The sequence below is a fragment of the Schistocerca cancellata genome, chromosome 9, assembly GCF_023864275.1.
Source record: "Schistocerca cancellata isolate TAMUIC-IGC-003103 chromosome 9, iqSchCanc2.1, whole genome shotgun sequence".
NCBI classification, from domain to species: Eukaryota; Metazoa; Arthropoda; class Insecta; order Orthoptera; family Acrididae; genus Schistocerca; species Schistocerca cancellata.
The window spans coordinates 388441166-388729523 of record NC_064634.1 but is presented as its reverse complement, the minus strand read 5'-3'; the positions used below and the strand labels follow the sequence as shown (position 1 = coordinate 388729523).

The window sequence follows — 288358 nt, the reverse complement described above, 5'->3', positions numbered from 1 at the left end:
TGGGGGTTCCAGGTCTGTTCTAGGATTTTTGGTGGGGTATTAACAGACCTGCAGAGTATGAAATGTGCTTCATGGGTCCACAACACATTAGACAACCAGTCATTATCTTCACCTATTTTGTGAAGTGCCCACACCGCAAATGCTCTCCCCATCACAAAATCAGTGGCTAACAGTTCATGATGACACTGGATTTTGTACAGATAGCATTGGAGGGTATGCATTACAGTAGCACATGGAATGCTGGTGTGATATGTGACTTTATGAGTGCTGACTTCACCATGTGGAGGTCAAAGTGCTAAAGTCTCCATTTCTTCCTGAACTATCCGAGCAGCAGTAGCACTTGTGTCTGGTCACCTACTATGAGACCAATCATTTGAACAACCCATGGCTTCAAATCTTGTGATCATTTTCTACATAGCGACCTTGGATCAAACCCACATTCAAATGGCAATCTTTTTTCTTTGTCATTAATTAATTTTTTTGATAGTCACAGGATGTTCTTATAGCAATCGTTAAGCTGCAGCAGTGGATTCTTGTTTTTGATAGTACAGTTTCAATAACAGTGCCTTTTCTGGCAAAGTCTTCATACCGAAATTGCTGGTGCATCTATCTCTCTTTCTTACTACAGCTCATTTTATATATAATTCTCACGCAGCATCGCTGACATGTTTCTGTCCAGCACCATCTTTTTGGTCAGTTCTTGCACTCATTTTTGGTTTCAGTAAAAGCCCTCAGTGTTTCAGGAATATGTGTCAAGTTTTACCTCTCTACCTACATTATTACATGAATTAGAGCATTTTCAAATGTTAACAAACTTTTGGGTCATCCTATATACATATGGACGCACTGTGTATAAATGAGCAGAGCAAGGAGGGTTACACTGTGGTGCCTGGTAGATAAGTTATCAGTGACATGTGACAAGTTATTTTCCTGGCACTGTTAGCATCAGTGGGCAATAAATGTCTTCATGCTGTAGGCTCTCCCAGGTCCATAGACAGTTCCCCAGTATAGCTGTCTCTGCAACTTCCCTCCAGTTTTTCTCAGTGATGCTCTATTATACTCATAGCCCTCTTGAATGTTGGTGGTGACAATATCTAAAAAATACTGCTTCTATTTATCACTTGTGGCCAAGTATTCTTCAAGGGTTGGGGCCTCTTACATTGACTCATAATAAGTGGAGAATATGACATCTCATAATATGTGTTGCAAGTGTATAACATTTTTCTCTGTATTGCTTTGATCTGAGATGAAGGGTTTATGATGGAAATTCAGGCTTTTTTGTCTATACAATGATTTACATACATACACGTCTACCATGATTAAAATACCATAAAGCTAGATGTAGATGATGGCAAGGTGTATATAGAAGTTACGAACCATATAAGTTACAACTTTTCATGTGGGTAATGTCTGATGTGTCCTCCTTATGTGAGTATGATGAAATCATGAGGAATTAGTCTGCAGCATCTTCCAAAAGTTTGGTCATTGGCTGTGGTGGTACTATGTCTCAAAGGAGGAATTGGTATCCTACATTCATTAGAGTGTTGCAGTAGTAAGATTGACAGTAGGCAGTAAATAGGCACAACAGCTGTTTAAACAATGTCACAGCAGTTGCAAACTATAGGAGAGCAATAGTAATGTTCAAGTCAAAATTCCTGTAGCAACATATGAGATTATATTTCATACTGCTACGTGCTGAGGTACATTTAGTGTGTAATAGTGATTAGTGTACCTGGCTGGTGTGCTGCAGGCCATGAGTTCAAGCCTGATCACCAGCAATTATTTGTTATTTAGTATTTATAATTCCTGGAAAGTTGTTGAAATATCTTATGTTCGTAATGTTTGTATCTACTGAAATATTTGCTGTCTGCTTTCTGGAATATTTGATGTCTATATAAATAGCTACACACTCATCCAGGAGGTCAGTTCTGTTCTGGCTCTACACTGGTGTTTGTAATAAATGTATTTTCAGTTTTAAGTGTCTTATTTCAGTGAGGACTCTGTTTTTGGATTTGGACTTGATTGTAGTTATACAGTGTGATATCATTTTATGGTGACACTGGGTAATTGAAAACATTTGCATCATCATGGCTCCTATTAGACAATGTAAAAACTGTAACCTACATGGACAGGAACCAGAATACAGGCTGTTCATTCTTCTCATGGTCTGTACATATAGGACACCAATGAATTCCAAGCCAACATCAAGCATCCAGTTAGTGTTCTCTGGAGAAGCGGGTAAGGACCCAACAGAATGACCAAAAGGATTTAGCCAAGATGCAAATACAACAGCTGGGATGACTTGATGTGTGTGGCAAAAGTGCACTTTTACTTGTACGGCACAGCCTAGGCTCAGTTGAAGGACAAGAAAAAGAAGCTCAGTAGGCTGAACTGAAGGAAATATTTGGTGACAATCAGCAACAAGTCCACTTAGCAGAAGAAAATTTGAAGAATGGGGCCCAATGTCGTGGGAAAACGACACAGCCTACACAGGCCCTATGCCACGTTGTGAATCCAATTAAGGTAGAAGTTGACAAAATCTCATGCATGATGAAAGGAGTTACAGAAGACATGTACCATGCTCTTTTGGTAAAGTATGTAACATGCCATGAAATTCATCAAGTGGTGCCAGTGCATTGAGGAAATGTGACAGAAAAGAATTGGACAAAAGAAGTACTGGGTGGTTATAATTAAACTGATGGTATTCTGAGTGGTGCAATGTGGGACACGTACCTCGTAGGATGCTGAAATTTAGTAGGCCCATCCATTAATTGCTCAATCGATATTGTTTCAAGATCATTCAAATGAGTTTGGCTCATCATTGATCGGAGGTATGTCCTTATCAATTTCAGTTTTGAGAAACTCCTCTCTCCACTCGCAACTGTCACAGGTAGTGTTAGAAGAATTATTGGAGCAATTAGGGCAAAAATTATGTCTTCCTACAAACTTCAGAGTCTCTTTTGGACCTATTTCAGGTTTCAATAATGTTGAAAGCACTTTTAGTTCCTCCCTCAACTCCAGTGCATCAATGTCGCTTGACTCATGATTTTGCAAAATCGCTGTGGGGTTTCTACACTTTGTGTCCAGGCTGTCAGGAGGTGATTCTTCAGCTCGCCAATGTCGTAGAGAAAATCAAAATAATCACAATGAGATTTCAGTTGATTTAATCTCTCATCCAAAGATGTGGTTACTATATGTAAAAGATAATAGTAGAATTCAATCTTGTAACATTGGGTCATCTATTGTCTCATCCCTTCCTTCATAGGTAAAGTGTATTGGCTTCTTACTTCGTCACCGGGAAACAGTTACCCGTGGTAACATTAGATCTTCTAGCTCTAATTCTGTAGCCAATTCTTTGGAATCCGTCAAGAAAGACACAAACTTTTCTTCTGTTCTCCAAGTCTCAAAATATGCTTTAGTTTTTTCAAGCATTTCCACGGCCTCAGAAACTTTTTATGTCAGTGGTCTGGAGGGTCTTACTGACTACACTGATGTGTAACAGAACGTCGTACCAGATTACCAGAGAAGTGAAAAAGGTGTAATTTTTTATTTGATTCGCAAGTGACATTACTTCATGAGCGGTCATGCCATCGAATTCTTCTGAGATCTGAACCAGTGCATCATAAACACCTCGAATTTGAAACCTCAGGGGAGTAAGTGCATTGATGCAACTTTCCCACCTAGTATCACTCAGTGGCTTCAGCGACAGGTTAGGCAGATACTTCCTCAAGACACCCCAACGTCGGATGGAGGATGAGAAGAAGTCATACAAGCTTTTCAGTGTCGAAAACATGGAAACAGCATATTTAGAAGACATAGCGGCATCATTTACAACAAGATTCAATGAGTGACTGCTACATGGTATGTAAAATGCTCTCTTGTTCATATCTGAAATTCTTTTCGGGAGACCAGGCTTCTTTCCTTTCATGTTTGCTCCATTGTCGTATCCTTGCCCTCTCATCTTACACAATAGGATTTTTTTATCTTCCAAGAACTTGAGTACGACCTGCATCAAAGAGGAGCATTATATTACTGTAGGATACACTGTTCAGGAGATGAAGTCATAAGAATTGAGCCGCGTGAAATTGAATTTCCGGCCGAATTTCACTACAGACACACGTGAAACGGTCAAAGAGTGGGGCAGAAGAAAATGGAGACAGAAAGAATTAGGAGATGGAGTAACATAATAATGCAATAAATACACACTCGGGCATCGACGGGTACTAATGCTAGTCGAAATATATTAACTCACCGCACTGCGGTTGTTCATTTCAAAGAACTGACACTTGACATCTGTCATAATTTCCATGTGTCACTTCTTTTGTGTCTGATTATGGAATAAGGGGTAACAAATTAGTCATCGCCGTATCACTTCACTTTTCTTCGCTTTATTTTCATTCTAGCTATTGGGATGACGAGTGCTTACTTGCCAATATTTGAAGTGACAGATCATCAGAAAAATAAATTTTCCTATTCTGCAATCTTGAAGGCGAAAAATTCTGACTTATGAGTAACATGCATGCACAATACTAATTGTATGCTATATGAAAAGCACTTACCTATTGCATCCCAAGTTGCAAGAAATTTAGAGGCACCAGTTCTCATGTTCTTACGAAACACAATGAAAGTGCTTCTGACCAGTCTTGTCACCCTCGGCCAACTACTGAAACTAATTCTGTAGTTTTTGTTGTAGAGAACGCAACAATACCTATTGCCTGGAAATGCGAAATGGTGACACGGCAGTGCCAGGAACTAGGTCACGTGATGAGGTACAGCGAGGCTAGTGTTAAACTAGCACCCAGGAAGAAGGAGCAAGAAGCTCACAATATGTGACCGATGATATGGATAATGTATTATCAGGCAGCAATTTCTATGGCATTACGAACAACAGAAAGAAATACGAACTTTGTGAAAACCGCACAACTTTTGTCAAACAGAAATGAGCTTCAAAGCTAGCAAGGAAACCCTTAGAAGCAATGTTCTGTCTATGGATTTTCGTTTTGTGCAGACGAGAGGACATTGTTGCTAAAAGACCCCACTTTCTTAGGTTTTCATCAGAATCAAAGCGACCAGTAGTTTACTAAGATGAAACATGGATTCATACAATAAATAAATGTGGGAAAGTGACAGTGTGCGAGCAGTATTGTCAAACAAAAGTGCCGGTCAGAGTTAAATTGTTGTTCATGCAGGCGGAGACATGTGTTTCATGGCTCAAAAATCCGACTATTACTCAGAAACGGATGGCAAAAATTTTCAAAAATACGTCGAAACCAAACTTATGCCGGGCTTATTAGCAATGTATTTATCCCTTATAATTACTCGGAGCGTATTTACCCATTTGGAATACTTCTAGCCATAGTAGGTGTTGGACATGTTTGACTGTAGTAATGTTGAACCATTTTTTTCCATAATGTGGGAAGAATAAAACACTCGGCAACTGCCATTGAATGGCTTAGCAAAATTGCTTCAGGCTTAACATGTAACTGCAATATCGAACATTGCATTTGAATTTCCAAATTAGATTTCGTCTTCTGCAAACTTAGTTGTGAGTAAACACAGAGCGCGTAACAGGCTCGCAGCGCTCCACTCATAAGAATACTGGCATGTACGCCAGACTGCTTTCCCCTCTCTGTTCATCTGGCATAAGCATGACGGTGCTGCCACACTGGCGAGGAAGAAATTAGTCCTCCTCCCTCCCCTTGTGCAACAGGGGCGGTTGGCAGATAGTTGAGGCGACATGCCAGAGTTCCCGAAGCCACTCCCTCCGAGGTTTGGTTTCGAATCGAATCCCCTCTTTGGCATGAATGGTGAGTTAGTCAAAAAAAATAAAAAAAGGGGGGGGGGGGGGAGGGGGCATATTTGCCGCCCCTTGCGGACGACGTTTCACACATGCCTTGCGCCAGCCCTGTTGCACAAGGAGATACTTATAATGTGCAGATGGCACTGTACACCTAACAGGCCTGAGAGCTGTCATAATCCTTGAAGAAAAACAGACATAGAATGAAGGAGCTTGCGAAACTACACCACACAGTCACATAAGCTGAGTGCAGTGGGTGTTTCTACACAGCATGTAGGAGAGTAGAAACTCATGTGTGATGCTTCTATGCATTCGTGCCCCCACACAGAGTAAAATGTGCCTCATCCATCCAAAGAATATCCCCCGCACATGCATGCCAAAAAGTGAAGAGCAAAGTCATGGTGCTGTAGCCTATCTTGGGGCTTCATTTGGTGCACATTCTGAATCATGTAGGGATACCAGTGTAAAATACATCACAAAATCTTTTGAACTGTTGACCTGAGAACCACAACACAGCTCAAGTACTGACTGCAGAATTTGATGATGATGATGATATTTGGTTTGTGGTGCGCTCAACCACACAGTTATCAGCATCTGTACAAATTCCCAATCTTTATTCAGTCCTATCTCACCACTTTCTCAAATGATGATTAAATGATAAGGGCAGCACAAACACCCAGTCACTAGGCAGAGAAAATTCCCACCCAACCGGGAATCGAATCTGGGTCCCTGTGATTCAGAGACAGCAACGCTAACGACTAGACCACGAGCTGTGGACTGCAGAATTTGAAGCACGTGCTGCACGGTCAGCTGTAGCTACAGGAACTTCATCAACAACTGCCATGGGAGTGGGCTGCCTCCCTTTCCCTGCTGCAGCACCCAATTGATTGGTTTTTTTTTTCTCTCAAATTTTTTCATCATATTCGTTAGCACATTTATTGACATGGGGCCTCTTCGCAGCTGATTCTGTCAGTGATAATCCTACAATGCAGAATTGCTCTTGCTGTCATTCTGATAAAATAACTTTACCAGCAGTGCATGCTCTTTCTTCTTAACAGCCATTGCATTTCATACAGAAAACTTCAACCTTCTTAGCCCTTTACACCAACAGTCATTTCACAAAAGAAATTAACACATGTCACCAAGTAACAAACAGCATACTGACATCAAAACCGGAAACAACTGTTTGCACTGCTTATTTTCAACTGGTGGCAGAAAGTGGAATTATTATTTTTCTCAGGATACTCCATGAATGCTACGATTAATGAATACACTTACAATGGTTCAGCATCCTGAAATGTATACAGCTGACACTGCAGCACTCAGAATACTGTCTGTTTAATTGTAACCACCCAGTATGACTGACTGCTGAAAGTGGGCCCTATGGCAGTTGTGGAAGACCATCTAAACATTGCCTCTCTCATATTCTAGGTAGTGAGAGAATAGATGCAACATTCTATGGCAACTAGAACTGTTGGACCAAGTATGTAAAAGATAGCAGCAACGAATGTTGTTCCAATATGTCAGGAAATTATAGAGAATGTAGAAGAATCTCCACCACCAGCCAGATGTGCTAGGAAGAATGGATTCGGCCATCTTAGACATGTCACACCTATCAAATGACAAACTATCACCCATCCAACGCAGGTACAACCAACTCTTTTGCCAAATACAATGCACCATAGAAGAACAGAGATTTTTAGGACAGAGGAGAATATACCAGTGGGTGTTCACTGTGGATGCTGTGTTCACATTGTACACTAGTGCAGAGAAAGAAGGCGAGTTTTCAACAACTACACTGTAAGACAAAAAAAAAAAAAAAAAACAATGCACCACAAAGAAAGTATCTGAATGTCATGGAATTTGGTAAATGTGATGTACATGTACAGACAAACAAATGATTACACTTTCAGAAAAATTGGATGATTTATTCAAGAGAAAGAGTATCACAAATTGAGCAAGTCAATGATGTGTTGTTCCACCTCTGGCCCTTATCCAAACAGTTATTTGGCTTGACATTGATCGACAGAGTTGTTGGATGTCATCCTGAAGGATATTGTGCCAAATTCTGTCCGATTGGAGCATTAGAGTGTCAAAATCCTGAGCAGCATGGAGGGCCCTGCCTGTAATGCTCCCAATGTTCTCAACAGGGTAAAGATACAGAGACCTAGCTGGCTGAGGGTTTGGCAAACATGAAGACAAGCAGTAGAAACTCTTGCTGTGTTTGGGCAACATAATCCTGCTGAAATGTAAGCCCAGGGTGGCTTGCCATGAAGGGCAACAAAATGGGGCATAGAATATTGTCAACATACCACTGTACTGTAAAGGTTCCTCAAATGATAACCTAAGGGGTCCTGCTTGAAAAGAAATGGCACTTCATACCATCACTCCTGGTTGTCAGGCTATATGGTTGGTGGCAGACAGGTTGGTATCCCACTGCTGTTCACTGCATCTCTGGAAATGACTTTGGCCTAGAATCTCATTGACAGGAGTAGAACTGTTTTCACTGATGAGTCCCACTTCAAACTGAGACCCAATGACCAACAAAGACATAGACATGTATGGAGTCACCCCAGACAGTAGTGGTACACCAACCTTACTGCTGCCTGTAACCAGAAGTGATGGTCTGGGGAGCCATTTCTTTTCATAACAGGACCCCTTTGTTTGTCACCTGCAGCGCCCCATTTTGTTCACCTCCATGGCAAACCATCCTGGACTCACATTTCAGCAAGATAATGCCCACCAGCACACAGCAAGAGTTTCTGCTGCTTGTCTTCATGCTGGCCAAATCCTATCTTGGACAGCAAGGTCACCAGGATCTCTCCCCAACTGAGAACATTTGGAGTATTATGGACAGTGACCTCCAACCACCTCAGGATTTTAATGATCTAATGTGCCAATTTGACAGAATTTGACCTAATATTCCTCAGGAGGACATCCAACAACTCTATCAATCAGTGCCAAGCTGATTAACTGCTTGCATAAGGGCCAGAGGTGAACCAATGCATTAATGACTTGTTCAATTAGTGAAGCACTTTCTCTGGAATAAAGCATCCAATTTTTCTGAAATTGTAGCCATTTGTTTGTCTCTGCATGTACATCCCATCTACTGATTTCTGTCCCATTTAGATAATTCCTTTGTGTTGCATCTTCTTTTTTTTGCTCCTTTCTTCTTAGAGTGCACTGCACTATCTGCTACAAACAATCATAACAACTCTGTTCATGGCAGTCAGCAGAAGATGATTATAGTCAACATTTGGAACAAAGTCGTTCACTGTGTCCTGGAAGAGGTCACTCCTCAATATTCTGCAGCCATCCACTGCCACTGTACATTGGTACCAGCCACCCCATCTATCCACTGACTTCAGGAAAACTGAAGTGAGCATATACAGAAGTGAGGCTGCCACAGATTCAAATGCTCCATGGACGACAGCCACAAAGATGTCAGGAAATCTCACTGTCACCGTTGACGGCCAACCTGGGGAGCTAGTTGACTTAGGTGCTTCCTTCTGTAATGTTTAATGCTTATTGTCATCAGCTAAGAAAACAGTGTTCTGTGATATGAAACTGATTCTGCTGAAAGTGGTAAACAGAAATACATTCACCTGACAGGAACACATGTCATAACAATAACTATCAATGACAGACTTCAGCCCTTCAACAAAATGTAGTCATAATGCTATTCTTGGACAGGATGTCTTACAGACATTGGTGCTCCTTTACTGTGGGGAACTGGGTACCATGCCTGTCCATGCCCGCACCATTTCAGACCATGTTTTCCCGTGATAGCACAACACCTACTCCAGTAGTTGTTCCCTTTTGATCTCCACACTGAACTGCTTTCCCTCAAGGGGAAAGTAGTGTTGTAAAACCTACACAATGTGTGCCTCCATGGCAGCCTAAAGATGCTGCCTCATAATGGCAAAGAAGTTGCACCAAATGCTGCCCTGTGAACAAAGAGCCATATATAAGATGGCAAGCCGGGCCCTTGGCCGCTCTAAAGTTTTCTTTACTATGCAATACTTCATTGTTAGACTGTGCCTTAACGTAATCCCTGATTGCATGTCTTGTACTTCTTACTACATCATTCAGTGTGTCTGTATTTTTCTATCTGTGGAAGTGAATTAAAAGTTGGTTGGTTGGAATTCTAATATTGTGCTTGTGCAACATTACAATAGTTATGTTTATGTAGATTATGAACATGTATGTATGTATTGAACTGGGGACCTAGAAATGATGGAGAGGTTTTGTCCCCACTGTAGCCCTCAGTGGTACACAACTCTACAACAGGCTACAGCAGTCCACTCACCCCACTGGCACCCTACACCCTTCTGTGTGCTGGACACACTGGACCTACACCTGGGGTTATGGCCTGGGGTGTGATTTTGTATGACAGCAGGAGCACCCTCTTGATTATCCCATGCAACCTGACTGCAAATTTATACATCAGTCTGGTGTTTCAATCCATTGTGTTGCCATTTACGAGCAGCATTCCAGGGAGTGTTGTCCAACAGGATAATTCTCACCTACACACCACTTTTGTAAACCCAACATGTTCTACAGAGGTGTTGACATGTTGCTTTGGCCTGCTCGATCACCTGATCTGTTTGTAATCAAGAACATGTGGGACATCATTGGATGACAACTTCAGCATCATCCACATAAAGCATAAAGTTTCACTGTATTGACTGACCAAGGGCAACAGGCATGGAACTCTGTCCCACAAACTGAATTTTGGCACTTGTACAACACAATGCATGCATGTTTGCATTCAACATTCTGGCATATACACCAGTTATTAATGTACCAGCATTTCAGATTTGCAGTGGCTTACCTTGCACTTACATTAACCTGTGATCTGGCAATGTTAATCGCTTAAATATGTTACCTAAGCAAAGGTATTACAAGATTTTTATTACTCTACATTAATTATTTTTAGGTGGTTATTTCCTTCCATCAGTGTATTTGTTTATAGAAATGCCACAATGTTAATGTTACAATTTTCAAACAATGGCAAATGCAGGATGGAATGTATCAATATTACGATAATAAAGTTGCTACTCAGCAGAGAGCAGAGATGCTGAGTCGCAAATAGGCACAACAAAAAGACTGTCGCAAATAGGCTTTCAGCCAGCAAGGCCTTCATTGAAAACATAGACATCACACACACACACACACACACACACACACATGTATGACTGCAGTTGTGACTTGTGCCGTGTAGCTTCAGGTGCCAGAGATTGCAGTCGTGTGTGTGAGTTGCATTTGCATGTGTGTGTGTGTGCTGTCTGTTTTCGATGAAGGCCTTGCTGACAGAAAGCTTATTTGCGACAGTCATTGTGTTGTGCCTATCTGCAACTCAGCATCTCCACTATATGCTGAGTAGCAACTTTCCTTTCAACATATTATTACAATTTTGTTATCTTTCTTGGATGGTTTGGATGTTTTTGGTTGTGGCTTTCTTTCAGCTTTCTTGTCTTGAATTTTTTATTCATGTGAGGGATCCAAGAGTTCTGGAGATGATTGATACAAGAAGAAATATAACCTCTGTGGTGGAACAACATGCAGTTGAACATCTTTGGGCTCATTGAAGAGTTTTATGGTTGCTTATTTTTGAGCTTGCACCAGCATGGAAGTCTAAATCTACAGCTATACCCTGTGAAACACTGTGAAGCAAATGGCAGAGGTACAACCAAAAACAAAGAAATTGTGGTTGCTGGTGATTTCAATGTAGATTTCCTTAAAGACTCTCCCAATAAGAACTTATTTGAGTTAGTAACACTATCATTCAACTTAATTCCCACAGTAAAGTTCCCCACTAGGATAGCCACTTGCTCACAAACAGCCATTGATAATATCTTTATAGAAAAGTCCAATGAACAAAATTATATTACAAAACCAATAGCCAATGGCCTCTCAGACCATGACATGCAGTTCCTTCTGTTAAATGTTAATACTGAACAGGATATAAAATCTGTTAAATCTGAGCTCAAGAGGGTAATCAGTAAGCCAAAAATTGATTATTTTAGGACACTCCTCAGAGACATTCACTGGACTGATGTTTACAGTGCTCATGGCATGAATGAAAAATATAACATTTTTGCTAATAAAGTGCTTACCTTATTTGAACACTGCTTTCCCCCAAAACTTACCAAGGTTAGAGGAAAATCTACAAAGAAGCCATGGATTACTCGAGGAATAGGGGTATCTTGTAAAACAAAAAGAAAACTGTATCTGTCAATCCGAAACATTTCCAATGTTGATGCTATAGCACATTATAAGAAATACTGCAAAATATTAAAGACTGTAATACGGATGTCAAAGCAAATATATTACAAGGAAAAGATAGTCATATCAGATAACAAAATAAAGACAATATGGAATATAGTGAAGGAGGAGACCGGTAGAACCAGACATGAAGAGGAACAAATAGCATTAAGAGTAAATGATACATTGGTGGCAGATGTGTATAGTGTTGCAGAACTTTTTAACAAACATTTTATAACTGTTACTGAAAAGATGGGGTTGTCAGGTTCGGTAGATGCTGCTATGGATTACCTTAGACCAGACATTTCAAGTAATTTCCATAATATGAATTTGACCCTCACTACCCCAACAGAAATAATGTCCATCATAAAATCTTTAAAATCAAAAACATCTAGTGGGTATGATGAAATATCAACAAAGTTAATTAAAGAATGTGATTCTGAGCTAAGTAACATATTAAGCTATCTGTGTAACCAGTCGTTTATCAGTGGAATATTTCCTGAATGGCTGAAATATGCTGAAGTTAAGCCACTGTTTAAGAAGGGAGATAAAGAAATAGCATCAAATTTCCGTCCAATTTCACTGTTACCAGCATTCTCAAAAATTTTCGAAAAAGTAATGTACAGTCGTCTTTATAACCATCTTATCTCAAATAACATACTGTCAAAGTCACAGTTTGGATTTCTAAAAGGTTCTGATATTGAGAAGGCTATCTTCACTTACAGTGAAAATGTGTTTAATTCATTAGACAAAAAATTGCAGGCAACTGGTATATTTTGTGATCTATCAAAGGCATTTGACTGTGTAAATCACAATATCCTTTTAAGTAAACTAGAATATTATAGTGTAACAGGAAATGCTGCAAAATGGTTCAAATCTTATATCTCTGGGAGGAAACAAAGGGTGTTATTAGGAAAGAGACATGTATCAAGCTATCAGGCAGCATCCAACTGGGAACTAATTACATGTGGGGTCCCCACAAGGTTCCATTTTGGGGCCCTTACTTTTTCTTGTGTATATCAATGACCTTTCATCAGTAACATTACCAGATGCCAAGTTTGTTTTGTTTGCCGATGATACAAACATTGCAATAAATAGCAAATCAAGTGTAGTCTTAGAAAGATCAGCCAATAAAATATTTGTGGACATTAATCACTGGTTCCTAGCCAATTCTTTGTCACTAAACTTTGAAAAAACACACTACATGCAGTTCAGAACTTGTAAGGGGTGTCCCAAGAGTATATGTCTAACATATGATGACAAGAAGATAGAAGAAGTGGACAGTGTTAAATTCTTGGGATTACAGCTTGATAATAAATTCAATTGGGAGGAGCACACCACAGAACTGCTGAAGCGTCTTAACAAATCTCTGTTTGCAATGCGAATTTTGTCAAACGTAGGGGATATAAAAATGAAAAAGCTGGCATACTATGCTTACTTTCATTCCATAATGTCATATGGGATTATTTTTTGGGGTAATTCATCAAGCCAAGCTAAAGTTTTCCGGGCACAAAAACGTGCAGTAAGAATTATATGTGGTGTGAACTCAAGAACATCCTGCAGAAGCCTGTTTAGGGAACTAGGGATACTAACTACAGCTTCCCAATATATTTATTCCTTAATGAAATTTGTCATTAAAAATATATCACTTTTTCAAACCAACAGCTCAATTCATGGAATCAATACTAGAAATAAGAATAATCTTCACAAGAATTTAAAGTCACTTAGTCTTGTACAAAAAGGTGTGCATTATTCAGGAACACACATTTTCAATAACTTGCCAGCAGCCATAAAAAGCTTAACAACCAATGAAATTCAGTTTAAGAGAAGCCTAAAGGATTTATTGGTGGCCAACTCCTTCTACTCCATTGATGAATTTCTTAGTAAAACCAACTGATTCGTATATAAGTACAACATAACTTCTGCACAATTTCAGTGCAGTAATGTGTTCACTGAAAATTTGTGTGTGTGTGTGTGTGTGTAAGTATAATCTAACTTCTGCACCATTTCAGTGCAGTAATGTGTTCATTGTAAATAAGTATTACAGTAGTTGTATTACATGTTTATTACCTTATAAATAAATAAAAAACTTTTTTATTTTAAATTCAGTGCATTAGTATTTGTAAAATGACTCTTAGTGTTCATTAAAAAATGACGATCATTCCACTTGGGACCTGTGGAATGGTACATTAGCTTATTTGTTTTAGTTGTAAATATTTGTCATGTATTGTTGTTTTTCTGACATGTTCCACATCCAGGAGGACCTCCTCACTACGGATCAATTGGAATGAAAGTAAATCTAATCTAATCTAAACTTTCCACTGCAGCAGTTAGTAGGGCTTTACCCTGTTCCATTCATGTATGACCCACAGGAAAAATATTTATTTAATTGCCCCCGTGCATGCCATAATTAATCTTTGATCATCTTCACAATCCCTATGGGAACAATATGTACAATATGTATGTATGTACGTTGTAGTATATTGCTAGAGCCACCTTTAAGACCAGTTCTTGACATTTTGTCAGTACATTTTCTTGGGATAATTTCTATATATCTTCAAGAATCTGCCAGTTCAGTTCTCAATGATACTCCTCCATGGGTCAAACAAACCTGTGACCATATGTACTGCACATCTCTGTATATGTTCATTATTCCCAGGTATTCCCATCTGGTATGGGTGCCACACACTTGAGTAGTATTCTAAGATGGATGATTTGCATGAGTGGTTTGTAAGCAATCTCCTTTGTACACTGATAGCATTTCCCTAGTGATCTACCAATAAACCAAAGCCTACTACCTGCTTTATCCACAACTGAGCTTATATGATCATTCCACTCCATGTCCCTACCAAGTGTAACACCCAAGTTTTTGTAAGTGTTTACAGATTCCAGCTGTGACTCACAAATATTATATTCAAATAGTGGAAAATCCAAGATGGAATGTAACAATATTATATTCGTAAGGTACTATTCTTTTTCATTTTGTGAAGTGCACAGTTTTATATTTTTGAACATTTAAAGCAACTTGCCAGTCATTGCACCATTATAAATCGTTTCAAAGTTTGACTGAATATTTGTAGAGCAGTCTTTTATATGTAGTCTTAAAATGTGATCGTCACAAACACTCTGTTGGAGGAAGTATGTGAAAGTAAGCTAAACAGTGTACTGAACCTTTTGCTGCTTGTCAGAAGAATTAGAACAATGAATTGCAATGCAAGACTGAAGCAGTAATGGCAGCTGAAGTTGAATACAAATACAGTGGCATAATTTAGTTACTACAATTCAGTAATGCTTTTTGACAAAGGCTGTAATAAGCTAAGAGTGGCATTTCAGTTCATTGTACATAATGACCTTCACTCAGCTGACCATCAAATAAGGCTGATGGTGAAATAATCCATTATTGACAAGGAGATGAGTAATTATCAACAAAGTGAGCAATGAAGAGGAACTTCACAATTTCATGTTTTATGACTTCCCACACTACTTTGCTGTAATTTTGAGCATTATATATTATTTTGTAAACGAATGATTTTTTTGTAGCAAACAGTACCCTCCTGTACATCTTTTTGTACCTCTGATAGTTATTTTGGAACTGTGAATTTAATGTGATGCTCTTGCAAGGAACTAAGATACACTACTGGCCATTAAAATTGCTACACCAAGAAGAAATGCAGATGATAAATGGGTATTCATTGGACAAATATATTATACTAGAACTGACATGTGATTACATTTTCACGCAATTGTGGTGCATAGACCTTGAGAAATCAGTACCCAGAACAACCACCTCTGGCCATAATAACGGCCTTGGTACGCCTGGGCATTGAGTAAAATAGAGCTTGGATGGTGTGTACAGGTACTGCTCCCCATGCAGCTTTCACACGATACTACAGTTCATGAAGAGTGGTGACTGGTGTATTGTGATGAACCAGTTGCTCGGCCACCATTGACCAGACGTTTTCAGTTGGTGAGAGATCTGGAGACTGTGCTGGCCAGGGCAGCAGTCGAACATTTTCTGTATCCAGAAAGGACCATGCAGGACCTGCAACATGCAGTCATGCTTTATCCTGCTGAAATGTAGGGTTTCATAGGGATCAAATGAAGGGTAGAGCCACGGGTCGTAACACATCTGAAATGTACTGTCCACTGTTCAAAGTGAACAAGAGGTGACCAAGACGTATAACCAATGGCACCCCATACGTTTCGCCATTCGTGCACCCAGGTTTGTCATTGAGTACACCATCACAGGTGCTCCTGTCTGTAATGCAGCATCATGGGTAACCGCAGCCATGGTCTCCGAGTTGATAGTCCATGCTGCTGCAAATGTCATCGAACTGTTCGTGCAGATGGTTGTTGTCTTGCAAATGACCCCATCTGTTGACTCAGGGATCGAGACGTGGCTGCACAATTTGTTACAGCCATGCAGATAAGACACCTGTCATCTCAACTGCTAGTGATGAGAGGCCATTGGGATCCGGCACGGCATTCCATATTACCCTCCTGAACCCACTGATTCCATATTCTGCTAACAGTCATTGGATCTTGACCAACGCAAGCAGCAACGTCACGATACGATAAACCGCAATCACGATAGGCTACAATCTGACCTTTATCAAAGTCAGAAACGTGATAGTACACATTTCTCCTCCTTACATGAGGCATCACAACAATGTTTCACCAGGTAACACCGGTCAACTGCTATTTGTGTATGAGAAATAGGTTGGAAACTTTCTTCATGTCAGCACGTTGTAGGTGTCGCCACCGGCGCCAACCTTGTGTGAATGCTCTGAAAAGTTAATCATTTGCATGTCACAGCATCTTCTTCCTGTCATTTAAATTTCGCGTCTGTAGCACGTCATCTTCGTGGTGTAGCAATTTTAATGTCCAGTAGTGTATTTGTGTCTGGGAGGATTTTCTAATACCTGCTGCTGTCCATCTATTTTCTTTAGCTGTAGCTGTTGAAGTGATCACTTTTGAAATTACCTCCTCAAAAATTAATTTAAACGGTGTGCAGAATTTAAAAAAAAAATCAGCTGCTACATCGTTTTTCATAGACACTTTATCCCAGGTTTGTTTTGTTTTATGGTCTTCAAATAATGATCTACATCTACATCTACATGACTACTCTGCAATTCACATTTAAGTGCTTGGCAGAGGGTTCAAGATATTTTATAAATACTTTACAGTTTTCCTTGTTGATATCTGCAAGTACAGTATATCCATAATTAAAGCTCCAGTTTCAAAACAATATAGAAAGGGGGCCACTGCTCAGAATGATGTCAGATTTGAACAGCATATTATCGATGCAGAGAGAAATGCCATGGAAATATTTTATTACCAAAATTTGGCCAACAGATGGTGCTTTAAGTGTCAGAATACGCACACCAACAGACGTGTGGCACACAGCTTTTCTCATTTTGCAGCTGAGATGTACAACATGACTCTCTCCATGGAGGATTGCACACTGCTGGTGAAGCTCTTTTACAAGAACTGTGACTGTGTGCCAGTAGCCTGGTAGAAGATCCAGGCACTCAAGAGTACAGAAAAAGGTACTGGTCCAATATCTGTCAAGAGTCTAGAGAAAATGATTACAAAATTTGAAAAGACGGGATTTTTGAAGTGCAATGTGGCACAGGGAGGAAAGCAGTTGATCTGACATCTGCTGAAGATATGTGGCCACAGCACTGTAGGAGGGGTTGAGCAGTGATGTGCAAACATGCAGTGCATGTTGGACATGTGTGCAAGCATGGTGCATAAAATCCTATAACACATCTTGCATTGCTATCTATACAAAATCACCCATGTTCAGAAGTTGCTTCCTGCTGTACTGCCAACAAGACAAACGTTTGCTTTGGAATTTTTTGCTCACATGGAATTGGGCAATGAATAGCCATGGAACACTCTGTGAACAGATGAAGGCCATTTCCATCTCAAATAACATGTCAATTCAAATAATTGCAGAATGTGGGCAATAGAAAATCCACATGCATATCAATTGGTACCACTTTATACTGAAAAGGTGACTGTGTGGTGTAGGTTGACAGCTTTGTTTTTTCACAAGAAGATGAGTCCTGCGAGTCTCGTTACCTACCTGCTGCGAAACATGCTGTTTCTCAATTTCAACTTGTGGCAGAAAATGGTTTTTGGCCTCAGGGCAATTAAAAACTGACTTTTCTCATTCAACATGGTAAGACCTTTTGCCACAATGGATGGACTTACCTAACTAATAGTGCCATAACTGTCGACTGCCTAACTTGTGCAGTCAGACACATTGAACAGTACAGATGGTGTAATGTGCAATTCAAACCATAGCCATTGTATTGTGATTTATCTATCATTTGTACCAAAGTCCATTATGTTAAGACACTTACAGTACCATCTATCAGTAAAATTTGCATTAAATTTCTTGTTATTCCATGATGCTCCCCCTTGAGTCAATAATATGCTGTTCAAATTTGTCATCATTCTGAGAAGCGGTTCTCTCTCTATAGCATTTTGAAACTGGAACTTTAGCTACAGGCACCCTGTATGTGGTCTGAAACTGATGGTGAACTGCTTGATACCCTGGTAGCAGTGTTTACCATTTGTGATAAACCAAAATTTTTCTTATGGTTTAGGAAGTTATTACTAATTTCACCCTTTAATCTTGCATTAATATTCCATTTCTCCTCATATTATTAGATCAGCTTTGGAGGCTGAGCTCTTTCCAAAACTTCACTTAATTTGTTGAAGTAAATGCTCACATTTACGCTAAGTGAGTGGTACACACTCAGAATGATTAACTTTTTATGAATGCCTTGGTTTGTTACTTCAACGGCTGCAAATTTAAAAAATAAAAAAAAATTAAAAAAAATAAAAAAAAAACCATATGTAATCTCCCAACCTTTAAGGTAGTTCTGCAGTTGCAACTTACACATTCATATGAAAATATCACTATATGCTGTATTTCAGTGTCTCTGCATCAGTGTCCGCAGCTCGTGGTCATGTGGTAGTGTTCTCGCTTCCCGCGCCCGGTTCGATTCCCGGCGGGGTCAGGGATTTTCTCTGCCTCGTGATGACTGGGTGTTGTGTGATGGCCTTAGGTTAGTTAGGTTTAAGTAGTTCTAAGTTCTAGGGGACTGATGACCATAGCTGTTAAGTCCCATAGTGCTCAGAGCCATTTGAACCATTTTTTCTGTATCAGTGTTCTGTTATTCATACCACTGCACTGATGAAAGCCTGTAATACACCTTCAAGCCACTGAATTTTGTTTTTAATAGATTGCATAGTTTGATGAAAAATAGATAAGTCTGAGGATATTTCTGCAATGTTTGTCCTTACGATTTTGATTCTTTTTTAATACCAGGTGACTGCACACTCAAGTATATTTTATCTTCCGTGTACACATTGAAGAAATTTCTAAAATGGTTGAGGCACCTATAAGGGAGGAAAGCCTATAGTCATGATGCTAAAAAAAAGGCCTAGGCATTTTACCTACAACAACAAGTGTTTGAGCATATGTGGTCCAATTCCCAGTTGCTATACTCTCACCAATTAATCGATCAATCTTTCCTTTTCAGTCCTGTTGAGGTGCAGGTCATCCTTGTGTACCCCGTCTCCTGATAGTCTCCACCAGTACCAGTGCAATGTTTGCCTGGCCAGGAGTCAGCACCATTTCCAGCCCCACAGTGACTCACTTTACAGTACTGCCAACAAGTGGCCAATCATGTTGCTGGAACAGATAACCATGGGCACATTGATGTTACCAATTAGGGAAGGCATCTTGCTCTGTTACCCCTACATTATATGCCCTGTCCCTATCCTAACTGTTCCCTGCTCCACCATCACTATTTCATGAAATCCTTACACAAAGCCTGTAATTCTTCAGTCACCTGGTTCAGCCCAGCACTTGGTTTGAAAATGCTGGTAGCTTGATACTATTCCCCTAGTTTCTCCTATAACTGAGGTCCTACACCTCTGCCATGACTTCTACCTAGCAGCAATACTGTGGTGACACACTACAGTGCACCCATCTGCTTCAGCAAACAACACGTGGATAGGCCATGAGCAAAGCAGGCCTATGTAGTGGAATATCTCTTTGCCATATGCTGCCTTGACCAAGTGAGATAGTGTTTCAAAGTGAGTGTGAACATCTCTGTGTGAACTTTAAGAACGGATTTGCTATGAGGTGCAGTAACGGTACTCTGGAGGTGCACAAGTGTGGAGAAGACGATGTCAGTGGGTCTGTACTGTACACTTCAGCTGAACTGTGATTGCTGGCATCTGCAGACCTCGCTGATCATTAATAGTAGAGCATTAAATTTTCTGTTCATACTGAGTAATTTCATGTTTAATTGGATAGATAAAAAATCTACTCACCAAGTGGCAGCAGAACATACACATAAAAGACTGTTGGGATTGGCATGCTTTTGGAACCAGTGGCTTCTTCTTCAGGCAGAAGGGTTAAAGGGGAAGAAAGAAGGGTGAAGGAAATGGACTGAAGAGGTCTAGGAAAAGGGGTAGATTTTGGGGAATTCACCCAGAACTGTGGGTCAGGGGAGACTAACCGTATGGGATGAGAAGAAAAGACTGATCGTTGGGGACTGCATCAGGCAAGATTTGAAAACCTGAGAGCTTAAAGGTGGAAAACAGGGTAGTATGCAGACAGGGATTACTGCTTAAACATCATGTGTGAGATAATAAGAGTGAAAAGCTAAGTGCATTGTATGTAACAGAAGTGAAAGGTGGCTGTGAAAAATAGACAGGAAAGACAATGAAAGATGTAGAAAACTGAAATGGAGTGAAGCAAAGAGTAGTTACAGTGAAGAAAAGTTGCTGAGATGGAAGAAATTAACATAAATTAAGGCTAGTTGGGTGGCGGGAACCAGGGACGTGTTGTAGTGCTAGTTCCCACCTGTGTAGTTCAGAGAAACTGGTATCTGGGGAAAGAATCCAGATGGCACATGTGGTGAAACAGGTGCTGAGGTCACGAATGTCATGTTGTAGAGCATGCTTTTCAACAGGATATTGTGAGTTGCCAGTATATATTCTCTGCCTATGCCCCTTCATCCTAATTGATAATTTGGTGCTAGTATTGTTGGTGTAGAAGGCTGAACAGTGTTTACATACTAGCTGGTATATGACGTGTCGTTTCGCAGGTTGCTCTTCCTTTTGCCAGTTACATGACTATTATAGGTGGTGGAAGCAGAGTGCATAGGGCAAGTCTTGCAGTGGGGACAGTCAAAGGAGTAGGAGCCATAGGGTAAGAAGATGGGTGCAGAAGGAGCATAGGGTCTGACACGAATATTTCGGAGATTGGGAGGACAGTGGAAAGCTATTCTATGTGAGGCGGGCATAATTTCAGACAGAATGGATCTCATTTCAAGGCATGATTTTAGGAAGTCGTGGCTCTGTCAAAGTAGCTGATTAACACATTCCATACCAGGATAATACTGGGTCACCAATGATGTGTTCTGAAGGTGTTTTGTGGAGGTATCAGCAGTACCAGGATTGGATGTGATGGCTGGAAAATCTGTTTTTTAACTAGGCTGGAGGGGTAATTATGTAGAGGGAAGGCTGGGGTGAGAATGGTGGTGTATTGCTGTAAAGAGTTGGCATCTGAACAAATACATTTGCCTCAGATACGCTGTATGGGAGGGAATGTTTGACATGGGAAGGATGGCAACTGTCAAAATTTAAGTACTGATGTTTGTTGGTAGGTTTAATGTGAATGGAAGTGTGTAGCTGGCCTTCGGTGAGAAGGACCTCAACATCAAGGAAAGTGACATGGGATTCAGAATAGGACCATGTGAAATGTAATTGGGCGAAGGTATTCTGAGGTTCCAGGAATTTTAGCAGGTCAGCCTCACCATGAGTCCATATGGTAAAGTTTTCATCAATGTACCTAAACCAAACCAGGGGCTGAAGACTTATGGATCTCAGCAACACCTCTTCCAAGTGACCCATGAAAAGGTTGGCATAGGAAGGAGCCATCCTGGTTCCCATGGCCATACCCCTGATCTGTTTGTATGTCTGCCCCTCAAAGGTGAAGTAGTTGTTGGTAAGTATCCACTCTGATATACTGCACCTCATTTTTCCATTTTATCCTAATTTTCTAGATGCTTCTCCTTCTTGGTGATAGCAAAAGAGTAAGGTTTCACACTGAAAGTCTCATGACATTTCAGACTAAGTTTACATTAATAATTCATTACCTAATCAAGTCCATTTGAGAGCACACCTTATTTTCCTGTATTATGTTCCCCAAATTGTTAAACTGTTCTTTACTCAGTTCTGCATTGGCCATTGATTTCTCCTTCCTGCAAGTATCATAATCTCCTTCTGTTTCTGTCCCATTTGCCAACAACAAATTTAGAACATGTATTCTTGCCTCCAACCCATCATTAATGAACATTTCTTTGGAAATAGTAATTGCTTTACTTCTCTCCCCTAGTACTTGTAGATAACATTTCTCACAGTTGATTCCAACTTTACACTTCAACATCTAGTCTTTTCCTAAATGTAAATTCCTACTGAGATGAAGACCTTTAAGAAATACTTGTTCAGAACTTGCCCCTTCTAATACTCATATTTATTGAATGTCAAATAAGGGAATACAAACTCTAGAAACAATACAGTTTTGGGACATCATAGTGATTGATTTTTTATCTTTTAATACATATTACATTTGTTTATATACAAATAACTGTGTTACCAATATTTTTATCATCATTAAATCACTTGTGAATTACCTACAACTGTGAGCTTGACATACCTGTGAAGTACTTTTCATAAAGATAAAGAACTCATCTAGGAAATAAAAGGATTTTCAGTAAAAATTCTTTGTAGTTGGTCTGTTAATTTGATAGTAGGAAGGGCTAGCATTGGCTAACTTCAGCTCAGCATAAAGTTTTTTTATTTTTAATATAATGATGTTTGGTGGCTGTTTACATGGCACCTTAATTTTTGTCTTGTATTACGCTGGTCTAGGTCACAGTTTAAGTTTGGATTTATTGTTTTCAGAAGCAGAATTGATTTTATGCCTATATACCAATAATGGTTAACACACCAAATTTTGGAAACAGGTGCCAACATGATACTTTACATCTGGCACCACAAATAATTCTGATAGGTTTTTTCTCTAGTTTTAATTATGCACTTAGGTTGGTCTGCACTTTTGCGCCCCATACCACATGGTTTAAATTTGATGAGAATTATGCATGGTAAGCAGTTTTTAGTACACATACATCTCTACAATATTTGATATTCATGTTTATGACAAACATGTTTTTAGTAAGCTTACAAGCTAACAAATCTATATGCATGTCCCATTTGCGGTTGTCCAGGAATGTGATTCCCACAAATTTTGTCCATTTTTGTAACATTGTTTCCTATGGGTAATCTCAATTATTGCAGTCTTTGAAGCACTTAACATTTAGATGGCTTTCATTAAAATACTTGACTGTCTCGTTCTTAACACTGTTGCACAGCACCACCAGACTGTCATAGTGTTCATGTTTATACACAACTGATGTGTCATCGGCATACATGACTTTGTGTCAGGATTAGGAGAATAGTACTTTTAGGATGTTGTAACAAATTGATATTGTGCTCCTTACTTATTGTTGGCTTCTGGAACTTTTGAGGCTCAGCACACCTTTTCCATGGAGGGAGCATTGGCTTGTCATGTAATGGCAATAATGCCCCAGTGCAAATGGTCACATGCCATCATTATGTGTGCAGTAGAATGATTTTTCAGCTTCAGAATGGACCAGTCCTGTGGAGCTGTGTCATGGATAAACAGTATGAAGAATTTGCTGCACAGTATAACTAACAATTGAAAGTGTTATGTAAGTTTATAGCAGGAAAGCATTTGAGTAAACCTGTTATTTCGTGGAAGGGTGTGCAGGATTAGTTTTAAGGCTTATGGTTGAACAGTTTCATGTTTGTGAATCAGTAATTATTTTGGAGGAACATAGTGATAGTAGAATGTAAATCAGTGATTATCTGTTTAATTAATGTGGAAACACAATGTAGCAGTGGTTACTTAAGCATGAATGTGAAACAAGCTTAACTGTTAACACAAGACTGTAGGAGTTTGGGCATTGTTAGAGAAGTATGTTAATGGTAAAGAGCCAATAAAACAAAATTCAAAGTCATATTTTCCATGTAAATGTAACTTAAATATTTGATATGGTTATAATAGAAGGAAACATTCCACGAAGGAAAAATATACCTAAAAACAAAGATGATGTGACTTACCAAATGAAAGTGCTGGCAGGTCGACAGACACACAAACGAACACAAACATACACACAAAATTCAAGCTTTTGCAACAAACTGTTGCCTCATCAGGAAAGAGGGAAGGAGAGGGAAAGACGAAAGGATGTGGGTTTTAAGGGAGAGGGTAAGGAGTCATTCCAGTCCCGGGAGCGGAAAGACTTACCTTAGGGGGAAAAAAGGACGGGTATACACTTGCACACACACACATATCCATCCACACATATACAGACACAAGCAGACATATTTAAAGACTTACCAAATGAAAGTGCTGGCAGGTCGACAGACACACAAACGAACACAAACATACACACAAACTCTTTGTCTTTAAATATGTCTGCTTGTGTCTGTATATGTGTGGATGGATATGTGTGTGTGTGCGCGAGTGTATACCCGTCCTTTTTTCCCCCTAAGGTAAGTCTTTCCGCTCCCGGGACTGGAATGACTCCTTACCCTCTCCCTTAAAACCCACATCCTTTCGTCTTTCCCTCTCCTTCTCTCTTTCCTGATGAGGCAACAGTTTGTTGCGAAAGCTTGAATTTTGTGTGTATGTTTGTGTTCTTTTGTGTGTCTGTCGACCTGCCAGCACTTTCATTTGGTAAGTCACATCATCTTTGTTTTTAGGTATATAACTTAAATATTTGAAATATATAAGAGACAATTGTTCATATTAGGCACACGGTCAGGTTTATTTCCTAATGAAGTGTGTTCTCTATGTAAAGCTCCCATACTCAACTCCAATACCTGCAAAATTAATCTGAAATTACTAAAAGCAGGAGGAGCTTTACAGTGCTTCACATCATTAACATAAATAAAAAAAAGAAGGAAGGTGCCTCAATGCGGAACTTAAACACACTCAGTCATTCTGAATTTCAAAGACCCACTGTTTGTTTTAAGCAACACAAACTGTTTCCTGTCCCTTATATCTGATTTCATTAACTTGCAACTAGTTCCTCTAATAACCATGTTCCACAGCTTGACAAGTAACATGGTGATGTTGACAAAATCAAAAGCTTTTTTCTAGATCAAGGAACACTCCACTAAGATACTCCTCCTCCTCTGTGGTAGTTATTATTTCATCTGCTAACACAAATTCCGTGAAGAACTGTTTCCTATTAGATTTGTTTGACTTACCATTATCTTCTATAATTTTTATACCAGTAACGGTTGCTCTACTGATTTTTTCTTTGTTTTTGAATAGTTCTTACATAGATTCTGAGATAGCAGTTATTTTGCTTCCTGAGACAACCAGTGTGGTCAGTCTTTATGCTCATTCAATGTTAATACATGGACAAGGAAAATAAATTCCCAGATTATTCCCGGATATCCCGTTTAGAAAATATACTTTTTCCCAGGCGAAAATACAGTTTTTCCATGCTAAGTGTCAGTAGGATTTCTGCAAATTTTTCCTCTGGAGCTGTGAAACTTATCAATCCTTTGAATGGTTAATGTTTTATACACTGCCGTCCTTTTGTAAGCCAGTCATATCTCATGTCACATGATCTCGCCTGCCGATGACAGCAGATATTCAGAGCAAAGGACACCTGTCATAGTCAGCCAATAGCAAGTTCACTGTTATGGTGCATGAACACACAAATAGGAAAAGTTAATGGTTTACATTAATATACATAGTATAGCTACAAGAAAAGCTAAGTTTACCTATATAATATTGGTCTCGAAGATTAATAAGCTAGAAGAGAAGCTAAGCTTTGCATTTAATATTGATCTTTTCTTGTGTGTATTATATCTTAAGATGCATCACACAATTGTGCCAGTAAATTTAAAATAACAACATAAATGTCTGATCTTCTGGGCTCAAAATTCTTGTAAGTGGCTGATCCTCAATGTGTTCAGATTTAAACGCATTGTGATTGATCCCACTTTCTCACACATAACATAATTCATCTTGCATAAAAAGAAATTTACTTTGAAAGTAACAATTTTTCAAAAATCATCCGCAATACTATCCTGAGATTGTTAGAAATAGGTTCGATTTAGCAGTTGCCAGAGAATGCCAGAAAACAGGCATTATTGCACGTGTGCAGCTGCAGTGGTGTAGGGAGCCCGCATGTACGTATGTATAAAGTACTAGAGAGCTTACAGTATGCCATAAAAGAAACAGGACTCCAAGAGCATCAGAATTTCGTAAACCATACTAAAACGCATAATTTGTCTTGAAGGGCACATTAGTTTTTTCCAGATTCACAATGAAGTAGGTCCCATCTGATGTTAAGCTTTTCAGTGTGGTTTTTGGGATGTAAATTTTCTTGCAGTACCAGTACTGTACTACCTCAAATTTGGTTCTTTATTATGGCATAATGAAAACGTGCACTTGAAATTCACAAACAGTTGGAACTAACCAATACTGTGGAATGAAACACTTCATTTCAAATAAATTGATTGCCTCAGTTGAAAGATTAAGAAAGCCAAATTTCTTTAGCATACTGACAAAAATAACTTCATTGTTCTGCAAGGCTTTAATGCTTGACTGATAATAACTTGGAAATAAAATAAAATCAGAAAACGGAAACTAATAATATATTTTTGCCCTCTCTAATTATGTGAATGTATTTTAATTCACTTGATAGCTCCCAGCTGCAGAAAACAGTTTTGTTTTCATTTGATGTGGGGGCTGTAAACGAAGAGGAAACAGTGAAAACACTTAATGTAAACATCGGTTGGGTGTAGGCTAACCCCCTCCCCACAACAACTCAGACAACTCTGCATGTGCACAAATCTGGCAGCTAGGGCGAACGAGAAAAATTTTTCTCGTTAGCATCTGGCGGCTTGCTGCTACTGCCAACACTGCTAACAGCCACACTTAAAGTAGCGGGAAGCAAGAGAAGGTCCTGCTCGTATGCGAGTCAACTGCGCTTGTGCATGAGCCCACTGGTAACTGGTCAAATGAACCTAATGTAAACAGTTGTGATGTCATGCTCATAGAAAGCAGTTTATTGTTACAAAGTATTACAGAGTCCTTGTTCTAAGGCCTTTGACATATTTTTGCTGTTTACAGATGCTTGTGCGTGCACAGGTTTTGTTGTTGTAAATGGCACATTTTCTTTGCCACTAGAGTTTTATTTTTCTCCTGTCGTTTATATTTTCTTGCTGCAGTATCATTCTCCGGTAGCAGGATACAGTAACATTCTTTACTAGAGAATCAATTCTTACCAGCTACAATTACAGAAATTTAACTGAAAGCTAAAACAATGAAAAATTCCCAGAATTCCAAAAAATTATTGTTTTTTTTTTTTTTCAGTTTTCTCCCAGATGAAAAAATTCCCGGGTTTTTCCCAGATTTCCCAGTTGTCCCATGTCATATACAGATTGTCGTAAGACTGTAATAATAATAGACTCCCATACTTTTGAGTTCTTCCTGTACCATTTCTTCTTCTAGCAAATCTTTTTCAAGTTACCTACTATAATGTCACTACTTTCTGGAGATCATTTTTCCAAGTTTCTGTTTGCAGACATGTGCCCTATATCTTCCCTATTGTTATAGCCACGAGTGCTGCACGGTAGAGAATGGAGATGCGAAGCCGCCAGGTGGGGGAGCTGCTGGAGGTAGCACTAACAGCAAACAGACAGGACAAACAAACAAGTAGGGAATGACAGACACTGTGACTGAGAACATGACATGAGGTAAGCAAGCAAGAACTGAGGTAATAAACACAGCGAGACAACAGCAACACAGGAACACTCCAAACAATGACAGTATATATCTGAACACACAGAACTGGAATGCAGTATGGCTGAGATGCACACGCAAACTATGGTGAGTACCAGACTGCTGGGGTAGTGCCGTGTGGCCACCTCAATACATGACCGCGGGAAGTGCGATTGGCCGCAGACTTTACTTGGTATGGAGAATGGTGCACTCACTCAGTGAGGCTCACAGCACAGGTGCACGTTGGAGCACAGAGATCCCTAGTGGATATCGAGGTCCGTACCTTCGCATTCAACTTCTGTGCCTTCTAACACCAGATCCCTCCCCCTGAAACCTGTGTGTAGGGGCAAAAATGCACCGGACAGTGCTGTGGTGGGTGGAAGGAGGGAACGGAGTGGACCCTGTGTGATCGACCACCAGTGGTGGGTTGGGAGGGCAGTCCGTGGAATCCACCAAAAGTCACCTGAGGGCAGGGCATTGCATGGGGTCTCTGATTCTCGTGGATGTGGGAAGGAGTGTCGGCGTGCCTGTGTGGAGCCATCGGCCATTGGTAGTGGATCTGAATCAAGGGGATCCTGCACACCAAAAGGACGCAGGGGATTGGGGGACATGAGGTGCCATGAAGGGGTACAAGGCTGGAGTTGGTTATGGTGGTGGTGCTTGAGCCTCTTCCGTGTCCATACCGGTGTCACACATCGCCCGTGGGTCACGACTACTGTGGTGGGAGTCCAAGTGGCCTTGCCCATATGCGAGCGGGCCCACGTGGTCATGCCTGGGGTGTAGCGCTGAGACAATCTGAAGTAGGGCTCAGAAGGCGACAGCGTCAGCAGATGGAGCAGGGTCCACAGTTGCCGCACATGGAGGAGTTTGGCCAGACTATGACCATCAATCAGCATGGTGTGGTAAGTGCTCAGGGATAAGGTGAGGGCCGACACGGTGGCAAAGGATTTGACCGCTTTTGTCAGCTGTTGTTTAAATGTCCTGACCTGTCGTTCTGATGTGCCATTGGAGGACAGATGGGACAGATGGGTGCAGATGTGTTTCATACTGTTGGCCTCACAGAATGTGTGGAAGGAGACTGCCATGAATTGGGGGCCATTATTGGAGACCCAGGTCTCAATGGCGAGAATCTGAGCCAAGGCTGTGAGTGTGGCATCAGTTGTGGTGGACGTCATGTGCAAGCATAGAGTATGCATCCACAATGAGTAACCACACCGATCCCAAGAATGGGCTCGCAAAACAAGATAGATGCAGTCCCAGGACTGGTGAGGCATGGGCCAGGGTGCAAATGATTGCGAAGGGCTGGCCTAGTGACGCACACACTCTGTGCACCCACGGACCAAACATTTGATGTCACCATCAATGCCGGGCCAATACACATACCGGCAAGCCAATGCTTTCATACAGGACATCTGCCGGTGTCCACAGTGTGGCAAGCGTAGGACATGGTGGCACAAATTGGATGGGATGATCACTTGATGACATCAGCCTCCATAACCAACAAAAGGACATCCACCACAACCGAGAGCCTGGGTGAGAGGTGCCGCCAGAGGCTGAATTCCATTGTCAGCCAGCGAGTCAGACAGATGGGCCAACCATGGGTCATGTAGTGGAGAAACTGCCGCAGAATGGGGTCCTGGCATGTGGCAGAGGCAACGTGCAGCTGTGACGGGAAATCCATCTAGTGTATCTTGGCGAGCCATATCAATGTGAAAGCTGATGACTTCGTGCTGGTTGAACTCGTGATCGTCAGCATAACTGCGTAACAACAGCGTCCAGCACTGGAGATATTGAGCAGTTCGCCCTGGGTGGTGTGTGTATGTGTAGGTCGAATAGGGTACACAAAGGCTTGTGATCAGTGGTGAGAGTGAACTTCATCCCAAAAAGGTAAATGTGCAATTTTTGAATGGCAGACACAATTGCCAGAGCCTCTTTCTCAACCTGAGAATAGTTCCTCGCTGCTGAGGATAGCATCTTGGATGCATACACAATGGGCTGTTCTGTGCCATCCTCATTCCTGTGAGCCAGGACTGCCCCAATACCATAGGCAAAGCATTGGCAACTGCCATGGGGCAGTCCAGAGAGGAGAGAGTTTGACAAGGGGCAGACTCGAGCATAGTTTTCAAGCAGAGAAAAGCTTGATCACAGGCAGGAGTCGAGTCGAAAGGCACAACTTTGTGAAGCAAGCAATTAAGGGGCTGTGCATTGTCAGCAGCCTGGGATAAAACTAAGTAGTAGTTAACCTTGCCCAAAAAAACCTGGTCAGATAAATCCTTGGGGTAGGGAAGGGTGTTGATGGCCTTGATGGCCATCTTTACTGAGCTAGTGCCCCAGATATTTGACTTCCGGTTGAAAGAAACTACACTTTTCCAGCTGACAGCGTAAGCCTGCAGCCCGCAGGCCATGAAATAAGGTACTGAGGTTTTGCAAATGTTCATGGCAGGTATGGCCGGTGATGTCATGAAGGTAATTGACACAATCTGGGTCGGGCAGTGTGAGCTGCTCCAAGTACCTCTGGAAAATGGCCAGCGCCGAGGAAATACGAAATCGAAGGCACTTGTATTTATATAATCCGAGAGGCATGTTGATGACAACGATGTTCTGGGATACCTCATCTAAGGGTAATTGGTGGTAAGCCTCTGCCAGGTCGATCTTAGAGAAGTACTCACCATGCACAAGTTTGGTGAGAAGGTTTTCCTGCCGAGCAATGGGATAAGTTCCAACAAGGGACTGTGCATTGATTGTAACTTAAAAATCCCCACATAGGCGAAGGTAGCCATGGGGTTTCCTGACCACCACTAATGGCATCACCCAAGCACTCACTTTCACGGGCTCGATGATGCCAGCAGCCTGCAGTTCCTTGAGCTCTTCCTTGACTGCTGGACATAAGGCCACCGTAGTGGGCTGAACCTGGAAGAACTGCAGTTGAGCATCTGGCCGGAGAGTAATGTGCTCCTGGAAGTCCGAAGCACACCCTAAGTCAGGCTGAAACAGAGAGGCATAGGCTGAGCACAGATCACCGAGGTCTTCGAACAGGATGGCAGCAGTGGAAATGACCTGAACTTCATCAGAAATCGAAAGGCCGAACAGTGTGAAAGCACTGAGTCCAAAAATGTTTGAAGCTGAGGGATGGTCAACCACCAGTAGGGTCAGGAGTCAGGGAACATGTTTATAGGTGATCAGGACCGAGAACTGTCCCAGAGGGCGATAGAACCATCACCGTATGTGTCTACAGGTGGCCAGGACTGAGAACAGCCCATGGAGGGCGAAAGAACCAACATCATATGTGACCAACTGCTGAGAGGTGGGAGACAGCTTTGGGTAACTCAGGCGGGTATACATCGCCAGATTGATCAAGGAGATGGTGGCCCCTATATCAACCTGGAAACGAACATCCATGTTAAAAATGTGGGGCGTGAGGAACAACTTCCACGTCAATGAGGTGTCCAGTGGGATGACTGTTTGCAATGTGTGCACAGTATACTGATGCCCCGTGGGTTAGGCATGGGAGTGGTTTGAGCGGCTGCGACAGACGTATTGGAGATGGCTGTCTTTCTGACAGAGCATGCATATCTTCCAGTGACGGGGACAGTCTGTGTTAGAGTGGGCAGAAAGGCACTGTGGGCAACACAGAAGCGACCTACGCGACTGCCGACAAGGGACGACGCCACAGAATTTCAGACAAGGAGGAGTCTCAAAGACATTGCTCTCTGTGGGCTGTACCATGCCAATGGACAGCATGAGGGAGGTACCCGTGGGGAAGACTCTATTGCTGCCACCTGTGACCTTGTCGTGAGACACTCGTTCGAAAACTGTACGATTTCAAAGGAGTGGGCTATGCGCAGAATGGCTTCCAGCAATGGGTTATTGAGTTTCAACACAGCTGTGCAGACCTCTGGGTTGGAAGCCAGTGAATGACAACACTGCGAATCAATGAATCTGCATACGACCCCTTGCAATGCTGATTGATGCAAGTGAAGTCATATTTTTGGCTGAGACCCTGCAAGTCCGTAACCCAAGAATGGTATGACTGACCGGGATGTTGATGGTGCTTTTTTTTTTTTTTTGGTTGGGTTTAAGGGCGCTCAACTGCTGAGGTCATTAGCGCCCAGTCACTGTTGTTTGAGCACATGGAATCTGGTAAAACTCAAGGGGATGGAGGGGACACCAGAAGGACCCGACAAAGATGCAGACAAAATAAGTAAAAAGATTAAATGTCCTTGGACAAGCCAGTTAAAGTTATAAAACGCAGAATACGAGCAGCTGCTCGAGCGTCATCAGCTAAAACATCCGGTAAAGTAGATGGCAGGGACAGGACAACACGAAATTGACTAAAACGGGGACACGACAATAAAACATGGCGCACTGTTAATGCCTGACCACAAGGGCACTGCGGGGCTGGGTCACCAGAGAGCAGGTAGCGGTGGCTAAACCGGCAATGCCCAATCCGCAACCTGGTCAGAAGGACCTCCTCGCGCCGAGATGGTCGGGAGGATGTTGTCCAAGCAGTTGGTAGCGGTTTTACTGCCCGGAGCTTGTTTCCTTGGAGGGATGACCAAGCATCCCACCACAACGACACAAGCCTCTTACAGACATCCCCACGAACGTCGGATGACGGGACACAATGGGAGGCTGGCCGAGGCAGGAAGACTGCAGCCTTGGCTGCAGCATCCGCAGCCTCATTCCCAGGCACTCCCACATGTCCGGGAACCCACAGAAAGCTGACAGAACCACCGTTATCAGCCAAAGAATGGAGGGACTGCTGTATCCGTTGTATCAAGGGATGGACCGGATAGGGAGCTCCAAGGCTCTGAAGAGCACTGAGTGAGTCAGAGCAGAGTACATATGATGAATGGTGGTGGCGGCGGGCATACTGAACGGCCTGATGGAGAGCAAAAAGCTCGGCCGTAAAGCTGGAACATTGGTCGAGGAGCCTGTATTTAAATGTGGCGGCCCCGACGACAAAGGCACAGCCAACACCATCGTCAGTTTTGGAGCCATCGATGTAAATAAAGGTGTGACCGGCAAGTCGAGCACGAAGTTCGGCAAACCGTGAGCAATACATTGCAGCCGGAGTACCATCCTTCGGGAGTGAGCTGAGGTCGAGATAAATATGAACCGGAGCCTGGAGCCAAGGTGGTGTCGGGCTCTCACCCTCTCTGAAGGTGGTAGGGAGGGCAAAATCCAATTGTCGAAGCAGGCGACGGAAGCGGACTCCGGGGGGCAGCAGGGCAGACACATACAACCCGTACTGACGGTCGAGAGAATCGGCGAAGAAGGACTTGTAAGAGGGGTGGTCGGGCATAGACGACAGCCGGCAGGCATACCGACACAGCAGTACGTCGCGCCGGTAGGTCAACGGTAACTCGGCAGCTTCAGCATAAAGACTCTCGACAGGACTGGTGTAGAAGGCTCCGGTCGCAAGACGTAACCCCCGATGGTGGATGGAGTTGAGCCGGCGTAAGAGGGACGGCCGAGCGGACGAGTAGACGAAGCTCCCATAATCCAGCTTCGATCGGACTATGGACCGATACAAGCGAAGCAGGACAGTGCGATCCGCTCCCCAAGATGAACCGCTAAGAACTCTGAGGACATTAAGGGAACGTGTACAACGGGCCGCCAAATAAGAGACGTGTGGAGACCAACACAGTTTCCTGTCCAACGTGAGCCCTAGAAACTTAGTTGTGTCCACGAATGGGAGAACAACGGGACCGAGATGTAAGGATGGCGGAAGGAACGCTTTATATCGCCAAAAGTTGATACAAACCGTCTTTTCTTCAGAGAACCGGAAGCCATTTGCCACGCTCCATGAGTAGAGGCTGTCTAGACAACGCTGAAGGCAGCGCTCCAGGAGGCATGTTCTCTGGGCACTGCAGTAGATCGCGAAGTCATCGACAAAGAGAGAGCCTGAGACATTAGGTGGAATGCAATCCATAATGGGATTGATCGCGATGGCAAAAAGGGCTACGCTCAAGACGGAGCCCTGAGGCACTCCGTTCTCCTGGAGGAAGACGTCGGACAATACGGAGCCCACACGTACCCTAAACTTTCGATCCGTTAAAAAGGAATCAATAAAAACGGGCAGGCGACCGCGTAGGCCCCACCTGTGCATAGTGCGGAGGATGCCTCCTCTCCAACAGGTGTCATAAGCCTTCTCCAAGTCGAAGAACACGGCTACCGTTTGGCGCCTTCGCAAAAAGTTGTTCATGATGAATGTCGACAAGGTCACGAGGTGGTCAACAGCGGAGCGGCGGCAACGAAAGCCACATTGGACATTAGTAAGTAGCCGTCGAGATTCAAGAATCGAGACTAACCGAGCATTAACCATGCGCTCCATCACCTTACAGACACAGCTTGTAAGAGAAATGGGGCGGTAACTAGAAGGAAGGTGTCTATCCTTCCCGGGTTTGGGTATAGGAACAACAACGGCATCACGCCAACGCATGGGGACTTGACCTTCGGTCCAGACGCGATTGTAGGTACGGAGAAGGAAGCTTTTGCCCGCCGGAGAAAGGTGTGCCAGCATCTGAACGTGAATGGCATCCGGCCCCGGAGCAGAGGACCGGGACAGTGCAAGCGCACGTTCGAGTTCCCGCATAGTAAAGGGGGCATTATAGGTTTCCAGATTCAGCGAGTGGAAGGAAGGTCGCCGAGCCTCTTCTGCCTCTTTCCTGGGAAGTAAGGCAGGATGGTAATGGGCGGAGCTTGAAACCTCATCGAAAAAGCGGCCAAAGGCGTTGGCGACAGCCACCGGATCAACAAGGACCGCATTACCTGAGGTCAGGCCAGGTACCGAGGAGTGGGCCTTAATACCCGACAGCCGGCGCAGGCTACCCCAAACGACGGAAGATGGAGTAAAACTGTTAAAGGAGCCGGTGAAAGAGGCCCAACAAGCTTTTTTGCTGTCTTTGATGACTCTACGGCATTGCGCTCGGAGTCGTTTGTATTCAATACAATTCGCCAACGTAGGATGGCGGTGAAAGGTGCGTAAAGCACATCGTCGAGCACGGATAGCGTCCCTACAAGCCTCGTTCCACCAGGGGACGGAAACGCGACGTGAAGAAGTAGTACGAGGAATGGAACGTTCGGCAGCATGGATGATAACAGCCGTGAGGTATTCGACCTGACTGTCACAACTGGGAAAATCGTGGTCCGGAAAGGTCGCCAGGGATGAGTAAAGTCCCCAGTCAGCTTTCAGTATGTTCCAGCTCGAAGGACGTGGGGATGGGGTGTGGTGCAGGAGACGAACGACACAGGGGAAGTGGTCGCTCGAATAGGTGTCAGAAAGGACATACCACTCGAACCGACGGGCAAGAGTGGTAGAACATATCGAGAGGTCCAAGTGGGAGAAGGTATGAGTGGAGTCCGAGAGGAAAGTCGGGGTGCCGGTATTGAGGCAGACAAGATTGAGATGGTTGAAGACATCTGCCAAGAGTGAGCCTCTTGGACAGGATGCAGGAGAGCCCCAAAGGGGATGATGGGCATTGAAGTCGCCAAACAATAAAAACGGCGGGGGAAGCTGAACGATCAGGTGCATCATGTCAGCCCGACTAACGGTAGACGACGGTGGAGTGTAGATGGTACAAACTGAAAAAGTAAAAGCAGAAAGAGTAATGCGGACAGCTATTGCTTGGAGTGGGGTGGTCAATGGGATGGGATGGTAATAGACGTCGTCCCGAATGAGCAACATGACCCCACCATGAGCTGGGACACCGTCCACAGGGGTAAGGTCATACCGCTCCGAGGTATAGTGGGTAAAGGCAATACGGTCAGTCGGGTGCAACTTGGTTTCCTGGAGTCCAAGGACGAGCGGACAGTGCAGGCGGAGGAGCAGTTGTAATTCCTCCCGATGAGATCGAATACCTCTTATGTTCCAATGAAACAACGCCATCGCTAGTCAAAAAGTTGGGGGAACGAGACGGGGGAAGAGCTGGTCACCTCGACGGCCGCGGAGGGCCAGGTTGCGAGGGAACAACGCTACAACCGACGGGAGGCGGATCCGGTTCCATCGACTGGTCGCCAGCTGCGGCCGCTGTCCCTGGTTGTGTAGGAGGGGCAGCGTCATTTGCCAACGAAAGGCCAGCTGAGCGCCTGGCAGCAGAGCGTCCCGGCGAAACTGAGGACGGCCGGGAGCGGCGACTCACGGATGGAGCGTCAGTCGAAACGCGCCGGGGTGGAGAGGGGGATAGAGACTTCTTCTTGGAGGCCTTCTTGGAAGGCCGAGGAGGCACAGGGATGGTGGGCTGGACCCGAAGAAGGTCCTCACGCGCGGGGTCCGTTTTGGAACGCCGGACCTCGGAAGCCGGGGTCCAGAACGTGTCCCCGATGGACGCCTGAGAAGAGGATCGCTTCTCAGGTGGCGTGTGGGGAGAAGGAGGAGGAGGAAGGATGGCCCCTGGGGCAGACGGGGTGGGGGCCACGGGGGAGGAGGATTTGGAAGGGAGGGATTTGGGAGGCGGAGGCAGAGCCCCCTGATGGGCGGAGGAGGCGGAGGGGGGACAGGAGAGGGGTGAGGATACCGTGGAAGGAGTGGACACAACTGAGGCAAATGAAGTGGTCAATGGCACGGGATGGAGGCGGTCGTACTTCTTCCTGGCCTCAGAATAAGACAGCCGATCCAAAGTTTTGATTTCTTGTATCTTCTTCTCCTTCTGATATGCGGGGCAGTCTGAGGATCTAGGCGAGTGGACGCCAGGACAATTAACGCACCAAGGTGGTGGGGTGCATGTATGTTCCTCACGAAGAGGACGGCCACAATCGCCACAGAGGGGCTCAGCCTCACACCGTGACGACATGTGCCCAAAGCGCAAACACCTAAAACAGCGCATAGGAGGCAGAACGTAGGGTCGCACGTAACACCGGTAGCACATTACCTTTACCTTCTCCGGGAGAACGTCCCCCTCGAAGGCGAGGATAAAGGCCCCAGTGTCGATGCGACGGTCTTTGGGGCCGCGCTGGACTCGCCTGACGAAATGCACGCCTCGGCGCTCCAGGTTGGCCCTGAGCTCCTCATCAGATTGTAGCAGGAGGTCACGATGAAAAATAACCCCCTGCGTCCTATTGAGTGCCAGATGTGGGACAATGGAGACTGGGATGTCCCCTAGGTGGTCGCACGCCTGGAGCGCCGCCGACTGTGTGGCGGACGTGGTCTTGATAAGTACGGACCCTGAACGCATCTTGCTGAGAGCCTCGATTTCCCCGAAGATGTCCTCAATGTGCTGAACAAAGAACATGGGCTTGGAGGTGGCGAATGTCCCCCCATCGGTTCGAGAACAGACCAAATAGCGGGGGAAGTACTTCGCTCCAAGCCGGCGGGCCTGTCCCTCCTCCCATGGAGTGGCCAAGGGGGAAGGGGCAGGAGAACCAGAACCAGAAACGGTACTTTTTCTTTTGAAAGACTCGGCCGCAGAGCGACCCGATACGTGGTGACGTTTCATCTGCGAAACGTCCGCCCCGATACCACCCACTCCGACCAGGGGCTCTCCCCACGGGCGCCACCCAGCCGCAGCAAGGGCCACCTGGCAGGATGACCATTGCCGGGAGTCCTGATGCCCCAAGGAGACGGGTATCTACTCCTTGGCCGACGTGGGGAGGGTGCAGCTCAGGTATCGGCAGTACGATCCCTGTGTTGTCAGGGGGCTACAACCTAGAGGGTACATGACGACACCACCACAACGGGCTGGCTACCGTGCTGGATTTCTGGTGCCATGGAAAGTCCATCATGATCGCTGGTGCAGATGGAGACGCACTATGGGCGTAACTGGGACAACCCAAAAGGCGTTTAGGCCCAATTTGAGTAATAGTGGGTATGGTTACAACGCCGGTGCAATGCTGAGTGCCAAGGTCTGAGTGCACTTAGGACCAGTGGTGTCCTTCCCCAAAAGGCTCGTACTTCTGTAGAAATTTAGAAAAATGGAGGTCAAACCCCAAGGGGGACCATCACATGGAAGGCCGAAACAGTTGAAACTCCTTTTAGTCGCCTCGTACGACAGGCAGGAATACCTCGGGCCTATTCTTACCCCGGACCCGCAGGGGGCGTTGATGGTGCTGGTGGAACTCAAGCCAAGACATCACAACACAATATCACTGGGAATAGTAGCTAATCATCAGCACACATATCTCATTAAAGGAGAGAGCCATGGGGTCTGACAATGGTGCCAACCTGTGGAGCAGAAAGAGTGTGTCTGGAGATGCCCATTACAAGAATGACGACCATTGTAGGGAGTCATCCGTGACCTGAAACGCTGTGAAATGTTGTTTCAGATGATGCAAGTATGTTTCCCAGTCTTCCTTAGTGTCGTTACAAGGTGGAAACGATGACGGACGTGGGGAAGCGTCAGAAACTGGGAGACCCGGGGGCTGGTGCGGGAGGGTGTCCTGTACCGTGACTTTGTCAGTCAGCATCTGTAAGGATTGCTGTAAGACATCTAACTGGTGCTGCTGCCATTGCATGAGCTGCTGCTTTTGCTCCAGGAGACAAACTAACTTAGCCTCCACGCTACTGAACCTTTTACCTCATTGACAATGTTATCATCACGAGTGAGAGATGTGAAGCCGCCAAGCAGGGGAGCCGCTGGAGGTAGTGCTAACAACAAACAAACAAACAGGACAGACAAACAAACAAGTAGGGGATGATAGACACTATGACTGACCAGGACACAACACAAGCCAAGCAAGCAAGAAGTGAGGTGATTGTTAACCTCAATAAACCTCCACAAGGACTGAATAATTGTATTTCCAGTTTCATTTAAATTGTTTTAGTATTTTCAATTGTTGAAGATCTGGTTTTAATTTTTGAAAACACACAATCACAATATTTCATGTTTATTTACAGTTTCCCCAACTGATTGACTACAAAGAGTTAACTATGAAATGTTGAATTTTTCAAGTTAAATTCTTAACTGATGCTTATTGTATTTGTTCTTATTTGGTTGCTTGTAGTAAGTAGTTGAACTTTGAGAATGTATCCCCGACTCATTGTTTACAGTTCATGTTTTTGTGTTTGCATGAGCCTTGTCTCCACCACTAAACTATGTATCTTTTCATTTCATTCACAGACTACCTCAGGAACAAAAATGATGTTAGAATTGGGGGACAGAATACGAGTGCCACAGGGATCAGTATTGGGTCCGCTCTTGTTCTTAACCTACATAAGTAATCTTCCAACAAATGTAAGGTTTGCTGATGTCACAAGCAAGAAATTGAGAATCTGTACGAGTTCGAAAGAAAATGAAAAACACGCCTCATTAAAAAATGTTTCAATACATTATCTGAAGATCTAGAGTCATGGATTGGAACATTCTGTTAAATACATTGGCATGTAACTGTTTTTATTATAAGGCTGCATGGCAAGTAGTAGAAGTACTGTAAATAGGGCTCTGTATTTACAGATTTAGGTAAGTATTTTCTTTGAAAAATACCACGGCAGTCAATTCTTAGACTCCAAACTGAACTGAAGACTTCGACACCGTGGTGGCATAATTGTTTTTATGCTTGAGAAACAGGTAGGGGAGCACACACTCCAGTATTCTTAAATGGGGTACTGCCACATGCATGTACATCAATGCCCTGTGCAGCACAACAATAAGAAGCAGAGTGGAACAATTGGACAGTATAACTTTGTGAGCATTTATTTACAGAATAATATGTATGAATCGATATTTCATCTTAATAAACCAATGGTCACTTTAATTCTTGTGCTTCTTAGTTTCATAAATATGTAATGTGATCACACTTTTCTGAAACTGTGGTGTCTCATTCATGCATAATAACTTGTTTATTCTAACAGTATTTCTCACAAAGGGATGATGTGGTTCAGGCATGGGGATTAGAGTATGGACTGGATGATGATGTAGTTTAAGGTGTCAGCTATTTCACAGTTGAGTCATTTGCACTGGAGTATCTTCACACAGGAGCGATCCCTAGTAATAAGATAAGGTCAATTTACTTACTGTCTATTAAAATAGTGCCCATATTGAGAGAGGTTAATTAGCTGAGCATGTGTAGCATCAGCTCTGCATGCTGTAGCTTGTTGGTTCAATGTTAGCTTTATGTTAATTTAATTTTTGGCTGTGTCAAAATGTGTTGGTGTATACGGCCAAAAATAAGGCAGAAGACAGTAGAATTTGAGTAAAATACTTGTTTATGGTTGCAAAGTTAATATAAAAAACAAATATTGCAGAATGTTAAAGATGTAAATTTTATATATCTGTTCTTTGGACATGTCCGAAAGAACAGATACCATCTTCATATATATACAGTTCAGGCTTACCGGCCATTTGACCATGTTCTTCTGTGTGGATGCACAAACAGTGCGCGAACTCTCATGGGAACTGGCAGTAAAGCCGTAACGAGTATAATGGGCAGCAGCACTACGAATATAGTGTGTGGCAATAAGTTACGAATGTGGGTCTCACGGGAGACATGCCACACATAAGTCCATGCAGTTGCACTATCCTCTGAGTCCTCGGTGGCTCAGATGGATAGAGCATCTGCAATGTAAGCAGGAGATCCCAGGTTCGAGTCCCGGTTGGGGCATACATTTTCAACTGTCCCTGATGACTTATATCGATGCCTGTATGCAGCTAGGGGTATTCAGTTCATTGTGATGTAAGTTTTTCCTTCAATTTAATGAAAATTAAATCCTGTTGTGGCAAGGTGTCTTTCACGCAATATTCATGGTGTGAGAATAATTTGTCTTGCCAATGTTTCAATGACAAGGACCACTAAAAATTAAATCCTAATGATAAATAAATTTGTATGCACCTGCTGCATATTAAATAACCAATAAATTGTATATTTTTGTTATCTATTTTATAACTAACATAACAAAGAACCTTTCCAACTGTTATCAATAGTGATAGTCAAGCAAGGATGAAGAAAGAGAGAGAAGAAAAAGAAAGTTTATTTTATAGCATGGTCAAACTCATGCCCCCAGTGTGATACCTAACAATCCTAACCACTACTCAATTGCTCTGTTAAGCAATCTATGGTCATTTTAATGGATCACAATGAAATTTATTTTGAACAGTTTTAAGGTAAGACACAGTGCAGCTTGATCCACTCAGTCCATTCTCTGAGCACCTATCCTGATCCCACACCCTCCCTTGTCTGGGCAGCAAGCAAAGAAGTCCAGTTCTCTAGAACAAAAGCTGTGAAGTTTCACAAGGTTGGTAGTTCACTGTATTTTTCATAATATTTTAAAAATTGCTGTCAAAAATCACATTCATCCATATCACAAATGGCATTTTTATTTGTGTATTTTGCTCCCTTTTCTTTAGGGTAAATACTCACGTTCCACTCTCCTGCCATAGTTTGCATGCCATCAACTTACTCAGCTTCAACATATTGCTTTCATGTTCTGTCACGTTTCCCACCTGCACTGCTGTTGGTTTCCCCTTCTGATCACCATCAAATTAAATTTTTCAGAATTAATTTGTTAACTGTGAATTCCTTGATATCATTTGTATTATAGATAGATCTATTAACAATAGTGACATGTGAAAATTTATGCCACACCAGGACTCAAACCCGGATTTCCTACTAATTGTGAGCAGTGGCCTTAACCACTTTGGTTATCCAGTCACACTCCCTGGACCAGCCCAAACTTCTACATGTTGCACTGTCTACATAATTTTATCATACTCCATTAGATTCATCACCAAATATATGCAACATTGATTGGATTCCATAACTTAGAGAACGAAAGAACAAGGAATTGAGACCAATGTTGTTATCATTATGTGACCACTTAGTCTCGTAATACTTACATGAATGCCTGAAAGAACAGACACTTGTTCATCCATGGCTGTACAAAATACTTTGGCTAACTGTGAATTCCTAGCCATCACCTATATTAGTTCCACTACCTAATAATTTTGAAAAGATTTCATACAGCTGTGGATCATCAGCAGTGTCTGTTCTTTCAGATATGCATGTTAGTTTTACAACCTAGGTGGGCACATGATAATAATAAAATTGGCCACAATTTCTCATTGTCTTATTCTCCCTGTTGTGGGAACCCAAGTAATGTTACAAGCATTAGGTGATGAATTTCGTGAACTACAATAAAAGGATTTAGACAGTTTGACATATGGAGGATTGAACCTGTCTGGAGAGCGTGCACAGTTAGATGAAGTGATTAAGGGAACCGCTCATGAAAATCGGAAATCCTAGATGCAGGTCTGTGGCGTTATCTAAGGAGTGAGGTGCCAAAGCAAGGTCAGTACCTTATGCTGAAACTGCAAGAAAAGACAGTCACTGCAAGCTGCCACGATGAATGAGTGACACTGGCATAGCCCAGAAATGTTTCACAGTGATTCTTCAGCTTATGGCTGCGCACAGTACTACTCGGCCCTGTCTGTGATGACTGAGTAAGATGACAGCATCATCATCTAATAGGCTAGCTCTATGATCAGTGTACTAGGTAGAACACTAAGTAAAAGTTGTTGTTAATGGGAACTGATTGGGAGACTTTTATTTTGTCTATCAAATGATATGTTAATGTTCTGAGACAGTTGTGAATACTCACGACATTCCTATGGAAATTGATTGTACAAGGTTAATTCATTGTTCTTATCTATGTTGTGATACAATGAACTAGTATTTTGTGTGTTATAGTATCCCCTCAGTCTCCGCCCAGAGGAAACAACATAACCCATCATTGTACCAGCAAGTGTACTTTCATCTGAGGCAATAAAGCTGATGTCAAGGAATTCAAAGTTTGCAAAGTAATTCTGAATTATTCCATATTGCTGTGGTCATCATCTGTGTCTGTTCTTCAAAGGCATGCATGTAAAAATTTAATTTTGTTAATATCATGCTTTCACTGCCAGGTAACACTGTGCCACATCTTCACTGGAGTATGGTTGTACCTAGTCACGTGATCAAGTTAGTTCCTACTCCTGAAGCTTCTACAATTCACTTTGCTGAGTAATAAATATTAACCTACAAACAGCAGATATACAACAGCTACATAATATAATTGAGGTGGTAGCTACTTTTTCCAAAGTAGCAGCTTTCTTTCCGACACTGTTAATATGTTCCTTGCCCTGTTCCACATCACTGAAGATTCCCCTTCGGGGGATTGTGGGAGCACAATGAACAAATGAATATTTCAAATGGAGTACTCCACTTTCGAGGTCATGCAGGTATTATGCTTTCCTATCCCACGATGTTTTTAGTTACATTCAAGTAAAACCATTGCAACCAGAATCAACTACAATTGGAGTCCATGTGTTGACAACTGGGGTTACTGTGGACTATTGCAGATTGTAGTAGCAGGTAATGGGCCACACTGCAACAAATCATTCACAATTCATTCCTTGGAAGCGAAAACAGATGAACAACCACAGAATCCAGAAGCAACACTTAACTGTGCACCTCCGTTCACCACAGGTCACAGAAATTGACACTCCCACTACATGCTTGAAGCATGTTGATACAGGCAGCGGAGAAAAAAAAAAAATCACAGATGGTATATGCTGCTTACCAAAGGGGCATTGCTCAGGCAGATGGTGGAGGTATTCTCAAGTGGAATATATTTACAAGAAATGAAATGAAGTCAACCACATTGTCACGTATAAGGTGTAATTAGATGAATGACGAACACTAACCACTTAATGAAGTTTGCTGCCTGTTGCTGGAGCTTCGAATTTTCCCTGGGTTGCAGGACCCTTATAGGGCTTCGTTCGAAGGACGTGGACCATATCTCTGATCTTTCATCGTCTTGTGTCGAGGTTGAAATCTTCAACTTCATAGGCAACATCAGACAACTGTCTTACAACCTTATAAGGTCCAAAGTAGTGCCTGAGAAGCTTCTCAGAGAGACCTACCTTCTGCACAGGAGTGAAAATCCATACGAGGTCATCAGGCAGGTAGACAACAGGGCGGTGGATCGCGTCATACTTTCGGCGATCTTGAATGTAGGATGCTGCAGTTTCTCCTGGACGCTGTGCCCTGCACTTTAGTTCATCTTCAGCATTGAACTTCTGTAGTATGTCACCGAATTACTTGCGCAGTTCCGCCTCGAATACTGCCCAGCTTGTGAACTTCTCCCCGTTGTTTTCATACCATTGCTTGGCAGTACACTCAAAGAGAAAAATATGTTAGCCAAACACACGGTGTCATTCCCATTTGTTAAATGTTACTGTACGCTCATATAACTTCAGCCACTTGTTTGAAACTTTGCCATTGTCACCGGAGAACCCAGAAGGATGTCTCATGTGGTGGTACCCAGTTACTGCCATCATAACGTTCTCTTCTTCTTCTTCTGTCTCCGATAGATTGCGATCTGTTGAATATGGCTCGAACACGGGTTTCTCGCCACATAAACTGCAGCTCTGACATGGCCTGATGGGAGCCACTGTGTCGCCGATAATGTGCGCTATCACAAGTTTCGATACCTAGTGTCTCCACCAGAATGTCATGTAGAAGAAGGTGTAGTTAAATGAATGACGAACACTAACTTCACTTAACGAAGGTTTATTTAGCACTTGCACATACAAGAGCATGAAGCGAACTGTCTCTGGCCAGAACACACACGGTATGTATATAGTTACAGAACATTCCAGTACAATGGTTCTTGATATTTGTGAATACTTCCAGAATGACCTCGAACCAAATATAGAAATTAAAATTTTACAGTTCAGGTGATTTTTGAACTCACAATCCTCCATGCAACAGTCTAGTATCGTAACCACTATACCACAGTGACAGTGCTACTCAACGTCTTCTGCGACAATATGTCAAAAAATCATCTCTCACCAGTGAATGGTACAGCAACCTACTGCCCAAACCTGTGAGTTTGCAGCCTCAACAACTGTAACTGTAAGCATGAGATTATCACTCTGAAATTATGCCACAATGTCTTGATGAACAGTACAGATATGATGGAGTTCTGTGACCCCCACAGGTAGGCTGACCTCTGTGGTCCTGACCACATATGGGATGCCATCAGGGGGTGGGGCGGATTTGATGGCTATCATCATCATCAAAATTTCCTGTTACTTGTCTGTCATTTCTTGTAACCTTTTGATCTGGTAGTTCTACCTAGTTGTTTGATTCACTGCCACTCCATTTCTTCTTGGTCTATGTAAAGCTTATTTTACATCATATTTGCATTTCTGTTTTGCATCTCAAATTATCCTTTGACATAGGTTTTTCCTTTCTACAAATTGAAAATTAGTCTTTTACTTATACCTCTTTGATTTCTAAACTTTTTCACAGCTCTTGTCCAACTCTCATTTCTAATGGTAATTTTATCACTTCGTCATGCAATGTCTTTTGGTTACCTTTTCCCATTTTTTTTTTTATCACAAGTCTGTGCATGTTGATTAATTCTTTCATATTTGGTTAAAAGAGTCATTGTTTTTATCATTTTTTATATTCTTTGATTACAGAATGAGAGATTCGCAGAGTCAAATCTTCAGTCAAGGTGTTCATTTTGGATTGTTGTCACTGTTTCTCTTGTCATCCAAACTGTGACAATTTTTGGAGAATTTTCCCCTTGTTCTAGGAGGTTCCTACAATCACACTATATGTGAAAATTTGAAAGTATATCTTCCGTCATACCTATGACATTCCAGTAAAGACTCATACAATTCGCTGTGATTCTAACTACGAATTTAACATGTTGAATGCCATGTGGTCACTGGAGACCACAGCAGAACCACACACTTGGCATCGAGTGGCCAATCACAGCCACAGGGTAGCACTTCACACCACGCACCATATGCCTGATCTGGCAGAAAAGCATCCATCACTAAGCATGCAACAGTCAACATCATATAATGATCCAAATATTCCTCTACATCATTAAAAATTTGTGGAAAGAGTGGTTCTGTGGGTAAGTGCCTGAGGCTGAGTAGAGACATACTCTGAGCATTAACTTATTTCTATCACTTACCTTTTCTTTCACCTTTAGCAATGATTTGCACACATGAAAATTAGCAAGTCGCACAATCGTTCCGTACCATATTAAATTTTAAATGCCCCTGTAACTCGCTACGAAGATAGTATGAACCTAAAGAGGAAGGCAAGCGCATACCATCTCCAATAAGAGTATGCTAAGGAAAGTACTGCAGTTTTCAAACCAACCTTTATGAACAGCTAAGCTTCACTTATGAAAAGCCAATCTGACTGCACAGAATTTGTACCCATTTCAAAATGCTGAGTGTTTAATTATTCTATCACTGATTCACTTAACTTCACTGCAAATACTGCATTTTGAAAGGATTAAATTAATTTTTAGATTACAATTTTCTTAATATTTTGTTTCATTGATTCCCATAAGAATTTGCTTGCTTTCCATACAATCAATCAGTTCTCCTGTTTTATGTGTCAGTTTCAGGATATTTACAGTGCCAACTGTAAATTGGTGGTCATTTGGTTATAGGTGTAGGTGCAGTGTCAGTAATCAATCATTTGCAGTTTACTGATGTTTTAAAGGTTTTTCTCTGGCTTGAATGCCCACTTTAACAAACCACCTTGCCAAGTGTCACCAAGGCCGGTCAGCCCTAACACACTGAATTCCCTTTTTACTTCACTTTATGAGCAACACTTTACCTCGGACCACCACTTGTCTCTTACTGCTCTGATAAGGAATTGGATTTTGGGACACAATAAGCAAAAACAACAGAAACAAAAAAATTGTTTATTTTACATAACTGTAATTTTCTTACAGATAGTATACAAATCTGCTGATATTCTCTGATCTGTAATAAGATACTGGATTGATACAACGGACAGAATCTGCGTTAACTTTTTTGAATGGACACTATAGCATAACCATTCAACTATCAACTATCACATATATGAATGCTCTATCTATAACATAGACCAATTATGTGTATACATGTGATGCCACTAATGAAGCAAAATTCATATACAGCTCAGACATTGAGCTATATGCCCAGTGGCATGCTTTCACTATTGGAACCAAGCTAACATATACCCATGAAATAAATTTCATTAGAAAATTCTGAATTTTTAGTTAATAATGCCATTCTAAAAGATCACTGTATACATATAATTGGTGTATAGTAGTTATATTTACTTCTTCCATTAAAAATATACTGTGCAGCATCAACACACAGTGAATAAGTGTAATAATGAACACAAAACTGTCACAAACAAGACAAAATTATGTTGATATGTTGACTGTCAGTTTCATCTACAATCCAAAAACAAGTAAAATTATTTCTCTGAGAGCTAAATGTTCACTAACAAGTGTAAATTAATTTTACAAAGATCACTTACTTTTCAACATACATAATTTTCTTTACTCATTATACATTGATTGCAGGCAGTGTGCTACTATAAACAGTCACTCCAGAAACTGCAGGCACACATACAACTACTATTAATGGTTATTAAACATTTACTGGACATTTTCAATATTAGCTTTGGAGGACATGTGTTTGATGTAGTTATAAGCATTTCAGTACTCCTTTGTTCCCAACTTCTGGAGGACAATGTAGGTTCCCTGAGATCACAAACGTGCATTCTTTCTGACATTTCCAAGAACAGGTGTAACACCTTATGAAAGAGCGAAGTGAAATTCTGTGTGTTAGGACCTTGTCATGACAACTTTCCCAACTCTGAGTTCCTCAGTTAGTTTCACTTCTTCCAGAACAGATTCAAATGATACTGTATGGTGGATATTTGGACTGTAAAAAAGACAATATATAAACAAACACCTCATACAAGTAGACAAAAAATAGATAACTACAAAAAACCTATTCTATACATTTTATGTATTACATCAATAAGCAACAGAACTGTTGGAAACATTAAAGAGTTTATAACTTAGCTGTCAACCTCTGCAATTCTGGAGATTAGCCAACAATTTAAACACTTACCTTATTTTTATGAAATTTTGTTCCTCCAGGTGGCGTGAGGGGAGGGGTGGAGGGGGAGTATGGGAGGGGAATGGGGGAGTGGGGGTATGTGAGGGGGGAGTGTGGGAGGGGGGAGTGTGGGAGGGGGGGAGTGTGGGAGGGGGGGAGTGTGGGAGGGGGGGAGTGTGGGAGGGGGGGAGTGTGGGAGGGGGGGAGTGTGGGAGGGGGGAGAGTGTGGGAGGGGGGGAGTGTGGGAGGGGGGGGAGTGTGGGAGGGGGGGAGTGTGGGAGGGGGGGAGTGTGGGAGGGGGGGAGTGTGGGAGTGTGGGAGGGGGGGAGTGTGGGAGGGGGGGAGTGTGGGAGGGGGGGAGTGTGGGAGGGGGGAGTGTGGGAGGGGGGAGTGTGGGAGGGGGGAGTGTGGGAGGGGGGAGTGTGGGAGGGGGGAGTGTGGGAGGGGGGGGGTGTGGGAGGGGGGAGTGTGGGAGGGGGGAGTGTGGGAGGGGGGGAGTGTGGGAGGGGGGAGTGTGGGAGGGGGGAGTGTGGGAGGGGGGAGTGTGGGAGGGGGGGAGTGTGGGAGGGGGGGAGTGTGGGAGGGGGGGAGTGTGGGAGGGGGGAGTGTGGGAGGGGGGGAGTGTGGGAGGGGGGAGTGTGGGAGGGGGGAGTGTGGGAGGGGGGAGTGTGGGAGGGGGGAGTGTGGGAGGGGGGAGTGTGGGAGGGGGGAGTGTGGGAGGGGGGAGTGTGGGAGGGGGGAGTGTGGGAGGGGGGAGTGTGGGAGGGGGGAGTGTGGGAGGGGGGAGTGTGGGAGGGGGGAGGGGAAAGGGGGGAGCGGAAAGGGGGGAGGGAAAGGGGGGAGGGGAAAGGGGGGAGGGGAAAGTGGGGAGGGGAAAGTGGGGAGGGAAAGTGGGGAGGGGAAAGTGGGGAGGGGAAAGTGGGAGGGGAAAGTGGGGAGGGGAAAGTGGGGAGGGGAGAAAGTGGGGAGGGGAAAGTGGGGAGGGGAAAGGGGGAGGGGAAAGGGGGAGGGGAAAGGGGTGAGGGGAAAGGGGGGAGGGGAAAGGGGGGAGGGGAAAGGGGGGAGGGGAAAGGGGGAGGGGAAAGGGGGAGGGGAAAGGGGGAGGGGAAAGGGGGAGGGGAAAGGGGGGAGGGGAAAGGGGGGAGGGGAAAGGGGGGAGGGGAAAGGGGGGAGGGGAAAGGGGGGAGGGGAAAGGGGAGGGAAAGGGGAGGGGAAAGGGGGAGGGGAAAGGGGGAGGGGAAAGGGGGAGGGGAAAGGGGGAGGGAAAGGGGGAGGGGAAAGGGGGGGGAAAGGGGGGGGAAAGGGGGAGGGGAAAGGGGGAGGGGAAAGGGGGAGGGAAAGGGGGAGGGAAAGGGGAGGGGAAAGGGGGAGGGGAAAGGGGGAGGGGGAGTGTGGGAGGGGAAAGGAGGGAGGGGGAGTGTGGGAGGGGGAGGGTCAGGAGGGGGAAGGGGGAGAGGGGGAAGGGGGAGTGTGGAGGGGGAGGGTCAGGCAGGGAGGGGGAGAGGGCAAGGGTGGAGTGGAGGTGAAGGTGGTATCCCATGGGTGAGTAATTATGAGTAATTAAGAGAAGGGGCGTAGGTGGGGGAGGGGGGGGGGTAGGTGATACAACAGATGGTTGGATTATGACTAACCAAAAGTGAATAAAGTAATATGAAACTCCCTGAGGTAAGAACTAATAGTTCTGAAAGCTAGGATCATGTAAGTGCATACATGGCCTCACAAAAATGTGAAGCATCCAGAAGACAGCTTTGTGTACGTCACGCACCACTGGTGGGTGTGTAAATACAAGGGCTATCCACGAAGTACATTACGTTTTGGAATTAAAAATAAATAAAGTGTTGGAAATTTTTTTTATTATATACAGATGAAAGCCACACTTAACTACTACTTTTCTATATAGTTGCCATTTAAATTAAGGCACTTATCGTAGCGATGGGATGAGCTTGGAAATTCCTTCGTCGTAAAATTCGGCCGCCTGCACCTTCAACCACATGGTTACCTCTTCTTGAAGCTGTGCGTCGTCTTCAAAATGCTGCATAGCCAACCACTTCTTCATTGCTGGGAATAAGTGGAAGTCGCTCGGTGCCAGGTCGGGACTGTACGGCGGATGAGAAAACAACTCCCACTTAAAAGATTCGAGAACTTCACGAGTGGCATTTGCCGTGTGGGCCCAGGCGTTGTCGTGAATCAGCAAGATCTTTGAGCCCAACTTTCCCCTGCACTTGTTTTGTATTGGTCTTCTGAGGTTGTGCAGAGTTTGGCAATACCTTTGAGAGTTTATGGTAGTGCCTCTTTCCAGGAAATCCACAAAAATCACACCTTTTCTGTCCCAAAAGACAGTCGCCATGTGGTTGAAGGCGCAGGCGGCCGAATTTTACGACGAAGGAATTTACAAGCTCGTCCATCGCTACGATAAGTGCCTTAATTTAAATGGCAACTATGTAGAAAAGTAGTATTTAAGTGTGGCTTTCATCTGTATATAATAAAAATATTTTCCAATATTTTATTTATTTTTAATTCCAAAACGTAATGTACTTTATGGATAGCCCTCGTAGTTTAAGTTGCCATTCTCTGGGACAGATAGAACAGCCAATATAATGCACTGTTGTTGTTCATATTACTGCTGTTCCCAAGTCTGATACAGTGTAGTAAGTGGTGCAAAAAGCAATAGATGTTGAGTGATCATTGTGAAGCACACAGAGATGCTACGTACAAGTGTGAGACAATGTTATCAGGATCTGAAAGGGACTTCATAGTGAGTCCCTATTTGACCAGCTCGTTGAATCATGCAATACCCAGATTTGTGCAGCATCAGATTTGACAGTGACCTGAAGTTGGACTGCCATAAGGAAGGATCACCCTATTGTGTACTGCACATTATGACCCCTTCGCATCCGCACCTGCCATCCAAGATCAAGTAATGAACTCCCTGCAACATTCTGTGTTCATCCCACAGTATGGGTCAGAGAATAGCAGCCGCTGAACTTTGGAATTACCATCCCATGCGTAGGCTGCTATTAACACCACAACAGAAACAACTGTGCATGGACTGGTGCCATGACTGGGAAGGTAAAACTTATTTTATTGTGTTCAGTGATAAATCAAGATTCTGCACTAACCAAGATGGTCATCACCAGAAACCTGGGGAGACGTCTTATTCTTCCAATGTTTTGCAAAGGAAAGGTGGTATTTTTCTCCTGGTGTCACGGTGTAGGGAGCCATCTGGTATGACTTCAGGTCATTAGTGCTAGTAATTGAGGGAACTCTGATGGCACAACAGAATGCCAAGGACATCTCTCTTCCTATGTGTGTTACCTCTCATGTGACAGTATCACGCTGCGATTTTTCAATAGGGCATTGGTCACCCACACGTGGCAGGTGTCTATGAGCTGTCTGCATAATGTTGAAGTACTCAGGTGACCAGCACAATCTCCAGATCTATCCACAATAGAGCATGTATGGAACCAGCTAAGACATCAATTCCATCCCAATGCCAGGATCGCGGCTGTCAAAGACTAGGTACAACAGTTGTGGGCCAGCTTGTTTCAAGAGAGAATAGAAGAGTTTTATGATTCCCTTCCTGTGACTGAATCAGTGCATGCATCCATCCCCGCAAGAGTGGGCGTAACATCATATTGGCAAGTGGTCTCATAATGGTAAGTTCTTGACCTGCCAAACCCACCCACCCAACACTTCACTTCATATGCCAGTCCTGCCACAGGCTTACCCTACCCCATCATAGTCTGGGCCATCTGAGAAAGCAGTCACATCACGTACCACTTCTGCCACAAACATTGCACAGCTTTTTATATTGGTATGACTACCAACCAGCTGTCCACTAACATAAACGACCAAAGCAAAACTGTGGCCAAGAGCAAAGCAGACCATCCTGTCGCACAACATGCAGCTGAACATAACATTCAATGGCTGCTTCACTACTCAACCCATCCGGATCTTCCCCTCCACCAGCTTTTCTGAACTGTGCAGACAGGAGTTATCCTTACAACACATTCTCCATTCCCGAAATTATACTGACCTCAATCTATGGTTACCCACTGTCTCCACACCCTCCACCCAACAGTTTCCACCCCCTCTATCCTATCAACTCCTCCCTATTCTCATCACACCACCCTCTGTGTGTGCCGCCCTCTGCCAATGCACCTACCTGATTTTCCCCATCCCAGCTCCTCTCCCTCATCACTCCTCCCAAGCACCCTCCCGTGTTCCTTGCCTCACAGCCTCCCGAAGCTGCAACTGTTGGCAGTCTAGTATCTACACACTCCAGTGGAGAGCACTCATCTCCCCCCCCCCCCAATATATTCCGCTAACACTTCCTCTTTCACGCCCCATCCAGATTGTTGCTTCTGTTCTATGTCATAGTTGCATATTGGTCTGAGCTGCCGAAGTCGTTCAAGTGCTTGGTGAGTTCAACACAATTTTGTAATCACTGAAATAATGTCACAAACCCCTCAACCTTGTTGTTTCGTTTCATTTCATTTCCTCCTCCTCTTCAGTGTACTTTACTGTTTTGTCACGCAGTGTATTTTTATCAGCAATATCAAAATCCCATCTGCTGAAAGTACGTATGGCAAGCAATTCTGCCTCAGTTTTATTGTTAGAACACAGATTAAGTTGCTTAGAAGTCTTGTTACATCTGCTTAACTCAAAGTTCTTGATAAATGGGCCTACTATGAGAGCTGATGACAGTAAATCACACTTTAACAAACATGACTTATTACTCACTCAGTGCATCAATTCTGAAGCCACCACACAGTAAAATCATAGAAAAAAAGAAATTATAATGACAACAAACATAATCTAAACCTTGTGATAGAAGACTTACCAAGATGTGAATAAATGCAATGCATTCAATAAATTTGCACCTGCGTTTTCACTGCTTGAACCTCTCACATTCTCAAGTGACCTTTCCAGATGGAGGGGCTATACACCCAGACTAATAGAATGATCCAAATTGTGTTTTTGGCTGAGTGTGTGGGCAGTTACTGGTTAACTGGTGAGTTACGGGACTCAGTCCCTCAGTCAAGAGATGGATCATCTGCAGTTAGTGATAGAAAACTGATCGAATTTTGAAAATATGTAGGAGCGATCAAATCAAGGCACTGAAAGCAATATTGGTGCTAGAGCTCAGAAATAATTAAGGGAGGTACAAGTATAAGAGAACACATCTGTGGCGTGAGAAATCTCAACTGCATTTGTCACCTCCATCTCAATTAAGGTTTAAGGCAGTTACAGAGTAAAAAATGCTTTCTAGGCAGGATGATTCATAATAGTAAAAGTGAGAAGACTAAATATATAATGAACATTTATTGGACCAACAAGAATAAAATAAGGTGAAAGAAATAATTAGGTCAGTAGGTGGGTGGGGCATCAGGCAAATGTCTCCCGGGACTCAGCATGCAGTAGGGGCATCCCTCCCACAGTCGTCCCATCCCCGATCCATTATAGCTAACACGAACACCACCCATTACCCTGCAAGAAGTATAAAAACCTGTTCAACTGTTCTTTCATCATCAGCTAGTATCAAGGACAATGAACCTTTAACTTTTAGCCTTCTTCAGAGCATTACTCATAAACTGTAAAATAGGGTGTAGTACAAAAAATGACCAACCACACAGTAGAGACAGTTGAAGAAGGCGGCTAGTGGCAGAGCTGCTAGGGTCAAGCGTCCCCCCAGGCCCAGCATCTGGCAGGAGGTGCCCCAAGCTGCTCCCACCGTGAAACTAGTTTAAAAAGTTATTTCTGAGAATAAAACCACACTCTTGAAGAAAAAGAAAAAACACATTCACTCATCCATACATCATGGCCTTTTTCAGGAAAGCTCATGGCACCTGTAACTAGTTATGAATGTCTGTGTTCATTACATCTTTGATATTCAACTCTTTGATTACATTTTACCATCTGCTGGGTGTAGACATGTGCAATGATTTCCACACCCTCTGTCTTCTCTACTGACTTATCAATGAACACTGTTCCCTCATATCTCTCCTTGATCTTGACAATCTTGTCTAAACAACATGGAAGAAACATCTGCTCCCATCACAGCAAAATCCTTTCTGTCCCACTCCATCATTAAGCCACTTTCTCGAAGTTCATCTCATCAGTAGGCAAATGACTCTGGAATAACTTCTCACAATATGTTAGAGAAATGAACTACATCTCCAGCTTCAGAAGACAGTTAACAATGTATCTACTGAAACAACAATAATAATTATTGTTGTTGTTCCTTTACATTCTTGTTGCCCTCCGCATCCTTCTTTCCATCGTGGTCTCCCTGATTTCCCAATATTCTTAGCCGATGCAGTCTCCTTAAATTTCCCTTCCCCAGAACTTGCTACATCCCTGCAGAACTAATAAAGAATGCTGATGACAGCATGAAAATGATGCTGCTTCAACCTACTAGGTCCATCTATAACACAGGAGAGATACCGACAGACTTCCAGAAATGTATACCAAAGAAGGCAGCAGCTACAAAATGCTAACAGTACCAAACTCTAAGCCTAATATCATGTGCATCAAAAATTCTCATAAAAGTAGTTCTGAAGAGAATTGAAGAGAAGGTGGAGGATATGCTGAGTGAAAATCAATTTGGTTTCAGAAGGGGATTGGGAACAAGAGAGGCGATTCTGGCACTGAGACTTGCTATTGAAAAGCAATTACATAAAAATAAACCAACTTATATTGCCTTTGTAGACATGGAAAAGGCATTTGATAACGTTATCTGGCAAGAGATGTTCAGAGTGCTGAGGAAAATTGGAATAAAGTACAAAGACATCCGTGTGATACTCAGTTTTTACAAGAATGAGGTGGCAGTGATCAAGGCACTGTCAACAGGAACAACTCCTCTTATATTCAATGCTTACATCCAGGAAGCTATAGACCACGTTCGAGAAACTACTGAGGTGGGGATCAAAATTAATGGGCAGAAGATAGACATGCTACGTTACGCAGATGATATTGCTATAGTCATGGAGACAGAGAAGATCTAGAGGAAGTCCTCAGAACAATGGAAAAAATTCAATGCAATCAGTATGGAATAAGAATAAACAAAAAAAAGACTACAGTGATGGTATGCAGTACAGGAGCAGAATATGAACCTCTGAGAATGAGAATTGGAAGAGAGGAGCTGGAAGTGACAGAGGAATTTACTTACCTGGAAAGCAAAATCACAAGACATGGCAGAAGCCGGAAAGAAATTGCGACCAGAATACAAAAGGCCAAAATTGAATTTAATCAGAGAAGTAACTTACTCACCAGCAAAAAAATCAGTCTGAAAATAAGGAAATGTATCCTGAAAGGTGTGGCCCTATACAGATGTGAAACTTGGACAATTGGAAGAGAAGAGAAAAGATGGCTAGAGGCCCTGGAGATGTGGTGCTATAAAGGATGAAGATCAGCTGGAGAGACAAAGTAACAAATGAAGAGGTACTTAGAAGAGTACAGGAAACCAGACCTCTGTGGAGGCACATCCAAACAAGAAGAGACAAACTTTTAGGGCACATGCTGCAACACAACAACGTCACTGGAACAATAGCAGAAGGAGCTATTGCGGAAAGGAATTGGCAGGGGGGGAACCAAGGATATCATACATGCAACAGATCATGAATGACGCTGGATGTAACACATACGTGGAAATGAAGAGGAAGGCAGACAGAAGAGAGGAATGGTGCTCTGCTGCAAATCAACCTCATGGTTGAACACTAAAAGAAGAAGAAATATGTGACCACCTACTGGTTCTTTAGACATCAAGCTTATAATAAAGTTCTCCTCACGTTCGGCACAGCATGTCCTCATCAACCTGTTCAAAAGCATAATTGATGCAGCTTGCAGTTCTGGTAGGTTGTTGAAGGAGGTGGTGTAAATCTTGATTTTTTCACACAACCCCACACAAAAAGAATCACATGGGTATTGTTAGGCCAGATTGATGCAAATTCATTTCAAGTACAACATGCACTTTATCGGTGCCTGTCACCATCTTACCTCACTGCTGTGCTCTTGTGTCAGATATCTGAATTGCAGAAGCAAGATTCAAAACTTTTTTTTTATGTACCTAAGTATTCAGTTTTGTCACAATATCTCCATTAATGCCAGCTATTGTGAATTTATGGGAACACTTCACTTCAATCAATTATAAAAACCTTGTATTTATTAGTTTAGTCAGTATAATTTATTCACACTGCCACTTCATACACTCAAATCATTTTAATACTAGTTATCATGTTAAAACTGTTATATCTTAGCAAACTACAATGTAAATAAGGTACTGTATGCGTAAAATCCTTGTCCAATGTAAGAAAGGGCCTGATGACCCTAGTCAATTCAGATTAAAAAATAAAAACAAATAAAACCTGCCAATATTAGGGCCAAGAAATCCAGAAGACCATGCTTAGCACAGAAAGTGAAGAGGATGTGAACAACTCTCAGTAAGGCTCCGAAACCAAAACGTGTTACTCAGTAACTAAGATAAAACTATGGGCCAATCTCAATAGACTGATGCAGATGTGGCATATGATGGTGGATACTTCTGAGAAGAGTAGGAGAAGCACAATGCAGCAGTGGTCTCCTTGTTTATTAGACGGGGTAGAAGCCCCCAATCTCTGGGTCAGGACAGGTTACTCCCATCCATAAGTTTGCACCTAGGATCATCAAAGCAAATGTTGGGCTAATAACCATTTCTCCAGCCAAACAGACAACCAACCAAGGATACCCATATGACATGGGACCCACAGAAAGATAACTGAGCAGGCAATACAACAAAGGTCAGATAGAATTTTGTGAGGTAGCAGGTATCACACAATGACAAAAGTAACAACAATCAATATCATGGAGTGTTCACTGAGTCACTACAAATTGAAATGCTGTTGCAAGATCTGTTAATAAAACTGAGGGCTATCTGGTATGCTTTAAAAAAAACTACATTTTCTTGGCAACGAATGTTGTTCCTGACCAGTGGTAGAAGTAAAAGCACATCCCGACCTATTCTTGGATTTAGAACTGTCAGTGTAAATGGGAGGAACAGACAGTGAAAGGTCATGGAGACAACTGAAACTTTAGGTCCTCACAACAAATCAATCACAATTCATCGTCTGGGTACTAATAAAGGAGGGTTGAAGGTTTGTAGGAAGACATGGGGACTCATTCTAAGGAAGTTAGATGGAGGTCCCGGTTAAGGACCTCAAGGGACATTCCAAATGGTAATCCCACCAAAGACCTGGTGTCAGGAGGTCGAAGCCCCTTTTATGCAAGAAGAATTTGGTAAGACTAATGATTAGGAAATTGTAGGATTGTGATTGCGAAAGCGAGCAAGAGCTGGTACGATCAGAACTAAGGAGGTAAGATCCTTGCTTTGGCAAAGAGAATGTTTATGGGACTACACTAGTAGGAGCCAATGGCCACTCTTACACCATGATGGAGGATTGGATCCAATAATTTCAAAACCAAAGGTACCACTGAGCCATAAACCTGACAACTGTAGTCCATCTGAGACTAGACAGACAGTGTGAGCAAGGAAGCAGACAGTGTTAAGCTTTCACATGCTGCTTGTCTTTAGTTGATGAATATAGTGGAGCCATGTCATTTATTTATCAAAGATAAGTCACAAAAATTGAGACAGTGCAACCACTTCCTAGCCCTCGATACCCAAGTAGAGTTCTGGGGTAGGACAGTCCATGATATGTGGACAGAAACACACGGTAAGTTTTTACAACAGAGAATTGGAATCCATGGGAAAGAGTCCAATCAGAGGCTACTGTTTGGCTAAGGCAACAGACAGAGCAATATCAAATGAAAAAATTATCAACATAGAACACAGTGGCAACCACTGGTCCGATTGAGGTCACTAGCCCATTGATGGCAATGAGGAGTGCGACACTCAGCATGGAGACCTATGGGACACCATTCTCTTGGGCTTGTGATGTGTTGGGAGATGTATCAATTGTAGCCCAACAAAGCTCATGGGATAAAAACTGATTAATAAAAATCACTAGGGAGCCTTAAAAGCTCCAGTCATTGAGGATAAGTAAAATCTGATATGCCAAGTAGTGTTGTATGCCTTATGTAGGTCAAAAAAGGCTACAATGATATTTTGGCATTCATAAAAATGTCTGTCAGATTGTTGTTTCCAACCTAACAAGATGGCCAGTTGTGGATAATCCCTCACAGAAACCACGCTGATCCTTAAATTTGAGAACCCTGCATAATCAGCTGGCTATCATTCTCTCAAGCATGCTGGTGAGGCTAATTAGTCATTAGCTGCAGATGGTTGTTAGGTTTTTGCCTGGTTTGAGGATTGGAATGATGATTTATGATCCCACCACTGTAACAGAAAAACACTTTCTAGTCAAGTACAGCTAAAGACCCTGAGTAGATTGAGTCCAAGTAATGTTCAGATATTGGATAATCTGATTAGGAATTGAATCAGGGCCTGGGCCTGTATCATGTGACACGTCAAGATTCATTAAGTGATTCAGTGTAACTGGGGGGGGGGGGGGTAAAGGATAGGAGGATGTCTTCAATTTGTCTTTCACATATTTGAAATGTAGTTAGGTAATAAGAGGGCGCCGATGCTGTTGCAGAGTGGGACATGAGTAGTTCATCATGAACTGATTCATCACGAGCAGTGCAGTGCCCTTTGATGATCCACAATAGCTGTTGCAATGTCTATTTTATTGTGCACTGGCAGGCAGTGAAGTGGGCCCTCAGAATGGGGAATTTCCAGTGATGCGGGTAGTCTCACCAGAGATCTCCCGCAACCTCATTGATGCAATCTGGCTGCGGGGACAAAGGTGACGGCAGCATACAACTAACAGCTGGCCCTTTGAATAGCCTAATGTGGTAACTGCTCGATTGGGCAGCGACAAAAAGTCACTGGATTACTGGAAAATGGTCATTGTCACAGGGGTAATCAAGTATCAATCACAAGCCATGAGATTGGGGGAGGAGACAGTAAGATTGATAGCTGAAAAGTTGACATGGGTGGTTCTAGGATGGGCAGGATTACAGACACTTACGACACATAAATCAATATTGGAAAGAAGCTGGTCAATCAGAAGACTTCTACCAGATAAGGTGGTACTTACCCTCAAAAAGTGATGCACATTGAAATCCCCAAGTGCGTGAAAAGCAAGGGCAGTTGCTGTTGTAAGGTCATGGTGTTCATCTCAAGTATGTGCCCTGCCTGGAGGTAAATATATTTTTCCAAATGGTGATTGCTGATGTCATTTGCACTCGCACTAATATTGTTTTCAATGTGTTAGAAAGGGGAATGTACTCACTGATGACATCTGTGCAAACCAATGTACATATCTCAGGGCCAGTGCGGTTCCAATAGCATGCATTGTAATCTTGATGAGTTGGATACTGGTTATCTTGGAAAGCAATGCAGATCAGATAACAAGAAGAAATCAATCGCCATAGCTCTGAACTATCAAAGGAATTAAGGTTAGGTGTGAAGGGGCCAAAAGGACAGGTCATGCCCCAGAATCACTATGTCACCAGTGGGGGCAGAACAACATCAATAGACATTACTTCAGAGTTTGATGGCATGAGGGGATTTGGTGGCTCTGGGATAGTTGGAAATAGCCTTCTTCTGAAATTTCTTCTTTGTCTCTTTCACAACTTTTGGTGTCCGAAAATCTTGTGAGGGCTTATTTGCTATGGGCACAGGAATGGAAAAAGAGTGGGCAGCCTGGAGACCCACAGCCTGTATCCCCCTCAGCCACTGGCTCGTGTAGGATTGCTGGTCTGTAGATTTCCAGGGAGAAGATTCCAGAAAGGGAGCCTGTCACTGGTGATGCTGGAAGACAGTGCTGCTTCTCCAGCCGAGTGTGGAGCCATTCCCAAGGTCAAGTTTATTTGCATGAGTACCAGGGGTTGATGGTGAGGGAGTGAATACAACAAACACTGCCAATGACCTAGCCACAGTAGTGACAAAAGTCGATATCTTTGGGACTAATAGGAGCAATCTTTTTTTTTTTTTACAAGCTCCAAAATATGAGAGGCTATTGGTGACCTACCTCCAGTTCCGGGATTTTTGTGTTCCTTGATCAGGCTAGAACATTTTGGGGATCAGGGAGGGTAGGCATTCTCGCATTTGATACGGACAGGTGGTAACATACATGGTGAAGAGCCCCACCAGTGTCTGCACAAACTGAGTCACATGTAAACTGAAAGACATATGCTTGATGCAATGGTGTTTAAAGCACTGCATAGAGTGTAGGAAGAACGGCTTCACTCTGCAGCAGTAATTGATGAGTTTTGATCTCCTCCAGAAGTGAATTCCTTGAAAGGGAGGATGAATGTGCTGGTGCTGAACTTGTTGCATTGGGGTTGGGGGCTCCTCCACATACACAAGGTATGAAGAGGATCCCTTGGTCTTTCCAAGGATTGAAAGTGTTCATGCAGCTCTTCATCCCTTTGCAGCATTAAATTTTGTTGAAAAATCAGTCTCTGTACCATGTTTAGGTTCTTATGGGGAGTTATAGTAATAGGTACACCAGGAGGTTGTTTACAGATAGTAACACACAGGACTGGTTAGGATTTGCCATCTTAATTACGATCGTGCATAATTCAAGCAACTTTCTTGGCCAGCTGCCTTGTCTTGGTGCTACATCAATTGTCTGCTGCTGGTCTATACACAGTGACCCCATAAGCCTGAAGATGTGGTCTCAGACAGACTTCCTGATGTGTTAATCCAATGCACTGATGCTGCCCAAAAATCAGCTCTAGTGACATATCAGAATAGTGAGAGGCACCACATGGTGGTCTCAATGCTGTGACCCTCCACTTCAGAGGCAGCATCTGAGCAACATCAGACCACTGGAATGCCGATGGCTGTTTGGTGTGAGTGCCTCCACAAACCCGAAGTGCAGAACAATGCAGGTCCCATTTTTTACTATTTTTACTTTTCTTTTTCATCTATCGTTTCATCCAGACTTGTGACAGCAAAAGGGTGAGAATAATGTGAACACACAAGGCGATAATACAGGAGACAATAAAGCACTTGTTGCTGGCAGTGGCACTGTTGCATGCAGATTATACGGAATGTTGCAGGGAAGCAGAGAGAGAGTGCCTCAGATGGGAAAACTGCAAATATTCGTAATCCCATTCTGCCAAACTCAGCAATGGAATTTGGCATATCCACATTAGTTTATACCCCTCCCCCACCCCCACCCCCATTCTGGAAAGCCAGGCAAGACATTACAGTATTTATGGGAAACATTCAAATTGCAGCAGAGCTAGGATGATTCGAAGGCTACCAACTAGGAAATGCGCTCAACTTAGGCTGACTGGCTAAGCTTGTACATTTCTTGTATGACACAAGCATCTATGAAATGTTCATAATTTTTCAGATTTACAGGGGTGTCTATTATAATATTACCAAGCTGGTTTTAGATCACATCTCACAAGCAAACATGAAAACTCATGCTCTTATCAATAACAATAGCAAAAATCTGGCAATTACATGTGTGGTGGAGCAGCAGATAATGGATTTCTTTCTGAGGCTTCAAACAGTCAGATGCTAGTTTTTGGAACTTTCCAGAGTGCAATAATTACAACACCAAAGACCCGGAAGCAATCATGAAAAGATATATGCAGCAGATGTAGCATATTATCCTTGAAAAATTTAATTTTCGACATTGACTGCATGTTTATTAACCATCCACTACTGCAGTTTCAACCTTGTGATCATTTTCAAGTGGGTAACAGCTACAAACGATGTGTACATACAGGGTTAGATATCGTACTAACATAATAAACATGTTTTACAATGAAGTAGCAAAAATCTTTATTAGAAGGGACAAAAAATTATTTATGTGCTGCAGGCACAGCAGTAGTCATCAGTAAAAGGAATAAAAATTGTGTGAGCCTCTAGTGCTCATCTCAGCTGTAGTCACAAACACCATCTAAATAAAGTTCAAAACATGTCAATATGTTACGAGAATGAATCACACAATTAAGTGGAATACTCTTCACTGAATTTACTATTATGTGACAGACAGGAAAAGAACACACAAAATAAAACTTGTGCTTACTGCATGTCATTAACTAACAGCATACCTGTCAAAAACAGTTGAAAAAGAAGTTCAGTGAATTTGCACCATCTCCAAAGACTACACTTAAGATGCACGCAGGAGTCCTGATACACAGCCTTTTTCAGCACAGGTAAGTGTACCCTTAGGTGCTAATGTTTTGGTAATGAGAAGCTGAGGTCAATCAACTTTATTAACACTGGCAAAAAACACTGGCAAGAAACAGACATATCCCTAACTTAGCAAGTACCCTCAGCACTACATTGTTGGTACGACACACACAATAACAAGGCATAGTTACAAAATGTTCTCATTTTACATAGTTATCTGATTTTTACAGAATATCCAGGAGACATGCAGCAGCAAAAGCAAGCAGTGCAAATACTCCCCAAGAAAAATAAAAGCATGCACCACAAAGGAATTATCTGAATTCGGTGGAAATCTGTGCATCTAATGTACATGTATAGACAAACAAATGATTACAATTTCAGAAAAATTGGACGGTTTATTCAAGAGAAAGAGCTTCACAAACTGGTGAAGTCAATGAAGTGTGGGTCCACTTCTGGCCCTTATGCAAGCAGTTATTTGACTTGGTGCAGGTTTATAGAGTTGTTGGATGTCTTCTTGAGGGATATCGTGCCAAATTCTGTCTAACTCATGTGTTACATTCTTAAAATTCCGAGACAGCTGGAGGACCCTGCCCATAATGCTCCAAATATTCTCAACTGGGGAGAGATCCAGCAACATCACTGGCCAAGGTAGGGTTTGCCAAGCACAAAGACAAGCAGTAGAAACTCTCACAGCAGTAGACAGTATCTTGCTAAAATGTAAGCCCAGGGTCACTTGCCATGGACAGTAAGAAAATGGGGTGTAGGATATTGTTGACATACTGCATTGCTGTAACAGTGCCTTTGTTGGTGTTGGACATTTTAGCAATTTTGATCAAGATAAACTCACACAGCAGTGTTGTTCTTTGTCACACTACTGTAGAAGTGTGCACATAATCAGCTATGTAAAATTCCCTGCAATATGCACATTTATTTATAAATAAGAGACAACTCAGGAATTTTCTCTTGTGTGAGACCGTATGTACAAGATTGCATGCCAATTTAAAGTTCTAGATTCGCATCACTTCTGCATAATCTTTCATTGATCGTATCAATACTTGTTTCTATCACGATATATCACAAAATTTCGAACATTTATGAGTGCTGCGATGAACTAGTACTATTACCATCAATTTTAGGCTTAAACTAAATTGTGCTCCTAAAATTTTTGAGAACAGTAGGCCTATCCTTGTTCAAAACGATCATTCTCTAATTTCATTGTACAATTACATGAGAAATAGTTTAGTTTCAGAATTTTATGCTTACAAAACTATATTTTTGCAAGTTACCATTATGAGTATTTTGGATACGTAATTTATTTTGCAGCAAATCAGCATTTGTGGTTCACAGTTCAGCCAAAGAATACATCGCCCCTGAATTTCATTGTACATCACCACAAACAAGTATGTTTTTGAGAATTTTTGGAAGCTACTATTGTCCTTTGCATAATCTATGAGCAATCTGTAGCAAATAGGTGTAGTGATTTAGTTATTGCAGCAGATTTTCTATCTAACATATTGTGTTACATCTAGGTTTCCCTTACAGAGTAGCTCTATATACTTTCTGCATTTATCATAAATTAACTCCATTTTTGAGTTTGCTAACAAATATAATTAACATCACAATGTTTTAGAAAATTAGTAATTTTTACCACAGGTTTGTGTGTTGTCTTAACAGAAAACTCGTTTTGTGTATTTGCTTCAATTCTGATAGGGAATTAGCAATCTTTACCTCAACAGATTAAAAGATGATCAGGAAGCTTAATTTAAAATTATCTGTTTACTGTCTTGTAATACATTGGACCAGATAAAATGCAGCACCACTGTGAACACAGGATGATTTAGTTTATGTGCATAAGCAGCTGGAAATCGCCCTGTCTATTGTCAAACGATTGGTGGCTGCTGCAAATCAGTGTGTCGGAAGAGCGACCGAGAGTCGTGTACCTGTGATACCTGTACCAGAGGTATCTCAAGTACTATCCTCTCCTGTGGAGCCTGTCTCTGCTGCAGGAAGTACAGGATCTGTCATTACCTCCACTTGACTGTGAGTGGCGTGTTAGTGGTAGATCTAGGCATCCTGTACAGGGTGGACAGCGACCAGGGAAAACTTAACGTTTTGTACTGATTTCCCTAACCAATAAGTATGAGGTGCTGTGTTTCACTGAAACAAACTAAAACCGAGTCAGTGGGACTCACTCAAACTGAAACTGAGCCAGTGGGACTCACTTCACCTGTTTTGAGGAAACCTGTTTTGTCCAATGTCAGGTGGAGGCAAATGCAAAAGGACAGGGTCTATTAATCGTCGGCAGTTCAAACATATGGTGAATGATGGTAGCCCTTAGGGAAATTGCAGCTAGGGACAGGAAAGGACACCAGGTGCATTCTGTGGGTATGCTTGGGAGCCTCATTCAACATGCTAAAAAGGCTATTCCAGCAGCCATTGAAGGAACAGAGTGCACAATCAACTGCAAATTGTGGTAACACATTGGAACAAATCATGTCTGTTGACTGCTTTCCAAGAGCATTCTTAGATGATTCCAGCGACTGGTAGAGAAGGTGGAGAAGAATAACCTTGCCTGTGGAGTTTCAACAAAGCTCACAATTTGCAGCATGGTCCCCAGAACTGATCATGGCCCTTTGGTTCTAAGCCCAGTGGAAGGACTGAACCAGAGACTTCAAAGGTTCTGTGACCAGCTAGGCTGCAACTTCCTGGACTTGCACCATAGGGTTGAGAACTGCAGGGTCTCCCTAAATAGATCAGGTATACATCAGCTGCTGCTGCTGCTGCTGCTGCTGCTGCTGCTCAGGTAGCTGATTGTGTGTGGCATGCACAATTTTTTTTATTTTTTTTTTTATTAGGCGACTCTCCATCCAATCTAGATTATGATAGCTGTAGGAAACTCAGAAGTATCAGTCTAAGATGCCTTCCATGGGTGAGAGTATTAAAATCCTAATGGAAAACTGCCCCAACAAAGTGCCAGATTTTGAAGCGCTCATGAAAAGCAGTGAAGCTCACATAACTGTTGAAACCTACAATTGATAGCAATGAGATTTTTGGGGAAAATGTAAGGGTATGTGGAAAGGATGGGTAAAGGTAAATGAGGAATGGAGGTGGTGTATTTGTCACAGTAGTCAAGAAACTCAAATCCACAGATCATCTCCTTAGAGGAAACCTCAGGTCACTTGTACTGTATATAAGTTCCCCAATCATACTGTAATCATTGGTGGAGACTTTAATCATCCAACAATTAATGGGAAAACTACAGTTTTGTTAGTGGTGGGCATGATAGCACATCCTGTAAAACTTTACTAAATGCCTTGTCTGCAAACTTCCTAGATCAAACTTCCTAGATCAAACTCATGATGGAAACATATTGGATCTAACGGCGACAAATAGACCTAATCTCTCTGTGGATGTTCACATCGAAACTGGTATCGTGGTTGTGACAACAATGATTACCACAGTACATAGGACAACTAAAACAAGCAGAAAGATATATACGTTCAGTAAACTAGATAAAAAAATCAGTAGTGTCACATCTCAACACAAAACTTGAAACTTTCAGCACAGGACAGGTGCATGTAGAGTAACTCTGGCTCAACTCTAGATATAGATATGTACCCATTAGAACAGTTCATAATGGGAGGGAACCTCCATGGTATACAGTCAGTGTAAGGAAACTTTTAAAGAAACAGAGGTTACTGGATTATAGGTGTAAAACAAAGTGTAGGGCTATGGACAGAGAAATGCTGAATGAAACATGTTTGGCTGTCAAGACAACAATGCATGATGCCTTCAATGACTGCTGAAGCTGAATATTGCCAAGTGATCTTTCACAGAACCCAAAGAAATTCTGGTTGTATGTAAAGGCTGCTAGTGGCACCAACGTTAGTGTCCAGATCCTAGCGAATGAGACAGGAACTGAAAGAGCGTAGCAACGCAAAAACTCAAATGCTTAACTGTGTTTTCAAATGTTCCTTTACAAAGGAAAACCCAGGAGAAATGCCCCAATTTAATTCTTGTGCCACCGAAAATTTGAACGAAAAAAGTCCTAGCGCCAGTGGTGCCAAGAAATAGCTGAAATCATTAAAACTGAACAAAGCCCAGGCCTCAATGGAATCCCTGTCAGATTCTATACTGAGTTTGCAGCTGAGTTAGCCTCCTCCTAATCCTAATTTATCATAGATCTCTCAAACAAACAACCATGCCCAGTTCTTGGAAAAACATACAGGTCACACCCGTCTACAACGAGAACAGCGGAGGTGATCCAAAAAACTACTGTCCAATATTCTTGAAATTGATTTGTTGTAGAATCTCAGAACATACTCTGAGCTCAAACATGATGAAGAGAGACCACATTATATGCATTTGTATGTTGCATCTGCATTTGCATATTTGGCTCCTTTTCAACACTTATTGCATATTTTAACTCCATTTTTTGCTCTATGCTTACAATATTTCAAAAATTTAGATGCATTGTCTCTAGCTCAATTTAGTTTTGATGTCTCACAGATTGACCGCGACCCAGAACTGCATACAATCGCTAACCGAGAGGCCACTGTCTAGTGAAGTCATTACAGCAGAGGAACAGGAACAGGCATCAATGTTCCTACACCTGCACTCCTGGTTAATCCCCTCCACTGTCATACCATACCCATCAGCAACAATTAAATTAAACTACGCAAGCTTTTAGTCACACGTCCATTGTTTCAGTTTAGCTTTCTATTTACTTGTACACAGTTGAATATGTTTACGACATGTAGTGTGTAATGTCTTGTGCGCCATACCACTTGGGGGGGATTAATAATTTGGTGGATATGACAATCCTGGAACATTCACATATGACAATTGTTTTATCTTGTTGAGTTTGCGAGAAAAATGTTTTGTGGAAAAGAAAGTTTTAAATAGAACCGCATGCCACGACAAGTCTTCATATCGCAAGAATGCAGAAGAAAGGACCATGACAACAACTTCTGACAACAGCAAGTTGCAGCAGCAGGGATTTGTCCAAATGTAACCAATAGTCAGTTTAACTTGGATCTATGTGAAGCATTCACCGCAAGCAATATTCCTCTTCACAAACTTACAAAACCTATCGTCAAAGGCTTCCTGTGCAAATATTGCTTGAATCAAAATACACCAGATGAATCAACATTGCATAAAAATTGCATACTGACAATTTTTATGTAAATGTTCTGGAATAAATACGCAGTGAACTCAAGGACAACATTTTCTGCATTTCAGTTGCCGAAACTACAGACACTTGTGGAAATCACATTGCAAATTTAATTGTTGATGCTTTAAAAGAAGAGCCTTCTTCTTCCTATTTAGCGACCTGCAAGGAACTTGAAAAAGTAAATCATCCTACGATCACCATATTTGTGAATGATGGTATCGGAAAAATATTTCCAGAATCTTCTGCAAATGAAAGAGTGTTTGTGTTTATTTCAGATGCTGCTCCCTATATGATCAAAGCAGGAAAAGCCCTCCGGGTATTTTATTCCAATTTGATTCATGTGACATGTTTTGCTCATGGAGTACAAGCCTTGCTGAAGAAGTATATTCCACATTTGTGAATGTAAATAAAAAGATTCATCCATAAAAAAAGTGTTTCTAAAGGCTCCTGCTCACATCAGGACCTAAAAAGGAAAGGTACCAAATGTGCCTTTACCTCCTGAACCAGTGGCAACTTGTTGGGGTACGTGGGTTGAAGCTGTGTTTTACACTGAACATTTCAAGGCCATTACAGGGGTAGTAAATGACTTCGATAGTGCAGAGGATTTGGCAGTTTGCCAGTGCAAGGAAGCTTTTAATGATTCTGGTATTAAAAGACACTGCTGTGATTAGTACTCTCTTTTCCCATAAATCTGCAAGTATTAAAAATATTGAAACTCAAGGTTTGGCGTTGAATGAATCTATTCAGTTAATGAATAAAATTATTCTAGTGAACTCCTCACTGCCGGAGGTATTCCTAAGAAAACTTAAAGAAAAGTTTGAAAACATTTTAAACAATAATACAGGCTTTGAACTGTTGTGCCAAGTTGATAGTTTTATTAATGGGACAGGTGAACTCTAACCAGAAACAGTAAGTGGCAACATAGCACTCAAATTCAAATACTGCCCAGTTACGTCAGTTGATGTAGAATGGTCCTTTTCTGATTATATAAATGTTTTGAGTGATCGGAGACACAATGTTACTACTGAACATTTGGAACAGCACTCGGTTGTTTATGTTTACATTAGTAGAAAAATGTAAAATAAATTGTAAATGAAGCTTTGATCCAATAGTATTAATTAAAAGTTAATGCTGTTAAAAAAATTCATTGGTTTTTAAATAAAACATTATGGATTTCTTGGGCATGTCCCTCTGCATGCGATATATCTCTAAGTTGGTCCTGTACATATTGATTGTTTCGCTGCGATTCACTCACCTCGCATGTGCCTGTTGCCAAACAACAATAGCAAAGAAGAAACAATTATTGAAACACAGTATGCATTCCCATTTTGCAATTTTTTAGAAAATAATTCCAGAAAGGCCCCCTTGTGCTAACCTCAACCAGAAAGTATTCAGAAAATGATATCAGCTTTCTAAATGTACTGATTTTTCGCTTGGCCAGCACTCTTCCTCGTAACTGATATGCACACATTCGAATTTGAGATATAATGCACGCAGTAGCTACCATAGTTTTTTTTTTATTATTTGATCTTGCATATTTCAACACTTTTTATGCATTTTTAAGCATTTTTCATGCATATTTTAAGTTTTTGTGATGCATATAAACCAGTCTTTAATAATGGGATATACTGAACAGATTGACCTCTTCAGTGCCAACCAGCATGGATTTTGAAAACATCGATTATGTGAAACCCAACTCTCACTTTTCTCACATGACATACTGAAAACTTCGGATCTAGGCAACAAGGTAGATGCACTATTTCTTCATTTCTGAAAAGCATTTGGTTCAGTACCACACCTGCACTTATTGTCAAAAGTATGATCATTTGGGGTATCAAGTGAAATTTGTGACTGGATTGGGGAGGACACAGTGTGTTATCTTGGATGGAGAGTCCATCAGGTGTAGAAGTAGCTTTGGATGTACCCAAGGGAAGTGTGTTGGACCATTGCCACTCATCTGAAAGAAGCTGCATAAATATTTGGTTAGATTGGTAAGATTTCAATGTGGGGCAGAGATTGGCAATTTGCTCTAAACATTTAGAAATGTAAAATTTTGCACTTCATACTCTCACAAAAAAACATGGTATCCTGTGACTATAATATCAATGAGTCACTGTTGGAATAGGCCAATTCATACAAATACCTGGGTGTAACACTTTATAGGGATATGAAATGGAATGATCACATATGTTTAGTCGTGGGTAAAGCAGGTGGTAGCCTTCAGTTTATTGGTAGAATACTGGGTACGTTTTTTTTTTTTTTTTTTTTTTTTTTGTGGTTTTAGGGCGCACAACTTCAATGGTCATTAGCGCCCTGACTACTCTAAGAATGCACCGCGAGGCACAAGTTGACAACAACAACTAAAAGGGAAAACACAATAAAACACAGACTGACAGTCATAGGATTAAAAAACATCATCAAATGTTCTTAGCGAGGTTTGTCAAATTGATAAAACAAAGATCACGAGCAGCTGCTCGTGGGTCATCCGCTAAAATGGCATCGAAAGTATTAGGCAGGTTAAGATTGACGCGCAGTGTGTTAAGATCTGGACAGGACATTAAAATGTGTCTAACCGTCAGCAAGTGCCCACATGGGCAGAACGGCGCCGGCGCAGCCGTCAGCAGATGGCGATGGCTGAACCGGCAGTGTCCAATTCTTAACCTTGCTAAAACGAACTCCTCCCGCCGAGAAGGGCGTGAGGAGGACGTCCAAGCCACGGGAAGAGGTTTTAAGGCCCGAAGCTTGTTGTCGGTAAGTGCAGCCCAATCGGCATGCCACAGTGACACAACGCGCCGACAAATGACCCTGCTAAAATCAGACGAAGGGACACAACAAGAAGCTGTCCGAGGCTGGAGGACCGCAGTCTTGGCCGCGGCATCTGCAGCTTCGTTCCCAGGGATACCGACATGGCCAGGAACCCACATAAAGCTAACCGGCGTACCGACGTCCACCAGCTGCTGAAGAGAGCGTTGGATCCGGTGTACGAAAGGGTGAACCGGGTACGGATCACTGAGGCTCTGGATGGCGCTCAGGGAATCTGAGCAGATGACATATGCAGAATGTCGGTGGCGGCAGATGTAAAGAACAGCCTGGTAGAGGGCAAAGAGCTCAGCTGTGAAGACCGAACAATGGCCATGGAGCCGGTATTGGAAACTTTGTGCCCCGACAATAAAGGAACACCCGACCCCGTCATTGGTCTTAGAGCCATCTGTATAAATGAAAGTCATGTTGATGAACTTCGAACGAAGTTCCAAAAAACGGGAGTGGTAGACCGAACCTGGGGTGACCTCTTTTGGGAGCGAGCTGAGGTCAAGGTGAACGCGGACCTGAGCCTGGAGCCAAGGTGGCGTGCGGCTCTCGCCCACTCGAAAGGTTGCAGGGAGTGAAAAATTAAGGTGTTGAAGGAGGCGACGAAAGCGAACTCCAGGGGGTAGCAAGGCAGAGACATACAACCCGTATTGAAGGTCAAGAGAGTCGTCAAAAAAGGAACGATAAGACGGATGGTCGGGCATTGACAGTAGCCGACAGGCATACCGACAAAGCAGTATATCGCGCCGGTAGGTGAGTGGCAATTCGCCAGCGTCAGCATGAAGACTCTCTACGGGACTGGTATAAAATGCTCCGATCGCAAGTCGTAAACCCCGATGTTGTATGGAGTTGAGGCGGCGTAAGATGGATGGCCGTGCAGAGGAGTATACAAAGCTCCCATAATCCAGCTTGGAGCGGACGATCGACCAATATAGACGAAGTAGGACGGTTCGATCCGCTCCCCACGACATACCACTGAGAACACGGAGGACATTTAAAGAACGGGTACAACGGGCGGCCAAATATGACACATGTGGAGACCAGCTAAGTTTCCTGTCAAATGTAAGGCCTAAAAATTTGGTTGTCTCCACGATTGGGAGAGCAATGGGACCGAGTCGTAAGGACGGTGGGAGAAACTCTTTGTAGCGCCAGAAGTTAATACAGACCGTCTTCTCGGCAGAAAAACGGAAGCCATTGGCGACACTCCAGGAGGAAAGACGGTCAAGAGAACGCTGAAGACAGTGCTCCAGGACACGTGTACACTGCGCGCTGCAATAGATGGTAAAATCGTCCACGAAAAGGGAGCCTGATACATCAGCTGGGAGGCAATCCATTATTGGATTGATCGCGATGGCGAAGAGAGCGACGCTCAAAACTGAGCCCTGTGGCACCCCATTCTCCTGGCGAAAGGTGTCGGACAGGACAGAACCCACACGTACCCTGAGCTGTCGATCCATTAAAAAGGAACGAATAAACAGAGGGAGGCGACCGCGAAGGCCCCATGTATGCATGGTGCGGAGAATGCCCGCCCTCCAACAGGTGTCGTAAGCCTTCTCCAAATCAAAGAACACAGCCGCAGTCGGGCGCTTCCGCAAGAAGTTATTCATAATGAAGGTCGACAAGGTAACCAGATGGTCAACAGCAGAGCGGCGCCTACGAAATCCACATTGTACATTGGTAAGTAGGCGTTGAGACTCGAGCAGCCAAACCAATCGAGAGTTAACCATTCGCTCCATCACTTTACAGACACAGCTGGTAAGCGAGATAGGTCGATAACTGGAAGGCAAGTGCTTGTCCTTCCCCGGCTTAGGAATCGGGACAACAATAGACTCGCGCCAGCATGCGGGAACGTGTCCCTCAATCCAGATGCGATTGTATGTACGAAGAAGAAAACCTTTACCCGCAGGAGAAAGGTTCTTCAGCATCTGAATATGAATAGAATCAGGCCCTGGAGCGGAGGACCGTGATCGGCCAAGTGCGGTTTCGAGTTCCCGCATGGTGAATGGGGCATTATAACTTTCACAATTCGAGGAGCGGAAGTCAGGTGGCCTAGCCTCCTCTGCCTGTTTGCGGGGGAGGAAGGCAGGGTGGTAATGAGCGGAGCTCGAAACCTCTGCGAAAAAGCGGCCGAAGGCATTGGAGACAGCCTCAGGGGCCACAAGGACTTCATTCGCGACCTTCAAGCCAGAAACTGGGGAGTGGACCTTAGTGCCAGATAGCCGGCGCAGGCTGCCCCAGACAACAGAAGAAGGAGTAAAACTGTTGAAGGTGCTTGTGAAAGCAGCCCAGCTGGCTTTCTTGCTTTCTTTAATAATACGACGACACTGAGCACGTAACCGTTTATAATTAATACAATTCGCCACTGTAGGGTGGCGTTTAAATGTGCGTAAAGCACGTCGACGAGCACGTAAAGCGTCTCTACATGCTGCGGTCCACCAGGGGACCGGTACGCGATGTGGAGACGAAGTAGGGTGAGGGATGGAATATTCCGCAGCCGCGAGAATGACTTCCGTGAGGTGTGCGACCTGACGATCGCAGCTTGTGAAGGTTTGATCCTGAAAGGTCGCCCTGGAAGAGAAGAGCCCCCAGTCTGCCTTGGAGATGGTCCAACTAGAGGAGCACGGAGAGGGGGTATGCTGCAGGAGATGGATAACACACGGGAAGTGGTCGCTCGAATATGTATCAGCAAGTGCATACCACTCAAACCGGCGTGCAAGTTGGGGAGTACATATAGAGAGGTCTAAATGGGAATAGGTATGAGATGTGTCCGAAAGAAAAGTAGGGGCGCCAGTATTGAGGCAGACAAGATTGAGCTGGTTGAAGAGGTCTGCTAACAAGGAGCCCCTCGGGCAGGATGCTGGAGAGCCCCAAAGGGGATGGTGGGCATTGAAGTCTCCAGTTAACAAAAATGGTACAGGTATCTGAGAAATAAGCTGCATCATGTCTGCCCTGGTAACGGCAGATGACGATGGAGTGTAAACGGTACAAAAGGAAAACGTAAAAGTGGGGAGAGTAATGCGGATGGCAACTGCCTGCAGGCCAGTGTGCAACGAGATGGGATCGTAGTAAATATCATCCCGGACCAGCAACATAACCCCTCCATGAGCTGGGATACCTACCACAGGGGGTAGGTCAAAACGCACAGAGGTGTAGTGCGCCAAGGCAATTTGATCGCATGGGCGTAGCTTCGTTTCCTGGAGGGCTACGACGAGCGGACGGTGCAAGCGGAGCAGCAACTTCAAGTCCTCTCGGTTGGAGCGAATGCTGCGAATATTCCAGTTAATAAGTGCCATCGTAAGAAAAGGAAGATGAGAGAAGGGGTCACCTCTAAGGCCGCTTAGGGCCTGGCTTCGAGCGAGCACCGCCGCCGCTATCAGTAGGCGGACAGTCATCGTCCATGGGGTCTATAGGGTCATCGGCCATCTCGGGAGGATGGCCGGGAGGGGGAGCTTCCTCCGCCGGTGAACGGCCAGATGTTCGGCTACCAGCGGTGCGGCCAGGCGAAACGGATGACGGCCTGGGGCGGCAACCGCTGGGTGGCGCAGGAGAAGAAAGGCGCCGTGGCGGAGAAGGAGAACTGTGCTTCCTATGCGCCTTTTTAGAAGGACGTTTGGTGGAAGTACCGGTCGAAGGCTGGGAGGTCGAGGGACGGAGGAAGTCTGCACGGGATGGTTCCTTCTTGAAGGCCCGTGCATCTGACTTCGGGGTCTTCGACTTAGCAGAAGCTGAGGAAGTGGCTGGTGTCTGTAGGGTGATGGGAGGAAGAGGAGACGTCGACCGCGCGATCTTAGCACTGGCCGAACGGACGACCGTGGTGCTGAAGGTCAGATCGCATGTCTGGGTTGCTACCTCCCGGGTAGTCCGAGGAGAGGCGAGGACAGTGCTGTATTTCCCCGCTGGGAGCAGCGTGGGCTTCCTACTAGCCAATAGCTTGCGAGCAGCCGAGGTGGACACTTTCTCTTTGACCCGTATTTCCTGGATACAGCGCTCTTCCTTATAGACAGGACAGTCGCGGGAGGATGCGGCATGGTCACCCTGACAGTTCACACAACGAGGAGACGGAGGTGGACAGTCACCCTCATGGGCATCCCTGCCACAAGTGACACATTTAGCCGCATTGGAGCAAGACTGTCGAGTGTGATTGAAACGCTGACACTGGTAGCAGCGCGTAGGTGTCGGGACATAGGGGCGAACAGAAATAACCTCGTAGCCCGCCTTGATGCGCGATGGCAGCTTAACACTATCGAAGGTCAAGAAAAGTGTCCGGGTCGGTACAAGGTCATTGTTGACCTTTTTCATGACCCTATGGACAGCCGTCACGCCCTGCTCAGCGAGGAAAGATTGAAGCTCCTCGTCAGTCAATCCGTCGAGGGAGCTACTATAGACTACACCACGAGATGAATTCAAAGTTCGGTGGGCCTCCACCCGGACAGGGAACGTGTACAAGAGTGTGGCCTGAAGCAGTTTTTGTGCCTGAAAGGCACTCTCAGTTTCGAGTAATAAGGTACCGTTACGCAACCTGGTACAAGATTTGACAGATCCGGCTATGGCGTCTACGCCCTTCTGAATAACGAAAGGGTTGACAGAGGAAAAATCCTTTCCGTCCTCAGATCGAGAAACTACGAGGAACTGTGGGGCAGGCGGTAGTACTTTTGTCACTGTTGGCTGGTCACGTTTCCGTTTTTGGGTCGAAGTCGAAAGCGATGGAGTAGAATCCATTGCGGAGGAATCCCCCATGATTGCCAGCGTCTCCGATGGCGCGCTCCTTCCTTGTGGGGACCCTCTCAGAGGGCACTCCCGCCTTAGGTGAATGTTTACACCTCAGGTCACACCTCCCGAGAAACAGACGGAGGGACCAATCGGCATGGTCAGAAGGTATCAGTTCAGGCAATCACCCCTCCCCGGGCCTGGCCTTTACCAGGGGGTCAGGGGGTACGCGCGTGCCTTACATGTCTACCCAGGGCGGGGACTTACGCGTTACCCCGTCACCGGCTACGCGTGCGAACGCGTGGGTCGGCCTTCAGACACGCACAGGGAGGAAGTAAGAAGAGGAAAAAGAAGAGAGAGAGGGAGAAAGAGGACAGACTGTCTCAAACGCCGAGGCGGAGACCAGAGAAGGCAAGGAGAAGAAGGCAATGAGAAAGCAAGGAGAAGAAGGCAATGAGAAGGCAAGGAGAAAAAGGCAATGAGAAGGCAAGGAGAAAAAGGCAATGAGAAGACAAGGAGAAAAAGGCAATGAGAAGGCAAGGAGAAGTCAAGGGAAAGAGTAAGGAAGACAGTGAGGTGGAGAAGAGCAAAGAAAGGAACCAACAAAAGGAAGGAAGAAACGAGAAGGGAAAAACCAAAAAGACCACGATTAGAGGTCGTGAAACCGTCCGTCTCCGGACGCAGGCGCTAACTACCCCCGTGAGGGGGATGGACTCCTTTTAGTCGCCTCTTACGACAGGCAGGAATACCTCGGGCCTATTCTAATCCCCGGACCCGCAGGGGGGACTGGGTACGTGCAATCAGTCTACAAAGGAGATTGCTTACAAATCACTCGTGTGACCTGTTCTAGAATTTGCTCAAGTGTGTGGGACCCGTATTAGATGGGACTAACAGGAGATACTGAACGTATACAGAGAAGGGCAGCACACATGGTCACAGGTTTTTTTTTAAATCCTGTGGGAGAGTTTCACAGAGATACTGAAGGAACTGAACTGTAAGACTCTTGAAGGTACATGTAAACTTTTCCGAGAAAGTCTATTAACAAAGTTTTAGAAACTGGTTTTAAATGATTAATCTAGGAATATACTCACAATCTCCTACGTATCACTCACACAGGGACCATGATGATAGAATTGGAATAATTCCTGCACACACAAGGGCATTCAATCATTCTTCCTGCACTCCATATGTGAATGGAACAGAAACATATCCTAAAAACTTGTGTTGGGGGGTACCCTTTGCCACGCACCTTATGGAAATTTGCAGAGCATAGCTGTAGATGCAGATGTAAGTGACAACCAAATGGATCCTGCTATGAAAATAAATGGCGTGTCCGACCATCTGTCCTGACGGTTGGGCCATATGATGGGCGACCGTCAGGTTGGTATCCCACTAATGTCTGGGGCATCTCTAGACATGTCTTCGGCCTGGAATCTAATTGACTGAAGCAGACTTGTCTTGAGTGATGAGCTTCAAATTGAGCTCCGATGATCAGCAAAGACGTGTCTGGAGATACCCAAGAAAGTGGTGGGATACCACCCTGATTATCGGCTGCGATACAGCCCAACAACTAGAAGTGATGGTCTGAAGTTCCACTTCCTTTCATAGCAGGACCCCTTTCGTTGCCATCTGCGGGGCACCATTACAGCCCAGCAGTATGTCGATGACATTTGGTGCCTCGTTTTGTTGCCCTTCATGGCAAATCATCCTGGGCTTACATTTCAGCAAGATAATGCGCAAGCAAACATCATCTATACATTTGAGCATTAGTAGAACACTACATAACTGCACAATCAATATTCCATATAACAACTTCCTGATAGAATGGGGTACACAGTGTGCGGCTTGGGTGTGCGTTTCTTCATAAAGAAAAGCAGCTACTTTTTACAAAAGCTGAACAACATCCTTACACTTGAAAATAATCAAAACAATTCACAGTCATACTGGATGTACGATACGGAGCATACTGAGGTGACACACCGTAGTGACACCATGCAGTGCAAATACATTCCTGAGTGTCACATATAGAAATACAACCACAATATTACTGATAATAAAATACATCTTCTTTATAACCAAATACATGTTCACTGTGTGAGCAGAAGTGCATTGCTTGTATTTGGATGTAAAGATGATGTACATTATCGTTCACAATATTATGGTTGTGCTTTTGTGGCAAACCTAAGGAAAGTATCTGCACTACTTGGCATCACTTTGGCGTGTTGCCTGGGTGTGCCGCATGTGCTAGATCCAATATGTTCATGATTCATTCCAATTATTTTGAAATGTAAGGACGTAGTTCTTTCACCATGTTTGATGTGATGCTAGTGCTTTTATAAAAATTGCTTGAGTTTCTTTATGACATCATGCACACTGTACATCCTACCCTAATTAGCATTAATCAGTATTTACAATATGTTGTACATTTATATGCGACATTCAGGAATGTATGTGACAGATTTTTTTTTTTCCCCCCGCATTGCTTGTTATTACTGTAGCATGTCACGCGGCTGTGCCCATCTTTTCCATCCAATATGATCATGAAATTTGATTATTTTCATACTCGAACTCAGAAGCTGGTTGGACAGAACTGACTCAGCCTTTCTTTTTCATGCACCAGATTCCAATTTTCTCCCTATGTCTCTGTCTTTTGAGGGTCCTCCAGACATGATGATCTAAAAAACTTTTTTGCTAAATACATTGATAAGTACAGTAGGGTACTTAAAGTACTCAATGTCAGCATATATAGTGAATAGACTGCGTTATTATCATATGTGACAGAATTTTTTTATTTTTTTATTTCAACCATACACACCAAAGAAACCACAGCCTATGGTAAATCAGTATACAAATACATTTCTTGGTGTATTTATTTGTCTGTTATTTATACATGACGAAATTTAAAAAAAAAATTCTGTCATGTACAAATAGCAGCCAAATAAATACACCAAGAAATGTATTTGTATACTGATTTACCATAGGCTGGGGTTCCTTTAATATGTATGGTTGAAATTGGTACAACCATACATTCAGAGATAAAAGACTTGTACACTTGTGCCAGTTCAGTAACTTGGGGGGAAAAAAAAAAAAAAAAAAAGAGTTAAGTGTCACTTGGTGCGATTGGTTTCAGAAAGCTGACATTAGTGGCCAAGACAATGCTCCTGCCTGTATTGTCCCTTCCACAGAACATTGTTGCATTTGCTTGCTGTTGGATCGAAGTGTCAATTTGAAAAATCTATGCATACCAAGCACACTGTGAATATGGTATAAAGAAAAATAAATGTATTTTTCATTTAACATGCACCTTTCTTTAATATGGCAATCGGATTACTCTCTAAATATATAATTTAATAATTTATTTTACAAATTTTTTTTAGTCTATATGAACGACTTTACAGCAAAACATTCTCCTTCGGGTTCCATACGTAACTGCCATCTAATGTGCATGCGATGATTCTCAAAAGGTATATTCTGCGCAAATCGTATAATATAATAGGCCTACCAGAACCAGACTGCAATCCCAAACTTGTACCCTTGGCGCGTTGCAGCATAGGTGTATACCTTAGATATATCATGTAATGGGGGTTAACTGTCATAATGTTGCTGGACGACTCTAGATAAATACTACTACATTCATATGGAAAGAGAGATGGACAACTAAGTAGTAACAGAGGTGGGAGGGGGCTGTGAAAAATAGACAGGAAAGACAATGAAAGATGTAGAAAACTAAAATGGAGTGAAGCAAAGAGTACTTACAGTGAAGAAATGCTGAGACGGTTGAAATTAATGTAAATTAAGGCAAGGTGAGTGGCGAGAACCAAGGACATGTTGAAGTGCTAGTTCCCACCTGTGTAGTTCTGAGAAATTGGTGTCTGGAGAAAGAATCCCGATGGTGCGTGTGGTGAAACAGGTGCCGTGATCACGAATGTCATGTTGTAGAGCACACTTTGGAATAGGATACTGCGAGGTGCCAATGTACATCCTCTGCCTGTGGTAGTCACGCTGATGTAGAAGGCCAAACAGTGTTTACATAATAGCTGGTATATGACGTGTCATTTCCTAAGTGGCTCTTCCTTTGATATTATATATTTTGTGAGTTACAGGGCTATTATAGGTGGTGGTAGGAGGGTGCATGGGGCAAGTCTTGCAGTGGGGACAGTCACAGGGGTAGGAGCCATAGGGTAAGGAGGCAGGTGCAGAAGGAGCATAGTGTCTGACAAGAATATTACGGAGATCGGTAGGGCGGTGGAAAGCTATTCTAGGTGTAGTTAGCAAAATTTCAGACACAATGGATCTCATTTCAGAGCATGATTTTAGGAAGTCATGGCCCTGTCTAAGTAGCTGATTGACAAATTCCAGACCAGGATAATACTGGGTCACCAATGGTGTGCTCCGATGCTGTTTTGTGGACGGGTCAGCACTACCACGACAGGGTGTGATGGCCAGGGAAATATGCTTTTTGGCTAGGCTGGTGGGGTTACAAGGGTAAGGTGAGAATGGTGGTGTATTGTTGTAAAGAGTCTGCATCCAAATAAATACATTTGCCTTGGATGCCATGGCTGTATGGGAGGGAACGTTTGGTATGGAAAGGACGGCAAGTGTCAAAATTTAAGTACTGTTATTTGTTGGTAGGTTTAATGTGGACAGAAGTGTGTAACTGGCCTTTGGTGAACACTAGATCAACATTAAGGAAAGTGGCATGGGATTCAGAATGCACCATTATCATTCCAACCTTTCAACAGTAAGTAAGTGTGGATAGGATCGTGTTTATTGAAGATGGTACTTCTCCACACATTTTACAGCCAGTGAAGCAGTTACTGTACAGGAATTTCGGATGTGCTAGAATTATCAGTCATTTCCCTACAGCCTGGCTGTCCAGATCACCTGATCTAAATCTGTGTGACTTCTGGCTGTGCGGTTATCTGAAAGATGTCATGTTCGGTGCTCCAATTAAGAATGTAGCTGAACTGAAGGCATACATTTCACAATACATTCTGAACGTGACCACCAAGACAAACCAGTCTATTGTCGAATATGCTGTTTCTCGATTTCAACTTGTGGCAGAGAAGTACGACAGCATACTGAACATGCCTTGCCCCATTTCCATGACAATTAGAAACTGATGTCATTTTGCTTTCTACATGGGTTTTGGCCCCAGGACAATTAAAAACTGATATTCCACTTTTCATGCACTTTTTGGGCCCAACACAAAATTTTTGTCCCAGGATGTTTTGCCCTGCATCAGTTCTTAAGCTGTTACAATTTGACATCATTCTGAGCAGTGGTTCTCCTCCTACAGTGTTCTGAAACTGGAACTTTAATTATGGACACCCTGTAGTTTATGACAAAGTCCAAAAGTATATTTACTTTAAGCCCTTCATGCACTTCATTTTATTACTATGTTGGTGGAGCTTCGAAAACTACAAAGTCAGTGGCTTAATAGAGGTAGTGCAAGGATGTAACACTAGAACTGGCATGACATAAATACAAATCAATGTTATGCTTAATTTAGGTCAGCAAATACAGAGCAGGTCATGTAATTTAATAGCAACAATAAATGTTAAAACTTAATACTACTAACTGTTTTGTAGTAACAATATTTCAAATGCTGATATGTTAGCTATGCTTTAAATTTTAGACTTACTTTTTCTGCATCCCACTATCTGCAATATATCCTGCAGACTGTCACACAGTATGATATATAGGTCATTGACTATTCTTCTTTCTTTCTCCAGAAAGATGTTAAAGTAGGTAACTGCAGTTATTATTTCAGTAGAATCAGTCAATTAACGACTTCAGTTGTAAACAATTTTATTGGTTCAAAATCACAACCAGTTTTGGGGAATTATATCCACCTTCAGGAGTACAAGAACCATGAGGCTCGTGGCCATCACACCCGAACACTAGGCTGCAGGCACATGACAGCTGCACTCGAGATATGAAATGATGCAATGGCAGACGGCAACCTCGCATGAAAACTAGCGACCGTCATGTTACAAGGGGAAGTGATGTCATATGTGAACGGCGTAAGAGTGACTGACTACCCCAACCTTAATAAATGGTGAATATGTAGTATATAAGTGAATTGAAGAGAGTTAAATGTACATTGTCAAAATATAAAAATAATGTGAAAATTACGTGCTTCTGTGTAAGCACTAACAGTGCCCAAGCATCTGTTAAAAACTTAAAAAGACAAAAACTTAAAAAGACAAAAACTTAAAAAGACAAAAACTTAAAAAGACAAAAACTTAAAAAGACAAAAACTTAAAAAGACAAAAACTTAAAAAGACAAAAACTTAAAAAGACAAAAACTTAAAAAGACAAAAACTTAAAAAGACAAAAACTTAAAAAGACAAAAACTTAAAAAGACAAAAACTTAAAAAGACAAAAATTTAAAATGATAAAATAAGTCGGAAATAAGACAGCAGTGGCAAGTTGGATAAAAATAAAATTAAGTTAATCTCATTAAGTATGCACAAAGAAAACTAGTGTCAATTACATTATTAAAATTATATGCATAAAAAGAAAAATACAATTCCTTTGAGAGGAAAGTCTAAGGGGAATATTTGTACAGTTTGAGCACACACATTTCACAATTAAATTACTACGAACACTAAAATTTTATTGAAATCCTCTGTGTGCGTTTTCCATACCCTGAGCAGTGCACTACCATGAAGCAGGGGACATATGGGTTGTGGGAATGTTTGAGATATCCATATTTTCTCTAACATGTCATGTTCATAAAATTTTATGTTATAAAGTGGATAAATAAATTAGCTACATTTGATTACAGACAAGATGGTTTCTACACTTTGAATGACACTGATAACTAGACTGCAGATTTTAGGTAAAAACCTATTTTGTTCCTGAGTTCCTATTTGCATAAAAATTGGTACTTATGCGTTTCATGACTATTTACACTTAATAACATTAATTCTATAGGACCTAAAAAAGCCTATTTCGACATTAGTGCCTATTTTTGCCTATTTCAGCTTTAATATCCTAAAAAGTGCCTATTTCATCATACAAGACAGTGGCTCCAAGTTTTTCCACACTATACAACAGATGGAAAAAAATACTTTCTGCCCAGCATGCAGCAAGGTGGCTAGTTGATATGCGCTCATGCTTCGTATTTGCCTAACACTTCGGTCTTTTTTCATATTTTATATCGCTATCCCTGTTAATACCAAATACTCTTTATAGGTGTTTTATTATTCATATGTAAAAAATAGATCACGGATCTTTAGGTTAAAACCTATTTTTTTCCTAAGCTCCAATTAGCATATAAGTTGGTACTTATGCGTTTCATGACTAACTAAACTGAATACCGTTAGTTCTATAGGACCTAAAATTGCATATTTCGACGCTGACGCCTAATTTTGCCTATTTTGGCACCAAAATCCTAAAAAGTACCTATTTCATTAATCTGACAGAGTTCTTGTGTTTTCAAAGATTAGAAAAAGGAAGTAAACTTAGGGCTTTACGTCTCGTCGAAGGCGAAGGTCGTTAGAGACTGTTTACATTTCCTTTGCTTGCCTTACTACCAACAGCACTTCGCACGGTTGAATGGTCATCCATCCAAGTACACGCCGAGCGCGACAGTGCTTAACTTCGGTGAGCGAATGGGAACCGGTCAAAGATTTGAGTTACACATTAGAATCGAACGTGGGAGTACTAAGTGTTATATTTGAAAATATTTCGTTCGTAGGATTCTGGCCAGCTGTGTATTTTTGCAAAGAAACGGTTTCATAAGCCTTAAGCTGAGCACGGATTAAAAAATCGCAATGTTAATCGTATACGCCCTCTATAGCTAAATTACTGCCCTTCACGCATTTTCTCGCTGCTGTCTACAGGCAGTCCTATCAAACTACTCTGTTTTGTGAAAGGTATTATACGTGAATTTTCCGGTTCCAAAAATATTTGCCAGTAGTGAGATGTTTTCATCTGAAGCACCGGTAGATTCCATTCGCTTGTTCAGAAGGAGCGGCCATCTGTCAGGTGCCACATGTCCAGCAACGAGTACTGTACTTCCCCTATCGCTCCCATGCACCGCAGTAAAAGGAAAAAAAGACAGGTCATCGTTCACTTTTTCCCAGCGAAAACAAATCAGTACATTGTGTAGCGACCGACGAGTTAAGTGTTACTGACGTTCTAAGTGCAAAATAAATTCTAGTTTCTGTGTGAGAATACTACGCCATGCCGAAAACAGCTAGTTCAAAGTCTACTCATATAAGGCAGTGGCTGCAAGATTTTCCGCATTATACAACAGATGGGAAAATTATTTTCTGCCAAGCATGCAACAAGGAGGTTAGTTGATTTTTTTCTTAGACTTCTTATTTTCCTGTCACTTAGGATTCTTTTTTATCGCTATCCTTTAGTAATACGAAATACTCTTTATATGCGATTCTAAACTGCATTTCCCTTTTCTCTCATATTAGGTTTCGAGTGTTAAGAAATCTCACTTAACTCAGCATGAAGATGGAATCGCACATAAAGCTAATGTTGAACGAAAGTCAAAATTGAAGCAAACTCTTTCAACCAATAAATCTGGTGAATCCTCCGAAAAAAACAAGTTCTGCAGTGATTTGTGTCATGCACTTGTGGCAGCAAACATCCCCTTTCGGAAACTAGATAACCCTATTTTCAGAGGTTTTCTTGAGAAGTACTGCCATCAGTCTATTCCTGCAGAGTCACAATTATGTGGATTCAGCTTACAATGCTGCACATTGCACAGAATCCGAGAAGATGTTGGAGAATCTTGTATATGGATTTCTGTGGATGAAACTACTGACAGTCTTGGCCGTTACATTGCAAACCTGATGATTGGCAAGCTAGATCCAGATACTCCATCAAGGTCTCATTTGATTTACTCAAAACAGCTTGCAAAAACTAACCAACAAACAATAGCACAGTTTGTGAACAATGGGCTTAAGGTGCTATACCCAAACGGAGTGGATGAGAATAAGGTGCTTCTGGCCGTCCCTGATGCTGCTGCATATATAATAGCAGCGTTTCAACTATTAAAAGTTTTCTACCCATTGATGCTACATGTAACTTGTGTAGTGCATGGGATCAACCACATAGCAGACCAAGTAAGGCTACAATTTCCTAAAGTAAATAAAGTAATATCTATGGTGAAGAAAATTTTTGTTAAGGCACTATCAAGAATACAGGCATTCAAAGAACAGTTTCCAGATGTCCAATTGCCGCCAGAGCCTGTTGTCACCCGCTGGGGCACGTGGCTGATAGCAGCAGAATACTACAGTATGCATCTCTCAGCTGTCCAGAAGGTGGTTGAAAATATACCGGAGGATGCTGCATCCATAACTGCAGCAGTGGAGTTTACTCAAAGATTCTTCTTTAAAACGGGACTTATCTTACATTAGGGCCCACTACACATTTATGGCAAGAATATTTTCACAATTAGAAGGCTCAGGGAGACCAATCTATGACAATATTTCTTTGCTTGAAGAGGTCAAAATGAAAATTAATGAAGTACCAGGTGAAGTAGGGGAAAAAGTACGGGCAAAAATGCAAACGGTTTTGCAGAAGAACACTGGCCTGAAGGAGTTGTGTGCAGCTGCCGACATACTTAGTGGAAAATCCAGCACTCCCGACTGCAGCATTCCTGTCCAACCTGAAGTACGCCCCTGTCACATCTATTGATTTAGAACGTTCTTTTTCAGCGCATAAATGGATTCTGGCAGACAAGTGCCACAGTTTTTCACTAGAAAACCCAGAAAAGATTTTGGCTATTTATTGTGAAGCCAACTATGGTCAGAATATGCGAAACTACGAATGTATTAATTAAACCACTGCCACATCTTTTTTAAGGAACTCAAAAATATTTGGAGTTATGTTCAACATTAATGTTGTAGATTGCTGTGTTCTGTAACTGTGTAAATATTCATTCTCCTTGTTTTAATGACTAATATGATGTTCATGCTGTCAACACTGTGTATTTTAATTTATTTTTATTTTCTCTGCATCATTTTTATTAGAGCCTATTTTAGGTTTTATATAGCCTAAATGAACTACTGAAGGAGCCTATTTTAGGTGCCTAAAACACACTTTTTTACAACCTAAAAATCCCTGGTCTACTGATAACCTTCAGATATGACTTCTTGGTTGTTTATGCACACACAGATCATCCCAGGAGGCATCGTCAATATTCAGGGATATGGAAAGAATGATGATTCACTGCAAAAAAGTCTGGTAAACATGGACTCTAACATGTACACCTTAAGAACTATGAGCACTACTACATCTCCAATACTAAGAAACAAATCCCTTCTATGGCAAACTCGTTGCTTTCCATATCTTGGAAGAAGGTAGTATAGACCAAAACAAAGGGAAAAAAGTGTCCAGTGAATGTAGGCTCTAATGTGCATAGCTTACGAGCTATGAGAACTTGTTCAGTGGAAGATGTGTTTTACATCAGCGAAGATGAACAAGTGCTTGTATCTTTTAAGGTATGCACTTCAGAGCCCATGTTTACTGGATTTTTTATCTTGTTTTGATCCATATTGCCATATCTCAAAATATGGAAAGCGAAGAGTCTGCAGTAGCAGAAAGTTGTTTCGAAGTATTGAAGACAAAGACATGCTCACAGCTCTTAAGATGCACTATAGAGCCAATGTTTACTACATTTTCTTGTACTGAATGATTGTTCCTGTCATTGCCCTGAGTTCTTACCATTCTAACTGGGACACCCTGTGTAAGCACTGGAGAAAGTTTCTCACATCCACATAACTGGCCATTTAATTTCTTATTTAGGTTTCCTCCAACTCACCATGATAGGTGATGTATAAAGAGTGAACTGTGCATGAATATAGTCTCATTAATGCTCAGCATTTTCTCAGTGAAATCCTTAAAATATTTCTTTAAGTAAAAATGGGAAAAGAACATGAGAAAGTACACACACAATGTGGTAGCTGAGGGAGGGAACCAGATCTGCCGTCAAAATAGGTCTAGTAACTGAGCAATAAATCACTCACCGTACAATACCAGTTTTTATCTTTTCTACAATGTCCATCAGTATATGCTGATAACGTCCTTGCTGGGCATTTGACAAAATCCACGACTGCTCAAACAGAAAACCAACACTAGCACAACGTAAATACAGCATCCTTGAATAAGGTGGATCCAACTGAAAAAGTAGATACAAATATAAAGCTGTCTTAGAACACACTAGATATTATACACTCTGCCCTGTATATAATTTCAGGTCTACAATATTCATTAACATATACAAGGTGTGTTTTTTGCCAAGTTAGTGGAAAGTGAAGATATACCATTACCTGAAGATTTGCTCTAGATGTCACCCAGCGTCCCCCAACGCCAAGGCAAGAAATAATCTCATGTTTTGTTGGTGAATATGCTGTGGTAGAGTTCCATCTGTTGTCGCAAACATTATTATTAATATTCTAAAAAGAAAAGAAGATGATAATGTTAAGGCCACTGATGAGAAGCAAATCATTTAGAACAAACAACAGGAGAGAATAAGCAAAATCAACTGCCCATGAATCTGAAAATATAAGTTACAGAAGACTACAGCTGTAAACACCAATCCTCTTTCTATAACAGTTAAAGCAGTATATTTTTGTTCTTTCCCATGTAATATTTCATTATGTGTGACAAAACAAAATATTAATGAGACCATGACTCTCTTGTATCGTATTACAAAGGAACTTCAACAGACAGCTGTTACCTGCTGCTCTTCTGGTAGGAATGGCAATCCACCCCTGTCCACTATTATGTCAACACCCAAATTGCCAGTTTCGAGCATAATACCAGACCGAAGGCTGCTGGTACTGCTGCTTCTCTGGGCCTGTCCTGTAAGTCCACCTGTTCCCACTTCAACAACATGGGCAATGCCCCGGCCAGGGCCTTGCAGATATGCCTTCTCGTCATCTGACGTGGCTGTAGTAAGTACCCTTGCACCCCAGTGATGGGCCAGTTGCACACAGATGCTGCCAAATGAGCTGGCCCCATCAATAATGAGAACTGCAAGTAAATATTATCAGCATCAATTTATTTCAATTATATTTTCTTTCAAAGATATATTTAAATTATTACATATGTCCTTGGGAAGCACTTCATTCTTTAGCTTTGTATCAAACAAAAATTCAGTCAAGAAAACAAACTGGAAGAAAATTGTTTCAGAAGGTGAAACGTTAGCATTAGTGACACACAGACTTAAAATTTAATGTGATGACACTATTTTAGCTTGCAGAACTATTACTACCTTCCTTGGGTAGGAGAGGGGGGATAGTTTGACGAAGCTTGAAAAGGTAGGGCACATCACTCAGACCCAGGATGAGAGAGACCCACCTCTAGTGAAGACATGGATAGTTCTCTTTACTTTGTGCAACTTACTGCATGTGACACGAGATCTACTGAGGAACACTACATCATTATGTCTGCCATTCATCCAGTATTACTCTCTAACAAGGAGAGGTCCCTGGGGAGGGAGGGGGGGGATTGGCATTTTGCAACCATCTGTACAGTGGTGTAGGTTAGGGTCCCTCGTATCACACACTGCAACCATTCACTCAGGTGGTCCCTTGGCTGCTAGTAATTTATGAATAAGAATTTCACGTGATACTGTAGACCAGCAGTTCAAATTTTTTTAGTGACTGAAGCCTTTTGAAATATTAAATATTTTATGAAGTCCTAAAATAACCAAAACCTGGTTTTATTTTCACCCTTTAATTATAATCATTTAATTAAAACCATACAAAAATATGTGCATTGTACACTACTGACTTCTACAACAATATACAAAAACAACACACGATAATACAATACACAAAATAACACTGTATTCATTCCACTGTAAATTGATAAAACTGTTTCCATTTAATAGGAGGTTGTTTTATTTGATCAACTGTTTAATGTCAGGCTTGACAGGAGAGAGTTGAAGGCATATGTTAGGTTCAGCATCCAGTCTACTTCAGTAATATGTAGCAGCATATGCCAACAATCTTATTTCACCCAAGTATGTTGTTGGCAATGGGAAAAGGACAGCAACAGCCAGTTGGCAAGTTGTGAATATACTCACATCAAAAAAAGTTTTGCGTCATCCTGGTTCCCAGAACTCCTGAAGATAGATGTTGACTGTGAATATTTTATCACAGACACAGTCCCTTTGACTGTTCAGAGATGTCACTTAACCTGTCCAAAGATGTAAACAACCATGCATGAGCAGTGCCTATTAGACGGAGGGGGTCCGACAGTTGATCAGTTCCAGTCATTCCACCAGGAAGGAGGTACACGGCTTGTATTGTCTGCAGTTAAACCATGCCCAGATGGTCAATAGCACGGTTCAATCACATCCACATTGTTGCTTTGTGCCAGGAAGGGCTCTCAACAAGGGAAGTGTCCAGGCATAGTGAACCAAATCGATGTTGTTTGGACTGGAGGAGATACAGAGAATCAAGAACTGTTGATGACATGCCTCACTCAGGCCACCTAAGGGCTGCTACTGCTATGGATGACCGCTACCTGCGGATTACAGCTCTGAGGAACCATGACAGCAATGTCACCATGTTGAATAATGCTTTTCGTGCAGCCACAGGTCGCTGTGGTATGACTCAAACTGTGCGCAATAGGCTGCATGATGCGTAACTTCGCTCCTGACATCCTTGGCAAGGTCCATCTTTGCAACCATGACACCACGCAGTGCAGTACAGATGGGCCCAACAACATGTCGAATGGACCACTCAGGATTGGCATCACATTCTCTTCACACTATCATTGGAGATGTGTTTGGAGGCAACCCAGTCACAGGCTGAACATCTTAGACACATTGTCCAGGGTGTGCAGAAAGGTGGAGGTTCCCTGCTGTTTTGGGTTGGCATTATGTGGGGCCAACGTATGCCACTGGTGGTCATGGAAGGTGCCCTCACAGCTGTATGATACATGAATGCCATCCTCCGACCAATAATGCAACCATATCTGTAGCATACTGACGAGGAATTCATCTTCACGGACGACAATTCGCGCCCCATCGTGCACATCTTGTGAATGTGCTTCCTTCAGAATAACAACCTCACTCGACTAGAGTGGCCAGCATGTTCTCCAGACCTGAACCCTATTGAACATGTCTGGAATAGATTGAAAAGGGCTGTTTATCGACGACGTGACCCACCAACCACTCCGAGGGATTTATGCTGAATCGATGTTGAGGAATGGGACAATCTGCACCAACAGTGCCTTGATGAACTTGTTGATAGTACGCCATGACGATTACAGGCATGCATCAATGCAAGAGGACGTGCTACTGGGTATTAGAGGTACTGATGTGTACAGCAGTCTGGAACATCACCTCTGAAGATCTCGCTGTATGGTGGTACAACAGGCAATATGTGGATTTCATGAGCAATCTCTATTCCAATTTTCTGTACCTGTTCCGGAACTCTCGGAACCATGGTGAAGCAAAACTATTTTTGATGTGCGTATTCATCATAAACCTTTTCCAAAAATCATCAAGTAACATTGTTTTGAACAATGATTCTGTGGTTGAATCTGATATCATTTTTAAAAATGATTCATGGATTTCTTCTGACATATTTTCTGGATTCTGTAAATTCAGTACAAAAGGATTGTGTGTGCTGTCTTTCTTCATTGATAACTTCACGCCAGCAGTCTACCTCCACAAAAATGCGGCTTGTGAATGCTGCATCACCGGTAGCACCCATCTGGATGAGCCTTTTCCTCAGAGTGGTAAGGTGCTACCACTGCACAGTGGTTATGAAATATGGCCACATGGATTGTGCAAGGAGATTTCTACTTTTGCTTTTGGTCGGCGGAGTTGTCAAGTCTTCAATCTGCCGAGCTTACACCAGACTAGAATATACTGGGTGTTGAGCTGTGCGGAGTGCCAAGTGTGTGGAACATGAGGCTGCTCCTCCCCTCAGAAATACTTTGATTGGCCACATCCTGCTGGACCACAGCAGTGGTTACACACTGGCTTTGATAGCCTATTTTGGAATACTGAAAGGCTATTGGTGGTGGAAGCTTACAGCATGTTCCCCTTCATCGTTCCCATGACAAACATGAAAACTGTGTCAGATCTGACTTCAGTATTTTGTCATATACATATGATGTTCGCGACACATATCGAGTCTCACCTTTATTTGAATTGAAGGATTGTCAGAAGTCATTGTGTCTCGTAATGGGCAACAGCTCACATCTTCACCGCGTCCTTTCAGTAGTGGTGTGGAACATTTTGTTAGAATCTTCAGGGCTCAGATGAACACATTACAGGCCACCCACTTGTGGGAACAGGCCTTCAAAGTGTTTTTATCTTTGTACTGCTCCATGTCTAGGGATGGCAAGTTGCCAGTGGAACATTTCATGGTCATGGTCATCGTCATAGCACATTACTTCACAGTATGCATCCACCTCAGAGGATCTATGTCCTACCATGCATGCCTAAGTTTCAGTTTAGCAACTGTTTTTGTTTGCAGTTTATTGCAAGTGTTGTAGATTGGAAAATGGTGCTTTCACAATCCACTTACATTATAGAGAGTCTGATGGGACTGCACCAGCACACCAAAACCAGCTTTGCCCTGTTGCTTCTTGTGATATACTGCTGCCTCCTTTCTGTTCACAGACCCAGTTTGTCACCAGAGCCTGCAGTGGCCATCATCACTCGCACAGTTGTCTTCTCCTGCAGGACAGTCATCTTCTCGATTGGGAATGTCGATGGATGTTAACTTGGAACCACTTACAGTCTTGCTGCCATGCTGGCAGTCTGTGCTGCAGCCTATGTTGCATCGTATTGAGGAGTTGCATTGGTGTGTGTGGTTGGGGTGGAATAGTGGGAGAGGGGGAGGACCAGAGGACAGCTGTGTCATTGATCATCAGTAACTTCACACCAGCCCTCTACCATTGCAAAGATGTTGGATGTCAATGCCAATGCAGGCGAGGCAATGTGCCACCATCGTGCAGCGGAATGACATATGGCTGCATGGGACAAGCAAGGAGAGTTCTATTTCTGCTTCCAGTGGATGGACTGGTCGGGTCCTCACTCTGCTGAGCTTATGCCAGACTAGAGTATACTGACTGTTGAGTTGTGTTCTGCTTGTGTGAGTTAGTAGTAACTGCACTTGGAATATTCAGAGTTTGATAATTACAGATTTGCTATCTCTCACTGCCCAGTGTTTTTGGCTGCTTCTTTGTGCTCTATGACAACCACGAATTTTACACATAATCCTACACACAATAACTTCAGCCCTAGCAGGTAGGAGAACTACAAAAGATAGTTTCCAGAATGAGATTTTCATTCTGCAGTGGAGTGTGCGCTGATATGAAACTTCCTGGCAGGTTAAAACTGTGTGCTAGACCGAGACTCGAACTTGGGACCGAGTTCGAGTCTCAGTCGGGCACACAATTTTAATCTGCCAGGAAGTTTTATAAAAGATAGTGTTCTATCATTAATACATAAAAAGTTATGTTTATTCACTGTGTGTATGTTAATCAACTGACTGTTCTCCATGTCCAGCTCTGTGTACAAAAGGAGAACACAACATTGTGAATCATTGAATTCATTTTCAGTTTCGTGATCCACTCTTCAGAAAAATAAATCTCAAAAGATGCACACATATCATGAAGACATTGGACCAATTCTTCAAATACTTCATTTGCTAATTCTACTGTACCACAAATGAAAAAATTCATTGTTAAAATGCTTTCTAGTTCTCTTGCCATCACATGCAATCCAAAAATGTAATTTTTTTATGGCGGTTTTTTGTTGCTAGCACAGAAAACTGTTGTCTGTTTTCCTTGTATACATACATTTAATAAATTAAGTTTTCCAGACGTCTCTGCCTACAAAGATAGTTGTTCAGACTAAGTCCCATTGCTCAAACGTTAACGAAATATTGGTCATAATAGCTTGTAATTTAGCCCTTAGTTTGAATAATCTCATTAAGGTTTTACCACAAGACAACCATCTAACCTTGGTGAATAGCAGTAGTGTTCTATGTCTGCTTCTATAATCTTCATGTAACCATGAAAACAATCAACACTGAAGAGGGGATTTAAAGTAATTAATTATTTTCACTCCTCCATCATAAGAGATCATCTATGCAGGATACAATGGCTGGAACTTCAGTTTGGTGTTTTACTTTTTATTAGTCATACCGCTCTTGCTATTTTGACATCATTGCCATGCCCCCATCTATATGGATATCATACAGTTATCACGATGGCCCATCCAGCAACGTCAGTCAACTCTTCTATTTGCAAGACAAATTTGTTGGGTTGGAGTACTTGTTTGATATAGCCTGTTAGGTCATTAATTTGACTTGATGATATGAAGATATTTTCATGGAGCATCATTGTGTTATGTCTACCACACATGGTTTTATTAAATTCTCAGTGATAGTGCGTGCTTGAACTGCTTCTGCAATGTGATAGCTGACCAAATATGATGTCTTCATAGCTTTTTCATTGAGAGTTTGATTTGCACACTTCATAGGTATCTGACTTCTTAGTAATTGTTCTTTGTTACATATAAAAAATCTCCAGTCTTGCCTTTTCAATCAGGGTGTATAGTTTCTAAATGGTAGCACTTCTTAGCGGGCACTGTGGAAGTATTCAGAGCAATTTGCTACATAAAATACAGAGGGGCAAGCCATTAGAAACAACAAATCCAAGATTGATATAAGATTCATGAATTTTCTTTTCTTCATCCTTAGCGAGTTGCTTCATATCTCACTGCTTGAAACCATGGAAATCAATGTCATTACATTATCGTCTTGAATCTTATAGTCTTGATCAGAAATCTTGCAGGTTGATGCTGCATTTTCCAGACAATTGCCATTGAACTTTCGATGCAAGATCTTGCTACAAAACTTTTAAGCCAATGCTCCATTCTATCTTTTAAGTTCAACAGTTTAATTTTACAACAGAACAAACAGATATTGAATTTTACAACTGTGGTCAATAAAAACATGAACCAAATGTACTGTGGTCTGAGAACAGTGCATGGAATCACCGTGCCAAACTAGACTGCACATTGCAATAGCGTAGGAACTGTACTCCGTACTGCGTGGAACGGGTTTATATATTCAAACATTTGTTTCACAAGCTGTAACCTCCACTACATTGTGTCACATGTTGATGCTAGTAATTGAAAAAAAAAGGTGGTTATTGGTAACACATGTACTGTAATCAGTATTACAATCTTATGAAATAGTGGTAATAGTTATGATCTTAAAAAAAATTAATTTCATGGCCAAAACACAGTCAACCTCTTTTACTATATAAACCCCCAAGCAGTGAAGCGTGAAGAAGCAATGAAATCCTCTGGGGCAGTTTCAGGTATTTGTGGATGAGAGAGAGATGGAGACAGAGATAGAGAGAGTGCAGTGGAATGCTTGTGGCGAGTGGGAGAGAGGAAGGGAGAAAGGGTTCGCATGGCTCCTGTGTGCGTGTTTAGTTACGAGTAATGGGTCGTCGCATATCTACTCTTACAAACTAAATTCTTCTGTCTGTTGTTTTTGATCATAGTATTACTGCAGATTTATTATGTTGATTGTCACCTCATTTTCACCTATTAAGCACTGAGAGAAAAACCAACTTCGTAACAGCAATACTGATATGATATTTATGAGTTGTTTTTTCAGTGCGTGACAAGACTTTATGTGCTTTATTCTTAAGGTCAACATTATTTTAGTGGAGCCCTCACAAAGGTCTTGTGGAGCTTCAGGGCTCTGCAGAGCACACTTTGATATTGCTACTCTAGAATCTTACCTTGAGCAGCAGCATCGCGTAATGGTTAAGATATGTTCCTCAGATATTGGAGGTTGTGGGTTCGAATCCTGTCAGTTGCATTAAAATTTTTATTTTTGAATCTTCATTTTTATTAAATTAATTGCTTTAAATGTCATTTCTAATGCTTTGCCACACTGTCAGACTTTTTATTTGTTCTCATTTTCATCCATATCATTATTATTATTATTTCTTTCTATTCTCAGACGTTATGTCTTGTCAAAAATGGACAGTAACGCGGACCTTGATCAAGCGTGACTTCCTTTTAACTGTATTATTATTATTATTATTATTATTATTATTATTATTATTATTATTATTTTTCTCAGACCTTAGGTCTGGTTAAAAATGGAAAGTGACGCGGACCTTGATCAAGCATGACTTCCTTTTAACTGTACGGTATATGTTACATTGTATTTAGGAACTTTCGGGTTATTGAACACGTATCAATAATTACGGATTTCTGTAGTTGTATATATACGTTTGGATGTAGCTGTATTGCGTTGATGTACTGGTGGATATTGTGTGGTATGACTCCTGTAGTTGATAGTATAATTGGTATAATGTCAACTTTATCCTGATGCCACATGTCCTTGACTTCCTCAGCCAGTTGGATGTATTTTTCAATTTTTTCTCCTGTTTTCTTCTGTATATTTGTTGTATTGGGTATGGATATTTTGATTAGTTGTGTTAATTTCTTCTTTTTATTGGTGAGTATGATGTCAGGTTTGTTATGTGGTGGTGTTTTATCTGTTATAATGGTTCTGTTCCAGTATAATTTGTATTCATCATTCTCCAGTACATTTTGTGGTGCATACTTGTATGTGGGAACGTGTTGTTTTATTAGTTTATGCTGTATGGCAAGCTGTTGATGTATTATTTTTGCTACATTGTCATGTCTTCTGGGGTATTCTGTATTTGCTAGTACTGTACATCCACTTGTGATGTGATCTACTGTTTCTATTTGTTGTTTGCAAAGTCTGCATTTATCTGTTGTGGTATTGGGATCTTTAATAATATGCTTGCTGTAATATCTGGTGTTTATTGTTTGATCCTGTACTGCAATAATGAATCCTTCCGTCTCACTGTATATATTGCCTTTTCTTAGCCATTTGTTGGATGCGTCTTGATCAATGTGTGGCTGTGTTAGATGATTCGGGTGCTTGCCATGTAGTGTTTTCTTTTTCCAATTTACTTTCTTCGTATCTGTTGATGTTATGTGATCTAGAGGGTTGTAGAAGTGGTTATGAAATTGCAGTGGTGTAGCCGATGTATTTATATGAGTGATTGCTTTGTGTATTTTGCTAGTTTCTGCTCGTTGCTAGAAAGAATTTTCTTAAATTGTCTACCTGTCCATAATGTAGGTTTTTTATGTCGATAAATCCCCTTCCTCCTTCCTTTCTGGTTAATGTGAATCTTTCTGTTGCTGAATGTATGTGATGTATTCTATATTTGTGGCATTGTGATCATGTAAGTGTATTGAGTGCATCTAGGTCTGTGTTACTCCATTTCACTACTCCAAATGAGTAGGTCAATATTGGTATAGCATAAGTATTTATAGCTTTTGTCTTGTTTCTTGTCCCGCACACCGTTAGGCCGTCTTCCGCTCACGCCCCAACATCGTGCAGCCCGCCTCCAGTGGTGTCGCGACAGGCGTGAATGGAGGGACGAATGGAGACGTGTCGTCTTCAGCGATGAGAGTCGCTTCTGCCTTGGTGCCAATGATGGTCGTATGCGTGTTTGGCGCCGTGCAGGTGAGCGCCAGAATCAGGACTGCATACGACCGAGGCACACAGGGCCAACACCCGACATCATGGCGTGGGGAGCGATCTCCTACACTGGCCGTACACCACTGGTGATCGTCGAGGGGACACTGAATAGTGCACGGTACATCCAAACCGTCATCGAACCCATCGGGAGAATAGCAGCCTGCATTGCTGCGAAAGGTGGATATACACTGTACTAGTGCCGACATTGTGCATGCTCTGTTGCCTGTGTCTATGTGCCTGTGGTTCTGTCAGTGTGATCATGTGATGTATCTGACCCCAGGAATGTGTCAATAAAGTTTCCCCTTCCTGGGACAATGAATTCACGGTGTTCTTATTTCAATTTCCAGGAGTGTAGATATTTATAGGCATCTGTTTTTTCCATCACTTCTATGCAGTCGCTGTGGTTATCCAATATGTAATCTTCTTGTTTAGTGTGTTTTCCCTTGACTATGCTATTTTTCTTAAATTTGTCTGTTCCAAAAGCCATATTTATATCATTGCTGAATACTTTTGTTATCTTTAGTAATTGGTTGAGTTGTTGATTTGTTGCTGCCAGTAGTTTCAGATCATCCATGTATAGCAAATGTGTTATTTTGTGTGGGTATGTTCCAGTAATATTATATCCATAATTTGTATTATTTAGCATGTTGGATAGTGGGTTCAGAGCAAAGCAGAACCAGAAAGGACTTGATGAGTCTCCTTGGTATATTCCACGCTTAATCTGTATTGGCTGTAATGCGATATTATTTGAATTTGTTTGGATATTAAGTGTGGTTTTCCAATTTTTCATTACTATGCTTAGGAACTGTATTAATTTATGATCTACTTTGTATATTTCCAATATCTGTAGTAACCATGAGTGGGGTACACTATCAAAAGCTTTCTGGCAATCAATGTATGCGTAGTGCAGCGACCTTTGTTTAGTTTTCGCTTGATATGTCACCTCTGTATCTATTATCAGTTGCTCTTTACATCCTCGTGCTCCTTTGCAGCAGCCTTTTTGTTCTTCATTTATAATTTTGTTCTGTGTTGTATGTGTCATTAATTTCTGTGCAATTACTGAAGTTAATATTTTGTAGATTGTTGGTAGGCATGTTATGGGGCAATATTTTGCTGCGTTCGCTGTGTCTGCTTGATCTTTAGGTTTCAGATAAGTTATTCCATGTGTAAGAGTATCAGGGAATGTGTATGGTTCTGCAATGTAACTGTTAAATAATTGAAATGTCTGCTTGTGTCTGTGTATGTGCAGATGGATGTGTGTCTGTGTGCGAGTGTATACCTGTCCTTTTTTCCCCCTAAGGAAAGTCTTTCCGCTCCCAGGATTGGAATGACTCCTTACCCTCTCCCTTAAAACCCATATCCTTTCATCTTTCCCTCTCTTCCCTCTTTCCTGATGAAGCAACCATTGGTTGCGAAAGCTTGAATTTTGTGTGTATGTTTGTGTGTCTATCAACCTGCCAGCACTTTCGTTTGGTAAGTCACATCATCTTTGTTTTTAGATATGTTGAATAATTTAGTTAGATGTGAATGTGTTGAGGTGAACTTCTTTAGCCAGAAATTTGCTATTTTATCATTGCCAGGGGCTTTCCAATTGTGTGTTGAATTAATTGCTCGGGTGACTTCATGTTGCAAAATTATCATTTCAGGCATTTGTGGTATCATCTTGTATGAGTATGTTTCTGCTTGTATCCAACGTGCATGTCTGTTATGTTGTACCGGGTTTGACCATATGTTGCTCCAGAAGTGTACCATGTCTGTTATGTTTGGTGGACTGTCTATTTTAATGTGTGTTATCTATTGTCTGATAAAATTTATTTTGGTTTGTGTTGAATGTTTGGTTTTCTTTCCTTCTATTTTCACTTTATCTTCTAAGTCGTTTGGCCAATGCTTGTCATTTCTGCTTCTTTTCATCTAATTGCTTTATTGCTTCTTCTTGTGAGATTTTACCTAAACTTTTTCGTTTTTTGTCTGATATTGCATTTCTTATAAATTGTGTTAGATGTCTGATGTCTTTTCTCAGTTTTTCTATCCTGTGTTGCCATGCTGGTTTTGTGGGTTTCCTCTGTGTGTTGGTTGGTTCTGATCTCTGCCTAGTGTGTATATTTAGTGTAGTGAGTGCTCCTATATAAACCAGTAGTTGTAACTCTTCCATAGTTGTATTTTCATTTATTTTGTTGTGTATGATTGTGTTGATAGTTGTTATTGTTGTTTCGACTTGTAGGTTATTTGATGGTCTATGCAAGAATGGTCTAATGTCTGTATTTGTGTCTTTGTATTCTATATATGTCAGCTGAAATTCTTCTTCTATATCTAACATGTGTGTCACTTCGTGTTCTATTTGTGCTTGTTCTGGTGGCTGTCTTAAGATTTTGTTTTCCTCTGATTGTTTAATTGACGCGTGTTGTTCTTTGTTTGTTTGCTCTGGGATGTTTGAGTCCATTACTGTATTTTCTTCTTCTTCTGATTGCACATTATTTTGTTCCAGTATTTGTTGTTTGATGTTTTCTAATTCTGACTGTGGGTATCCTGTTATTTTTGATTATTACACGAATTTGATCAGCTAGTCGTCGTTCTGTTAAAAATTTTAATTCTGGATATCTGTTAATAAATGCTGTGTATACTTGTGATCTGTATCCAGTTGTGTTGGTTCCTAAGTTTGTTGCTTCGTAATAACAGAACATGAGGTGTCGGTTAACTTCATCTGACCATCTCATCGTATGTCTTTGTTTTCCTTCTAGAGTGGTTGCAGGAAGCATATCCCGCAAAACACCTCTATTTGGATTTAAATCATTTTCCGTGTGGCTAGCAGTGTCATTACCATTGTGGACGGGCATAGGGTTCAAGCGTCGTCCCCGACCATGACAGCGCTTGTCCGAGGCTTCATTAGTTCTGTCCTGAACCAACTAATCACACTAAAAGGGGGGTTAGCCCTATTAGTGGTTTGTTCTTTTCGTCGCCTTTTACGACTGGCAGAACATACCGGAGGGCTATTCTTTTCCCGGGCCTCCATGGGGTTTATTATTATTATTATTATTATTATTATTATTGGCAGTGGTCAGACACAAAGCATCAGCAGCCTGAGGCCTTCCAATTTCGGTCATTTCAGAAGAAATGAGTCTAGTGATTAAGTGATTTAGAAATGATAAGTATAGAGAATAGATTTTACCTTGATTGATTTTAAATGGGTTGCAGCAAGGATCCCTAAGAAGAGGATTGGTGCAGAGGAAGCATGTTTTGCATCAAGTGTCTGTCCTCAATGTGGGTAGTTACGTTTCTTTTTGGAGGAGGAGTTGTAGGTACCACTTGCAGTGCACAAAGGATTGCTTCATCATTCTATAAAAGAGTTGTTTGAAATAAGCAGTACCAGTTGTGTCGCTGGCTCATTAGTCTGTGTTTCAATAAAATATCTACAAAAACTAAATATAATTTATCTTTTATCATTTTAAAAATAAAAGTATTCAACAAAAATTCTTTTTCATTCCAAAGTGTAGTTAGGCGTTAATGATGTTGGTGGTGGGAGAGACCTACCGATGTATGTTGTATACGGGGGCAAACCAATATTTGATGAATATAAAGTGAAACTGTGAATTAAATTAGTAAGGCTGTGGTCTGTGTGGGGCAGTTCACCAGTACATTTATTTATGCACCTCTCATGGCACTGGACATGTAACAAGTTGGTTTAAGTCCATACATTTGTTTCAGAATGTCATGCTGAATAGTTAGCATGTATTATACTACTGCATAACAAGGAATATCATCCATTTTAATATGGTAATGGAATGTCCCGATGGAATATAAATAAGGGAAGGAGTAAAGGATGAGGAACAAGCATGACTATATCAGTGTTAATTTGAGCGGGCTTACCGAAAGTATGTAATTATTTGTCAGTCTAAAATTACATTCCAAAATGCTGATTGTATCATTAACTGCATTTAAAATTCTGCTGAACAGTGAAACATCTATTTTGTCTCACCTGTGTCTCCAGAGTTCAGTTTCCCAAGGTAATGAAGTGCAGTGTAGGCTTTTACGGCATCCCCAATGCAGGCAGCACCATCAACAAAGCTTACATCATCTGGCTTCAATACTGGAAACCCAACAAATTATTATGACTTTACCAAAAAATTAATATTTACTTCTATTGAAATAAGTAAAGACAACTACTTATTGTATTTAGTGAGAATGGTTTTTTTCCTCAAAAATTTACATTTATTTCCAAATTGTCAATATAAATTCCACATAATTTAATAGTAATCCATTATGTGTCATACAAGGGTAAGCCATTCCTTTTACAGATATATTACAGCTCCCAGCAAGTCAACTGAAATTTGCCACACTATTGAACTACAAATGATCCTACAGATTTGTTCCTATTTGTAGTCACATATATTACAACCTTCACATGTTTACGTAAAATGACTAAGTCCTATAGTAATTTATGAATTGTTTAAGGAAATGTTTGTTCCTCAAAATCTGCAACTTAACACTTGCATAAAAGGCTAGTTACAAGTCTTATAACTATGCCAATATTTTATGAAAGTCTGACTGAATAACTATTATAGGAAAACACTTTTTCAGAGACAAAGTCATCAACTGCATATAAAGTCTGAGATTGCAATTATTACTCCCAGTAAGTAATTAATATAGAACAGGAATAGTTATGGCTCTACTACATGTTTCTAAGGCACTCTGAACATTACTTCCAGGTCTGCAGACGGTCTTGTCTTTCACTTCTTTGGAGCAGGTGCACGGAAAGTAACCCACTGTTTCGATTGTTACTTACTTACTTAATGCCGCCCCCCCTCCCCCCTTTTCCAAATACCAGTTTCTCAGGTTGCATAGATGGTAATTGTCTATCCAACACATCCTTTAATCACTGAAACCCACTGGAATCAGATTCCACCAGCCTGTCAAATACCTTCCTCCACCCCTGTCACCATGCCTTTCCCTTCCACCCACTTCCCAACACATACCCACCACCAGCACTGTTATCTCTGCAGTTGCCCTGTTCCTATGATCTCTCCTGCTCCTCGTAACAAGTAACTTATGGGACTTTCCTTCAAGCAACACACAGAAATCTCTGGTGCCACATGGCTATCTTGTTCCACTGCTCCCTCTTGCTCTCCTGGGCATCACCCTTCACATTTTTGTCACCATTCCAGATTCCATCTTGCTTACATGTCTATTGACTGTTCAAAACATCAACTACAGGGACTGTTCTTACCTTTACTCCTTCCTGTATTAAACAGGTTTTACTTTTAACAGCCAGATCTACAAGTACAACAACATGAATTACAATGGATTGCTACACATTACATAGAGGAGATACACTGAGCAGCAGACAGGTACATTTAAAAGCAGGCTCTTGGATATGATCAAGCTATTGGACTAAGTCCTTCGTCAAGCTGGGCTGCAGTGTCTGGAACCACTAGTGGTTTTTTTTTTTCGTGTGTGTGTGTGTGTGTGTGTGTGTGTGTGTGTGTGTGTGTGTGTGTAAGGAGGAGGGGAGGGGTTAGGCTTAAGAGGCACCTCATTGCCTCCTCTATGAGCTGAGTAGCAATGTATCATAATTCGTATTACTGTTATTCAATCGCCAATTTTCCATTGTTTGACAAACAACTATACATTTCCTTCTTTGACAGTGAGAATCTGTTATCATCTACAGCTATCCTCCACTAACCACCTAACTGCCTGTGGTAGAGGATAATTCTGGTAACAGCACCATTTTCTGTCCTTTCCTGTTCCATTCACAAATGGTGTGTGGAAAGCATGACTGTCAGTAAGCCTCGATAGTGTTGTGTTGTAACCACAATAAAGTCAAAATCTGAAGGCAGGGTCATCAAAGAAGTAAAACACTTGGCACTGAAAGAGCATTATTACAAACTCCAATGTACAGAGAGAACACAACTGCTGCTATTTCTACAAACACTGAATATTCCAGAACATGCAAACAGCACAAACACAAGAAATTTAAGGTCCATCCACGAATGATAAATAATGGCTGGTGATCAGATATGAACTGGTGACCCAAGGCATGCTATCCAGTCACACTAGTGTTAGTCCACACTGCACACAGCACAGTTCGCAGCAGTGTGACTTCTAGTTCCTCCAGTTCTCTCATCATGATCATTTCATGAGATGTATGTAAGCAAAATTAATACATTGTCTGTCTTTCTCAGAACAATATTAACAGTAAATCTCTCTGTGATGCACAATGCTTCTATTTTAGTAACTTCAATTGGAATTTGGTGAGCGTTTCCATATCTTATCACACTTACTAAATGAACCTGTGGGGCAAACATATATGACAGCTGTTTGGATATTCTCTAACTCCTCCATTACTCCTACTTGCTAAGGGCACTCAAGAACTGATTGAACAAGTGTATTGTAAGCCATTTCTATTGTGGATTAATTACATTTCATTAGTATTCTTCCCATGAATCTCAGCCTGGTATCTGCAATTCAACATGGTCATTTAAAAACGGAAAACCCAAGATAGAATATGAATTATTATATATATATTATATAGTATGAAAAGGATAATTGCTACTCACCGTTTAGTGGAGATGCTGATTTTTTATGTGGAACTGGGTTCTGAGAACGTGCAAGGAAACTTTTCTATACCAACACAGATGGAAGGAGCAAGGATCCACAGAGGGGGGTAAAAACACACAAAAAACACAGAAATATGTTTGAAAAAAATTTACAAAAATACACATAATCTCCGCTGCATGGAGAGTAGCAACTATTTTTTCTTAATATAATCATTCCATTTTAGGCCACTCTTGGAGGTAACTTCTACATCCAGTAGTTTATAGTCTATAGTGTAATCTAAGGGCAACACATCCTTTCATCTATTTATGCACAGCACATTAGATTTACTTATGTTAAGGGTCAATCACGTATGTCTATCCCTGCACATCTGACAGTTTGATGTGTAGAGTTCTCTGTGCTATGCTGAATGTTGTTGAATGTTTGGACAATGCTCTTGGACATCATCTTTGTTTTCCCCGTCAATGATTAGAAATGTATCATCTTCTGTAGAAGTTAACTGTTTGAATGCATGTTGGCTTGTAAGAGGAACTAGAAACTGATATCCACAGAAAAAAACTTGGGGAAAACCTACTCAACAACAATAGTGGAACAGATTTAACCAACATTTCCAAAATTTTGACAAAGTACTTAAAGCATTCTCACAATCTACAATTTCAATGCACAGCAATTTACATAACCAATCCGCTTGTTCAACTACAACAAATATGTATGATATGTTGTAACCTTTCTTACATAATATTACCATTTAATATAACAGAATTGTGCACATGTCTAAATTCTGTTGCAGCCCAGTCATATTTATAAAGTAGAATAAGAACACATTTGTGCATGCATAATCACCTAGGATAATAACTGAATTATACACATAATCATATTCTTAGGCAGCCCATTCATCTTTTTAAAATAAAAGAAAAACATTTCTGTATATAACCATTTAATATAATAACTGATTTGCAGTGTAGAGTAACAAATAACCTAGCTTTAGGTATTGCAACTCTCAATCATCTTTGTATCTAATGTAACAAGCATATTTGTAACATGCACGTCATCTTTGAAGTGACAGTGTAAACATAGCAAACAGGAGGTCATACAACAAGCTCCAATATGCACTTTTTGTGATGCTACTGTCCCTGTAAGTGCAACTTACTGTCACAAGTTAACGTTTTCAAACTTTAAAAGCACCTTTCCTAAAGCACAGTTTTTATCACTAGTAAAAGACATAACATAACCTATATTGCCCTTGGTCTGCTGCTGTGAAAATGCTTCACTGCTCTTCATTAACACCAGCTATGAAAACAGTTTTCCACATGAAGATGATGTGAACCACTTAAATGCATAGTGACAAAGTAAAAAAGGGATTGCTGTAGAAAACTGTTTTACTTGTACTTATCAACAGCCAGAGCCCTCACATAATGCTGTCCTTTACGGATTAAATATTCTTCAGTTAGCTTGTATTTTGCTCAGTCAGCCACAATGCATAGCTATGTCAAATACCTTCCAGAATCCAATGAACATGACATCAAGATGGGGATCATTATCTATGGTCCTCTAGACGTTGCGGACAGAGTGACCAAAGTACACAAAATCTTTGTTTCTGGCCTTTATGTTGATTTCTACCAAAATGATATTTGTTCCCCAAAAAGGTGATAAAAGCAAGCATAAAATGTGTTCCATAAGACTACGAGACTGATATCAGTGATATAGTCTTATACAATAATTACAAGCTTATGTCCCATGACCAGTCTTGGAAACAGGATTTACATGCACTTTTCTCCATTTTGTTGGTACACTTTACTATCCCAGTCATTTACGATAAACCACTGCTAGGAGGAGAGAGTTCTTTCAAGTACTCCACAGAGAATCACATAGATTACTTCATCAGGTCCACATATAGTTTCTTTGTTGAGCTATTTTAGTCAATATTCTGCTAATCAATGGCTTATATCAATATCTGTCATTTTGGCATACATATAATGATTGAAAGAAGGAACCCGATGACTATCTTCTGTAGTAAAATAATTTTGGAGGAATACTGAATTCAGTAAGGACTCTAACTGGGAAGTTAGAAGAAATTGTAGAAATGATGGAAAGGAGGAAATTGGACATCTTGGGACTTGCTGAGACTAGGTGGAGAGGAGTTGGTGAGAAACCACTAAGTAAAGGATGTAAACTGTACTGGATAGGGAATGAGAGGGGAAGAAATGGAGTGGCAATAGTAGTCAGAGAGGGTCTGCAGGAGGAGGTGGAAGGTATCAATGATCGAATGATAAAAGCCAGAGTACGAGTGAAAGGAAAAAGCATTGAAATCATCCAAGCATATGCCCCACAGGTGGGGTGTACAAAAAAGGAGAAGAAGGAATTTGAAGATGACATGCAAAAGCAGCTAAATGGAGGTAATCAGATTATAATAGGGGACCTCAATGCACATGTTGGCACAGACAGGAAAGGATTCGAGGAGATAATGGGACCAGAGGGCTGGGGGAACCGGAATAGAGAAGGAAAATTGTTGCTGGAATTCTGCAAGAGGAATGGGCTGACGATCGCAAATTCCTGGTGCAAGAAGAGAAGTAGTCACAAAATAACTTGGTACAGTGGGGACTGGTCCCAAACTTCAGTAGTAGACTATGTACTAGTGGATAGGCAGATGATGAGCAGCCTCACAGATGTTAAGGTCGTTCCATCTGAGGCCTTAGACAGTGACCATCGGCTGTTGGTAGCCACCCTGAGAGAGAAAAAAGATAGGAGGGCAACAGATATACAGGAGAAAAGGTTGAAGACATGGATGCTGAAATAGGATGAACGGAGGACCCAGTACCAGGCACTGATCAGGAAGAAGCTGCCAAAGGAAGATCAAAGAACAGTGGAAGAAGAATGGGGAGATTTTAAGAGGGCCCTAGTTGAGGCAGCTGAGATTGTGTGCGGAAGAACTAGCACAAAGAGGAGAAGTAAGGAAACCCCATGGTGGAACAACATATGTAAAGAGGCAGTACTTCGAAAGAACAAAGCCTTCAGAGAATGGTTCCAGACCCGAACAGAGGAAGCTAGGGTAAAATATAAGGAAAGCAAGAAAGCGGCACAGACCATAGTAAGGGCGGAGAAGAAGAAGTGGATGGAAAAATGGACAAGAATGTTAGAAGAGGACAGTGAAGGGAACAAAAAAGTACTTTACACCATGGTAAGAAATAAGAGGAATGACAGAAGCGAGTGCCTGAGAATCATGGATAATAATGGAAGAGTTGTGGAGGAAATGCATGAGCTCAAAAAGATTTGGAAGGAGTACTTTGAAGATCTGTTGAATGCCGCCAAGCGGGTAACTAACAGCGATGGAGAGCCTAAGGCAGCAGACGATGATAATAGTGGGGAAATTGATGATCTAACTTGGAATGAAGTGGAAGAAGCCATAAAGAGGATGAAAGGGGGCAAGGCACCAGGTTGGGACGAAGTAACAGTGGATATGATACGAGCAGCAGGAGAAGTAGGAACCCAGTGGCTATACAGAGTGCTGAGGGTGGTGTGGAAGGAGAACAGAATTCCTGAGGATTGGAAGAAAGGAATTATAGTCCCGATCTTCAAGAAAGGGGATAAAAGGAGATGTGAGAACTACAGAGGAATCACCCTGCTATGCCACTGTGGAAAAATCTATGAAAAGATCCTGGAGAAGAGAATAAGAAGCAGTATTGAAAGTAGACTGCAAGAGGAGCAGTATGGTTTCAGACCGGGAAGATCAACAACGGACCTCATATTTGCGGTAAGGCAACTGCAGGAAAGGCACTATGAGTACGGGAAGGACTTAATCATGGCCTTTTTAGATATTGAGAAGGCGTATGACAGTATCTGTAGGGACAAGCTCTGGGATGTGCTGAACGCAAAAGGGATAGATGAAGAGATAACACGAAAAGTCAGAAAAATGTATGAGGGAAGTGAGAGTTGTGTGAAAGTGGGGAGGGAACGTACTGCATGGTTCAAGCTGGAAAATGGGCTGCGACAGGGAAGTGCACTTTCGCCTTTATTGTTTATTATTGTTATGGATGAAATCCTACAGCAAGTGTCAGATGCAATTGGAGATCATAAAATGAAAGCAGTGCTTTTTGCCGATGACCTGATGTTATGGGGAAATTGCGAGGAGGAGGTGCAAGAGCAGTTAGATGCATGGGAGGCAACGGCAGCACAATATGGAATGCATTTCTCTGCAAAGAAAAGTGAAATAATTGTCACAACAAGGAAGACGAATAGGCCAAATGTGGATATAACTTGTGGAGGGGAAAAACTACAAGTGGTAGAGAACTTCAAGTACCTGGGAAGCGTGATTGAAAGTAAGGGGGGAAACGCAATGGAAATAAATGAAAGGTGCAGAAAAGCAGGGCAGTTCTCCAAATGCATTAGGGGGCTTATTTGGAGCAAGGAGGTGCCACAGAAATCCAAGGGAATTATATACCGAACCTACTTTGTCCCCATATTGGCATACGGAAGTGAGACATGGGTAATGCACAAAAGCGACAAAAGTAGAATACAGGCTAGCGAAATGAAGTTCCAGAGGAGCAGGTTGGGTGTAACAAGACGAGACAGATTGCGAAATGTGTATGTGAGGGAAAGACTAAAGGAGGAACCAGTACAGGACAGGATAGAAAAATCAAGACTGCAGTGGTATGGACACATGAAGAGAATGGATGAGGGAAGAATTCCAAAGAGGATGTTTGATCTGCAACTGGAGGGGAAGAGGCCCAGAGGAAGACCAAGAGATAGATGGGTGAAGGGCGTGAAGGAATGTGTGACGAGAAGAGGAGAGAACTGGACGAAGGTGGAAGAGGGGGAATGGTGGAAAGACAGAACACGATGGAGAGGCTTGTGTTCCCGACAGACCCAGCCAGTGGCTGGAAACTGTCCAAGATGATGATGATGACTGAATTCAGTATTGCAGTATCCTTTCTGTGATCTTCCATTAGAGCACTAAGCTACTGAGTAGATGATTTTAAATGGTTTATTGATTTACACAAGACCAAATTTTTTTAAATATCCATTTGTCAGATCAATTGGCAAAATTTTATTTTTAATCACACTGAGCCCTTCTCACACTGCACTTTATGATCATTTGGTGCCATTCAGATATTTTTTGTTAACAAGTCTTTAACTTCGCTTAAATCTGTGCCGAAATTCTCTCCACATTTGTAACTTTCTAATACAACTACTAAACCACAGTGTGTCTTTTCCATCTCACTGCAATTACATGTGTAAAGTGTCCCACAGAATCATTTTGAATATGGACACAATGCACTTACACTTATCAAATGCCAGCAGATATGAGAATGACATTGTCAAAAACAGATATGTCACCTCACTGTCACACCCCCATTTTACTTTCACAATTTAAACTTCCATCCTCTCTGAATGGTATTGAGTTGTCTTTCCACTTATTTCTTAACTTAATTCTTATGGATATGATTAAATATTTCTTTTATTTCCAATTTTTTAAATTTAGCACTAGTGTAATTTAGTTGTTCTAAAACTTAATTGTGTCACATTATTTATTTTTTATCTACCAGGAGTTATTAAAATCTCTATTATGTAGTTTCCTCTTGTTGGCCAATTTTCTCACCAATGCACTACTATAACAACTTTAGCTTCTACTTATTCACTGTACCACTAATAAATTAAAACAAAACAAACAGCAGTATCTGGAATATTATAGTATTTTCAAACCAGAGATTAGAATTAAAAGTTTAAGATACATACCGACATCAAATTCTTGTACAACAACATATTCTGAGCAACCAGACTGCTCATAATCAAGTGGTACAACTCCAACAACCTGATCACCAACTTTCAAAGTAGTCACATCAGACCCAACAGCTTGAACAACACCCGAGATGTCAAATCCCAAACCCATGAATTGTTTCTTGTTTGCTCTTGCAAGTATCTGCATTACAGCAATGTGGTCAAACTGAGTATCAGGCAGGCCACATGCTTTTACTTCGATAAGAATCCCGTTTTTTTCCAGGTCAGGCAGTGTCACCTGTAAACAAGTAGAAAAGACAATATGAAATCAATAAAAGGAGTGGGGATGAAAGTAGGTAACATTGATGAGGGTGTGAGACAGGAATAGGTGAATGACAGGAATCTATGTGAGAGGGCACAATTTAACCAAATGCTTTCTTGAAGCCTAGAAACACAGCATCAGCCTAGGTGCCTATGTCTACAGTGCTGTGTATCTCATGAACGAACAGAGCAAGCTGAGTTTGACAAGGTCTCTGTCTGCAGAATTCACGCTGATATTTACAGAAGATTTTCGTTCTCCAAAATTGTCATAATATGTGACAATCAAACACGTCACACAATTCTACACTACATCAACTTCAGCACTATGAGTCTGCAAGTATGTCCATCTATCTTAGGACCCTTCTCGAAAATGGAAACGAACTGAGCTTTTCCAGTCACTGGGTACCCTTTGTTGCTCCAACGACCTATGATAAACTACTGGTACAATAGGAGCAAGTTCTTTTGCATAATCTATGGAGAATCTCAAAGTATCTCATCCTATGCAAACGCCATTCCACTACTGAGCAATTTGAGTTTCTTTCCTATTACACAATCACTTATTTTGAAAACAATATGGAAATGATTGATTGCTACTATCACACAGAGGTGGCAATGAGACACAGAAAAGCACAATGAAAAGACTGCTTAATATTTAAGCTTCTGGATAAAAGTCCCCTCCAGAAACACATTCATAAAAGAACAATTCGCACACACATTGTTACTTTCTCTGGTTGCTGAGGCCCGAATCCCACTGTGGCTGACGAGAGCAGCAATTTGGGGTGGGGAGGGGAGGGAGGAGGTATGGGGTGGGAGGAGGTGCAATAGCAGGGTAGGGAAGGGAGAAAATTATGTGTTGCTTGTGGGAGTATGCAGGGGCATGGTACGGACAAGATATGGCTGGCTGCTAGGTGCAGAGTCAGGAAGGTTTACAGTGGGTGGGAAGGACGAAAGAGGAGAGGAGAGGAGAGGAGAGACTTAGTGAACTGGTATCTGAAAATGTTTTTGGATCTTCTCCATCTGTGTTCAGGGTTGAGTGTTTGAGGTCAACTACTCAGATACTCTGCAATTTGTATCCTGTTACTCTTGTTACGCAAAGATATTTTCCTACATTCGTTCAACATTCCTTGTAACACCTGTAGTCACTGATGTTCTCACAGCCTTAAGATCATGGACGGCCTCCTCTATGTTGAGTGATTTGAAAATTTAGGTATGACTGCTGCTAGGTGGTCTAACAAGGAGAGGTCCTCAGTGGTGGGATTGACTTTTGACTTTTTGAAAACATTTATATTGTGATGTAAATATCCCAGCTATCACGTCCCACAGCCACTCATCCTGGTAGGCCCTCATTTGTGAGTTATTGACCAAAAAAAAAAAAATCTGAATTGCTTGATGCTCAATACCATTAATATAGTAGCCTCTTATTTACTTGTTGTATGGTGTACTGGATAGTGCAAGGCCTTGACATGGAGGAATGTAGTGGGTTCGGATCTCGTCAGATACTTTAATGTTTTTTTTTTTAATTTTTATCAAAATTATTTTGATCATTACTTTTATTCAATTAATTGGTTTAAATGTAATTTTATATTTCTATTCTTTTATCACATCATTTTACTCATCACATCAGCATCTTCATCTTATCTGCTCTCATCTTTCTTCCTATTATTCTTTTTCCACTTGAAATCTTTGTTCACATGATTTTAAGTATTCATTTTGATTTAATTTCTTTCGTATTATCATCCTATTTTTTGATTCAAGTTTTGCAGTCATTATTTCTATTCCTCATTTTTCTTGAATTTGGCTTTACTTATAATCCCTTCTTTTGTTTAAATCTTCATCTCCACTATTTTGTAATAGTGTTGAGTGAATTTAGGCTATGTTTTAAATGTTTGTACAATGATTACCATAAAAAATTGTGCATCTTTCAATGAAAAATACATTTTTGACACTATTGCACAGTCAGTATAAATAGATTAAATGCCTTTTGTTTTTTAACAAATAGATCGGCATTTTCAAATATTTAATTATTATAACAGATAAATATATTAAATTCACAATAATTTCAATAATATAAAGAAAAAATGGGAACAAATGAAAAAATTCATACAATGACTGAAATGTGACAAAGGAATAGAAATAAAAAATCACATTTAAACCAATTAACTTAATAAAAATAATGAGCATTGTCATTTTGATAAAGATTTAAAAATAAAAAATATTTAAGGCACATCATGAGATCTGAACCTTCAGCATGTGAGGGCCTTACTATAGCCATTACACCACACAACCTGTCTACTTAAATCTTAACACTATTGAGCACCATATAAAATTCCGAATTTTTTTCTATCTATTACTCACCAACGAGGTCACACATGTGTGAATGGCAGCAGGTGGTGATACCTGGGATCTTAACCTACATCACCGTATAGATGGTTTCAAAAAGTCAGTCCCACAGCTGCAGACCTCCCCATGTAAGACATAAAACTCCCAAGTCAGTTCTCGATCAATTTGCTTGAAATAATTAGGCAAAACACACAAGATATGCAGAACAATCTTATATAATCCATCTCTGACAGCAGGTTTCATTGGGTGACTCTCATTCTATAGCAGGTCTATTTATGTTGCCCCCCCCCCCCCCCCCCCCCACACACACACACACCTCACCTCACCAAATACAACTCTGCAAGTTGATTCTAAAATGATCCACTGCAGCTCCAGATTAAGGTGGTTCAGAAAACATTTTATTATATATTTCACTATCCATTATTGATTTATACACAGCAGTAAATAAACTGACATCACTGATTTCTACTTACCTTTGCAATATGTTTTCTAATCTAAATTTAGGATTTTGCTTCTATTCACTTCCTGTTTCAACCAACTTTCTGATTCTAATAGTACAAAGGCATTATTAACTTTAATCCTGTAACTTTACCAAGGATGGTTCTGCAGTTTACTAACACCACATTAACATTCTCTCTTTCCAACCACAAGGAGCAAAGTTTCCGAAGGGTAATGTGACTGATCTGCCTTCAACTTTGGCAGGCAATTCATCATTGACCCAAAGAACGGGTTCTTCTAACCTCAAAAAACCCATGTGCATGCCACAGATACTCTACTACCCAAGTATCTGCTTTCTTAGTTTAGTTCACACCTGACATATTGCACAAGGGGAAAGTGGTGGGGGGGGGGGGGGGGGGGGGGCACTACAATTCTCCATCCAATAGTAATGGTTGAGAAATTTGTGTCAGATATCATCCGAGTTTCTAATTTAGATCTTCCGATAGGCACCTAGTGTTCTAGGTATGCCGCAGCAGTTAGCCATGCTTGCATCCTAAGTGCAATGTTAGCTACTTTCACCAATCCAGCCAACTGCTTAAAGAAATCAAAGATGGCCCCAAAACCAAGGTGGCAAGCTGGTTGCACCCCATGAATTCACTGGCTGCCAGTAAAGCCTCCTCTGAATCTCTGACAAGACCTCACAGCTAACATGCTGAATACACACTGGCCCACTTTCCAGAACTGTCTACTACTCTCCTGGGAAGCTCCATTACCCGCCCAACATTGGAGTTCCCAGTGAACAGCATACCGATCCTCGGCATTAGTCTGGAGTTGACAGGAACATTGACCACAGCAGATTCTAAGAGCCAGAAAAAATGGTGATTTGACTGCACCAAAGCATTTCTATGCAGACAGCATGGAAACACTATGCAGGACATAAGGATGTTCCCAGATTTCAGGTTGGGGGTCAAAACTGCATCTTTGTATCTGTCTGACATTTGTCCTGTGTTTCAAATAAAATTAAAATTATGGAGATTGTGAAGTCCTCCTGTGATGTGCAAGAAAATACTGTAATGAATTGTATCATGAATGTGCTGTTATGAGCAGCAGACAGTGGACATTTCAGCTCCAACCTGAATGAAGTGCAGCTGTGAACTCTGTGGAAACGTTTTTCGTTCAGAAACTCTTTTCCCACAATCTCTTCTTGTTCTCCTTGATAATTTTGCATGATTTCACCAATGCTGCCTCAAAGACTAAGGTTCTCTGAAGATGGCTAGTACTTTAACCCCTCGAGAATTTAGAACCTAGTTGTGACTGCACAGTGACATCCAACTCAACAAGAGGAGCTGCTGTATTCTACATTAACACTACCAGTCTGATACTCCAAGATGCAAATATGTCACACTTTCTGGCAATTATGACTTTTCTGCCCCTGAAGTGTCCTTGTTTTTGCAGCAGCCAATGAGAAAACCTTCATTTGACTGTGAATGTAAACACACACTGTTGTTATTGTGTCATTTCTACTGCAGCTGCTGACCAAGTAGCATCATAACAAAACACTGGTTAACAAGCAAGCACCTACCAAATGGTTTTTTTAGCAATACTGCTCTCAATTTATGCAGCTGCCACCTGCATAGCTCACTTACATTCCTAAAGTCACATCTTGAATTTTCTTCTCTGACTTTCCTTTCTTCTGATGGATACTGGCAAATGAAATTTACTATCTCTCCAGTAGATCACACTGGTTCTCTGGTAAATGCCACCTCCAATTGGGTCATAAGGTCAAGAGAATTTTAGTTACACATGCTCTCAATTTTCTTTCAACTATTCTTGGCCAACAAGAGTGCTTGCCATGGATGTAAGTCCACAGGAGTACAAGAACTGCTTTGGGGACCTTAGTGACATAGGCTCATGTAAATTTTTATGTAATTAACTCTCCTCTCAATGCCATTGTCTAAGTCTCGTGGGACAGCTGGCAGACCCTTTTCAGTGAAATACTGAAACTGTCAGGGATGTGTCTCTCAGTACTGTTGATAGAAACATTACCACTATTAACTCATTTTAGAGGACACAGAACTAAAAAAAATGGCATGCCATGACACTTCCACTCTCTCCAGCTGATTAAGAATGTCTTAAGTGTGTGCAGGCTAACTGGAAAGGTTCATATATCTCTGTGGCACATGATTCTCTCAGCTATCATCAATCTGTCTACTTGGTTACTTGACACAGATGGCAACATACTGTCCTTTTCTTTATGAAGTACATGCCCATATAACCATACATATTTAGTGTGCCCCCTCTCCCTTTGTATTTTTCATATTTGATGTACCACACAGACATATGCATAATGTGAAATACATGTATTTCACATGCAAATACAAAATGCAAAATACCAATTTTTATTTTGCATCTGAAAGCATTTTTATTTGATCTGAAATACTTACAATATACATATTTTGTAATTGTAAATCGCAAAATGCTTCTCTTAATTTTTTTATTTCATACTTTGTAGTTTTCGTTCATTTAATGAGCCATTTCTTTAAACAAAAATAGTTCCATGATGGATACCTTTGGTGCATATATCCGTCACGTGAATATAACCTTGAGCCTAATTCCAGAATGAGATTTTCACTCTGAAGCCGAGTGGCAGATTAAAACTGTGTGCTGGACCAAGACTCGAACTGGGGACCTTTGTCTTTTGCGGGCAAGTGCTCTACTGACTGAGCTACCCACGAACGACTCACGACCTATCCTCACAGCTTCAATTCTGCCAGTACCTTGTCTCCTACCATCCGAATTCCACACAAGCTTCTCCTCTGGGAACCTTGCAGAACTAGCATTCCTGGAAGAAAGGTTATTGAGGAGACATGGCTTAGCCACAGCCTTGGGGGGGGGGGGGGGGGGGGGGGGGGGGGGGGGGGGGGTTCCAGAATGAGATTTTTACTATGCAGCAAAATGTGTGCCGACATGAAACTTCCTAGCAGATTGAAACTGTGTGCCGGACCAAGGCTTGAACTCAATAGATCTTGAGTTTGAGTCTCAGTCCGGCACACAATGCCAGGAAGTTTCCTGAGGTTAATTATTAGAAAAGGCAGTAAGATATGGGTACACACTGTATGTAAACTATTACTGTCTGTTTCACATAAAGCATATTGAAATCGTCTGATAATGCCCAGTGAACTCAAAAGGAAGTGAAGAACGGAGGGAGCAAGTTCCATACCGCATTTTTGTGAGATCACAAATTTACTCATGGGTAAAACAGAGTGTTCATTCCATTTGACAGTGACAGCTTCATCAGTAAGATTAGTATCAATAGTTTTCAATGGTCACTGATAATTTCAGTACTTCTGATGTGCTGACAATGATCATCAAACTCTACATTGTTAAGTGCTGGCAATAATTTCACTGTGGTGACTATTTCCTAAGTGATACAATGTCACCTATACCAATTCTAGCACATGAATCCTTTAAGGACCTCACTGAAGGTACACAGCAGTCAACTGTCCCAACAAAAATTATGTGCTGGAGAACATATCAAAATATTGCAGAATTACACACAGAATATACAGAGAACACAAAAGGAGCTTTAAAAAAGATTGATTTGTATGCACTACTGCTGATATTAGTCATCATTCAAGACCATCTATCTGAGTGTAACAGTTCATTGGATTGATTGTGAAACATTTGAATCCAAAAGTTTTTTTTTTCTGGCTTGCAAGAAGTATAAGGGAACGCACAGTTACAATAAAGTAGCTAAACAGATTAAGGACCTTAATTCTGAATTTGATTTAGAGCTGACAAAAATCACGAAAACTGCTACCGACAATGAATGAAATATGGTCAAGCTATTAAAATACATGGAAAAGATTCTGATGTAGGAACAATTAAAAGAGGTTCAGATCATATTCAGAATACTGAAGTTGTGGACGACGACGAAGACATATTAAGCCTATTTCCAGAGACTTCTGAAGATTTTGAGGAGTTGCAACTGCCTAATCTGAGAGGTGTGACTGACACACACACACACACACACACACACACACACACACACACACACACACACACACACACACACAACACAACACTATTTCTGGCTACCGAGAAGCGATTCTTGGTGTTGTATCTCTCAGGGGCACCCTGGCATGATCTCTGTGTGAGGCACCCCTGTGCATATCAGAGTCCCAGATCAATTGTGTATAGCAACACAGAGCTGTAGTGCCAAACATGCTGCGCAGTTTCCCTATGTGCAGTTGCCCCGGCTGAAACACTAGTTTTACAAGTGTGTTTCGCTGAAGCCGGTAGTGGTGGTTTTAATAAAGCCAAGCAAGGTTATTTAAAGTGCACGATATCAGTGCACACTGGTATTCTGGATTGGGCTGCTGCACAGGCACCTGCTTTGAACGACTCACGAGATACATCATTTTAGGTGTGTTCGGCACTCGCATGCAACTGTTTACAGTGCCATTGACAATACTGAAATTACTACTTGGGAAATGGAGAGGAATAAAGCAAATATGAAAGATACTGCTTTCCATGTGGTACTTTATGGTCCTTGTGTTTTTGCAGGTGGTAATTTGAATTTTTCCTCTTTTGCAGGATGATAAATTTAGTCATGGTTCCGGATGGCTTACTGTGACTACTGTTTGTTGTGGAGGTATTGAGAGTACTGGTGGTCTTTAAAATTTTAATAACCATGGCCTCGGCAACCAGAGACAGTGGTTGTCGTGTGTGTGTGTGTGTGTGTGTGTGTGTGTGTGTGTGTGTGTGAGAGAGAGAGAGAGAGAGAGAGCACATGCATGTGCTAATTCAGAGAAGGCTTTTATGGCCAAAAGCTTTCTTGTTTGACAGTCTTTTGTTGCACCTATCTGCGACTCACCATCTCCACTATATGGTGAGTAGCAATCTATTCTTTCCGTATACTGTCACTGTGTCATCTTGGATTTTCCATTGTTCGAATACTTTTGATAAACTATTTTTCACATCCCTGACCACTGGCTTTTCCAGATCTCAACCAAATGTCTCTTCCAACCAAACCTACAGCTTCAGGTACACTAAAGGTCAGTCGATCACCACACCTAAGATTTCAAGAGTGGGGTAGGGGGGGGGGGGGTTACGATCACACACAAATCCTCAAGAATCAGTTAAACAAGACATTACAACTAAACATGCATTCAGTTGATTCTTGAGTATTGCTTGACAGTCTGAAACCATTACCAGATAGAATTAACAAGATAGCAAAGGTCTCAAGAAGAGAAACATACTTTGTTATGGATTCATTTAGTTAGCTCGGCAGTGTTACAGAGATGCTCATTCAACTTCAATGGGAGGTGCTGCTAGAGAAACATTGTGTATCATGGAAAAGTTTACTGTTAAAATTTCAGGAATTCATATTCGAAGAAGAATGAAGCAGCAGAAGACTTCCTGTAACTTGTGGCTCACAACAAAACCAGGGCAACAAAATAAGAGAAACCTGACCTTGTACAGAGGTTTACTGACATGTTTGCAACATTTGTGACTGGAACAAGAAGTGTGGTTAAATGATTATACTCTTAACTAAATACAGTGAAGAGCCATGAGGATTAAAATAGCAGATGTAAAAGACTAGCAACACTGACTAATCCTCAGATCAAAACTCCCAGGTTCACGAAACTTAACTCCATCTATTGCTGGCCGAGCTCTTTGAGGTGCTACTATCTAGCCCATACATATCTCGTATGTGTCATGCTGCAGACATGGTAGTTATGCAGTTTGCATCAATTTCTTTGATAGGAAAGTGTTATGTGAATACTCTGTAAACAATCAGTGAAAAATGTACGGGACCACCATTATGATTTCAATGACATTCCCGTAAAGAAAATTTTAAGAACAAAATACTACACCTATGTTTATATCTGTATTCTACAAGCCACATAGCATATGACAGAGGTTTCTCTGTCTATGGCAGTCATTTCCTCTGCCTCTTTGCTGTTTCATTTGAAAATGATATGCAGAAAGAACAGCTGTTGGGAAGCCATCATACACACTCAACTTTCTTTCCAATTTCTGCTCTCATCGTCATTCCATGACATACACTGAAGCGCCAAAGAAACTGGTATAAGCATGCATATTCAAATACAGAGAGATGCAAACAGGCAGAATATGGCACTGCTGTCAGCAACGCCTATATAAGACAAGTGTCTGGTGCAGTTGTTAAACTGTTACTGCTGCTACAATGATATGTTATCTAGATTTAAATGAATTTGAACGTGGTGTTATAGATGGCACACGAGCGTGTGGCTCAACATCTCTGAGATAGCAATGAAGTGGGGATTTTCCTGTATGACCATTGCATGAATGTACCGTGAATATCAGGAATCCAGTAAAACATCAAATCTCCAATATCGCTGCGGCTGGAAAAAGAACGGGACCAGTGATGACAGAAGACAATCGTTCAACATGACAGAAGTGCAACCCTTCTGCAAATTGCTGCCTGTTTCAAAGCTGGGCCATCAACAGGTGTCAGCATGCGAAACATTCAACGAAACATCATCGATATAGGCTTCCGGAGCTGAAGGCCCACTTGTGTGCTCTTGATGATTGCACAACACAAAGCTTTATGCCTTGCCTGTGCCCATCAATACCACCATTGGCCTGCTGATGACTGGAAACATGTTGCCTGCTCAGACAAGTCTGGTTTAAAATTGTATCAAATGGATGGACGTGTACAGGTATGAAGACAGCCTCATGAATCCATGGACCCTGCATGTCAGCAGGGTACTGTTCAAGCTGGTGGAGGCTCTGTAATAGTGTGGGGCAGGTTCAGTTGGAGTGATATGGGACCCCTGATACATCTAGATATGACTCTGACAGGTGACACATATGTAAGCATCCTGTCTGATCGCCTGCCTCCATTCATGTCCATTGTGCTTTCCAACGGATGTGGACAGTTCCAGCAGCACAATACGACACCCCACAAATCCAGAATTTCTGAGTGGCTCCAGGAACACTCTTCTGAGTTTAAAAGCTTCCCCTGGCCACCAAACTCCCCAGGCACGAACATTATTGAGTATATCTAGGATGAAACTTCCTGGCAGATTAAAACTGTGTGCCGAACCGAGATTCGAACTCGGGACCATTGCCCTTCGCGGGCAAGTGCTCTACCATCTGAGCTACCGAAGCACGACTCACGCCCGGTCCCCACAGCTTTACTTCTGCCAGTATCTCATATCCTACCTTCCAAACTTTACAGAAGCTCTCCTGCGAACTTTGCAGAACTAGCACTCCTGAAAGAAAGGATACTGTGGAGACATGGCTTAGCCACAGCCTGGGGGATGTTCCCAGAATGAGATTTTCACTCTGCAGTGGAGTGTGCGCTGATATGAAACTTCCTGGCAGATTAAAACTGTGTGCCGGACCGAGACTCAAACTCTGTGAGGACCGGGCGTGAGTCATGCTTCGGTAGCTCAGATGGTAGAGCAGCTGCCCGCGAAAGGCAAAGGTCCCGAGTTCGAGTCTCGGTCCGGCACACAGTTTTAATCTGCCAGGAAGTTTCATATCAGCGCACACTCCACTGCAGAGTGAAAATCTCATTCTGGATATATCTAGGATGGCTTGCTACTTGCTGTTCAGAACAGATCTTCACCCCCTCATACTCTTGCTGATTTATGGACAGCCCTGCAGGATTCATGGTGTCAATTCCCTCTAGCACTACTTCAGACATTAGTCAAGTCAATGCCAAGTCATGCTGCAACACTTCTGTGTGCTCGCGGGGGGCCTACATGATATTACGCACATGTACCAGTTTCTTTGGCTCTTCAGTGTATACGTAAGAGCGAGTACTGTGTTGCATGATCATTCTTTGAACATACACTCTCCGAATTTGAATAGTAAACCTCTCTGTGTTGCACAATGCCATATTGGAGCTTGTGCTACAGAAGCTGGATGAGTAGTTCTGTTGTGACCTGACACTTATTTAATAATCTTGATACAGAATACAATAAATTTCTTTGTATCAACTACATATCCTTTATTAATCCTATCAGGTAAGGATCTACTGAGCAATACTGCCATGAGCTATGCTGTATGCAGTGTGATGTAGTGCTCGGTGTCACTGGCTGGCGGGCTGCGGGTCACCAATTCAAACACGACCAACAGCATTTTTTTCTATCTGTATCTCGGTGTTAATAATATACACATTTTCAGTGCTAAATCCTGTACATTGCTGATGACCCTGCTTTTGGATTTGGACTTGACTGTGGTTATGGCATGACACATTATGGTGGAAACACAGGGTACTTCAAAATGGACAATTCCCAAGGTCCATATTTTCAGGAAACCAATGGATTCCAAAGCAGCAACAAGTCAGCTGGACATCAGGCATTCATCAGAGTATTCAGAGACACTAGGCCAGACATGGGGCATCAAGTGAAATTTGTTACTGGATTGAGGACTTTTTGGTAAGGAGGACATAGTATGTTACCTTGGATACAGAGTCATCACTAGAACTAACTTCAATGTGCTCCAAGGATGTGTGTTGGGACTCTTGCTCTTCATGTTGTATATTAATGACCTTGCAGACACTATTAATAGAAACTTGACACTTTTTGCAGATGATGCAGTTATCTGTAATGAATTACCATCTAAAGAAGATACATTAGTATTCGGTCAGACCTTGATAAGATTTCAAAGTGATGAAAAGATTGGCAACTTGCTTTAAATGTTCAGAAATGTAAAACTGTGCACTTCACAAAACAAAAACAAAAACAAAAACATAGTATCCTATGACTACAAATAAGTGAGTCATTGTTGGAATTGGCAACTCATGCAAATTCCTGGGTATAACACTTTGAAGGGATATGAAATGGAATGTTCTCATAGGCTCAGTTGTAGGTAAAAAAAGGTGGTAGTCTTTGGTTTATTGGTGGACTAATGAGGAGATGCAATCACTCTGCAAAGGACAACACTTACAAATCATTTGTGCAACCTGTTCTAGAACATTGCTCAAGTATATGGGACCCGTATCAGATAGGACTAACAGGAGATATTGAACATATACAGAAGAGGGCAGCAAGAATTGTCACAGGTTTGTTTACTCGGTGGGAGAATGTCACAGAGATGTTCAAGGAACTTAACTGAAAGACTCTAGAAGGTAGATTTAAACCATCCAGATAAAGTCTGTTAAAGTTTCAAGAACTGGTTTTAAATGATGATTCTAGGAATATACTACCGTCTCCTATGTATCGCTCACATGGGGATTGTGAGGATAAGAATAAAATAATTACTGCAAGCATGGAGGCATTCAAACCTTCATTCTTCCTCTGCTCCACATGTGAAAGGAATGGGAAGAAGCCAGTACAATGGTTGGTTGGTTGGATTAAAAGAGGGGGAAAGGGACCAAACTACGAGGTCATCAGTCCCTCGTTCCGAATAAAACAACACCACAAGTGTAAGAATAAAACAAACGAGACTGACAACACAAAACGGAATGAAAGGAAAAATCACAAAAACAATTAAGGGCAACAAACATGTAAATGGACAAAAGGGGAAAAGAAAACAATATAAATGCAAGAAATGGGATGAAGAGATTAAAACAACAAAGCACATTACCATGGTTGGCTGATCACGAGACTAAAAAAGGAGAAGCCAGCCACTCAAACACATTAAAACCTAGAAACACTACGGTGGGGGACAAACAGGGACTAAGGACAGGCACTAAAACATACATCAAATGATAAAACCCACCCTTATGAATAAAATGTAAAACTGAATCAGCCGGAGAGGCATTGTCAGATAACATTAGCGGCAATGAGTCAGGTAACCCAAGATTTCATCGCTGGGCAGTCAAAGAGGGACAGTGCACCAGAATATGGGCCACTGTCAACCGGGCGCCACACTGACACTCAGGCGGTCTTCATGGTGCAGGAGGTAACCATGGATCACCCAAGCGTGACCAATGTGGAGCTAGCAAAGGACAACTGATTCCCTGTAAGAGGCCCGCATGGAAGTCTTCCACACATTCGTAGTCCCCTTAATGACACACAGTTTGTTGTGTGTACTGTTATGCCACTCCCTTTCCCAAAGCTGAAAAACCCTATGGCATAAGTCAGAAAGCAGGTCACGTTCAGAGATGCCCATCTCCAGAAGCAGTTTTCGCTTAGCCTGTTTGGCCAGCCTGTCGTCAAGTTTGTTGTCTGGGATGCCGACGTGTCCTGGGGTCCACACAAACACCACTGAACAACGGGACTGGTCCAGGGCATAGATGGACTCCAGGATGGACACTACCAAACGATGGCGAGGGTAGCACTGGTTGATAGCTTGTAGGCTGCTCAAGGAGTCAGTACACAGAAGAAACGATTCCTTGGGGCATGAACGGATAAACTGAAGTGCAGGGGAGATGGCTGCCAGCTCTGCAGTGAATACACTACAGCAGTCATTGGCAAGGACTGCTGTTCAAATTGGCCTCTGTGGACATAGGTGAAGCTAACATGACCATCAGTCATCAAGCCCTTGGTGTAATGGTGTAAACCACTTCAGAGCCCTAGAACATGTCAAGAATCGATAGGATGTGACAGCGGAGAGTGGCAGGAGTAACTGAGTCCTTACGATCATGCGAAAGGTCCAGACGAATCTGTGGCCTAGGTGTACACCATGGAGGTGTATGTGGACGGACCTGGATGGGAGGTGGTAAAGGGAAGGACTCTAGTTCAGACAGAAGGGATCGCATGCAAACCGCAATCATTAGCCCTGACCTGGGTCACTGATGCGAGGTATGAACTCGCCATGAGTGGAAAAAGGAGATGGTAATTTGGATGCTCAGGAGAACTATGAATGTGTGCAACATAACTGGCGAGCAGTTATGCACGTTGGATATGCAATGGAGGGACTCCGGCCTCCACCAGGACACTGGTCTCCGCACTCGTTCTAAAAGCTCCCATCATTAGGCGAACGCCACAGAGGTGCACTGGGTCGAGTACACGGAACGCTGAGGGTGCCGTCGAACCATAAACCAGACTCCCATAGTCAAGGCAGGATTGAACAAGGGCTTTGTAGAACTGCAGCAGAGTAGAGCGATCTGCAACCGAGTTGGTGTTGCTCAGGCAGCGGAGGGCATTGAGGTGCTGCTAGCACTTGCACTTAAGCTGATGAAGGTGAGGTAGTCAAGTCAATCGGGCATCAAAAACCAGTCCTAAGAATCAATATGTCTCCACTACAGTGAGTGAATCGTCATGAAGGTAAATTGTGGTTCCGGACGAATGGTACGATGCCGACAGAAGTGCATGACACACACGACTTAGCGGCCGAAAGCTGGAAGGTGGTGGCGAGAGCCCATGACTGCACCTTGTGGATGGCTCCCTGTAGGCCCCGCTCAGCAACACTATTGCTGATGGAACAGTACGAAATGCAGAATTCGTCTGTATACAGAGAGGCTGAGACGGATGGCCATACAGCTGCTGCTAGACTATTAATGGCCATTAAAAAATAGTGATACTCTCAATACAGAGTCCTGCGGGACCTCATTCTTCTGGATCTGGATATGGGGGAAGGGAACTATGTGAGGCACCAACTTGGACACTGGAAGTACGGAGCGACAGGAAATTTTGGATAAAATTGCATGCTGGCCTCAGAGAACCCACCTATATAATGTGGCAAGGATATGATGTCGCCAGTTGGTGTCATACGCTCAGCAAAGTGTTTGGCAAAGTGCTCGGCAATCGCATTTACATCGGTACATAGCATGCCATTGATGGTAACGCCAGGGACACCTGTTAGGGTCTGATACCCAAAAAGACATCTGGTCATCGTCCAGACTTGGGAAGTATTTTTTTTTTTTTTTATTTTTTTTTTTTTTTTTTTTTTGGTTTGGTTTAAGGGCGCTCAACTGCTGAGGTCATTAGCGCCCAGTCACTGTTGTTTGAGCACATGGAATCTGGTAAAACTCAAGGGGATGGAGGGGACACCAGAAGGACCCGACAAAGATGCAGACAAAATAAGTAAAAAGATTAAATGTCTTTGGACAAGCCAGTTAAAGTTATAAAACGCAGAATACGAGCAGCTGCTCGAGCGTCATCAGCTAAAACATCCGGTAAAGTAGATGGCAGGGACAGGACAACACGAAATTGATTAAAACGGGGACACGACAATAAAACATGGCGCACTGTTAATGCCTGACCACAAGGGCACTGCGGGGCTGGGTCACCGGAGAGCAGGTAGCGGTGGGAGACTTGGGAAGGTGATGTATGGCATCCAATGGTCGAGACGTATCTCCCCCAAGACACCTGCTTCCGTTGTCTGATGAGGTGGCGAATGGGGCACAGAGCCACTTAAAGGCTATCAGATACTCTAGGGAAGGGCGCCGCTTATGTCGCTGTAGAACTCACTGATGCTCTGTAATTGCCTCAGCAACTTCTGGCGACCACCAAGGGACTGTCTTGCAGGGGGCATCCTAAAGAGCAAGGGATCGCGTTTTCTACCGCAGAAACGATTGTGGTAGTCACCTGCTCAACCATCATGTCAATGTTACCATGTGGGGGAGAGTCATCGGTGACATCAGAAGTGAAAGTTTCCCCGTCCGCCTTGTTTGAAGCCCATATGGGCAGATGTCTGTGGGCCTGACGCCAGGGCAGTGACAGGAACATGGAGAAGTGGTCACTACCACACAGGTCATCAAGTGATCTCCAGTGGATAGATGGGAGAAGTCCTGGGCTGCAAATTGATAAATCAATGGCCGAGTAACTACCTCAAGCCACACTGAAATGTGTGGCGGCCCCAGTATTTAAGAGGCATAGGTTGAACTGAGACAGTAAAGTTTCGACATTTCTGCCTCGGCCAGTAAGCACGGTGTCACCCCACAAGGGATTATGGGTGTTAAAATCTCCCAAAAGTAGGAAAGGTTTAGGGAGTTGATCAATCAGTGCAGCTAACACATTCAGGGGTACTGCACCATCTGGAGGAAGATATACATGGCAGACAGTTATTCCCCGCGTCATCCATATTCTGACAGCCAAAGGTTCTAGAGGGGTTTGAAGGGGCACAGTTTCACTACAGACTGAGTTTAGCACATAAATGCAAACTTCACCTGACACACTATTATAGTCGCTACAGTTCCTATAATATCCCTTATAGCTGCGGAGGGCAGGGGTCCGCATTGTCAAGGAACCTGGTTTCCTGGAGGGCAATGCAGAAAGCAGGTGTAAAGCTTAACAGTTGCCATAGCTCAGCCAGGCAGTGGAAAAATCCGCCGCAATTCCACTGGAGGATGACATCATCATGAGACAGGGAGAGCATGGAACAGTCAATGAGGCAGTTTACACCTCAGGGTCACCTGCTGCCACCGACTTTTTGCTTAAGCAGTCTATATCCCTTGTGTCCGAGGGTCCGGCGAGATCCAGGTCCTCAGCAGATGCCAGAATCTTCACTCCATCCTCAGAGCTTGTAGGTAGTGGTGGTGGTGTGGATGCCATCGCAAGTTCCTTGTTCTTGGGGGTCTTCCTTTCGATTTCTCGCACTGTTCCTTGGGAGGACTTCACTGAATCAGTCTTCGGGACTGAGGATGAGTGTGAAGCCTGACGACCAGCTGCTTTTGGACTCTTCAGCCATTGGCAGGTGTCATCTTTCCCACTAGCAGAAACCTGGGAAGGGAGTTACCCAAGGGATCCCTTCCTAGTGAGAGGAGCCGAAGAAGCCTTACACTTCCCTGGCTCAGAAGTGGGGACTGAAATCCCCAATGGTTGGGGGGGGGGGGGGGGGGGGGAGGGAGGGTGTTGCTCCCGAAGTAGGTGGTGCAGGAGCAACAGGGAGGGAAGCGACCCCCACCATCAAGGGGGGCAGGTGTAGTCTCCCGGTTCTGAGAGGTGACATGAATTCGAGCAACTGACGGGGCGACAACTGTTCTAGTAGCAGCAGCATATGAGGTGGTCATGGCCATGTAGGTGCTCAAATTTCCTCTTCGCCTCAGTGTAGGTCAGTCGGTCCAGGGTCTTATTCCATGATTTTCCTCTCTTTCTGTAAAATCCTGCAGTCTGGCGAAAAAGGTGAATGATGCTCTCTGCAGTTGACACAAATGGTAGGTGGGGCACATGGAGTATCGGGATGTGATGGACGTCCACAATCTCAACATTTGACATTGGAAGTACAGCGGGAAGACATATGGCTGAACTTCCAGCACTTAAAGCATCACATCAGGGGAGGGATATATGGCTTGACATCACAGCAGTAGACCATCACCTTGACCTTCTTGGGCAATATGTTACCCTCGAAGGCCAAGAGGAAGGCACCGGTGGCAACCTTGGATCCCAACAGACGCGTCAGATGAAATGAACACCTCGCCACTCTAAATTGGTGCACAACTCCTCGTCAGACTGCAAAAGAAGGTCTCTGTGGAATATAATACCCTGGACCATATTTAAGCTCTTATGAGGCGAGATGGTAACACGAACATCCCCCAACTTGCCACAAGTGAGTAATGGCCATGACTGGGCAGAGGATGCTGTTTTTATCAAAACTGACCCAGAGCGAATTTTGGACAACCCCTCCGCCTCCCCAGCTTGTCCTCCAAATGCTCCACAAAAAACTGAGGCTTCATGGACATGAAAGATTCCCCATCAACTCTCGTACATATGAGGTACCGGGGTGAATAAGCTTCACTGCCATCCTAAGCCTCGCGTACCTCCCATGGTGTGGCCAGAGAGGGGAACGACTTGGGGTCATATTTCTTAGCATTGAAGTTAGACTGTGCCCACTTAGAGACTGCTGGTGGCAGACCATCAGCAAGAGATAACGTCCTATGCTTCATGGCGTGTCATCTGCCCTGATGCCACCCACTCTGACCAGGGGCCCTCCCTATGGGCACCACCCAGCCATAGCAAAGGCCATCTGGCACGATGGCCATTGTCAGTAGTCCTGATGCCCCAGGGTGACAGGCATCTACTCCTTGGCATACATGGGGAGTTAACGGCGCAGGCATCAGCGGAGCGATCCCTGTGTTGTCAGGGGGCTACAACCAATGAGGTACATGGCAGCCCCAACACAACGGACTGGCTACTTTGCTGGGTCTCAGGTGCAAATGAGCAAAGAAGTCCATTATCGTCAACAAGGCAGAAAGAGATACTGCACAGAGGATGGATGAAAATACACCCAGGAGGGTGACAATGCCCAACAACTGGAGAATGAGCTGAAGTGCAGATCCGTGTCAATGAAGGATGCGAGAGGTCTCGGGGCATGATGGACGCTATGCACCATGTAAGACGCCCTTCACCAACTGCCTCCCTCTATGGGAAAATGTTGAAAAATGGAGGTCAAACCCTACAGGGAACAATCACATAAAGGCCGAAATGTGTGAGACTCCTTTTAGTTGCCTCTTACGACTGGCAGGATACCTCGGGCCTATTCTAACCCCCGGACCTGCAGGGGGACCAGTACATTTGGATATACCCTCTGCCACACACCTCACAGTAGTTTACAGATTGTAGATGTAGACATGATAACATGGCTGAAAGGATTTGACTGAATCACCAAAAACCACACATGGGATGACAGGATATGTTTGGTGAATGTGTATTTTACTTTGACAGCACAGCCCAGCAATGGTTTGAGAACAGTAAAGAGAAGCTCTTTTTTTCTTTCTTTTTTTTTCCAGTGGAAGAACAACTGAAGAACAGGAGCCAACATCAGAGGAAATGACACGGTCTTACATACAGTATGTTTTTGCCCTATGCTTCATTGTGAATCCGAATATGACAGAAGCCAACAAAATCTCTCATTTGACGCAAGGAGTCATAGAAGACATGCACCAAGCTCTTCTGCTAAAGAATGCCGCAACAACTGAGCAATTAATCAGGTGATGACAGCACATCAATGTCACAGAAAGATTTAGATGAAGGAATTATGACAAGACTCCTGAATGTGGTCCCTATGGCAGTTATGGAAGACCAGTACAATCTCGTCTTTCTGCTATGCCCAATTGTAAGAGAAGAATACAGCGCTTTATGGCAGCCAGAAGTGGAGGACCAAGTAAGCAAGACAGGGCAATAACGACTGTCAACCCCATGCATCAGGAGGTAATAGAGAATGAATGACTGACTGATTGATTGACTGACTGACTGACTAATTAATTGAGAGAGTATGGGACCAAATGGTGAGGACATCAGTCCCGCAATTTCAAAGAGGGTTGCACAGGAAAGAGTCTGCTAAAAGTGAATGGATTCAGTCAGGAGTCAAAATATAAAAGAATGAACATTAAACACACACATAATAAACATAAAAGGTGAGACCAAACCTAAAACTGGCAAGAGGAGGGGGGGGGGGGGGGGGTCTAGGGGTCACAGACTGTGAAGACTGCAAAAGGAGTCCCAATCACAACCAACCCTCCCCTTATATATCCCCTTATATCTGGAAATAAAAACCACTTTCACGAAGGAAACCCAGGACCAGGTCTACCAACCGTGGATCGTTCGCTAATATTAAATTTAAGGAAGCAGGAAGACTATACTTAGAACAAAGGGTTGAAAGAAGGGACATGCCACCAATATGTGAGATATCATCAGTTTGGCACCACAACCGCACTGTGGAGGTGGGTTGTTACGTAGGAGGAAACAATGGATGAGCCGAGTATGGCCAATGCGTAAACAACATAAAACAGTGGACTCCTTCTGAGAGGGGTGGAAAGAAGTGCCCCAAACTGCAGTAGACTCCTTGATTGTGCGGAGTTTATTACTATGAGTAGTAGCACTCCAGATGGCATTCCACTGTTGGGCAAAGAGAGATTTGACGTAGATCCACATATCCGCAGCTGGAATCGTGAAAGGAAAAGGGGGGTAGGTATCTAGCTAAACGGTCAGCCAATTCATTTCCTGGAATTCCCACATGACTCAGGACCCAGAACCGAGAGGAAGACGATTGAACAGGCAGCATGCTCAAGGGAAGAGAGAAGGTCATGGATGGCAGAGACAAAGAGGTGACAAGAGTAGCATCGATCAATAGCCTGAAGGCAGCTCATGGAATCAGAACAAATTAAAACACTATGGAGGGAGGCCTGAGAAACAAAAAGGAGAGTCCTGTAAATGGCTAGAAGCTCTTGCTGTAAATACACTACATGATCCTGGCAACAAATGGTGCTCGAAGCTGGTAGGAGAGGTGAAAACACACCCCACTTTATCAGTAGTCTTAGAGTCTTCAGTGTAAAAGATGGTGGCACCCTGGAACTCTGCAAGGATGGCACATTCAAGATGCTGGTAAACCATAGGAGCAGCAGAGACCTTAGGACCCTGGATGAGAACGGTCCTAATCTGTGGTCTAGGCACCATCCAAAGGGGGGTATTGGAGGAAAGACACAGGGTGCAGTCCAGTGAGTGTAGATGGAGATCTTGGCAGAGGGTAGTGAGATGCATGCCAACCGGCAATCCTACCCGTGGGCAGGTGTTAGGAGGGAGACATCCCTCATTGGCGAAGAGCACAGGGTAAACAGGATGTTCAGGGAATTGGTGAATGGCGACTGCGTAAGAAACAAGGAGTTGGCTCCATCAGATGTGTAGGGGAGGAATCCCTGCTTCTGTGAGGAGACTATCAACAGGACTAGTGTGAAAGGCACCGACAGCCAGATGCACCCCACAATGATGGACAGGATCAAGAAGTTCCAAAGTGGAAGGAGCTGCTGAGCCATAAACCTGACTCCCATAATCGAGCCTGGACAAAACCAGAGCACAGTAAAGATGGAGAAGAGTGGAACAGTCTGCACACCAATATGTGAGGGCCAGGAGGCGGAGAGCATCAAGCTTCCACATGCATGTAGCCTTTAGGTGGCGAATGTGGGGCAGCCATGTGTTCTTGCTATCAAAAATAAGGCCAAAGAAATGGGACTGTGTTACAACATCAAGGAGCTGGTTGCCTAAGTAAAGTTCTGGATCAGGGTGTACTGCGAGTCAACGACAAAAATGCATAACCTGCATTTTGGAGGAGGAAAACTGGAAGCCAAGGATGGTGGCCCATGTAGAGGCCTGTCAGGTGGAGCCCTGGAGCTGGCATTCAGATGCCATCAAGATGCAAAAAACTGTCAATGAACAACGCCGGTGTAACCACAGGCCCAACAGAGGCCACAAGTCCATTTATGGCAATGAGGAAGAGTGTGACACAAAGCACAAAACCTTGTGTGATACCATTCTTCTGAATATGAGGGTTGCTGAGTGAAGTGCCAACTCGAACCCAGAAGAGCTGGTAAGATAAAAACTCACAGATAAAAATCTGAAGGGTACCATGGAAGCTCCAGTCATGGAGGGTAATTAAAATGTGATGGCACCATGCCATGTCATACATCTTATGTAGGTCAAAGAACACTGCGACAAGGTGCCAGTGGTGAGTAAAAGCTTGTCGGATGGCTGATTCCAATTGGAGTAAATGGTCAGTTGGAGATTGCCCTGCCCGGAAGCCACACTGATATGGTGACAAAAATACCTGAGATTCAAGTACCCAACATAATCTAGAGTTGACCATCCTTTCAAGCAGTTTACAAAGCACATTTGTAAGGCTAAAAGGGCAGTAGCTGTCGAGAGGCATTGGGATTTTCCCAGGCTTAAGGACGGGGATTCCTATACTGTAACACCATAGATCTAATGCTGTACTGATTTATTTTGCCTTTTGTTTGATGTTTAATGTTATAATGTTGAGTTTCTGTAAATGTTTTGATTGCATTGATAGCACAAGAGTGTTCTTTTTTTTTTTTTTCCTTTGTAAAAACTCTGATGTCATGGTTTGATTCTATGCAATGTAGTGTATCTATCATTTAAATTCTTTGTCTCATTTGGATTGAACGAAACCTAATGTATATAATTGTAATTTTGTTTAAATAATTTTTGTATAAATGTCAATATGTGCAAATGTCTGTTTCATTTAATATGTTTGGTTGCTGTTATGTAAACTGCTGACCTTCACTTAGGGTTCTTAGTTACTTTGTATGTAAAAGGTGTTCTAGTTCCCCTCAGGAACGGAAGCATGCAGCGTGCGCAAAATGTGGTTGGCATGGATAGAAAGGTGGATTAAGAGTCAGTCGGGGACGAACTACCAAACTATCAACTGCTCATGTAAAAGTTGTGTATTGTGCTGGTTCCAAGAGAGGCTTTTCCTGACGCTTTCCAATGCCTCGGATGGATGGATGGATGGAGAGCTGGAACTATTCTGGAATTGGTATCTATCATCGCCACCAAGAAATGACAGAGTCCAGCAATCCTACCTGCAACTCTACCTACCAACATGCAATCGCCACCACAATGCGCAATCACTGTAATGGAACAGAATAACTATACTAATGTACAGTGAAGGATCAGCTCATAGGATGTTATAGTGTACCCAAATATAAGGTAAAATTTGACTGAAAATTTGACTGAACTCTTGTACCTATCGTGATTTAACCTCTGTCACATATCCACTCAGGGTCCCTCCCACGCTAAAGTGTCCTTTATTGAATGCATATTAAAATTACTATGGCAATAGAGTGTGCTAAAATTAATATTGTTTGTTGAAAGGATCTTACAAATATCTCAATTTTTTGTTTCACTGCAGTAAAAGTTCAGAACTGCAACTATTGAGAGTTATATGTTCATGCTTGCTAAGTACTTGTTCTCTAGTGTATTGAAATTGTGTTTAGTTTGCTCTGCTACAGTGGTCAAGATCAAGGGCTCCCCTCCATTGAAAGTAGTTCAAATGCACAAATTTACTTAATTATAGAAAGTTTTAATTACTCTTGCTATTCAAGTCAATTTCTGTACAATATTGGGTTCCTCTTGTGTATTAAATGTGCATATTAATGGTGTAACAGGATCCACAGTTTATCATGCTCATGCTAGATAACGATTAATAGACAGACCACTATCTATGAAAACAGTAACTTCTTTATTCAAAAGACAGTGAGAAGTAATCCGTTAGTGACTCCCATTTAATTTTCATTCTAAATAGAAAGGTGTTTAGTAGTGAGAGACTTAATCTATGCACAATAACTAATTTTGCTGTGAACCATATCCATATTTCAAGTCAGATAGGAATATGTTTGAAAAGTAATATTGAACCTATGTCCAATTTACAATTCTACAGTGAATTTTAATAGTAACATTATTGAGACCATTCAGTTTGACTACGTCCTCAAGGTAATACTGTGTTTCATTATCTGCTATTATTTATGCAAATAGTTCGTTCAGCTCTGTCAGCTCCAACTTTAACGTGAACATATGCAGGTGCCAGAGTTCATTGCACTCTCATGTGACAAAGTATAGGCTGTGATTGTCCATTGAAGTTACTTATTTTCAGTTTCTTGAACAGGAATGTTACTCATTCTTATGCCTAATTGGGCTGGCAACTGTTATTATTATCATTTGGATAGGTAAATTATTGTTTGTTACTGTTTACATATTTACATAATTCTAACTTTCACTTCTGATAAGCCACCTCCGTTGGGTATATCACGGTCAACACAACTTAATTACTTTCAGAGGGTAACACTACTCTGCTTCTTTATACTGCAATTGCTGTAATAAAAATGATTTCATTTATACGAACTACTTCCAGCTTTGAGGTTATGGTATAACAGTGGCAGGCAGAAGTATTAAAATACTGCCTCACCATTGTGACGGAAAATCACTCGTGAGCCAGATGTGATTGAAGACCCTGAGGAGCTGTTGCATCTGGGGAACATCAAGTGTTGAATCACCTGATTGTCTGGCTCTGGCTGTGTCTCGTGATGAGCTAAGAGTCTGCACCAATTCCCATTCAGTGAAAGGAGCACTGTAGGGCTCAAGGTGGCGTGGGATGAAATGGAGGGGGGTCTGTTCAACTCAGTGTTTCTGCTGGAGGAAGGTAGGAAGCAGACTGGAGAAAAAGCAAACCAACTGGCCAATGGTAAAACACTGTATCAATGTGGGATCATCCACCAATTAGACAACACTAGTGTAGAGTGTCCCTGACTGACCACTGGATAATCTTGGAGGAGCTGGAGAAGATGCTCTACTTGCATGTGGAACAGAAAAGAAAATGGCTAGCAGTGGTACAGGGTACCCTCAATCACACTCTGAACAATGGTTTGTGAAGGCTGTAGGTATAGGTTAAGATGCTGCAAGGTGACAACACTAAACTGTTGGACAGTCAGTGGTCCTCTCCGGTGGCCCTTGTGAAGAAGGATGACACATGGCATTTCATCACTGACTACTGATAAATGAATAACATCATGAAGAAAGATGTCAACCTATTGCTACACACAAATAACACCATAGAATGCTAAATAACACCCTATATGCTTGACAGAAGCAAAGTACTTCTCAACTACGGACATACAGAGAAGCTGCTGGAAACTCACGGTTGACAAGCCAACCAGGAAATTACTGCCTTCGTAACTCCTAACAGCCTGTATAAATTTAAAGTTATGTCATTTGTACTATACACTATTCAAACACCACCTTGCAGCCATGCTGACATTTTTTTTTTAGGGCGCACAACTTCAATGGTCATTAGCGCCCTGACTACTCTAATAATGCACTGCGAGGCACAAGTTGACAACAACATCTAAAAGGGAAAACACGATAAAAGACAGACTGACAGGCATAGGATTAAAAAACAGCATCATCAAATGTCCTTAGAGAGGTTTGTCAAATTGATAAAACGAAGAACACGAGCAACTGCTCGTGGGTCATCCACTAAAATGGCATCGAAAGTACTTGGCAGGTTAAGATCTAGACGCAGTGTGTTAAAATCTGGACACGACATTAAAATGTGTCGAACCGTCAGCAATTGCCCACATGGGCAGAACGGCACCGGCGCAGCCGTCAGCAGATGGCGATGGCTGAACCGGCAGTGTCCAATTCTTAACCGGGCCAAAACTACCTCCTCCCGCCGAGAAGAGCGTGAGGAGGACGTCCAAGCCACGGGAAGAGGTTTTAAGGCCCGAAGCTTGTTGTCTGTAAGTGCAGCCCAATCGGCATGCCACAGCGATAAAATGCGCCAACAAATGACCCTGCTAAAATCGGACGAAGGGACACAACAAGAAGCTGTCCGAGGCTGGAGGACCGCAGCCTTGGCCGCGGCATCTGCAGCTTCGTTCCCAGGGATACCGACATGGCCAGGAACCCACATAAAGCTAACCGGAGAACCGACGTCCACCAGCTGCTGAAGAGAGCATTGGATCCGGTGTACAAAAGGGTGAACCGGGTACGGATCACTGAGGCTCTGGATGGCGCTCAGGGAGTCGGAGCAGATGACATAAGCAGAATGTCGGTGGCGGCAGATGTAAAGAACAGCCTGGTACAGGGCAAAGAGCTCAGCTGTGAAGACCGAACAATGGCCATGGAGCCGGTATTTGAAACTTTGTGCCCCGACAATAATGGAACACCCGACCCCGTCATTGGTCTTAGAGCCATCTGTATAAATGAAAGTCAAGTTGATGAACTTCGAACGAAGTTCCAAAAAACGGGAGTGGTAGACCGAACCGGGGGTAACCTCTTTTGGGAGCGAGCTGAGGTCAAGGTGAACGCGGACCTGAGCCTGGAGCCAAGGTGGCGTGTGGCTCTCGCCCACTCGAAAGGTTGCAGGGAGTGAAAAATTAAGGTGTTGAAGGATGCGACGAAAGCGAACTCCAGGGGGTAGCAGGGCAGAGACATACAACCCGTATTGACGGTCGAGAGTCGTCAAAAAAGGAACGATAAGACGGATGGTCGGGCATTGACAGTAGCCGACAGGCATACCGACAAAGCAGTATATCGCGCCGGTAGGTGAGTGGCAATTCGCCAGCGTCAGCATGAAGACTCTCTACGGGACTAGTATAAAATGCTCCGATCGCAAGTCGTAAACCCCGATGTTGTATGGAGTTGAGGCGGCGTAAGATGGATGGCCGTGCAGAGGAGTATACAAAGCTCCCATAATCCAGCTTGGAGCGGACGATCGACCAATATAGACGAAGTAGGACGGTTCGATCCGCTCCCCACGACATACCACTGAGAACACGGAGGACATTTAAAGAACGGGTACAACGGGCGGCCAAATATGACACATGTGGAGACCAGCTAAGTTTCCTGTCAAATGTAAGGCCTAAAAATTTGGTTGTCTCCACGATTGGGAGAGCAATGGGACCGAGTCGTAAGGACGGTGGGAGAAACTCTTTGTAGCGCCAGAAGTTAATACAGACCGTCTTCTCGGCAGAAAAACGGAAGCCATTGGCGACACTCCAGGAGGAAAGACGGTCAAGAGAACGCTGAAGACAGTGCTCCAGGACACGTGTACACTGCGCGCTGCAATAGATGGTAAAATCGTCCACGAAAAGGGAGCCTGATACATCAGCTGGGAGGCAATCCATTATTGGATTGATCGCGATGGCGAAGAGAGCGACGCTCAAAACTGAGCCCTGTGGCACCCCATTCTCCTGGCGAAAGGTGTCGGACAGGACAGAACCCACACGTACCCTGAGCTGTCGATCCATTAAAAAGGAACGAATAAACAGAGGGAGGCGACCGCGAAGGCCCCATGTATGCATGGTGCGGAGAATGCCCGCCCTCCAACAGGTGTCGTAAGCCTTCTCCAAATCAAAGAACACAGCCGCAGTCGGGCGCTTCCGCAAGAAGTTATTCATAATGAAGGTCGACAAGGTAACCAGATGGTCAACAGCAGAGCGGCGCCTACGAAATCCACATTGTACATTGGTAAGTAGGCGTTGAGACTCGAGCAGCCAAACCAATCGAGAGTTAACCATTCGCTCCATCACTTTACAGACACAGCTGATAAGCGAGATAGGTCGATAACTGGAAGGCAAGTGCTTGTCCTTCCCCGGCTTAGGAATCGGGACAACAATAGACTCGCGCCAGCATGCGGGAACGTGTCCCTCAATCCAGATGCGATTGTATGTACGAAGAAGAAAACCTTTACCCGTAGGAGAAAGGTTCTTCAGCATCTGAATATGAATAGAATCAGGCCCTGGAGCGGAGGACCGTGATCGGCCAAGTGCATTTTCGAGTTCCCACATGGTGAATGGGGCATTATAACTTTCACAATTCGAGGAGCGGAAGTTAGGTGGCCTAGCCTCCTCTGCCTGTTTGCGGGGGAGGAAGGCAGGGTGGTAATGAGCGGAGCTCGAAACCTCTGCGAAAAAGCAGCCGAAGGCATTGGAGACAGACTCAGGGGCCACAAGGATGTCATTCGCGACCTTCAAGCCAGAAACTGGTGAGTGGGCCTTAGTGCCAGATAGCCGGCGCAGGCTACCCCAGACAACAGAAGAAGGAGTAAAACTGTTGAAGGTGCTTGTGAAAGCAGCCCAGCTGGCTTTCTTGCTTTCTTTAATAATACGACGACACTGAGCACGTAATCGTTTATAATTGATACAATTCGCCACTGTAGGGTGGCGTTTAAAGGTGCGTAAAGCACGTCGACGAGCACGTAAAGCGTCTCTACATGCTGCAGACCACCAGGGGACCGGTACGCGACGTGGAGAAGAAGTAAGGTGAGGGATGGAATATTCAGCAGCAGCGAGAATGACTTCCGTGAGGCGGGCAACCTGACGATCGCAGCTTGGGAAGGTTTGATCCTTAAAGGTCGCCCTGGAAGAGAAGAGCCCCCAGTCTGCCTTGGAGATGGTCCAACTAGAGGAGCACGGAGAGGGGGTATGCTGCAGGAGATGGATAACACACGGGAAGTGGTCGCTCGAATATGTATCAGAAAGTGCATACCACTCAAACCGGCGTGCAAGTTGGGGAGTACATATAGAGAGGTCTAAATGGGAATAGGTGTGAGATGTGTCCGAAAGAAAAGTAGAGGGCGCCAGTATTGAGGCAGACAAGATTGAGCTGGTTGAAAAGGTCTGCTAACAAGGAGCTCCTCGGGCAGGATGCTGGAGAGCCCCAAAGGGGATGGTGGGCATTGAAGTCTCCAGTTAACAAAAATGGTACAGGTATCTGAGAAATAAGCTGCATCATGTCTGCCCTGGTAACAGCAGATGATGGAGTGTAAACGGTACAAAAGGAAAACATAGAAGTGGGGAGAGTAATGCGGATGGCAACTGCCTGCAGGCCGGTGTGCAACGTGATGGGATCGTAGTAAATATCATCCCGGACCAGCAACATAACCCCTCCATGAGCTGGGATACCTACCATAAGGGGTAGGTCAAAACGCACAGAGGTGTAGTGTGCCAAGGCAATTTGATCGCATGGGCGTAGCTTCGTTTCCTGGAGGGCTACGACGAGCGGACGGTGCAAGCGGAGCAGCAACTTCAAGTCCTCTCGGTTGGAGCGAATGCTGCGAATATTCCAGTGAATAAGTGCCATCGTAAGAAAAGGAAGATGAAAGAAGGGGTCACCTCGAAGGCCGCTGAGGGCCTGGCTTCGAGCGAGCACTGCCGCCGCTATCAGTAGGCGGACAGTCATCGTCCATTGGGTCGATAGGTTCATCGGCCATCTCGGGAGGGTGGCCGGGAGGGGGAGCTTCCTCCGCCGGTGAACGGCCAGATGTTCGGCTACCAGCGGTGCGGCCAGGCGAAACGGATGACGGCCTGGGACGGCAACCGCTGGGTGGCGCAGGAGAAGAAATGCGCCGTGGCGGAGAAGGAGAACTGTGCTTCCTATGAGCCTTTTTAGAAGGACGTTTGGTGGAAGTACCGGTCGAAGGCTGGGAGGTCGAGGTACGTAGGAAGTCTGCACGGGATGGTTCCTTCTTGAAGGCCCGTGCATCTGACTTCGGGGTCTTCGTCTTAGCAGAAGCTGATGAAGGGGCTGGTGTCTGTGGGGTGATGGGAGGAAGAGGAGACGTCGACCGCGCGATCTTAGCACTGGCCGAACGGACGACCGTGGTGCTGAAGGTCAGATCGCATGTCTGGGTTGCTACCTCCCTGGTAGTCTGAGGAGAGGCGAGGACAGTACTGTATTTCCCCGCTGGGAGCAGCGCGGGCTTCCTACTAGCCAATAGCTTGCGAGCAGCCGAGGTGGACACTTTCTCTTTGACCCGAATTTCTTGGATACAGCGTTCTTCCTTATAGACAGGACAGTCGCGGGAGGATGCGGCATGGTCACCCTGACAGTTCACACAACGAGGAGACGGAGGTGGACAGTTACCCTCATGGGCATCCCTGCCACAAGTGACATTTAGCCGCATTGGAACAAGACTGTCGAGTGTGATTGAAACGCTGACACTGGTAGCAGCGCGTAGGTGTCGGGACATAGGGGCGAACAGAAATAACCTCGTAGCCCGCCTTGATGCGCGATGGCAGCTTAACACTATCGAAGGTCAAGAAAAGTGTCCGGGTCGGTACAAGGTCATTGTTGACCTTTTTCATGACCCTATGGACAGCCGTCACGCCCTGCTCAGCGAGGAAAGATTGAATCTCCTCGTCAGTCAATCCGTCGAGGGAGCTAGTATAGACTACACCACGAGACGAATTCAAAGTTCGGTGGGCCTCCACCCGGACAGGGAACGTGTACAGGAGTGTGGCCCGAAGCAGTTTTTGTGCCTGAAAGGCACTCTCAGTTTCTAGTAATAAGGTACCGTTACGCAACCTGGTACAAGATTTGACAGATCCGGCTATGGCATCTACGCCCTTCTGGATAACGAAAGGGTTGACAGAGGAAAAATCCTTTCCGTCCTCAGATTGAGAAACGACGAGGAACTGTGGGGCAGGCGGTAGTACTTTTGTCACTGGTGGCTGGTCACGTTTCCGTTTTTGGGCAGAAGTCGAAAGCGATGGAGTAGAATCCATTGCGGAGGAATCCCCATGATTGCCAGCGTCTCCGATGGCGCGCTCCTTCCTTGTGGGGACCCTCTCAGAGGGCACTCCCGCCTCAGGTCACACCTCCCGAGAAACAGACGGAGGGACCAATCGGCATGGTCAGAAGGTATCAGCTCAGGCAATCACCCCTCCCCGGGCCTGGCCTTTACCAGGGGGTACGCGCGTGCCTTACATGTCTACCCAGGGCGGGGACTTACGCGTTACCCCGTCACCGGCTACGTGTGCGAACGCGTGGGTCGGCCTTCAGGCACGCACAGGATGGAAGGAAGAAGAGGAAAAAGAAGAGAGAGAGGGAGAAAGAGGACAGACTGTCTCAAACGCCGAGGCGGAGACCAGAGAAGGCAAGGAGAAGAAGGCAATGAGAAGGCAAGGAGAAGAAGGCAATGAGAAGGCAAGGAGAAGAAGGCAATGAGAAGGCAAGGAGAAGAAGGCAATGAGAAGGCAAGGAGAAAAAGGCAATGAGAAGGCAAGGAGAAGTCAAGGGATAGAGTAAGGAAGACAGTGAGGTGGAGAAGAGCAAAGAAAGGAACCAACAAAAGGAAGGAAGAAACGAGAAGTGAAAAACCAGAAAGACCACAATTATAGGTCGTGGAACCGTCCGTCTCCGGACGCAGGCGCTAACTACCCCCGTGAGGGGGATGGACTCCTTTTAGTCGCCTCTTACGACAGGCAGGAATACCTCGGGCCTATTCTAATCCCCGGACCCGCAGGGGGTATGCTGACATGTTGTTTGTGTTGCAAGCCTTCGTCTTGATCCATAAAAGTGCCTTTCTGTTGTACGAGAAAAAAAAAAAAAAAAAAAAAAAATAATAATAATAATAAATCTTGGAGCACCTAGTTAATGGTGAAGGAATATACCTCAATCCAGAGAAAATAAAGTGTTAAAAGTGCACTTACAGTGTACTGCAGTTATTTCATTGTGGCTCCTGTGGTAACAGTGCGATGAATCATGAGAAATGGACAATGTGAATTTTAAGTCAGGTGTTACATAGGAAATGAGATTTGTTCATATTTTTCTGTGGTTCCTAGGTAGTATTAGCTGGTATTTTGCTCTGTTAGAACATAATTTAACCAAATCATAAGAATTTTTGGCAAAATCAGAAACAAGACGTACAAGTAAGTTACTGCAATGATTAATGTACATCTCTAGCTATGCTGTACATCAACGTATTATGACAATTGGATTTTCATGTCAAGATTCATTGGCTCCACTAACTCGCAAGCAAATTATCATATTTCAACATAACCTAGGCCTCAGATTGTGCTACTGGCCAGTCTATAGCACATCAATTCTCTTCCATTCACATTCACTGGATTTGCAAACTCACAATCAAATTGCTACATTTGGTCATTCCAAGGGAAACCAACAAATTAAAGTAAGAATTTTTTTGGCACTTGCTGGGATAGCAGGCTTTGTTCAGGGAGTTGTTGAGATTGTCTGGTAGATGGAATAAAAAGATAAACTTTAAAGTATTAGAGGTAAACATTTTTATTGAAATCATATTCTATCTATCTGCAATACTTGTTTGTAAATAACATTTTTCATTTCGTTATCCAGGATATTTATGTACAAAGTTTTCAAATTTCCTACCAAAGAGCGCACTACATATAGTTAACCTTGAGAGAAGGAGGAGTCTGAGGTTGATGCCTTCTTCAAAATTTACCATTGTGTATTCTCCCTTCACTGGGAATTTTCTTTCAAATATTCAAGTTGATATCATTGATATTATTATTTTTAGTTGCTGAAATTGCCTTTTCAAATAGCCAGCTCAGATTGGTACCTTTGTGGACAATGTTTGGATAAATTTGGTTGATGAGCTCAGTTTCAGCAGTGACAATGTTGCAGAAATCACTGTTGAGGTTAATTAGGGCAGTTGTCTGGTCAGTAGGGTATGTGCCTTCACCTACTTGTAAAAGTTGTTCAGCAAAATGTGCTGTTTTGTCTTTCGATAGTTCAACTTTCATATTTTCTGTTAGTCACAGTCTTTTTAGGTACGGCCAGAGATGTGATTTTTTTTTAAGCATGCACTGAACTGGAAGTGTTCATAAGTCTCCTGAGAGCAAGACGAAAGCTCCTCCCATCATTTCAGTGTTTCCTCACAAGTCTGGTAAAGTTCTGTCTAAGGCTTCAAGTGATTTTGTGTGTGCCATTGTGCATTCATTGCAGAAGGTAATTTTAGCTTGCTTTAGAAGTTCAAGCCATCCAGATTCTCTCAAGATTTTGGATACCGGGAACTGTTCTTCATGTATATTCAATGGTAGTCGTAGGGTGGAATGGACGGTTCATTCTCCTTCCGTAAGTGTGGCCGCAATGCCGAATGATGCCAGTGCAAATGAGGTGGTGTTTAGCACATTTTTCTACCAGCAATAGATTTATTAGAAACTTTTCCCAATGCTGCCTGGTGCATACAAGTAAATAATTCGGCCAGTGTCGTCATTGATCCAGTCCATGATAATGTCAAATTTCTTTTTCATTATCATTCAGGAGTGGTTTGTTGTGCGCAATGTATTTAACTAGTTTGTTGATGTAACTTTCTTCTTTGTGATTTACAAGTTTAGCACACTGACAGCATCTTTTCGTGGTGCTTCAATCCAAAGATGTGCTACGATATGGTTGTTTATTGATGAACATTTATCTTCTAGGCATATGAGTGTTTCATTGAAGATGTCTTCGTTGAATTTGATGGTCAGTTCAGGATGAGCTTGTTGGGTTTGGTACATTACGTCATCACTCATACTCTCTTTGAAGGTTTCCTACCGCTGTTTTGGAATTGATGGGTTACATGTTGTTAGAGTTATGGTGAATAAGTCAAATGAGGCTGTCAGCGAGACTTCTTGTAGTGTGAATTCTCAGTGGTTATCAGTTTCTAGGAGTCCTAAGCATTGGCATGATTCACAGAGCATCTGGCATATGTAATGGTCAACAGTCTTGAGATCTGTGAAACTTGTTGGTCCCCATAGTTTGTGTAAAACATCCAGAGATAGAAACATTTGGCATTATTCGCATGCACAGTGTATACTTGGCCTAGTGCACCAGTCTTCATGATTCCTGGGCGATTTCCTACTGGAATTCTTTGTTTTCGTTGTTGGGAAATTTTTCTTATTGTGTTCCAAGTACAGTAGGTACAGACATCATCATATAGTAAGTTATCGTGAATGTAGATGTTTGACACAGTTGATAAAAAGCTGTTAATGTTGTGTTCTGAGATGGTTCACTTGCAATTTTTCTGGCAGTCTTTTGTGAAGTAAACACACTGCCCATTCTCCAAATATACTGCTAGATGTTGCACAGATGGTTCACATTCATCTATGGGAAACCCGAAAATCCACCACACCGCTTTGTTACTGTTGACGATATCTTCCCATTTCGTACATGAGGGTCTTGTCTCTGTTTTGTTGTTCACTGTCTTTGGCTATTTCAAATACTGCTACGTCACTGCCTACATCCACATACATACAGGAATATTTGACAGATTTCACTGAATAGCAGGGTTCTACGATTGTGTGCACTTGGAACATTTTGGATAGTAGCGTGTTATATGGCGCTACCCACTGATTATTTCCAGTTCGTCACTGTCTCATATTCATATTTTCGCTGTGAAGCAACCATTTTTGGGCAATTATCTTCTGTATTTGGGATAGCCATTACTGTAAAGTTCCAGATCATCTTGTGGACTGGGAAATTCAGCTTAGATGATTTTTGTCAATGACTGCAGGCTGAATTCTGTTGTGTAGACATACGAGGTGCATTAAAGTTCTAAGGCCTCTGATTTTTTTTCTAATTAACTACTCACTCGAAATCGATGAAACTGGCGTTACTTCTCGACGTAATCGCCCTGCAGACATACACATTTTTCACAACACTGACGCCATGATTCCATGGCAGCGGCGAAGGCTTCTTTAGGAGTCTGTTTTGACCACTGGAAAATCGCTGAGGCAATAGCAGCACGGCTGGTGAATGTGCGGCCACAGAGAGTGTCTTTCATTGTTCGAAAAAGCCAAAAGTCACTAGGAGCCAGGTCAGGTGAGTAGGGAGCATGAGGAATCATTTCAAAGTTCTTATCACGAAGAAACTGTTGCGTAACATTAGCTCGACGGGCGGGTGCATTGTCTTGGTGAAACAGCACACGCGCAGCCCTTCCCGGATGTTTTTGTTGCAGTGCAGGAAGGAATTTGTTCTTCAAAACATTTTTGTAGGATGCACCTGTTACCGTAGTGCCCTTTGGAATGCAATGGGTAAGGATTATGTCCTCGCTGTCCCAGAACATGGAACCCATCATTCTTTCAGCACTGGCGGTTACCCGAAATTTTTTTGGTGGCGGTGAATCTGTGTGCTCCCATTGAGCTGACTGACACTTTGTTTCTGGATTGAAAAATGGCATCCACGTCTCATCCATTGTCACAACTGACGAAAAGAAAGTCCCATTCATGCTGTCATTGTGTGTCAACATTGTTTGGCAACATGCCACACGGGCAGCCATGTGGTCGTCCGTCAGCATTCGTGGCACCCACCTAGATGACACTTTTCGCATTTTCAGGTCGTCATGCGGGATTGTGTGCACAGAACCCACAGAAATGCCAACTCTGGAGGCCATCTGTTCAACAGTGATTCGGCGATCCCCCAAAACAATTCTCTCCACTTTCTCGATCATGTCGTCAGACCGGCTTGTGCGAGCCCGAGGTTGTTTCGGTTTGTTGTCACACGTTGTTCTGCCTTCATTAAACTGTCGCACCCACGAACGCACTTTCGACACACCCATAACTCCATCACCACATGTCTCCTTCAACTGTCAATGAATTTCAATTGGTTTCACACCACGCAAATTCAGAAAACGAATGATTGCACGCTGTTCAAGTAAGGAAAACGTCGCCATTTTAAGTATTTAAAACAGTTCTCATTCTCGCCGCTGGCAGTAAAATTCCATCTGCCGTACGGTGCTGCCATCTCTGGGACGTATTGACAATGAAAGCGGTCTCATTTTAAAACAATGCGCATGTTTCTCTCTCTTTCCAGTCCGGAGAAAAAAAATCGGAGGCCTTAGAACTTGAATGCGCCTCGTATGAGATTGTGAGAGTGAGGCAGTCCTCATTTTTGCCATTTTATTGTGTACATCCAGCATCTTAGTTGTTCTTTGATTTCTAGCCATGAAAAGTTGCATGTGATGTTATGATGAGGTCAAGTCGTCCATATTTTCTTATGTAGGTCATGGAACCTTGAGTGTATTCATGCATGTGTCTCAATTTTCCTACATGTGATGAGGTTAAGATTATCATTGTTCCAATGTTTCAGTCATTTACGACTGCTTCTCGATGGAGGATGTATTCTTCTGTGCATAGTTTCCTCTGATTCAGTGTTGTGCAAAGCTTCCATCCCATTTCTGTTTTTGCATACATATCTACCAGAAGTTGTTGAAATAAATGGGAAGTGTTGAGAATGTGATTGTTTGTTTCATTGTCCCTGACCATTAAGCAGTAAGCATAGAACTCATATGAAGTGACTTTTTTGTTTGTTTATATGCCTGTTTCAGGTTGGATTTGTTTCACATTAAAATGATATCTGACCTCTCTGTGCAGAAATATTAACATATATTGGAGGGCACCGTATGAACAGTGTGCTCTGACTTGGCAGAAAATCCTAAGATATTTTGGTCTTATGTCAAAGTGGTAAGTGGATCAAAACAAAATGTCCAGACACACTGTGACTAAAATGGTACTGAAACAGAGGATGACAGACTAAAGGCCGAAATACTAAATGTCTTTTTCGAAAGCTGTTTCACAGAGGAAGACTGCACTGTAGTTCCCTCTCTAGATTGTCACACAGATGACAAAATGGTAGATATCGAAATAGACGACAGAGGGATAGAGAAACAATTAAAATCGCTCAAAAGAGGAAAGGCCGCTGGACCTGATGGGATACCAGTTCGATTTTACACAGAGTACACGAAGGAACTTGCCCCCCTTCTTGCAGCGGTGTACCGTAGGTCTCTAGAAGAGTGTAGCGTTCCAAAGGATTGGAAAAGGGCACAGGTCATCCCCGTCAGGAAGGGACGTCGAACAGATGTGCAGAACTATACACAAATATCTCTTAATGTCTATCAGTTGTAGAATTTTGGAACACTTATTATGTTCGCGTACAATGTCTTTTCTGGAGACTAGAAATCTACTCTGTAGGAATCAGCATGGGTTTCGAAAAAGACGATCGTGTGAAACCCAGCTCGCGCTATTTGTCCACGAGACTCAGAGAGTCATAGACACGGGTTCCCAAGTACATGCCGTGTTTCTTGACTTCCGCAAGGCATTCGATACAGTTTCCCACAGTCGTCTAATGAACAAAGTAAGAGCATATGGACTATCAGACCAATTGTGTGATTGGATTGAAGAGTTCCTAGATAACAGAACGCAGCATGTCATTCTCAATGGAGAGAAGTCTTCCCAAGTAAGAGCGATTTCAGGTGTGGCTTAGGGGAGTGTCATAGGACCGTTGCTATTCACAATATACATAAATGACCTTGTGGATGACATCGGAAGTTCACTGAGGCTTTTTGCGGATGATGCTGTGGTATATTGAGAGGTTGCAACAATGGAAAATTGTACTGAAATGCAGGAGGATCTGCAGCGAATTGACGCATGGTGCAGGGAATGGCAATTGAATTTCAATGTAGACAAGTGTAATGTGCTGCGAATACATAGAAAGAAAGATCCTTTATCATTTAGCTACAATATAGCAGGTCAGCAACTGGAAGCAGTTAATTCCATAAATTATCTGGGAGTGATTTAAAATGGAATGATCACAAAGTTGATCGTCGGTAAAGCAGATGCCAGACAGATTCATTGGAAGAATCCTAAGGAGATGCAATCCGAAAACAAATGAAGTAGGTTACAGTACACTTGTTCGCCCACTGCTTGAATACTGCTCACCAGTGTGGGATCCGAACCAGATAGGGTTGATAGAGGAGATAGAGAAGATCCAACAGAGGGCAGCGTGCTTCGTTACAGGATCATTTGGTAATTGCAAAAGCGTTACGAAGATGATACATAAACTCCAGTGGAAGACTCTGCAGGAGAGACGCTCAGTAGCTCGGTGTGTGCTTTTGTTGAAGTTTCGAGAACATACCTTCACCGAGGAGTCAAGGTTGGTTGGTGGGTTGTTTGAGGTTTAAGGGACCAAACAGCAAGGTCATCAGTCCCTTGTGTCACATGTGGTCCATTCCGCTAATGTGACATCTCAGGAAAGTCAGAACAATAAAAGGGAAAAGGCTAAAAACGTAAAGGGGCAGTCATGTTGTCAATGGTAAAAACAAAACGAGGGAAGTCAGCAAGAGAACAAACCCAACGCTATGCTGAAGCAGCATAGGCAAGACCACCCATGACTTAAAAGGTATAACCGCTAGAACGTAGAAAGTATGTATGGGAAAAGGAGACTAACCAAGCCTTAAAAAAAGGGTAAAAACAGAGTAAAAGGGGAAGAAAAGAGGATTTCGGTTGGGGAGGTGAATCGGGAATCTCTGAACACTGCTTACAGTGGGAGACACCCAAACACTCACCGCCCTGCCCCAATACCAGAGAGAGATTAAAAACCTTAGAACTGAGAATAAAAACCACTTTCCCGGAGGAAACCGAGAACCAGAGAGACCATCCAGGAATTGTCAGCCAACATCAAAGGTAAAGTGTGGGGGAGTCTGTACTTAGCACGCAGAGCCAAAAGAAGTGGGCATTCAACCAAAATGTGGGCTACCGACTGGAAGGATCCACAATCACAAAGTTGGGGTGGCTCATCACGCAAAAGAAAACCATGGGTCAGCCTGCTATGGCCAATGCGGAGATGACACAGTGTGGTCGAGTCCTTTCGGGAGAGGCGAAAGGAAGAACGCCACGGGCCTGGCGTCACCTTAATCGCACGAAGTTTACTAGACAGGGGAGTAGCCTCCCAAGAATTGGCCCATGACTGTGCGAAGTGGGATTTGATTTGAAGCCGTAAATCCGCTGCAGGAGGGGTTACAGAAAACGGGGGGTAAGTGACTGCTCCCCCAGCCAAACAATCAGCGAGCTCATTATCCGGGATACCCACATGGCCAGGGACCCAAAGGAAGTCAATGGAACAAGCAGCACGGTGAATATCAGCGAGATGGTCATGGATGGCAGAGACCAAGGGATGGCGCGAAAAACACCGGTCAATAGCAAGAAGGCCATTCATCGAGTCCGTACGTAACAAAACGCGGGTGTGTTGAGACTGTTTAATAAAGGTAAGGGCCTGGGAAATTGCCATCAATTCCGCAGTAAACACCCCACATGTCGGTGGCAGCAGATGATTTTCTGTTCTGACAGAGGACGTGAAGGCATACCCCACATGATCAGCAGATTTAGAGCCATCAGTGTAAAAAACAACAGCATCCCGAAACTCCCATAAAATTTGGCGGAAAAAGGAACGGAACACCACCGGAGGGATGGAATCTTTTGGACCTCGGCGGAGATCCATCCGAATTCGAGGCCGAGGAACTAACCAATGGGGGGTGGAGGGGAGGGAGCGAGGAAGGCAGGACAAAGAAAGAAGTTGAAAATCACAGCAAAGAGACACAAGGCGGAGGCCAACCGGTAAACCCGCCGAGGGCGGGAGTCGGGTGGGCGACGTCCATGGTCTGGGAACAGGAGAGAATAGGAAGGATGAGTGGGAGAGGAATGGATAGTGAGTGCATAAGACACCAGAAGCTGGGACCGCCGAACAGAAAGGGGGGGGGGGGATCCCAGCTTCAACCAGGAGACCATCAACAGGGCTAGTAGGGAAGGCACCGGTGGCCAAACAGATACCACGATGGTGGACTGGAGCCAGCACGTGCAGTGTGGAAGGAGCAGCTGAACCATAAACTTGACAACCATAGTCCAAGCAAGACAGAACTTGAGCACGATAAAGATGGAGAAGGAGGCAACGGTCCGCACCCCAAGAGGAGTGGGCAAGGAAGCGAAGGACATTGAGTTTACGGAAACATCCTACCTTCAGATGTCTGATATGGGGCAGCCAAGTGAGCTTGTTGTCAAAAAGAAGACCCAGGAAACGAAACTGTGGGACCACAGGCAATCGGTGGGCATCGAGATAGAGCTCTGGATCAGGGTGGATCGTAGTACGGTGACAGAAGTGGATCACCCGCAATTTTAGAGGAGAGAATTGGAACCCATGTGAGAGGGTCCATGCAGAAGCACACCGTATAGCTCCCTAGAGCTGCCACTCTGCAGATGCCATCGAAGAGGAACTAACCCAAATGCAGAAATCATCCACATACAGGGCAGGGGTGACCAAAGGACCGACAGAGGCCACAAGTCCATCGATAGCAATGAGGAAAAGGACACTCAAGACAGAACCCTGTGGGATGCCTGTCTCCTGGGTCCGTGGAGAACTAAAAACAGTACCAACTCAAACTTTGAATGACCGATGGAACAGGAACTAGTGGATAAAAATCTGGAGTGGGCCCCGAAGACCCCACTGATGAAGGGTAAGTAAGATGTGATGGCGCCAGGCCGTGTCATAGGCCTTGCGAAGGTCAAAAAACACTGCAACCAAATGGCGGCGCTGGGAAAAAGCCTGCCGAACTGCGGATTCCAAGCGAAGTAAATGATCGATTGGAGACCGTCCCTCTCGAAAGCCACACTGGTAAGGGGACAATAGATCCCGAGATTCGAGGACCCAATTGAGCCGACGGGCTACCATCCGTTCAAGTAACTTACAAACAACATTGGTCAAACTAATTGGCCAATAGCTGTCAACAGATAGGGGGTTCTTACCAGGCTTAAGGACAGGAACCACGATGCTATCCCTCCACCGAGAAGGGAAGTCACCCTGGAGCCAGATACGGTTAAACACCTGAAGAAGATGTTGCCGTTGTGGAGCACTGAGATGTTGAAGCAGTTGGTTATGAATAGAATCTGGGCCGGGGGCTGCATCATGAGAAGAAGAAAGTGCAGAAAGAAATTCCCATTCAGTAAAAGGTTTGTTGTAAGATTCTGACTCACAAGGGGTAAAACATAAGGTGGAAGCTTCAGCCCGCTGTTTCAGGTGAAGGAAAGCAACTGGATAGGAGGCTGATGCTGAGGCCACTGCAAAATGGGCCGCAAGATGTTCTGCAAGAACTAATGGGTCCGTACAAAGGCCATCTGGGAAGTGAAGGCCTGGGAGGGTGGACTGCTGAAGGCAACCTTGGAGAGAGCGAAGTGTAGCCCATACCCATGACAGGGGGACAGTAGAACCAAGGGAAGAAACAAATCGTTCCCAACATATCCGCTTGCTCTGTTTGATTAAGTAACGGGCTTTAGTGCGGAGGCGTTTAAAGGTAGTAAGGCTGGCTATGGACGGGTGCCTCTTAAAGTGTTGCAAAGCTCGACGGCGATCACGGATGGCAATGGCAATGGCCATACTCCACCATGGGACTTGCCGGCGACGAAATGGTCCAGATGAGTGCGGGACAGCAAGGTTAGCAGTGCTAACAACCGTGTCAGACATGTCACGTAGGACGTCATCAATACAACCCGACAAAGAGGGAGAAAACACGACCCGTGCGGTGTATAGAGGCCAATCGGTGCGTTGGAAAGACCAACGAGGTAACCTGTCCATCGGGGAGCAGGAAGGGAGCGAAATAATCAAGGGGAAATGGTCACTATCACAAAGGTCGTCGTGTGGCGACCAGTGTAATGAAGGGAGGAGAGAGGGATAAGAAAGAGAAAGATCAATGGCAGAAAAGGTACCATGACCGGCACTGAAATGAGTAGGGGAGCCATCATTAAGAAGGCACAAGTCATGGTCTGCAATAAACTGGTCTATAAGAAGACCTCGTCTAGATGGAAAGGCACTGCCCCACAAGGGATGATGAGCATTAAAATCCCCAAGGAGGAGGAAGGGAGGAGGAAGTTGCTGAAGAAGGGCAGTTAAGGCAGCAGGTGTAAGAGTCCTGTCAGGAGGGAGATAAAGATTGCAAACTGTGACCGCAGAGTCTAGGTGGACCCTAACAGCAACCACTTCCAATGTAGTTTGAAGAGGAATCCACATGCTAGCAATGTCTGTACGGACCAACGTACAAACACCACCAGAAGCCCGCAGGGGTCCGACCCAATTTCGACAGAAAACACGGAACCCACGGAGGGTCGGTGAGTGAGAATCAGTAAAATGAGAATCCTGGAGAACCACACAAGCTGCAGAGTAAGACGAAAGAAGGGATTTCAATTCCGGAAGGTGACTATAGTATCCATTACAATTCCATTGCAGAACCACAGAACGATGATTTAAATGGGGACTGAACACGCTAAAGCCAGTCATACCGCCAGATCCCCACCCGTCACCGACAAGGAGGGGGCGACATCCATGAACGACAGGTCATAATCTGGTTGTGAAGTCGGGGAAGGGACCTCTGGTGACATCAGAGGCTCTTTGTCCCGGGACTTATGGTTTGTTCTTCTTTTCAGGTTGAGATCGAGGAGGGCTGTGTGGCATAAAGGAGCCAGCTGCAGCAAGATCAGGAACAGAAAGAGACCGGGCGACCTGGGGGCCGACAGACAGCAGCTCTCGCGGTCATCGCACAGCAGCAGACCTTTGGCCTGGAAGGTGCCGCGAAGGGGCATCCCGGAAGAGGCGCCCTTGACCAGCAGACGCCGAAGGAGTGGGACACGTCTCTGGCTGGGGAGGGAGAGCAGCGCCCAGAGGAGAAGATGTGGGAGCTATAGGGCAGGGGGGGGGGGAGGAGAGGGGTCCGGGATGGGGGTAAGGAAGGGGGAGGAAGGGGTGAAGATGTAACCAAGGCGTAACTAGATGTCATGGACACAGGGTGAAGACGTGTATATTTCTTACGGGCCTCTGTGTAGGTTAAACGATCGAGGGACTTAAACTCCTGTATCTTCTTTTCCTTCTTATATACTGGGCAATCTGGTGAACGTGGAGAATGACTACCATGACAATTTACACACACAGGAGGGGGAACATAGGGACTCCCCTCATGGAGTGGACATCCACAGTCACCACAGAGAGGGGCCTGTGAACAGCGGGAAGACATGTGTCCAAAATCGCAAGCACTTAAAACACCTCATAGGAGGTTGGATGTACGGCTTCACATCACATCGATAAACCATAATCTTAACTTTCTCAGGGAGGGTATCCCCTTCAAAGGCCAGGATAAAGGCACCAGTATCAATGCGATTGTCTTCAGGACCCTTCTGGACACGCCGAACAAAGTGAACACCCTGCCATCTGAGATTGTCCCGAAGTTCCTCATCAGTTTGAAGGATGAGGTCCCTGTGAAAAATCACACCTTGTACCATATTTAGAGACTGGTGGGGGGTAATGGACACAGGAATTGTGCCAAGATGGGTACAGGCACGAAGGGCCGCAGATTGGGCAGATGAAGCAGTTTTGATCAGCAACGAACCCGACCGCATCTTGCTCAGGGAGTCCACTTTGCCAAGCTTGTATTCAATGTGTTCCACAAAGAATAAAGGTTTGGTATTGGTGAAAGTATCTCAATCAGTCCTGGTGCAAACTAGAAAACGGGGGGAAAGGTTTTGCCCCTAGCCGATGTGCCTGACCCTCTTCCCAGGGGGTAGCTATGGAAGGGAAGGCCGAAGGGGCAAGAGAAGAAGCACTTGAAGAATCAGTTCCACATAGAGAGATGGCCGCAGAATAACGGCCAGAGTTCTGGACCCGTATGCGTTTCATTTGCATAGCGTCCGCCCTGATACCACCCACTCCGATCAGGGGCTCTCCTCACGGGTGCCACCCAGCCACAGCAAGGGCCATCTGGCACGGCGGCCATTGCCGTGAGTTCCGATGCTCCAGGATGACGAGCAACCACTCCAAGGCATGCATGAGGTGGTCACAGCTCAGGTATCAGAAGTGTGATCCCTGTGTGTTCAGGGGGCTCAACCAAAAGGGTACATAGCGACCCCACCACACGGGCTGGCTACCGTGCTGGCTATGCACCCTAGCATCAGACACCAAAGTGAAAGAAAAGGTGGAACGTACTAGGAGGGCGCACGTCGCAGACACTGGGTAAGGTGCTCTTCCCGAAATGGCTCACACTACGGAGGAGAAATTTTGTAATGGAGGTCAAACCCCAGAGGGGGACCAAGGAATGCATAAAGGAGGAGACGATTACGCAACAAAGCCGGATTGTAAAACCAACAGAACCAGGAGGATAGCGGGGGCCAACATAAGCAAGGACACCAAGAGAGGGAGAGGAGAGGGCGACAGGAAAGGAGCAAGGAGGGGAAAGGAGGGGAAGGGGAAGGGGAAGGAAATGCAGCCCTGTAGAGAAAGAAGGCTGCAATAGCTCGGGGCCCGTGCTCGCCACGCACGTATCCACAAAAGAGTTGAGGACCCCGTGGGGGGCCGAGAAGTCAAGCAGTATATTGCTCCCTCCTACGTATATCTCGCGAAGAGACCATGAGGATAAAATCAGAGCTATTAGAACCCAAACAGAGGCATACTGATAATCTTTCTTTCCATGAACAATACGAGACTGGAATAGAAGGGAGAACCGATAGAGGTACTCAAAGTACCCTCTGCCACACACTGCCAGGTGGCTTGTGGAGTATGGATGTAGATGTAGATATAGATGTAGAATTATGTCATGGCTTGTGTTTTCAATGTCCACAATTATGATGGCAACTTTGTATATCTTGAGATGCATTAAACCAAAGTTCATGTTCTCCAAGTGGTCTCTGCAGTCATCAGAAATCATTTTGTCTAATGCTGGGAAAAGTCCTGTCGGTCCAAATTTGATTATAAAGGCGAAGGAGGTAACGCAGACTATGGTATGATAAATGCAGCAACATTTATATGTGGATACCATCCGGGTCCTGGGGCGGAAGAGCGAGAAGAAGAGAGTGCATGTTGGAGTTCCCGCATGGAGAAAACAGCATTATAGCTTTCGCAATTTTGAGAGGAGAAAGTAAGAGGTTGCACTTCCGCTGCACGTTTCTTCGGGAGAAATGCTGGCGGGTAATTTGAAGAGCTCGAAATCTCAGCAAAGTGTTGACCCAATGAGTTAGAAATTGCGATGGGGTCCACTAATTTATCAAGCGCGACAGTGAGCCCAGAGATCAGGGAGAAACTAGGCGCGCCAGATAACCGTCAAATCCGACTCCAAACTTCCGAGGAGGGAGTGAAAGTGTTAAATGAGCTAGTAAAGAAGTCCCAGCTTGCCTTCTTGCTATTGCGGATGACACGACGGCATCGCGCACGGAACTGCTTATAGCATATACAATTGGCCAAAGTAGGATGGTGTCTGAAAATGCGAAGAGCACGTCGCCGCTCACGTATTGCGTCACGGCATGCCTCATTCCACCAAGGAACTGGGGGGGTGACGGTGCATTTCGGAGGTATGAGGTGTTGAACATTCTGCAGCTGTAACAATAACTTCTGTAATATGAGTGACCTCATCGTCAAAGCTAGGTAAGTGATGGTCATCGAATGTCGCTAGAGACGAAAAAAGTGTCCAATCGGCTTTGGCAAACTTCCAGTGTCTCGGGCGCATATATGGCAGTTGTGGCTGCAATCGAAGGACACATGGAAAGTGGTCACTCGAGTGTGTATCAGCAAGAGTGAACCATTCGAAGTGCCAAGCTAGCGGAACAGTACCGACCGAAAGGTCCAAATGAGAGAAATTTGTCGTGGAGGCAGACAAAAACGTACGGTCCCCAGTGTTGAGGCAAACAAGATCCGCTTGGTGGAAGACGTCTACCAATAGTGAGCCGTGCGGACAAGGATGCAGAGATCCCCAAAGAGGGTGGTGGGCATTGAAGTCCCCAACCAGCAAATAGGGGGGTGGAAGCTGACCAAGAAGATGAAGGAGATCAGCTCGTGCCATTGGTGTGGACGATGGAATGTATACAGTACAAAGAGAGAAAGTGTATCCAGAAAGGGAAAGACGGGCAGCGACAGCTTGGAAGGAACTGTTTAAGGGGATTGGGTGATAATGGAGAGTATCATGGAGAAGAATCATGAGCCCTCCATGTGCTGGAGTGCCTTCAACTGAGGGGAGATCAAATTGGACTGACTGAAAATGGGGGAAAACAAAGCGGTCGTGGGGACGCAGCTTTGTTTCCTGAAGACAGAAGATGACTGGCCAGTAGGATCGTAAGAGGATCGTCAATTCATCCCGATTGGCTCGAATGCCGCGGATATTCCAATGGATAATGGACATAGGGTGGACAGAAAATGGAAGAATGTGACCAAGGTTGCCCTCAACTCAACGACTGCTCAGAGCTTGCGACTGACAGCGTGGAACGGCATTCAGCCGAAGGCAGAAGATCCTGATCCATAGGTTGTTCAGGAGCAGCTCCTGCCACCAGCGATTGGCCGGTTGATCGGCCGCCAGCAGTGCGCCTCGGCAACACAGAAGACGGCCGAGGGCGGTTACCGCCAGGCGGTGCTGTAGGTGAGACATGCCGTGGTGGAGAAGGAGAGGAATTGGGTTTCTTATTAGCCTTCTTGGAAACAGGATGTTGAGGTGGAGGAGGAACCAATAGTTGTGAAGTTGCGGTACGTAAAAAATCTTCACGAGTTGGCTCTTTTTTGGAAGTCCAGGTGTCTGACTTTGGGGCTCGAGATTTAGCAGAACCTGATGGTGAGCCATAGAGTGAGCAGGCGAGAGTGGGGAGGTTGAACGGGCGATCTTTGCGCTGGCCGATCTGACGACCGTGGCACTAAAGGTGAGATCACAAGTCTGAGTGGCTGCCTCCTTTGTTGGCCGAGAAGAGGAAAGGACAGTGCTGTATTTACCCGTGTGAGGCACAGTGGGCTTTTGACTGGCGAATAACTTTCGAGCAGCAAAGGTCGACACCTTTTCCTTCACTCTGATTTCCTGAATGGGCCGTTCGTCTTTAAAAATGGGGCAATCTCTATAGGAAGCAGCGTGGTCACCCATATAGTTGATGCAACGAGGGAATGGAGGTGGAGTAGCCCCCTCATGGGCATCCTTGCCACACGTGACGCATTTGGCCAGATTGGAGCAGGACTGGCTGGTATGATTGAAACGCTGACACCGATAGCAACGCGTAGGGTTTGGGATGTAAGGGCGATAGGAAATTATCTCATAGCCCGCTTTTATGTTCGATGGGAGTTGAACTCTGTCAAATGTCAAGAGGACAGTACGGGTTGGAACGATGTTCGTGTCAACCCTTTTCATGACTCAATGAACAGCCGTTGCGCCCTGGTCAGACAGGTAGTTTTGAATTTCCTCGTTGGACAATCCGTCAAGGGAGCGTGTATAAACGACCCCACGTGTTGAATTTAAATTCCACCTGGACAGGGAAGGTGTGTAGCAGTGAAGCACGCAGCAATTTTTGTGCCTGGAGGGCACTGACTGTTTCTAACAACAAGTTGCCATTTTGTGATTGGGAACAAGACTTTACAGGACCTGCAATTGCGTTGACAACTTTCTGAATGATGAAAGGGTTGACTGTGGAGTAGTCTTTACCTTCGTCCAACCGAGAAACAACAAGGAACTGTGGCAATGATGGAAGAACTGTCCATGGCTGAGACTCTGCTTGTGAGCAGACATAGTAGATGAGGAAACCATTGCAGAAGTATCCCCCATGATTACCGGCGTCTCTGATGGTGCGCTCCTTCCTTGTGGGAGCCCTCTCTGAGGGCACTCCCACCTTAGGTGATTGTTCACACCTCAGGTCACACCACCCGAGAAACGGATGGAGGGACCAATCGGCACTTTCAGAAGGTATCAGCTCGAGTAATCACCCCTCACGTACGTGTCCTACCTGTCTACCAGGGGCGGGGAATTACGCGTTACCCCGTCACCGGCTACGCATGGGAATGCGTGGGTCACCCCTCAGACGCGCACAGGGAGGAACAAAGAAAAGTAAAGGAAAGAAGAGAGGTCTCAAACGCCACAGCGGAGAAAAGGGTAAAGAGAAGAGGTAAAGAAAAGAGAAGGGCAAAGACTTGCTAGCAGAGAAAGTGAAGAAGAGAGACTGTTTTACATTTTTCGAGCATCCGTCTCTGGACGTAGGCACAAAACATACTCCTAGAGGGGGAGAAGGGAAGGAAAGAGGTGGTGGTGAGGTGGGGGGGGGCGAAGATGGGGGATGGGGAAGGATGCGGAAAAGGAAGGTATGCAGCCCGGAAAGGAAGGAAGGCCACATTAGCTTGGGGTCCCGTGCTCACTACGCATGTATCCACAAAAGAGTTGTCCACCCCCTGGGGGGGGCAGAAGAAGATGTGAGGGAAAGAAAGTGACTATTGACAGGGGCGGGAAGGACGAAGCACAGGAGACAAGAGAGATGCTCAAGACATAACAGACCCTGTATTGGAAGGAGTGGAAAGGCGGAGGGCTGGGTTGAACCACCAAGCCCAGATGAAGCCCATTTGGGGTGAAGGGGGAAGCAAGAGGGCCTGCCACCCCCCTCCTCTCACCGATAAGGTGGAAGAAGGTCCCTCCCTTAAATAAAGCGATAAATACCCCAATCACGAATAAAACGTAAAATGAGATCCGCCACCGAGGCACTGTCAGCCAACACTAGGGCTAGCGAGTCTGGAACACTGAAAGTCCGTCGTAGGGTGGCTAAGTTGGGGCAGTCCAATAAGATGTGAGCCACAGTCAACATTGATCCACAATGAAAGAGAGGGGTCCTCACAACAGAGGAGATAACCGTGAGTCAAAAAAGTACGGTCAATGCGGAGCCGGTGTAGGATGACAGAGGCCTTATGAGAGGCCCATAAGGAGGACTGCCATGGAGTTATAGAATCCTTAATTGCCCTGAGCTTGTTTGGCAAAGAAAGAGTGATCCATTCTGCATCCCAAAGGCCCAAAACCTGACTACGTAATGCCGCGCGAAGATCTATTTCCGGAATACCAATAGCAAGAGATGGCCTGGTAATAGCTAATTTAGCCAGTGATTGCCAAGTTCATTGCCAGGAATCCCAACATGGCCTGGGGTCTGAATGAAAACCACCGAGCATCCATATTGAGTGAGGAGAGAAAGAGAGTCCTGGATAGTGATGACCAATGGGTGGCGAGGGAAGCACTGGCCAATAGCGTGCAAACCGCTCAATGAGTCACTACAGATAGTGAAGGATAGTCCTGAGCAGGAGCAGATATGGTCCAGCGCGCGCAAGATGGCTACCAATTCTGCAGTACAAACACTACAGCCATCTGGCAAGGAACGAAGTTCCGCGTGTCGTGCATAGGTGTAAGCAAAACCAGTGCAGCCACCAACCATGGAGCCATCAGTATAGATCACTTCTGAACCCTGAAAAGAACTGAGGAGACAGGAGAACTGGTGGCGAAGATCCATCGGAGGGACAGAATCCTTTTAATCGATAGAGAGATCAAGACAGATTTGCGGCTGAGAGACGCACCATGGAGGGGTATGTACGTGAGCGGAGAAAAGAGGTGGTAAAGGCAATTGCTGGAGCTCAGAAAACAGCGACTGAATACGAACAGCCATGGTAAGCCCACATCGTGGCCGCCACTGCAGCAGGGTGGTTGTGTCTGGGTAAAGGAGACCATAATTAGGGTGCTTTGGGATGCAGCAAATGCGGAGCACATAAGATATCTGCTGCTGCTGGCGCAAAACTCTCAGTGTGGAATACTCACCTCTGCAAAAGGGCTAAGTATGGGGCTAGTCCGGAAGGCACCAGTCGCAATTCGGACCCCACAGTGGTGGACAGGGTCTAGTATCTGCAGTGTTGAGGGCAACGCAGAACCATAGACAGGACTTCTACAGTCTAAACAAGACTGGACCAACGTTTGATACAATCACAGGAGAATAGATTGGTCTGCACCGCAGGTGGTATTGCACAGACACCTAAGAACATTGAGATGGGACCAGCACGTCCTCTTCAGCTGGCAAAGGTGAGGGAACCAAGTCAACCAGGCATCAAAGACCAGACCCAAGAAGCAATGGGTGTCCTCCACCTCAAGGGTCTGGCCATCAAGGAATAGTTCCGGATGGGGATGGACTGTGCGGAGATAGCAGAAATGCATGAAACATCTTGGCCACCGAAAACTGAAAGCCATGGGAGAGAGCCCATGAGAGCGCCAGACAGATTGGCCCCTGCAGACGGCGCTCTGCAACACCTATTACGGAGGAGGTGAGGTAGATACAAAAATCGTCAGCATACAAAGAGGGGGACACTGTCGGCCCAACAGCTGTCATCAGACCATTAACGGCTATGAGAAAGAGAGGAACCAATAGTTGTGAAGTTGCGGTACGTAAAAAATCTTCACGAGTTGGCTCTTTTTTGGAAGTCCAGGTGTCTGACTTTGGGGCTCGAGATCCACCGTAGAGTGGCCACAGCGAAAACCACTTTGAGTCGATGAAAAAAGGTCGCGGGATTCAAGGATCCAAAACAGCCGCCGACTCAACATGCATTCAAGGAGCTTGCAGAGGGTGTTAGTAAGGCTAATTGGACAGTAGCTATCCAACTGAAGGGTCAGCTTCCCTGGCTTCAACACCGGAACAACAATGCTTTCCTGCCACTGGGTAGGAAAGACTCCCTCACCCCACAGACAGTTGAAGAGGGTCAGTATACGATGGTGGCCAGCCACCGATAAGTGTTGGAGCATTTGGTTATGTATCTGGTCCAGGAGCCGTGTCAGGACAAAGGGTGAGGGCGCTGCAAATTCCCACTCGCTGAATGGGGCATTATATGGTTCTGAGCAGCATGAAATAAAAGACAAAGGCAGTCGTTCTGAATGCTCTTTCAGTAGTAGGAACATGGGCGGATACTGAGGCAATGCCAAAGCTCGAGCAAAGTGTTGAGCGAAATTTTCTGCCATAAAGTCCAGATTGGTAAGGACAATAGCATGCACAGAAATTCCTTCGACCCCAGTGGGAGGATGGTGGCCAAAAATTCTCTGGAGTTTCGCCCAGACTTGTGAAAAGGGGGTGTGGGGTCCTATGGCAGCTACATATCGTTCCCAGCAAATCCGTTTCTGAAACTTTATTAGGTAGCGGGCCTGAGCGCAGAGTCGTTTAAAGACCTGAAGGAGGGCAGTAGAAGGGTACCGCTTGAAGTGTTGAAGAGCACAGCGGAGGTCTTTTATGGTGTAGCAATTTCCGGAGACCACCAAGGGACCATCTTCCGGTGGGGGGAACCTGAAGAAGAAGGGATTGCTGAAACAGCTGCTGCAAGGATGGAGGCAGTCAAAGTCTGAGTAGATTCATCAACACTGTTGTGTGGCAATACAGGGGGGATGGGAGCAGAAGAGAAGGCACCTCAATCAGCCTTAGATATGGCCTACCTTGGAGGGTGACGGAGTGAGAGACACTGAAGGAAGGTCAAAAGAATCAGGTAATGGTCGTTGTCACGTAAGTCATCGTGGATGCCCCACTGAATGGAGGGAAGAAGACCGGGACTGCAGATGGAGAGGTCAATGGTTGAGAAAGTGCCGTGCACCACACTAAAGTGTGTGGGAGCGCCTGTGTTTAGTAAACAGAGATCAAGCCCTGTCAGAACAGCTTCAACTGTCCTGCCCAGGGCAGTAGTCGTACGACTACCCCAAAGAGGGTTGTGGGCATTAAAGTCCCCTAATAACAGGAAGGGATCAGGGAGCTGAAGGGTGGTGAGGTGGTGAGGGCATGGGATGTGGGTGGCCCGTCAGGTGGGAGGTAGAGACTACAGATTGTGATTGGAGTGGCTAGATGGACCATGACAGCAATGGTTTCCAGAGTGATATGGAGAGGAACCATTTACTAACAATGTCCTTGCAGACCAAGGTGCAAACACCACCAGAAGCCCGCAAGGGGCCAATTTGGTTCCGACAGAAAGCGTGGAACCCACAAAGGGTGGGTGAATAAGAACTGACAAAATGGGTCTCCTGGAGCACAATAAAAGAGGCAGAGTAGAGGAAAGAAGGGGCTGCAACTCTGGAAGGTGATGCAAATATCCATTACAATTCCACAGGAGGATTCTCAAGCCTGAGTCCAAAGTGGAAGCGAATGGACCGGAGTTGGTCACATTACCGAGTCACTATCAGTCACTGATAAGGATGGGGTAATATCCGTATAGGTGGGGTCAGACTCTGTTGGTTCATTGACTGTAGGAGGGAAAGGCTGCATCTCAGGGGGTACCAGAGGGGCCCTTGCCCTTGTTACTGTGTTTCTGCTTCTTCTCTTGGGAAGGAAGAGAAGGGCAGACTTCAGCGAGGGCAGGCACGGAATTACACCGGGCAATCTTGGTGCCCACTGGCCGCAGATCACGCTGCCGATGTGAGGCAGTAGATCGCCTTTCAGGGGGGTGCCGAGAAGAGGAGTCCCAGGAGAGAGCTCCAGTACCGGCAGCTGCCGAAGGAGGGGAGCACTTCTCCGGCGGAGGATGGGGAGCAGCATCCGAAGGGGTGAGTATGGGTACTGAGGGGGAGTGGGAGGGGGGGGAGGAGAAGGAGGCTGAAGGCATAGGGTGAATGGGGTGTGGCTGGGAAGAGGAGGGGGTAGGAGGGGAAATGGATGTAATTGAAGCAAAAGTAGAGGTCATAGACTTGGGATGGAGCCGGTCATATTTTTGATGAGCCTCTATGTAGGTGAGCCAATCTAAGGTTTTGTACTCTTGAATCCTCCTTCCTTTCACAAACACCGGGCATGTAGGAGAGTGTGGAGAATGCTGTCCAGTACAATTTACACACATTGGAGGGGGTTGGTAGGTTGGTTGGTTGGTTGGTTGGTTGGTTTGTTTTGGGGTTTGATGGGGGCTAAACATCGAGGTCATCAGTCCCCAGTTCCAAACAGACATACTTGTAAAAGGCCTATACAGTAAAAGCGTAACCTCTGTACCCAGAGGGAGGGAACACCAAGGGGTACAGAGCTAAAATGAACACCGCAGTAACACAAAATAGAGGACACTTAAAAGGAGCAGAGCAAATAGTTGACTAGAGTAAAACAGACTACAGTGGTTGATGGATCAGGTAAAAGGTCAACCTCTCAACTACAAATGAAGAACCTCCAAATGGAAAGCGTTGATAGAGGTACCAACACAACTTGGTACCATAAAAGACACTATTTTGGTATCCACGTCACAATTACAAGTCGCTGGAGTGGGTGTAGCCTGAGAAATCATGCGAGATCACCCACACTAGAGCGAGTGATAAAACCCAGCTGCACGGATAAAACGTAAAACTGAGTCAGCTATAGAGGCATCGTCACCTAGAATTAAAGGAAGTGCAACTGGTAAATTAAAGGACTGCTGCAAGCGGGCAAAAAGGGGGCAGTCCATCAGAAGATGGACCACTGTCAGCCATGCATCACAGCGACACTTGGGCAGGTTCTCACGATGAAGGAGATAGCTGTGGGTCAACTGCGTATGTCCAATTCGGAGACGGCAGAGAACAACTGAGTCCCTATGTCTGCCCCTCAAGGATGAGTTCCATACGGCCGTGGACGACTTGACTATGCGGAGCTTATTTGGCGTGTTCGAGACAGACCATTCAGAGCTCCAAACATCGCGGACCTTGCGATGTACGGCTCACCAAAGGTCTCGTTCAACGAGACCAAGCTCCAGGGGTGGCGAAGTGGTGGCCTGGTTGGCCAAGCGATCGACACATTTGTTTCCTGGAATGCTGATGTGGCCCGGGGTCCACACAAATGTCGTTGAACAACCACAATCTGCGAGAGCGAAAACAGCATCTTGAATATCGCGCACCAAAGGGTCCCGAGAAAAACACTGGTCAAGTGCTTGTAATCCACTCAGGGAGTTGCTGCATATGACAAATGACTCCCCAGGGCAGGAGGAAAGGTGAGCAAGTGCACGATAAAGAGCAACCAGCTCCACAGTGAAAACACTGCTTCCACAAGGCAGGGAATGCTGCTCAACGTAGCCGCCGTGGATGAAAGCAAACCCAGTGTGTCCATCGACCACAGAACCATCGGCGTATACTACATCTGCATCGCAGAACGAGGCAAGAAGAGCCAGGAATTGTTGACTTAGACTGGCAGGTGGAATGGAGGACTTAGAGTCGCAGGACAAATCCAAGCAAAGCCGCAATCGAGGGAGGGACCAAGGAGGGGTAGAAGAAGAGGGCCGGAAGGATGGAGGAAGGGGAAAGGACTCAAGTGACAAGAGAAAAGAACGAACGCGGACCGCGATCGGGAGACCCGACCTAGGCTGCCGTCGTGGGGAGGGGAGTGCAGAAGATGGAAAAAGGAGCCTGCGGTTTGGGTGGTCAGGTGAGGCATGGACGCGGGCGATGTATGACACAAGCAGCTGTTGTTGGTGGAATTGTAGGGGAGGAATTCCAGCTTCTACAAGAAGGCTAGTCACCGGACTAGTGCGGAAGGCACCTGCCACCAGTCTGATGCCACAATGGAGAATCAGGTTGAGGATCTGCAACGTTGAAGGTGGTGCTGTCTTACACCTCACTCCCGGAGTTGAGACGGGACTGGAATAAGGCCTTATAGAGCTGTAGGAGGGTTGTTCGTGTAGCCCCCCAAACGGTGTGGCTGAGGCAGCGAAGGATGTTGAGGTGCCACCAGCAACGTTGTTTAAGCTCACGAAGATGAGGTGTCCAAGTGAGCTGAGCATCAAACAGCATGCCAAGGAAGCGATAGTCTCCTCAATATGAAGGAGTTGATTGGCAAGGTAGAGCTCTTGATGGAGGTAGACCTGTGATGATGACAGAAATGCATCACTCGAGTCTTGGAGGCTGAGAACTGAAAACCATGGTTGGATGCCCAAAAATGTGCCTTACGGATAGATACCCGCAGCCGCCATTCAGCGATGCTGATGCTTGGGGAACTGTAATAAAGACAAAAGTCATCGGCATATAGAGAGAAACAGACCAATGAGCCCACCGCAGCTGCAAGACCATTAATCACCACCAAAAAGAGGGGAACACTGAGAACCAAGCCCTGTGGTACACCGTTCTCCTGAATATGAGCAGAGCTAAAATATGTGGCAACTCTAACCCGAAAGGAGTGATTGGAGAGGAAATTCTGTAGAAAACTCGGATGTGGACCCCGGAAGCCCCATTCGTGCAACATAGCCAGAATATGATGGCGCCAGGTGGTATCGTAGGCCTTCCGAAGATCAAAGAAAACAGTAACTAGATGTTCTCGCCGAGTAAAAGCTGTACAAATAGCCGACTCTAGCGAGACTAAATTGTCGATCGTTGAGCGGCCCTGACGGAAGCCCTGCTGGGCTAGGAGGCCCCGAGCTTCAAGGATCCACATGAGCCGCCGACTCACCATCCGTTCCAGGAGTTTGCACATAACGTTGGTAAGGCTGATAGGGCAACAGCTATTAACCACCAGCGGATCTGCACCAGGTTTCAGCATTGGGATAGTAACGCTATCCTGCCAACGATTTGGGAAAACGCCCTCCGTCCAGATGCGGTTAAACGGGGCGAGTAATACACCCTGACAGTGCGCCGAGAGATGACGAAGAAACTGGTTGTGAATTCGGTCTGGACCTGGAGAGGTATCGGGGCAAGCTGTAAGGGCACTCTGGAATTCCCATTCACTAACGTTGTATCGTTCCCAACGGGGCGTGCGAAACAACTGCATATGCTCAGCCTGCTCTTTAATGGCGCGGAATTCTGCGCTGTAACCTGCTGTCGCAGAAATACAAGCGAAGTACTCTGCCACATGTTTGGTGATGGCGATTAGGTCAGTACAAAGTGTACCCCGAAGAGAAAGGCAAGGGACAGATGCATGAGGGCGAAAGCCAAAAATGCGCCGAACCCACGACCACACATGAGATGGGGAGGTGCGAGAACCTATGGTGGCAACATATCGTTCCCAGCAGTCCTGTTTGCTCTGCCGGATTAACTGCCGAGCCTGGGCCCGCAGCCGTTTAAAGGTAACCAGATTCTCTAGGGAAGGATGACGCCAGTGTCGTTGTAGCACCCACCGGTGGTCCTGAATAGCTTCTGCATTCTCTGATGTCCACCAAGGGTCTGACTTACGCCTTAGGGTACTTTAAGAGCAGGGGACAGTTGCCTCGGCAGCAGAAACAATGGCCATAGTGACCTCGTCCACTGCCAAATCAATGTCACCAGGAAGCGTAGCAATGGCCATAGTGACCTCGTCCACTGCCAAATCAATGTCACCAGGAAGCGTAGCAATGGCCATAGTAGCTGAGGTGTAGGCTGCCCAATCAGCTCCACGAAGATACCATCATGGCAGCTGGTCAGGGGGTTGGGATTGAAGAAGAGAAACCAGGATAGGAAAGTGGTCGCTACCTCAGAGGTCGTTGTGGACCCTCCAACTGAGGTATGGAAGGAGACCTGGGCTACCAAGAGAGAGGTCAATGGCCGAGTATGTGCCATGAGTCAAGCTAAAATATGTGGGAGCACCAGTGTTAAGGAGGCAAATGTCCTGCTGTGCCAAGAGAGCCTCAACGTTCCTACCCTGGCCCGAGATCTGGGCCCCACCCCATAAAGGGTGGTGGGCATTAGAGTCCCCCAAAAGGAGGAACGGCGGGGGGAGCTGGGCGAACAAGGCAGCTAGGTCGGCAAGAGGGACAACCTCATCCGGCGGAAGGTAGAGGGAACAGAAGGTAAATTCCATCCCTGCCCGGACTCTAACAGCCACAGCCTCGAAAGCCGTGTGAAGTGGCAGTGGGGCACTAGGAACAATAGCAAGAACATAAACACAGACAGTTCCAGACACCCTGTCGTATTCTATGTGGTTCTTGTAGTAACCTTGGTAGCCACAGAGGGAGGGGGTCTGCTGAACAGGAAACTAGGTTTCCTCTAGGGCCAGACAAGTGGCAGGGAAGCGGCACAAAAGCTGTTTCAACTCAGCAATGTGGTGGAAAAAACCACGGCAATTCCACTGAAGGATAATAGTATCCGACTGTGAAGACATGAAAGAAGTGGGGGGTGGGGGGGAGGGGAGGAGTGATAGGTTACGCCTTAGAAGCACTCGCCGCCACCGATTGCGAAGTAGCCTGATCAACTTCCATAGGAGCTGCAGGTCGAGCAACATCTAACTCCTGAGGGAATGTTAGATGCTCCACATCATCTTCAGTTGCAGTGGTGAACACCTTTTCTGTCTTTATGTCCTTCTTTTGCTTTTTCTTCTTTTTGGTAGGGTATCGTTTGTCCTTCAGTTTATCAGGCTGGGTGGGCTTTTCCGACCCAATCTCATGGACTGAGAAAACCTGGAAGCCCTATGGCCCTCAGGTGGTGGCTTTTTCAGCCACTGGCTGACATCTGGAGGGGCAGTAACCGTGGAAGGGAGGGCACCAAGCGATCCCTTCCACGCGAGGGGAGCCAGAGGAGGCGGGCACTTTTCCGGCTCAGAGGTGGGGACTGAAGTCCCCAAAGAAGGAGGGGTTGTTACTCCCGATGTTGAAAACAAGGGAGCAACGGAAGAGGGTGTTCCCCCAACTGCCAGGGGAGGCAGGAATAGACGGCCGGGCTGGAGGGCCCACAAAAAGTGGCTGAGCTTGGGGGCTTATCGCCAGGGATGGCAACATCGAAGCTGTTGCAGCATACATCGATGAAATGCACACAGGGTGAAGTCAGTCATACTTGCGTTTAGCCTCTGTGTAAGTGAGGCTGTCCAAGGTCTTTTACTCCATAATCTTCCGTTCTTTTTGATAAACTGCACAGTCTGATGAGCAAGGTGAATATTTCTGTCCACAGTTCGACACAAACAGGGGGCAGCGAAAATGGGACGTTGGGGTGGGAGGCACGTCCACAATCCCGACAGGTAGGGTTGGCATCACATCTCAATGACACATGCCCAAACCTCCAGCACTTAAAGCAGCGCATGGGAGGAGGGACGTAAGGTTAAACATCACTTCGATATATGATCACCTTGACCTTCTCGGGCAGGATGTCACCCTCGAAAGCCAAGATGAAGGCGCCGGTGGCGACCCTACTGTCTTTACATCCCCCGAAGACACCATGCGTTCGAACAACTTGCAAAGCACATAGGTGAGGCTAATGGGGCAGTAGCTGTCCACCTCCAATGGGCTCTTGCCAGGTTTCAAAATGGGGATAACAATGCTTTCCCGCCACTGTGACGGAAACTCACCCTCGACCCAGATACGGTTGTAAAGGTCGAGGAGGTGTCGCTGGCAGTCCACTGAGAGGTGTTTCAGCATCTGACAGTGGATGCAATCTGGACCGGGAGCTGTATCAGGGCAAGTGGCAAGGGCACTGTGGAATTCCCACTCACTGAATGGAACATTGTAGGATTCAGGATGGCAGGTGTGAAATGAAAGGCTCCGATGTTCCACCCGCTCTTTAATGGAGCGGAAGGCCAGTGGGTAATTCGCAGAAGCAGAACTCAAGAGCAAAATGCTCTGCCAAGTGGTTTGCAATTACGTCGGAGTCAGTACAAACTGCCCCTGTCAGTGAGAGCGCAGGGACGCTGACAGGGGTCCGATAGCCATAGACGCACCTAATCGTGGCCCAAACCTGCGATGGAGAGATCTGGAGGCCAATGGTGGAGTCATACCATTCCCAGCACTCTTGCTTGTGTTGGCGAATAAGGCGGCAGGCCCGCGCACGCAGCCGTTTAAAGGCGATGAGGTGTTCTATTGAGGGATGTCGCTTGTGACGCTGGAGCGCCTGCCGGCGATCTTTAATCGCCTCAGCGATCGCAGGCGACCACCAAGACACAGTCCTCCGCCGAGGGGACCCAGAAGAACGGGGAATGGCAGTTTCTGCGGCAGTAACAATGCCGGTGGTGACAGAGTGAACCACCGCATCAATGGCTTCATTAGAAAGACGCAATAGCGGCCATGGAGGAGAACAAGTCCCAGTCAGCCTTATTCGTAGCCCATCTGCAAGGGCGCCCAGAAGAGAGACGCTGTGGTAGATAGGAAAGTGGTCACTACCACACAAGTCATCATGCACACTCCATTAGACAGACGGTAAGAGACTAGGGCTGCAGATTGAAAGGTTGATGGCTGAGTACGTGCCATGCGCCACACTGAAATGTGTGAAGGCACCATCACTTAAAATGGAAAGGTCGAGCTGTGTCAATACATGCTCAATGGTGGAGCCTCGACCTGCTGCCACTGACCCACCCCACAGAGGGTTATGGGTGTTGAAGTCGCCCAGTAACAGGAAAGGTGGCGGCAATTGGGCTATCAGCGCAGCCAGGACATGCTGCGGGACGTCACCATCTGATGGAAGATAGAGACTGCAGACAGTAACAGCCTGTGGCGTCCACACCCAAACAGCGACAGCCTCTAAAGGTGTTTGTAGAGGGACAGACTCGCTGTGAAGAGAGGTTTTTTTTTTTTTTTTTTTTTTTTTTTAGGGCGCACAACTTCAATGGTCATTAGCGCCCTGACTACTCTAAGAATGCACTGCGAGGCACAAGTGGACAACAACAACTAACAGGGAAAACACGATAAAAGACAGACTGACAGGCATAGGATTAAAAAACAGCATCATCAAATGTCCTGAGAGAGGTTTGTCAAATTGATAAAACGAAGACCACGAGCAACTGCTCGTGGGTCATCCGCTAAAATGGCATCGAAAGTACTTGGCAGGTTAAGATCTAGACGCAGTGTGGTGAAGAGAGTGAAGGACATAGATGCAGACGCCACCAGATACCCCTTCATAAGCTGCCCGGTTCTTATAATAACCCCGATAGCCACATAGGGTGGAGGTTCGCATAGCTGGAAACCAAGTTTCTTGAAGAGCAATGCAGAAGAAAGGGTGAAGGCTGAGAAGCTCAGCAAGATGGTGGAAGAAACCGCCACAGCTCAACTGGAGGATGACATAGTCCATGGCTGAGAAAGGTGTGAAGGAACTGGAGAGGCAGATTACGCCGCTTGGTCACTTGCTGCCACCGGTTCAGTACCCATACGAGTGACATCCACTGCGTCCAAGGGTCCGGCGTGATCCAGGTCTTCAGCAGACGTCGGAATCTCGACCTCATCCTCAGATGCTGAGCTTGTAGGAAGCGGTGGGACGGGTGCCACAGCAATGTCGGGATTCTTGGGAACCTTTTTCTTTTTCTGCTTCTAGCATTGTGCCATCGGTGGTTCAGGCTGGGATGGCCTCACTGGGTCAGTCTCAGGGACGGACGACACCCGTGAGGTCCTACGACCAGCGACCGGTGGTTGATTCAGCCACTTGCGAGTGTCCGCTGGTCTGAACTTGTGAAGGGAGGTCCCCAAGGGACCCCTTCCTGGAGAGAGGAGCCGAAGAAGTCTTACACTTCTCCGTCTGGGAAGTGGGAATTGATGTCTTCAATGGTTGGGGGGGGGGGGGGGGGGGGGTGTTGCTCCTGAAGTAGATGGTGCAGGAGCAACAGGGAGTGATGCGCCCCCCACAATCAAGGGGGATGGTGGATTCTGACGGATCATAGAGCCAACCGTATGTGACGACACGGGAGAGGGGAGAACCGTTGTTACAGCAGCGGCGTAGGTTGACATCATTGGCACAGGATGTAGCCTCTCATTTCAGCTTGGCCTCAGCGTAGGTCAGGTGGTCCAGGGTCTTTTAGTCCATGATCTTCCATTCTTTCTGGAATACCTGGCAGTCCGGCGAGCAGGGGGAATGGTGTTCCCCGCAGTTAACACAGATGGGAGGCAGGACACATGGAGTATTGGGATGTGAAGGACGTCCACAATCTCGACACGTGATGCCAGAAGTACATCGGGATGACATATGCCCAAACTTCCAGCATTTAAAACACCGCATCGGAGGAGGGATATATGGCTTCACATCACAGCGGTAAACCATCACCTTGACCTTTTCGGGTAAGACATCACCCTCGAAGGCCAAGATGAAGGCACCGGTGGCTACCTGATTATCCCTCGGACCCCGATGGATGCGCCGGACGAAGTGAATACCTCGTTGTTCTAGGTTGGCGCATAGTTCATCGTCTGACTGCAGAAGAAGATCCCTGTGGAATATAATACCCTGGACCATGTTTAGACTCTTATGGGGCGTGATGGTAACTAAAACATCACCCAACTTGTCACAAGCGAGCAACCTCCGTGACTAGGCAGAGGATACTGTTTTGGTTAGAACTGAACCAGAGCGCATTTTGGACAAGCCCTCCACCTCCCCGAACTTGTCCTCTATGTGCTCCACAAAAAACTGAGGCTTGGTCGACATAAATGATTCACCATCAACTCGCGTACAGATGAGGTACTGGGGTGAATAGTCTGCACTGCCATCTTAAGCCACATGTTCCTCCCACGGAGTGGCCAGGGAGGGAAATGATCTCCGATCATATTTCTTGCCATTGAGGTTAGACCTCGATCGTTTAGAGACTGCTGGTGGAGGCCCACCAGCGAAAGATGATTTACCACGCTTCATTGCGGGGCATCTGCCCTGATGCCACCCACTCCGACCAGGAGCTTTCCCCACGGGCGCCACCCAGCCACAGCAAAGACCACCTGGCAGGACGGCCTTTGCCGGTAGTCCTGATGCCCCAGAGGAATAGGCATCTACTCCTCCGCATACGTGGGGAGGTAGCAGCTCAGGCATCAGCAGTGCGATCGATGTGTAGTCAGGGGGCTACCACCAAGAGGGTACACGACGACCCCACCACAACGGACTGGCTACCATGCTGGATGTCGGGTGTCAAATATCCATGGATATGACGAGGGCAAAGATGGAAGTGCACAATGGATGGAATGTATGCTACCTGGTACACACTGCAGCTGATGTGGCCGGAAGCTTGGTGTAAGTCCAACTCCATGACAATATCGGGTGTGCCAGATCTTAGGACAAGATGGATATACAGGGTTATTACAAATGATTGAAGCGATTTCACAGCTCTACAATAACTTTATTATTTGAGATATTTTCACAATGCTTTGCACACACATACAAAAACTCAAAAAGTTTTTTTAGGCATTCACAAATGTTCGATATGTGCCCCTTTAGTGATTCGGCAGACATCAAGCCGATAATAAAGTTCCTCCCACACTCGGCGCAGCATGTCCCTATCAATGAGTTCGAAAGCATTGTTGATGCGAGCTCGCAGTTCTGGCACGTTTCTTGGTAGAGGAGGTTTAAACATTGAATCTTTCACATCACTATGCGTGAAACTTGCCCGCACGTGTTCAACCGTTTCTTTGCTCACTGCAGGCCGACCCGTTGATTTCCCCTTACAGAGGCATCCAGAATCTTTAAACTGCGCATACCATCGCCGATTGGAGTTAGCAGTTGGTGGATCTTTGTTGAACTTCATCCTGAAGTGTCGTTGCACTGTTAAGACTGACTGATGTGAGTGCATTTCAAGCACGACATACGCTTTCTCGGCTCCTGTTGCCATTTTGTCTCACTGTGCTCTCGAGCGCTCTGGTGGCAGAAACCTGAAGTGCGGCTTCAGCCGAACAAAACTTTATGAGTTTTTCTACATATCTGTAGTGTGTCGTGACCATATGTCCATGAATGGAGCTACAGTGAATTTATGAAATTGCTTCAATCATTTGTAATAGCCCTGTAGAATGCACCATGTAAGGCGTCCTTCCCCAAATGGTACGCACTAACAGAAAATTTTGAAATAGAGTGGTCAAACCCCTTTAGGGGGCCATCACATTAAAGGCCGAAACAGTTGAGACTCCTTTTAGTTGCCTCTTACGACAGGCAGGAATACCGTGGGCCTATTCTAATCCCCGAACCCGCAGGGGCTGCAATTGTTTGGAGGGCCTTGCTGCATGAGGTTAGCACGGAACTCCTCGTCAGTTTGCAGAAGATGATCTCAGTGGAAAATAATGCCCTGTACTGAGTTCAAAGAATGGTGGCATGTGACAGAGACTGGGACGTCACCGAGATGGTCACAAACATGCAGGGCGTCAGATTGGGCAGCTGAAAATGTCGTGATGAGCAAAGCACTGGACCGCATTTTACTCATCGATTCAACTTTGCCATACTTATCTTCAATCATCTCCACGAAAAACAAAGGCTTGGTCACGGCAAAACTACCGCCATCTGTCCTGGTACAAACCAGGTACTGAGGGAAAGGTTCCAACCCAAGCTGGCAAGCCTGACCCTCCTCCCAGGGGGTGGCCAGGGAGGGGAAGGCCGAGGATCAGAAGAAGGAGTGTCACGTCTGCTACCACTCTTAGAGACAGCCATAGGATGGCCAGGATGGTGAAGCTTTTGTCGCTTCATGCACAAGGCATCCGTCCTAGTACCACCCACTCCAATCAGGGGCTCGGCCCATGGGCGCCACCCAGTCACAGCTAGGGCCGTCTGGCACGGTGGCCACTGCCGGGAGTTCTGGTGCCCCAAAACGATGAGCATTGACTCCTGGGCATACACGAGGCATTAACAGTTCAGGTACTAGCAGTGTGATCCCTGTGGTTTCAGGGGGCTCAGCCAAGTGGGTACTTAACAGCCCCACCACACGGACTGGCTACCATGCTGGTGGCCTAGCAGGGGAGGGGGCAGGATGCAAAGGGAAAGGGGAGGGGAGGAGGAGAGGAACCTGCACCATGGAAGCTAGGTTGGGCTCACACTGAATGGAAAATTTTGGAAATGGGGGTCAAACCCCAAGGGGACCAAAAATGCCGAAAAGGACATGGAAACAGCAAACTAAACAATAGCACAGACCAAAACAAAGCCAGGAGGATAGCAAGGTCGACATGAAGTCCACTAAGAGGGAAACGAGGAGGTAGGGACAAAGGACCAAGGATAGGGAGGGAAAGGTTCAGGGAAAGGAAAGGAGACTGCAATAGCTTGGGGCCCTGTGTGTGCCACACATACCCATGAAAGGACTACTGGCCCCCTGGGGGGATTTGGTGAGGAGTTGTGGATGGACATCAGTTCGGCTTCGGACGTAGCAGCGAGGAGGTCTGCAGCGCGAGGGCAGGCTGGGACCGCCGGCGGTGTGCAGACACTGTTGGACCGAAGGGCTGTAGCGGACGACCGAACCCAGGAAGTTTGAAGTTGAGTGAACAGTGTCCAGTACTGAAACCTCCACTGTTTGAGATCATCTTGTTGTCTGCCTGTTGCTTCTCCCAAGGTCGGTGAGACCAACTGCAACAAGTGGTGTCTGCCACCTTCTACTCCTTGATGTTAGTTTGGATTTAGTATTACTCTTATTAGTGAAGTGCTACCAGCGGTATTTTCTGCCTTGTGGTCGCTAACGCCCCAGTTACCTGCCCTGGAGGTTAGCGTACTTTTCTGGCAGTGTACCTTTCCTCGTCGTGTTGATGCTGTCCGACATGGCGTGTAGTTTGACAGCCTCTTGAATTGTACTGTGCATAGGTTTTTAGGAGGTCTACCTTGGTTCTAGTGTTTCCTTTGGCCATGGGTGTGTTTCTGAAGACATGGTGCTCTCCATCTCTTCGCCCTTGTCTAAAAATATTCTATTTTTGTACCGGTGATCAGACGTTCGGCAGATTTGTTAGTCTGTCAGTCGGCACTTAAGCTACCCCTAGAGTGAGTTGCCATTCAGTTACGTGAATAAAACTCTTGGCTGCCTGTCTCACTGCTTACACAGCTGTAGTCACCTTCCTCAGATCGATCCAGGGAGTGCTGTCTGTGGATCACTCTGTCTTATTTGGACAAGTTGTCACAATTTTTTAAAATTTACCCTAATGTCTTAACATGTTGTTGCCTTCCCCACTTGTAAATCAGGCCTTCAGCCATTAATTGTTTGTAACATTGCTTGTGGCCTTTAACCATCACTATAGCTTCTTACAAGTTATTAAGATTATTAGAAAGGGTTTTAGTATTTTTACAAGTGTAATTGTCCACCTTATTTGTAATTCAGGCCTTCAGCCATTGTGTATTTTGAAATTGATTCTGGCCTTCAACCAACGAATAATTTTGAACCTTCTTAATCAGGCCTTCATCCGCTGATTGTGTGTAACATTTCTTGTGGCCTTCAGCTGACAATAACTTGCAATTCTTCTAATAAGGCTTTTAGCCACCAGCGAAGTAAAATCTTAAAAATGATTGTTGAGAATTTTTTTTTTTAAGTGTATGTGTTTTCTGTTCAACCAACTGTAACTGATTAGGCCCCTGTCCAAACCTTTCCTGCTTTCCCTTTTAAGTCCCACGCATCATACATGAATCAACAAGCAACCTTGAAATCCATAATAACCAGATCAGCTCAAGTTATTGTGGCACTCACCGTATAATCAACTCATATCTTCTGCCCATAGAAATCATTATATTCAGTGATTCTAACTGTCTGACTTATCCTATCAACTGATTGGCTATGTACAATGAAAACAAATTGCAAACAACCTTACACAACAAAAGAGCTGCAATACATCATAAGTACACTTTACCCAATAAGAGCAGTCATACATTGTTTTTGACTCCTCAGCATTGTGATATGGGAAACTTTCATGGAATGTGCTCATACTACAAGTGATCCATATAGGACCAAGCCATGTCCCTTGGAAGAAAAACTACAGGGAGCTTCCAAATTTTCCCCAGAATGAGATGCAAGAAAAATCTTTCCTTGTCCTTAAGAACGTGCTAACATCACCTCCAGTCCTTGCACTGTATGACGATACTGCCAAGGCAGTATTTCACATGGATGCTACAGGTTATGGACGGGTTCAGTCCTAGTCAAATTCAGAAAGGTGCCGAAACAAATGGTAATTTATGCTTCCAGAGATGCAATATTCTACAACTATACAGTTGTTAAGACCATCAAAAACTTCTAGTTGTATTTATTTCATAAATCTTCGACCAATGTGGTGGGCCGCCATTCTCTAAGCTTATTGACAAGCCTAAAAGATACATTGGGCTGATTAGTAAGATGGCAACTGAGGCTTCAGGAGTAAGATGTCAAAATGGTATGCTAAAGCCGATGCGTACGTAAGAACTCCGACAGTCTTGTAATCCTTCAACAGCCTGTAGTGTCTTGCTTCACTGTGTTTTATGGGAATGTCAAATGGCCTGTACTGTATCCCAGTTTCTCTGTTCACCATCAGCGTATATTGAGAGTGTATTTGTCAATGTCTTGTTCAGGGGTTCTGTGAGGCCATTCATCTATGTGTGCTAGGTAATTGTCATCCTTTGGGTGACATCGGAGTGTGAAATTATGCCCGATACTAGTCTAGAATGTAAAACTTTCCAACAATAAGATGTCATAACTTTGAGTGCTTCACAATTCGAAATGGTGTCTTTTATAAGGAACCTTGCAATTACCAGAGCTTCAGCCATCAGCACAGCTGTGGTGACAGCGTAGCATGTGAGGTAAAGACTATTATCCGTCGATTATTGTTAGTAGGCTCTGTGATCTCCCCAGGAGGTTGATTCCAGTTTGTTGGAATAGCGCTGCTGCAGGCAGAACTGGCACCAAGTTCCTCAGAGATAATTGTGATATGTGCTTCTGTTGATGCAATTCCTTACATTTGCTGACACAGTATCTAATGGATCAGTAGAGACTTGGTCAGTGATACCTGCATCCAATTCTATCTTTATAAATCCGAGGTGATGAGATTTTGGAGTGTAGTGGGAACACTGCAAAATAGCTGGTCCTAGATGAATTGGTATGATGAGCAACCATTCTCGTCCCGTCAGATTTTAGTTCCTCTTATATAACATTCTGTTTATTAACTGGAATTCTCCTTCACTCTGTCCCTCCTCCAAGGCTTCCAGGTTTTCAGCAATGCTGGATCATCCCACTGTTCATTAATAGTGTCATTTAATGCAGCAACGACTGAGATTTCATCCACACTGCTGTGTTCTGTTGAAGGATCATAGTAAACATGATTTTAATCCTTAGTGTTGTACTTCACTGCCAACCCTACTCTCAGATTTGGGTGCAACATGATAAACATAAATTGGTCAGATAAGTGTTCTGTAAGGTACCTCCTTCGAGGCTGAATTACATTTTCTAAGGATTCATTACATTTCCTAATTATTATTCTAATGAATCTCAATTTTCCATCTCCTTTTCCGACAACTAGTTTGATGTGATTGCTCTTGATGCACACTCCAATATATTTAACAGTTGCAACTGTTGCATATCAGTCAATCAAATAATAATGGATCCTTCCACATGTTTATATGTAGAGTGCTACAATTGCTTAAGCTGAGTGTAAGGGTCAGTTCCTGCACCAATACTCATTGCTCTATATAGCTCCCCACATTTCTCTGTAATTTTCTGTCACTGTGGCTTCCCTATATACAACTGTCTCATGGGGCCTCTGGTGTTACCCATCAGGTCACATATATGAGAAATCTTTTTAATGTGACTGTTTTACTTGTGATTTAGCTAGTTTTAAATCATTCTTGAAGTACAGAAAAGTAATGGTAGCTGTGTAAATATAGTTTTCTGTGAAAAATTGTACATAACTCTTTGCTTCCTGTCATCATTATCTGTGTGATCTGATAAATCAGTTGCCAAGTGGAAGCACACTCCTACCTTTCTCAACATTCCTATTAATACCTGAAGTACTCGATGCAATAACAGCCTTATAGTCATTCACTTCTTCTACAATTTTAAGTAAATTAAGCAGTTAGGTTCTTCCTTTAATCAGAAGATCAATTAGTCCCCTAACAGGCTAAGGAATTTTTTTCTGATATGACATTTAGTACAATCTCTAACAATTCCCTGTTTCATCTGTTCTTATTATGCAAGTATCTCAGTCTGTTGATTGAGGATTAAAAACTTTTAATACCATTGCATGATCAGGAAAACTAACATGTGAGATTCTCCAAACTTATCATAAAGCACTCTGCCACCATTGTAGTTTCAGAGACAAATGATCTACAAAATCATTTAACTAACATTTTTTCATCGACTTTTGATTCTCAATTTCAGTAAAATTATTATGTTCTGAGGATATATAATACCCTCACTAGCATTATGTGTGCAACCACACCTATCATTCAGCCCATTCTTGCAATAATTATTCCAATCCAAATTTACCGTTTCCCAGTTACTCACTGCTGGTTTTTTTTCCCCTAGCACTAGATTGGAATTACTCTTCTGGCCATTAACACTGCAACAGCATGCAACAGAAGTCAAATGGGCATGAAGTGCTCTATATGCTTGAATACGCAACTGATTGGCATTTCAGGGATACATTCTGCATATAAGGAAAAATCGTGCAGCAGGTTTCCCATTAAGAAATAATGTCTGTATGTAGTTTGTTGATGCAAGTACCTTGTTATGCCTAGTACACAGAGGAGAAATGTCGGCCAGCAAGTGTTGAATTTCGACAGTGGTCGGACTGCGGCCTACTGAGACTGTCAACAGTATATCAATAGCTTCAGGATGGCCATACTCATCACTCAACAGCACCACATAACCATTGCCTCAGAAAACACACACATTGTTAGCTCGGCTTAGCAGGATTGTACAGAGTGTTCAATACCTTGGGTCATGAAATGGAGTTGTTTGCAGCAACACAAGTACCATAACATACATTGTGAAGATGTCTAGCACCACAGACTGTCAGCACAGTGATCACAGTGATTATGTTGCAGATGACCTAGACACGGTAATGGGGTATCTTGATTAGAATGACCTCCTCAATGCCAACCATCATGGAATAAAAAGAAAAACAATCATGTGACACAAAACTCTCACTTTTCTCATGACATAATGAAAGCTTTGGATTAAGGCAGTCAGGTAGAGACAGTATTTATTAATTTCCAAAACACATTTGACTCAGTACCACACATACAATTAACGTCAAAAGTACAATCATATAAGGTATAAAGCAAAATTTGTGATTGGATTGAGGACTTTTTGCTAGGGAGGAAACAGCTTGACATCTTGGACAGAGAATCATTGCCAGATGTAGAAGTAAATTCAGGTGCACCGCAGGGAAGTGTGCTGGGACCCTTGCTGATCATGTTGTATATAAATGACCTTGCAGGCAATATTAATAGCAACATCAGACTTTTTGCAGATTATACAGTCACCGCTAATGAATTACTACCTGAAAGAATCAGCATAATTATTCAGTCATATATCAATAAGATTTCTGAACTGGGCAATAACTGGCAACTTGCTTTAAGTGTTCAAAAATGTAAAACTGTGCATGTCACAAAACAAAACAAAAAATAGTATCCTATGACTGTAATATAAGTGAGTCACTGTTGGAATCAGTAACTCATAAAAATACCTGGGTGTATCTTAGTACGGATATGAAACAGAATTATCACAGTCTCATTTGTGGATGAAGCAGCCTTTGGTTTATTGGTTCTAAAATACTGTTCAAATGTGTAAGGCACCCATACCAAACAGGACTAACATGGGATATTGAACAAATACAGAGAAGGGCAGCATGAATGTTCACCCATGTTGACCCATGGGAAAGTCTCACAGAGATACTGAAGGAACTGAACTGGCAGACTCTCGAAGAGAGACAAACTACCCTGAAAAATCTATTAACGAAGTTTCAAGAAACAGTTATACAACCCCATACATACCACTCACATAGGTATTGTACGGATAAGATTAGAATAATTACTGCATGCACAGAGTCAATGTGAATGGAACCCTAATTATTGACTATGTGCTATACAAAACTCCCTTACACCCCCCCCCCCCCCCCCCACCTTCCAAGATAAATGCTGTCCTGAAGCTTTAGATCTCCTCGTAGTCTCCATCCATAGATGCATCTGTGATGATGCTCATGTGAAAAGTCGATGTAGTGCCACTTCTATGTACAACATTGTTAGTGCCACATTACTATCAGTGCACCTCCCTCTACATCTGCTCATAAATGTAAATTCTCTCTCTCTCTCTCTCTCTCTCTCTCTCTCTCTCTCTCTCTCTCTCTCTCTCTCCCCCCCCCCCTCCCCTCCCTCCCCTTCACCATGATTCTGGCTCTGTGGACCTCGATTTAAAGCATGCCAATTTCAGTTCAACGGAAGCATCCGATTTTCTCCCGTCTGCTTTGACCCAAGACTTAAGGGTGTTGTGGTGTGGGACGTCCATAACGGCACGGAGTTTGAGTTGGTTGTGTTTGTAGATGTCGCCTTGTTGAGTTTGATGGCGCCCTGTGTGTGTGTGTGTGTGTGTGTGTGTGTGTGTGTTGGCCGACCACTTTGCAGTGCCGACATTTGTTGGTGGTAAGTACTTTTTTTTTTTTTTTTTTTTTTTCTAGAGCTGTAATGTTTTGTGTATTGAATGTGTTGATTATGTATGGATGTTTGACTTTTGAAATTTTGTGGTTTTGGTTTTCTTAGTTTTAGGTGGTGGGTTTTTTTGTATAAAACAGTTATGGTTGACCTATATAGTTCAAGGGAAATGACCGATTCTAATTTTCGTAGTTTTATATGTAGGTATTGGTGTTTTGGTATCGTCAGCTGTGGTCAAGAGAAATGCCCGATTTCCAATTTACGTAGTTTTTTGCTGTAGGCGTTGTGTTTTGGTATCGTCAGCAGCCATTGTGACCTATACAGGTCAAGAGAAGTGTCATTTTGTGTTTTGGGATAGTGGCGTCTTTTTTACTGTTATATTTAGCTTGTCCCCTCCCTAAAACCCACCAATTTCCCATGGCTGCCCCGTTACTTTGATTATATTTTAGGAGAGAGATGTTATTGTCTTATTTATACGTAGTTTCGTGTTTGTTGCCATGTGTATAAAGAGACATCATAGGCGCCATAATGGAGACCCTTAGAATAGCCATTTCCGCCATATTGATGATGACATGGTTCAAAGTAGACGAGTGGAGTCTGACACTCCCGTAATCCCCCAATTTCATCTGTTCTCCACTATCTTCTGAAGGCTTTCCAGATTGAAATCCATTACACGTGTGATGTCATCAATCCATCTCATTATTTGCAACACTCTTCTTCCACAGCACTGAGGTCATTTTCAGTGAATCATACCTTCTCATTAAGTGTCCAAAGTAAGTGAATCATACCTTCTCATTAAGTGTCCAAGGTAATCAGGTTTCGCATCAGTATCAAACCTTCCACAGTGCAATCTGATTTTATTTGCTGCAATACTGACCTATTCGTTCTCTTTGTAGTCTATGGAACTCAGAGTTTCCTCCAACATCACAACTCAAAACGATTCTATTTTTTGCTGTGCAGCCTATCTTATGTCCACATCTCACATCCATACATCACAAATGGAAAGATTATTGGCCTTACTATATGGATCTTCGGTTCTAAAATTATGTCTATCTCTTTCTATCAAGTAACAAGCATCTCTATTTTGTGGCTGCAGTCACCAACAACAGAAATCTGGGAGCTGAAACAAGAGAACATATAAACTATCTTCATTGTTTCTCCTCCTATATGCCATAAAGTGACAGCTGGAGTTGCCATAGTTTTTGTTTTCTTGACATTCAGCATTACACCACCCTTTGCATTTTCTTCCTTCACCTTCAATAAGAAGTTCATTAACCATTCTTCACTTTCTGCCTTCAAGATAGTATCATCAGCATGCCTAATGTCACTTACATGTATCCCATCTCTTTTACTTCTAGTGTCTTCCTCATCTAATCCAGCATCTCTCAATGTGCTTCTGAACACAGACTGAAAAATGTTACAGATATTGAATTCTAATTATAAATTTACATTTGGTATAGTCATAAATATTGATTTGTCCATTATCCAATGTGTTGTATTGCATATATGCGACTTACTGGATCAAATATAATACAACATGAAACGTTTAAGTTTCCATACAAGATATAATAAGCTAATTTACCACAAATCCCTTCTGGGTGGGTGTTCCAGTCCAATTTAATATCCAGGTAGATGCCTAACAATTTTACAGAGTTCTTGAGTTTATTATCAATATTTCTAGGGGAAAAGAAGATATGTTCCATTTTATTGTTGGTTATTGTCAACATATTTTCCTGGAAGAACCAACTTTCCTTTTCCATCACGGCTTCTTTCATTTTTCTGACAACATTTACACCTACATCACTGTTATGAGATGAAAGGGGTCGACCGAAGCGTCCAATCCCACCCGTCGGCTTTGACCCATGACGTAAGGCTGTTGTGGTGTGTGACGTCACGAAGGCGCGGAATTTAGTTTGTGAAAGTGGCGTGTTTGTAGGTGTTGTTCTGATGCGATCGGTGGTGCTCTCTGCTGGTGCGTTAGGTGATGTTTTTGGTTTAGTTTGCGAGTGTGGCGTTGTGTGTAAAATTTGATAAATTGCTTTCTATGTGTCTTTGGTAGGTATGGATATGACTGACAGGGTCAACAGAGTCCGGTTGTCAGCTATGATGGGGGACAGTGTGTTGTCTCTAATTAAATTTCTTCAACTATTCGGATTTTTGGATGAAGTCCTAAAGTGTTCAGTGTGCCGTGAAGAAATGAAGCTTACTTAAAGTTCAGGCGTCGGACCAGGGATGGCTGTATGTGTAGATGTCGTAAGGATAACATGTCAAGGGAAGTGTTCGATCCCAATGTGTGGCTGTGAATGTTGGTATTGGTATCGGAAGATGATTTTGAGCTATATAGGTCAAGGGAAGTGTCCGATTCCAGATGATATTGTGTTTAGTGGTATTTGGGGAGTTTTGTGATGTCGGTTATTTCGTTGTTTTGTATGGGGGTGGGTGTCTAACTCTGTTTATATTTAGTTTGTCCCCACCCAAACACCCCCCCCCCCCCCCCATTTTCCCGCGCTTGTCCCGTTAATGTTATTAGGGTTTTTGTGGAACGTGTGTGTGTGTTTTTCGATGTATTTTCGTCCTCATAATGTGTACCTAACGACTTTATATGCGCCATATTGGAATCGTGGTTTATGGTCGTTTCCGCCATATTTGTGACGTCATGGGTCAAAGCAAACGGGCGGGATCGGACGCTTCCGTATTTCCGATGAAAGCTACATCATTAGCGCACATCACAAATTTACATGCTAATAAATTAAGAAAATCTTTCATATAGAAAATTAACAAGTGGGTTCCAGCAAAGAGCCTTGTTAGACTACCTATATTATTTTGAAAAGGTCAGATTTTTGTATCTAAACTTTTACTTAGTTTCTGCTTGTTTAATCTGATTTCAGTGGCGCTAACTGTTCTAGTTGTTCGACGTATTTCTGATTTCTTATTTCAAATACTAAGTGAGACAGTGTCAAAAGCCTTGGTTAGATCTATTAGTGTGGCTAAAGTGCTCTGCCTACTTTAAAGTCCAAATAACTTCTTGAAATGTCTCAATTGTTGACAACCTACTTCGTAATTCATACTGCACCTTGCTTAATGGTTTGATTAATTAAGTAAACGCCATTTAACTGGTCTTTCGTTACAAGTTGAATAATCTCCAATATTATTGATACTATTGCTATAGGACTGTAATTTTGGATTGAATTTCCACCTCCACTTTTATACGGGTAAGACAATTGTCAGTTCCAGTCAGACATTATAGCTGTTACTACTGCAGGAAAGCAGACTGCATTTAGTACCTAGAATTTTCTTTGGTTAAAATTGAACAGTCACGGCTGTCTTCAGTTCTGAAGTAGCGATCTAACTTAATCCAACATATCCCTAGGATGGATTGCTCTAACCAAAACTTTAACAGCACAATTAGCTCGGGTTCTTGTGAGCTGAGACGTCTATCCAAATTGTCGTTTAAATTATTTTCATTTGATATGAGTAAATTACCGCAATTTCAGAAACTATCTACAAAACACTATCTGGACATTACGGAAAAAGAGACCTAAGGAGCGTCACCCATCAGCACTGGAAAAATAACACAAGTCGTGGTAAGGTGCCCCCCAAACTGACTGAATTGAAAATTGAGGTGCAACAATAAACTGTTATAAAATGTAACGTCGGATACACTGTCAACAAGTCAGTAGCCACATCTTGCATTAAGTATATCTTAATTTCATATTCGATGCCATTTCAGTAGCTACTGGGGAAACTATTGGAGACCGACAATGATATAGCCACGAAGTCATCACTTAGAAAACTAAATGCAACTCACCTCTTCGAGAAATATACGAGGAACACAAGAATCATTTTTTTCTATGAAAACTGACTTGGCTGATTTTGGTCGCGGCATGTTACGCAGGTTATCAAAAATCCCAAAACCATTTCGCTAACAACACATTATCCTACCGCCCTTACGAGGCAGCTACTGCCCCCCACAATTCGAGTTTGACAGTAGTCAGGAAGCAAAACAATATGTAGTTGCCCACCAGCGATTCTACTCGATGTGTTCTTCGGTATAGACAACCTCTGAAACGACCACAAGCTACGAGCGACTAAAGTGAGTACGGTACAACTGGCGCTCGGGAGAGATCGACCCATTAAATATGGCGCAAACGTAAACATTAGGCTACATTACAAGTCTATCTGCCTGTTACCGCAACCTATATTTTACATTCACGTTTGTTACCTTCGCCAGCTCACAAACAGTTCATCACCTTTCCACCTAACCTAGTTCTTCGGCTACGCTACAGATCACTGTATCACTACAACGAAATCGATCGATTTCTACCGAACGCCAATTCGTACTCATTTTAGCGACATTCGCAAAAGAATCGGTCAATAACTTAGACGCTAGCCCACACACAACGGTCTGTCTGCGCAGACGTCTGCACATGTAATAATTCGCCGCAAATCTCGTGCATCCACATGACACTGTTTCAATCTATTGTCCGATTCTAATGACCTCGATGTCGACAGGATGATAAACCCTAACACTCTTACGTTCTCCCTTCAGTCTACCACGGGCTCGATGTCTGTCGGCAAGGACCGTACCATCAGTGGTAAACGGCTACTATTTCGCAATTTCAATTCAGACCACTAACTCGTAACGCATGAAATTCTGCTGTGGTCTGTGTTCGAAACTAGTTTAAAAAGAAATGTTAACAGAGGTGCAAACAACCATTTAAATTTTCAAGACAGTGGATCCTTAAGCAACAACGGACTTAAAATATTAAAACACCACAACTTTCACGGTGTACCTAACGACCTGGCGAAATTATTTGCAGATAGAAACGGAGAAATGTACTGACTCTTATAACTGTTCATATAATACTACAAACTATATGTATAAGGAGAGTACTTTCACGACATGAACGACTGATAGCGAAACTGAGATTTTTGGCAACAGGAAGAAGTGACGAAGATTTAAAATTTTCAACTGCACTATAATGTCCAAACGAGCACTGAGCGAAATAATACCTCACATATGGTAATCTATAACACTATCTTGAAGAAGGAGTAAATGGGAATAAATGTATTGACTCACAAGTATGAGAATGCCTACGCCCCTGAAGGCACTGGTGCAAGATATTCTGTATTTATTTTACACAATGTTCTGACTGCACTCTTCTTTAGAATAGATACTTTTTTAATTTTATTTACACTTGTTCAAAATATTATGGCACAGGACAGTACTCAGTGAAAGTATGCTACCAATTCCATATGCTGGTTAACATAATGAAAGAGATTTCTAAGTTCAAAGCAGGAAGAAATAGTAATTTGGTATAATTCCACAACTTTTAAAAAAAATACAGTTTATCTGTTTGTTGTAGAGTCACCTACTCTTATTTTCACCATTACAGAATTATATGCGCCTGCTTTCTTATATCCACTGCTGTTGTCCTTCTTCTTAACTTTCCACAAACGTATATGGTGCATATGTTTTTCAATAAAATTCGCAGTAAGCACTGATGCATATCAACTGTTTTAGAATTCAAAGTACCATGATATCAGTTTAACTTTTGTACAACTGCAATAAGAGAAAAATACGGCGGTAACAATGAGGAATAAATGAACGCAGGAGTTTCTGCATTAACTGGGTTTGAGTATCTTGAACAAATGAAGTCGCATGAATGTTACATTGACGACATCAATATCAACTCTCTGGAATTCCTCTTGCTGATCACCGATTGTTTAACACACTTAATGTTCTTAACTTCTCATGCTGGATGTTTTTCATCTGATTTTTAACTGCATACCTCCTTCTTGAAGAAACTGTCTGATACTGACATGGTCCATAATACACTCCTGGAAATGGAAGAAAGAACACATTGACACCGGTGTGTCAGACCCACCATACTTGCTCCGGACACTGCGAGAGGGCTGTACAAGCAATGATCACACGCACGGCACAGCGGACACACCAGGAACCGCGGTGTTGGCCGTCGAATGGCGCTAGCTGCGCAGCATTTGTGCACCGCCGCCGTCAGTGTCAGCCAGTTTGCCGTGGCATACGGAGCTCCATCGCAGTCTTTAACACTGGTAGCATGCCGCGACAGCGTGGACGTGAACCGTGTGTGCAGTTGACGGACTTTGAGCGAGGGCGTATAGTGGGCATGCGGGGGCCAGGTGGACGTACCGCCGAATTGCTCAACACGTGGGGCGTGAGGTCTCCACAGTACATCGATGTTGTCGCCAGTGGTCGGCGGAAGGTGCACGTGTCCGTCGACCTGGGACCGGACCGCAGCGACGCACGGATGCACGCCAAGACCGTAGGATTCTACGCAGTGCCGTAGGGGACCGCACCACCACTTCCCAGCAAATTAGGGACACTGTTGTTCCTGGGGTATCGGCGAGGACCATTCGCAACCGTCTCCATGAAGCTGGGCTACGGTCCCGCACACCATTAGGCCGTCTTCCGCTCACGCCCCAACATCGTGCAGCCCGCCTCCAGTGGTGTCGCGACAGGCGTGAATGGAGGGACGAATGGAGACGTGTCGTCTTCAGCGATGAGAGTCGCTTCTGCCTTGGTGCCAATGATGGTCGTATGCATGTTTGGCGCCGTGCAGGTGAGTGCCACAATCAGGACTGCATACGACCGAGGACACAGGGCCAACACCCGGCATCATGGTGTGGGGAGCGATCTCCTACACTTGCCGTACACCACTGGTGATTGTCGAGGGGACACTGAATAGTGCACGGTACATCCAAACCGTCATCGAACCCATCGTTCTACCATTCCTAGACCGGCAAGGGAACTTGCTGTTCCAACAGGACAATGCACGTCCGCATGTATCCCGTGCCACCCAACGTGCTCTAGAAGGTGTAAGTCAACTACCCTGGCCAGCAAGATCTCCGGATCTGTCCCCCACTGAGCATGTTTGGGACTTGATGAAGCGTCGTCTCACGCGGTCTGCACGTCCAGCACGAACGCTGGTCCAACTGAGGCGCCAGGTGGAAATAGCATGGCAAGCCGTTCCACAGGACTACATCACATGATCACACTGACAGAACCACAGGCACATAGACACAGGCAACAGAGCATGCACAATGTCGGCACTAGTACAGTGTATATCCACCTTTCGCAGCAATGCAGGCTGCTATTCTCCCATGGGGACGATCGTAGAGATGCTGGATGTAGTCCTGTGGAACGGCTTGCCATGCCATTTCCACCTGGCGCCTCAGTTGGACCAGCGTTCGTGCTGGACGTGCAGACCGCGTGAGATGACGCTTCATCCAGTCCCAAACATGCTCAATGGGGGACAGATCCGGAGATCTTGCTGGCCAGGGTAGTTGACTTACACCTTCTAGAGCACGTTGGGTGGCACGGGATACATGCGGACGTGCATTGTCCTGTTGGAACAGCAAGTTCCCTTGCCGGTCTAGGAATGGTAGAACGATGGGTTCGATGACGGTTTGGATGTACCGTGCACTATTCAGTGTCCCCTCGACAATCACCAGTGGTGTACGGCCAGTGTAGGAGATCGCTCCCCACACCATGATGCCGGGTGTTGGCCCTGTGTGCCTCGGTCGTACGCAGTCCTGATTGTGGCGCTCACCTGCACGGCGCCAAACACGCATACGACCCTCATTGGCACCAAGGCAGAAGCGACTCTCATCGCTGAAGACGACACGTCTCCATTCGTCCCTCCATTCACGCCTGTCGTGACACCACTGGAGGCGGGCTGCACGATGTTGGGGCGTGAGCGGAAGACGGCCTAACGGTGTGCGGGACCGTAGCCCAGCTTCATGGAGACGGTTGCGAATGGTCCTCGCCGATACCCCAGGAGCAACAGTGTCCCTAATTTGCTGGGAAGTGGCGGTGCGGTCCCGTACGGCACTGCGTGGGATCCTACGGTCTTGGCGTGCATCCGTGCGTCGCTGCGGTCCGGTCCCAGGTCGACGGGCACGTGCACCTTCCGCCGACCACTGGCGACAACATCGATGTACTGTGGAGACCTCACGCCCCACGTGTTGAGCAATTCGGCGGTACGTCCACCCGGCCTCCCGCATGCCCACTATACGCCCTCGCTCAAAGTCCGTCAACTGCACATACGGTTCACGTCCACACTGTCGCGGCATGCTACCAGTGTTAAAGACTGCGATGGAGCTCCATATGCCACGGCAAACTGGCTGACACTGACGGCGGCCGTGCACAAATGCTGCGCAGCTAGCGCCATTCGACGGCCAACACCGCGGTTCCTGCTGTGTCCGCTGTGCCGTGCGTGTGATCATTGCTTGTACAGCCCTCTCGCAGTGTCCGGAGCAAGTATGGTGGGTCTGACACACCGGTGTCAATGTGTTCTTTTTTCCATTTCCAGGAGTGTATTTATGTGGAAAAAGAACTACAGTTCATAGTTAGGAGTTATATGATTTCTTTGAGTGCAAAAAAACATTTTGAACTTTCAGTAGTGGAGTTAAAAGTGTAATGCTGTGTTTATATAGGTTTCGTAATGGTGATGTCGAAACCTTTTTCACTAAATTAATACAAATGTTGGACAAAATATGTAATCCTAAAGTACATATTATTATTTGTGGAGATTTAAATATCAATATGCTGAAAATGGGTGATGTCAGCACCAGGTTCTTGAATATCTTGTACAGTTATGGTATCTCACAATGGGTAACAAATGCAACAATAGTAACCAAACGCTCATCTTCAATAATTGACCATATTCTGACAGATATTAACCACAAATGCTGTGAATTAACTGGAAAAACCTTGGGATATCAGACCACTTTGGTCAAAGTGATGACTGGCCCGACGTGGTCAGAGGTATATACAGGGTGTTCCAAAAAGACCGGTATATTTGAAACGGCAATAAAAACTAAACGAGCAGCGATAGAAATACACCATTTGTTGCAATATGCTTGGGACAACAGTACATTTTCAGGCGGACAAACTTTCGAAATCATAGTAGTTACAATTTTCAACAACAGATGGCGCTGCAAGTGATGTGAAAGATATAAAAGACAACGCAGTCTGTGGGTGCGCCATTCGGTACGTCGTCTTTCTGCTGTAAGCGTGTGCTGTTCACAACATGCAAGTGTGCTGTAGACAACATGGTTTAGTCCTTAGAACAGAGGATTTTTCTGTTGTTGGAATTCCACCGCCTAGAACACAGTGTTGTTGCAACAAGACGAAGTTTTCAACGGAGGTTTAATGTAACCAAAGGACCGAAAAGCGATACAATAAAGGATCTGTTTGAAAAATTTCAACGGACTGGGAACGTGACGGATGAACGTGCTGGAAAGGTAGGGCGACCGTGTACGGCAACCACAGAGGGCAACGCGCAGCTAGTGCAGCAGGTGATCCAACAGCGGCCTCAGGTTTCCGTTCGCCGTGTTGCAGCTGCGGTCCAAATGACGCCGACGTCCACGTATCGTCTCATGCGCCAGAGTTTACACCTCTATCCATACAAAATTCAAACGTGGCAACCCCTCAGCGCCGCTACCATTGCTGCACGAGAGACTTTCGCTAACGATATAGTGCACAGGATTGATGACGGCGATATGCATGTGGGCAGCATTTGGTTTACTGACTAAGCTTATTTTTACCTGGACGGCTTCGTCAATAAACAGAACTGCCGCATATGGGGAACCGAAAAGCCCCGTGTTGCAGTCCCATCGTCCCTGCATCCTCAAAAAGTACTGGTCTGGGCCGCCATTTCTTCCAAAGGAATCATTGGCCCATTTTTCAGATCCGAAACGATTACTGCATCACGCTATCTGGACATTCTTTGTGAATTTGTGGCGGTACAAACTGCCTTAGACGACACTGCGAACACCTCGTGGTTTATGCAAGATGGTGCCCGGCCACATCGCACGGCCGACGTCTTTAATTTCCTGAATGAATATTTCGATGATCGTGTGATTGCTTTGGGCTATCCGAAACATACAGGAGGCAGCGTGGATTGGCCTCCCTATTCGCCAGACATGAACCCCTGTGACTTCTTTCTGTGGGGACACTTGAAATACCAGGTGTACCGCCAGAATCCAGAAACAATTGAACAGATGAAGCAGTACATCTCATCTGCATGTGAAGCCATTCCGCCAGACACGTTGTCAAAGGTTTCGGGTAATTTCATTCAGAGACTACGCCATATTATTGCTACGCATGGTGGATATGTGGAAAATATCGTACTATAGAGTTTCCCAGACTGCAGCGCCATCTGTTGTTGAAAATTGTAACTACTGTAATTTCGAAAGTTTGTCTGCCTGAAAATGTACTGTTGTCCCAAGCATATTGCAACAAACGGTGTATTTCTATCGCTGCTCGTTTAGTTTTTATTGCCGTTTCAAATATACCGGTCATTTTTGAAACGCCCTGTATATGGGAACACAAGTAAATGAAAAATTCAACAAATTCATGAATATATTCAAGTTAAAATTTGAGGAAACATTTCCTAAAGTAGTACTTTTTGTTGGGGAGACTTTGGTAACAAAAGGTGTCAGAAAATCCTCTGAAACACTCAAATATCTGAGATCTATCAAAAATGATAAGAGTGACCCAGCCTTTTTACAGTTTTTTCTCAGGTACAAGAGGACATACAGAAAACTGTTAAGGAGCAAAGAGAATCCCAGATGAAAAGACCATACAGAACTCAAACAATAAAAGCAGAGCCATTTGGAATATAGTAAAAACGGAAACTGGTAACTCAAAATCGTAGCAGATGAACATAAAAATTAGAAATAAAGGTAGTTTAATAGATAATCCTATGAGCCTGGCAAACTTTATAAACAACTACTTTAGTAATATAGCAACAAAACTGCAAGGAAACCTTCCTGAAACACAACACACAATGGCAAAGAACTAAGTATCTCAAACAATGCTACTGCTACCCACCAATGGAGAGGACATCAGTAGTGCTGTACATTTCAAGAGTATATCATCCACAGGTTTAGATGAAGTTCCAATGTGTATACCAAAAGACTGCACTAGCAGCGTAAAAGAACCCTTAGCAGACATTATAATAAATAAGTCGTTCTCATCAGTTTGCTTGCCTAATTATCTTCCCATACACAAAAAAGGTGAAACAGAAAATATAGAGAATTACAAACCATTTTCATTGCCGTCTTCTTTTTCAAAAATAATAGAAACTATTATGAAAAACAGACTTATGGACTACTTAAATAAATACCAACTCCTATGCAAAGAACAGTTTGGTTTCAGGATTGGAAAGGGAATAGAGGCAGCTACAGAAAAATTTACAAGAGTAGTTCTAGAAGCTCTAGATAAAGGAGACCAAGTAACAGGCATTTTCCTATATCTCAGTAAAGCATTTTATACAGTTGATCATGAAATACTACTAGGTAAACTTAAAGTACTAGGAATCAGGGGGGTTGTAACTAAATGGTTTAGATCTTACCTTGTAGGCAGAGTGCAGAGGGTGGAGATATCTCAAATTTCAACTAGCTCAAAATATTTAGTGAAACACCTTTCAGATGAAGAATATTTGAACACTAGTACCTCAAGGGAGTGTGTTAGGCCCAGTAGTATTTCTTATTTATATTAATGACTTCCCACAGTGGGTAATGCAAGGAGAAACAGTGTTATTTGCTGATGACAGCAATATAATAATTACAGACAGGACACTAGAAATGTTAAATGTAAAAGCTGAAAAGGCACTTATGGCAGTTCACAACTGGTCAAATAACAACAAAGTAACCCTTAATGTGAAAAAGATTAATAACATAAACTTCTATATAAAGAAAAAACCAAATATGATAAAACTTAAAGTTCAAAATGAAACCATAGGGTTTGTAGCCAGCAAAAATTTTTTTGGGTATGTATGTTGGTCAACAATTAAAATGGGATGAACTTATTAGGATGCTTGGGAAAAATTAGCACAGCATGCTATGCCTTACGAATGTTAGTTACTGTGTGCAATAGTTCATGCCAGAGAAGTCATACTTGGCACACATACATTCTATAATAAGTTACAGCTTAACATTCTGGGGTGCAAATGCCCAAAATGTGAAATATGTGTTCAGACTGCAGAAACGAGCTATCAGAATAATGAGCAAAAGTCACAAAAGAGCACACTGCAGTGAGCTATTTAAAAAATGGGGTACTCTGGCAAACCCAAGTGAATATATCTCGCAAACTACAGTTTTTATTCACAAAAATATTGAGGAATATTTAGCAAACAGCTGCATACATGGTCACCAAACCAGAATTAATAATTGCCTGTACCTAGACAGAATGAATGAAACTAAAACCCAAACCACTATGTTTTACCAAGGTGTCAAGGTATACATTAAATTGCCAAAAGATGTAAAGGAACTCTGTAAATCCAAAGCATTCCTTAAAGAAAATTTACTAAAAAATAGTTTTTACTCGATTAGAGAATTGATGCAGCATAAAATTGGCATAAATAAATAATCAGGTTAATCAATTATAAAGTGGACATTTTAGATTGTAATTTACTCATACAAGTATTAGAGGAGTCTTGTGATCTATTTCTTTTGATTGAAGCAGGTTCTTCTGCATTATGTAATTCAATGATAAATTGTGTGTGTAATATACATATATATATTATGAATTTTTTATATATAGCTTGTATTCCACTATCTTATGTGACAAAATAATGTACATATGGATATATAATGACGACATCCATACAAAGAAATTTGTATATGGATAAATAAATAAATAAATATGTGGTGCACCCTCATCAGTCTGCTGTCAACATCAAGCCCAAGCCTTTTGATTGTGCTTCTAAAGTGAATAGTAAAAGGTCCTACTTGTATTCAGGTGTTGTTATTGTCCATCACTGCAGTGTAAAGATAATCACTGAAGACTTGGTGCCTAGCAGATCTGCTTGTCTATGAGAAGAGCACTTCTGCACTCAGTCTAAACGTAATAATGTCATTATCAGGCTTAGAGCTAAAGTGTGCACACAGATATCTTCAACCTAACTTAGGATTTTTACAGTGCATAGAGAACAGGACTCAAAGTGGAGCCTTGCAGCATTCTTCTGCATACCTCGTGTGGTCTGTACAAGATATTGTCCTATTGTGTAACAGATATTAGATGTTGCCAAAAGATGGAGTAATGTTTACAGATAATAAAATATGGAACACCCATCGACTTTAGCTACTGTATAAAAATGTTCAAATTCCGCTGTCATACACACTGGAAACATCGGAAAACAGTAGCGATTAGAAGCATAATTGTATTTTGCGTTCATAATTAATAGCCTTTGTCTGTCAATTGTACCTCTTACTTTTCGAAATACGTATTGTGAACCTGAAACAAGGGAATTACTCTCAAATAACCGTCCAATCGGGGTTTCAAGATTCTTTCTAAAGTTTTGGGCGCACACGAAGAAAGAGTGCGCAGACGATATGAACTGGCTAACTCAGGATATTTGGCAGGTTTGTGTACGGTTTCAATTACGTAAGTGTGCGAGTCGCCATGTAATTTGCCGTTTTCCCATATCTGATTTGAATGTCGGTCAGGTTATGTAAAGCTTTGTCTGGCAGATTGACTAGCTTTCCCATAGTATGTATCGTCATATCCAGGAGCAGCATCGCTAATACCTTTTAAGATTTTCCTCAGTTCTAAGAACCGAAACGGAATCAGTAATTGTTGTGTCGATCTCAGGGATGGAGGAGGAACAGCGCCCAAGGTTTGCAGTGATTCTGCGACAGCGAAAGTGCGTTCGACGATTTAGGGCGCTCTTTTGTCCACACACTATTATTTGTCTGGGCAGACGTGATTTACATCTACGTATTTGAGTTGTTTTGCTAACCTCCCCATGCAGCTTTGAAGTCTGTCTCATATCTGCTGAAATCTCCTGTCCACACCCAACGATCAGTCTGTGCAGAAGAGATGTGGGCGGACATTTTCAAGTCGTTACATGCTGATCAGTCTTGTACTGTGAAATGCGCAGCAATCTGTTGTCCAATTTGTGATTAGTTAGTGTCAGGTTCCATGGATGATTTGCCCAATAAATCATAATGGCGTCGAATAAGTTATTTCACATTCGAATCACAAATTAATTTGTAAATAAGGTTACATGCTGAACATTTAGACGTTTCATTTTTTAAAACATCTAGGCTACTGAAGCGAGTTACAAGTTGTAACCCGCTACCTTTTGCGCATTGCAATAATAGATATTCTTCTACGAAATAGAAGCAGTTTTTTGTGAGAAACTTTTCTAGTTTTTCTTCAAATTTTATCTGTCTGTCTTTCAGACATTTTACGTCGTGGGGCTATTAATAAAAAATTTGGTTGCAGTGTTGTGCATCCCTTCTTGTGTTAAAGACAACCTCAGTGTGGAGTAATGAATGCCATTTTTTCTTCTTGTGCAGTAATTGTGTGCATCATCGTTCCTTTTTCACTGCACTGAGTTATTTATAATAAATTTCATGAAGGAATAAATGTACTGTAACGCTCCTTAAACAAATGTTTACAAGATGATCGTGGGGGGAGCACTACATATTATTCTTAGTGCATGTCTTTGAGCTTACATTAGGCATCTACGATTAATCAGTAGAGCTGCCCAGGAAATGTCACGAATACATGAATTACCTACAAGCATATCGGTGCAAAAAACTACTTGCCACAAATACATCGGCTATTATCTGCTACTACGTGTTTGCCATGATGCTGTAGCTTCACGTTGATGCAAATGGAAGCGATCAGATATTTCCGAGCTTTATGGCGTATTACGTTTCTGCGCTTCTTATCTGTAAACATTTACATAATTGAATCGCGAGTTTTATTTGCCAAAAAGTTCAGGCGTAATCAGTATGTTATCTACATCTTTGTGTCAGCTTCAGTAGAATCTCTGTCTCATAGGCTGTGATTTTAAACATGGCCTTATTTATGTTATTGTTGTGTACATGCTCTATACTTTGTCAATGTAAAGGTAAATATCACTTATTTTGAACGTTTTCTGTCGGAATTAATATTATGTATGTAATATTTGAAACTTTTTAAATTTAAGTCATTTATTTTCGTCTAGTAACAAGAATAAATCATTATTTTGCTATGGTAAGAGAGTCAGTTATTATGTATTTGTAAACTTCCATAGGATACGAGTTAGTTTTTCAACCTACGCCGGTGATCCCAGCACAGCTGCAGGAGATCGCCCGTTTCTTTGTACGGGTTGGAGACACGCTGAATATTAGCTGCAAAGTTGTATCTGAAGAGAACAAACCAACACCAAATTTTAACTTAACCTGGCGGTTGCCCTTCAATCCACAGAACAGGTGCTTTTGTTATTCTTATGGTGTCTGCCTCTGAGGCTAAATGTAGTTGCATTTAATGTGTAGTGTGTATACTTTTAATTAGTAGTTTGAGTAATTCACATGAACAATAACATTGGAGTGTTTCTTAAACGTAGATGTACTCGTTTAATTTGCAGTAAGCATCGAGTACAAATAAAACAAATGTGGAACGAAGCAAATTTACTAATACAAAACCTGCTGGAAAGGGATACTGGTAACTACACTTGCGAAGCTGTCGAGGAATTAGGAAGAGTTACATTAAGTGCATTCGCCTTTGTTAGTGTGAAGAACAGTAAGTACAAGGAAACTGTGTGCTTGTGTTGTTATTATTGGTGATGATATCCGTTAACACTGATTCATTCCTTAGTTTACGTTTTAACTTTTCTGAAATCTGCTTTCGTAGTTATGTCTGTGTACATCAGTCTGTCATTATTGTGGTGCTGTTTAACCCATTGACTTACTAATATATTTTCCGTACAGTCAACACTACATTTACTATATAAGTATACGAAAATCAGCATATTTCATCTTACATACTTTTCTCAAAATATTAAATTTTTTTGACAGGGATCCTTTTTTAAATCTGTTATTATTTATTGACGTGATGAGGAGTGAAGATAATGCTTTTCAGAATTTTTATTTTGTATGATACACCCGAGAAAAGTACAGTTCTCACACTCATATTGCAAATCACTTTTGTTCTTCATTGTTTTGCACACTACACAATATTTGGAGTGATTTTTCTTGACGGGACTTTCTTTTCAGAGGGGGGGGGGGGGGGGAGGGGAGGAGGAGGAGGAGGAGGTTAAACCTAACAAAACTCGAAAATGATTGCTTGTAACTTGGTTAATATCAAAAGAAATCAAGTCTCTTATACGCCACTGAATAGATCCATTTCTCAGCTTTCCAGTGGTATATTACATTTCATGCTATTTATTAATAGAGAAGAAGAAACAAAAAGAAGCATCTGTAGCTTGTCAGCCTGTCCCACAGCCAGCAATGTGATAATGGACTTGAAACTTGCGACCGGCTGCACAAGCCAGTTGGTTAATAATAAAACTTATACTTGAGTGGTTCTTTCATTTAGATCTTAATCTCTAAAATAATTCATAGCACAGAATTGTTTTTTCAGTTCTGTGTTTTCATACTGTAGCAACGGGTTAAATGTAGAATTATTCTCATAATACTTGTTACATTTCCACCAATACCCAGTGTGCGAGAAAAACATATGTCATCCCTCTCTCAGCACTTCATGTTGATTTTTTATGATTTGATGAAATAGTTTACTTTGCTTGATTGACTGGTATAAATATGAAATTGTATGTGTTTGTTGTACTAATATTACAATGTTTTAGGGAACTGCCAAGTGTGCATATAGTAATGTGGTATATCAATTTCAGTTTGATTCTCTCAATTACTTTGTAAACTGGTAACTTTTACCTTTGGAGGTAGCATGTGACAGTTATTGAATGTTAGAACTTTGCCCTGTGCTGTTTATTTGCTGCACGTGATATTTTTGTTTGGCATCCCCATTTGAAAAATAGTCTTACTTTATTCCATACAGGAAGATCTGCAAATGGAGGTTAGTGTAGGTGTTCTTGTGGATGGAGGTGTGGGTAGTGTTATTCACCAGACCTTTGTTGATGATGATCCTTTGAGAGTGGCAGTTTGTATTCTACTCCTGTAAAGGTCTGTCTGAGATTATGAGTGTATTGAAGATAGTGATACTGCCATTCTACCGTGAGCAGTGACACCACTTGTTTTTTGTTGTTACATATTGATATGTAGTGTAGCTCTGGTAAAAGTGGGTTTATGCTGTTTGCTAGATTTTCCAATCACATAATAAATCCAGGGAAGTCAACATGATGATTCATGAGTGAGATGATTCTCATTCATGATTTCATATGGTTCATAACTAAAGTTAGCTGGTATTTTGTTACATAGGGTTAGAATTTAACCACCTTGTTATATTTTCACAAGATCAAAAATAAGACATACAGATAGGTTATTGTAGTGACATATGTATGTTTAGGGCTACGCTACACATCTATCTGTTATGGCATTCTCATTTTCATGTTGAGATTTGTTGACTTCGACAACTTGCAAACTGATTATCACATCAGGTTACCTTCCATTTGGAAAGTGGATGCACTCAGTGACTTATAAATTATAGAGTGCAGCAATCAGTCGTCTTTTTTAGATTTTATTGTGCAAGTCCAGATTATGGCTAGTAGCTAGCCATTCTCAATGCGCTATTTTTCATTCTCAATCAACCGATATGTTCTCCACACAGCCTACCTACTGTATACAGTAGTATTCAAAGAACTGTGACTGACACCCAAACAACAGGGACTTACATGCATTGAGAATAAAAAATAGCACATTGAGAATGGATAGCTACTAGCCGAAATCTGGATTTGCATAATAAAATCTAAAAAGGATGACTGATTGCTGCACTGTATAATTTATAAGATTATCACATTCCAACTTAACTTTGAGCTAAACTGTAACTTAGACCTCATGCTGTGCTACAGGTCAGTCTGTCACAATAAGTAGGTTTTTTGCTGACACATTCCAAAGTAACCTAGGCCTCAGGCTTCACTATACATCATACAGTCAGCACATCTTGGTTTTTCTAGTCACCAGAGAAATAGAAAAATCAGTAAGCAACCTTAAATTTGATAATAACGAGCATAGTAAAAGTTATTCTGTCACTCTACAGATAGAAAACAAATGTATTCAATTAATACCGTCTGCAAAGAAATCAGTATATTCAGCAATTCTTATTGGTTACTGTATACTATCACTTGACTGACGAGTTTCAATATCAATGAATTGCAAAATTCGCACACAGTGCAAATCCTCCAACACTGCAAGTTCGCTTACCCATAACCCCCAGTCTCCGTTGCATTGGAAGGTCATGATTTCTTTAAGTAGAGAAAGCCAATGACTATGCAATGGCCAATGATTTTTTAATACATTGCACATTCTGCCATTACATATACATCTCCTGTGAGAAGCCCAATGTTCCCACTGTAGTTTGGTATTTTCAGATTTTTAATGTGTCTAAAGGTACTAATAACAGCAGTATCCCTGCCCAATAATCCCTGTTTCCTTGTAAGTCCCATTAACAAGCTTGTCGGTTTTTGTTTTGATGATGCTTTTGTGTCAAACATTGGCTGTGTTTTGAGGCTCTTATCTTCCTTGTGTTGTTGATGTTTTATGTCTATTGCTGCATACTGCAGTGTTTAATAATCCCAAATTAAGATCTTGGAATCTAAGTTTCCGATAGATACTTTATAAACTAATAATGCACACCAACCACAGACATTCGTGGGTGAAATAATATGTAAAATAAAGTTGAAATGGTTAAATGATGATGGCGTCCTCGTGGGTAAAATATTCCGGAGGTAAAATAGTCCCCCATTTGGATCTCCGGGCGGGGACTACTCAGGAGGACGTTGATATCAGGAGAAAGAAAACTGGCGTTCTACGGATCGGAGCGTGTAATGTCAGATCCCTTAATCGGGCACGTAGGTTAGAAAATTTAAAAAGGGAAATTGTTAGGTTAAAGATAGATATAGTGGGAATTAGTGAAGTTCGGTGGCAGGAGGAACAAGACTTCAGGTCAGGTGAATACAGGGTTATAAGTACAAAATCAAATAGGGGTAATGCAGAAGTAGGTTTAATAATGAATAGGAATGCGGGTAAGCTACTACAAACAGCATAGTGAACGCATTATTGTGGCCAAGATAGATACGAAGCCCACGCCTACAATGGTAGTATAAGTTTACATGCCAACTAGCTCAGCAGATGATGAGGAGATTGATGAAATGTATGATGTGATAAAAGAAATGATTCAGATTGTGAAGGGAGACGAAAATTTAATAGTCATGGGTGACTGGAACTCGATAGTAGGAAAAGGAAGAGAAGGAAATGTGGTAGGTGAATATGGAATGGGTGGAAGGAATGAAAGAGGAAGCTGCCTGGTAGAATTTTGCACAGAGCATAACTTAATCATAGTTAACACTTGGTTTAAGAATCATAAACAGAGATTGTATACATGGAAGAAGCATGGTGACACTGGAGGGTCTCAGATAGATTATATCATGGTTAAGACAGAGATTCAGGAACTAGGTTTTAAATTGTAAGGCACTTCCAGGGGCAGATGTGGACTCCGACCACAATCTATTGGTTACGAACTGTAGATTAAAATTGAAGAAACTGCAAAAAGGTGGGAATTTGAGGAGATGGGACATGGATAAACTGAAAGAATCAGAGGTTGTTAGAGAGCTTCAGGGAGAGCATTAGGGAACGATTGACAAGAATGGGGGAAAGAAATACGGTAGAATAAGAATGGGTAGCTTTGAGAGATGAAATAATGAAGGTAGCAGAGGATCAAGTAGGCAAAAAGACGAGGGCTAATAGAAATCCGTGGGTAACAGAAGAGATATTGAATTTAATTGATGAAAGGAGAAAATATATAAATGCAGTAAATGAAGCGAGCAAAAAGGAATACAAACGTCTCAAAAATGATATCAACAGGAAGTGCAAAATGGCTAAGCAGGGTTCTAAGCAAAGAAGGGAAACCAGAAAGGTGGAAGGAGTATATAGAGGGTCTATACAAGGGCGATGCTCTTGAGGATAATATTATAGAAATGGAAGAGGCTGTAGATGAAGATGAAATGGGAGATATGATACTGCATGAAGAGTTTGACAGAGCACTGAAAGACCTAAGTCGAAATAAGGCCCCGGGAGTAGACAACATTCCATTAGAACTACTGATTGCCTTAGGAGAGCCAGCCCTAACAAAACTCTACCATCTGGTGAGCAAGATGTATGAGACAGGCGAAACACCCTCAAACTTCAAGAAGAATATAATTATTCCAATCCCAAAGAAAGCAGATGTTGACAGATGTGAAAATCACCGAACTATCAGTTTAATAAGCCACGGCTGCAAAATACTAACACGAATTCTTTACAGCCGAATGGAAAAACTGGTAGAAGCCAAGCTCGGGGAAGATCTGTTTGGATTCCGTAGAAATGTTGGAACAGGTGAGGCAATACTGACCCTACAACTTATCTTAGAAAATAGATTAAGGAAAGGCAAACCTATGTTTCTTGCATTTGTAGACTTAGTGAAAGCTTTTGACAATGTTGACTGGAATACTCTCTTTCAAATTCTGAAAGTGGCAGGGGTAAAATACAGGGAACAAAAGGCTATTTACAATTTGTACAGAAACCAGATGGCAGTTATAAGAGTCGAGGGACATGGAAGGGAAGCAGAGGTTGGGACGAGAGTGAGACAGGATTGTAGCCTCTCTCCGATGTTATTCAATCTGCATATTGAGCAAGCAGCAAAGGAAACAAAAGAAAAATTCGGAGTAGGAATTACAATCCATGGAGAAGAAATAAAAACTTTGAGGTTCGCCGATGACATTGTAATTCTGTCAGAGACAGCAAAGGACCTGGAAGAGCAGCTGAACGGAATGGACAGTGTCTTGAAAGTAGGATATAAGATGAACATCAACAAAAGCAAAACGAGGATAATGGACTGTAGTCAAATTAAATCAGGTGATGCTGCTCGAATTAGATTAGGAAATGAGACACTTAAAGTAGTAAATGAGTTTTGCTATTTGGGGAGCAAAATATCTGATGATGGTCAACGTAGAGAGGATATAAAATGTAGACTGACAATGGCAAGGAAAGCGTTTCTGAAGAAGAGAAATTTGTTAACATTGAGTATAGATTTAAGTGTCAGAAAGTCATTTCTGAAAGTGTTTGTATGGAGTGTAGCCATGTATTGAAGTGAAATGTGGACGATAAATAGTTTAGACTAAAAGAGAATAGAAGCTTTTGAAGTGTGGTGCTACAGAAGAATGCTGAAGATTAGATGGGTAGATCACATAACTAATGAGGAGGTATTGAATAGAATTGGAGAGAAGATAAACTTGTGGTGCATCTTGACTAGAAGAAGGGATCAGTTGGTAGGGCATATTCTGAGGCATCACGGGATCCCCAATTTAGTATTGGAGGGCAGCATGGAGGGTAAAAATCATAGAGGGAGACCAAAAGATCAATACACTAAACAGACTCAGAAGGATGTAGGTTGCAGTAAGTACGGGGCTATTACAAATGATTGAAGCGATTTCATAAATTCACTGTAGCTCCATTCATTGACATATGGTCACGACACACTACAGATACGTAGAAAAACTCATAAAGTTTTGTTCGGCTGAAGCCGCACTTCAGGTTTCTGCCGCCAGTGCACTTGAGAGCGCAGTGAGACAAAATGGCGACAGGAGCCGAGAAAGCGTATGTCGTGCTTGAAATGCACTCACATCAGTCAGTCATAACAGTGCAGCAACACTCCAGGATGAAGTTCAACAAAGATCCACCAACTGCTAACTCCATTCGGCGATGGTATGCGCAGTTTAAAGCTTCTGGATGCCTCTGTAAGGGGAAATCAACGGTTCGGCCTGCAGTGAGCGAAGAAACGGTTGAATGCATGCGGGCAAGTTTCACGCGTAGCCCGCGGAAGTCGACGAATAAAGCAAGCAGGGAGCTAAACGTACCACAGCCGATGGTTTGGAAAATCTTACGGAAAAGGCTAAAGCAGAAGCCTTACCATTTACAATTGCTACAAGCCCTGACACCCGATGACAAAGTCAAACACTTTGAATTTTCGGCGCGGTTGCAACAGCTCATGGAAGAGGATGCGTTCAGTGCGAAACTTGTTTTCAGTGATGAAGCAACATTTTTTCTTAATGGTGAAGTGAACAGACACAATGTGCGAATCTGGACGGTAGAGAATCCTCACGCATTCGTGCAGCAAATTCGCAATTCACCAAAAGTTAACGTGTTTTGTGCAATCTCACGGTTTAAAGTTTACGACCCCTTTTTCTTCCGCGAAAAAAACGTTACAGGACACGTGTGTGTATCTGGACATGCTGGAAAATTGGCTCATGCCACAACTGGAGACCGGCAGCGCCGACTTCATCTTCCAACAGGATGGTGCTCCACCGCACTCCCATCATGATGTTCGGCATTTCTTAAACAGGAGATAGGAAAACCGATGGATCGGTCGTGGTGGAGATCATGATCAGCAATTCATGTCATGGCCTCCACGCTCTCCCGACTTAACCCCATGCGATTTCTTTCTGTGGGGTTATGTAAAAGATTCAGTGTTTAAACCTCCTCTACCAAGAAACGTGCCAGAACTGCGAGCTCGCATCAACGATGCTTTCGAACTCATTGATGGGGACATGCTGCGCTGAGTGTGGGAGGAACTTGATTATCAGCTTGATGTCTACCAAATCACTAAAGGGGCACATATCGAACATTTGTGAATGCCTAAAAAAACTTTTTGAGTTTTTGTATGTGTGTGCAAAGCATTGTGAAAATATCTCAAATAATAAAGTTATTGTAGAGCTGTGAAATCGCTTCAATCATTTGTAATAACCCTGTACTGGGAGATGAAGAAGCTTGCACAGGATAGAGTAGCATGGAGAGCTGCATCAAACCAGTCTCTGGACTGAAGACAACAACAACAACAACAACAACAACAACAACAAAGGTAACACAACTTCCCCCTCACCTATAGCTGAGTGATGTGTGGCATGTAAGTATGCAACAGAAAATAGTATTTACACTATCTTTCTCTAGTAAGGGAAACACATTCACACACACAAGCTGACATCCAAACATGACCGCAAATGTAGTAATGTACAGTCTTAACTTTAGATATGTGGAAATTTCCAGTTTCCTGTCCAAGTTTACCTAGCAGTCTCGTCAATAGTTTTGCACTAGAATATAAGGCTTCTCTCTGAACGCTAGACAGAAATGCATAGTCAGTATGGATATAATTTTTGCTTCAAATATTGTGGTGGTGTATTTCATCATTCAACCTAAATTCACTCTCTTTATTAGTCACAGAAACAATCAGTGAGTGCATGTATTACCATGTAAGTGTGATAGTTCAAGGATTCCTGGAGAGGATAAATGTTGTCATTTAAAAATATGCTTTAAATCCACGTGGGCCATTCAAGATAGATGTCTACTACTGAGTATTTCTAATGCTTTGGAATTATATGCACTGAGTGATATGATTCAGTAGGCTGACAATTTTACTGTCCCTGTAAAGAAAATGTGTGATCACAAACACCTGCATTGGTAGCAAATTGATGTGGCCCTTTTGATTTAGCAAAATTTTATACCCATCCAAAGAAACCTTTTCAATGTCATTAAAATGTTCTCGGAACATCAGAATTTCCTTAAGCTTTCACCATGCATTTGTCACAAAAGGCATCTTGAAATCTAAAATAGTGGACATTCAGATCGATGTGTGATGCATCTGCCCAGATAAGTGATTTTTAGTTCTCTACTAATATTTCTCTGCCTTCTGTAGTCATGGAGCGGTATAGGCATCAGGGAATATGGGTCTCTTGTTTGCAACTCTTCTGGATTCCCATGTAATACAGTTTGATTCGAAAAGTTCATTCAAATATATGTCAGGAACAACAAGCACAGATGTCATGCAGCAGTTATTGTCTCACTGCTACATAGCAATGAGTTTGGAGATGGGGCAGAGGCATGGGCTGTTGTATTGTCTTTCTGCTGCTGTGGTCAGGATAATTTTTTGTGGACCTAAATGTTTGCTATTGCTGGTGAACACAGTACATTCTGTATAGTCCGCTGGCAGTTCCTTCCATGTCTATTCTATTGTTCCACCATTTATAACCTTGTGTAGGCAACTATACAGGGTGGAGAAAAATTGTCACACAAAATTTTAACCTTGGATAGCTAATGTCAGTATTAGTAATGTTGTATAGGTTGATAATATTTAAACTACAGAAACTCAGCATCACAACCTCTGATTGGCCGTAGAATTGCCCTTTTGCCAGTTGCTCTGGACAGTGCATGACCGCGAATGCTTTGCCTACCGGAGATCGCAATGTATCCAAGGCGGCCCGCACGGTCAGTGGTGGTGCATCAGCCTTCCACTCTGGGGGCCTGGTGGCGAATCTGCCGGAGTCCCGACACATCCATTGTAGTTTCATGATAAGACATACCAGGAACGAACCTATCAACAGCTGTTAGTTCATGTACAGAAAGTCTTTTACAAATTGAGTCAGCCCTGAAAAGAAACATTTTTGTAGCTAGGACATTGTTTACTTAAAGCAGGTGCTCAAACTGGCAACCCTCTGACACGACACAAGCTTGGTAATGTCGAACGATGTTTTGCCAAACTCTTTAAAAAATTCCTGGCATTGCCCTGATGTGATTGGCGGCATGTTGAATGCGATTCATTAATTCCTCTTCATTTCTGTGTGGTCTGCATCTGGGTGGGTGAACTAGAACCTTGAAGAATCCCCACAGGAAAAAGTCTGGTGGCATGAGGTCTGGTGATCGCGGGGGCCATGTCCTACAAGCACCTCTGTCAATTACCTGGCTGTTGAAGAGTTCATTTAAATATCTGCGCACAGCACGACTGTTACGTGTGGGTGCCGCGTCACGCTGCAACCCCATGCATAGCCATATGCCCAGGGGAACATCTTCCAGGAGGTTGGGTAGGGTTTCTTGCGAAAAGTGAAGGTAATTTAGCCCGTTAAGTTGAAGAGGTAGGCGGAGGGCTCCAATCAGATGGTCACCCACAATGCCTGCCCAAATGTTGAATGAAAATCGTTCGTGGTGTCCGTGGATGTACTTGATGTGAGGATTTCCCCTTGTCCAGTGATGAATGTTTCCAGTGTTGTAAAGGCCGTGTTCATAGTTTGCCACAGGATTTAGGTCTCGGACAGGGTAGAAACTAAATGGATGCTGGCCATCATCCCTCAAAACCTCCCACACTAACTGATGAGTGACCACCATTTTGTGTCCAACCTCTCGAGCACTTGTTGTAGGTGCTTCCTCGAAGCGCTACAGAACAGTCTCTTCAAATGCAGTATCCCGTTGTGTTCGAAGTCTTCCAGCATTACCATGATATCCCGCTAATGAGCCTGTTTCACCAAGGTGTCAGTGAACTGCTGTATATGATTGTGGGGGTGGATGGCGTCTTGCGGGGTACTGTTCCTTAGACAACCGTCGAACTTAATGCGCATTACTGTCAGCTAGTCCATAAACAGAAATCATATCTTGTTCTTCAAATGAATACTGTGCCACCATGCCTACTGTATGACTACACCGCAGGTGATGTGTGTGTGCTCCGAAGCGAAGCTTACATGTGAATACCTCTGAGGTGACATGGAGACAAACCGCAAGACCTATTTAACACGTGTGCGTATCATGTTGGGGCAGTGACAGGGCAAGGGACGTTTGTATGTGTAAACCGACAACCATAGTGCTGCCCGTCAACTGACAAATGGCAACAGGGCAACCCCACAGCCAATCAGAGCAGGTGGCGCCAAGTTTCCGTAGTTTATAAATTGTGCGTTGTCGACCTACACAACGTAAGTAATTTTGGTTCCTACTGGCATCAGCTATCCAAAGTTAAAATTTTATAACACAATTTTTGTCCACCCTGTATATTATTCTTTCTTATGCAGGCAACATTTGTAGGTATGTTTCTTGATCCTGAGAAGGCTTATGAAATCACAAGGAAGCATAATGCACTTGGATTGTTTTACCTGTGATACTATGGAGTATATATTCCCTCTTTTTTATAGTCTGTCATGTCACAGTGGTATTTTGATAATGAGTCTTGATTCAAACAGGAGAATGGTGTCCCACTGAGCAGTATCCTTAACATCTCCATATTTACTAGCATAGTCAGTGTCTCAACTTCCATGACAAGGAAGACAGTACAGTGTTCCCTATTTGTGAATGACACAACACAACACTTTAGTTACAGAATTGAATTAGGATATTTTACACAAAGGAATGCTTGCATGGTACACATTATTTGCCTTGGCCTGCCTTGAAAATAAGTGTGACATATCTGCCTATTTTAAAATAATTATCAGTTGTGAAAGAAGTTTTCATTAATAATTGAAACTCACGTGTAATTGGTAACTGATATCACTCATATCTAAATCATCATCAACATGCCTCCGGAATGCAAAAAAATAATTGATATTGGATAGTAACAGGTACCGAAATCATAAAATTTATCTACATAATAAATTGTGGATATATGATCATAATAAAATAGAAAAGGCTTTTACACCATTAGGTGGTGAGCAGAGGCAAATGTTGGAAGACACCTCTGGCAACTGTGAAATAGTGTCAAAATGCTTCAGATTATCAGATCGCTGCTTTTCCAATAATGTTTTCGAAACTTATATCTGCCATGTTACTGGGCCTTATTTTTGGCAATAAGCTCTCTTATTTACAACGCCTGATTAATACAAAAATAAATAATTATTTAATAAATACGTTGTGTAAACAAAGCCCCAGAGTGAAGTTACACTCCTGGAAATTGAAATAAGAACACCGTGAATTCATTGTCCCAGGAAGGAGAAACTTTATTGACACATTCCTGGGGTCAGATACATCACATGATCACACTGACAGAACCACAGGCACATAGACACAGGCAACAGAGCATGCACAATGTCGGCACTAGTACAGTGTATATCCACCTTTCGCAGCAATGCAGGCTGCTATTCTCCCATGGGGACGATCGTAGAGATGCTGGATGTAGTCCTGTGGAACGGCTTGCCATGCCATTTCCACCTGGCGCCTCAGTTGGACCAGCGTTCGTGCTGGACGTGCAGACCGCGTGAGATGACGCTTCATCCAGTCCCAAACATGCTCAATGGGGGACAGATCCGGAGATCTTGCTGGCCAGGGTAGTTGACTTACACCTTCTAGAGCACGTTGGGTGGCACGGGATACATGCGGACGTGCATTGTCCTGTTGGAACAGCAAGTTCCCTTGCCGGTCTAGGAATGGTAGAACGATGGGTTCGATGACGGTTTGGATGTACCGTGCACTATTCAGTGTCCCCTCGACGATCACCAGTGGTGTACGGCCAGTGTAGGAGATCACTCCCCACACCATGATGCCGGGTGTTGGCCCTGTGTGCCTTGGTCGTATGCAGTCCTGATTGTGGCGCTCACCTGCACGGCGCCAAACACGCATACGACCATCATTGGCACCAAGGCAGAAGCGACTCTCATCGCTGAAGACGACACGTCTCCATTCGTCCCTCCATTCACGCCTGTCGTGACACCACTGGAGGCGGGCTGCATGATGTTGGGGTGTGAGCGGAAGACGGCCTAACGGTGTGCGGGACCGTAGCCCAGCTTCATGGAGACGGTTGCGAATGGTCCTCGCCGATACCCCAGGAGCAACAGTGTCCCTAATTTGCTGGGAAGTGGCGGTGCGGTCCCCTACGGCACTGCGTAGGATCCTACGGTCTTGGCGTGCATCCGTGCGTCGCTGCGGTCCGGTCCCAGGTCGACGGGCACGTGCACCTTCCGCCGACCACTGGCGACAACATCGATGTACTGTGGAGACCTCACGCCCCACGTGTTGAGCAATTCGGCGGTACGTCCACCCGGCCTCCCGCATGCCCACTATACGCCCTCGCTCAAAGTCTGTCAGCTGCACATACGGTTCACGTCCACGCTGTCGCGGCATGCTACCAGTGTTAAAGACTGCGATGGAGCTCCGTATGCCACGGCAAACTGGCTGACACTGACGGCGGCGGTGCACAAATGCTGCGCAGCTAGCGCTATTCGACGGCCAACACCGCGGTTCCTGGTGTGTCCGCTGTGCCGTGCGTGTGATCATTGCTTGTACAGCCCTCTCGCAGTGTCCGGAGCAAGTATGGTGGGTCTGACACACCGGTGTCAATGTGTTCTTTTTTCCATTGCTAGGAGTGTATTTTGTGTTCTCATGAGAGAAAACTTGACGGGAAATGCGAGGGAGGTATAGTCTGTCTGAAAAATGAGCAGCACTTGTGGTGGGTGAAGTTGCCTTTCCCAGAAGAAAGGTGTGGCTGCCTTTCAGGATTACTAAGAATCAATTTCACCCCTAGTGTTGTAAAAATATGTGCAGCTCAGATATGCAGCATTCTAAATCAGTAACAAAACAGTATCTCTAAACATGTTTTGTGGAGCAGCCAAAGCACACAGTGATACACTCTTGCTCTGTATCAGGTTTCACTTTCATATCTAGTGAACTCCATATCAAGCTTGACTTTCACGGCAAGCAAGCAACTAAAATGGAGTGGGAAACATGTTGTAAGGATCAGTCTGTACCAAGTGGTCCAGCACTGGTTGCTTGACCATCTGAGAAAAATTTTATATTTGCTGAGCGAATTCCCCCAATGTTTAGTAGTAACAAAAATATATATATTTTTAAATTTATTGTTTATTATTTTGAAATGGCGACCATATTTGTTCCAGGCTACATGAGTTTTTTTGTATTTGCAAGCATCTACATTTTTTACAATTATTCAGTAGGGGATTGTCCTAAGCATTTCAGATAAAATGAATTTAGTTCAACACGCTCTGGGCTACAAATTAACATCATTATCACTTAGCTGAATGTATTCTTTAATATTTTTTTGATAGTTCAAAGTTATCAGCCACAAATTTAAAAAAACTCAATTTTTGAACTGTAGTTTTCCAAAGAAAGATTAATTTCTCAGCTTTAATATTTTTTCTGATATTACACTGTATAGTATAGTTACTTTTTATAGAGTATCAATGGTGAGCAGCTTACACTTTAAAAAATACACTATTTTAAAAAATGTTTTTTTTTAATTTTTCCAATTTGTGGCCTGCAATATCTTTGTTGGGGGACCAGACAAAAACCTGAAAATTTACCAATTAATAGGCCTTTATGATATCAAACTTCAGTATAAATTTCAACTTTGAGATCAGTCGGAAGTTATGGAGAAAAGATTACAAACACGAGTCAAAAATACGTCTTTTAGCATCTACGATATCTAGTAGGCTAATCAAATAAAGTATACTAATTGCATAATGTAACACCACATTACACTAGCTAATGATTATTTGTTGAATCAGTGCTGTGGTAATTGTTTCAGCAGGCTAACAATTGCATCTGCAAGCTTGTACAAGTCTGATTGTTGTCTTCCGCCTTACACTAACAATTGTCTACTCACGCATATTTAGTTAGAAGTTCCGTCAAACGGGGTGGTTTTGGTCGGTTTTGTCGTTATTTGATTGTAACTTTCCTATATATCGTTAGATTAAATTGCTTGTTATGGAAGTGGTAGGGTATATGTGTAACGAATAAAATATCCCAGAACCAGAAAGTGTATGTGTAGTTATATTTATCTTAGGCAGTTGAATAAAGTGCCTGAAGTCACCCCATGGATTGGGGTGATTTTGGACACGTGTTTTTTAAATCTCTGTTCGAAGTTACAGTATATAGAGGATGAATTCGGACAATTACTGCCCTTTTTTTAAATTCTACATGCTTTTTATTTGATTTTGGTGACATTTTATACATTTTAAGGTAGCCCTTTGTTACGAATAAGTGATACGGACTCATGGTTTCATCATAGTTGATCATATTGCTAGGTGGGAGATTTTCCAGCATTGCCTTGATATTGGAGAAAAACATCTTAACAGTCTCTTTCTTCACTTCTGCACGAGCTCGTTTAATATTTTCGCTTAAGCAAATGGAAAGATCTTCTGACTGCCGTTAGAGGAATAAATGCACCCATTCTTCTCCAGGCAAATTATTACAAAATTTCTTCTCTTTTCAGCCAGATTTATGAAGGTAGCCTTTAACTAAATATCTATTGTGCAATCTAGTGAAGGGAAATCCTCAATGTGCAGCCCTCAAGATACCTTGCTTCGACATTTCTTCTTCTTTATTTAGCACCAGCTGTACTCCCATTTTTTTCGGATGTGCTTCCTCCACTTTATTTTGTAGGGTTGATTTAGGTATACAATACAAATCACACTCTTTTCTGTATGATAATTTACCACTCTGAATATCACAAGCGGCTTTATCTAAAAGTTCCGGGTCATTATTACACTGTACTGTAGCACCTCTCCTCCTCTTATACATTCTTGGCATTGTCTGAAATCACCCCACACACTACACAGTTTTACAAAAACTGTCATTATTTTATAACTTTGCACGAGAAATTCGACAAACTTGTACAAAATTGTCTCAATGCTATTAGCTACTGAGTGCGTCGACAATTACGGTTACAATAACTTCCCGCTGGATACAACAGTAGAAAGTTTCTACTTTACAATGATGCATGGATTTTTAACACTGAGACTGTTCGTCAATTATTCACCTAGGGAAACAATTGACGCAAAATGAAAGTTGTGGAAAGCGATAAATGCGATCTTGCGCTTAAAATAACTGGTTAACGAACGTTAAAATAAGTAACTCTTTGTTTCTTTGCAGTGGCAAAGAGTAAATAAGGTATACTGTCTGAATTCGCCCCGGTGTCCGAAATAACCCCGTTTGACGGTTCTTGAAGTGTGCAGTTGAAAATGGTGTCTCAGTGTTCTGTTGTGTTGTTATTAATGTAGCATGTCATAAAAGTGTGTATGGAGTACAACCTAAAGATATAACCATAATCAAAGATTACAGTGAAGAAGAAAAAATGTTGTTTTACTTAAGAGTAAGTCCTGAGGTCAAATTAACATGCAAGTACCATGATATGAAATACTTAAAAAAATTTCATCACCTTTTTGGTCAGTCTTGCATGGACCCTTTTGAGAAACATAAGAAACCTATAACAAAAGGTCTGTGAGAAACAACATTTGATCATTATTCTAAAAATAAAAGCCCTTTTGTCAATCTCATACCAGAAAAATCATTGTGTCCAACATGTTATTCTAAGATATTTGTAATTCACAAGAGAAAGGTAATGAAACTTCAGATACAGAATTTTGTGACTTTATCAGCAACCATTAAAAAGGTAGATACAGCTTGTGAAATCCTGGGTATATTGCCTGCTAGTAAAATTAAAAAACTAAGTCAAAATAAAAGACCAAGTGCCTTGAATACAAAAATTGAGAAAGTGGCAGATACAGTCAAAAAGAATTTGGGAGTTACATTTCAAAATACAATTTGTACTAAAACAGATGGAAGTTCTAAAACTTCACCAACCAAATATGATGATTTGGTAGAAAAACAAAAAACTAAATGCAGTACTTCAAACAAAGAGGATAAAATTAAGATTATCAGTTTACTGCCGAATTCTTGGAGTTGAGCAACAGGTAGTGAAGAATTTAATGTGTCAGAACATCTTATTAAGTTAACAAGGCAATTACTAAAAGAACAGGGAATTTTACCAGCATTACAAAAGAAAAGTGCATCTAATTTGTTATATGAAAACACAATCAATAAAGTTATTAAGTATTATGATGATGGCAATAACAGCTGTTTGACGTCTGGCAAAAAAGGCTGTGTTTCTGTGAAAGAAAATGGTTCTAAGATTCAAAGACAAAAAAGGTTAATATTGTGTAATTTAAATGAACTGTTCACTGAATTTAAAAAAGAAAATCCTGACATTAAAATTGGAAGATCAAAGTTTTGCGAGTTGAGACCAAGATGGTGTATTGTTGCAGGGGCATTTGGCACCCATAATGTTTGTGTTTTTTTGTATCACCAGAATGTAAAGTTGATGATAGATGGGCCCAATCTTAGAGTTGACTATAAACACCTTTTGGATGTTATGGTATGCAATATTGACAGTTAAAGTTGTGTGACCAAGGGAAAATGTGAAGATTGCCCAGGCAAACAAGCCTTACTTGACACGTTTGATGAATCCAAAGAAGGCGATTTGATGCCTGACAATACAATGGGTGACACACAAGACAGAACTGAAATGGTGACAGTCATAAAAATCACGAAAACAGTTTTTTGAAGTGTTGGTGGGTAACCTTGAAAATCTGAAAGTGCATCATTTTATTCCAAAAGCTCAAAGTAAATTTTTGAAAGGCAAAAAGCAAACCTTGGCAGCTGATGAATGCTTAGTACTTGCTGACTTTTCGGAAAATTATTCCTTTGTTGTTCAAGATGAAGTACAAGGGCACCACTGGGTAAACAAACAGGCCACAGTTCATCCATTTGTATTCTGTTATAAAGACGAAGATAAACTGATGAGCACAGCTTTTGTGTCATAAGTGACTACCTTGATCACAACACTGCAGCAGTGCACATTAAAAAAAAAAAACTGATTTACTTTTCGGATGGGGCAGCAAGCCAATATATATTAAAAAAAAGAAGAAGAAGAAAAGAAAAGATTGTTCTCCTTTCATAAAGAAGATTTTAGGTTTGATGTAGAATGGCACTTTTTCACTTCTTGCCATGGGAAGAATGCTTGTGATGGTGTCGGGGGTACAACAAAGCGAGCTGTCACAAAAGCAAGTCTGCACCGGACCGATGACAATCATATCACAAAACTTCAAGAAATGTTTGAATTCTGTAAAAAACATCAAAGGTATTACCTATGTTTTTGTACAGTGTGAGCGAATACAAGAAGTCTGTGGCAGTGTCTTGAAAGGAAGGTACAGCACTTGTCAGAAGATTAAAGACACTCGATCTTTTCATTGTTTGGTACCCCATTCATACAACTTACTGAATTATCAACTGCGCCTGATAGTGAACTTCATCAGTGTGGAAAACTTGTACAACTTGTTCTTCAAAATAAAGACATAGTGGCTTGTGTTTACGATGAACAATGGTGGATTGGCGAAGATAATATTGACTGTCAAAACCAAGATGTACATGTTGTATTTTATCCCCCTCCAGGACCTAGAACATCTTTTAAAAAAATTGGGAAGGGTCAAGTTTGGATGCCACTTAAAAATGTACTAAGGAAGCTGTCTGTGGAATTTACAACTGTGACTGGGCGAACTTATAATCTAACACCCAAACTGAGTGAACAAATTTCTCAAATGTTCAATGAGTGATTTACTAAAAACAAATAACAAGAGAACAATATAATGTAATTAGTAGGCTTATTTTCAATAAAAAAAAGCAAGTAATCATAGATATGGTTAAATTATATACTGTAACTGATATATTTTATTCCATAAGCCTAGATATCGCAGATGTTAAAAAACATATTTTTGACTCGTGTTTGTAATTTTTTTTTTTCCATAACTTCCAATTGAATCTCAAAGTTGAAATTTATACTGAAGTTTGATATCATAAAGGCCTATTAACTGGGAAATTTTCAGATTTTTATCTGGTCCCCCAACAAAGATATTGCAGGTCACAAAATGGAAAAATTAAAAAAAATCCATTTTTTAAAATAGTATATTTTTTTAAAGTGTAAGCTGCTCACCATTAATACTGTATAAAAAGTAACTATACTATACAGTGTAATAGCAGAAAAAATATTAAAACTAAGAAATTAATCTTACTTTGAAAAACAACTGTTCAAAAATTGACTTTAAATTAAAAATATATTAAAGAAACATTCAGCTATGAGATAATGATGTTAATTTGTAGCTTAGAGTGTGTCGAACTAAATGCATTTTATCTGAAAGGCTGAGGACAATCCACTACTGAATTATAGTAAGAAAGTACATGCTTGCAAATACGAAAAACTGCATGCGGCCTGGAAGAAATGTGGCCTCCATTTCAAAATAATAAACAATTTTTAAAAAAATATTTTTGTGGATACTAAACAATGGGGATTTCACCCAGCAAATATAAATTTTTTATGAGATGGTCAAGCAACCAATTATTTTTTTCTTGCACCATTTGTTATGGATTGACCCATAAACAAAAATTTCCAGAAAAGTGGTACGTGCCAAACCAACAATAAATTGGTGTTAGTGTCCAGTTAACTTCTGTGTATTCAATGATGGCATATTGAAAAATTTGTGGTAAATCAAAATGCGAACCTGCATGGATTAAATCCTGGCAAAGAGATTATTTAGAGCCTTGTGTTCAGTTTCAATCTCACAATACAAAAACTTAAAGATATATGATGATGATAGTAAAATACTGCCAAAATAGTAAAACAGTAAGTACAAAATTATTTGTAAAGTTAAGGTTATGCTTTATGTAATTGACTTCCTACAAAATCATAATTATAAAGCAACTTAAGTGATGCAGCTTTGTTGTTTTACTGATACTTAAATTTCCCCTTGTGATAGCCCATTTCCATTTACTAGAAATTTTTCTTCCTCTGGAAATGAAAAAAACTTGTACTTTTGGTCCTGTCCAATAATTTTCTTTACGCATTGTCACACAACATGTGTAGTGCTTATTGTCATTTTGAAATGTGAATTGCACAAATAACATTAAGAACATTCTGAAACGGTCACACTGTGCGACATTCACGTATTTGGGTCGTTCCACGTCAAGTGGCCAAATTTAGACAAGCTCCCCACTCGACCCTCTCCCATTTTGATGAAATTTTTACAGGATGTACATATAGACCTTACATGAAGCACTGCCAAATTACAGCTTCATAGGTAGTATGGTGGGGCCTTTAGCCACCTTTTCGTATATGCTCGTTTTCTGTGATTGCGACTGAAATGAAGAACTGATCAAATTTGTTTTACCATTGTTCAGGATCTGAGAGATCTGTTGTGCTGAAACTTTGTGATCCTGTTCACCTGTTCAACTTTTTGGGTACAGTAGCTTAGTTGTAATACAAAAGGTCAACCTATGATAAATTCATCATAGTGTGCTATCAAAGTGGCTCATAAATCTTGACATGCCATATTTTGGCTATACTTTATTGCCTTGTATCTACTGAAAGAGTAACTTTCTGATGCTAATACTTTAGTTACCTGCAGCATGTCATAAAGCTCTGCAAGTGGCACCAAGATTGCTCAAATAATAACTAAGTAATCGAAGTTCCAAGTGTGCTAAAAAATTTAATCAGTCAATTTTGGCTCACTTTCAAAAAGTCATATTGCAAAAGGGATCACTCAAATATGATTTTTCTTGGCACCATTGAAAAGAGCTCACCTTATGTGATCAGGAAAAGTTGTTTTTATTTTGGAGACTTTGCATTTAAGAATAAATAAACTTATATTTTCATTACAGTACATTTCTCAACATTGTGACTTTAATGAATAAATGACCAATGATTTACTATTACTCAGGATCTAAGAGACCTGTCATGCTGAAACTTTGTGATCCTGTTCAATTTTTTGGGTACAATATCGTAGCTGTAAAACAAAAGGTCAAACTAGGGTAATTCATCATAGTGTGCTATCAAAGTGGCTCATAAATCTTGTAATACCAAATAAACTTACATTTATATTACATTAAAAAATACATGTACCAGTCGTACTCATTATGTTTCCCAAGCCAAATATTTCAGTTCTTATTAATTCATTTGCTGAAATTTGTTACTAATAGCAATTACAGTTGATGCCAACAGGCTATTATGTCGGCCCCATTCTTGTTGCTGATGGAGCTGGAAGGTTTGGAATCCAACAAGCATCCTGCCTGGCTGGCCAATAGAATGAATACGCAGGTCCATTGGGGTGCATGAAACTGACTAAAACATCATTTTCTTCTTCTGAAACTTTAGACACATTACCAATTCACCATTTTCCATCATATATACAGGTAATCTATTGGTCCGATTGTAAGGCTGTAATATTTCTGAATGAAACTGTTGCTTGACTTTGGTCAACATTGCCACAAAAAATTTGTATCATTGGATACTCTTCTAATACAAACTTGCTTTTCTTTTAATGGCACAAAATGGTGATTCTGTCTTGTTCCTGATACTGTGCAGCCATTTTTGAACCTTGCTTCCTGCTCATTTTTTAATGTTTCAATTTCTTCTTTTGAAACAAAAATGAATTGGATTCCTCTGATATTCTTTGTACAGTATTTAAACAAATCAGTTGGTGTCAAAATCTGCTCCTCAGTTGGTCTTTGAAGGCTTGCTCTTGCTGCCAGGCCCTTTACAGTTCCTCCAATTCCATCACATGGAGATTTTCCATTGCTTGTAGCAAAAAAGTTCCATTCAGTTGAGATTCCAAAGTCATTTTGATGGTGGCAGAGATTCAGAAAATTTTTGAAGTTTTTATTCTGTGCTGCTGACTCATCACTGAAGTGGTAGCTGTGTGTGATTTTTCCAAGGAGACACTTTAGATCTTCTATTAATGTCATTATAAAAGCATGTACAGCAATTGCATCATGTTTCAGGCTGTCGCTTATTATTCAGTAGGTGATGCTGCTGATGTCCAAGTTATTTCTGAAGTACACAACAAATGAGTGTAAAGTTGCTTGGCTGCCATTCCAGTGAAAACCTTCAGCTGCAGCCTGGACAGTGAAGGAATAGTTTTCAGCAAAGTCCATTAATATGATCAGTTCAGTTGGCTTACAGCTTTCTTTTATTAATTTTAGGTGCTTGCTCTGGTGCTTCGCAACATAATGATGAGTGGAAAGTTTGTAAATTTTTGAAATCAGATCTTCAATAAAATCCTAGGTGGTTTTCTGCTTGGTTTCTAATGTATCTCTATCAGTGTGCAACCACTGTTTGAACTCAGTAGTATCATTTGGATCACTGTCTTCAAAACTACTTTCTAAAAACTGTTCCAGTAGTTCTTTTCGCGGACAGATTTCACAGCAATGAAGGATGCTGTCTTTGGATTCCAAATCACACACTGTTTTAGCAGTCAGACTCTGATAATCTTCTTTAATTGGAGTCTTGCAAGCATCAGTTTCATATTTTGGTGTAAAGTGCAAACATAGGCTGAGTGGGTTCCTGCAGCACCCACAATGATGCACCATTTTGGCCTCAATTCGCAAAATTTGGAAAATGCAATTTCAGGCCCATGCTGAAGTCGATATGCAGCAATCATTTCTTTCAAATTATTCAGAAGAAGGTATTTTTGCATCAAAACTTTCTTTCCTTCTATTCTAATTGACACACAGTCTTTTTTACCTGGACAAATTCGGCTAAATTCTTCATTCTGAATTCTGAAATAATGTTACCACTCTTTCTTTTACGGCATCTGGAATCTTCTTGCCATACTTGTTCTTTGGCAGAGCTAATACACCATTTTCTGCCTGTAACTTCCTAGCTGCTTTTACCATCCTCTCTGAAACACCAAATTCTTGCATTGTCTCTTTTATAGTCCAGTGGTACTAATGTCAGTATTTGCAATTTTTCAGGCTGCCTTGACAATTGCAACTTCTCTTTCAATTCTTTAATCAGCTGCTTATAATCTTCACAATCAGGACATGTCTTGTGATTGTACTAGGTGTTTGAAGATATTTTGGGGCGAATCCTCAAGCAGCAGCATTGTTATTCACAATTGCCTCTTGAGCTTCGCTTATTTTTTGTTTTGCATGACCTTTCACATGCCTTTTTGATGCTCTCTGAAATTTTAGAGGGGAGACCCGAAAATCAGTTAGACTTAAATCGATTAATACTTCTGGATATGCTTCGTCTTCTGACTGGTTTGAAGCTGATTGTGATTTTTCTGCTTTCTTTGCTAAAAATTGTTTTTTGCAAGTTGGACAGATCTTCTGACCAGGTTTCACATTGCTTTTAGTCACGGCTTGCAATTGTTTTGTTGTTTCAACATTGACAATCCATAAACCCTTTTTAACAGAATGGTTCTTTGCACCAAAAGGATTACAAGATCTCTGTAGAAAGTCATATTTGTCCACAAGTATTACTTTGTGATGAAAGAATATTTATGCATTTTCAGTAAGGCATATCTCACTTCTTTGGTTTAGTAATTCCTGTTGCTCTACTGAAAATTCTTTGATTAGAATGAAGCCTTGTTGATGTGCGTATGTTTTCAGATGACATGTAGAATTATCTGCAAGGCCAATGACACATGGTACTGAAACCTCATTGATACCCATTACACTACAATTAAATTTAAGCGCCCATTTGCTGTTTGTATCAATATTAGATAAAGCAGAAGTGATGTATATTTCCAACTGAAAAATATTAAACAATCATAGATAAAGGGAATTTCCTTGAGAATACAACAGAAAAAAAATTAAATAACCTGATAATTATTTCTAAAGAGTCACCCTGTATCTTGAAATAATTTTTACTAACCGAAAAAAGATGTTTATCCAGTAATGACAACACACTTCACATCATTTAAAAAGGCATACACAACATCTGAACACTCTCCATGCCAATTGCAGAGCTTTATGACATGCTGACAGGTTGCAGAAAGTTATTCTTTCAGTAGATACAAGGCAATAAAGTATAGTCAAAATTTGGTATGACAAGATTTATGAGCCACTTTGATAGCACATTATGATGAATTTACCGCAGTTTGACCCTTTGTTTTACAGCTAAGCTTTTGTACCCAGAAAGTTTAACAGGATCACAAAGTTTCAACGTGACACGTCTCTTAGATCCTGGGTAATGGTAAATCAAAGTTGATCATTTATTCATTTAAATCGCAATGTCGAGAAATGTAATGTAATGAAAATATAAGTTTATTTGTTCTTAAATGCAAAGTCTCCAAAATAAAAACAACTTTTTCTGATCAAACAAGGTGAGCTCTTTTCAATGGTGCCGAGAAAAATTTGAGTGATCCCTTTTGCGATATGACCTTTTTTAAAGTGAGCCAAAATTGACTGATTAAATTTTTTTAGCACACTTGGAACTTCGATAACTCAGTTATTATTTGAGCAATATGGGTACCACGTGCAGAGCTTTATGACATGCTGCAGATAACCAAAGTATTAGCTTCAGAAAATTACTCTTTCAGTAGATACAAGGCAATAAAGTATAGCCAAAATTTGGTACGACAAGATTTATGAGCCTCTTTGATTGTGCACTATGATGAATTTACCATAGTTTGACCTTTTTTACTACCCAAAAAGTTGAACAGGATCACAAAGTTTCAGCACAACAAGTCTCTTAGATCCTGAACAGTGGTAAAACAAAGCTGATCATTTATTCATTTCAGTTGAAATGTCAAAAAACGAACCTTTACGGAAAGGTGGCTAGTGGTCCCACCATACTACTTATGAAGCTGTAATTTGGCAGTGCTTCATGTAAGGTCTATATGTACATCCTGTAAAAATTTCATCGAAATTGGAGATGGTCGAGTGGGGACCTTCAGGCCATGGAATGACCCATTTGCAAGTTCAGTGCTATGCTAGACAACACTAGTCATTTGCTGTTGTTATTACTACTCTCTGTATACTCATCACTCTACTTGCAAACATCGCACAGGCCTTCTTAACCTAGATGACATTGCCATAGCCCACTACTATCCCTGGTACAGGTATTATCTGGACCCCCCCCCCCCCTCCCCAGTCACATTGGAATTCCAGGAAAGGAGGCAAAGGTCATTTGGCCAAGGAGGCTATCAAAAAGGATATCTTAAAATTGGAGACACCAGGTCCAGACTTTTGGATGTCCTATCCTAATGATAGCAAGTGTCCTGGAATAGGAAGTGATATGCTGTAGCTGCCACCAAGCAGCTAAGTACCGTAAAGAAACCCATGCATGGATGTTTTTGTTCAGAAAACCTGACTTCATATTACCCTCACAAGAATATCCTATTTTTAAAAAAGCCATTCCACATTATTGCAGTTATAGTACTAATTTATCAGTGGCACACATTTTAAGGAAGTGTCCGACTCCATTAAATATGATAAAGCAAACCTAGAAGCTAGCTGACTTACCTTCAGTTTTACTAGGTAACATCCAAGCAGCGAAACTAGTTTTACAATTTGTATGGCAGTGTGGGTTGTGTGATTGTATCTGGAGGCCAGGCAATATGGTGTTGCCAGCCTGAGAGTTGGGGTCTCGTTTCCTCCTGCCATAATCTCATCCCCCGACGGGCTGTGGCTACCTATGGCTGGCTGGCAGACCTGACTTTGTAATGTTTTGATTTGTTTGTGTTTCTGCATCCATTGTTAGTCCAATGGTCTTCCCTCACTTCTTTGTTCAATTTTATTGATCTCTTGACAGTGCCATTAGATTTATAAAATTTAGTCTGTTATATGTTACCATTTAAGTTGACAATATACAATTCTAGTTTCAACAATAGTTTGGAGCTTCTTGTATATCCATTCTTTTTCACTTGCAGAAAAGTCACACTGTTCAGCTGACAAAATGTTTTTGTGTTCATCGGGTGCATGTATTCCAAGAAGATACGTGTGTGATGGTCGAATTGATTGCAAGGATGGAGCTGATGAGTCACCAGTTCATTGTGGTCAGTATACTTACAAAATCAATTATAGAATGTGAAAACATTTTTTTTTCTTTTACAAACCATTGGTTTTGTCAATAAATCCATTAGATCTAGATACTGAAAGAAGATGGACAAAGTTCACACACAGAAAATGTAATTCAAATGAAGTTATTCTAAGTTAGCTGATTTATGGTGAGACACACATTATGATTACTTGTGATAAAACTGATTGGGCAAGTACAAAGTGACTTTGGTGCTTAAGTCACCTTATGTTTTGCCAAAACATTTTGTCAAACCCTGTTGCAGAATAAATTGCAGTCCTCCTCTACCCTTCAGATTTTGGAACTCTTGGACGTTGTGATTTTTAAAACAGATGTTTAGCAATGTTTTTTTAAAATACCGTAAGCAATGTTTAAGCAATGTTTGCAGTTTACTGTTGACGGAATGTGGAATGTAGTTTATTTGTCTCGTAATGTACAGTTACAAATCAAAGATTTTTGTACTGAAGACATGTCAGATTACTTAAAAAAATAAGGTTATAATAATTAACGTTTTTCAGCAGGCATATCTACATTTTTACACATCAACAATTTAACAATAACATATATAACACTTGTGGTCTTTTTGCAGCTTGCAGTACAATTTATATGCTACATTAACAATTTATTATACAATACATAATCTTTACTGTTTCTTTTCTTTTCAAATTGCCGAACAGTCCTGCATGAATTCTTCAATTGAATGATTACATGTTCCCACTAGTGTATTAAATAACAATATTTTTAGTGGGTCAAACTGCATATTTAACAGATTTGTGTTATTTAATTTATTGTAAATTTTTAATCCCATGTACAATGGTGTTTGAGCATAAAATTTTAAATTATGATAGGGAAGTTGGAAGCTGTGTCTGTGACAGGTACTGTAACTGTGGTTGAAATGAAAATTGTCAAGTGAGTTTTGATTTTTATATATGAAAATAAAAGTTTCGTAGATGTACAGAGAAGGAGTGGTTAGTATTTTTAATTTTTTAAATAATGGGTGACATGATGTTCTTTTTCGGACTAAACACACATTACTCATGATTCTGTTTTGAAGTGTAAGTAATCTTGGGCAGTTTATAGAGTTTCCCCAGAAAATTATTCCGTATTGAATTATAGTCCCAAAGTAGCTGTGGTAGATGACTATCTTCCTGGTGTCCATAAGGGTGGAACCAGATAAGACATTCATCGCATAAGCTAATCTGTTTAGTTTGTTTGCTAAGAAGTCTACGTGTGCCTTCCAATTTAAACTTTTGTCAAGATTTAGACCTAGAAATTTTACATAACTTGCTTCAGTCATTTCCTGATTGTCGTGCACTATTTGTATGGCAGATGCTGCTAATGTTATAAGCACTGAACTGCACTAATTGTGTTTTTGTGACATTGAGTTTTAATCTTTTGTGCCGAAACCATAATTCTAGGTTCCCCATTATATTTTCCACAGTATTGTGAATTTGCTCTAAATTGTCATTTTCAATTAAAACCGAGGTGTCATCTTGAATAAAACTGAGTGAACGTCAATGTTTAAAGGTAAATCATTTATGTACAGTGGAAAAAGATAAGGTCCTAAAATTGAGTCCTGTGAAACCCCTGTACAAATCTTTGTCCAGTCCGAGAATGATTTTTTTCCGTTTGAATTTAGAGTAACTATCTGTTATCTTTCTGACAAATAAGATTTGAACCACTGCAATGCCCTATCCACGATCCCAGTGTAAAAGTAGTAAGTGACTGACTGAGTCAAAAGCTTTGGTCACATCACAAAAAAATACATGTGACCTTTTTACCCTTGTCTAAAGCAGAGCTTATCTTTTCAGTGAATTCCCTGATAGTGTTTATTGTTTTTTTTTCCCCTTTTGAAATCCAAATTGATTTGGTTGTTGAATCAGTACCGTTGCGGACTAGCAGCGTTTACTGCAGGCTGCTGTTGGATCTGAAATTTTTACACTAATCAGCTGTGTACTGCAGAATAGAAATACAATTGAGCATTTCATGCAGCAAGTTCTCATATACATAAAGAGTCTATATTTGTAGATGCATGTCTGTTTTTTTTATCACAGTTGGCCACAAAAATGTTGCTGGCATAATTATAGTTTTTGAAGTTACTTTATTTTTAAACTTGAAGGTGCTGATGAATGTAATGTGGGGGTAAGAAAGTAGGAAATCAGTTTTCATAAATACACTTATCAGGTTTGCAGCTGCATAACACTGCGTAAGTCCCACAAGTTTTTCTTAGAGGCATCTGTTTGGTATCTTCAGTTGGTTGTAGCAGTAACATTTTAACAGTGTCTGATGTTGATCTAAAGTAAATTGGTTGTACTATTCTCCCTTCCCCTCCCCTTTTTTCACAAACTTTCTTTATGGCTCCTGTTGATAATAAAATAAGATCAACTGATATGTGATCAGGATTCAGAGTGAGTTCATTAAATAATCACCTTTCTTAATTTTGTGAATGTACCTTGTTACTTGTGATACTGCAGGTCCTGATCCTTGTGAGGGTAGACAACAGTGTGATGATGGTCGATGCATACCTAGTTCATGGTGTTGTGATGAATATCAAGATCCAAACTGCAATGTTAGCATCAAGCACTCATGTTGTCCAAAGACCAGTAAGTAAATATGCTTAGAACAAATGTTGGAGCTGGCCGGTGTGGCCGAGTGGTTCTAGGCGCTTCAGTCTGGAACCGCTCGACCGCTACGGTCGCAGGTTCGAATCCTGCCTCAGGCATGGATGTGTGTGATGTCCTTAGGTTAGTTAGGTTTAAGTAGTTATAAGTTCTAGGGGACTGATGACTGCAGATGTTAAGTCCTATAGTGCTCAGAGCCATTTGAACCATTTTTGAACAAATGTTGAAGATATTGTATGTATGTCTCTTTCCTATCATGAACTGATGATACCTTCCACATAATTTCTTTACTATTCCCATTACCATGTTTCCTCATTCCTAGTTTCTGCTATATTGTCCTGTCGTGGATGATCCTGCTTTTCCCCATTGATTGCATTATATGTGCCACTGACAGTCCTACTTGTATGATTTTTGAAAATATATATTTAATATACAGGATGTACATAAAGTCTGGGAACACTTTCAGTTATTTTTTGCACAAGAACTAAACAATGTACAGATGTCATACATATTGTATTTTGAAGAGAAACTCTTAATGTTTTTTTTTGACAAACATTCGATACACGAAACATGAGTGACCCGGCAGACATCAGTACGGTAATCAAATTATTGCCATATCCGTCCGAGCACGGCATCGTCGACTGTGGCAGTCACTTTCCGTATTCTCTCCTGGAGCCCTGTTAAATCACGTAGTGGAGGCAGTATATACACCAGACAGAAAAAAGTCACACGGAGTGAGATCTGGTGATCGGTGAGACCATTTCATGAAACAGCTTGCTCCACACCTAAACTCACCATGTTTGTGACTAGCGCTGACATTCGTCAGATTACAAAACTGCACTGTGGTGGTATACATGAAAGAAACTTTCATGGTTTCTTTTTAAAATGACATATGTATAATATCTGTACAATGTTTGGTTCTTGTGCAATAAATAATTGAAAGTGTTCCCGGATTTTATTTACCGCAAATCATGATTTCCCACTGTGAAAATCTTGATTCCCGCATTCCTTAGTTTTCTCATGCCTGCAAATGTGATACACAGCCACAATTAGAGGTACAGTCTGAATCCAACAATTGAATGGGCTAAATTTTACCTAACCTAATTTACCTTATAATGAAATTTTGAAAAGTCAAATAATGACAAAAAAACCTTTATTATACCTGCTATGGTGTAACAGATATACGTTATTGTGCAGTTTGGATCACTGCACAAGTAAAATTGACAGTTCACAAAAACCAATCTGTGCCTAGCTGTCATGTCATAGAAAGCAAGCCAAGAAAGTTACCCATAGAGTCTGCTGTCACGCTAAGTCCTTCAGCCATAGTGTAGTTAGCTATTCTGAGAATATTGAAGGAGAAGGCCATGATCACAGGTTATTGACCTCCCTGTTAGATGGTCAGATGTAGGTAGCGTCCCTCCCCACTTCAATTGCCCTGTAGACCTGGATGTGTCCCAGTTGGTAGTGGTATTGTTGTAACAGCAAGGGACAGATGTTGATTGGCAGCTCATCAGGTGTTTGATGGTCATCTTTAAATTCATTGGTATTGACGGTTGCCGATCTGTAATTACACGGTCCTCTGCTTACTGCAGGGGCACTGTCTTGATGCTGGAGCGGGGTGGTGGTTGGATTTCTGCCTCCCTGCTTGGAGTCATCGGTGCTGGAGATGGAAAAGGACCCCACTCCATGGTGGACCAACTGTGACATGGACGGTCCAACAGATGTCATCTTACTCAATATGGCATCTAAAGTTATGCTGAGCCGATTCCAGGGATGGTGGTGGTTGCCTCAGTGTTGAATCTGCTGGTGTCTGTGTGCAGCTGGTTTATTTGCCATACCAGCATGGTGCCATTAGCTTCCCTGATTGGCTCTAATGATGCTGGGTAGCTGTACAGGTACCCTTCCAAGGATGCGAGCCCTGACCTCTACCCACAGAGAGTAGTAGGGGTGGTGGCTGTACTGACCCGGGTGTTCGTTGGTCGCAGGAGGTCCAAGATTGTCTGCTGTTGGTGGCCACTCACCAGGTCTGCCGGAATTATCTTTGGATTGAGGTGATTCAGTAGTATGGCCAAAACTATTTTTTCTGGGGTCTTTTCAGTGGTGAATGTTTACTGCAAGATGCTGGTACTTTCACTTGCTGCGGTATTAGGTATTCAAATGAAAGAAAGGGATTTTGAACAGGCATTGCTGACAATGAGTCACATCTCTCGTGCGAATGGACTGGTGAAAACTACGTGTATGCACTTCTGTGGCTACTGCACCTTTGGTCAGACATTGAATTGTTGCTGTGGTGCTGACTGATTTTATATGCGGGAGTGGGATGTGTACTTTATGTCATCATGGATGCCGGGTCAGTAGACATGCTAACTTGTGAGCACATTTGTGCATGTCTTCCCATCCTCTAGTACTCTGCGTGCAAGAGGTTTATGACATGCTCGGCACTCATCATCATCATCATCATTGTTGTCTATTGTCAGCATCAATAGTCCATGTACTGTGTCGATATGGATCCTGTTCTTAAAAGAAAAATAGGTATGAAGCTCCTCAAGGGAATTGGGTGGGAGATGTTCCTTTAAGAAAGCAATTAGCCACTTTTTATATGTGTTTGTTTATCCCAATGTCCTTTTGTCCATCTTCCTTTAATGTAACACAAGTTTAGATCTTCATTTGCACAGCGGACTGAGGATGGTGCTTTAACTTCTGAAAGGCATCCCAACACTTCTGGGACCACTCATATTTTGCAACTTGCTTATGTAAATTATTGAATGGTCTGGTGATCAAGGCAGCTTTTGGAATGAGTTTGGCACACTAATTGACTTTGCCAAGAAATGACTGAAGGTCTTTTAAGTTAGTAGACATTTGATTTTTTTCAATGGCTTTCAAATTTTTTCAATGGCTTTCAGTTTTTTAATAGCTTTTACATGTTGCTTGGGTTATTTGCAATTCCTTTTGACTCAGTATTAGAGCTGTAAAAATAATGACTAAATTTTGTACCTTATGTATTAGGTATTGTTTAGGCACATACCTGTTACAAAGTATTCTCTACTTGTTTCTGTTGTTAATGAATATTACAGATATTTATATCCCCCCCCCCCCCCCCCCCCCCCAAACACACACAAACTACTCTGAGTATGTTGTTGACACAAATTCCACTTTGTTTGTTTTTTGGCTCTTCTCTGAAAAATCACACAGTCTGCATCATGAGCAATGCACAACAATTGCACTTCAAAATGAGAAAAAATTCTGTGTTAGCTGTATCCTTAACTCAATTCTTAAGTCTGTTGATCTATATTGACCATTGATCGTACATGAAGAACCAATCACAAAATGGGGGTAACGAATGGTTTGGTTAGGCGGTTGGTTGGTGGGCAAAGGTGCGTACAAATCATACAGTTTCAGTCTATCTTTTACTGTCATAACTGAATTGATGGTTTTTTCTGAGAGTGATGCCTGCTCCCCTGTAAGATATCCTCTTGACGCAGGATAACCTCTTTCAACTTCATCATTTCCATGAGACACAGTTGGGACTATGTTCACCACTTTACTTGTTTGTGGATATTATGGTTCTTCTTTCATACATTTCGTACTGATGACTTGCTTCAATAACTGTCAAATGGAGTTTGTGTTGTACTTGAAGTTATGCTGGTTTCCAGTTGGAGTAGATTCCATTCATCCACTAGCAGATCAAAAGCAGTATGCAGCTATAATGCTTTAGAGGCACTTAAATATCAGTGACACTTTCTGCTGATGATCTGTCACAGTTATGAAGACACAAGAAATGTCTGAAATTCCTTGACCCTACCAGGTTGGCTTTAAGAAGAATCTACAGTAAACCCCGCTTTAACGTTCCCAGAATTTACGTTTTCCTGCAGTTTACGACATGTTTTATTGTACCTCTCAAATTTCCTATGTCCACAACGTTAATTTGCACCCAATTTTGTGTCAACATATTTATAATTTACCCACAATTTATGCATTATGAAAAAATGTTTGTGGAGAAAAAAATGACGCTGGCATGATGTTGGCCGTCCAGTAGTGTTTTAAGTTTCTTCGCACCAGGGTATTCGACTCAGTGGATTTGAAATGATAAACGTATAAAAGTTGAAACAATTCATACCTTATCTCTCGCTGCTACCAAGCTCTACTTAGCTTGATGGCTGATGGGAGTAACTAGGTTCGTTAGAATAAAGATATTACGACCAGCCACAACCATTTCCAGACTGACTCTACAGCGCAAAAGGAGTTTCGTGATTGTTGTGGTCATCGTGACACATTTGTTGAAGCATATTTAGTGTGTTTCGGCGTTTGGCCACTTGTAGTGCTAGTTGATGCCATCATTCACTTTGCATTACTCAACTGTTTTTAGTTTAAACACAGCGCTGGTAACATATTTTTTTTCATGCTGAGCAAAACTTGTTTCGAGGATTTATTCTTGTTGTCAAATGCATTATTTACATATGAATTTTTTGTGATGATACAAACAAAAAATGTGAGTGGTAATTTTTGTGTGTGTGTGTGTGTGTGTGTGTGTGTGTGTGTGTGTGTGTGTGATTTTCTACATAACTGAAGAGGCACAGTACCTGATAACCTCAAAAAGAAGACTACAGTACAAGAGATGCAGAATAACACATGTTCAAACACCACACAAAATACTAATGTACAGGGTGTCCCATTTATCTTGACCACCCTAAATAACTGTTTGTCCAGATACAAATTACAAAATGTTTCAAGCAAATGCTCTTTAGCCATCAGGGGGACATCAGTCAGCATGATTGTCTTCGTTGTAGCTTTTGTTTTTTACAAAGATATGAACAGCGGTATGACTCTTTTAAATGGCACCATGTATTTTTTGTTCAGTAATTCATTTCTTCTCCTGAAGACCTATTCAAAAATGTATCACAGTGTACCATTCACTGAAACACAACATTATTAATCACATAACACAACATGTTGACTGAAAGAATTATTTACTGCTTCCAGTGTTGCCTGCTGAAGTGAATTACAAGCAAGCACAACACGTTCCAGCATGTCCTCTGGAGTTGTTGGAATATTGCGATAGACAATGTCTTTAATACATCCCCAAAGGAAAAAGTCCAGAGGATTTAAATTGGGGGATGTAGCAGGCCAAGTAACTGCTCCTCCTCGACCAACACATCTGGCAGGATATCTTCAGTTCAGAACACGACGTGCACACAAGGCATTATATGCTGGACATCCATCGTGTTGATACCACGTAAGCATTCTGGTTCTTAGGGGAACTTCATACAGAAGAGGAGGAAGAATTCGTATGAGGAAGTTGGCATATGCTGTACCGTTTAGACTACCATTGATGAAATAGAGGCCAATAATTGTAGTACCAAGGGTCCCACACCAGACATTATCTCTCCATTGATGCTGATGTTCTACCTGTTTAAACCATCATGGATTGTCGCTGAACCAATAACGCATGTTCCTCGTATTTATGTGTCCTTTGTTTGAGAAGGAACATTCATAAGTAAACAGAACATTGGAGATGAAGTTTCTCTTTGGCGAAGTTTTGCTGCTGTGCCTACTGACAGAACTGTAACTGATTCTGGAAATCATTCCCATGCAATTCTTGATGTAGTTGTACATGATAGGTATGGAAATGGTGATGTGTAAGAATAAGATGTACACTGGTTTTAGGAATGCCAATCTTGTGTTCAAGCTGTTGTGTGCTCACATGTGGATTCATAGCAACAGAAGCGAGAACAGTAACTTTGGCAGCTTTGTCTGTGTGAGTGCTACGATGATTGCATTGTCAGGAGTTGAAACTTCCTCTTTCCTGTAGCGTTGCAACAAGACGAAAAAACATCTATTGGGAAGGTGGGTTCTTGTCAGAATATCGCTCTCTGTACAGTTCCGCTGTCCGTGTAGCATTTCGCCTACTTCTAACATCAACAATAAAAGAAATATTATGTTGATGCAGTTTGTAGGAAGGACAGCCTTTACTACATGCCTGCTCTACACAACAGTGTTTAAAATGGCATCATTCCATGTCAAGTATCCCAGTTTAGATGATGATCCCAGCTCGACCATCTTCAGAGGGCCCTACGTGAACTTATGCAAGGTTTCAGGCTCACCTGTAACTTGGTTGAGGTGCAAGAGCCATTTCTGTGAAGACCACTTTTACAGAGACCGAAAAGTTGTGAAGAAATCGTCAAGTTTGGCGTTCAACTGTTCCTAATGTAAAAGAGCTAGACTCTTACTTCTGGGTATAGTGGTAGAACTTTGTGTGCTCTACACACAAATGTTGCAGTTGGAGTTCAGAAAGCAATGCATTTGGCATAATCTCAGTTCAAAGTGGGCAACAAATCATGTCGCAAGAAATTTGCCCCATAGTTTAATGAGGCATAAGTAGTGGAGAAAGTGCATTATGGACCTGGTCTTTTGCCAAACTACTGTCTGTCTGGGGGTTTAGTATATCACAAATTTTGGCCTGGCTTGTGTGTTTCATTACTGTGCTATCATCCTGTAAATTTGCTAAAAAACACAAATGTATCAAAATATACCTGTGTTCAAAGTTATGTGTCCCAAAATGGACACCTACCACATCACATTCATTAACACCATTCACAAAGCACATTGCATTCTATTAGAAAAACTTATTTTCATTTTTATGTCTCTTTGGGCAAGGTGCAAAAAATTCGCCTAAACTATTGACTTTTTTGGTAATTCGGTAAATTGTTGCGTTGGTCCATGGTGGCTGTGCCACTACCAGTCTCAAGACTGGTGACCCCATCGCCAAGGGGCCACGCCCGATAGCCATGCAAGGTCAGCTGCGGGTGGGTTTCTTTACTGCAGGTTCCCAAGCGTGAAAGTGGGTGTCTAGCAGGTTCCCAAGTCTGAATGTGGGTATCTAGCAGGTTCCCAAGCATTTTTTGGGTCTCTCTGTGGTTCCCAAGACATAATACAGAATTCTTCAATTGTTAAATGTTTTAAATTTTTCGCTGATGTCCAAAACTATTGCTTCCGGCAAACTGTATTGCCACCCCATCATTGAAGCAGCTGGGACTGGTATGACTGCAATTATCTGTTGTTCTGGGATCCAGCATATGTCTCTTCTGGTAGGCCAATGAAATGATTGAGCAGCTCCATGAGGATGCATGAAATTAATCAAGGCATCTTTTTCTTCTCATGAAACTTCACAGATATTTCCTATCCACCATTTTCCATCATAAACGCAAGCAACATACTGACCAGGCTGCAGTTCATTAATGGCAACATGTTTAATAGCAACTTTATCATGTAGGTTAACATTTGCTGTAAAGGACAATGTATCATTTGATACTCTGTGAATCTTAAGTCGCTTTTCATCAGTTGGCACAAAATGGTGATGGTCTCTTGTACCAGACACTATACATCCATCCTCAAAACGTTTCTCTTAATCAGTTTTTGCATCTTCAATAATTTCTTTTTTAATATAAATAAATTCAATGTCATGAACATTTTTTTTTTTTTTTTTTTTTTGCAATATTCAAACAGATCAGTTGGTGTTAAGATTTGGTTGTCAATTGGGCGTTGAAGACTAGCTCTTGCTGCTAAACACTTAACTGTGCCCCCAATTCCGTCACACGGTGATTTCCCATTGCTTGTTCCGAAAAAATTCCATTCTGCAGTAATGCCAAAATCTTTTTGATGATGGCAAAGATATAGGAAGCTCTTAAAATTTTTGTACTGTGCTGCAGAACCATCTCTAAAATAATAAATATGCTTATAATAGAAGGAAACATTCCACGAAGGAAAAATATACTTAAAAACAAAGATGATGTGACTTACCAAATGAAAGTGCTGGCAGGTCGACAGACACACAAACGAACACAAACACACACACAAAATTCAAGCTTTCGCAACAAACTGTTGCCTCATCAGGAAAGAGGGAAGGAGAGGGAAAGACGAAAGGATGTGGGTTTTAAGGGAGAGGGTAAGGAGTCATTCCAGTCCCGGGAGCGGAAAGACTTACCTTAGGGGGAAAAAAGGACGGGTATACACTCGCACACACACACATATCCATCCACACATATACAGACACAAGCAGACATATTAAAAGACAAAGAGTTTGGGCAGAGATGTCAGTCGAGGCAGAAGTGCAGAGGCAAAGATGTTGTTGAATGACAGGTGAGGTATGAGTGGCAGCAACTTGAAATTAGCGGAGATTGAGGCCTGGTGGATAACGGGAAGAGAGGATATATTGAAGAGCAAGTTCCCATCTCCGGAGTTCGGATAGGTTGGTGTTAGTAGGAAGTATCCAGATAACCCGGACGGTGTAACACTGCGCCAAGGTGTGCTGGTCGTGCACCAAGGCATGTTTAGCCACAGGGTGATCCTCATTACCAACAAACACTGTCTGCCTGTGTCCATTCATGCGAATGGACAGTTTGTTGCTGGTCATTCCCACATAGAATGCATCACAGTGTAGGCAGGTCAGTTGGTAGATCACGTGGGTGCTTTCACATGTGGCTCTGCCTTTGATTGTGTACACCTTCCGGGTTACAGGACTGGAGTAGGTGGTGGTGGGAGGGTGCATGGTGCATGGGACAGGTTTTACACCGGGGGCGGTTACAAGGGTAGGAGCCAGAGGGTAGGGAAGGTGGTTTGGGGATTTCATAGGGATGAACTAAGAGGTTACGAAGGTTAGGTGGACGGCGGAAAGACACTCTTGGTGGAGTGGGGAGGATTTCATGAAGGATGGATCTCATTTCAGGGCAGGATTTGAGGAAGTCGTATCCCTGCTGGAGAGCCGCATTCAGAATCTGATCCAGTCCCGGAAAGTATCCTGTCACAAGTGGGGCACTTTTGTGGTTCTTCTGTGGGAGGTTCTGGGTTTGAGAGGATGAGGAAGTGGCTCTGGTTATTTGCTTCTGTACCAGGTCGGGAGGGTAGTTGCGGGATGCGAAAGCTGTTGTCAGGTTGTTGGTGTAATGCTTCAGGGATTCCGGACTGGAGCAGATTCGTTTGCCACGAAGACCTAGGCTGTAGGGAAGGGACCGTTTGATGTGGAATGGTGGCAGCTGTCGTAATGGAGGTACTGTTGCTTGTTGGTGGGTTTGATGTGGACGGACGTGTGAAGCTGGCCATTGGACAGGTGAAGGTCAACATCAAGGAAAGTGGCATGGGATTTGGAGTAGGACCAGGTGAATCTGATGGAACCAAAGGAGTTGAGGTTGGAGAGGAAATTCTGGAGTTCTTCTTCACTGTGAGTCCAGATCAATAAATCTGTACCAAACTTTGGGTTGGCAGGCCTGGGTAACCAAGAAGGCTTCCTCTAAGCGACCCATGAATAGGTTGGCGTACGAGGGGGCCATCCTGGTACCCATGGCTGTTCCCTTTAATTGTTGGTATGTCTGGTTTTCAAAAGTGAAGAAGTTGTGGGTCACGATGAAGCTGGATAAGGTATTGAGGAAAGAGGTTTTAGGTAGGGTGGCAGGTGATCGGCGTGAAAGGAAGTGCTCCATCGCAGCGAGGCCCTGGACGTGCGGGATATTTGTGTATAAGGAAGTGGCATCAATGGTTACAAGGATGGTTTCTGGGGGTAACGGATTGGGTAAGGATTCCAGGCGTTCGAGAAAGTGGTTGGTGTCTTTGATGAAGGATGGGAGACTGCATGTAATGGGTTGAAGGTGTTGATCTACGTAGGCAGAGATACGTTCTGTGGGGGCTTGGTAACCAGCTACAATGGGGCGGCCGGGATGATTGGATTTGTGAATTTTAGGAAGAAGGTAGAAGGTAGGGGTGCGGGGTATCGGTGGGGTCAGGAGGTTGATGGAGTCAGGTGAAAGGTTTTGTAGGGGGCCTAAGGTTCTGAGGATTCCTTGAAGCTCTGCCTGGACATCAGGAATGGGATTACCTTGGCAAACTTTGTATCAATCTTTCCTCTCCCACATCCACACCGGCTATTCAGAGCATCCTCCTACAGGCCAACCGCCAATTAGAACAGCATGCCACCCTTCACCTCAAAAAACTATCCAATCTCCTGGTTTCCCACCTCCGGAAAGGCAACTCACTCACCCTTCACAACCTTTCCAGCAAACCTCAACCACCTCTCATTGCACACAAACCCAGTCTCTCCCATCTACTCAATCTCCCACTTCCAGCTCCACTCCCTCCAAAACCTCAAAATTCCGATCAACATGATCTGGCACCACAACACCCTAATTCAGTAGTTAACCTTTCCTCCAAACCTGTCTCCCAATCCGAAACCTTTGTCCTATCCAAAGGCCTCACCTTCAGCCCCACTCCCAGATTCAACCAAACAGCCCTCGTCAAAGATTTACTGTCCTACACTCGTACTCTCTGCTGGAAGTATCACTTTGCCACGAAGAAAAATGATCCTAATCCTACCCCTAATGATCCAACTCCCCAAGACACTATCCAAATTGAACCCTGCCTGGAACAGTTCCGTCCTCCGTCACAGCGGGACCCACCTCCTCTTCCTCAAAATCACCCTCTCCAAACCTTCCAGGAATTTCTGACTTCCAGCCTTGCCTCTCAATCCTTCTTAAAAAACCTTAATCCCACTCCCAACATCACCACTGCTGAAGCCCAGGCTATCCGTGATCTGAAGGCTGACCGGTCCATCGTCATTCTTCCGGCGGACAAGGGTTCCACGACCGTGGTACTTGATCGTCGGGAGTATGTGGCTGAGGGACTGCGTCAGCTTTCAGACAACACCACATACAAAGTTTGCCAAGGTAATCCCATTCCTGATGTCCAGGCAGAGCTTCAAGGAATCCTCAGAACCTTAGGCCCCCTACAAAACCTTTCACCTGACTCCATCAACCTCCTGACCCCACCGATACCCCGCACCCCTACCTTCTACCTTCTTCCTAAAATTCACAAATCCAATCATCCCGGCCGCCCCATTGTAGCTGGTTACCAAGCCCCCACAGAACGTATCTCTGCCTACGTAGATCAACACCTTCAACCCATTACATGCAGTCTCCCATCCTTCATCAAAGACACCAACCACTTTCTTGAACGCCTGGAATCCTTACCCAATCCGTTACCCCCAGAAACCATCCTTGTAACCATTGATGCCACTTCCTTATACACAAATATCCCGCACGTCCAGGGCCTCGCTGCGATGGAGCACTTCCTTTCACGCCGATCACCTGCCACCCTACCTAAAACCTCTTTCCTCATTACCTTATCCAGCTTCATCGTGACCCACAACTTCTTCACTTTTGAAAACCAGACATACCAACAATTAAAGGGAACAGCCATGGGTACCAGGATGGCCCCCTCGTACGCCAACCCATTCATGGGTCGCTTAGAGGAAGCCTTCTTGGTTACCCAGGCCTGCCAACCCAAAGTTTGGTACAGATTTATTGATCTGGACTCACAGTGAAGAAGAACTCCAGAATTTCCTCTCCAACCTCAACTCCTTTGGTTCCATCAGATTCACCTGGTCCTACTCCAAATCCCATGCCACTTTCCTTGATGTTGACCTTCACCTGTCCAATGGCCAGCTTCACACGTCCGTCCACATCAAACCCACCAACAAGCAACAGTACCTCCATTACGACAGCTGCCACCCATTCCACATCAAACGGTCCCTTCCCTACAGCCTAGGTCTTCGTGGCAAACGAATCTGCTCCAGTCCGGAATCCCTGAAGCATTACACCAACAACCTGACAACAGCTTTCGCATCCCGCAACTACCCTCCCGACCTGGTACAGAAGCAAATAACCAGAGCCACTTCCTCATCCTCTCAAACCCAGAACCTCCCACAGAAGAACCACAAAAGTGCCCCACTTGTGACAGGATACTTTCCGGGACTGGATCAGATTCTGAATGCGGCTCTCCAGCAGGGATACGACTTCCTCAAATCCTGCCCTGAAATGAGATCCATCCTTCATGAAATCCTCCCCACTCCACCAAGAGTGTCTTTCCGCCGTCCACCTAACCTTCGTAACCTCTTAGTTCATCCCTATGAAATCCCCAAACCACCTTCCCTACCCTCTGGCTCCTACCCTTGTAACCGCCCCCGGTGTAAAACCTGTCCCATGCACCATGCACCCTCCCACCACCACCTACTCCAGTCCTGTAACCCGGAAGGTGTACACAATCAAAGGCAGAGCCACATGTGAAAGCACCCACGTGATCTACCAACTGACCTGCCTACACTGTGATGCATTCTATGTGGGAATGACCAGCAACAAACTGTCCATTCGCATGAATGGACACAGGCAGACAGTGTTTGTTGGTAATGAGGATCACCCTGTGGCTAAACATGCCTTGGTGCACGATCAGCACACCTTGGCGCAGTGTTACACCGTCCGGGTTATCTGGATACTTCCTACTAACACCAACCTATCCGAACTCCGGAGATGGGAACTTGCTCTTCAATATATCCTCTCTTCCCGTTATCCACCAGGCCTCAATCTCCGCTAATTTCAAGTTGCTGCCACTCATACCTCACCTGTCATTCAACAACATCTTTGCCTCTGCACTTCTGCCTCGACTGACACCTCTGCCCAAACTCTTTGTCTTTTAATATGTCTGCTTGTGTCTGTATATGTGTGGATGGATATGTGTGTGTGTGCGCGAGTGTATACCCGTCCTTTTTTCCCCCTAAGGTAAGTCTTTCCGCTCCCGGGACTGGAATGACTCCTTACCCTCTCCCTTAAAACCCACATCCTTTCGTCTTTCCCTCTCCTTCCCTCTTTCCTGATGAGGCAACAGTTTGTTGCGAAAGCTTGAATTTTGTGTGTATGTTTGTGTTCGTTTGTGTGTCTGTCGACCTGCCAGCACTTTCATTTGGTAAGTCACATCATCTTTGTTTTTAAGTATAATAAATATGCTTAATTTCTTTAAAAATGCACTTAAGGGATTTGATCAAGTACATTAAAAACACATGCACTGAACTGTGTCATGTCGGAGGCAATCACTGATTATGCAGTAGCTGACACTCTTTAGGTATTTATTACCTTTGTAGTAAATGACAAATGGATGTATTGTAGCTTGACTATTTTCCCAATGGAATCCCTGCACTGCGTCTTGGATAATAAAGGAGTAATTTTCTGCGAAATCCATTAATATAATCAATTCTTCTGATTTAAAACCTTCTTTAGTGAACTGCAAATGCTTGCTCTGATACTTTGCAATGTAGCGGTGAGTAGAAAAGGCCAACAGTTTTGTAACTAATAGTTCAATGAATTCTTCAGCTGTCATTTCTCTGGTTTCAAGTGTATCTCTATCAGTGTGAGTCCATTGTTTGAACTGAATTGTATCCTCAGGATCAATATCTGCAAAAGCGCTTTCCAAATTTTCATTTAGAGCTTCTGTTCCTGGTTATACTTGACAGCGATGAAGCATGCAATCCTTTGTTTCCAAATTACAGACAATTTTGCTCAGTAAAATTTTGTGATCTTCTTTTATTGGGCTCTATGCCAAGATTAGTTTCACATTTTGATGTATTGTGCAGACACAAACTGAATGTGAACCAGCTGTGCCTACAATCACACACCACTTTGGCCTTAATTCACAAAATTTGGAAAATCCAATTTCCGGCCCATTTTTATTGCGGTACGCAACAAACATTTCTTTTAAGTTGCTCAGCAATAAGTATTTCTGTTTTTTAACCTTTTCTCCATCTATCCGATCAGTAATACAGTCCTTTTTTCCTGGACAAACCCGACTAAACTCTTCATCATAAAAATGTTCTATGACTCTTGCCTTCACATCCTCAGAAAGCTTTTCCCCACATTTACATTTGGCTGTGCCAATATTCCCTGTTCACCTTTTAACTTTCTATCCTTCCTTACCATTCTTTCTGAAACACAAAATTCTTCCATAGTCTTTTTGATAGACCAGCTTTGGGAAACAAAGGTCAAAATTTGGATTTTCTCATTATTATTTGATATATGTAAATTTTTCTTTCAATTCTTGGATCAACTCAATGTAATCTGAACAAGTTGATCATTGCTTGCTTGTGGATAGTTGCTCCAATTCACTGGGATCATGTCCTCCCACTTCTGCAATTTTCTTAATAATTGCACTTCAACTTGATGTATTTTGTGCTTTGCATATCCTTTTGTATCCCTTGCACCAATTCGTTGAAATTTTAATGGTGATATTCCAACAAATATTAAGCTTGTATTCAAATTGTGACCAACATTAGTCTCATCATCTTCATCTGACTGATATGTAACGTCCATTTGTGAATATTTCAGTGTATCAAATTCTTTCCTACAGGAAAGGCACATTATTTGGCTGGTTTAATATCAGACATGGCTATCCTGTTTAGTAGGTCAGCTGTTTCTATGTTGATTGAGCGCAAGCTTTTTCGTGCAGTGTGGTTTTTCTTGCCAAATTGGTTGCAGCATGATCTTTGCAAAAATTCAAATCTTTTTAGGAGTAAAGCTTCATGATGGAAGCATAGTTGAGTATTTTCAGTAGAGTGTAAACCACTCCGTCTAGAAAGTAATTCTTGTTCTTCTAATGAAAGTTGCTTTCCAGCTTTCAGTCCTTTTAAGGCACTGTATGTCGTTAAATGGCATGGGGAATCAGTATTTCCAAAACTGCATACATTAACTTGATCTTGTTCTTCCATTTTAGCAACAACTTGATATGCTTCAGACACTAAAATCAAATTGTAGAGTCCTAAATAAAGAAAAGAAATAAAATTAATAAGGATTCAGCTTCCCACAAATTATGTAGCAGTCTCTAGTACAGTTAAATGGTTAAATTTAGCTGTGAACCTGTCACAAACAGGTTTAAAATCACTGAATAAACAGCAAAATGAATATTCAAACAATGAAAACATAATCAACAAAATTCCAAATTTTAGGTGACATTTTTGCACCTTATCCAAAGAGACACCAAAATGAAAATAAGTTTTTGTAATAGAAGGAAATGTGCTCTGTTGAATGGTGTTAATGAATGTAATGTGGTAGGTGCCCACTTTGAGATACATGACTTTGAACACGGATATATTTTGATACATTCGTGTTTTTTAGCAAATTTACAGGATGGTAGCACAGCAATTGCTAAAAAAGCCAGGCCACAATTTGTGATATACTAAACACCCAGACAGACAGTAGTTTGGCAAAAGACCAGGTCCATAGCGCACTTTCTCCACTACTTATGCCTCGTTAAACTGTTGTTGTTGTTGGGGTCTTCAGTCCTGAGACTGGTTTGATGCAGCTCTCCATGCTAATCTATCCTGTGCAAGCTCCTTCATCTCCCAGTACCTACTGCAACCTACATCCTTCTGAATTTGTTTAGTGTATTCATCTCTTGGTCTCCCTCTACGATTTTTACCCTCCACGCTGCCCTCCAATGCTAAATTTGATCGCTTGCTGCCTCAGGACATGTCCTACCAACCGAGCCCTTCTTCTAGTCAAGTTGTGCCACAAACTTCTCTTCTCCCCAATCCTATTCAATACTTCCTCATTAGTTACATGATCTACCCACCTAATCTTCAACATTCTTCTGTAGCACCACATTTCGAAAGCTTCTATTCTCTTCTTGTCCAAACTATTTATTGTCCATGTTTCACTTCCATACATGGCTACACTCCATACAAATACTTTCAGAAACGACTTCCTGACATTTAAATCTATACTCGATGTTAACAAATTTCTCTTCTTCTTCTTCTTTCCTTGCCATTGCCAGTCTACATTTTATATCCTCTCTACTTCGACCATCATCAGTTATTTTGCTCCCCAAATAGCAAAACTCCTTTACTACTTTAAGCGTCTCATTTCCTAATCTAATTCCCCCAGCATCACCCGACTTAATTCGACTACATTCCATATTAAACTATGGGGCAAATTTCCTCGCAACATGATTTGTTGCCCACTTTGAACTGAGATTATGCCAAATGTATTGCCTTCTGAACTCTACTTGCAACATTTGTGTGTAGAGCACACAAAGTTGTACCACTATACCCAGAAGTAAGAGTCTAGCTCTTTTACATTAGGAACAGTGAAATGCCAAACTTGATTATTTCTTCACGAATTTTCGATCTCTGTAAAAGTGGTCTTCAGGAAAATGGCTCTAGCACCTCAACCAAGTTACAGGTGAGCCTGAAACTTTGCATAAGTTCATGTAGGGCCCTCAGGTACATCGTGTACATATTTCAGTAAAATTTGAAGATGATCGAGCTGGGAGCCCTAGGACACTTCACATGGAATGACCCAAGGTCTAAACTACTGTACTAAATATACATGTACATAAGAAAACAGTATTGCAAGTACTGTTCTGCCAACTTACATTCCCCATAGCTGAGTAGCATTTTTACCTTCTCTTCGTTGGTGAACATTCTACTCACACAGCTCTTCAACTGACAGTGGTTGATCGAATGACGGCTGTGCATTCTACTTATATTTACATTTGTCCTCTGTCAATGTCAGCACGTGGATGTGTTCCATTACCCCAAGTACGTGCACTAAGCGCTGGGAGTGTCAATGTCAGTGTTGTGCTATAAAATTAATAACATTGTGTTTCAGTGAATGGTACACTGTGATACATTTTTGGATAGGTCTTTAGGAGAGGAAATGAATTACTGAATAAAAAATACAGGTTGCCATTTAAAAAGTCATACCACTGTTCATTTATTTGTAAAAAACAAAGCTACAACGAATGCAATCATGCTGATTGATTTGATGTCCCCTTGATGGCTAAAGAAGATTTGCTTGAAACATTTTGTAATTTGCATCTGGACAAACAGTTATGTAGGGTGGTCAAGATAAATGGGACACCCTGTATATATTTGCACTTCGCAATGAGAAACAATTCTCAAAGCACATCATGCTAAGCATGAAAAAATAAGTAATTAGTTCAGTATTTCATTATTTAAATTATGAATGACAGCTGCAATCTTTCAAAAACATCAATTATGACTTATGAAATTGGGTCAAACGTTCCTAATTTCCAGACAGTTATCAGTTCCAGTTACATCAGTGGTTTTTATTGGATAATAAACCTTTATTAGATAATAAACAAGTACCTGAGAAATCTTTTGATGTCTGTTATGTACATGTATCATACATAAAGAGGGAAAATGAAGGGTGTATCCTGTACATAACTTTTACAGCTTAAAATGTTATTTCCCACATTTTACATTTTTCCACATTTTACATTTTCCCACATTTTGCACCATTTTTGTTAAGTCCCTTGAAAAGTGTTAAAGCAGGTTTTCATTGAGTTTACAGGCCTCAGTAAAATATTTCTTAACATGTGACAAGCTATTGTGGTGCCATTTTGTTACAAAATTCCTTGAAAATGAAAGCATGATCCAAGTCTACTGTAATACTACTTGAGCATGAAAACATGGTCCAGGTCTACTGTAATTTGTTTATTATCCATACTGTTTATGTCTTGATGTCACTGCATGTTGTTCAGACATGGAAAGGTTTCTTTACTACAATTATGACAAAAGCACTTCATGATCCCTTTTTGCCCACTCACTTTCTTTCCTACTCCAGCCTCCTTGAAGAACCTGTCCCTTCTCATGAAACATCTGCCCATTGTCTTTGCACTACTTTGTTGCAGAAGAAAATACAGTGACTTTAAAATCTGATGTCACACTCTCACAAGACCCTGAAATGTATAAATATTTTCAATTACAAAGATAACCGAATAAAAGTTTACACTAACACTTTTCCTGCAAATCAAGTTCTCTCTCTCTCTCTCTCTCTCTCTCTCTCTCTCTCTCTCTCTCTCCTACCAGGCTTGTCAAATCACTTCTGAATGCAGAAAAAGTTACTTCTAACAGGAAAAAGTAACTAACGGGGAGCAAAAGAAAAAAGTCACTGTAGATGGTGAAAATGACCTGTTGGCAGCACTGCAGACAGACACAAAGATCTTGATGCCACATTGAACCTAGAGAGAAATACATATAGCTTTTAACAAAGAATTTGAAGCCCTAGTCACAAAAAATGAATACAATGAGCGTTCCAGCAAAATATTTTGATGGCAATATGTTTATCAGTTTCCAAATTAGAGTGCCGAGTTTAATATAGAATATTAAAAAACAAAAAGTCCTGCCAGGTCATCCAAATCAGAATAGTGACATTTTTACAAGGGTTGCAAGAAAGCAACAGTTTCTGAAAGAATGAACCCCACAGCCTCTTTCACACGATGTATAAGTACTAGGAGAAACCATTGAGCCCAACAATCTACCCACAAGCACAGGGTGTTATAAATTAGTTATAAAAAGTAACCTTTAATTGTGAAAAGATAAATAACTTAACAGAAATCTTTCATGCAGCATTGAATGCAGTACATCTTCAAGTTTGATTCACAAATGTTCAATGTGGCTACCTTTTGTAATGTGACAAATTTCCCATCTGTATTCAATTTCTTGTCAAATCCTATGAAGCAAGTGTCACCTTCTCTTAAAATAGTAATAGCTCCAATTTGTAGAGTTTGAATGACTAGACATTTCCTCAGTACCTTCCACACTGTAACACAGGCTGGCACATCTCATTGATTTATCCGGACTATGAATGTAAGACTGCCGGTCTTGTTCAGTTGTTGCATCAGAGACTACTGGCTGATCCTGACCTGGCATCCTACGCGAGACACAGCCAATTTTGGTGAAACAGTTGTACCACTTAGGGAACAGTTTGTGTTTGAGGTGGTGGCTAGCAATGTTTAGTTTTGAATTGTCTCTGACTGTAGTTGCAGATTTGGATTCATAAAACCATAAACAACACTGCTCATGCTCTGTACCATTATAAGATTCCATGATGATTGTTGGACTATCTCATTCGTGCATGCCACCTAGTGGAAATGTCAGGGAGGAACAGTGTTTGGTGGGAATAAAAGATTCCATAATGATTGTTGGACTACCTTATTCGTGCATGCCGCCTAGTGGAAATGTCAGGGAGGAACAGTGTTGGGTGGGAATAAAACTTGAACATACACTGAATTCGGCTTCTGCATTTATTTCTCCTGTAACAGTTTACATTAGTTTTGACATTCCATAGTAATTCACAAATTTGTAATTTTTTGTGGAAAGTTGTTATCTTTTTAATACTGTAGTGACTTTGTTGAAATTATTAACTATATTGTTGTAATTGCCAACATTTCAATAGGCTGGATACCACTAATATTGCAATGTCACAGTTTAGACGTTTCTTCAACCGACACTGCATCTTCTTGAAATCTGCAAAATTTTGCCTTTGTTGCTCCTTAGTTATTCAAACAGGAGCTGAAAACAGACAATGATTCTCTATTTTGATTGGCCACTTAGATTCTCTGATGCTGTTATTGGGAAAAAATCATCTTTTTTAATTGCTCAGAACAGTTGTTCTAGCAGGCAAACGATTGTGGAAAGCAGAAGCCAACAGTTGTTATGCAGCCAATGCTGTCCACCGTCAGCTTGTAATACTGCGTGATAATATGCTGTTAAATCACATGCCCTTACTTTGGAATCGAGATAGATATCTACGTCTTTCCAAGATTCAAAACTTTCACAAACCTTTAGGTACATTTTGTACACTGTAATGTATGGTCTAAAGTCTAGGGAACAATAAGTTTCATGTAGAATTCTCCTTTTTCAGTACAATGTTTATGAATCAAATGCGCAGTGGCCCTCTGGTTTGGAGCAGAGTGGAAGATTTAAACTAGAGTCTCAGACAATTCAGTGATGGTGTCAGATATCAATTTTTTGACCTCAACTATTGGGTGGAGAATTGAAGGGTTTTCGTTAATAGGTCAGGTGTACACTGTATGCAGCAAGCTGTTACTAGGGTAATGGAGTACGTGTTGTGTGCACATGTGCGTTTTTTAGAGTGAAGAAATCCCTTCACAGGCCTTAGCAGATGCCTTCTGAGTCCAGAAAGAGTAGCATTTGTCATAGCAGATCAGAGAAAGAAAATGTTCATATAGTACTAGTTAACTGCAGGAGTGTCTGTTGCTAGGTGCCAGAACTAATCTCACATACAAATAGTAACAGTGCCCACATAGCACTAAGGACTGAAGTCTGGCTGAAGCCAAACATCATTAGTAATGAAATTCAAAATTCGTTTTGGAATATGTATTGCAAAGGTGGGTTGAACAATGCTGGTGAAGGCATGTTTGTAGGTGTAAAAAAATACAATAAAATCTAGTGAGATTTATATAGATCCTGAATGCAAAATAATTTGGTAGAAGACAGGGGTTAAAGGTGGATCAGGAATGGTCATCAGATGTTTTTATAAATCCTCCTGCCTCAGCAGCATTAGTCGCACAACAGTTGAGGGGTAAATTGGAGAACATTTTGCATACATTTTCTGGTCATGTTATAATTTTAGATGGAGAGTTAACTTACCAATCATTGTACAATACACTTAGACCGGTTTGCGCCGAGCAGAGTTGTGAAGGATGAAAAGACCTGTTGTGCTTCAACAGCCCTGTTAGAAAACTGCTACAAATGCAAAGATAGCTTTGCTGTAAATTTAAATATAGCCAGAGCTTCACAAAAATTGAACAAAGCCAAAATTAGCAAAAGGTTGGCCATGTGTGAAGCATTCATTGAATTGAAAAGTAAAATTATGTCTATCCACTTGACAGGAAATCCTAACAAGTTTTGATATTATGTTAAATCAGTTAATAGATTGAAGCCAGCTATCCGTACACTCTGTGACCTTAATGACATTGAAATGGGGGACAACACAAGAAAGGCCAAAGTACTAAGTCTTTTTCCAAAACTGTTTCACAGAGGAAGATTGTCCTGTAGGGCCTTCTTTAAATCATCACATGAATGACGAAATGACTTACATCAAAATAAGTGACCATGGGATACAAAAGCAACTGAAATTGCTTGGTAGAGGGAAGACTACCGGATCTGGTAAGATACCACTACAATTCTACAAAGAGTATGTGAAAGAACTTGCTGCTCTTCTAGCAGCAGTGTACCGTAGGTCAGTGGAGGAACCAAGTGTTCACGGTGAGTGGGAAAAAGCACAGGTCATTTTTGCTTTCACTAAGTGTCATCAAAAGGATGCACAAAACTGTAGGCCTATAACTCTGTCGTTGATCAGTTACAGAATTGTAGAATATGTTTTATGCTCATGTTACGATATTTCTGGGAACCAAAAATATTGGTTCCGAAAACAGTGATTGTCTGAAACACAGAATGCTCTGTTCATCCATGAGACCCAGATAGCAGTAGACAGAGGTGCCCAGGTAGATGCTGTGTACCTTGACTTCTGGAAGGCAGTCGGTATAGTTTCACATAGCTGCCAAATGAAAAAAAAAAAAAAAAAAAAAAATATGAGTGTACGGAATATCAGCAGACAGATTTGGATTGAAGAATTTCTAGCAAACAGGACACAGCATATTGATCTGAATGGAGAGAGATCTTCAGTTGTAAAAATAATGTTGTATGTACCCCAGCAGAGTGTTACAGAATCACTACTTTTCACATTATATGTAAATGATCTAGTAGATAACTTCAGAAGTCCCGTGAGGCTTTTTGCAGATGATGATAATCTACACAGAGAATTTGCAGTGCTAGAAAATGATAGTGAAATGTAGGAAGACTTGTAGAAGATCAATGCTTGACCCTTGAGCGTCTACCTAAACGTATCTAACATATGAATGGTGGGCACCATGTGGTTCCAAGTCGCGCAGCTATCGTAAACCGTAAAATTACCAAATATGCAGCAACTTGTCGCAAAATGATTTTGCAACTGGTTGCTGCATATTTGGTAATTGTATCTAACATATTGCGAATAATAGACAGAAAGACCTTTTATTGTGTGATTACAGGGGAACTCTGATTTTACGTTCTCCAATTTTTTGTTGTTCGTGATTCTGCACCATAGCTTCATAGCCCCGTGAGAAACACAGATGATCAGTTTTGAAAATGCCCCGATTTTACATTTCTTCCTAGTAAAGTTTACATTGATTCTAAGTTCTTTCTCGATATCTCACTCGACTACATCCCTTTTTCTTCCTATTGACATTTGATGTGGTTGAACAAGTTATAAGTGGCTCAAAAGACAGATGGTTTGCACCACAGGTGGTGGTGGAATTAAGGGAATATTTTAGGCTGTTGTGGAGAGGGGAGAGGTGAGGGAGGAAAAACTGATGTAATCCACAATCGTTGTAGCCAACATAGCTTGCAACATTTAGCTTCACCCTGCAGTTATGATACAACTATTGCTACGTTGCAGTGGTAATGGAAAAACGAGACTGTCAATGTGAAGTATTCCGGAACAAGCCAATACATGACGACGGGGTCCTGCTGCCACCTTTTCTTGTGCCAATTATAACTCAGTCTCATCTTTTTGCATGTATTTCTCATGTACTGTATTCAGAAACAATATCAATTGTCAACCTTTTAAATTCAGATACTGAGTCTTGAAGAATATGCTCAGTCATAATCGAGGAAATGTCGTCAATTTCCGGAGAGTGAACTCTTATTGGCTGCGGACTTGTTAAGTCACCCAATGACTTGTTAAGTCACCAAATAGCCAGTGCAGCCTCCACATCACACTAACACATATAAAATGAACTCACCTACAGGATGTGTGGAGAGGGGGAGTGGTCCTTCAGCAACGGGAGTGCAGGTAGGGGTGAAAGCATTTTGTGAAGTGCCGAAAATATACTTTTCATTCTGTCGATGTGCTGTGACAGAGATGTCACACGGAAGTAGAATGAGGGTTTTCTGATAGCACATTTTAACGACTTTCGTGTTCAAACCTGACATGATGCAATTGGAACAACTACATACACTACTCATTTGTATACTTTGCACCACACACACAGCACACTGAAGATCCTAAAGATTAGCAGCAGTGATAGAGGGCATGAAGTGAAACTGTAGCACCTGAGCTTTCTTTCAAATTTACGTTTTACACAGTGTACAAAAATTCACTGAGCCGACTTCTGAGAAGCTTATAACATCAATTGGGGAAGTAAACTCACTTTTTTGTGTCTCTGTTTCTCTCATAAAGCCTAAAATAACACTTTAACAGTGGTTTGCATTTGAAGTGCGGCTCATAAGAAAAGCATTAAAGAATAATAGCAATGGTGACAAAGTATGCCATTGAGCAGATGTCCACATTTATGCTTATGGTTTAACCACTTAGCTGCTGTGATGTTTTGGGTTTAATTCAACATGCTCATCAATTTTTGCTTTTTTCTGGGTGAGCACAAAGGATGATCCCTCAAAAATGTGTGTTTTGAATGTGTAATTTGTAGGCATAGCATGTCGGAAAATTTTTTCTGTGAGATTATACTTGGGTTACACATCTGTGATTTTTTAAGAATTGATGAAATTCATTACCACAAATTATTGTATAGACATTGCATTGAACATTTAATTTCCTTCACTTAGACAGATTTTACACAAAGTATTGGAGAGGATTGTGATTTATAATCATATATGCCAATTGCAAGTGTTTTTGCTCATATTTTGTGGGGTTTTAACATTTTCCTCAATTTTGTGTTTTTTTGTCTGGACCACACGAAAATGTAAAATAGGGGTTTCACTGTATACACTTGCAGAACCAGTTACTTCCATAAAATATCTAGGAGTATGCATACAGAGCTATTCGGAATGGAACAGCTACCTAAAAGTAATCACGAGTTAGGCAAATGCCAGATTGAGATTCATTGGAAAAGTCCTTAGGAAATGTAGTCCATCAACAAAGGAAGTAGCTTACAAGATACATTTGACCAATTCTTGAGTATTACTTCTCAGTATGGAATTCAGAGCAAATAGAGAAGGTCCAAAGAAGAGCAGTGCATTTCACTGCAGCTTCATTTAGTAAGCTTGAAAGTGTCACAGGGATGTTCAAAAAAGACTAATGGCAGACACTGCAAGAGAGGAATTCTGCATCACAGTGTGGCTTATTGATAAAATTACGAGAGCGTACGTAAACAAATACATTGCTTCCTTCTATGTATGTCTTGTAAAATACCATAAAGTTAAAATGTGAGAGATTTGAGCCCACACAGAGGCTTACCTGCAATCAATCTTCTTTCAAACTATTTGTGGCTCGAACACAAAAGGGAGGAGGTGACAGTGGCACACAAACTAACCTCTGCCATACACCCCAAGGTGGATAATGGACTATAGGTGTTGATGTTTGACTAATTGTGAGATTTCACAAAGAACATTATAAGCAATTATCAGGTAAGGTGTTAGTTACGAAACTAAGATGTTCACTTATCACATGTGAAAAAAACAAGATGTTATACTTAATTCGAAATCACGTGAGAAGTGTTGTGCTGTGAAAAATTGCACGTAATAAATAGGCTGAAGTATCTGTTCCTCGTATGAAAAATAATGCATTTATTAAGATACCAATACCAGTATCAGATTTGACATACTTTCATTGAAATAAAATTGTTAAAAAAGTCAGCCAAGTCCCTGTTTAGGTGCTGGATCCAGCTCTTAGCCAGTATGTGGAAATAGTCAATTGCAGATATGAAATGCAGCTAGTTCGCAGTACATGGAAACTGTAATGTGTGAAATATACCTGTTCTATGAATTCAAAAGCCATGCATGGAGTGAATGATGTGTGTGGGAACCGTATTTCTCCAGTATCAAGTAGGTACACTTATCTTACAGTGTTCAGTTGGACTGTAAGATTAACTTGTGTTCTGAGCTGAATGGTGAGATTAGTAGAATTAATCTCATGTGTGATGTTGTCATAAATGTGGAAATGAAAGGCTTTCACTTTCACGGTCTGAACCAACACGAGGTGACATGAAGACATGAACAGTTACTTTGTACAAAAATGGTACTATGGCAGCTTGTCGCATGTTAAAAAGTATTTTACTGAGCCTGTAAATACAGTCTGCTCAAACCAACCTGGCTGCATCAAGGAATCTGCAAAATTTCTGCTGTCAGAACATTCGCAGCAAGTGTCATTGATATTGCAACCATGCAGAAGCATTTCTGCTGGATATTACTTGCAATGAGCTAGTGGATGAATGGAAGCTTCTCCGGATGGAAACCAACTTAAGTTCAAGTACAACACAAACTCCAATTGACAGTTGAACCAGTGCATCAGTATGAAATGTGTGAAAGAAGAACCATAACATCCCCAGACAATTAGAACCATAATATCTCCCGACAAGTACATTGATGAAAGCAGGTATAACTAGCTCTGTGTCACGGGAATGATGAAGTTGAAAGGGGTTTTTCTGCATTGAGAAGATATCTTTCAGAGGACCAGGCATCACTCTCAGAAAAAAACTGTCAGTGCAGTTATGACAACAAAAGATGCAATCAAACTGTATTACAGCAAACCAGAGAAAATATCTATGACAAAAGAGCTGCAGTGGGCATAAAAAAAAATACCAGAACTACCTAGATGAAGAAAGAAGGAAGAAAGAGAAAAACAAAAGTAAGAAAAGGAAAAAAGAGCAGCTCAGGAAGAAGGAAATCAGTAAAAACTTGTCATGGAGAAAAAGAGAGATTTCATCACGAGAAGAAATATTTAAACAAAAAAAGGCAATGGAAGCAGGAAAAAACTTATTCAGCTAATATGCTGCCCTTTGAAGCTAGAGAAAGACTTGGGTTTCCTTACAGGAGAAAGACCTTCAAGGAGCAAGACTTGCCCAGGGCATGTTGATAGGTGTGCTGCTGGTTCAGAAAGAAGTTCAGAACCAGAAATAAGATGTATATGCTCTCCACTCCAGAGTTGATAAAAGAAAAAGTGTTTTAATAATATCATTTTTTACAAAAAATCAAAGAATTAAAAGTGTTTTAATCACCCCAGTGAAATTTTCTATGCAGTTACATGCTTATTTTTTTTATCTTACTTAACTTTCAATTGGTATGAAATGTTATTAGTTAGAAAGTTTGTAAACTCCACAGTGTAATTAATTATAAGTAAATAGTGGCCAAACCACATCCAATGCTGTGCCTTGACAATCAATAATTGTGCAGTGCGTTGAAATTTAATACTCCTCTTATACAGTTAAAAAAAGATAAAATAAGAATGAAGCATGTAGCTTTTGACAGATATTAGAATAAAGGTTAAAAAGATGATGTCTTCACTATTTGTAAACAGTTAATTATGACCTTAGCTGCCTTTTTGGTAGGAGATATATTTCTCTTTAAGTCAATCATGTGATTTTTGAAATACATTTTGTTACATCTTAATAAAGTTAAATCAAATAATGGAAAGACAAGTATGGAATAACAACACTATTATGAAAAGGCTAGATTGCTGCTTGCTGTATAGAGGAGACATTGAGTTGCAGACAGGCACAACAAAGAGACTGCTGCACATTTGAGCATTTTTGGCCAGAAGGCCTTCTTCCAAAGTAGAAAACCTACACATACATTCACACAAGCACAACACACACGACCACTGTCTCTGGCCACTGACATAGGAGTAGCGATCTATTCTTAAATAAAGCCAGTCACTTTTTTCCTAAATGTTGTCATTTTTATTATCTTTTTCATGTCCAGAAAGTGTTTGCAAGCCTGTGTTTGTAATCTTATCCCATAACATTGGCATTTCCTGTACCAGAGGAGTTTATTACATTATTGATTTTCTCACAAGAACCTGTACATACAATCAAGAAGCTAGTATTAGCACAGATGACAACTGCCAACTGCGTGGTTGTTACTGCATTGTTTGAAAACTACCATTGCCTCCCACAGTTCACTACAACCGTTCTGCCTTATTGCAGCCCCCAGCCTCTGCTGCGGCAAGGCATGGAAGGGTGTGCTAACAAGATTGCAATTGCTGTATTCTGACCACTTCCTGTAGCTTGGCCATGGGATAATGAAAAGTTGATGATCTGCCATACAGCGTAAACTGTAGATGTGAAGCTTTTAGGCTTACAAATACTGAAGACTCGACCTGAGGCAGACAGAGAGAACACTGGTCCGCAGTGAATTCTTTGCGGAAACAAAACGTAGATGGTTTTTATAGATTTTGACACACTGAACATGAGTATCACAATTATAATTGTCTCCAAGCTCAGGGTTACAAGTAAGATGGGACTTAACATTTCACTATATTGCTGCTATAATCAGTTTGATTTGTACTGTTGCTACTCACTAGTATTTAAAGTAATTCAACACAGTAACTTCACCTCACACATTTATTCACAGCATCCATTACAGCTTCAGTCACAATCATGCACGCATGCTGCAGAGGGCAGCACAGTCTACAGTTCTGTTTACAACACCAACAGGTGGTGTAAGAGTCTCTTATTCTGCAACATTCTCCCCGTTCTTGTCCATCTCTAGGGGGATGACGGGCTGGACTGGTCAATAGATCTTCATGCCATCTGGCTGCTGGAGAGTGATCCATCTTATATTATCATCTCGGCTATGCTGCACCTCCTCCAGCACTGCTTTCTTCCACAAGTGATGTCATCTTGGAGTAGAATGACACCTCCAATTCCTGGGCTTCTTCTTGAGGCATGTCCCTTCACCTTGGGGTAGTTTCTTAACAGCAGAAGATATTCATTTTTCCACCTACACCAAATGTTCTTGTATCATACTCAGAACTCATTGGTAAGATTCCTTCTAATTGCTGGTTCTGCCCCACATAGAATGGTTAGTAGTTTGTCACCATTTAGGAAGTGAGGTGGAGTCAGTGGCATATCAATCTCTTCTTGAGTGATGGGTCTTGAGTTTATTGTGGCTTCTATTCCTGTCAAAATGATGTTAATGCTGTCTTCATCCACCTGAGAGTGACCAAGCACCTTCCTCAAGCAGCGCTTGACAGAGCGGTATGTACGTCCAGATGATTCCATGGTGGGCACAGTAGTACTGTATGTCACCATGTTGGACAGTTTAGAAGAGCTCAGATAGTTCCGTGTTGGCTATGTGGAATGTTGTAGTATTAAACAGTGAGTGGTAGGCTTCTGTGTCCTGCAAAGTGTTGCATGATCATCATAAATCTGTTGGCGGACATATCGGTGACAAGTTCAGTTGAATTGTGCATATTGTGGTGCCTGTGAATAGGACCATGCACGACTTCTTGATTTGATGCCTAATTTTAACATATAATGGTCCAGCAAAATCAATTCCTGTTACTGCAAATGTGGTTGCAGGTTGAACTCTGTCTAGTGGTGGTGGAATATGTATTTCTTCATATCGATGACTCTGTATTATCTTGTAGGGTAGGTAAGAGTGAAGAACTCTCTAAACAGCTTGTCATCCTTGCAAAATCTGAATTCTTCACATAGTTCTCCTAGTTTATTTATTTCGTATGGCTTTAAATACAGCATCACATTACACCAGTAATGCAGCATCAGATTACATCTGGTACATTTTCAAATAAAAGATATATGTACAGTACATACTGATTATAAGATAAAATACTGATAATGACGAATGTATATAATATCCAGTCACATAGAATAAAATAATAAGTGATGTATAATTCCATAAGGTGACCGCGTAGTTGGCATTACTGAACTGCTCAAGGATGGACCCCATTCCTTTCAGCCGGGCGGTAGCTTCTCCCCTAAGCAAATGAAGGTCCTGGAAGGCGTCTTGAAATTTCCTTAAAGGGCATTGAGTGGCTGTCTTCGTAAGTGTGGATTATGGATGTCGGACAGAATAGGAAGCCACTGTGTTGCTTTTGACTTATGGTTCCCGATATCAGCCTCATAGTATTATTGAGTTGAGTATCTACTGTTCTTGTGTGGGCACTATTTAACCACGTAGAGCTGCAGTACTCTGCTGCTGAATACACAAGAGCAAGGGCCGATGTCCTGAGAGTTATCGCATTCATTCCCCAGCCATTTTCTGTCGGTTTTTGGATTATGTTATTTCTGAAGGTGATAGTGTGGTCAAGCATTGCTCCCAGGTATTTTGGTTGAATTGAATTGAATTTTATTTGATCCTGTTAGATTACATTGTGTACAGTAAATGTACGTGTAATATAGGACATGTCAAAGTATTAACATTCATTATCACTTGTTTTTCTACAGCTTTAGCTTACATTTTTACATCATTGATAATGCATAACAATATTTACAGATTTAATGGCATAAGTATTCTATAACACTGTAAAACTCTTTTTCAATGAGATAGTCTTTAAGTTTCTTTGGAAAGTCATTATCAAGTACATTATCTTCCAGGTTTTTAGGCAGACTTCTTAGGAGTCTGATACCAGAGTACTGGGGTCCTTTTTCTAGCATTGCCAGTCGGTGGGGTATGCTCCGTACTTCATTCTTCCTTCTTGTATTGTGGGTGTGTACACTAGCATTTGTAATCCAGTCCTCACTACCTTTTGTGATGTACATTATTGTTTTGTATATATACAACAATGAAAAAGTTAAGATACCTAACTTCTTGAAACAGTTTCTGTATGTTTGAGTTCTTTCTTCTTAAAATGGTCCTAATTGCTTTTTTTTTGTAATGTGAACACTCGTTTTGTCTCTTGTTTGTTTGAGTTTCCCCACACAGTCACTCCATACTGTAAGTGTAGTTCGAAAAGTCCATGATACACTATACACAAAAGGTTCTTGTCTGAATACTGTGATAGCTGCATCATTAAGAATATGACAGAGCTCAGCTTCTTACAGACATTATAAATATGCTTTTTCCATTTCAGTTCATTATCCACAAGAATACCTAAGAATCTAGCAGATTCTACTTCTTCCAGCCTTGTTCCATCAACCTCTAAATCCATGCCTACAGCCTTCTCCTTGTTTTTGAACACTGCATACATAGTCTTTTTTTAGATTTATAACCAGTTCATTTTCCAACAGCCATTGAGCTGTGACATTTGCAGATAGATACGTATGCTCTTCTCTCAAGCTGTTCCGTATTTTTGTCACTATTTAATATTGTCATGTCATCAGCATACAATATTTTCTTTTCTTCCTCCTCAACACCTATATAATTAACAAACACATTAAATAACAATGGCCCCATCACCGAACCCTGCAGCACTCCATATTTGATGGGTTTGGTTTCTGATTGATATGAGTTTCCTAATGATACATACTGCTCGCGGTTGCACAAGTATGATTTTATCCATTCACCTGGTTGCCCTCGAATGCTATAGTTACCTAATTTTTGTATCAGCATTTCATGGGCAGTGGTGTCAAATGCTTTTGAAAGATCCAGAAACATTGCAGAGACAACCTTTTTCTCATCTAAGGACTATAAAATGCATTCTGTTAGACTGGCAATTGCTGATTCTGTAGATTTACCCTTTCTGAAACCATGTTGTGAGGGTATGAGAATGTTATGTTTGTCCAAATAATTATTTAATATGGTATACATAAGCATTTCTAGGATTTTCGAGAAACCTGATATCAGTGAAACTGGTCTGTAGTTGTTGGGATCATCCTTATACTCTTTCGTGTACGCTGGCACACCTTCGTTATCTTCAGTTTTTCTGGGAAAATTGCATCTCTGAAAGAACAGTTTGCTATGTTTAGCAGTGGTGTTATTATTTGCTCACTTACCAGTTTTATTACATGATTTGATATTTCATCACCACCAGCTGATTTCTTGGACATCAGTTTCTGTATAGTTTTCCGCAATTCATCTTCCGTGACTGGTCTTAAGAATATAGTGCTGCATGATCTTTTTGGTACCTTAATACCCTTCTGTTTTTGACTATTTCTTTCCAGTTTTAAGTTTTGTACTACACTGATATAGTTATTATTCAGTGTGTTTGCTATTTCCATACCATATGTGACAACTGTGTTGTCTATTTTAATTGACCTAATACCTTCTTCTTTGTTTGACCCATCTTTTTCCTTTCTTTCAGCATTGATTGAATTCCAAGCTGCCATTGCCTTGTTTTTTTGAGTTCATTATGGTGGTGTCAATTGCTCTTGCTTTGGCTTCTCTTATTGTTTTTCTATACTTCTTTTTTAACATTTTATAGTTTTCATTCGCCCATCTGTCTCAGATCCTGAAGCTTCCTTCGCTGTTCTAGTATTTCACTGGTAATCCTCTGTGTTTGATCTTGCTGCCTTTCTTGTCTCCTTACTTTGGGAAATGCTACATTAAAATGGTACTTCATTGTTGAAATAAATGCATCATATTTTTCATTTACACTCCGGGCCTGTAGGGTTTCATTCCAGGTTTCCTTACTTAACATTGTTCTAAAGATGTTGATATTTTGCTCACTAATTATTCTAATTTCTTTGGTTGTTTGTTTTTGTTCTGATAGTGTGTCATTACTTCTGCAAAAACTGATTAGTTGTCCATGATGATCAGATATTTGTGTATAAACTACATGCGACTCAAAGTTATACGTATTAGTAATTATGTTGTCAATAACTGTCTCACTTTGTGAAGTCACTCATGTTGGTGCAGTTATTGTTACTTTCATGTTATGCTGTATTAACAATTATTCAAAATCCTGTCTTATTTTTGAGTCTTTTTCCTCTGTCAGTGTTGAAGTCTCCACATATAATAAGATTTCTCTTCATATTCATTCTCAGTAAGCTAGCAATTTTTTTCAGAAAGATGCTGATATTGCCACATGGTGACCTGTACACACGAAACACTCTAAAATCCTCTGTCACTGTACCAGTAACTTCAAAGTCTTTTTCTCTAGCTATGGGCAATGTAGCAGTTTCACTCTTTACATTCTTTAGTAGAGTACCTGTTTTAATATATATATAGACACACACACACACACACACACACACACACACACACACACACAAACGCCACCACCCTTATATTTAGATCTGCAGAAGTAGCTAGCTAGTTTGTAGTCCTTTATTGCAACATTACGTATTTTACTTTCAGTTATTCCATGTTCACTTAACGCATAATATGTCTGGTCTTACTTCACTCAGGAGTACTTCTGCTTCTAATTTTTTGTTACCAAAGTATTGAATATTTTGATGAAGTATTTTTATGTAATTTTTCTTTTGTTGGTGTACATGTTGTGAGCTGTATTCTGAGGCAAATTCTTTAGTCTCATCTTTTTTTGTATGGTGCTTACATTTTTCTTTTCCAGCTAGAATGTATGACTTTTCACCCCCTTCAGGCCATATTAGTTTCCCTTGCTTCTAATGATTTTGCAGACATCTGCAAACATTCTGCTGAATGTTACAGACCCCAGTCTATTTAAATGCAAGCCATCCTTCGCTAGTGAGTTTTCATATAGGAATTTGTTTGGGTCTATAAAAATCGCCCCAAGATGATCACGTTGTTCTTTAAGAGCACAGTTTATTTTGGCGATATATTTTTCACTCACCTACTTTTCTGTTTATGATTTCGCTAAGTATCAGCCGAGATCCTGCTTACATATTTCTTGCAGAACGAATCATGTTTCTTGTTTCATTTGCTATTTCTTCCTCACTGCTGCTCCTTAACGAATTTTTTCCAACATTTATAAACACCCCTTTATAATTATGTCTGGTTTCAGAATCTGGTTCTGTAGTATCTTGTATTGCATTTACCATATTTTTAAAATGTTTACAGAGTTGTTGAGTTCTAATTCCAGGTCGTACATCAATCTTGCAAGTGGGGACAACGATATTCTTCAGCAGCGAATCGCCAATTATTAAAAAGTCATTTTCCTTTTGTTGCGTATCTGTCGCCTTGTTTTTCCTTTTGCTGTATGTCACCACCTTCCATTTATATTTATTTTCAGGTTTTTGGCTTACTGAGTTTACTGAGACATCAACGGGAACACTTGAAATGTTTTTAAAGTCCGATCGGTCACTCGCATTTTTGCGATCTTCTTGCTTTTCCGTTTGATGGCTTTTACACACACAGGACTTCTTCTCTTGTATTAATATGTTGTTTTTTTTCTTGATGGTTGAAAGTTCAGTTTTTAATGCCTCAATGTCACTTTATAATTTCGTTTTTTGTATCAACTGCACTTACAAGAACGGCCGTTTCATCACGTAAACAACTGTGACATGTCCACGGAAAATCATCGCTGATGAATTTTAGATTTACTTTCGCGCACTTTTCGTGTAACCAGTAGTTGCATTTGATACGCAGAATACCCTTTATCACATGCTTTTCTCATTCTCTACACGAAGAACTGTTCATTTTTTGCCTTTTTAACGAGAGAGAAGCGTCACTACACTTTCCTTTTGGCGCCATCTTAATATAGTTCATGATTGAGAGTTGTATCTCAACATTTGGTTTCTGAAAGCAATTCTGGGTGCATAGTGTGCCTGCTTGTTGTTTAGATGAAAGCAGGCTGTCTCTGGCTTCATGGCATTGGGTTTAATTCGCCACACTTGGAAATATTCATCCATCGTTTTCAGGTTGTTTTCAAGAGTAATTTCTGATGTATCAAAGTCAACAGATTGTCTAATTGAACATATGTTGTTGGCGTAAATGAACTTTTTAGAGTGGGTGTTTGGTAGGTCATATATGTATATATTGAGGAGCAGAGGCGAAAGAACTGATCCCTGGGGAAGGCCGTCATTGAGTTAGTAGCTGCAGCTTTTCTAGCCATTAAGGTGTACTTTGATGTCTCTATTTGCCAGCATGTTGTTAAGTATTGTGGCCAGTTTTTTATAAGATATGATGTGTAGCAATTTCAGCATTCCTTGTCTCCATACTATGTCATGCACAAATCCAGCTGTGGATTTTTTCTTTTCTTCAGAGCCCCTTTCAGTATGTGTGCTTATTGCTAGTACCCGATCACTGCAGCTCCTTTTAGGCCTAAAGCGAGCATGTTCAACTGGTACCTTCTCCTCAACAGTGGGCTTTATTCAGTTAAGAATGAACCTCTCGAGCAATGTATAGCAGTTCTCCTAGTACAATGCATACTTCGAGATGATGCAGTCTTTACATGTGTGTGTTTGATGAGAAGTTGCGTGAAATGATGACCTCCGTCCAATATAATTGGATCCTCCTCCGAGTTTGACAATGCAGTGCTTTGTAGCCTACCAGTGAGCTGAATCATGGCATCCAGCAGAAAAGGATTGCATCGAGCTATCACTTACACTTTGGATAATGTTCTCTCTCATGCAATGCACAGAGTTAGATAGTGAATAACAACTCTTGAACTCTTCTGATCCAGTATGTTTGGGTATTGTGTGACTTCAGAACACTCAGACTACCAGTATTTCTAATCTTTCTCTTTGTACCGTCAACAAAACAACATACAAGGGCAGTTGTGTGAAGTATTTGCCAGTAGGAACTAAATTTTGATCTGAGTTACATTTTACGTACCGTGCTAGTCCTGTGGATATTGAGATGCGTACACAGATTTTGCATGCACCGCAGAATCAGAGCATGCAGAATCGAAGCGTGTGCACTCTGTAATCTTTCTCAAATGATTTTTCAAAAGCTATTCTGTGAAAGTATTTGCTTTTTGCCATACTTGTAGTGTTACATGTCAGCTTTGTGGCAAAGTGCCCATCATCTCCTAATGGTCATACTTACAGTGACAGTACACACTTTATTAAGACACTGCATAGAATTCGAAAAGTTTGCAGTCAGACATAGGAGTCACTATGACTTTGTGTTTGGTGCGTATTACATGTGTTGCTGCATATGAAATTTAGCTAACATATTGAATTTTTCTTTAGACTTGGGAGGTGGTCTCTATTGTCTCCGATCTCAAGAAAATGGATCCTATCTAGTGCGTTCACTCCCGATCTGATGCCCGTGAGAATGAAATATTCACAACATCCCTAATATCTTGAGACATCGAAATGAGATTTTGGGGAATGATAGCACACAAGGAGGAGAGTATTTTGCGAGTTCGTAAACATGCGGAACATTTTTTATCTCTGGCAATATATCATAAGTTATACTTTCTACTTTATTAACTTAGTTATTTTTCACTTCTGTGAGTGTAATTTTTGAAGAGTTATCAACAGCTAGTTAAACAAGAGCTTTCTATTATGAAGATAAACATGAAATTTCTTATGTTATTGCAAACCAATAGAATGAGGTTTGTCGTAAGCTGTTGAGCTCTCTGGTCACCAATTACTTTTTTAATGAGACACACTGTTTCAGAATTCTGTCGCAATAGCTGCTGCAAGATGAGTTTGTGAAAATTATACTGTTTTGGCAAAAGAAGTACAATGTCAACAAGAGAAATGTGACCATTACGTGTAAATTGTGATGCTTCTTCCAATGAGAAAAGGTTAACAATTCACACAAAAATAAATTGCCAGTTCTGTTGGAATTTTGGTTGAATCCCCGTAAACCATCGCATTTTTAATGCTGAATGACTGGAATGGAAACTTACCAAAGGATTTTATTCCTTTTCTTCATCTGAATAGTACTAAAATAATGATGAGCATGCCCTTCAGGTGGAATGACACGCTCATGTCAGATGCTGGTTACTCACCTACAGCATGCCAAACTGACAGTGTGTGATTCGCAAATAAAATAGTTCTTATTGAGAAAAATAAACAAGTGATATATAGCACAACACAATGGTCAGTGTATTGTCAGCAACTGGGAATAACGTGCGCGCCAGAAGTCTGGAAGCTAGCCGAGTGTGCCTTGTGAAAGGAAGAGTTCTTATCATTCAAAAAAAGCTTGTCAGGAAAGTAGATCTGCATTTGTCACCATTACATTTCAACAAATTAAATACGTGATATCTCCACACTCTTTCAGGGTACTCATACTTTTGGAATAATATCGACCACTTCTCCAGTTTTGTAATCTCTTGTATAATTAGTTTATTAATGCTGATAGTGTGTATGCAACCACTGAAATGCTTTTTCTAGTCACGGCGAGCCAGTGAAAACGTTGTTATTTGTGAGGACTTTTTGACTGTTTCTAGCTTGCAGTGGAAATGTACATATACATAATATGTCTCTTATTACATTCATATCCAAATAATTACAGTGAAAATTATGTACTTCAGGTCTTGGACACTTTTTACCAGGAGCACAAACGGGTCATACCTGTGGAAATCACCCCTTTTCGACTTTTTGTAACAGATTTTAGAGATACACCAACATAACAGGCAGCAAGTAGATAACCTTGTTTTACTTTCATGCCTTGCTCTAGATCACATGACTTTATAATATTCCTTACTTCCTTATTCACTGTCCCCATGATGAATTGTCTGTCTGTTCTTATGATGAAAACATTGTGAAGGCCAAAGATATAATCTGAATGTCAGATGCCTCACCAGTTATTGAATTGTGTATTGTTCTTGACAAAAGAATAAACAGAACAAAAAACTATACCAATGTATGTAACTGAAGACTATTATGTACTAACAAAGAGAGATGGAGTGCTCAAATGGTAAAAAATGAAACACTACTCAGTGACAATAAAATTCAGTGTACTGTAAGACTGTATTTTTCACATATGCACCATACCAAAGTGAGCATATGACAGGACTGCCTTCCTGCTCCCTCCCTCATTTCTCCCGGAGTGCTCGCATGACATGCAGTGCCACAAACACAATGCCACGCGACTTGGCACAGGCACATGTCCTGTCCCTTTCGCGTTGCGTCCCAATTTGTGCGGTTCCATTTGAACCTTTGAAGTTACAAAAATGCACACTGTGCTGTGCCGTATCACACGTGCTATAAGCTTCACAATTTGCGCCTAGTGGAGCTCGGATGTCCAGTGGCCATAACTCCTTGTCTTCTGAAAGCCATGGTGGACCACACCAGCAGATGTCAAGTGTTACTAACAAATCTGCCTCCAGTCCCCGTGCGAGGTATCTGCGAGATTGTGACCTCCATGACAGTGTCTCCATTGAGTGGGTGTAGTGTTCGTCATTATTTGTCACCCAGTTGCAGATGAATGTTTTCCGTTTGTTTGGATCATTTCGTATACACTCCAAGACGGCTGTTGAAACACTCCACAAAGTAGCCTTGTTGCCATCAGACACTGTTTCCTGGCAGAAGTAATGAAGGAATTATGAACCAAACAATGTGACAAAACAATTGCAACCCAGGTAAGGTTACTTCCTTGACTGGTGACAACCTGTTCTTGCTGCAAACAATATGTGCTGTGTAATTGACTTCAGTTGTTGTCTGTACATATAAAACAGCACCATAGGCTCTTAGGCTCTTGGTGATGCATTGCAGAACACATGCACTTCTGCAAAGTCACTTGTGTCTGTCATACCTATCCATTTGGGAATGTGCAACGAGGACAAATGATAGAAGCTTTACGACCTAAGAGTGCCAACTATGTGCAAGATCTGTTGGCAAAACTTCCTCCCATGCAAGACCTCTCAGCCATGCATGTTGAAAGATCATATTCTGCATTTAAATTGTTTCCCAAGGCTATGTAGTGGGGTTGATGCTAAAGCCTTTGGCACGCCATATTGCCTTCAGTTCTTTCTTATTAGTTGCTCATTTGGAAAGGAGAAGGCTTATTTGCAGGAAGAGTACTGTCTGTTCGTGGTAAACAGATGCAGCATCCTCACTGTCTCTCACACTAAATACAAAATCGTCTATTAATATAAAATTGTCACTGAGTGCTGGCAGTCATTGGTATTGGTCACTATTTAGTGCTGATGGCTCCCTCATAGCAGATAACGAAAGGAATGGGCTTAGTGCAAAGCCAAATGGTAAACATGTGAAGCGATATGTTATCGCATTATCTGTGATGGTGTAGGCACCATTCTCAGCTTGTTCAACACTATACCAAAATAAACTAGTGAGATCTCTGTCCTGTTTGTTCAAGACCAACTGTGACACAGACTAGTCCCATTGGAAGTTTGCAGAAATGTAACAAGGTTACGAGTATGTCTGTTGGTAAATTTGGTCCTGTTTCAAGGATGTCATTCAAAGATTGAGTGTCTGGTTTATTTGATGATTCATTGAACACAATCCTGTATTTGATGCTTCCATTGTTGCATTTCTTCACTACATGGTGTGGCAGGTAAAATCCATTTCCAGCTGTGTAGGCCTCAGGTGCAACTTCTACCTTACAACTTATTTTGTAAGGAGCAAAAATGTGCTTCAGTAGTAGTGCAATTACTGGAGAAAAGTATATCCTCCTTCCGAGTCAGGCATAGAACTCTGCAGCGACTCTCCTTGCAGGATGACTCTCAGAACTCTTGCTGTATAGGGTGACATTGCTCGCCGTTGTTGTTTTGTTATGTCGGTTGTCTCCAAATCCCAAAAGCAGTGCTCTGACTCATCTCAGATATCTCATTGAAGCTGGTAGTTGCCTTTTTTACTGCAGTACCAGTTCTTTTTCCACTAAGAACATAACCAAGGATTGTTGGAAGGAGAACCAGTGAATGTGATACCTTAATTGGTCATTCCATGGTAACAATTTTCCAATAATAATCTGCTCCAAACAGGACTTCAATAGGTAGATCTTCAGTGTCTCCTATTGGATCTGCCAGCTGCGTACTCTCTATCAAGGCCATATCTCCTACATCTTGTGGTACTGTTGGCTGATGCGAGAATTTATTGCTGCTTTCCGAAACTGTAAATGATACGTCTGCATTGGTGGAAGTATCCCATCATATCGAAATGAATCTTTCTCCTTGAGAGGGATGAAGTACAGGATGACTCAGATGTTATTATTTCCATAGTTGCAGTTCCATGACATTGAGTTCGAGAGATTCTGTGAGCGACTCCCAGTGTCTAAGATGGCATGTGTCTGTTTACTGCTACCAGTTTGTCCTCTGATACTTACGTAAGCAGTTCGTAAGTTTGTGAAATTGGAAGTTGTTGTTTCCATCTTGTTTACTGTTGTGGGGTATTGCAGATGGATATGTGGTGCTTACCCTTACATTTCACAGAGAATGCCATTACCTGTTAAACCCCTTAACATAAAACCCCAGTTGTCTCATTTTTATTATTGTGACAGAAACTTAAAATCCCGTATATTTTCAGGCAACAGAAAGAAAAACAGAACTTCTAAACACTAAAAACCTGCTTGCATCCATTTCAGCATGATAGTCAAGTGTTCGGCTGTGTGAGAGCATCTGATCATACATTTGTATCCTGGCCGTCGTGTTTTGGTTATCGTCTTTACTGTGTGCAGCTTTGGATACTCAGCAACAAAACATGCACTTTCATCCTCTCTCTTGTATTGTTGTTTGGGCAATACTTTAAAAAATGTGTGGCTCTAGTGATCCTAAGATTGACACTGATTTTAGCAGCTCATAAAATGAAGAAGGATGTGATGTGATTTCGTTAGAGAGAGAGAAAGTGACAACATTTTGTCAGTTGAGAGACAAGTTCTCGCCAGTGGTATGAGGTAAATACATTCACTGTGTTCCAGCCAGCTCCTCTAAGATTTATCTTCACAGGAAACCGTAGTGAGATACAGGGTTGGATTTATAGCTGTGCAGAAATCAAGAAACTACTTCAGATTTCAGGATATTTTAGTCAAAGTCCAGTGCTTGAGTATACTTGAGTTTTTATTATTGGGGATCTTCAAAATATTGTAACTCATTATTTTGAGCTTAAAATGCTCTCTCTGTATGTAATTTCATTGATGGAAACATGTTTTTTGAAACATAATTTGGAAAAAAAAACTATGTTAAAGGGTTAAGCACGGATTTTTGCTGTGGCCATGTCTAAGGCATAAGAAAGAAGCAGCCGTTCATTTCTTCATGGTATCTAGTGTAGCCTGTAAGCTTACAGCCTATCGGCAGTCTTGACCCAAGTGCTCACTTTCTTCACAGTACGCATAGGAAGAGTGTGAATTTTGTTGTTTCTTCTTTTTGTCAACCTTCATGTTAACTTTAACATAAAAGGCAGACGCTGGAAACTCCATGAGGTATGTGAAATTCCTTTCTTGGATCTTTTGCCTTACATAAAAGGCAGACACTGGAAACTCCATGAGGTATGTGAGATTCATTTCTTGGATCTTTTGCCTTCTTGGATGGATAAGCCAGTTTCCGCAAATTTCTTTTCGAAATGCACATAGTAATTTGGAAGCAAGTGTTCTCTCATAAGAATCCACATCCTCTCCTAGTGCTCTTAGCGCATGAATCTGTTCATGGCACTCAATGTAGATGGTATTGGAGAAACTGGGGACTGCTTGAAGTTGAAACATAAGGTTCCAGAAGTCAAGGTGGCTTTGTACAGGGTTATTACAAATGATTGAAGCGATTTCACAGCTCTACAATAACTTTATTATTTGAGATATTTTCACAATGCTTTGCACACACATACAAAAACTCAAAAAGTTTTTTTAGGCATTCACAAATGTTCGATATGTGCCCCTTTAGTGATTCGGCAGACATCAAGCCGATAATCAAGTTCCTCCCACACTCGGCGCAGCATGTCCCCATCAATGAGTTCGAAAGCACCGTTGATGCGAGCTCGCAGTTCTGGCACGTTTCTTGGTAGAGGAGGTTTAAACACTGAGTCTTTCACATAACCCCACAGAAAGAAATCGCATGGGGTTAAGTCGGGAGAGCGTGGAGGCCATGACATGAATTGCTGATCATGATCTCCACCACGACCGATCCATAGGTTTTCCAATCTCCTGTTTAAGAAATGCCGAACATCATGATGGAAGTGCGGTGGAGCACCATCCTGTTGGAAGATGAAGTCGGCGGTGTCAGTCTCCAGTTGTGGCATGAGCCAATTTTCCAGCATGTCCAGATACACGTGTCCTGTAAGTTTTTTTCGCAGAAGAAAAAGGGGCCGTAAACTTTAAACCGTGAGATTGCAGAAAACACGTTAACTTTTGGTAAATTGCGAATTTGCTGCACGAATGTGTGAGGATACTCTACTGCCCAGATTCGCACATTGTGTCTGTTCACTTCACCATTAAGAAAAAATGTTGCTTCATCACTGAAAACAAGTTTCACACTGACCGCATCCTCTTCCATGAGCTGTTGCAACCGCGCCGAAAATTCAAAGCGTTTGACTTTGTCATCGGGTGTCAGGGCTTGTAGCAATTGTAAACGGTAAGGCTTCTGCTTTAGCCTTTTCCGTAAGATTTTCCAAACCGTCGGCTGTGGTGTGTTTAGCTCCCTGCTTGCTTTATTCGTTGACTTCCGCGGGCTACGTGTGAAACTTGCCCGCACGCATTCAACCGTTTCTTCGCTCACTGCTGGCCGACCCATTAATTTCCCCTTACAGAGGCATCCAGAAGTTTTAAACTGCGCATACCATCGCCGAATGGAGTTAGCAGTTGGTGGATCTTTGTTGAACTTCGTCCTGAAGTGTTGTTGCACTGTTATGATTGACTGATGTGAGTGCATTTCAAGCACGACATAAGCTTTCTCGGCTCCTGTTGCCATTTTGTCTCACTGCGCTCTCGAGCGCTCTGGCGGCAGAAACCTGAAGTGCGGCTTCAGCCGAACAAAACTTTATGAGTTTTTCTACGTATCTGTAGTGTGTCGTGACCATATGTCAATGAATGGAGCTACAGTGAATTTATGAAATCGCTTCAATCATTTGTAATAGCCCTGTATAATCCTGGTCTTATCCCCATACTTTGATTTCAAAATTTGCTTCATCTTCTCGCGTGTCAGCTGCAACAGCAGTCCCATTGACCAAATCCTTGGGTTGCACATCTGAATATCCACAGAGGAATATGTGCTTGTTCATAAGTGATATGATTGGATTTTCATCTATGGAGGCTGTGAACAGCTCCCAGAATCATGGCCATGCTTCTGTGTCACCTGAGAAAGAATTCAGTTGATGTCTATGTAGGCATGCTGGTAAGCTGCTGAGGTTGGCAAATGTGTATCAAGTGCATTTTTATACCCCTGAACATGCTCCTCCTAAAGCCCTTTCACCTTTCAGATGGCATTTGTCAGTGAAGTATTCACAAGCCTCTTTGTAGGCCTTGTATTCTGTGTCAACCAGCAGATCCTGTATTGAGTCTTTGATTGTGATGAGCTCTTCTAAGTTTCCTACAGGGACTCCTGACAGTGTCCAACTTCTTCTGTTGGTGTAGAAACATTGAACGCATTTATCTGGCTCATGAAACCCATAGCATTTGAGTGTAAAGTGGTCTGCTTGCATCACAGTTTTGACAGAATCATGGCTGCTGCCTTTGCCACGATGTGTTTTGCTTGGATGCTGCAGGGGTGCGTCTGTGCTAGTCGCCCCAAAACAGGATGTTTGCTGTTGCTAAAAGGTGGGGTTGCTATTCAGTATTCACCATTAGCAACCCATAGGAATGCTTGTTCTTGCTAACGCATGGTGCTGCAGTGTACTAATTCTTTAGCAGTCCCCTTTGTACAATGTAAATATTATGCGAAATAAACAATATTGCTCTGCCACCAGAAAGTATGCACCAAGTGACATGTATACAAACAGAAATAATCAGTAATATCCTTTTGAGTTTAATACAGCAATGATGCGACTTACCTGTGTGTGCTGAACGTGGCGTGGCATGACCATATTTTGAGATTTAAGTTGCTCAAAATCATCTCCACCGATGTTGATTCCTCTTGAATGTGTAGTAGCATTTAATATCTTCATATACACCCGTGCTTTGGCACAAAAATGTTGCTACTCAGTAGTATTTGAAGGAATTCAAATCGCAGTCTACAGTTTTGTGCACAACACCAACAAATCACACAGTCTACAGTTTTGTATGCAACAACAACAAATCGCATAAGAGTCTCCTATTCCCCAACATCTAAATTAATTGAACTTACCAGTTTATTCACCAGCATATCTCTGTAGGATCCAACAGAAATCAGCCAACATAGCAGAAGTCCACCACCCTGTGTACCGCTGCTCCTGGGAAGAAGTATTCTGGTGGAACCAGTTACAGTGCTCATAACGAATGGCTACATTTCTCTGAGAACACGCTGAGGTGTGAGTAAAGGAAGTGCACCTTCAAGATTATGTTGCAATCAGTGGCCTTATAAGCATGAATGATTTCGTCCACAAGGTTTCTGTAACTTTTTGCTCTCCTATTTCCTACTAACAGTGTTGTGATGGTATGAAAACAGTGCTATGCTGCTTATTTGTGGTTATAATGGATTCAAAGTGTATGCCCCCCAAAAGCTGGCGTATCTGTGGATCAAGGAATATTCCCTTTGTGATCATCTGTATGTTGATTCATAGAAATTTCTTACACAGATACTGAAATGCTGCTTCATTCCTGTGCACCACCTTAACAGATGCAATCATGAGCTTCAGATAAATGTACAACAATGAGAGAACAATTTTGTTTGGATTCACTAGAGGTCCTTCGGCAATATTTTTTGACCCAGTCACCAGAGCTGTTCGTGGAAACCATTCCCTCTATGTGTTTTGTTTTTCTCTTGCGCGACTGTCTCTTTCACAGGTAGCAACACTGTAACCCACTTGCCAACCCAAGAGCATCGCAGTGACATACATTTCCACATGCCAGCCATTCATGCTTATTGTAACTAACACAGTTTACAATGGGTTTCAATGTGGTAAAACTTTCTCAAGCTAAGGCAGTTTAATCAGAGGAATGGATGCACTTCCATTGCTGTTGTAAAACAGTACTGCCTCCGAGCACTTTTTGAACCATTAATAAAGATTTTCCGTGTGTCTAGTTTGTATGTAATCTTCTGGTCTTCCAACAAACCGTAAATGTCACTGCAGAATGTAATGCCACCTTCAGTACTCAAATGACACTCTAGTTTTTTCTCACATTTTGAAACACAGACACTTGTACTGTGTCAGCGAGGAGATTCCACTGCTGAAGTCATGAGGCCCAGAGTTCTGCTTTACACTTTGGAAGATCTAAATCGCTAATCAGATCGCTGAGTCCACTCTGCGAATATTGTGTTGTTTTCCAGATGACGATGCTGGTGTAAATGTAGGGTCAGTGTCACTGATGAATGATTGCTGTATGTGTCAGTTCAGCACCATCATTCTGGTACACAGTGAGAAAGCAGTAACTGGCAGTCCTTCACCATGAACCACAGAGTGAATGGCAGATATCAGGGTATTGAATATTCCTCTTCCTCTTGGTATTGACTCCTTTCCTCAAGGGAGGTACCTTACAAAAATAGCAATTCGATGCCCGATTTATGGATTTATGCCAAACAGCATGCACACCAAACTTCGTGGTGACACTTCTACCATGCATCCGAGCATTCATTGTAGACAAACACAAGGTGCAACACATGTATGGAACCCACAGTTTATCTTGAGTCTCCATCTCAACACCTAGCGAGGTGGTGCAGTAGTTAGCACACTGGTCTCACATTCGGGAGGACGACAGTTCAATCCCGCGTCCGGCTGTCCTGATTTAGGTTTTCCATGATTTCCCTAAATCGCTCCTGGCAAATGCGGGGATGGTTCCTTTGAAAGGGCATGGGCAACTTCCTTCCCCGTCCTTCCCTAATCTAATGAGACCGATGACCTTGCAATTTGGTCTCTTCCCTCAAACAATCCAACCCAACTCCAACTCGACAACTGAAATACAAGGCATATGCTTGTTTTACTGCTTTAGTCAGTTGTCACCTTCTTGAACCACAAGTAACATCTGCACAAATGTTACAAAAGTTACCAGGTTCATTATTGCACGTACAGGTTCTTTTTTTGTGAAAGCGTACATGCCCACAATAACACAATTCTTCAGATTCAACAGTTCACTTCACACACGTTACTGCCAACTGACATGACACTTGTTTCAGTAACAAGTGAACTAACACAGCAAAAGAGCATGCAGCTGTGACAAATTACATCGGAATCACGTCTAGTTTCTACATTCTACAATGATCACGTGACTGGATATTGCGCACATGAGTCATAGTGTAAAGCAATATTGCCTAATTGTACTGGGAATTCCCACCTTACTCAATTAATGACAGAGGAAATTTTTCAAATGCCTAGCTCTTCCATAAGTGACTGTGAGATGTAAACACCTTATTTACTTGTAACCCTGAGCTAGGAGAGAATTTTAACCTCGATATTGATGTTCAGTGCATCTAAATCTTTGAAGGATGGCTACTTTTGTTTCTGTAAAAAATAAAAAAAAGTGAAAATTTGTGGGCCACTGGAATTGGAGGAATACAGAAATATAGAGTCAGCATGTACTACTCTTGGCAAAGAAGGCATGTGAGTAGCAAAATGTTTCTGTCAACCTGAGTCTGCTAAGGGTAATGAATTGAAGGAATACGAACACTACCATGTCAACCTGAGTCTGACATCAACTGTGCGTGGGAAAGAAAACATGTGTCAGCTATCTGTCATCGGAAACTGGACTCATTGCATGTGAGAACAATACGAGGTGCGACAGTAAAATAATGAGACTGATTTTCTTTGCAAGATGTGGCAACCCTACAGGCTTGCGTAGGCACAATATCTTTGACCTTGGTCTATAAGCTGCATCTAGTCCAAGCGGCACATCGATGCAACTGTTCGTCGTGAGTTGTGCTGTAATAAGTTGTCACGTGTTTGTGTTTCACATCACAGGAATGGAACCGCATAATATTGCGCAATGGTATGCCATTTCTTTTTGCGTTAAATTGGGTGAAAACATGATGACAACTTACGGTAAGCTTCAGAAGGCTTTTGGAGAGGAGGTTATGCCAAGAGCTCAAGTTTTTCGTTGGCATAAAATGTTTAATGAAGGCAGAACAAATGTTGAAGATGAAGACCGCAGTGGACGACCATCAACCTCATGGACAGATGTCAGTTTGTCCAGGATGCGTGAACTTGTACGATCTGATCGAAGATTATCCATGAAAATGATTGCAGAAGAAGTGAACATCAATAGAGAAATGTTTCCTCTTATAATAACTGAAGATCTTGGTATGAGAAAGATTTATGCAAAAATGATCCCCAAAAATCTCACACCACAACACCGAGAAATGCGGAAAAATGTGGCAGCCGATATGTTCGAGCAAACGGATATCAGTCCAGAATTGTTGAGCTGTGTTATCACTGGTATTGAAAGTTGGTTTTTTCAGTATGATCCAGAGGCAAAACGCCAAAGTTCGCTATGGTGCTCAAAGGGAACACCCAGACCAAAAAAAGCTCACATGTCAAAGTCAAAAGTGAAATGCATGTTAGGGTACTTCTTTGATTCCAAGGGAATTGTTGGGTGTCTCCTGGACAAACAGGTAACCAATATTACTACAAAGGAATTTTAGAAAGACTTTGTAAAAGAGTTCTTCGTGTCTGTGCCAAAATTGCTGATAATTGGAGTCTGCATCATGATAATGCACCATCCCATACTGCTCTGTCAGTACAGCAATTTTTAACAGCAAAACAAATTTCAGTACTGCCACAGCCACCTTATTCACCAGATATCGCTCCGTGTGACTTTTTTCCATTTCCAAGAGTCAAAACGGCGCACAAGGGACACCATTTTCAAACAACACAAGATGTCCAAAAAGCTGTGAGGAGGGTCTTGGAGGATATTACATAAGATGAGTTCCAGTAATGTTACCATCAATGGCAGAAGTGCTGGAAGAAGTGTGTGCAATCAGAAGGGAACTACTGAAGGAGACAACACTAAACTTGACTAAAACGGTAAGCAACATTTTTTTTCCCACATCAGTCTCATTACTTTATTGTCGCACCTCGTATATGGACATTTTGCTGCTGTTCCTTCACTGGTGCTGCCTTCTGTCATCAATTTCTGGAATTATTTTGAAAGAAACATTAGAAAACGTACAGCTGCTGCAATGAATTGCTGAGGCAATATGATTGCATTGATATAATTTTGCACATGTATCCATTAGGTTTCACAGTTTGCTATAATTCTGCTACAAATACATCATGTTTGTGGAGTGAGCAAGAAGTTTTGGTTGCTTGAGAGAAGAAATTGCCCAATAACTCATATTGTACTACTTCTTCAGAAGGATAATTATGCTTTCTGCCATCATTATTTTAAAATTTGTAATCTATCAAAGAACTAAACTAAATATGAAAAATAAATCTTGAAGCTTGGTTTGTTTTTAGTATGTATTTCTCTTGAAGTTGCATCAATTACATATGCTCCAGTAAAGCTTTAAATAAAGGCATAAATGGCTGCTTTCCTTGTAGGTCCGGTATTCTTCAACGTGGCCAATATCTGAAGGTTTTAATTATGTAACAAGTAGTGAGCCTGCAAAAGATAGTAATTCTGATACATTCCATGTGTGGACTATATCTGTCATACATAACATGTAACTTTCTCCCTCTCTTTGCTGCTTAAAAGCTTAGTTCACATAACTGCCATAGGTAATTACTCATCAGACAAACTATAACTTCAGTTTGTTTTCATTTTTTGTGTGTTTATTTAAAAACTTTGATTTTGTCACAGACAGAGTGTTTTTCATTGCAGTGATTTGTAGAACTGCTGTGAGCACTCTCTTATATTTTTAATGATAATCTTTCCTTCTTATTAATTTAATAATTAACTGAACAGATGCATCATGTATCAGCATTCCCTTTGTTTTGGCATTGATTTTAAGATTTGTATTCTATGCACACTGAGATTTTATTTACATTCTTCGGAAATATTAGATAACAACTCTAACTCATCTACAACTACATCAGACACTGCAAGTCACATAATGGTATGTGGCGGATGGTACTTCTGGTACCACTAATGAACACTCATGAACAGTGTGTGGGAAGAATGATTGATGCCAAGCCACCATATAAGACTCTAATTTCGTGGTCACCACGTGAGATGTATGAGAGAGGAAGTAAAATTTTGTCCAACTCTTCGCGGAAAGTGCTTTTCTGAAATTGCTGTAGTAAGCCTCTGTGATGGACAATGCCTCTCTTGTAACATCTGCCAATGCAGTTTGTTACACATCTCTGTGACGCTTTCCCACTAAATAAATTATTCTGTGATGAAACATGCCGCTGTTTGTTGGATCTTGGACCCCCCTCTCTCTCCCCCCCTCTCCCTCCCTCCCTCCCTCCCTCCCTCCCTCCCTCCCCTCTCCCTCTCTCCCCCTCTCCCTCCCTCCCCTCTTCCCCTCTCCCCTACCCTCCCCTTCCACGCCCACACCCTCCTTTCTGTCATGCCTGGTAACAATCCCAGATAGATGAAATGAACAATACTCATGGATCTGTCGAAAAAGCACCCAGTACACCACTTCGCTTGAGAATGAGTTACATTTTCTTAAGATTCTGCCAGGGAATCTGTCTGGCATCTGCTTTTCGTACTATTTGCTTTACTGTGGATAATTACTCCTAAATATTTTGTGGTAGATACTGTTTCCAGCAGTTTACTATCAATAGGGTCATTGTACAGTAGTGGCATTCTTTTCCTGTGTATGCTCAATATGTTACATTTATTTACATTATGGGTAAAGTACCAGAGCCTGAACCAATCATCAGCCCTCTGCAGGTCATTCTGTAAATTGATTCTGTCTTCAACTATTGCTACTTTGTTATAAACAACCACATCATCTGCGAACAGTCTTAAAGAGCATCTGTTGCTTTCTACTAGATCATTGATATACATTGTAAACAGTGATGGTCCTATTGCACTTCCTTGATGTACTCTGAAAATTTCCTTTACGTCTGTCACTCCTAAGAGTGACTTGTCGAGTTTTGTCCGTAAGGAAGTCATGAATTCAGTCACAAATGCAGTACGATATTAGATAAGTTTGTATTTTTTGCACTAACGAGCAGTACGGGACGTTGTCTACAATGCTATGGACCTCCTGGAGGAACAGACTAAGTTGAGTTTTGCAATATCTTTGTTTGTGGAATCTATATTGACTTTTATGGAGGAGATTTTAGTTCTCCAAAAGGTATAATTCTTGAGCATGAAAAATGTTCCCTAATTATACAACAGACTGATGTCAACATACAGGTCCATAGTTGTGTGCATTTGTCCTACGGCCCTTCTTGAAAATGGGAATGACCTGTGCTTTTCTCCAGTCATTAGGTACCCTTCATTGCTGCAGGATCTACAATAAATTGCTGCTACAAGGGGACCAAGTTCTTTCAGATGATCATTCTTGACTTATCTCATCTGGTCCTGATGCCTTTCCACTACTAATCACTTGTAGTTGCCTTTCTATTCCATGATCGGTTATCTCAGTATCTTCCATTTTGACATTTGTGCGATGGTTGAAAGGAGAACTGTGTTACTATCTTCTGTGGTGAAATCTTTTTGGAAGACCAAATTCAATGTCTTGGCCTTCTCTCTGTTATCTTCCGTTTTGGTGCCAGTATGGTCTCTGAGTGAATGAATAGAGGATTTCAAATTGCTTACTGATTTTACATAAGACCTAAACCATTTAGGGTTTTTACTCAGATTGGTTGACAACATGTTACTTACCAGATCATTGAATGCTTGTGTCATTGCTCTCCTTATACTCATTTTCTTCTTTATATCATACGAAGAACTCTTTTTTTAATGACCTGGAAAGTAGCATTTACATACTTTTTCCACATGGAAATGTGAAATAGGTGCACTGTTTCATTATTACAAGGTTAAAACAACATTAGTCTAACACATTATTAACAAGGCCATTTTCCCATCATCTAAGCATTATGGCTTGGTGATTGTTCAAGAGGACGTCTCTCATGTGATATACACCGGTTGGCAGCTGTAGTTTAATGTATGTTGGAAGTTTTGACTCAGCTTGCCAACCTGTTCTGCAAACTGCACAATTGCCTTGGAAGAGCAGTATTAAAATATACTTATTAGCTAACACAAAACAGAATACAATTCCTTCATCTCAATGCAAGCTTACTTGTTTACAAGCAGTTCAGGACAACATTTGATTTTGTTCTTTACAACTTAAGCACGAAATTAATGACAACTTTAACAATGTGCAAGTTTGGTCCCTTTAAATAGCATCTCAGTTGATGAGACACTTCTAAATCTTTCCATCAAGACTGTGAATTCTTTTCTAATAAGTGAGCTATGGTTGTCATTACCATAAATGCAACTCGAAAGAAACCATTTATATTTTTAACCAAATCACCTAGAGTCTCACACACTAAAAAATCAAATGAAAACTTGAAGGAATGCCAGTGACCAGTCAGCTTTATGTTGTGATTTCATGAGAGTAACTGTTAGTGGCTGCTGTTACACATTTGCACTTGGCCATACAATCATTATCTGGAAACTCTATGCTAGGTGTTTCTTTTAATATAATTATTCAGTGTAGCAGCCATGCTTTAAATTTCAGTTAATTATTGCACTCGCTACTGCATGTGTGTTACTGCAGCTTCATGAGTTATGTAATGCCAGAATCTCATTTACAGATCGTCCAGAATGTCAGTGTTAACCCCTCCTCCACACCTCTGCTGCCACTATTATCAGCGATATTAAAGGGGGCAGAAAACAAAGTTTAGTTGTAAAGAACAAAACCTATTCTCAGAGTTAGTCATCCATGCCGTTATTGTACTTTTTTTTTCTTTATGGGTGTAATTCAAAGCTCTTATTTTCCTTCTTTATTTTATTCACATATAATGAAAGACTTTTTTTAATTCAGGGACATTTATTGTAAATATGTGAATTCATTCCATTTCATATTTCATGCATTGTATCTGTTTGATTATATTTGTTGCAAAGTTTTTTTATTCATTCTTTTTCAGTTATGGACCATGATCCATCAATGTATGATGAAATGAGATTCAATGACATGGGTTTCCTCCAAACTACTATATACACAGTCATTGGTGAGTAGTAAATTGTTATGTTTATAGTACCGTATGTTCCTACTATATACACAGTCATTGGTGAGTAGTAAATTGTTATGTTTATAGTACCGTACATTCCTAAATATAAGTCACACTTTTTCTGTAAATATTCACCTGCAAAATATTAGGTACAGCTTATTTGTGTTACCTCGGGAATGTTGATATATTTGCACATCATAGAAACTTCACCTGTAGAGCTTGTTTCTTAGTTCAGACTGGAGCAGTAGTATTGCTAGTGTTTGAAAATTAATCATTGTTGTTGTGATTCGGCCTCTGAATCGATATGCATGTTATTAAGCATAATTTATTTTCAGTGAAATCACAGAATATAATAGTACCTAACTGTCCTGTAAATATAAAAAACAAAAGATTTCCAGTGGTGGATAGCTTGTGGTTAATACAGAACTCTGAAAGATTGTTGAATAATTCATATGTCCGTGACTTAAAACATCATTTGTAGGCTCGACTGGGAAACACTTGGATAGAAACTATGTTCTGAGTGTCCTCATATGCTGTCAGCTTGTTCACTGAAAATACAATAGTCAAATGAATGGTTATCATCTTTAATTGATGTTACATTTGTGTATTGACTATTGTCGGGCCCACAGTTCTCTTACTCTGCACAGTAGGATAGGCAGAGTTTTCCTTTAATTAAGGAGTAAAATTTAATCTTCACCAATAAGTGGACTGTAAAGCGATAGAAAGTAAGTCATTAAGAACAACTCAAAACAACAAATACTGACTGTGATATTAGCACTTGCTGAAGCATAGAACTTTGTCCAAAGAAAATTTCCTCTAAGCATTTGTGATTTGTTGCCAAGAAAAAGACAACAGAATTAATTTTGGTCTGGTGTACTTCTCGGTAAGAGAGCTAAGCTAGTGTTGGATGTGTGTAAAGGTCACTACGCACTTGACATAAATAATAAAGGTGCTGCATATACTTGGAGGTGAGACTTCATAACTGAAGGCCCTTGATGCCATAGCATATAAGCCATTTAAAAACTGTTTCCAAAAAAACTGTTCGTTGACTTTTAGAAAAAGTGGAAATGAGCATTTGGCATCATTGGCCGGGAGTCCCCATGTGGAGCAGGTCTGGCCGCCTTTTAGAAGAGTGTGAGGCATTCGTCCATCTGCCAAAATTAAGCCTTATTTATGACAGTGTTTTCTCTTCATGGTGCACAATATCACCAGATTCTATAATTAAACGGTTCATGAAGTGAAGTGCTGTGTGTCCTGTGCCCCTGGTTAATAGGAAGGACAACCTGTTTTGGGAGAAATATGATGAAAATACTGATAGTGATGTAACAATACTGGTAGTTAACAGTAATGTCAGGGTAGACTGGACTGGAAGGCTGGTATGATTTATCTACATCAGATCATAAGGGAATATGATTAAAGAGTGACAATATATTGAACAGTTTTTGTAAATGGGTAATGTGAGAAATTTTTCTCTACTGCTTTCCTCTGATATTACTCTCTCCCTTTCCCCTCTTAAAAATGAGGGTTTTTGGGTGCAATGTTTAATTAGATGCAGCTTATATTCAGGCCAGTCCAATATATGCTGTGTACCTGCTGCATGGGATTTTTGGAGTGCACTTGGAAGTTTGTAATTAAAAAAAAAAAGTGGGATTGTTTATTGGCAGATGTGAATAGCACAACACTTCAACAGGGTGTATATGTCCCAAGACAACTGGGAAATCTGGGAAACACTGAGACTTTTTTCATCCTGGAGAAATCGTGTAAGAACCTGGGAATTGTTTTAGTTTTCATTTAATTTTTTGTAATTTTGGCTGATACTCTAACAAAGAATTTTACTTTAGCCCGGTACTGCTGAAAAATGCTGCACCAATAAAATATAAACGAGAAAATAACTCTGAAATAAAACTTTAGTTGCAAAGAAAATGTGCCATTTGCAACAACAAAACACAGTGCGCACACAAGTGTCTGCCAACACCAAAGAGTGTCAAAAGACTATGCAATACGTCATAACAACAAACTGCTTTTGATGCAGGCCCCCCAAGATTGTGGGCCTCGAATCGATGTGCGTGATGTCACAACTGTTTACATTTCTAACAGGTCATAGGAAGATCTTGTGAATGGTGGTTTGAGAAGCTTTACTTTGCAAGTAAATTTTCTTTTTTGCAAGATGAATTATGTGTAAGAATGTGTGATGAATATTGTAAATCACAGAGCATTAGACTCTCATTCAAAAGTTAACACTGAGGACTGGTAACTTAGAATAATTTTGGGCCCAGGAGACCAGCCATTTATGCCATTATTTAAAATTACACTGACACATTTGTGTTTGATATATCGTAACAGGTAACACACGCTAAAAAAAAAAAAAAAAAAAAAGACTTAAGCTTCAGAGTTAATTTTTCATATTTTAGTTCTGTCATTGATTACAAATTATACAATATTGATGATAAAAGTATAATTGTTGTTGTTGTGGTCTTCAGTCCGGAGACTGGTTTGATGCAGCTCTCCATGCTACTCTATCCTGTGCAAGCTTCTTCATCTCCCAGTATCTACTGCAACCTACATCCTTCTGAATCTGCTTAGTGTATTCATCTCTTGGTCTCCCTCTACGATTTTTACCCTCCACACTGCCCTCCAATGCTAAATTTGTGATCCCTTGATGCCTCAAAACATGTCCTACCAACCGATCCCTTCTTCTAGTCAAGTTGTGCGACAAACTTCTCTTCTCCCCAATCCTATTCAATACCTCCTCATTAGTTACGTGATCTACCCACCTTATCTTCAGCATTCTTCTGTAGCACCACATTTCAAAAGCTTCTATTCTCTTCTTGTCCAAACTAGTTATCGTCCATGTTTCACTTCCATACATGGCTACACTCCATACAAATACTTTCAGAAACGACTTCCTGACACTTAAATCTATACTCTTATGTTAACAAATTCCTCTTCTTGAGAAACGCTTTCCTTGCCATTGCCAGTCTACATTTTATATCCTCTCTACTTCGACCATCATCGGTTATTTTACTCCCTAAATAGCAAAACTCCTTTACTACTTTAAGTGTCTCATTTCCTAATCTAATTCCCTCAGCATCACCCGACTTAATTTGACTACATTCCATTATCCTCGTTTTGCTTTTGTTGATGTTCATCTTATATCCTCCCTTCAAGACACCATCCATTCCGTTCAACTGCTCTTCCAAGTCCTTTGCTGTCTCTGACAGAATTACAATGTCATCGGCGAACCTCAAAGTTTTTACTTCTTCTCCATGAATTTTAATACCTACTCCGAATTTTTCTTTTGTTTCCTTTACTGCTTGCTAAATACAGATTGAATAACATCGGGGAGAGGCTACAACCCTGTCTTACTCCTTTCCCAACCACTGCTTCCCTTTCATGCCCCTCGACTCTTATAACTGCCATCTGGTTTCTGTACAAACTGTAAATAGCCTTTCGCTCCCTGTATTTTACCCCTGCCACCTTCAGAATTTGAAAGAGAGTATTCCAGTTAACATTGTCAAAAGCTTTCTCTAAGTCTACAAATGCTAGAAACGTAGGTTTGCCTTTTCTTAATCTTTCTTCTAAGATAAGCCGTAAGGTCAGTATTGCCTCACGTGTTCCAACATTTCTACGGAATCCAAACTGATCTTCCCCGAGGTCGGCTTCTACCAGTTTTTCCATTCGTCTGTAAAGAATTCGCGTTAGTATTTTGCAGCTGTGACTTATTAAACTGATAGTTCGGTAATTTTCACATCTGTCAACACCTGCTTTCTTTGGGATTGGAATTATTATATTCTTCTTGAAGTCTGAGTGTATTTCGCCTGTCTCATACATCGTGCTCACCAGATGGTAGAGTTTTAGTCAAGACTGGCTCTCCCGAGGCCATCAGTAGTTCCTTCCAAAAATGTGTGAAGTGAGTTCTTGGGCTATTTTCCACGTGACAGGCTTTTTGATGGAAGGGTTGAAATGCTCAAGGGAACATGTATTCAGCCAGGTAATCCATGAAATGTTAGATGCACAACAGTGAAATTTATAATCGTGCTTGTCAGAAATATTTAGCTGCTGCAACTGAAGCTTCACTCTTAGGATATTACCTAACCAAACCCTCAGGGGAGGAGGGGAGCAGCAAAAAAATTTTTTATGACCAATATTATATGTGACAGCCTAGCTTTTCTTGTAGCTATACTGTATATATATTAATCTAAACCATCAACTTTTCCATTTTGTGTGTTCGCACTACTTAACAGTGATGTTGCTATTGGCTGACTACATCATGTATCCCATGCTCTGAATATCTGCTGTATTTGGATAGCAAGAGCACATAAATGAGCTATCATTGAGCGATAAAAGCGCATTGCGATCTCAAACTCTGTGCTTTAGAAGCTATCGTGCTGTATTTGGTGGAATTTGTGTTTATAGTTTCAAAGTACAGAAATATGCAGTGTAAATGTTGCCATGCATCAAAGATCTGTTCAAAACACATTGTTTTTTGCTTGGTTTAATTTCCTAAACTGCCATGAAATCCCATGTCTGCGTATAAACCTTCACCATTCAAAGGATTGCTAAGTCTTACAGCTGCAAGGGAAAGTATAGTGTCACTTAACATGGAAAATATGTATTTTCACTAGGGGGACGGTGTATTTTCACCCAGTGAAATTGTATTTTCACCCAGTAAAAAGTGTATTTTCACCCAGTAAAAAGTGTATTTTCACCCAGTAAAAAGTGTATTTTAACGCACTGAGAAGTATATTTTTAACAAGCAAATCCAAGGAAAATCTGATAGTTTTTTTTCTTGTATGCGTATACATCCTGTTCAGGGGCATTTTTCATTTCCTTGGAGTACATAAATGACAGAACTTCATACTGAAGTGACCAGTTTAGCATATACAGAGAAATGCACATGTCATAGTTACTGAAAAATAGATCAGTTGTAAACTTTGTATGCTGACTTTCCTTTGTGTTGGGGAGGGCGGACACATTGATGAAGTGTTGTCTTGGTGAAGTGTTGTCTTAATATTCTCCCGATATTTACTGTACAGCTAGGTTAAATAGAAACTGATTTTAAATATTAATTTTTAAAGAAAATTTTTCAATCCAAATAAACTGTTACTTATCTTTTGTTTTAAAAATATAATGTAACTGGATAGATTAATAAAATCTATTCACCAAGCGGCAGCAGGAGAAAACACATTTAAAGGATGTGGAAATGCCTCCTCCTTCTGGCAGAAGGGATAAAGGGAAAGGAAGAGGGATGAAGGAAAAAAACTGGCAAGGTTTAGGAAATGGGGAGAGTTATGGAAGAGTGATGCAGAACACTGGGTCAAGGGAGACTTATTAAGTAGGATGAGAAGCAAAGACTGACTGTTAGTGCCTGCATGGGATGAGATTTGAAAACCAGAAAGCTTAAAGGTGGAAGACAGGGTAATAAGCCAGACAGAGATTACTGAAAAAACATTATGCATGAATCAGTAAGAGCAGAAAGCTGAGTCTATTATGCATGTTAGATAGGTAAGGAGGGTGGGATTTGGAGTTGGGATGAGGAAAACTAGACGGGTCAGAAAGTAGAAGATACAGAAAAATAAAAGGGTATTGAAGAAAAGGAATAGTTACTGAAAATAAATTCTGTAACCACAGAGACCATCCTATTCCAAAGCCCATGCTGCTTTCCTTGATGTAAACCTCATTCTGATGAAGGTCAACTACCACTTCTCTTCACATTAAATCTACAACAAACAGCAGTATTTACATTTTGTCAGTTGTGGTCCTTTCCATGTCAAATGTTCCCTCCCTTAGAGCCTTTGCATTTGAGACAAACATGTTTGTTCAGGTGCAGGCTTCAGAGCAATACATCACCATCCTCACCTCATCCTTCACTGGACGTAATTATCCCACCAGCATATTCAAAAGCAGACTTCATGGGCCACCACATCCAATCCAAGTACTGCTTTTCAATCTCCGGCTGCAGTATTCTGGTCAGACCCTATGCTCCTCCAGCACACATTTCTGTACCCTATGGCTCCTATCCCCATGACTGTCCACGTTGTAAGACTTGTCTGATGCAACCTCCCGCCATCACATGTACCAGCCCTGTAACTGGCAAAACATATACTATCAAAGGGAGAGCCACCTGTGAAACAACTCATTGTATAGCAGTTGTTATGTTAACACTGTTAGGCCTTCTATATTGGTATAATTACCATGTAGTTATCAGTTAGGATGAATGGGAAACACACAGTGTTCTATTGAGAGCATGCACTACAAAATGACATTTGTGACCTTGGTGCCTGTTTCACCACATGTACCATCTCGACTCTCTTCTGATTTCAATTTCTCAGAAATCCACAGAAGGGAATTGGCTTTACTGCATATGATTCATTCTTGCCACCCCCCTGATCTAAATTTACATTAATTTTTGTGGTTGTAGTTTTATTTTTTTCCTGCTCCCCTTTTATTGTTCTATATCTTCTATTTTATGAGCTTCTCTTTTTTCCCCACCCCCACACCCATTACCTGTCTTAAGATTTATAATGTACGTAGGTTTCCTTTTTTATTGAGTCTTGGATCATGATATTTCAGTATTCTATTTTGCTTATTATCATATGTTCCACCTTTAAATTCATGTCTTCAAATCTAGTCAACAATATCAGACTCTCCCTCTCATCCTGACTGGTAAGCCTCCCATGACCAGGTGTTGTGGGGGAGTTTTCTCTAACATTCCCTATTCCCTAAACTTCACCAGTCTTTTTCCTTCATCCCTTTTCCTTCAACATTTCTGCCAGGAGAAGGAACCACTGGCTCTAAAAGTTTGTGCATTTCCATATCCTTTATGTTTGTTTTTTCCTTCTTCTGAATAGTGAGTAAATTTGTTTAAATATCCAGTTATATTTTCAGACATTGATTATTTTGTTGATATTTATCTTTTATTTTGATTGTTTACAGGTTGTGCAACAGCTTTCATGTTCATCGTGAGTATTCTGGTGATAGCCATCTGTCGCGTGCATATGAAGCGATCACTCCTTTCCCGGTGCCCCGCGGGGTCCAGGCTAGGAGGTGGTTTCCCACCTCCTCCTCTCCGTGGTGTAGGACATCCACATCATCATGTCCCCCTGTATGACTTGGATGTCTTCTTGAATCGGTCTCCTTATTCTACAGCTGATGTCTCATCACCTGGTCCAGGATCCCTCTTAGTAACATACAATATTAACAATGGTATTCAGTTTGTAGGGCGACCTGTGGATCCACCTCCCTACAGTGAAGTGGTAGCATCACCTCCACGAGAAGGTCCTCCACCTCCTTATGCATCTCGTGAAAGCCTTGCAAGAACTATTGCTGCTGTGCCAGTAACTGAAGATGATGATGATGTGGAGATTGCCGATGAGGCTGACTTACTGTTGGCTAATACTGCTGCAACAGGACCCACCCCTTTGATACACCAAAGTGGCAGTACTTTGCAGGTTACTATTGTACATCCTCCAGCTCCTGCATCCTGTGTCACAACATCAGACAGTTCGGAAGAAAGTGAAAGTTCATATTTACAAGGAACAGCAGCTGCGACAGAGGAATTCCGGCCACTGCTCGATGCTCCAACATCCCCAACTTCGAAGGTGCCCGATTTCTCTTCAGCGGACTCTCCTCCTGGTCCCGGCTGCCTGAGGGAGAGTTTCATTGGCTTAAGGGACAATGTTTCATTGGGAGAGGCTATTGCTGCACCTGATGCCAAAATGAGCCAGGCTCTTAGAATAAGAGAAGAATTCTTGAACGGTAGTAACACAACTGTGTCAGTTGCTCATGCACAGTGCAGTGGTGGAAATGAAATTACTGCTGTTACTGTTGGTTCAAACCATTGAAGTGTTTAATGTGGACTTTTTTTTCTGTGAATTTGCTTGCTACTTAGAGAAATCCTATGGTTCCCTGTGCCAGAGCCAGCCATTTGCATTGAAAGATGGTGTACAAAGTTCAATTTTCTATTTTTGTGGGAGACACTAGTAGTGCGACATGTCTGGAGTCATTGTCTCACATTAATCGCATGTAGCATGTGGTACATTGCTCATTATTTGCTGCCGTAATGTCACACATTGTGGTGCAGATCAGAATCTGCACATCCTTCATCAAATGAATAACCTGTGTAACTTCTTGTATCTTCTGCATACTTAAAGATTACATCTAACAGTAGTGTCACTTTTACAGTGTGTAGCGAATAAAACTGACATCTGTGATGCCTTCCTTTTTAATGACTTTTGACAAGATTTAGTGTAAAAACAGTGCACTTTAAATCTCCACTTTCAAGATTTTCTCACAGTAGTCATGTTTCTGGTCAAGATTGAGTCAGCTCAACTTAGTTCTGGCAACTGAGAAATTTATATGTAATGATCTGTTTAACAATCGTCTTTCACAATTATATATTTTATTAGTATTTGTAGTTTTATGAGTATTTGTATCATGACATCCTGTAAAGGAAATGAAATTTTCACAGGACAAAAAAGTTTTTTTTATCACAAACAAATGTTCAAATGTTGGGCTTAATAATGAGTCACTGTATTTTCATGAGTAAATTATGATATGAGACTGTAAATTATGTTGTTGTTAATGAGAGAAGTAAGTGAAGTTTAGTGCTCATGTTATGAGTAGTCAGTCAATATGTAAAGGCAGTTTCCATGACAGTAAGGTGCCTACTGTTTCATTGGTCTCCTACACTTGGATCAATGCTTATGTACTGTTTTTATACAATTTGTTGAGTACATTATTTGTGAACTCCTACTTAGTTTTCCTGTTAATATAAAAGACTTGTTTGCAGTTCTGTTGTACAAGTTTCCATTTTCTGCAGTGTTCTATGATTAAGGAAAAAAAGGTATGCTGTGTGATGGAAACTTGAATTTCGGTACTGCATGGTAATCATGCAGTTGATTTTTGAATATCTGTACAGCACTCTTATCATTGTCTTGTTGTGCAGTCATTCCATCTACTTGTATTTACCACCCTTTCACATGTTTGTTATTGATCTGAAAATGGGAGTCGTGTCAGATTTACAAAACACTCCGATTTTTTCAAATGTCAATTTCTATGACTCAAAGAAAATGGTTTTTTTCCAGCAACACTTTATTGTTTTTTCTGTTATTCGTTTTTTACTGAATATCAATCTGAAGTTGTTGTATTTGGTATGTATGAAGTAGCTGTTTTATACACAGTATCGCATTTTCAAGAAGTGATACAAGTTATTTATCTTTAACGTATAGTGTAAACTTCAAAAACTGTAACTGTTATAACATTTATTCTATGACAATGAGGTCAAGTGTTGAGAACTTTAATTCTCTATCTTGTTGAGCATATGCCTCCTATGGATGCTTTCCTAGATGTAGGATGTTGATAAAATGATTTTTGAAATATTGAAATCAAGGATACAAATAATAAACTTTCCGTAACTGGAACTTTTGTAGTTAGGGGCCCCAAAGTTACAGACTATTTAATATGTTTTGAAATCAAGTTCCTAGATAGTGCAACTGTTAAACCATAAGTACTGTTTCTTGTAAAGAAACTCATTGTGAAGAAGTCAGCATTTGCCTTCCATACCACTGTCACCAACACTACCACCACCACCGTCACCACCACCACCACCACCACCACCACCACCATCACCACCACCACAAGTTAACGGAAAGGTATAAATTTGGATGTTAGAATAAGAGGACCTGACGACTATTTGCAAATTAGTCTGCTAATACTGTATCAAAACACTACGAACAACTGTTAATGTATATAAATGGGATGGAACATCTGAACTACTGGAAACAGTAATAATACCATGGACAGGCTAATTGCCTCAGAACTGAGAGATTGTAAGTTTTATTGGGAATGATGAATCTCAAGCAAGAATTAATAAACAAGAAGGAGGATAACGTTAATCGTTACTGAATGGTATGTCGTAGCAGATAAGTTGTGGAAACAAAAATTTGCTAAATGTTTGTATATTGCAACACAAATCTCGCAATGCAGTTGCTGTGTCACCTTCTGCCTTGCTCTTAACTGATAGAACAACTTTTAATGCACAGTTTCGGTCTTTGGTAAACCATTTGGCACACACAAAATTGGATGTGATAGTTGCTACATTCAAAATGACCAAAACAGGTCCACCTTTCTTGTCTGTTTACTCGCTAAAATGTTGCTTTTGTGTTCATTAGTGGGAAGCTGAGCCCTTAATGTACTGCTGATGGCTACATTTTTACTAAATATATATAATGTCCTGTCCAGATTTTCATCCATTACATGAAGCTGAGGTGGATTTTTACAAGATGCAAAAGTGACAGTAGTGTCATGAATGTAATTCTTGTTCCACTTACCACATTTTAAATAGAAATTTCTGCAAGTTTATACTGGAGAGTTTTACAGTGGAACAGCTGTCACACTGCTAGATCATTTTATATGGCAGTTTGGTAAAATATCTGATAAAAGTACATGTTAGTATTCAACGAGGCAATAGTCATGTACAAAATTTTCCACCAAGGAATGTGGTAAATAGTTTGACTGAGATAGGTTTCTTATCTCAGTGTCGTAATCAAGCAATAATAACCTGAAAGGTATTAACGAATATTCTGTTTCATTGTAGACAGTTACGTTGAACGCTAAAGAGAATTTGTTTATTAGGATTTCACTGCCATATTCGTTAAAAAAGAGAAGTTAAGTTTGTGTGTTTCTTGCTCTCATTCCATTGCTTAACTGTTTCTTTGTGTTCCATGCCAACGAGTATAAGTGCAGGATTAACATTATTTTATACTTTATGGTGCGAAATGCGGGCATTACAAAGAATACAGAATGGGAAGATGGAGCAGTACTTACTGTATGGAAATTTATGCAGGGACATTAATAATATGTGTTTTACTGAATAAATGTTACAAATAGCTTAAAAGTTTTTCACTGTCTCAGGGAACCACTGAAGGCCAATCTGACTCTACTTAACAAAATTGAACAACTTGGTGTTACTTTGTTATGTATTTCCTAAACTATGATATAGCTGTATTGTCAAATTGTGAATATTTTTGAAAAAGATGTATTTTTCCTTTGTTCCTGACACACAGATGTGGTGGCTGAGGCAACTTATCAGTGTATGCACATTTTAATTTCCTTTTGTAAATTCTTTGTAAAGCACTCTATGAATTTTCAGCCGATTAGTATTCAAAAATAAGTTTGTGTGATGGTGCTGTCAGGAGCATATCATAAATTGGTTGCATAGATTGTGTCATCCTATTTGATTGGAGGGTAAGCTGTGGAATGTTAACCAAAATAGCCAAGCTGAATCAGTGCAAATGTCACCGATGTTTGATGCACTATGAGGAAAGGAAGTGTGAAAACAATCACACATAAAATACACAGTGTTAGGATTACAGTTTTGTTGTATGTGTTTTATGTAAGCCCAATTTATTTCTGTACCAGAATGTACTTGGCACACAAATGGATCTTCCCGGTGATATTAAGGTAGCTGAAATGTACCTGCTTACCATTGTATATACTGTTACTCCCTTCACAAGAGCAAAAGTGTTAATATAAGGGGTTGAAATATTATGAAGATATATAAGGAAAACAGATCAGAAAGAGCTAATACCCCTTGATAACTTCAAGAAGTCTGTGAAGACAGTACATTATCTAGACTATTAAGTAATGTTGCCTGTATTGTTTTCTCTTAAGCTCCACAATGAATATTTTTTTGAATAATGAGTAGGTACTTCTTGTTTATTAAGCATTGTCTATAAAACTCATTGTATGTATGTGTAAAAATTAATGGTACTTTTATTTAAGCCAGTTCACTCACGTGTAAGAAGTCAAGAAAACTCTCAAATTTTGCTTGCAAATTGAGGGGAACAGGTGTTGTATTTCTTAGGAAATAGAGAAGGCAGTTGCATTTATTATGTTTTTGTGGTGAAATAATGGAACAGGAAATGGAAGCTTTTCGTGCCTGATATGTTGTAAATGTATGATACAAGATATGTGGTACATTGTTGAGAGTACTCACTCCACCACAATAGGAAAAAAATGGAATTTCTTGTAAATGCACAGTTCCTTTTTTTTGGAACGGTCACATCCTGTGTGAAGAACAATGTAGCAGATCTTCTTTATGTGACTTCCTGGGTACAGAGAAACAAAGAGGGGTCACACATCTGTTTCACTAGTAGACAATACACGTAGGTGCTAATATTTCCATGTTTATATGAAGTTAAATTTATACAACAAATTATTCAAAACAAAGTTGAACATTTTAACTATGTTATTCTAAATAATAGAACTGTGAAACTGGAAAGTTTTACCTGTTAATAATGTGAATATTTAAAGCTTTATAAAATATAAGTGACCTGTAAAAATGTATATAATTACAGCCTGTTAAAGTTAACAGCTGTCTTTTATAAATGTATTTTATTAAGTACTTGAATAAGCCTATACAGCTTGTAATTCATTGTTGTGTAAGTTCCTGCCAGTTTATCAGAAGTGTTAAATACACTAAAATTACTCAGATTGTACCTGCTTTACTTCAGAGAAGTGACTGCTTTATTTTTGAGTTCATTTTTTTAGTATCACAAGGTTTTAACCTTATCATTTTCCTTCTTTTTCTGAGTGCTTTAAGTTTATTAAATTTTTGATGTATTGTGTGGTTGCTGCTGACACTAAACATTGTATATTTTGAGTATCCTCTCGTATTTTAGCTTTTGTTTAATTCTTAGAAAATACTTGCAGAAAAGTAAGTCCTCTTCAGCGTTCTGTTGGCAGATGAAGTGTAGGAACCCAGTGAATCATCAAAGAGGGTTGTCAGCTACACAAATTGCGTTGTTCACTGGTAACACTGTTATAAAATACAGTGTTTGTACTGTAATTTGTCTTAGTCATCAGACAACTGTATATCATTATGCCTCCTGGTAACAAGTACATAAATGACTTTCCAATAACATCTGCAGTTTCCTAAAGTAAAAAATGATTGATTTTTTTTATTCATTTAATATTTGGAGGGGAAGCTCTCCCAACTCAGTCTTTGAAATATTTACAAGAATTATTAAACAGAATTAGGTCACTTTTCTGTGAAATGCACGTGCAGTAGTTCATCATTTTTTCTTTAATACATATCATTGAGATTTAAAATTGTAATGTATTAGGCAAAAAGATGTACTGAAAGCTGGATTTGTAAATATCTCAATTTTTAACGATCATCATTAATGCCTTAAAACAATTTGCAGAACTTTAGAAAAGCTATAGAATACTTTATTCTAACTAGAAATAGTGTGTTTATGCGCACATGAATGGGTCTGGTATGTGGTAAGATGGTTTATGTTACCATGGAGTTTATTTTTCCCTGAAATGCTAATATTTAAAATGTTATACAATGAAATATTTGAATGCTATCTAAAATTATTTTTATTCTGAATAAAAGTGAACTATAGGATGCATTTATACAGTAATTACCAATACTTTGCTATGTGCGGAAGTGGAGGCGTGAGGATTATCATTTGCATTGACATTGCCTTATTGTATTGACCGTGCTTGGAAAGCATTTTTGGTGAACGTTTGTGTTCTAATCAACGAATATTGCAGCATTGTTTATACAATATATGCAAAGAAAAAGAGAAACAATCTACTTGTACTGTCCATGTTGTTCTGTCTATATAGTTTAATGTGATGTTAATAGAGATCACACATTACACTAGAAATTTTTATTCACTTGTAAATATGATCCTTTCTTTGAAATATATATTTTTCCTTTAATACAGTGATGTTTCATAATCTACCTTACTCCTTATGTATATTGTGGATATGCTTCTCACTCAGTAAAATGAAGTGTGGTTTAATGATTGAAGAACAGTTATTTCTTTGTCGAGTAATGAAATAACCCCCCTTCTCTCTCTCTCTCTCTCTCTCCTCTCTCTCCCCCTCCCTCCCTCCCTCCCTCCCCCCCTCCCCCCTCTCTCTCCCTCCCCCATCTCTAATAGTTAAGAGAGAAACCAGGGAATCCTTTAAGGAGCCTGACAATTTTGTTTTTAAAGAAATCAGCTAAATAATAAATGGTAGCCAGGTAGCCAATGCATTTAATAATCATATCCTTGAAGTACCTCAGAAGACTGACATGGACAGCTGAAGGGATAGATAAATAGAATATATGTGAGAAGTGTTGCCCCATACATGCAGGCAAATTACATTTAACTGAAAGAGTTGAAAACAAATAAGTCTCGAGGTCTGGATGGCATCCCAATTCAATTTTACGGAGAGTACTCTATTGAATTGGCCCCTTATTTAGTTTTCATCTGCCATGAATTTCTTGCCAGTGCAAAGTCCCAAGCAACTGTAAAAAAAGCTTAGGTAAGTCCTGTATAGTTGAAGGGTAAAAGAAGACACCCACAGAACTACATATTAATACCTTAATGTTGGATTACAGCAGAGTTCTCAAACATACTCTCAGTTCAAATATAGTAAATTTCCTTGTGATGGAAAAACTTCTGTCCACAGATCAGCTCGTTTTTAAGAGAGCATCACTGGTGTGAAATTCAGCTTTCCCTTTTCTCACATGATATTTCGCGAACCATGGATGGACAAGAGGCAGATGCCATATTCCTTGGTTTCTGGAAAGTGTTCGACATGGTATCCCACTGAAGACTGTTAACAAAGGCATGAGCATACAAAATAGGTTCCCAAATGTGCGAGTGACTCAAAGACCCCAAGTAACAGACCCCAGTATGTTGTCGTCAACTGCCAGTGTTCATCAGAGAGAAGGGTGTAATCAGGAATGCGCCAGGGAAGTGTGATAGAACCGCTCTCATTCTGTATGTACATAACTAATAGGACTGAAAGGGTGAGCAGCAGTCTGCAGCTGTTTGCTGATGCAGTGTTTTATGGGAAGGTGGTGTCACTGAGTGATTGCAGGAAGATACAACATGATATAGACAAAATTTCTAGTTGGTGTAATGAATGAAAGCTTTTTCTAAATGTAGCAATTCGGAGGCAGGTTATAGATTTTTCACCGATAGGTTTGATCAACAAACAAGTGTTATGGAGATCGTTCATGAACTCAAGTGGGAATCCCTGGAGGAAAGACGATGTTCTTTTTGCAGAACACTGTTGAGAAAATTTTTGAGAACCAGAATTCAAAGTAGACAGCAGTACGATTCTACTGGTGCCAACCTTCATTTCGCCTAAGGACCATGAAGATAAGATAAGAGAAATTAGGACTCATACAGCGGCATATAGACAGTTGTTCTTCCCTCCATTTGCGAATGGGACAGGAAAGGAAATTACTTTTGATGGTATAAAGTACTCTACACCATTGCCTTATGGTGCTTTGAGGATTATATAAGTAGGTGTAGATGGAAGGCAGAGAGCTACTGTGAACAGTTCAGTGATAGGGTTGTTCTCACCAGAATCGACAGCAAATCCAATGCCAACAACAATAATTCAGGCATCTGTGCTGATGTCAGAAGCAGAAGATGACAGGATATTGGATAGGTGGTTCATTATCTAGTGGGAGATGGTAATCTAATAGTCATGGTACACAGGAATGCGGTTGTAGGGGAAGGAATGAAAGACAGGGCTACAGGAGAACATGAGCTTGGTAACGGTAATGATAGAGGAAAAAGACTAATTGAATTGTGCAATAAATTTAAGTTAGTAATAGGGAATATATTGCTGAAAAATCACAAGAGGAGGATTGATAGAGTGATCCTTGCAAGAGACCTGGAGACATGGGAAGATTCCTGGTGGCTCACATTATGAGCAGCCAGAGGTTCCCAAATAGGATACCGGATCGTAAGGCATCCCTGGGAGCAGATACACAGTGAGATTACAATTTAGTAATGATGAAGAGTAGACTGAAGTTTAAGAGAATTGTGTGGAAGAATCAATGTGGAAAGAAGTGAGACACTAGTACTGTGGAATGTTGAAATACATTTGAAGATCAGTGAGGCCATAGGTACTGCGATAATGTAACCGCAGTAGAGAGTTCAGTGGAAAAGGGGCAGACATCCCTAGAAAGAAGAAAGTACAAAAATATTCAGGAAAGACAGGAGTACAGCAATATAAGTCATTTAAGATTGAAATAAAGAGGAAGTGCAGAGAAGCCAAGTTTGAGGGACCCCAAAAAAGTGTGAACAAATTTGAAAAGAAATGGTCATTGAAAGGACTGATTCAGCATACAGAAAAACTAAAACATCCTGCGGTGGAATTAAAAGCAAGAGCATCAACATCAAGAGTGCAATGGGAATTCCACTGTTAAATGCGGAGGAGAAAGTGGATAGGTGGAGAGTGTACATTGAAGTTCCTTATGAGGGGAGGATTTGCCCAATGATGAGAGAGAAGGATAAATGGGAGTCGATATGGGGGATCCACTATTATAGTCAAAGTTTAACAGAGCTCTGGATGATTTATGATTGTGGCAGAAGGTACAGATAACATTCCTTCAGAATTTCTAAAATTGCGGGAAAGGGGGGGGGGGGGGGCGTAGTAACCAAATGACTATTCAGTTTGGTATGAGTAATCTATGAGATTGGAAGCATTAATCAGACTTTGGAAAAATAGCATCCACACAGTCTTGAAAACAGCAAGGGCATAGTCATTTTAATGTCTCATGCATTCATGTTGCTGTTGGGAATAATATATAGAAGAACGTGGAGAAGAAAATCTAAGAGCAGTTAGATGATGATCATTTGGCTTTAGGAAAGGCAAAGGTGCAAAAGTCAGCTCTTACTTGATAATGGAAGCAAGACTGAAGAAAAATAAGACACTGTCATAGGATCCGTCCACCTATAAAAAGCTTTCGACAATTTAAAATGGTGCAAGATGCTAGAAATTCTCAGGAAAATAGGTGTTAGCTATAGTGAAAGATTGGTAATATACTGTACAATATGTGCAAGAACCAAGAAGGATCAATAAAAATTGAAGCCCAAGAACAAAGTGCTTGGACCGGAAAGCGGGGAAGACAGGGATGCAGTCTTTCACTTCTACTATTCAATCTATACATTGAAGAAGAAATGATGCAAATGAAAGAGTGGGATTTAAGTTTGAGTGAAAGGATTTCAGTGATGACATTGTAATTCTCAATGAATGTGAAGAAGAGTTACATGCTGACGTCACAAGTAGAAGGTACAGGTGGTTCCCGATCTAAAGGGTGATGGTATTCAAATAGTCATGGTACACAGGAGTGCAGTCGTCTTCCCTCCAGGGATTCCCACTTGAGTTCATGAAGCATCTCCTTAAAATACTCGTGTGTTGATCGGACCTAACGGTGAAAAATCTAGTAGCCCATCTCCGAATTGCTTCAGTTCATCCTTTAATCCAATCTGGTGGGATCCAAAACTCAGCAGTACTCAAGAATGGGTCACACTAGTGTTCTATGTTCGGTCTCCTTAAGAGATGGACCACACTTCCCTAAAATTCTCCTAGTAAACTGAAGTAGAGCATTCACCTACCTTACTACGATCCTTACATGCTTGTTCCATTTCATATTGCTGTGCATTATTACACCTAGATATTTGAATGGAATGAACATGTAATGAGTACAGAATATGGACTGAGAAAAAAGGTGTAAATGATGTGTAGTAGCAGAAATGAGATTAGTGATAAACTTAACACCAAAATCAGTGACCACGAAGTAACTAATTATAGCACACACATTTGCAAGTATTGCATTTTACTGAAGAGAGGTGGAACTAAAAAAATGCAGTTTTCAGAGTTTAAAAATTACTAGATATGAAAGGAGCTCAGGAAGCCATTGCTTTACTGTGCTACTTCATAACATGTATTACTCTGTAGAATTAATTTTAAAATAGAAAACAGTGTATTTATATAAATTTTTGAGTTATATGGTTACCCCATGACGGCTATTTGTTTGGTAGGTATTGACTGCATTGTAATTTATGAGGTACAATGATTTTTATATGTTCTAAAGTGTCTGAAAGACTCATCATCTTCAAAGTCTGTTAAATTTGTATGTTGAGGAGCACTCCCTTTCATTTTCGTGTAAAAAATAAAAAGAAATCTTGACCTGTTCATTCTCTTTGACTTAATGCTTGAATAATGAATTGGGATTGTGATCTCATGGTCAACCTGTTTCACTACTACTTTAAAGAGACCAAGTTAAAAAACAGCCATTGCTGAGATTTTCAATGAAAAACATTCTTTAGCAGTTTGATAATATCAGTTGCAATGGGCTATCCACTGTCTGCCATTTCAGTGTTGAAGACTTAATAGAGGCTGGAAGGATCATCTTTGAAAAAGCATACATTTAAGTCAGGTATTAAGACATAATGAGACAAAGTAGGAAATCTCTAGGCTCAATGGAAGTGTTGACATTAGTTGAGTTGGAGACAAATAAAGTACAATGACAGTCAATATGCCTGCATAATTTGTCTTACTGCATAATAGAAGAGCAAGAGTAATATATGTAGTAGAAAGCAGTGACCCAATAGGGTGACTAGAGCCAATCAGTTCAGACTCAGTCATAAGCTTATAGAAGCCGCGTTGCATACTAGCAGCCACAAGGAGCGAAGTGGCAAAAGCCAGTGATAGACATCTGATGCAGTGAGCTTACAAGTCCCCATTGTGCTTGTATATCTTGGAGGACTAGTTAACTGCCATTTCTTTCTTGAGGACATTCTGTGAATGTTAGTAGATGGTAAAATGTAGCAACCTGTTGTGTCTACCAGTAACTTACTTAATGTTTCTCGAAGTTTGTGTTGAGGTGTAGATCCCTTCCTGCTGTTTATCTCCACCTGAAAGAGAGCTTGGGCACTTCAATGATAAAATCTTCTAGGATGATCAGCTGAGCAGTGGCGTCTTGTTGCATCATTTCA

At 42.0% G+C, this 288358-nt stretch overlaps 2 protein-coding genes across 2 annotated transcripts; one reads left to right on the top strand and one right to left on the bottom strand.

Annotated features, from left to right (window-relative positions):
* Positions 1 to 46622: 46622 nt before the first annotated feature.
* On the bottom strand, positions 46623 to 180257 carry LOC126101021 (quinone oxidoreductase-like protein 1). The gene is made up of 7 exons (XM_049911688.1): positions 180037 to 180257; positions 107514 to 107793; positions 99205 to 99315; positions 86390 to 86685; positions 85980 to 86105; positions 85677 to 85828; positions 46623 to 47653 (listed from the first exon to the last, which is right to left on the bottom strand). The coding sequence occupies exons 1-7, from the start codon at positions 180112 to 180114 to the stop codon at positions 47554 to 47556; spliced, it is 1143 nt and encodes a 380-aa protein (XP_049767645.1). The 5' UTR covers positions 180115 to 180257; the 3' UTR covers positions 46623 to 47553.
* Positions 180258 to 191055: 10798 nt separating this feature from the next.
* On the top strand, positions 191056 to 283323 carry LOC126101020 (uncharacterized). The gene is made up of 7 exons (XM_049911687.1): positions 191056 to 191140; positions 191306 to 191483; positions 191639 to 191793; positions 216458 to 216583; positions 219078 to 219206; positions 269469 to 269552; positions 276489 to 283323. Exons 1-7 carry the CDS (start codon positions 191086 to 191088, stop codon positions 277394 to 277396), a joined length of 1635 nt encoding a protein of 544 aa, XP_049767644.1. The 5' UTR covers positions 191056 to 191085; the 3' UTR covers positions 277397 to 283323.
* The last annotated feature ends 5035 nt before the right edge of the window (positions 283324 to 288358 follow it).

What these genes read in the sequence shown, in the direction of transcription:
- LOC126101021 (XM_049911688.1), bottom strand. Translation starts at nt 180,114, where the DNA reads ATGCCGCGACCAAAATCAGCCAAGTCAGTTTTCATAGAAAAAAATGAT. An exon ending in ACTGAACTCTGGAGACACAG is followed by an intron (nt 86,686 to 99,204) that starts GTGAGACAAAAT and finishes ATTTACTTGCAG; the next exon opens with TTCTCATTATTGATGGGGCC. An exon ending in ATAAAAACTGGTATTGTACG is followed by an intron (nt 47,654 to 85,676) that starts GTGAGTGATTTA and finishes TCTTTTTTACAG; the next exon opens with TCCAAATATCCACCATACAG.
- LOC126101020 (XM_049911687.1), top strand. Translation starts at nt 191,086, where the DNA reads ATGGCCTTATTTATGTTATTGTTGTGTACATGCTCTATACTTTGTCAA. An exon ending in CTCATGTTGTCCAAAGACCA is followed by an intron (nt 219,207 to 269,468) that starts GTAAGTAAATAT and finishes ATTCTTTTTCAG; the next exon opens with TTATGGACCATGATCCATCA. An exon ending in TACTATATACACAGTCATTG is followed by an intron (nt 269,553 to 276,488) that starts GTGAGTAGTAAA and finishes GATTGTTTACAG; the next exon opens with GTTGTGCAACAGCTTTCATG.